We start from the raw sequence: 218,432 nt of genomic DNA, 5'->3' as shown, positions 1-218,432 counted from the left end.
TTTGTTTCATAAGCATAGCCTTGATCCGTCACTCAAAATGTTGTTCGTATACACATCACTGTTACATGTACCTCAGTACAGCGATGAATATCGTCTCTTTTTTCTGAAATCCAGATTTCCTGCAAAATGTTGAGTGTAGTTTTGAAGGCGTGCCAGAAAAACTGCCCTATGAACATTAACAGAACCAAGGTAAATACAACATTGTATCAATTACTGCCCGAATCTGAAGGAAATGTAGGTGGGAAAGCACCCACATCTAAGATCTGACAACACTACTTGTCTGCAGCTATGCATCGTGTATGATTTAATTCCATTTACTTACTTTAGTTTTTGCCTTTCTGCCATTTTGAATCTGCTTTGCTACACCTGCTCATCTCTTTTTCAGGACTGACTCAGTGACTCAGCCTTGCAGTATTACTGACACCTACTGGCCTGAGAGGAGCAGGAGCCTTCGGATTCGTGGAGAGGCTGAGATGAAGGTGGATCAGGAAGGAACCAGGAAGTTGAAGTTGTCCAGTTGATTAAACAGATTAACATAAAGACAGAAAAACACAGAAATACTTTGGGCCGTGCACTCTGATAACAGGTTTTAATTAACAACATGCAGTAAACCTGGTTGTTAAATTAGGCATTAATGAATGACTTTGAGGTCATTTGAGGTCCGTGTTGAGTTTATACTCCAACTTCAACATGATTAAGAGATATATAAAAAAATTCTTGGCCAATAGAGGCCTCAATCTCATCTCATTCGTGGCAAGAAACCAAGTAAGTGCACCTCAAAAAGTGTTGAACTATGCCCTTTCATGTGATTTAGCAACTTAAAAAACACAAGTAATCCATAGAGGATGTTATGAATTTCCACAGTGGTCCTCAGGATCATGTAGGTGAATATTTACGTCATGAACACCGGCAGAAAATGTCTAAATATGTTGTGTTACAGAGAAACACTCTTCTCTGGCAAAGACAGAAGCTCTGATATGGTGTTACTGTTTCATTCAATGATGGAAAAAAAATGCGATTAAGTGTAATTTGCGTGACGGATCTTTCATTTTCATTCTCAGTGTAAACAGTGCCGACCTCGGATTGTTCTCTTTCGGGCCTGATAACAGTGAGTGGGAGCGGGACATAACCGTTCCCATGTCAGGGGCAGCTGCGTGATGGAGGGGAGCTTGTAAAAACACGGCAGCACACAAGTGTGAGCAAGTAGTAGGAGGATGTGTTTACTCTGGCCGAGGTGTGAAAGACACTCTGCTGATGTGTCCACCAGGCTTATCTGCCTGCCTGATGCCTCTGTAGAGCAGTGAAATGTTTTCTCTGGAATTACAATTGAAACTCTGTCTTGATCTGATTTGAGATGTGAGATATTTGGACCAGTTAGATTAATGTCGGAGAGGTTTCTACCGTTGAAGGAAGGGGCGCAAGAAGAACATTCCTGTCGGTCATCAAGTTCAATTTCATGCTTTGAGAAGACAATCACTGTGATTAAGTAACAAATTCATGTTTGATATTGTAATTGTGTTTGGTGAAGTTCTGTGTCACTCTCCTACAATTATGATGAAATTTACTGTCCACCTCTGGCTGACCCCTCCAGTACCAGCAATGTTTCACACCTAGGGTGTAAAATGTGTCCCCCTCGCCTGCCACCTCACCCACTGACATGCACACACACACACACACACACACACACACACACACACACACAGTGAAAACATACCAACACACACATCTGAGATAAATAAGACCAAAGTGATAATGCATTGCAAAACATATTTCGCTTTATTTGGTTTGCAGTCTGTGCTCAGACACCCGGGTCCGTGGTTGCTCAGCAGCCTGGCTTGTTGTCTTCGCAGATGTTCTCCTTCTAACAATGTGAACTCTGAGCTGACCTGTGTGTTTTTTCAGTCTAGCAATAACTGCACTGCTCTGCAGTGAGACCAGAATATTAACCAAAGCAAAATATTCAAACACATTACTCCCTTGCAGGTCTAAGAAACTGTCTTCAGTGCCCGTGATATCATATTTAGATCTTTCCCTGCCAGAACTCCATGCTTACTCGGCAGATTTTGAGTCTACCTGGAGGGATTGCAGGAAATATTTTTAAAGGGGGTGCCAATTATTTAACACATCATAATCTGTTTGGACGACTTCACCGGGAGTGAAGAATGAGCTGCCTGAATCTAGTCAACGTCCGTGGGGGCTAAAGACCACAAGTTTAAAGACCAAGGTGGATGAAAAAGATGGACGTCAACATAGGAAATATCATCCCAAAGGTTGAATGTGTTATTAGCATGACATCTAAACTTTTTCTGTTGGCTGAATAAACAGTTTAATGGACTAGCTGTTGTATCCAAAACAATATCTGAGGCTCCCCCCTGTAAAGAGTCAATGGTTCGTTCCATTGCAGCAGTAGCCTAGATAAAAAGAATAGGATATATGCCCTTTATTCTCATTATATAGTACAAAATATTACAAAAAAGGCATTATTTACAAAGATTTATAGCTAAAGATAAAATACCAATACTAAAAAAAATATTGAAAATATATAAGAAATATAAGATAATTATAAGATTAATTATAAAATAAAATTTATATTGTTTTTTATTGCAGCAGTGGTAAAAGTGTAAACGTGTTAACATGTATTGCACAAGGTTTTTGGAATAGACGGATAAGACATAATAGCAGCATCAATGTAGATACAAGTCTGTCATTGCACATTCTATATTACGTAGATTGTTGCATGTCAGAGTTCAGGCTGGTGGTGGCTCGCGAAAAGAAAGATTTCAGTTGAATGCATAACGGCATTGGATCCTGGTGGTGAGGACTTAGAAGTGAAGCAACAAGCACTAGTGAACAGAATGTAGAATATTAGCAACACCGTCTGCTCATGATATAAATGCTGAGTTTTAAAAATTTGACCTATGTATTTTGAACATACCACTTTTGATGACAACTGAATTTTCTTTCTCTGATGTCTGTTGTCTGTTGTCTGATGTCTGTTGGTGCAAATCAAACTTGGAGGAAAACATATTTTGCCAAAAACTGCATCATTTCAAGCTCCGACTTCACATTTGAGGGATATTTTGCGTGCAACATAAACACCCCGACTAAACAGTCTAAGGTTGAGCTGCATTGTGGGTAAAGGAGTCAGTCAGCATTGGAAATGGAGGAAGGATGGATAGAGTAAACAAAAACATTTCATGTTTTTCCTCAAATTAAACTGTACGTTGTGAAAACAAAGACACAGAAAAGCTACCCTTGAGAGAATATAAACCCTTTCATTATCTCCACAAGAATAGTTGGTAAAGTCACAAGAATAATGAACTTCTCAACAGTTTCTGCTCAACTTGAGTTCATCTTCAGTGTGATATCAGAAAACTCATCAAATCCATTATAATCCCAAGATTACTCTATTTGGCCATACAGAGGCTTTCGTTTTTTTCTTACTGTTGACGCAGCCCATGTCTTATGCACTTACAATTTGTTTTCTTTTTCCCCATATTCACACATTCACACTTCAACAGATAATTCAGGATTGTGCCATTCTGTTAGTGGACACTTAAGTCTGCCATCTAGTGGTAGCAAAGGGTCAATACTCTAATTGGTAAAAACGTGATAGCGGGCGGATTCATTCTACAGACGATCACGAGACAAAAGCAGAAGAGGAACAAAACCTCATCAAATTCTACAGATAAAACTTATTTATTTATGCCTATTAACACGTCTAGTTTAATATGACTGACAAATTTAACAAATTTTATCAATAGCAACAAGCTTCAATGTTGCTAATTAGAAAGTACTCGTTTGAGGACGTTGGGATTTCATTGTTCGCAATTCTGGTTTTGCTCAACCACGTTCAGGAATTAAAATATATATTTTTGTCACACATTAGTCACTTTATTGTGATATATGTGAATAATGAAATGATCCCAGTGTCCACATATGAGGACATTGATATTTTTCATAAACATCCTTCCTGTTGAAAAATTATGCTTATTTTTTATACTTCTTAGGCCCCACTGATCCCAAATACCTCGGAGAAATTAAAGATGCATACCAAACAAAGCTCGGCTCTCAGGAGGTTAAACCATGTCTAGTGAGATTCTTCCCTGCAGGGGGAGCACGCTGAGGTCGTGGTGAGGTTGATGAACACGGGAGGCCCAGACAGGTGGCAGTCAGCCTAGCCTCTGAGTCTGCAGTGGGTGGGCATCCACCAAGAGGTGCCAAACTCCCAGCCCGGCTCCCACACCCTCACCTCGGTCAGGGTGACTGGCAGGGTCGAGCCGCAGGTTCAACCATGGTTCATCCTGCCCTCGGCCTGACACAGCGCACGCCTTTCCAGTTCCAGTCATGTATCTCAATATACAGCATTTACACCTTACATTATTTCATGTTACCTGCCACAGTTTTGTGTTCCTGCTCTGACAGGGCTTCACTTTTCTGGTCAGCAGAACCAACATTTTAGACACCCCAAAGTCTTTCATCTGTTTGTTTTATAATTTTCATTATCACTCCAAGCTAGGTCTCCATCATGAAGGACTAAATCTTTATTTAGAGCCCAAATCTGGTTAAGAACTACATAACTGAGTGAGGTTTGCATGTTTGTGTGTTTGCTAAAGGTTTAAGACAAAGTCATTAATTAAAACTATAGTTTGAATCATCCCATCTAGAAGGTGTTCTCATTTGTTCAACCAAACATGTACATTCACTGTCAAAGTATCCCACTGTGTTTTAAAACCACGCTAAGTCACTAAGTCTGTATCAGTGCACTTCATATATGAATCTGTTGGTAAAGGGGATCCTCTCAGGGGTAAAGAGGGCAGAGTCGGGGACAGAAAGAGGATCATCCCTGGTTCTCACAGCTGAGGTGTGAAGTGACGCCTTCAGACTCATCAGTTCTCATCAGTGTGAAACAATCACACCTCTGCTTAAACTGGATAACACGGCTTCATTAGGCTTCATTAAAGCTCATTAGATTTACATTTACATTTCACCCATATTTCACCCAAGTTTTCTAAACATGAGCATATGTTAACGTAAGACGCAGCAGCGCAGGCTTCAGCTCCACAGTGGAGATAAAGAAAGAAAGAACTGGCCTGCAGCCAAGCTGTGACTATAAAATGATCACGTTGGTGAGAAAAAGAGGGATGTAAAGCAGAGATCAAGAGAGGGGTAGAAGAAGCTGATGTCAGGTTCAAGGTTGGAGTGAGGTGAGAAATGGAGAAACGTAATGTCAACCTACAAAGAGGACATAATCGAACCTCTTCTTCTTTAACAATACGAAACCTCCTGACTCCTAAGACGCTCACACGATTGTATGGATTTTGACTTTGATTTTAACTGAGGTAGCGTCGGTGTGTTGTTTTATCAGTCGAAGGAGTTCAGAACCTGCTACAAAACAGAGATGCATACACATCTCAAGTGTCTTCACTAACAGTTTCCAGCCAGCAAAGTCTGTACAGCCAATTGACTTGATGTCGTGCACTAGCGCTGAATTTTAATGTTATCCTAGAGAGGGGCATGAACCCAAACTCTAACCCCTGTTCAAGCTGTCTGCTAAATTTAAATACAAATCGCTAGCGAATTCTATTATCAGCACGAAAAGGTCCTGTTATTTAGCCTAGCTCACTGACATGGGTTTATCAAAATAATAGAACCAGTCCAGTGGTAAATTGAATGAAGTTTAACAGCACCACAAAATACGTGCTCCAGAAATATATAACAGCTGAAGTACCATCTTTTGGGAATAATAACCTCCATGGAGCAGGACTGTTGAGTGTTTAGATTATATCTGAATGCATTGATTTTCACTAGTGTAATGAACTGATAAGTGAGTGCAGAGATCACATGTTGCATCTGTCCATTGTGTTCCATGTGTTTGAGCCTCGGTTGGTAACACAGATCCAAATTCAGATTGCTAACACTAACATGCTAAATTCAATGTGTTGTCAATACCACTGCATTTTAAAATGTTACTGTGTGTTCCAAGGCCATAGAAGCTTTGCAGGTTAGCAAATCGTTGCTAATTAGCTTAAGATGGATGTAAATGTGATTCATAGCTGTTTAATGCTGGAAGAATTAAATATTAATTGACAATGGCGCACAATAAGTATTGACAGAATGAGAGTTTCACAGACAGGTATTTTAGTTTTGAGCAGAAGTCAACAGAATGAGAGAGCTAACATGTTAGCCTACGTAGACCCATTCTCATTAGTTGAATTTTCTCACAGATTATATATATTATGTCCATGAAGTAAAATGTATTTTTATGGATTCCTCTTTTTACAATAAATCCCAATATTTTTCAACTATAGGACGAGTGTGTGAAACTGGATCCATTAAAATCAATAAAGTTGATTGATCGATTGATTGATTGATCAAATATGTATGAAAGTATCCACTTTTTTGACTTGATTTTGAACTACAGACTAATATTAAGTATGAACTCTATGTAAAACAGTCTCAAAGGCCGATGGACCTCCTGGAATTATTGATTCATTTTACAGGCACAGTGTTGTGCATGTTCTGCGTGTCTTACAGTGTGTGTCTTCTTTACATCTTCCTGTTATACTGTCCAGTTTGCTGACCTTTGTTTTTTTTTTTTTTGTTTGTTTGTGTGTGTTAAAAAGTGAATGCAAGAGAAATCAGATCACCCAAAGCAAAACCCTTAAACATGTGCAAAATGCATCTGCTCTGCCGCAGGGACGAAACCCCAAAAAGCAAAAACTGTTTATTGTTTTGAGCAGGAGTCAAAATTCACACTTCCACTCCTGTAGCTGAATTTTCCCAGACTCAGAAGAGAGGGAGAGAGACGGGGGCAGAGGTACTGAGGCAGGGTCCCGGTGGTGTGTGTTCAGGGGCAGTGTCCTCCGCTATAGACAGTGATTGTTTGTGAGAATCTGCAGAGGTGTCACTTCACACCTCTGGGACCTGGGCTGGACTTATAAACCAGCGGAACAGAGCTGAGCAGCACTCACAGCTTAACAGTCTCAACAATCAGACCACTGAGTCCATCTGCACAACATGGATACCTCCTCGGTCCCTCTTCTCGACTACAGCCTGCAGTACCAGTGGTGCTCCGACTCGGACCTCTCCAGCCTCTCCTCTCCAGAGACCCTCTCCCCTGTCAACTCCATGGACTCCAGCCTCTCTCCTTCCTACCAGCAGCCTCCGCAGTCCACCCCCAAGGCCTCTAAAGCCGGATATCCCCAGAGCCTCAAGTCCTCGCGCTGCTCCCTGTCTGGACGTGGCCGAAAGACTGGCAGAGCCACCCGGATCCGGAGCAAGCAGAGGGAGAGCGCCAGCGAGAAGGAGAAGCTGAGGATGAGGGACCTGACCAAGGCCCTGCATCACCTCAGGTCCTACCTTCCGCCTTCGGTGGCCCCCGCCGGACAGACTCTGACCAAGATAGAGACCCTCCGTCTCACCATCCGATACATCTCCTACCTGTCGGCGCAGCTGGGCCTCAGCGAGGAGGTGCTGTTTCAGAGGAGGGAGCAAGGGGACGCCTCGGCCAGTGACGCCTCCTCGTCTGACATCCTCAGCTACTTCCAGAACGCCTCCACGGGGGGAGAGGAGAGCCAGATGCACAGCCAGGACCTGAACCAGAGCCTCTATCCGGCCCAGTGTTACAGCCAGAGCGGCATGCTGCATTCTGGGAGCTGTAGTTTTGAGGTGGACCCGTACGGCAGACAGTACAGTGAAGCTCCTCAGAGAGACGCGAGCATGGACACCATCCTGCAGTCGCCTCCAGCGTCACAGCCCTCCTGTCAGGTTTGTGAACATCTACCCACTCAGATTATTCGTAATTTCCTGCTCGTAAAACTACACTTTTAGAGTCTTTGACCTTGATACTAACTGATTTTCTGTTGATTTCTTTAATACAGATGTGCGGCAAAGACTTCTGCATCCCACTGGTTCCAAGAGAGTACTGGGGCTAACCGCTCCGGCGCCACGTGATCATCGTCCAACAACAAACTACTTCACTGTTTTTACTGCCTCACTGTGAACCAAGTAATTTATTAGAAATATATATGTTTTTCTACCTTCTATTTATTTTGTCCTATGGATTGTTCCATGTAAATATTGATATGTCTAACAGCTATTTTTATATTCCTTTATGCCACTATTTATAATAAACTATTATAATGCATCACGTCTCGTCCTCATTCAAGGCCTCTCTCCCATGATGCAGTTTGGTTCCTCTCACTCGCCTCACAGCCTGGGTTTGTGAAAAGGAAAACTGCTGTTCCCAGGCATGCATAGTCAGATAAAGGGTTATTCACCACAATTCTATAGGTCTGTACAGTGAAAAAACACATTGTATGAGCACATGCTGGAGATTAGTGGAACAGGTCGCCCTCTGCTGGTCTAAAAGGTTCTGTAGATAAAAAAAAACATCTTTCCACCTTTTTTTTTGCACAACTCAGTTTAACATTATTAAAATTATTAAAGGATAAATTAATATTTCGTGCAGTTTGTCTAACTATAAACTATAAAACTATATTCCAATGTCCATAAAAGTCCAAATACTGTTGCATTCATGCTCATGCTGCATATTTAAACTAACGTATTTCTATTATAATGATGGGTTACATCATCTAAATCCTCATTCCTTGCAGCATGTATGATGATGAAGTTACTCTGAATAAAATATAGAGCTTCATTAGTGAGATTTTATTTTTTTGAATCCCTTTTTATCTTTTAATTAAAATAATTATATTATATTATATTATATTATATTATATTATATTATATTATATTATATTATATTATATTATATTATATTATATTATATCAAATGTTTTAAGACAACCAAAGACATATTAAAATAATTTCTCTCTTGTGGTCTCAGACCTGAGATCAGCCAGGTTATCTAGTTTATTTAGTGTATCCTTGTTAATGGGGCTCTGCAAACACATAGATCCCTGGCACCGCCAAGTCTAGACTAGAAACCTTCCCTGCTCTTACCCCCTTTCCTCTCACCTCCTGACCTAATTACCTGGTGAAGTCAGCCAAGAGGGCTTTAATATTCATAGAGGAGAGCGGATCTGCATATCAGGCTGCGGAATTAGGCCCGGCTGTTTAGTTTGCCACATACGTGTGGTTCATTTGATATGCAGGCAGCAAGCCTAACACAAAGCCTAATATACTCACTTAGGCCTTTCATCATAGCAGAGCTAATAAACTCTCTGGTCCAAAGGGGCTCGGGATGAAAGGGTCAGCACTGCTCTGCTGATTATTCACTCATTACGGGTGAGTAAACACCGTCAGAGCCAATGTGGATTAAGAGAAGGACGATTCTCTTCATCATCAGCCTGGGAGGGGAGGAGAAAGCTGACAGCTGGGGGAAATCTGCAGATGCCTGCAATATAGTTCATATAATTAAAAATATATCTAATATATATATATATATATATATTATATAATAAGGATTTCAGTTGTAAATGCCTCATATCAGTATCACTGTGTATCAGTTATGAGCTGTTGGTATAAAAAATTAAGCTCAATGTTACAAAGCAACAGATCAGTAGAGTGATGAAACAAAAAAGATGAATACTGACAATTATAAAAATACAAAGGCTCAGTTGTTGTTTTTGAGGCTGGTGTTCCCCCGAAACACTTCCCAACTCAAGAAAAACAACCAAAAAAAAAAAAAAAAATACTAAAACCACTGCCTCGGTAAAGTCTGTCTTCAGTGGAATCCTGCTCCTGCTTTGGGTGTTTTTCTTGCATAAGTGAGGCGGCAGTAAGCTGTGCGAGACTGGTTCACACGTCCCACTCATAGGTTGCACCTTCGCTGCAGAGCAGGAGACAAATCTGACACGGTGGTTTGTGGGAACACGGCTCAGGACCCAGATACACAGTAAGAGTGAAAACGAAACCCACGAATGGGATTATGTTAATGTTACACGTCACTTAATGGAATAATAATACCCTCAGCTTCCTGTAGACATTAAAAACATAGAGATTTTGCAAGTTTTGTTTAAAATTCACTAAACTTTCCGAATGCAAAGCTTCGAGCAGAAAATGGCGAAGACCAATATACACCCTGTGACGATGCGCTCCTCACACAGTCATTTGATTTTCACGATGAGTGGTGAATTATACTATAAGTTAAATGATTTGCGTAACAGTAGTTACTGCTGCTGCAGCTTTCTTCCCTTCGAGCTTCTCAGAGCAGTGAGGTCTACTCCTGTCCAAACATCTCGAGGTGCAAACTCCTCACACCTCACAGCTGCCCTGGCACACTTCTACCGGCTTTACCGGTTCTTTATTTCAATCACAGGTTCGTGAAGAGCACTGCTAGCATGTGTCATTATATGAATGAGCATTTAACTACTTTAAGTCACAGCTAATGACACACTATGTATCTCATAATAATAATAATGATAAATCTCATCTTGACCTGTGACTCAGGTAAGACAGGGTCATGTTCCCAGACTGTGTGTAGTGTGAGTCTGAAGTTTACGATGCCAGGTCACACTTGGTCCTGGAGCATGCCTGTTTCCCATGGGACCCCCTGGCCTAGGTGTCATCCCTGCTCCCAGAGCCTCTCAGAACCAGAGGTGGCTGTCAGAGGTGCAACCTCGCACCTCCCACCACATATATGGAGCAGCATCTCTGTTCCTCCTCACTACCCTCTGCCTGCCTTACCAGCAACACACTGCTCAGGGAAGAGCCTACCACTACAGCTACAGACTACTAGCACAGCAGCAGCAGCAGCTATGGAGTCATCCTACTCTACTTCTCTCCAGCTCCAGGACAACTCTTTCCTGTTTGACTGCGAGTCTCTGCTAGACAAATCTCTGGCATATGATCCGGCCTCAGACCCTGGTTACTTCAGCGCCGCCAGCAGCCTGTCTCCCACCTCCTCTGTGGACTCCTTCTGCTTCTCCCCCACCTCCTTCCAGGCTATGAGTAACGAACAAGATGCTTTGGACTGCTTTATCTTCAGCAAACCCGTGGCGCATCGTCCTACCCACCAGGCGCAGACTCCCCTCTGCCCCGCACCCACCTCCTCCGCATCCACCTCCGCTACAAAGAAGTCCAGGTCGAGGTATCCGGGAAAGAAGCGGCAGACCGCCAGTGAGCGGGAGAAGCTGAGAATGAGGGACCTGACCAAAGCTCTGAACCACGTCAGGACGTACCTCCCTCCCTCGGTGGTGCCAGCCGGACAGAGCCTGACCAAGATCGAGACACTGCGCCTCACCATCCGCTACATCTCCTACCTGTCGGCCCAGCTGGGCCTCAGCGACGAAGCACTGGAGCAGAGGAGATCCTCAAGCGCCGTGGAGCAGACCCAACCCCTCAGCCAGTTCCTGGCTCAGCCGACAGCCAGCTACGGCACACAGGAATCAAGGTGTACCAGCGTGAGCACAGCCCAGGTGCCCTCATATCAGGTATGTTCACATCATGGCCACGAAACGATACCTCAACGCATTTTTTTTCTTGACATTATTTACAATGTAGGATTAGTTCCTAATCAAAATCTGTTTTCTGCCTTCAGGTTTCAAGTGGGTTCGCCTTCAACAGCGAGCAGTACTGGATGCTCCAGCAGCAATGTCAAGATTTCACCTTCTCTGGACAATGCTGAGAGACGTGACCATCGCCACCACTCCATGACTTTCATTGCAACAATGACCTCTAACAAAATATATGGACAAAACTGATCCTTTTTGTTATTTTGAACAAAGTCCAGCCTGTCCTTTTCTATTTTCTTTTTTTTTCTTGTATATAGAACTGTATATTTATTAAGCTTTCACAATGTGAACAGAATAAACATTATTTATCATGATAACATTGCTGCTGGATTTTTTCATCCCAAAACTTTTACAGCCTAAACAGATGAAATCACACAGACTCGGTGCTGGGCCTCCACTTCCTAACACAAACACTGCAGCTGTCAGCAGGACACTGAGGTGCTAAACAGGGAGCACATCCCCTCTAAAGTCTTTAAGGAAACACCCCCGCTGAGAGAAGTGGCAGCTGAACCGGGACCAGCCTAATTGGCACCTTTTCGATCCTGTGTAAACATGACTGACAGCTGAGATCCTCGGAAACACTCGTGAAATAAATGAATATTTGGCTTCACATTTAGATCAGAGACTACTGAGCTGGGTTTGCTCCAATACACGACCCAGAGCCGTATATGGCAAGAAACCACTTATGTTCTACTTTATGATCGGATGTTTTACACTTTAATCTGTGTGATCCAGCTGAAATACCCTTGAAGACAAATGTGTACTTGTTTTTAGAGGCATTTTAAGAAGCTTTTTTTAAATATGGAGCAACAACAGACATTTTTATTTTATACACTAAAAGCTGTATAAATGTTGATGAGTAAACTATATTAGATTATTATTATAATATTATGGTTGTAATGAACTTACCAGTCTGCGCAATATATAACACATACAAAAGTTCAGGTATTAAATCAATTTTATAGATAAAAACATTTCATCAAAACTATACATCTAGAAAATCTCCATTACATTCAAAATATACAGTATTCAGGCTCAAAAAAATAAATCTGACTTCAGCTGGAGTGAATCATTGTCGAACTCCTAAACCTCGCTGGAAAGGGAAGTCTTGCTTTCATTGATGAACCATTCGTACGTCTTTTGCTTGTTCTCGGACACCCACTTCATGTTGGCCTTGGTTCTCTCCAGCGCCTGCTCAAGAGACCAGGCGGCCGAGCCCAGCTGTCCCACGTTGTCCTCTTTGAACTGCAGCAGCTAGACAGAGAGAGGGCGAAAGCGACGGGGGATGTAATGCTGGCACTAATGCACGGAGCCTTGAAAGGTGGATGAAACCTCAGTGAGACCGTACCTGATTGTATTCAAACTCAGTGGAGAAACGTTTGGTCACTCCATTGATTAGTCTTCCAAAGGAAAAGGATCCACCGCCATAGCTGATGGAAGAAAGAACAGAAGTTATAAGTCGTCCATCTTTCTACAAATGATAAAGGATAATCACAGCTTCCCTCAGGCGTCATGTACGCATGGGTCTCTAATTCGTGTTGCCCATTCGTCTGCTAAATAAGATACTCAGCATAAAAAGCTCACATATTATGTAACTAAAGAGAAAACTCACTCATTGAATATGTGGCCCCAGTTAGATCTGATAAAGTCCCACGCCAGAGATTGACCGATGGGGTTACTAGCGATGTAAACGATGGTAAAGGTGGCGTCCTGCTTGCGGATCTTTTCTGGGTCCAGGCAATACTGTAGATACCTGCAAACACATTCACAGTGATGAGGAAAGCCACATCAGGAGATGCGGAGAGGTATGGGAAAAATAGGAAGAGGTAAACGCATATCCAGCACTGTGTTGTGTTCTGACCTGTTCAGCAGCCAGGGCTCTTTGGCACAGGACAGAGCGTACATAAGTTTCTCGGCTTCTGAGGCGATGGTGGCGTTCCTGTACATCTCCCATGCGAAGTCCCACTCCTCCACTCCCCCTGCGGCGATCGCGCTGCAGTACACCGTGGACCTCAAGTTGGAGATGATGCTGGAAGGTTCGACAAAGAGGGGAAAGGTGAGGGCACGGTTCCGTCACAGTAACGGCTACTGCATTTTGCGAGGGCATTACATGTTGTCAGCAGGGTTTGCCATCCATTGTTTGAACCAGCCAGAGGTCAGCTCCTGGCAACCTGCCACTCCTGTACTGCAAGCCATGGAGATTGCATTCACCTCGTTGTACCTGGACAGGGATGAAGCAGGGGTCAGGAGAACGGTCACACTGATGAAGTGGTGCATAACAACTAGACACAACCAAACAAGAGCTATGATGATTTAGGAGGCAACATGTTCAAAGGTTTCCATGATGGCCTTAGATGGTAATATGTCGAACGCAGTCAAGGGATATTAACTGTTAGTAAGTTGGGTTAATTATCTGGGCACAGCCGATGCTTGTTGTGGTCAATTTTATGACAATCACCAAAGCAGAGAAAGTGAAGAAGGAGATGGAGCGTACTTCCATTAAGATGACAATGAGTTGGAGTGAAAAATATGCAGAAAACAGTGAAACAGTGTAGGAAAGGTTATATGAGGTTCTGTTTTGGAGGATCAAGAAAGGGTCGGCATATTCTTTGCAAATCATACTTTTTACCGACGGGAGTAATTAAAGTGTCATCTAATCTATACCGAGCTGTATAAATCTGCAGGGATAAAGGCTGATGAAATCTGTCACCCACTAAAAAATGAGGTTGACTTATTTTATGCATCACAAGAGAGCACAAAGGTGCCGTCCTGTCAATAGACTCAGTCCCTTGGTTCATTATACCAGCACGAATGAAGGCTCAGCATGAAATTTTGCCAAAACGATATCCGATCCTTCTGAACACAGGTCGTTTAAAAAAGCAAAAAAACAAATCAACATGTTAATGTCCTTACTGGTCGGTGTGTTTTTCGGGGACCTTGGTCCAGTTGAGAGTGAGATTTTCAAAGTACTGAAACAGAGGGGTGACCTGTTTCTTGATGTAAGCCTGCGGAATGAAGATGAAACATTTAGTTAATTTGCACTTTAACCGCTGTGTGATGAACTGGGGCTACTGTTGTGAGGTGAGGTGCATGAGAGCACAGTGGGGGAGGACAAAAACATCACGCAGCCAGGGGTGAGGTGAGTAAAAGCTTGGTGGCAATTTATCTGCAGTCTCTGAGTGAAATATGAGTGAGGAGAAAAATAGAACAACAAAGTGACATAGAAGTGGAAGAAACTCAATTTTACCTTAGACAGATCAGGCATAACATTATGACCACCTTTCTGATATTGTTTAGGTCTCTCTTGTGCCTCTAAAACAGTTGTGACTCATCCGAGAATAGACATGGGTCCTCTGAGGGTGTCATGTGGTGTCTGCTAATTGAATGTTGTTAGTGGGGGTCTTTGGGTCCTATGGGTTGAGGGGAGGGGCCTCTGTGGGTCATCCCACACATGTTTGATCAGTTTGGGATCTAGTGAATTTGGAGGCCAGGTTAACACCTTGTGCTGTTTTTCATGTCTAAAAGTTTCCCAGCAGAAAAGTGAATTGTCACAAGACATTCAATGTTATTTACTTCTCCTTTCAGTGGTTTTCATGTTGTGGCTGATTGGTTTACACGTCATCTCTCCCAGGTTACTCATCTAAAATGCACAAGGTCAACCTTTCCAATTCAAAATGACCAATCAGGTCAAAACTCTACAATGACTTTGACAAAGGTAACAATAAAAACACATGACACTCACTAAAACTGCTTCCAATAACACCTCATTATACACGGTATGATTTCAACTTTCAACTTCAACAATTAACTATTCCCCCACTGGAAAACTTTCAGAATGTGCAGCTGAATTACAGTTGGCTATCGATTACATACCTGCATGGGTCCGTACAGTTCACTGCGGTCAAACATGAGGAAGAAATAATTTAAGTTGCTTCTGGCTGTCTGCCATGGCATGTACTCCACTTCTTTATTCAGGAACTTGGTCGTCCTCAGAGCCAGAGTCGTGTCCACGATCTTCGCCCTGAAAAATGATCCAAATTATCCTGTTTGGCTTGTCTCTTTTTTTGTATTTGGCAGCAGTTCTTTGTAAAAAAAAAAAAAAAAAAAAAAAATTAAAAAATGACCTCACCTTGCGAGGTTAAAAGCATCATCAATAATCTGAGCCCGGTTGATCACTGGAATATCCTGAAAGGTGAATGAGGACACTGAGTATGGACGTGTCGGTAGTCATTTAGAAGGACTGCAGAGGTACTGTGAGTGTTATACCGCATGTTTGGAGCTCAGCTTGGCCAGGAGGTGCTCCCAGTTTTGAGAGTCATAGTTGACTCTAAAGAAGCCCCTCATATTTATGTTGGCCAGCAACCAGTCATTAGCACCACCAATAGTCATGTTGTTGTTTGAGTCTGGTTGGGTGAAGATTCAAAATGAATTTACTTGTTCATATTGTGTTGATCACATTTACTCTGACCCACATTAAACATTACCTTCTTTTTTAAGAAGCCAGTACTGCTCTTCAGCTCTACCAGGCTTCATCCAGGTTATAGGAACAATCCACTCATAACTGAAGCCAAATCCATCCAACCGAACATAGAAGTGAATGAAAACAGAATGCAGAAAGAGTAGTTCAGCACTGCGCCACCACAAGTGTTCAGCATTGTTCACCAGAAACATTAAAAGCTGGTTCCTACTTGAACTCTGAAGGCGTGTGAACCTCAGATTCTGGGTCCAACAGGAAGTGTTTCTGAGTGATTTGCCCCGTGGTGGTGTCGATGGTGACCACTGGGAAGCCCATCTGTAGGATCCACCGGTTCATGATAGACTCCACAGACTCGGGCAGGTTTATGCCAGCTTTATCCACTGCCTATACAGAGGAACACAGAGATGTATAAAATTTGGCCCATTTTCTGAAGTATTCAGTATTAATTCATGGTGCTGTGACCTCTAATCTGTGATCTCATGTCATTATAATAATGTCATTTGACTGACTGTCTTTTTCACATTTACAAACTCTATGCTACTATGTCTACAGGTAAACTCTTAATTTTATTGCTTATTTTTTTCATACTAGTAAATGCTGTCCACTTTAGTTATTGTTTACTTCAGTGTTGGGATAACGTTAGCTGTGCTTATGCACTTTACCTCTTCACCGTGAGATGGTGAGAAATGTTTATTCGATTCCTTTGTATGTCTGGTACATGTGAAGAAGTTGACAGTAAAGCTGACTTCAACTTACTAACATTAGCTACTGTGGCATTAGCCACCAGAAACTGTGTCAAGATCAAGTTACAGCATGTCTGACTGTACTACAACTACACAAGTATATTTAATGTTTTATTAATTATAACTTTAAATGTGTGTTATGTCTTAACTTTGCAAGCCCAAGAAGCAAACAAGAGAGACAAACACAGCTTGTAAACATGATAGAACATTTAGCTGGTCTTTTAGGGGGATCATCCCTATGTTCCCCGCTTTGTATGTGACCTGGGAACATAGGACCCATTTTTTAAAAAAGGGTTAGGGTTAGGGTTAGAGTTAGGGACCCGGGGAACATAGGACCCGGGAAACATAGGTATGCTCCCCTTTTGGGAGTAGGTGGAGACCAAAACAGAGCTAAAAGGAGGCTAAAGGTCTCCTGAACTTAGAGGATCCAGGAACGTGGCTCCAAATAAATGCCAGAGTTTGTGTCTGCTGCTGGATGTTAGCATAACCAACCAGTTTCTGACACAGTAGCCTGATCAGATTCAAAAGAGGAAGTTTCAGTGCTGTATTTGCTGAAAGTGAGGGAAATACAAATATATCGAACCACTGCTTTAATATAAACTGCATTGCACTGTTTACCTATGTGATGCTATATGATATTTATATAACAGAGAACATGAGGCGTGTGATACAGTTTGCATTAAGAGATAAATGGCTGAACAATGGTTTAAATGGTGTCTTACCATCTGCAGGTGCTTCCACAGGTCTTGGTAGACCGTGTTCTTGTATTTGAACTCCTCTAAATACGTCTGCAGACAGATAAAATTACCCGTCGGTTACACTCATAGCACTTTTGTGGCGAGCAGAAGGAATGAAATGAAGACACGAGAACATTACAAAAAGACAGAAGGATTTGTGCTGATTGCTGGACAGATTCGCCACATATACAGATTAGATGCTCATTAATTTAATTAGCTCCACTCACGTGCAGCCCTTGGGAAAAGACTTTCTCGGTGATAAACTCTGAGAGCATCCTGAGGACCGCAGCTCCCTGTAATGAAAAACAGAGGGGTATCAGCAAGTTTTAGTGGGTAACATATCAGCTATGACAGAATAACTGCAGTCTTCTAATGAAGAGCAGTGATTTGTTTTAAATGTCATTCTGCAACTCTCTAAGAGAGCCTCAGTAGTCCTTGATGAGGGTCATCAAAATGTTAATGGTTTAACTCTTTAACTTTAGCTCGTGTTGTACCTTGCTGTATGTGATGGAGTCAAACAGCCCATTGATGTCCTCTGGCTTCAGGATGTCCTGCTCTCTGGATGAGAGCGGGTGGGAGGAGGCCAGAGCGTCCACACCCATCACACCGATTATCTCATTTAGGACTATTAAATCTTTCTGGAAATTACACAGAAAAAAATGTTGGTATTTCGAGCCGTGGTTTGACAACAGAGAACATCAGGATCACAATAAAGATGTGCTCCACACACAGAGCGCAAAACTGACCATGTTCCACGTTGGTTCAGCATGGTGGGCTCCAAGATAAGAGACGTAGGTGGCAAAGCCCTCGTTGAGCCACAGGTCATTCCACCACCTCATGGTCACCAAGTTCCCAAACCACTGAGAGGAGAAAGCTTCATGTCACCGGATGCTTTTTTAAACATATTTCAAGTTAAAAAATATTTTTGGGTATGCAATACACTCTTCATACCATATGCGCCAGCTCATGGGAGATGACCGTCGCCACCCACTCCTTGTCTCCATTAGATGATACACCTTCATTATATAAGAGGGCTGTTTCTCTGTAGGTGATCAGGCCCCAGTTCTCCATGGCTCCAGCGCTGAAGTCAGGGAGAGCGATTTGATCTAAAAACAATCAGAGAGATCTGTAAAGATAATTTTTTGGGCTGATGGCTGTATATTACAAAAAGAAAAAAAAAGGAATCAAAGCAGTTGTTAAAACTGTACATACCACATTGTGCCATATGATTAATATAAGACTCCAATGGTTCCTACCTGACTTGGTCAGGGGGTAAGGGGAGTTGTAGTAGTTCTCAAAGAAAGACAGAATGGGTCCAGTCTTTTCCAGGGCGTAATCACCCTGGCCTTCCTGTATGGCCTTCCTGCGAGCCCAGATCCTGATCTGGAAAAGGAGTAACAGTTCTTCATTCATGAAACATAAAAGAATGATGGTGGAGCAGAGACCTGAGCTGAGTCCAGCAGAGGGCAGCAGAGAAACACATGCGCCAGTAGCAGAGGGCACTTTACAGTGAGAGGTCAAAGGTCAGAGCCTGCTTCAGCACAGGGACCCACAGCACCACTGTAGAAGTCATTAAATTCACTATATAATAATATTGAAAGACTCGTGTGTCATTCATGTTTAATGATTTCATTTTCACTATTAGCTTAATTGATAATTACCAAAACTTCTGCACCAGGTTTTGTTCCAATGTATGCAAAATCACACACAACAAAAGCCAGCAAGTACGTTGACATAATCTCTGTGGGCTCAAAGCTTGTCTGGATTACACTCTGGCCGTCCAAAGTGATGTTGACAGGGTCTGTGTGGGGTCAAAGAACAGCAGCAGAATACAGAAAAGGGTTTTATGCTTGCAGCTCCAGTAAAATGAGGGTTATAAAAAGATCAGTCGGCATATAGTTTATGTGATTAACCGATAATCGAGCTGCAATAAGCTATGAGTCATATTTAGAGATCAAATTAGTCAGTGTTTTCTGAAACCAAAACCTCGTTTACCACTTTAATATTTTCATTAAAAAAAATTTTAAAAAACACATAAATGAACATAATGTATGTAAAATGTTGCACTGAACGCAGAAAAAAAGAACTTGCCGTGATTCATGCCGTTGGACAGAGCCACAGTCCCATGGGGGTGAATGAGAGTCATGTAGAAGGTGGCTTTCATGGCTGGCTCGTCGAAGCAGGGGAAAGCTTTCCTGGCATCTGTTGGCTGCATTTGAGTCGTGGCCACAATTCTATCAAGAACAAAGTAGAAAACTCAACAACCAGGAACATAACAGGGTGTAAAGCCTGTGAAAACATCACTGTCTTCTATTTAGTTTGTCACCCCTGTGGTTTCAGCATTTCTTTTATGGTGTAATTTTTGATACCACTAAAAGTCATTAAATTCATATTTCACATACCACAGACAAAGATCTTTTTTGTTGTTGTTGTTTTTGTTCATATTTTACTTTATTTTAAGTTGCTTTCTTTCTTTTTAAACGTCAGGTCTAACTGCTTCCTCTTGTTCCCAGTCTTTGTGCTGGAAACAAGAGTCTGGTGGCTGTTGCTGATATTTTGCAGATAGACACAAGAAAGCTTTTTAAATCTCAGCACGTTTCACCCTTGTAAATATTTACAAAGCTCTTGAAACTAAAATGAAATATCTAAAAGTATTGAAATCTGATTCAAACATTAAAATGTGTGTCATACTTTTTCACTTTGTCTTCAAAGTATTCGCTCCTGTAGAAGCCGCCCAGGTCGTCAGCCAGCTCTCCAACGAACTCGGTGAAAAGCTCGTACGTGCTGCCAGCCTGCAGTGGGCTGTTGAGCTTGATCACCAGGTACTGGGTAGGAACCTCCAGCCTGCTTTCTTTTAGGCTGGGCGCGTTTCCATTCAGACCCTTCAGTTTGGCATGGAACCCATCGAACATGGTGAAATTCAGCTTGTTGGAGTGGATGAGGATGAGGTCGGTCTCCTTCACACATTTGAATACCACTGTGGAATTTCCCGAGAAGATGTACAGGCCGTCCGTGTTGGGCTCCAGCCTGGGCCACAGGGTGATGTTGTAGGTCACGGGAGAGAGGGAGTCTGGAAGTCTGTAGCTCTGCCATGGCTCTTGTGGTCCTGGGTCCGTGGTGGTGGTGGTGGTCGTGCTGCTGGGTGCGATGGTGGATAGATGCACCTCTGCATTCTTTGCCTTCTCCTGAGCGTAAACCACAGACAGGGCTATGATGGTGGCCACGGCGGCGACAGCCAAAACCACACAGGTCACTGCCAACGCTTTGCTGAGGTAGACACCTTTCCCCATGTTTCTGCTAGAAGAAGAAGACAGAAGAGGGAAAGTGATGGCTTTTTATGTCCTGCCTTGATACACTCAGCCCACAGTTAATGATTACATCCGTAGGTGTCGTAAACAGCTGAAAGTACAAAACATAAAGTTGTAAAAAGTTTCCAAGATAAGAGCGAGATCCACCTGATCTTCCAAATATCGTAATCGTAATAGCTCAGTCCTCTTTAGAGGCTGAACTGTAAATCGGCTTTTAAACTACATGGGTCTACCCACGCAGTTTTCAAAGTGTACCAAGTGTACGCAGATGTGACCTGATATGATGGTGAAGAAACCACAGCTCCATAAACATGGGTCTACACAATGGGTTTAACTTCACATGTTGTGAAACCGATCAGTTTACTTTAGGTTTAAGAAATGGACACAGTCCAAAGTTTGAACTGAAAATGCTGGCTTTTCGCCAACTGTTTTCTTTCTTTGACCTACGACCAATATTAGGAATCAAACGGATTACTCACATAATTTTGCTGATGGTGCAATTAATCAGCTCCTGTCAAAGTAAATCAGATGCATTCCTTCAAGTGAGCAGAGGGCCAGACACCTGCTTGTTCAAGAAAACCAAATCCCTCAGAGTACGACCTTTATAAGACGCTGTCTCAAAGCAAATCACATGAGGCAGGAAATTTAAATCGGAAATTTTTCTCAAAGTGACGTGTGGCTGATGAGTCAAAAACTAATTTCAGTGTCACTGCCTGTGGTTTTCCAGATGTACGGTATGTTTTTTTTTTTGTTTTTTTTTTGTCAGAACTATGTGAACACACAGCTGATGCCACCAGAACGTAGTCAACAGGTGAGAGGTGAGCGTGTAAACCTTTAGCAAAACAGAAACCAAAAGTGGCTTTTTAAATACAGCTCGAGGTTTCGTCATAGTGTTTTTTTTTATTTTTTTATTATCATTTAATAAAAGTGACAATCGTCAATATTCTGTTTCACTTCTGAATTAACTGCTTATAAATAACCACGAGCCCCAAGGATTTTTTTTGCAGGGAACATGTGCGAGCAATGACGCTGTTTTTGTAAGAAAACACACAACATTTACTGGTAGGATGTTGGTTTTGGCGTTTTCTGCTGACAATAATAACAATACAGAAAATCAACAGCAAAGTCATCCTTTAAATGGGGTTGCTGTGTTGAAGCAGTGTTGGCGGATCGCCGCACATTCAAGGGCCCGTTACCATCCAGCTTTGTGATTCCTAAGCAAAGGAGTGTGATGATTCTGTGGACTACGGATTCTAAATACTGAAGCAAACCAGCCCACTAAGGCAGCCCTTAACATAATATTTGTTTACATCTGGAAACCTGGTAAGAGGTAAAAATGAAATGCCACTGGAAGGGGCTACATCACGCGCAAGCACACACAAAAATACCAAGCTGCTGTGCAAGTCAGTGACAGCTAACCCATCTTCTTACCTTTAGTTAGTTTTCTCTCTTCATCTGTGAATCTTGAAATATTATTTTAAAGCAGTGTTGTACGCCCAGACTGCAAAATTATTCCACAACATTTGCCCACTACAAACGTGCCTGATGATCTGTTAGGGTGATCAGGGGAGGGAAAGCCCACAATGTCCCCACAAGGTCCAGGTCTGATCCAGTCGATTCAGTCTGTGGTAGCTGGTAGTACAGCGGGTTGTTGTGCAATCTAAAGAATAAACGTTGGGAAGAAAAACTTGTTGTATCTTGTCTTAAGTATGAATCTGAGGATACTGAGGGAAGCAGGCATTTATCTATGAATCACCCCCACTCCACGTGCTTCGAGGAGTTTCATTCACTAAAGCTGAAGAGTTATACCTTTGAATTGTTGCACTTTAAGTCGTAGCATTAACTGCAAGTTCACACAGCTGTTTGAGCTCATTACCACCAGGTGAGTTTATATTTTTTAATTTTAAATCTAGTATCTGTAGCGACGTTGGTTGGTGTTTTTAAAGTTACTCAGCTCTGGCTATTTTCTTAGTGCTGGTAACCCTGATCCAGAGGAAAGAACTATAATGAAAGAGACAGCAAGTAGGAGCTTGGCCAAACCTCTGATGGAAAAAGTACTAAGAGAAGTCCATGAAAAGTTTGCGATGCTACGTATGAAACTGGAACTTACCGTTCACAGTGAGAGCTGTAGTCCACAGGGACAACTGTGAAGACGAACACGAATTGGCGTTGGAGAGTGCTGTGAGGGACTGAGGGTCCATAGACTGTAGGCATACATGACGTCATACGCGTGCCCACAGTTTTTCATTTTATTATGCAGTCTGCAAAACTTCTTATCAGCTCATGTTCTGCCCCTTTGACTTTCGGTGTCATAACATGTGTTCCAAACAAGCACAAACTAGAAAAGCTGCTAATCCTGTCTGTTTAATGGGCGCTGAGCTTCTCCGAGAAACTATGCATTCTGTATACCCACACAGAAACACGGTCTTTCACAAAGAGAGCAGCAACCCCAGGAGAGACAGACTATCCTCATTTTGAGTGTCAAATGAGTGTAACATTTCATTTGGTCATTCGCGTGCTAAAAAAATGCAAGCTTGCATTCTGCTATATATCTGATTGTGGAGTAACACTTCCATTGACATGAGTCAAGTTAAAATGATGCATTTCGTATGCATCATTACAAGTGTTTCGGGAAAATTCTTAAATAACCCTACCACTCACAGGATGTTCTGTCACAATACCACTATAGCAAACTACTTAAAACTTACTTTTCCCTGGGGGGACGACTGTACGCTTTCTTAGAAAAACCAGTCGATTTGAGATGATTGCTCAGTGACACTCACACTGCTACACAACAAATGATGAGCTGGCTTAACGTAAAACACTGGTGTAATATTTAGTTAGCTAGTACTGAGTACATGCCACAAGGCTTCTAGTTAGGCCAACTCAATTACTTTAGTACAAGGAGTGTAATTTGAGTTAAACAAACTTAATTGTGTTAAAATAATAATGTTATTAACACAGAAATGTGGCTGCCAATCCGCACCAACCTTTCGGTTATTGGACGACCGCTCTAGCTAATTACCTCTTCTAGTTCTAACTTATTCCTTTTCCCTTCATTCTACTCAGAATAGTTGATGAAAAATGTTACCTTATTTTTTTTAGTACACTAACTTATTCATCAAGGTCAGAATAAATTTTAATTTGTGAACCGAATACAGCTCTATGTTGAGTTAAGGCCGGCACGTCTTTAGAAAATCTATGTACTCTCTTTTATTTATTTTCATTTAGACCAAGATGTTAAATTAACTCATTATAACGTACTGGCATACAAAACAGACTTATATTTTTTATGCAGAAAAGACTCTTGATTTTGAGCTATACTTACTAACACCAGAAATATTTTTTTAGAGTGTTCCTAACAGACCTGGGATATGGATGTAAGTTTCAAACAGCGAAAACAATAAAGGTAGGAATGACTTGACCTGACTTTATTAATTAATATCTCTATTAGTTCATTTACAGAGTTTTGAATTGCAGACATGGAAAAAGCTACCAGAAAAAAATCAAACCATCGTAGACGAAGACTAACGCGCAGTCCTTTCACATTAGCAGATAATCACGTGCATGTGAGAGATATTTTTCAATTTAAAATGCAATACGTAGCTCAGAGGGCATGGTCCACGTCACATCATGATCAGAGCTGACAGTCACAGTGTTTTTTAGCCAGTTGTAGATATTTTTTGCCAATGACCTTTGAAGCTGAAGTGCACCGAGGCATCATTTTTAAAGTATAAATGCATGAGTTTATAATGCAGTATTAAGAAAATAAAAATACACTGTCTTCCACTTCAATGAAGCTGATGTCCAGAGACGACGTAATAATAATCATAGTGATTGCCATTCGTTTCGTATCCCTGATGGTGCAGAAAATAAAAGTGTCAGTTTTGACCTTCTTTATTCTCATGTGGACTCCTCGATTAGCCACCTCAGCACTTCAGGTTGGTTCTCCTTCAACCATTTGATGTTGGCTGTGGTCTTCTCAATAGCCTGCTCCAAGGCCAGGGTGGCTGAGCCAAAGCCAACATGGAGGTTGTCTTCTTTGAATTTCTTCAGCTGCAGAAAGAAACAAAAACAGAATTTCTGAATCTGTCGCATCTGTCTACCTCTAAATGCCCTGAGGTGAAACCGTTTGTCAGTTTGATTTGATTGGGCCTTTGTGGGCCGCATACCTCCTGCAGCTCAAACTCCGTAGAGAATCTCTTTGTGATTCCGTTGATGAGATTAGTGAAGGAAAACGATCCCTTTCCATACCTAAGTCAAAGTATACAGTTCAGCAGAGGAATTTGTGCATATCCTGCCCAGTAGACATGTTTGTAGGAAAACGCCAGATAAAAATTTATGTGAGCGGGAGGCTCCTTAATAAAGCCTAGTGGTGGACATGCTGCAAATCCTCAGTAACAGCTTCAATGGAATCATCACGTAAACAAAGATTTAAGATGATTTACTGCCAGACTAACAGATGCATACCATAGCAAAAAAAAAAAAAAAATTACATGTACAAACATTACATTGTGACTGAGAAATCCTTCGCCTTTTCAACGCTTGGTCGAGACCTGATTGTGTGTATTTAACATTCTTCTATTCTTAATTAATCCCTTGAGAGTGCTGACTGTGAAGAGAAAGCTCTTACTGTTGGAAAATGTAATCCCATCTCTCTCTGACGAAGTTCCAGGCCAGAGGCATTCCTACAACATTCCTGGCAATATACTGGATAGTAGAGATGGCATCTTGCTTGCGGATCTTAGTCGTGTCCAGAGTGTACCCCAGATACCTGGCTCAACAAGACAAAAAGCACTTTAACCCTCTGGAGTCCAGATATTTCATATTAAAAACCTCAAAGCGCTACTGTCAGCACACCCTCAACTGTGTTAATTTACAATAATTTTTTCATGTTGACAAAATGTATTAACACATTGGACCTAAAACCAAATAAAAAAACATAAAATTCGAGTAGGAAAAAGTTAGATTTTTCACTGTGAAAACCACAATGCGTTTAATGACAATTAGTATAACTTTGAATGCAAATCTATAGTATAAATTTCAAAAGCTTATGAACAAATTTGACCCAAACAACAAAGATATTTGTAACTATTTCCATTAAAATTCAGGAAATGTATCACGCATTTATACAACTACTTACAACCATTTACCAGCGTCACTCTCCCATAACAACAATTGACACGTCATTTCCTCATTGGTTGAAGGGATGCATTTTTCCACCAATAGGAAAGGGGAAAGGGGGTATCTTGCCGGCAACATTCAGGAAAGAGAAAGTGTGGCGTATATTATTTATAACAAGTCTAGTTTAACCTTGCCTATCAACACTTGAAACTGGTATATAGGTTGAAGTTAGCACTTTCTGTAGTCATGTTATTTGGACGCGCCGGCAAATCCGTCAACTCCAGAGGATTAATTTAACATAGAATATATTTTACCTAATGTTCTCAGCTGAATTGAAACTAAGTACACTAGTACATTCATATTCAAATAATCACAACTGCTTGCACACTTTACTGCTTCTGGTCTGGTACGGCCTTTAGCTCCTGGTGGCTAACGTTAGCCAGTGGTCGCACACTTTAGTTGGATTTGCTTTGGAATTAATATATCTATCTATCCTTCTATCTATCTATCAGACTTAATATGCTTTCTTCTATAAAACCAAAAATTTGTTTGCAGTGTGCAGACTCACAAGCATGTCTTTGGACTGTGGGGGTAGGAAGCTGGAGCACCTGGGCTAAACTATCCAGCCGCTTCCTCCCACAGTCTGAAGACATGCTTGTTAGGTTAATTAGGTTATGAATTGACTCTGGGTGTGAGTGCGAACAGTCGTTTGTCTCTCTGTGTGTTACCGAGCCTGTCACGCCAAGACAACTGGGAACGACTCCAACCACACCGCTCTAGAAGATAAAGGCTAACAGATAATGTGTAATGAACACTGTGCAGACTCGCCCATCTCTTAATTTCCATTACTGCTGTGAACTTTGTAATTACGACACCAGCATACTATAAAACATGATTAGGGGAGTTGTTTGTTAAATGTTGCCCCAAACAACAGGTTGTAAATCCAAACCTTTGTCAAATGGGTACTTTGTTCGAGAAGGCCACAAATTAGATAATTTTTCTTCTAAACAACCACTTGGTGTCTTGAAAAAGGTGTCACAGGGTATGTTGTTGTTGTGAGTGAGGAAACACTCTGATATATTTTATAGAGCACGTACCTGTTCAAAAGCCAAGGCAGTTTGGTGCAGGCCATGGCCGACCTGAGCCTGGAGGCTTCAGATGCAAGGGTGGCATTCTTGAACATACTCCAGGCAAAGTCCCACTCCTCCACACCGCCGAAGGCTATGGCTCTGCAGTAAACTGTGCTTTTTAGGTTGGGATGGATCCTGGTATGCGCAAAGCAGAGGAGAAAGTGATCAGCAAATGTGAAAAGCGTTCCCTCAGACCTCAAACAACTCGCATTTGTTGTGTGCATTGCTAGATTCTGTCTTTGACTGTCATTAATTCAGATTACGTGAACAGAGAAGAAGTGACATTTATGCAAACACAAACACACATAAAAATACAAAATAACTGCTCTGTACTCACGGATTGTTGTCTGGATTTGCCATCCACTGTCTGTACCATCTTTGGATCAGCTCCCTGCAGCCATCTACACCTGTATTGCAGGCTATCCCAATCGCATTGATTTCATTATACCTGAGAAGGAAGATGATGGAGAAAACTGTGAAACACTATCCAGTATGTGTGAAGCCTATGCGTTCTGATTAAATAAATATATCTGCTGTTACTTCTTACTGGTCAGTGTGTCCTTGAGGTACTCTGGACCAGTTGACTGTCATTTCCTTGAAATACTCAAAAAGCGGCTGTATTTGTTTCTTGAGGTATGCCTGGAATAAAAATACACCAGCAAAAATGTGAATGTTCAGATGTTATTTCACTTTCCCCCTAAATCCCATCTCCTGTTTATGTCAGAATAACTATTAGTTAAAGTGAAGCAGGGCTAACCTGCAATGCTCCATAGACCTCAGTGCGGTCAAACATGAGAATGTAGTAGTCGAGGTTCCTCAAAGCCGACTCCCAAGGGATATAATCTCTCTCCTTGGCCAGGTATTTGGTAGTTCTCAGTGCTAATGTTGTATCTATTATTTTGGCTCTGCTCATGGGGAACAAACAGTTTGCATGATTTGAAAACACAGAGTATGTGAAGTGTCTGACACTTTGACCTTTACCTTGCTAGGTTAAAAGCATCATCTATGATCTGTGCTCTGTTGATGACAGGTAAAACCTAAAAGAAACAACATAAAAACAAACAAGCCCACAAGATGGCACATATTTTAGACTTTAGAAAGTACATTTCCCATTAAAATTGAAGAAGTGAAAAAATGCTATATAAAAAATTTAGCTAGGCCACCTTCTGACTGGTAAAAATGAGTAGAAAGTCTCTGCAAAGCGTAAATTGGGAAACAGATTCCTAGCTGAAGTGAATAAAACTCAGATGTTCAGAAATCTAGCATCCACTTATAGGTGGAGTGATGACTAGTTGGAGAGGCCAACTGTTTTCTGTATTAATCTAAAAAGGGACATAAAGCACAAATGAAGCCGTCAGTGAATGGCATGTGACTCACCGGATGGTTAGTGTCGAGCAGGGAGAGGAGACGATTCCAGTTGTCATGGTCGTAGTTCACCCTGAAGTATCCGGATACATTTGTGTTTGCCAACACCCAGTCTGCTCCGATCACTCTCATCTCACTGTGGGTGTCTGATCAGAAACATAAAAGTAAGACATGCACCATATTTATTTAACCCAAAGACCTGTCCTTAACCTCGCTAATCTGGTAGGGGGTAATATATTTTCTTGTCAAGCATGTAGGGCAAACATAGAAGGAGCTGCTACATATGATCGTACCTTTCTTTTGAAGGAGCCAGTACTGTTGTTGTTCCACACCTGTCTTCATCCATTTAATAGGGACAAACCATGTGTAACTGGACAGAGACAAAGATAAAAGTGGAAAATGAAAAAAAGGAACGGGACATCTGTGTCTAATTACTGGATCAGCTACCATGGAATTTGCTTCAAACGATTTTGGTCCCCAGAGGATGAAACCTGCCGAGTTTGGCGATCCCTCAGACTTCTGCTGTCTGGTGGATTGCCATAAACATTTGGTGCACACATTTGTGTCTTCTTTGTTTTGCACCATCAATTTAAATTTGCCCAGTAGCACTAATGCTAATGGTTGTTGTCAGCCTCGACTAAATCTAGTGCTTGGTGCAAAGTACAACATGTGAGCATGCTAACATGTGAAACTATCATGCTATTCAGAGTATAAAAAGCTGTATTGTGAGTTCTTCAGGAAGTTTTTATTGCTTTATCTGGTGAAGTATTTAGCCACAGGAGTATATCTCTTCATTCATCATGTACATGGAACTTACAGGAAAAGGTAAAACTGATTCCTACTTGAACTGAGAGGGTTTTTCAACAACAGAGTCTGGGTCCAACAGGAAGTGTTTCTGCGTGACACTTCCTGTCCGGGTGTCAATAGTGACCACTGGGAAGCCCATCTGGAGAGTCCAGCGGTTCATGATGTTTTCGACAGTGTGGGGAATCTGCACACCTTGTGTGTTTTCAACTGCCTGACAACGGAGAATGGCAGGAGGTTGACATAATCCCACATCCACTGACACACGCAGCCAGGCGAAATCATTTCAGTGCACATCTGTAACTTTTAGTTTTCGTTTTCTTTTAGTTTTTCTTGTGCACCAACCTGTTGGAGATGGTACCACAGCTCTGTGTACACCGAGTTGCTGAAGGCAAATGTCTTTAGGTAGGACTGAAGAAGCAAATCAGAGAGGAACAGCGTGTAAATCATTCACACAGGAAACAACAACTTAACCTGAGCGATCCTGTGGTTGGCGTGCACACACCACAAAGCTAACACACTCATGAGCACGCGGAGCGGCAGTAGTAGATATCAGAGCCGATACTTACACTGAGCCCTCTGGCAAACACAGGCTCAGTGAGAAACTCTGACAGCATCCTGAGAACTGCCGCGCCCTGAAAAGAATGGAAAAACCACCAGAATTCAGTTGGTTTGCACTTCCTGACACGCAGTCCAGAGCTAATATGAAAACAAAAAGCTGCACTGATTGTGTAATATGGGCCTTTCAGAAATGAACCCATCCAAGACTGTAACAATGGAATCAAACACTCAAAATTGAAAGTCATCCTGAATGCTTTCCTAAACAAACAAACAAATCAGTTAAAACAGAAGAATAAAATTGTCTGTGGATTACATCTCTCTAAGGCCTTGCCTTATTTATGAGCATTTCTACCACATGAGCTTCAGGTTTATCTATGTCTGTCATACTATGAAGAAAGCAAAACCTTAGCAAAACATGTGTATCTGTATCAAATACTGCGTAAAACACTCAGACGAGCACACCTTGCTGTAAGAGATGGTGTTGAACATCTCACTGATCTGAGCAGGAGTATTGACCTCCTCTTCTCTGCGGGAGAGCGGGTGAGAGGAGGCCAGGGCGTCCACCGCGAACACCTTTTGCATGTCATACAGGATGATAAGGTCTTTCTGCAGGGGTGAGAGGTGAATCAGAAACCAAGCTTTCGAAGCCAACAGTGTCTGTGAAAGTCTGTATACACAGATCATGCAAAACATTATGACCACCTCTCTAATATTGTGTAGGTCTCGTTTGAGCCTTCAAAACAGTTGTGACTCCTCAGAAAACGGACATGGTCCTCCTGAGGGTGCCCAGTGGTGTCTGAATGTTTTTGGTGGGGTCTGCGTCAGGCTGCATCCTGCTGGGGTTGGCTATCATCAAGGAGTGTCATTACTATGGGGTGGGAGTGTCTGGTCTGGTCTAGTATAATGACAGGTCCAAATGTTTCCCAGCAGAACATTGTATTGTTGTGGTTTACTTCACCTGACGGTGGTTTAATGTTGTGGCTGACCGGTGTATCTTATTAAGCATGCTAAAAACTCAGTGCTTTAAAAAATGTCTCCTACAATGTTCCAGGTGGGCTCAGCGTGGTCAGCTCCGAGGTACTCCACATAGGAAGCAAAGCCCTCGTTCAGCCACAGGTCATTCCACCAACGCAGAGTCACCAGGTTGCCAAACCACTAAAAAAAAAAAACAAGATAAAAAGTTATGCCATAGTCTGTGACACCTCAGTAAACATTCCCAGCTAACGTTTCCCTGAATTTGACCAACAATTCCATTAGTCATTCAGTTCCAAGGAAACTAAACACAGAATCAGCAGGGGATTAGAAAAAGGACAGAACCTCATATCCCTTACGATGTTATGCTTTTAGGGCTGGGGGTTAACGTGTCCCAGTGTGAGGATTTGTCAACTGCTTTTGCAAGGGAGGTTGAACACCGAGCCTAAAAATTTTTTTTTTTAACATAACTGAGGAATTAGTTTGTATCTGAGTGAATGTTGGGTTCCTAGTCCTTTATTTGAACATAACAGACCCAATTATGTTGTATTTTATGATTGCTAAACCTGACTGAAATCTGATCAATAACATACCATGTGTGCAAGTTCATGGGCGATGACAGTGAGGACCCTCTCTTTGTTTCCAGTGGAGGAAAGGACAGGGTCATAGAGCAGGGCCGTTTCCCTGTACGTGATCAGACCCCAGTTCTCCATTGCTCCGGAATTGAAATCGGGCAGAGCTATCTGATCTACAGAGAATGAGAATTAAATATTCACAAGTATTTTAAATGAGACCATCAAATACAGCATATAAGAGAGTGGACTTAACCTCATACAATAAATTTCACATCATGTCATAATAAGTCAACAATTTACTGATGGGGGGGGGGGGGGTATAATTTAGTCCAGTGAATGATAGTTATAAAATAAAAACCTCAATAAAAGTATATATTTGGACAGAAGTTTACTTTTCTACTGGTACCATCATGAGTTTGAGATTTATCATGATGTGTAAATTGAAACATTTATATACTCAAGTCCTCCCCAGGTTGCCTTCAAATATAACATTCCTCCTTGTTATGATTGTTATACTGCAATAAAGGTGGTGATTCAACTGTCTGAAAGAATTATCTTATCTGAAATTAGTTTTCACTGGTGTATGTACCGATCTGGGAAGTGAGTGTACTGTACATATGTACCCAGTGGTATCTTCGGCTGTGAGTGCATTGTGTCATAGCTATACATGGAGTAGGCATCCTGTACCTACTAAGAAGAGCTACCAGCATGACTGCAAACTCATTTGTTCCACTTACTGGTCTCATTAAGAAAAGTACAAATATCTTCATGGGAAAAGGTTTTCAGCAGCATGTTGATGGTTAAGTGACCCACCTGACTTGGAGAGAGGATATGATGTGTTGTAGTAGCGCTCATAGAACTTCAGGATCGGTCCAGTAAAGTTAAGAGCATAACTCCCCTGCCCGTCAGTTATGGCCTTTCTTTTAGCCCAGATTCGTATCTAAAAACAAATGTGAAAGTCTTAAGTAACAGATCGAAATTGAAATATCTTCTTTGTTCAGCTCTCTGTCCACAAGTTATGAGTTGATTCGCTTGAATGACTCAGTGGTAATTTAAATTAGTGCGAAATACAAAATGTCTTACCAACACATTATTTTGGGTTGAGCTAATGTAACTAAAGTCACTGACGATAAATGCCAGTAGATATGTGGACATTCTCTCTGTGGGCTCAAACTTAGTAACTCTGACAGGCACCCCATCAATGACAGAGTCTGACATGCCTGAACACAGAGAGGAAAAAAGTTAAACATTGACACTCTGTTAGCATTAACAAACTCAAACACACTGAAAGTTATTACTTATTTACAACAAAACATTGCTAAAGACAACAGAGTGACATCTCATTACATGAACTACGGCTCATAACTCATCTGGAACATGTCGTTACCATTTGTTGTGAAATATACTTGTATGACTGACTGTCTGCTGTGTTACAAAAGTAATAACAATGTGGTTCTGTTGTGATACAATTTAATTTACTTAAGCTGCAAAAATCAGAAATTTCTGCCTTTCGTAGACTAACCAGTTTCCATGCCATTGGACAGAGCCACCAGGCTTCGGTCGTGGATGATTGTGACATTGAAGACGGCTTTCATGGCCGGTTCGTCAAAGCAGGGAAAGGATTTCCTAGCATACGTTGCTTGCATCTGCGACGTGGCGACAACTCTGCGAAATGTTCAAATTAAGCATGAAAGCAAAACAGACCTCGATCGAGCGACAAGCTCCAAGGTCCTGCCAAGAGGAACATGTGAACCATGAACATGAACTATCATCACACTCCAGCATTATGTTACGCTGTGTAATTTCTTACTTCTTCACACCGTCCTGTGTGTATTCGCTCCGGTAGAAGCCTTGCAGGTCGTCTGCCAGCTCCCCAAGAAATTCAGTTTGGAGTAAATAGGATGCTCCGGCTGTTAGTCTGCTCTGCAGCTTAATAACCAGATACTCAGTCTGCACCACAAGCCAAGTCTTCTGTATGCCGGGCACATAGGCTTCACTCAGGCCACTCAGTTTAGCATAGTGCCCGTCGAAGGTAGTTAGGTTCAGCTTGTTGGAGTGGATGATGATGAGGTCTGTTTCCTTCACGCATCTGAAGATCACCGTTGAACGCCCAGTGAAGATGTACAGGCCCTGTGCATTGGGCTCCAACCGGGGCCACAAGTTCACACTGTAAGAAACGGGGATGAGGGAGTCTGGAAGTCTGTAGTGGTCCCAGGGCTCCTTTGGGGTGAAGGGGGTGGTTGGAGGCGTGGGAGTATTGGTGCCATCTGTCTCTCCACCTGCAGGCCTTCCTTGATTCTTGGCCTTTTCCTTGTCATAGGCGACGGAAAGAGCTATAATTGTAGCCAGCGCGCAGGCCGCTAGCACAAGCATCCCAAGGCCCACTTTTTTACTGACATAGTAGACTTGCCCCATGTCTGATTTAGATGGGATGGTGCAGATTTCTGAAGGATCTCAGCCTATGTTTGTCCAGCACAGCCGGGCACTTTCCTTCTCAGTTAATAGCTGAGCTATTAACATGGCAAAAAAGACATTTTCATAGGACCTACAGAGAAATGAGAAGTTGGAAAGACCCGGGTTATTTGGTCCACGGCTTGGCATTTATGAGATTTATAAATGTTTCACAATTTCCGTTGTAGACTGAAGATTCATCTCTTCAAACAGCTGTTCACAAGATAATCTGTAGCTGTTTTTTTGTTTTTTTTTTAACACACAATGGTATTCCTGGAAGATTGTCAATATGAGCACGAAAGGGAGTTGTATAATGTTATTAATCGAAAAGTCTTCCATGCAGCTCATGTAGAGGTTCTCAGACAAAAACACTAGCTAATATCCCCTAGTCCTCCGGGACTGAAGAGTGAAAAGACTGTTAACGATTGAGGACACTATGACACATGTGGTAGGAGGAAGATGATGAGTAAGCACATTACTTTACTTTGTGACCACTCATGTGGTGCAACACAAAGTGCCACAACATGACAAGTTTAGCAATCAACTGAATCAGCCTGGAAAATATACAAGACCTGTTAGTGTTTAGTAACTTCACACAAAACATACTGTGCCAAGATCGGGGAATATAAGTAAAAAAAAGTTGGGCAACAGATCCAAAATAAAAGCGCAGAATAAAAATGAAGAGTAAAGACTTTCTTGTCTTTATTCATGCTGTGGATAAATGTGTGCCACACATGGATTGCATCAAATGTAGTTTTTGTAATTCAACCGTCAACCTTTGATTTTCCCAGTTTTCTATTGCACTAAAATCTGTGCCCATTTTGTATCTATATCTATATCTATAAATATGTTGATACAACATCAATCAACAAGTATTATTATTATTACTCTTTCTGCTATTAGCTTCTAATCCACAATTTCATATACAGTATTTTAAATCTCCCCTCACCTAGAAATGTTATTTAATTTTTGCCAGTGAATCCCTTGTTGGGTATGCATTTTGAAACTAAGATTATTATTTTTTACCCACCATCTCAGCCTTGCACAATTCTGGTGACGATCATTGGGAAAAGGCAGAAGAGGATCATGCTTATGTCATTTTTGGACACCTCAGCTTTGAGCAATAAGAGACCAAGTTTCCACATTGCCTTTTTGTTGTAAATCTCCAGTGAATCTTCCACATGCCAACACCTTTAGTCATAAATCCAGTTCCTGTTCCATCAGCAGTCCCACCCCGTCCAGGCTTTCATCATCAAACCCTCTAACTAGACCGGATTAATGAGCTTCAGCCTACTGTCCAAAGAAAATTGAAAATGCACTCCATTATTTGAAGCCCTCAACTCCAGTGATGTCTGTGACGAGGCTCTAGAGAAGACCAAAACCCTTTGTTGCTTTACCCGTTCGTTCCTGTCCAGCTTGCTCTCCACACATCAGTCACTACTTTCTCACCTCACTTTTTTCTTTTCTCTGGCCGGGACATTTTCTATCAGTGCCATAAATCACTCTGCACGCACTGTATCTCAGTACAACATTTGCATCAACCGGTCCGTTCTCCACCCTGAACTCTTGCTAGCCCTTGAGGCCTACTGTTGCACAACCATCCTCCTCTCCATTACCATCCCCATCCTCCTTGCGGCTAATCTTATCCGAAGTATTCATCATCTCCGAGTTAGAACCCCCCCCCACCTTTATTTTGCCTGCACTCACCAGGAATCTTACACTTCCATATGATTATTGTAATGTGTGTTAGACATCAAACTTTGCTGTATGCTTGCAGATGCTTCTTAACCTCCTGAGATCCGGTGTCTTCATATGGGGATATTAAGTTTTAGGTTTGTGGCAGCTTCTTATTTTGCTTCATTTAGACTTGTTGTCCTCATAAGGAGACACTTTTGTCTGCCATGTGCTGGTAGCGAAGGGTCAGTACACTTGTTTATTTATGCTTATTAGCGTTTCTAGTTTGATATGACATTGGGATTTCATCATTTCCAATTCTGCTTTTGCATTAAAATAATATTTATTGTATTTGGGTACACATTGGGGACGTAAATTGTAAGATACACTGAAATAATCCCTGTGTCCACATATTTTTTTTCAAAAATGACTTCCAGTTCAAAGATGATGTCTCTTCTTCTAAGGTTCTACTAATCCCAAATACCTAAAGGCCGTAATCTTATTTTAAAGAAATTAATATGCATTCCAAAGAAATGTTCAGGTCTCAGGAGATTAATGCCTGCTGAAAGTTTGCTTACATTAGCCACCAAAAGCTATTACCACATGGTACCGAATAAGGCTGTGGCTACAGAAACCTTGGAAGCTAAATTTAGCAAGAACAGGTTTTACATCATTATATTCCAACTTTAAAAATTACTTAGTCTTGCTTCTAAGTTTTCCATTTTGATAAGCTTGTTATACAAGACGCTGACGCCATGTTCATGTCAGCTCTATAAATATGAATTTACACAAGCAGTTGGGGAACTTAGCTCAGCACAAAATCTGGAAATAGAAGAAACAACCGTCTCGAATTCTGCCGACCAGTGGCTCATGACTCACTAACTCACAAAATGATAATATCGGTTTGTTTCATTATTTCAGTTTTCTGGTTGCCTGAATATGTCATGACTGGCCACTTGTGCTAAGTCATCGGGCTAATTCATGCTCTCCAGCCTTACAAAGCACAAAATAGGAATCTGTAAAAACACATCATCTGTATTCACTTTATGCAACTAAAATTGGGGTAGCGTTTGTTTTTTTAGATGCAGAAGCAAATTAAATGAGACCATTACTTGAGTTTTATATAAATTATGTCTTGAAATTTGTCAGATTTGTCCCTAACACACCAGAATATCAAACAGGGGGCTATAAATTTAGGGAAGTTAAGTGAAGGTATCAATCGCAAAGTCAGTAAAATATTATCCTTGTGACCTTTTTAACCTAGCTTGTTGTACCAGTGTGTAGTATTTATCCCGAATGCCAGGAGTAATCTTAAATGAAATGTATTAAACTATAAGTCAACAACTGTAAAAGGAAATATTAAACTTGTTTACTGACAACCCTTGTGACTTGTAGCATTTAAAGTGCAAGGCCCTGACAAACATTTCCCCCTTAATCCACATTCTACTTTTCCATCCTATCTGATGACAGCAGATGATGATAGATGTACATGTGTTTCCTCAACATCATCTAATCTTTGAACTGTACATGTGGGAGGAAATAGGAAACGCCCCGTAAGGCCAGTAACAGCAGTAACAACAGCCAGTAACAACAGTCATCAGATCCAATAAACTGACACCTGCTAATTCTGTTCATAAGCAGGACTTTTATTCCATATTTTTACACTATATTATTATTGTTAGCTTTTTATGTGGGTTATGAATGTACAGAGAATAGAGAAGAACATAAGTTACCTCAGCGAGACCTTAGTTACAGGGCATACATTGTACACTGTAAATTTAGTCTTACTGTTTTGATGTTGTGGAATAACAACATTGATGTTGCGCGTGATGGTTTATTATAGACGTGGACTCAAACTGAACTCACACAGTTGCCACGTGATGACAGCTGAGTGGACATTATCTGCATATGAAGACTTGAAAATTATCATCTCACATTCCTGTCAATGACTGACTATTTAGTGATAAGTTACTTTAAAATAAACTACTAATTATGCAGTCATAAATGGCAGTAATTGATTAACACAGAGAATTGTGCTTTTCTCATATCTTTGGTTCCAAAGCTGCAAACGATACTAGTTTCAATGTTTCCTTGGAGGTAACAGATCTTTTTGTTTAAGTGAAAAACTACTGAAAAACAGAATATGCCATGTTACAATGTAGTACCTGTTCTGTGATAATCCACAATATGTTTTCTGTTCATACACTTCATGTGATTAGGAATTACAAAATGAATGAATAAACTTGGATACTTCTGATAATGACAGGCTGACGGTATTATCCATGTCCAATTATTCTTGGTGTTTCAGTCTCGGTTTTCAATCGAACAATAAAATGTGGCAACTTACTTAAAAGATTGAGTGAGCTACTTCAGTGGTAGGGAAAGCATTATCACATGTTTCTTCAGTTTTACTGATTTATTAATTTGGAAAAAAAGACTAAGGCTGAAAAGATGCCCCATCCCTTAACAATAACAAGAACATGCTCGACCACAACCTCAAGTCATCACTTTAACCCTTGCCATCACCACAATGACTCTAGTTAAGAGTTTTGCTGTGCCTGATAAGGACTTTAGTCTCCACAAGGATTTTATTGGTGTTTATTCCATAAAAGCTCCCAGAGAGTTAACAAAGCTGCACACACATAATAAAACAAGTATACACACCCATACACACCCAAGGATCCAACACAGTCAGTGGCATGTGAACTCTCTACAGGTGCAACATCTGGAAGTGATGCAGGACAAAACTACACAGAGGTACTGCCATGCTGTGTCTGAAACAAAATGGTATTTTGAAGTGTTTTCTTGTAATTATGTGTCATGTATTCTGCTGGCACTGATGCCGTCTTATTTGAGAACATTTCATTAGGATTATTTACAGTTTTATCTGTTAAACCACAAGACATATTTATCCCGAAAACAATATAATTATTTAAACAATAAATTAAGTAGGAAATGAAAGTTAGCCTTGATAGCTGGTTAGCTTTGCTGGTGTCTTAGTTAGTGTCTTTCTCTCTCCATTAATATTGCATTGTTTTAGTAATACAGCAATGACTAACAAACTAAAAAAAACATGAATGTATAAAGCTTTGTATCAAAATCTTAGCAAATAAATCATGTAAACTTTGCTAGTTAGCTTTACCTGATGCTAGTTTCCATTACTACTTTACAGACAAGTGTGCCTTTAGCCATTTAGCTAGTTAGCTAGATTTTCAACACATTTCTACACATGCTGCATTACATTTACACATACAAGATACAACAGGATCATATCATTTGTTTAAAATCGTAAGTGTGTTTTTGCTAAACATGTAGCCCGTAGAACTATCATTTGATATAGGAAAATATTTCATACAGAGCAGGCAACATTTTGCCATCCTAATATCTAAACTAGAATTAATTATTAAAGTAAAGTCAGTGTGTAAGTGTTAATGAGCAAACAGAAGAAATTTGTCAGTGAAATAATATTTGTAATGTCTCAAATGTCTCTTTAGGTCAAATTTGTTAGCTCTATATACGAAACAACTCACTAGCACCCTGCCCCTGCCAGAGGAGAGTGAGATAATCTTTGTAGTGGGAAAGTTTATCTTGGGGCCCAAAGTCACATTCATGGAGTAATAAAATGACAACAAAGAGCCACGTGACCTCCTGTTTCATGGTTTGATTTTAACAGACTCTCCTCTTCACTTCTCTCCCGGTTTTTGAAAAACAGCACCCAAGCCAAGTCGATATGAGACCGTGTTCTGGATACAGTTCAATAAGGACAATAAGGGCAGTTTAAAAAAAAAATCTAAATAAGCCTGCAGCCACAGAAGGATTCTGCTTTTCACACAGGGCCAATGACATCTGAAATTACAGCACAATAACTCTCCTTTAATGTCTCTCACAGTTTTCCCTCTGCTACTTCAACCACATTTCCCGTCTTCCACCAATGAATGAACTTGTCTCAAGGGTGTGAAGGCAAAATACCTTTTAGCACTCTTCAACAGATTCTTGGACTACCGCTGTGTTTACACATGAACCTGAGACCCTCTCCATCAACACTGGGTGTTCCCAGTGTGTCCAGCTGCTGGAGCTGCAGAATTTAAATCCCAGTCCGCACCGGATGATGACAGACAACCAATAAATCCAAAATATAACCATGGAGTCCAACTTGGACTTGGCAGTGTCTCTCTAGTTGAGAAAACAGGCATTTCAAAACTACATTGCGCAAGTGTTATACATTTAATGCAAACTTCAGAGTGACAGCACTGTTATACTGTATGTTATACCTCACTGTAGGTGAAACCAAAGTAATGGGATAAAGAGATCTTTAAAAGTCAGCAATTTAGACGACTGATGATTCATTTTCTGTGTGCATCTGTCTATAGTTGATTCATAGACTAACTCATCCAACTAAAATAAACAGCCATGTATCAAGAGCTGACTGCTGCAGTTCCACTGCTGTGGACAAAGATGCAGATTAAATACATCACAAAGAGTGGCTCAGCATGCAACGTGTTGGATAGACGTATGCCAGACACGGGCGCAGCGATACATACCAAACCCTGTGTAGCAAGACATCCGCTGCACGATTTAAGTCTGCAAGCTGAGCCGGGGCTGATTGCTGCCTGATGTGAAACACTCAGTCTGCGAGGGTGGAAGTGGGAGGTGGCGAGAGCTACCACAGGTTTTCATACAGACGTCGGGAGGGAAGGACTTTTACAATTCCCCAAAGTCCCAAAATTAGTGGGGAAAGGGGGGACTGAAAGAATGCGGCTGTATCAACAAGACTGCGAGCTCGTTGTGGGCGAGCAGAAAAAAAAAGCCTCGGCCGTCAGTGCTCAAAGCCCTCCGATAAAAGTTTTACATGATGCCGTTCCACCGGTGACTCAGCTGCTTACCTCCTGACACACTTGACGGTTTCTTTCGTGTGGGATGAAGGACGCACAGGTGTGTGTGTTTTAATAAGTTTAATTAACCTTGGCAAGAAATATCTTTGACACCGAGGCCAGTCTCCTACCTTGAAAGACTTGAGAGGATTTCAAGACAAAACTTTACCACGTCTGAACCTGATTAATCGGACCACTATACATCCAACGTGACACAAATACACTTTTTACAAACATTTAAAAAAAGGAAAAAGAAAGAAAAAAAAGACAGATGAAGTTACTGTTGTCTGACGCCTTGCTAAACAGATGTTGGCAAGACCCTATCACAGCACATTAAAAGTTGGCCTCGAACAGAACATCATTCAGTCTGCACCGAGCACAATGTGTCCCCGGGAGAACAATAACGTTATTCACAAATCACGAGTATGTCAGAGCCCAGATACATTACGGGGTCGGCAAAATAAATCGTGACAAGAAACGAGCCAGTGTCGGAGTAATTATAGCCAAAAAAACGGAAGCCAAAAGATTGTACTACAGGAAACTGAAAGGAGTCCAAAAAACTCCTCCTGACACGAGAGAATGTTTTTCTAAACTTATTCAGTACAACCGACTGACGATCCTCAGAGATTTGAAAGGGCTTCGCTTTGAGAAATTACGCACTGGATAAGACAGTTCATTGGGAAAGAGCAGGAAATTAAATGAAATGGAGAAAAAAAAAAAGAACAGAATAAATGCTTATTACAATAAGATTACACTTTATGCTTTTTAGAATCAAACTTTACATTATTGTGCAACTCCTTCGTCATCTGTAGCGTATACACAGCGGAATAAAGCACAGCTCCTCTCCCGTACACGTGAAAAGATTGGAATGAAGGGGAGAGTACGCTGCTGTGGTGGTATAGTACATTTATACAAAAAAAAAAAAAAACAACAAACAAAAACCAGTGTTTTCAGTATTGACCACGCAGTTGGGTGGAGGAGGACTGCATCAGTAGCACCCCGAGCCCCGCGGGGCACAGCTGGAGCCCTGTTCAGAACGGGGAGAGGCTCGGCACTTTGATATTGATGTCTCCGATGTTGATGTTGCGGGGAATCTCGGGCAGGTTCATGTTCTTCACGGCAGAGACGGCGCGAGCGGGGGCGGCCGAGAGACCTCCCTGCCCAGAGGGAAAAGAGAACACCTTTAAAGTTTAAAGCCTCGGTGCGCTGAATCCTTCTCTGAGCACCGTCTCTTTTAAAACCGTTAATGAAAAAGTTTGTCTGCTTTTTCTAATGATTACACGCCTTCACAGGTCCATCCAAGGAACTGACTAATGATGGCTCTTAGTTTACAAGTGTGTGTGTTATGAGCTTCTTTCAATTGAAAGCTTTTGTTGTTGGTGCAGAAGTTGTGAAAAGGTTTTTCCATTTTAATATAAATTCCTCTAAAGAGCATAACACACAGTTATTTTAGCTCCTATTACTTTGCACTTTCTCTTACAGCATCATTATTTTTATCCGTATTCATGCTGCCCTTAACCAACACAGCTGCTCGGTAATTGATTTCATTGAAGGATAGTACATCATGCAATCGTCTGTGTCAGTGTTTTTTTCTTTATCAGTCTTGAGGTGTAAACAGTCTGGCGGAGCTTCAGTAACGGGTCCTACTTTTCGTTTCTTTTTCTTTTTTTAATGGATTTATTAACGTCTGATGCGGGATTGGATTTTTATTACTAAAAGTGTATTTTGGAGAACCAGTTAAAATAGAATCTCTGACCTCCGACTTTTCCATGCGGTTCTGCACCTCCACCTGAGCTACGATCTCATTCATGTTGGTCTCCAACACCATGCCTCCCATTACTACCTCTTGCAAGATGTAATGGACCTGCAGGAAGAGCACAACACAAGGGTTAGCACCGAGACTTCAGTCCTCTCGGGTACTTCACTTTCACTTGCAGAGCTTAGATTCAGTCGGCTGCAAACGTTTTCTGGGAAAATGAAAGTGTAGTCAGCTGCAGATCTCGACTAAAACGGGCCAAAAAACCCATCTGCACTTGTAGGCTCGTCTCAGAATCCTACACAAGCGTATAAATAACACGTTTTTTTTTTTTTACAGGGTGGTGCTGCAAGGCTAGCAGAGCTCTATGAGAGCAAAGCGGTTGCTCACAAGTGGAATTATTTTGAGTTGCATCTCGGAAACATTCCTCTGGCCAAACCCCACTGCACCACATGACATCAATTTCCTGCTGGGAAAATTCAAACAAGATGGCAGCGTACGTCTCTGATTTTCTTCCAGGAACACTTTACCTCAGCTGTGTTGTAGCCTGAACAACACAGAATTTCATTATGTAAGGGAGCCCTGCGCAGTTTGCTAAACTAAATCATGAATAAGCTCTACACGATGATACTGATGTTATTTTTTCCTCATAATTTATTGCAAAAAGAAAAAAAAACATTGCAAAACAGATACATATCCGTCTCTCATTTCTGAGTTGAAACACTGGAACGCGTACATTACCCCGGGGTGTGTTTCTCTACAGCTCATACGAGAATACAAATTTCCCAACTTGCCTGAAAGTGTTTAGTAAATTCAAAATACTGAATTATTTATAGAAAGCTGTGGCTTTGGAGTTTGCACAGGCACAGCAAACAGAAAGGAGTCAATATGAGGTTAATTTGGCACCATGTAGGGTACACGTGCACCAAGTCTAGCACACTCTGCTAGGAGTTTTGGTGCGTGAATTTGGCCCGGCTGAGGTGACGTGGAATAGGGGGATACGGGATCTCCACTTAACTGGTTAATTTGGCAAAACAATCCTTGTGAAATAGTAGAAAAGAGAATCTAACCACAGCAGCTTTCCGCGGCGTGTTTCAACAGGCCAACATTACGTGCCGCTAATCCACCCATTTTGTGCTGCTAATCCATGCCTAGGTCAAAGTGTGTTTCTGAGCAACTGATGGTTCCTTTCGTTACAAATTAAATTTCACATAAAAAATGAATTTAAAATCGTTCACAGCTCCGCAAATGCCAAAGTGTTGACCTCAGTCTGCTTGTTTCGTCAGTGTCCTCTATTCTACACTCACCTTGTCCATGTGGAATATGAGGTCCAGTTCACAGACGTTCTCAAAGCATTTGTCTAACGTTTCCACGAACACCTACAATGAAGAAAACGTTCATGTCAGAAAGATTAATATTTTAAGATTAAAAATATACTTTAGGGATTTCTGAACTTCTCATAGCATCTGTATTATTCCATGTCAGCTCTGATTGTTCACACTAAGTCTGCTGACGCAGACTGAAGACGGTCGCGGGCCAAGCCTAGTAAGCACAATCAAATCTTTCCACAGGAGCAATAAAGATGTGAAAACAGATTTCAGCCTGAATTAAAGAGAATGCGTCAGCACGTTGTACGGCCGTATCTGCGAGTACATGCTCTCGTGTCTTATTAAGACATGCACCATGAGATCAACCATGACATCAACAACAGAATAGCTTTCATTTCCTCTTTAGAAAACACGCAAATAAAACGATCCCTGGTCTCTCTGCTGCGTAGCAGCTCCACAGATAAGTGATGGTCGTGCTACAGAGTTGTGATTACACTTTACAATCGCACAGTAAATATTTCCACAGAGCAACCCTACAGAGCAGCAGCTAACCTGGATCAGGTCCAGTATGCCGAGCTCGCTCTCAGATGAGTCCACACAGAAGACGAAGTAGAGAGTGGCGTAGTGTCGGTAGATCAGCTTGTAGTCGGAGCCACCGATGAGACTGAAAGCAGAAAAAGGCAATTTAAATTACACTCCGGTTTATGTAATAAAGCAAAAAAAAAAAAAAAAAATGAAGGTCAAAAGAATAAACCAATGCAATCATAAAATGATTGCAGTTGAGGCATAAATTTAGTAACTCTGATTTTTGTGTGTTGTGCCTCCATCTAATGGTTAAAGAGGTGCAAGAGCAGCTGCAGTCATTAAATGTTGGGGCCATTGTTCCCATCAGTTCAGCTTTTTGTCATAACACATCACAACCCAAATAACAGCTCGTTCTTTCAGTCTCTGCCAAAAATCTACTATACAAAAAACACACACGATAAACCAAAAAAGTCCTGCAACCTCTCCGTCAGTGGCGCCACGGTCTCCGCTATCAAACTACTTCATACACTGTTTGATTGCAATCTTTAAACGGGACTGGTGTAAACACTACCTTCCGCCCTCCAAGAAGTTGCAGACGTTGTCATCTCTCTTAGATACCAAGTGGAAAGTCTCCCGAATTATCTGCTGCTGCATGTCCTCCGCCTGCAAGGAGACACGTTACAGAGTCTAGTTGCAAGTGTGTAATGTATCACGGATAATACTTTGATAAACACCACATATGATCACATTCGGATTGTTTTTTTTTTTTAAAAAAAAGCATTACATTGAAAAACATAAGGCAGACACAGGGTCTCTAAATAAATACCAGGAAGACTAAGACTACAATATAAGCACTTCAAATTGCCTTGTCAGCTATGAACTTCCATCCAACTGTGGTGAGTCCATTCTTTCCCTCACCCAAAACTATTTATATTAATTAAGATCGAAGCAATCAAAGAGAGAAGCCATTAGCAATGAGCTTCTGGTGTTTACACTAGCTTCAGTCTTCTCTGTGGAAGACAGAGGCAAAGTTTCTCAGACACGCAACACATCAAGAATAATCTAGAAAGGACAAAATAAATGCGTACAATTGTGAATTTGTGCTGATTATTATTTACGGCTAAATTTAAAAAGTCCATGATTTGAAACATAAGGCTAAAAGTAGAAACAGGAGGGAAGTGAGACCAGACATCTTCCGTAACTTAGGGAGAACATTTGACAACTCGAAGAGGTTGTGATCTTTCATCTGTGGCAAAAGCTAATCCAATATCGACTCCAAGCAAAACATATGCCAAATGCTAATGTTTTGAATAGAAACTACTTAAATACTTACAAAATACTGATAGAATCGGATCAGCCGCGGTTTCCCGTGGTTGTTAAAAATGAGTATGGCTTTAATCATCTCTACTCTTTAGAGGTATCCAATCACGAAGGAAATATGTGGGATAATATTGTATCTTCGCTATTTGGATGACGTTAGCTTGACTGCTAAACGGCCTCACAGCTGCCGGATGTAGCGAATTCCAACTTCCGACTTGGTGTCTCCGCATTTAACAGTCGACCTCAAACAAGCCCTTCACAAATGTTCCAAGGAATGTGGCTGGAAAAATAGCATAAGCGAATTTAAGTTTTGGCGCACCATCCCAGAACTCACTAAATTGACTCATTGATTTATCACAGAATAAAAAAAAAAAAAAAAAAAAATTAAAAAAAAAGTATAGACATTTTTGTATAAATTCAATTAAATTTTGATGCTGTTGGTGTGTTGTGGTTTGTAAGATTTTAATCATGTATTCCAGTACTTCATGACAACTAAAACTAAAACTATTTAAACTGGTTTTAGTTAACTGTGTGTCATCATGACCCCATATAATTTTGTGAGTAATGCACCATCAAGCAAGGCACCACTGGACCCTTTGTACAGTTGTCTCTTGTTCTTCTGTTGGTTGTGACTTACAGTAGCTGCTGCCTAAACGGGAAAATCTAATCCAATTTAGTAGCAAACGGTCTCTAAAATTAATATACATGTGAAAACACTGCAAAATCAGAATCAGCCAAAGGGGACAATAATAATAATAATCACTGATAGACCCTCACCAACACTCTTCGACATTTTACTTCTCAGCCACAGTACTAACTACAACATTAGGTAAATTATTAAATTGAAAACAGTATGACTTAGCAGCCTCCGTTACAGTGAAATAAAGAAATAATCAAAGCAGAATTCTCATGTGGATCATCTCAGCTAGTTGCTGTTGTGTTATTAATTCGTCATGTAATGATTTTAATAGTGATTTTAAGTTTGCAGTATTTTGTATTTGAAGAGACAGTGGTCCATGAAATAAATGTATATATTCTTAAGATTCTGTTGTGAGGTATTTCCATTTTCTGTGCCGGGTAGAGGATTTGTTTTTATCGTCTGGGTGGCATTCTAGTCTTGCCGCAGATAGGACTATGTTAGGAAAGGTAACAGTGCTATCTGTTGGTCACACAAAGCAACAACATCAGACAAAATTTCAGATGGAGTCGAACTCTACCTGACTTCTGATTTTACTTATCAGAATGTGTTTTATTTTTTATAAAGGAGTTATAAACTCCTGATGTCACTGTTAAAAAGGAAAACTGATCTAAATGTTATCTGACACACAAATATCCCATGTAGGGTCGTCTCATAAAAAAGGGGAGAAAAAAAATTCAGTCACACATTAATTATTTTCTTTCTGATCTTTTGCCAGCTCACAGGCCAATTATCACGTAGCCTAGCACATTAACAGGACAAGACTTTTTGTTCCACAGCCATTATACTCCGAGCGGGGCCTCTGACGGTTTGGCCAGATATTTCACACTCACGTCACATTGGAGTTAACATGGCAGCTTCTAGCTTGTAAACAGAATCAAGAATCAGGAGTCTTTATTGAGTCATTATGAGAACATAGCGAAATTATAGCCACGCATTTTAACACAGACATTTAGATAACACTTATGAAAAAACTCCCTTAGAGAAAAAAATAAAATATGTTCAGGGAAGATGGAAATAATGTAATAATGCACATAAAGTGCAACTTAGTCCAGTCTATGAAATGTTGTGATGTTTAGTATAATGAAAAAATTGCAGGTATGACGCGGAAGTCTTCTTCAGGGTGCAAGAACAAAACACAGTGACAAGGATTTAAATGGGTACAGGTGGGTAACTTGTAAAATGGGTGTGACTGAGCTTAAGGATCCGGTGGAAAACATCTTGAGCGGAGCACAGACAAGAACTGGAGAGACAGACTTTCAGTGTATTAAAAAAAGTTAATGTTGGGGTCAAGATGTAAAGTCAAACATATTTCATGTGTATATGTGTGTAATAATAAGAATAAAATGAAGAACAAGAAATACAGCCACCAAAAGAAATACAAATTAATATTTTTAATATCATGTATCTTTCATTACTTTTATATTGTTTTTATATTTGTTTTCTATCTATACATACATACATATACATGCATACTTACATATACACATACATACACACATACGTATACCTATACATAAACATATACATATACATAAAGGACTCAACACTCAAAAGACTAAATCGACAGAATTTTTTTAAGAACACTTTCTTCTATGTGGGTTGGAAATAGATCCCCGCTATTAACAATACTTATAAAAATGTGGAGACATTTGCATGAAAATCTCCTAAAAAAAATCTCTAAATTACAATCAATTTTAGTCACCATTTATAGCGTTTTTCCAACAAACAATTTGATTGCTCTCCTATCAATTTGAAATAGTTCCAGTTGCCCAGATCCGAAGACAACTTTAAAGAAAGGCCTCAGCTATCACTGGTGTATCACTCTGACCCTGTGCAGGAGGGCTAGTTGTGCAGCACGGTGATCAACAAACAGTGCTGAAAAGGGCTTAACAGGTTTTACTGAGTTCAACATGAACGGTTAGCGATCACTGGGCGAGGTCAATCCGCTAGAGCGTTAAAAACCCTGAAACTACACGCTGCTGTAATGGGCCCGTCTCTATTATGCATGACGGAAAGTTTGCTGATGAAACACCCCCTGAGACATCCCGACAGCTGCTTCCTTAAGACACCACTCCCTCCAACACAGGTGTCAAAGAGGCATCGCTGCTTCGTTGCTGTTGTTCTTTACAAGATATGGAGCGTCAGCCCCAGCAGAGATTTACAGAGGTTCAAGATTCTTCATTGTCAGATACTCCGTAACAATGCAACATCTTTACTAGTAATAACATCCTTGGTGCATGGGGCCCGTCTGATTTCACAGAAGAAAAAATATGTTGAAGTGTTGCTTTGTCTAGTCCTACTGTGCGACATATGCTGGGTGCTACAACGGTACTGCTACTACAAAATACATAAAATAATATTTAAATAGAAGATATACAAGTGGAAACTTTAACCGTGTACTGAATGTACACTGAATGTTACTGATGTGTACAACTGTATGGAATAACTGTTTTTACTTAGATTTAATTGTATAGGGAATTGACATATAGTGTACAGCGTGTGTCCGTGTGTAATACTGTACACAGTACAGTATGTACAGTAAAAGCCCCTCACCTGTTACCATATTCTGTTCACATTACCTCTTCTGATTTCACATCCATTCATTTTCTGCCGCAGGTTTTTCATCATTAGTCCTGTGAAGCCACCCAGGCTGTTGTCTGCATATCATCTATTATTTCTCCCCTAAATTCCCTTCCTCCTGCATGAGCACAGTGGAAAACAAACAGAAGCTCATTAGCATGTGTGACCCGTTGGTGGTAAACAGGCTTATTTCCACATGAGTGCAGGGCGAGAATGGATTCCACCGGGACAGTCGAGGTAGGTGGGCCCGCCGGCTGCCTTCATGGGGACTTTAATAGGGACTCAACAAATACAAGTGGACAGGCACAACATTCTCCGGTACAGGGGGGTCATGTTGGTACAGTGAGCACTTGTGAGAGGCTGACTCACTGAATCTGGACTCTTGGGTGGCCACTGATATTCACTTCATTTTTAATGTGCATCTTCTTTGTGCTAATTGTCGGATTGTGACGGATGCCGAGCGCTGTCTGCCAGGGCTGAGGTAATGTGTGGAGTTCAAATAATGTCTCTGTGCTCTGCTCTGTGAAGTGATGAAAGCGGCCTGTAATTACAGGGATAATCAAAACTGTCAGGGGCACGTCTATGGACTGTTTTGTTTACTGTCTGCTTCTCACACAGCATCGCAGGCTGCTGGCCTTTCACTTCCACTGGCTGGGCCTCAGACCTCAAACGATCACAGTAGCAGTTGCAACTGTCTGAGCCTCGAACAAACAAAAAGTCCGTTTAATGAGATGAGTTATTTCAAATAATAGGGGCCATACTTGAACTGTTCTACCTGCCTGCGACTGCCCTGATAGTTTCTTTCTTACAAATTGCGTGAGGCCAAGGTGAGCAGAAGAGATCCCTATTTATTCCTATGACACAAATCCGTGTTTTAGTTCATATAGTCCATATAGCTGTCATACTCATGTAGTTTTAGCAGATTTAAAAATTTTACCATTCACACGTTAATTTCACTCAAGACTTGAAATCTGCAGTAAGTCCTGCTGCCCTCTAGATGGTGACATTTTGGTATCTTCGCAGAGAAAATTCAGAGTCATTTGTTGTTGCAGTTTAGGCAGAATTCATCAGAAACCATGATTACATAAATTTTCCAAACCCTTACATCGTTTATATAAAAATCATTGGTATAATCCCGAATCTTCAAAATGATTTATTAAACAGTCTGTTGAAATGTTTTTTGATTTTTATAAGATAGTACAAGATCTTACAATATATAATTTGGGGCTTTTAATCGTTTAATGTCATAAATTGATAGATATTACATTAAAATCAAATTAATATCTGGGCATCATATTATAATGTAGTGCCGATATAGCTTGATCTATTGCTTTTATCTTGATTTAATACAGAAAAGTCCCTTTTGGTATTCTCTTAAACCCTATTCCATGTGGGGAGTGAGGAGGAATTCATCAGCAAGCTAAGAAGTAATAATACTGGTTAGTTATGTTCCTGAATGATCAACTCAGATCTGGGCCCCAGCAGCTGTTTTACTGTAAAATACCCGTTTTCCCTTTGAATTACTGGAATTAACTAAACACTGCACAGCTCTTTTAAGGTCAGGCAAGCTCCCACGGAGGCTGCTCAGGGCGCAGATAGATGAAAGTCAACTTTTAACTTCCAGCTCTTTGAGGGCCCTCCTTTTCATGTAGGGGTCCTGGGTGGTTAGTTTCACTTCAGCCTGCAGACAGACACTATCTTTGTATCGGCGGCTCTCCGCGGTGTTTTTGTGAGGAGCAAAACAACCCCGATCCTGGATCAGCATCCCGGATTTCCTTCACACCGCGTCGTAAAAGGAGTCGCTACGGCGGTGTCCAGAGAGGTGATGAGACTACAGACGCCTCACTCTGCTCTAAAATGTTCCTCTGTTTTGCTGATTATTTGGACCTCCCTTAAATATCAACCAAATGCATTACTCAGTTTAGAAGTTGCTTTTCAGTTTTAGTTTTAGAGACGGCCCGCTGTATAAATCCTGCATAAATCCCACTTGCTTATCTGATGTGGACGTAGAGTAGTAGTAGCAGATAATGATGTAGTGCACGATAAAGTGATGAGGTGGTGGTGGAGGTATAGTTGACGGGTTGCTTGGTAAAAAAATAAATGCTGTAAACACACAAAACGGAGCTTATTGTGATTAGTACCAGACCAGTCACTATGGTAACTGTGAGTCTCATCTGTGGAGACTAAACTGCAGTGAAAGCGACGCCCTCTCTTGCAGACTGGGAGGCAGTGTAGAGGTTGGAGTGATGCGTCTTCTGCAAACGGAGACGATCTGCGTGCTCGGCGCCGTGTTTACAGCGAACGGGGCTGCAGACTGCAGACTGGCCGGAGGAGACCGTGAACGTACCTGTGCATTAATCTGTCTAACTACGCCAGCCGTTCAGCTATCTATCGACGGAGGGGCATTAGATAATCAAAGGACCTGGCCTCAGCCTGAGCGGTGAGGTCAAACATCCCGTTTTTCCGTGGGCATGAAGGTGAATAACAGCTACCACAACAACGCGGTGTGTGTGTGTGCACGATGAGCGGCTGAGGAGGAGGAGGAGGAGGAGGAGAAAAAGAAGGAGGCTGCGGTCTGAACCCAGATTTTATCCTGGATATTTCGAAACAACCCCCGTGTCGTTCACATAGCGGGGCAGTGCATCGGTGTGATATGTTACCGTATGGCCCACGCCGCCTGTTCTCGCCCCAGTTGTAAGGGAGGTCTGACCCGTTTTTCTGCCTCCCGACCCGAGGATCCTCCTGCAGCGGGACGTTTTTTCCTCCAGATATGGAGCGTGAAGATGTGGATTACAGAGGAATCCCCACCGCTAGTTTAGCCGCAATGGTTTCATTATACACGTCAGTGCGGCGTCGTCCTCGGCAGGAATATAGAGAACTATGAACGCACATTTTCTGGCCAGGGTCAGGATAAATCGGTGATTTTTGGAGCACGGTTGGGACTCCCGTTAGGAAACGTGAGCGAGCTATCCTGCTAGCCTGTTTGTTGTAGCTATTAGCTCCATTAGCCGGCTAACAGCTAAAAGGGTGCTGGGTGGAGATTAAAAGGCGCTTTAATATTTCTGACCAGGTTCTGCCCACGTTTCCTTCCCCTTGCGGTATTTATTTGCAGGATTTGGGGGCTTTTCTCTTATCCAGGAATGAAGTCTCGAATGGAGAGGAGCCGCTTGACCTTGTTTTGGGGTCTGATGCTGGGTCTGTCGTCCTGCCTCCGGCCCGCCACCGCAGAGAGTAAGTAACGCTACTCCGCACTACTACACACCGGGAACACTTCATCCCCGGCTCCAGTAATGTTTAAATGTATGAAATGGTATTTATTAGAAGCAGACAAAAAGGAAAAACATCAAATACAACTACATGTGCATTGCATCTGTAGTGCGACACTATTCAAAAATGGAGACGACACTGTTTTCATGGCAATTTACACAAAATGATGCGTTTATGTGTCAGAATGTCAAATGAAAAAAAAAATACGGAGAATCAAAATAGTTATGAGATATCGGAATATTCTTTATATTACAAACATCTTGTGCACTTTTTTTTAAAGAACAGCGCAGTGTTATATAATTCTTCCTTGGTGGGAAAAACATTTCGAGGTTTCAAGTTTTTTTTTTTTTAGTTATACATTGTCATTCCAAAGCATGGAAATGAAAGGGAATGAAACTAAGTAGCAGGTCCAGCCACAGCACAAAAGCAACTAAGAGGATAAATAATAAATCTAACAAGATCAATAAACTAAGCAGTCTTAATAAACTAAACAATCTCAGATAAACTGAACAATCCCAAGCAAGGGCAAGAAACATTGGTGCTGTTGATGTAAAGAAGTTGGAAGTAACGGTACAGATACTGCACATAATAAACGGGTGTTGCATGTAGCCTGCTGTTGTTTTAGTTGTGGAATTCAGCTTCATGAAGCGATGAGACTGTTGGAAATCTAATTGTCATATTGCAGCCGGGTTTGCAGACACACCACAAACATGAGTCACTTTAAGCGTGTTTTGTTAAAATACATTACAGTGACTCAGCCAACGGAGAAAGTCAGTCAAGCTATATATATAAAAATATACATATACACACATTGTCAGCTCTGAGTCATAATGTGGTGAATCAGAATACACAAAAAAGTGGAAGGTATCTGTGATCTCGTCAGAAAACCCCGAAGTGAAACAGGATTGAAGAAATATATTGGGTGTATGTGTGTTGGGCTTCTCGTCCTCTGCATCCAAAAATGGGATGTTCTTAATTTCATGTTGGAATGAGAAAAACATGTTCAGGTCTTTATAGTGTGTAAAAGATTAAAATACAAAAGACAATGTGCCCAAAGTCCCTTGACACAATATTGACCTAAGCAGAGTTATTTCAACACAAACATAACTGTCAAATCTAGACATCTATTTGGTGTGTGTCGGCCCTCTTTGCAAAAGGGCTGTCATTTTTAATAATGCTTCCTCAAAGGAGTGACCTCTGTTTGTCCAGACGCGTCACTGTGCTGTTTTTTGCAGGACACAGCCATTTATTCTCTTTTCCAAAATAAATGTGAGAATACCTTGACCTTGGAAGTATTTTTTATTTATTTATTTATTTTTTTTTTTTTTGAGGCCAGACAGCTGCAGCGGCACTGATCAGGCCCAGCAACAACCTCCCATTAAGCAAATGATTGGAAACACAAGGGCTGAGATTATGGGTTGTAGCGTGCTGGTTTATCTTTGAACTAAAACTTTACTCCTTTTAGAAGTGTGACTGAACTTTAAGAAGCTCCAAATGTCCCCTCCGTAGGTAACTCAGAGCAGACTTTCTAGTGACTGACCATGGAACCGCGTTGAACCTTACTGCTCCTCTAAACCCTATAAACCTTCGCATTTGATTCATTTAAAAGCCGCTATATTTATTCCACATTTCTTTTTTTTTTTTTTTTTTTGCACTGCCATGTGAAATGCTAAACTGTAAACTAGCCTTCCTGTTTCATCCCATTCATCGTGACATGTTGGGGAGGTGTGGGTTAGGGGGTTGAACCAGGGTCTGGGTTTTAAAATAGAACAAGCCAAAGTACATTCACAAGCAAAACAGACTAAGTTCTGTTGATTGGAAAGAGTGAGGAGCTTGTGAACTGTGTGTTATGGGGTTTACTGTTAGCACCAGCGGTCACGGGACAAACCGGGGAGCAGCGGAGAGGTTCTCCCATCGAAATCCTACATTTATTCTCACTCTAGTGTGGAGCTGTCTAAAGGTTCCTTGTGTGGCTAAACTTTGCACATTCCTGCTGGTTTACTGTATCAGCTGGGACTAAAGGGCAGCTGGCAGGTTTGGGTTAACCAGGTTCAACCCTGCTGCTGCTGCAGACACAGTTTTTCAGATCAAGTTTAATCTGTCAAGAGTGTTTTTTTTTTTTTTCTTTCTTTCTAGAGATGCCCAGCGCATTTCTTCTCACTTTGCCTCTCATGTGGAAAAGTATTTATGAATACGTTTGCTCCCTTGGGCAGTCTGTCACTAAGAGGATGGAAATGAGGAGTAAACAGACTTGCTGCAGTCTAGTGGCAGCGGATGAGGCACCAGCTTAGGTGGCGTATTGCTCTCTGTTGCTTGTCTTATGGGGCTTCCAGTGGATTTCCTCTGATTGTGTGTGGACAGTCTGGGTGCTGCAGCCAGCAAGGGAAAGGTTATCAAAAGTAAACATGTGATCGGGATTCTCATCAAAGCTGCAGAGATAGGCTTGTGTACTCAGCTGTTTAAAATGTGTCAGTGTGGAAGGCGAGGGAGGGGGGAAGTCGTTAAGCTGCTACACCTGCTATTGGTATTTTCACTTAACCGGTGCACCGGCTGTACATTTCGATCAGGAAGTTGTGTTTAGTAATTTCCCAAGCGTGGTCACGAGCAGTTCCCATGAAGGATGGCCATGCTGGCGCTGCAGCGAGGCCACAGAGGGTGAGGCGTCGGGGACTGCGGTGATGTAACGCCACCAGGCAGTGTGTCTTTTTTCAGGCCAGGGTGTTGGGAGTGTATTAACAGGTATGCAGCTCTGTGAGGGCCACTGACAAGTAGATTATAGAGGAGGACATAACCACCATACCAGTGCACTGCCTTAAATCACACGCCATGAAAAGCTCCCAGACATTCTCTCGAGACGACTTAAACGCTCTGTGTTTTTCGTCATGTGAGAACCAAATTATCTCCAAGTGAAATGACATGCAAAGAAAGAAAATGCCAAAAAAATTACATTCACACCCTAATGTGTATTTCTGTATATGCTGTCCCCCACTACTACTTTATTGTATTGAAGAGATGCTACTATCAGTATGTCTACATGCACATGAAAAACAAAAACAAAAAACAAATTATCGCCTTAATCCGACTCTAACTGGACAACTTATGCACATGTAAACTCCTTATGGCACTAAGGCACCCAGATAATGCGATTGGAAATCAGTGTCGTATACGCCTCCACAACTGCTGCGCTGGCGTATGACCCCGGAACTAAAACATCCAAGAAAGCCGGTCGCAGAAGAAGAAGTTGGTATGAGAACATCCTGAGGAATAGCTTGCATTGTATTTGCACCACAAGTAGCGCACTCATTGCATAAAAAAGCTGTACTATTCTCCATCTTGTTATTTGAAATGCCGGTCTGCCCCATGAACAACTTCAGTTGTTTAGTATATGATGAAATCGGTCAGCCGGAAAGGGGCCGTATTAACCCACTGAAAAGACACATATCGCCACCTAGCGTGGTGGAGGAGGAGGAGGACATGTTCCCACCAGTTATTCAGTTTTCTCCGTTGCATGTAAACTAGGACAAGGACCGCATTCAGCAAGTCGAATTGTGGGCGTAGCTCGATTAAGCTGTGCATGTAAACGCACTGTATCACTCGTATCCTTATCTAGGAATAAAGTGTAAGTGTGAAGTTACTGCATTTTGTAATCTCCTGAGCCACAGTTGAGCTAAGTTGATCTGGGTGCCAAGGCACATAGGACGCGCTTATGAAAAAAGGCCAAAAGAAACTTTAATTCACCAATATGAACGTCACAAAGTTTCTGAGTGCTAGTGGGAATATTACTACTTATGTATTTGATTAAAGGGCTATTGGGTTTCATGACTAAAGAAATCATGATTTTGTTACATGTCACAGAGACATGGAATAAAACACACAAGCTGATAGACAATGTTCTTAACCACAACATTAATTTTTCATTTAAATATACATTTAGTAGTTCTAATACAAAGGTAAATGATTAATAGTTGTACAAACTATGGTATTGTGTTATTGAAACTTGGCAGTGTTTTATGTCATGCTATGCCAGCAGACTGTATTGAGGGGTTTGGGAAACATTTCCATTGCCTGCAGAAAGATTCATGGTGTTCCTTTGGAATTAAACTTTGTTCCACCACTATGGAAATTTGTCTCTGAAAAAACTCAAAAACAGATTTTGGTATCGGCAGTACCTCCATTTACTGGTGTTATGTATATACAATCAACATCGGTTCCCTTTCACTTGAATTTGTAGTACTTTCTAACATTATTTACTTCCCTAAATCTGCAATAGGCACCCTAATCTTATAAAATGTCATAATTAAGAAAACAATAGATTTATTTGCTGGGAATGCATTATATGTCTCTCTCCTTGTGACATTCACACAGTAAAACTTTTATGTATCCGCATCAAAGTAGTACTGGGACAACCTAGCTGGTTGGTGTGAGTTTTCCATGACTCACTGCCCTCCGGCTTTTGAAGTCTAAACCCTCCTCACAGTGTTGTGCGATAATGGCCTCCATGTTTCTGTGGGTGCTGCCAGGGCTTCAGGCTACGTATTGTTTTAGAGCACATCACCAAGGTGGGAGTAAAAGCTGGGAAGGCAAACATTCTTCATATCGTCACCAATCATGACAATCACGCTTTGCCACGTTTCCCGATGTGGGTTCAGATTATCCACAGGCCGCACAGTATCCAGTACGTCTGTCCAGTAAGTCTTTGAAATAGACAAGTTCTTTGTCTAAAAGAAGTTACAGTAATCTTCTTAAGAGACTTAAAAGAAGACAAATGGGAACAAATTTATTTGAACATAAAAGTACACAAATCCATGGTTTTGGCCTTTGTAAACATCAGAATGCAGACAGCTGTCCTTTGTTGTCTGCACTTTTGATCAAAAGCCAAAATATTTCACTTTTGCCCTTGGCAAATCTTGAATTCAGTAGATCGTAGTGGATGAAACCACCACAGATGGTGACTTCTGTAGGGGGCGCTACACTGTAATTACATGGTCTGCTCATCCGGGTTAGCAGCCGGGCTCCAGGGATGGAACTGTTTGTTAGCCAGTCCCTTTGGTTTTGATTGAACAACTATTGGATTAGCATCACATTCAACATCTCCAGAGGATAAGTCCTACTGATTTATGTAATCCGCCGCCTCACCTCAGTTGCACTTGAAAATACAGTAATAACTTTAGCCAACAGCCATGAGGACACATTGGGACAAATGCGACTCAGATCACCTCCAAATGTAGCCGAGGATCCAATCTCTCAAATGCGATCTCAGTGTGTCCCGTCTGTGTTTCCATCAGAACTTTAAGCTTGTCACTTGTGATTGGACTCCCCTGGACGAATAATGGCAATGCAAAGTCTGAACAGGGCCACAGACTCCGCTGCAGATTTAACTCGCTGAATTGTCTGGAAAGTCGTTGACAATGGTCCAACGAGTGCCACCTTTGTGGGACACGCTGGCATAACTAGGGCCATAGATTCTCATTCTGTTGGCTGAAGCTGGCTTTTCTAGTTCAGTTCATCCATATTAAAATGAACCAACATTCATAGTTCCCCGGGCACAAATAGGTTAAATTTCTTCTCCTTTGGTCAGCTTGGATCTATTCTCTTTCTGTTGAATTCTTCCTACTATCAGTTTTCAGCTCCTGATCACTGTCTCCTCCCACACCAAATGAACGGTATACTACAGTACTAAAAATCACTTGGTTCAGTTGGAAACAGCACTCTTATTTGTTCACAGATCTTTTTAAAACATTCATGCGAACTGACTTCAGCAGTATCTGCGTTGTTTGAATTGCCAGTTGCTATGTGTGGGGATTGTTATCGCTCGTGACAGCTAACAACCCTCTCATTCCCACTCTTCAGTCCCAAGCAGAAACGCTCAGTTTACCAAAACACGAGCGCATTTTTTGAAGATTCTGCTGCATCTAGACGCAACACTCAGCAACGTTTGGTTAACTTTTGTGGCGTTGAGTGAAATATGTTGGATGGGTTTCCACGACAGCTTCCCACAGATTCATGCCTGCGGATTTCCTGACTTTTAATGCAGCACCAACAACAGTTTAACATTGTAATTTGTTTGCTTTGGCTTTAAATACCAGCAAAACTAGTGACTTTAGTTTCTGCCAAATGGCAAATGTAAGAACAGTAAAAGACATATATAAAATATTGGACATGGTGAACAAATACCGTACAAGGACGTTAGCATTAGCATTTTTAGCATATCAACATGATGATACTAGGTTTTCTGTCCTCAGCTGCTGCTGGGCTGTTGATTCTTATTTCTTGAGGAGTGATGTTGCTGGAGGGCTTGTGAAAGTCCTCCATCATTAGTTATTAGTTATAGGTATTTTGTCACACACACACGCTGTATTTCATAAACTCAGTTTGTACAACAGCCTTTGAAGTTGTTGTCCAATATTAAAAAAAAAAGCAGTACAGAAAAATGCAATAGTCACATCAGTGACAAAAGTAATGACGGCCCTAAAAGCAAAATAATCAAAACTGTAGTGCACTGTTAACCTAAGCTTGAATCGAAGCTGACTCAAGTGTTTACTCTGTCATGCCGCGTTAAGTTGCCTTTGAAAGTGAGAGCCGCAAGGCAAACATGCTCAAGCCATGAGTGTACTGTCAATATTTAAAAATATGAGACAAACCTCTATAAGCATCACTTTTTCAGGAATGGAAGACATTGTACTGTGGAATCGTTGCATTTTGCACTATTTATTCTGTGGGTCAGTACATTGTGAAGTGTTCAGATTATTTTTAAGAATAGTTTGCTTTGAAAACGATGGATGATGTCCCCTCACTCCTTTTGTTTTGTTTTTTTTCCCTCTCCAGTTTGTGGTCCCAGCATCGACATTGGCAATGACATCAGTGAATTCAGACGTCTGGAGAACTGCACAGTGGTGGAGGGCTACTTGCAGATTCTCCTCATTGGTGACAAAAACAACAACGCCAACCAGGAAATCTTCCGCTCCCTCAGCTTCCCCAAGCTGACCATGATCACTGACTACCTGCTGCTGTTCAGGGTGTCCGGCCTGGACAGCCTCAGCACGCTCTTCCCCAACCTCACCGTCATCCGCGGCCGCAACCTCTTTTACAATTACGCCATGGTGATCTTTGAGATGACCAGCCTGAAGGACATCGGCCTGTACAACCTGAGGAACATCACTCGGGGCGCCATTCGCATCGAGAAGAACCCCGAGCTCTGCTACCTGGACTCCATAGACTGGTCCCTCATCATGGACGCAGAGTTCAACAACTACATCGCCGGGAACAAGCAGTCCAAGGAGTGCAGCGACGTTTGCCCGGGGATCATGGGGAACAACCCTCAGTGCAGAAAGACCATGTTCAACAACAACTACAACTACCGCTGCTGGAATTCCAATCATTGCCAGAGAGGTAAGCAGAATGTCACATATGATAGCTCATCCGGGATTTAAAGTGCAGCCTTTGGCCTGGTTTGCGTATTTGGGAATGTGATGAACAGATCTGCAGCTGATCCCTGTTACCTGTCACTTCAGCTGTTGTGTTTTGACTCCGAGGAATGAGGGAAGTTAGGAGATGCCGCCATGCATGACTGACCTGTCTGCAGAAACTTTGATATATCTCTGGTGTTTACATGAGATCAGCGCCAGTCCAGACTAGATATTTGCCACATCCCATTACTTTGTTTTCTGTGTTTTTTTTCTTTTGATTAGAGTATTTTACTCTCCGTTATATCGTTCTGTTGATCCGTCTGTGTTTATTCTGTGTAGTCACACGTATGAATTTCTCTTAGCTCATATATTCAGGTGACATGTGTCGGTTCAGTTCACTTGTTTTCACCTACCTAAACAAACCAAATTAAAGTAGTAAAGACTCCAGAGCTTAATTAAACTGCACCGAGTTCAACGGGTGTGAATGCGGCCTTTAATTTTGTGTTTACGACCGCAGCGTTTTAGATGACTTGTTTTGCTAGTGCTTTTCAGACAATGTGTTTTGGCTGACTGAGTGTGTGTTTGTGTGTGTGCGTGCGTGCGTGTGTGTGTGTGTGTGTCTGGCTGAATTGTTTCCCCCGGTGACTGGCGCCTTGCTGCAGACTCAGCATGTTGATGTTTTCAGTCTTGTGACATGGAACTGTGGCGGGATTGGCCTGGATTGCATGCGTGTCTGTGCACACACGGGGTCATCGTCATCTTCATCAAACACGCAGCTCAGACACTCACGCACGCAAATAAGCAAATAATAGGGATGCACATATGCCTGACGGGGACACACACACACTCAAACGTCTGGCCTGCTTTGTGGGTTGTCGGAGTGACAGCGGGTGGACGTGCTGGGAAAGAAATCAGGAGGTGGAACATGTTAGAAGAGGATGTGCTCGACGGATGGATGTTGAAAACATTTTCTCTTGTGTGTAGCATATGGAGAGTTCACCATGAAACCTAACGACCTCTCCTCTGCCCCAGACTCACGGAGGGGAATTTAACCAGTCGTCATGTGGTGAATACACCGCGAGCTCTATCTACAGTTGTGTCTTCACAAAGTGGAAGGCCATGCTGCTTCCACCTGCTGCACCGTGAACCCCACCGCTTTTTGTCTATGTGTCCGTTACACAAGCAGACATTGGGAGGCTGCACGGAAACAGAAAGTTTCTCCCGATAAAAGGCCACATTTCTGTCTCCGCTCTGTTGAGACTACGCGCGGCGCAGGCGGATATTGAAGGACGCGAAGTGGATTTTGATGTTATTTTTAAATAGCCCACGAACACTACTGCCGCTAAGACGCTGTTTTCACTCCTGCAAGTACCGGCGCTGGGGCCACATTCCTCTAGTTTACAGCCGTGTGACGTCAGAGCCGAGCACACAAGCGCACACACAGACCTCTGCCCCTCTATATACTATTGGCTAACTGGTGCCAGCACAGTTAAAGTCGTGTCTGGGTGAAAAGTCTTTTTTTAAATTACCGCTATCCCAAGACATGGCATGTCCAGATAATTTCACCACACTCACCCCAAAGCCTCTGGGTTTGCAGCTCGTCTCCCGGTGATATTTCAGAACCCGACTAGCTGAGCAGATGAGACACTTTTAGGCATGACTTGTGTGTTTGTCCTCAGTTGCCATCTTCCTACATGTTTTGTTAAGTCAGTTTTAAGCAGACTAAATATAGGAGAAGAGGAGAATGACCCCGTGAAGGTGCACGAGCGCTCTACCAGGCTCCAGAGGGAGTGTGCCAGCCAGGGCAAATGGGCCATCAGTTGCTGCTGGTGTTGCCTTAAAACAGAATTGATCTCAGACAGCATGAGCTCTACCGCTCTCACTGCAGAGACTGCATTGTTGTGCTATTTATTAGGCAGTTTATTGGAGGAGTCTGGCGGTAGTAAAGCCAGGCTTCATTAAAGCGTGGAAGGCCGATAGCTGGAGTTGTTCAGCTGGCTGACCAAACGGTACTCAGTGGGGCTGACGAACCACCAAAATAGGCATAACTTCTACCATAAATCACTCAGACTTTTATTGAAACCTTTTCTCTTTTCGTTCAGTTCTGGAACACAAAATAACAGGAAGCAGCAGCGATGAATCTAACTAGCAAACTGGTCGGACAAAACTCGCCCTAACAGCACAGATACTTTCCCATCGCCGTAATTGCGAGTGACATCCGAATAATTGTCACATTTCTCGCAAATTTACACAATCACTGTATCGGATTGTGTGTTGTGCGCATTCCTCAAGTGGTTGTCCGATCTATATTTACACTTGTAACTGATATCTTTAACAAACCAAGGCTTTCTGATAAAGTAAAAGGCTGCCATATCTTGTAATCAATTATCGATTATATTCTGAATATGCGATAATCTTTTAGTTAACCCCAAAAAAAAAACCCCCATGAACAAAAGTCCCTTTTTAAATTTCAACATAATCACAATGACTTCAGTAACATAATATATACGAACGAGGACCCATTTCAAACTTTAACTGAGTGATATCATTCATCACAAAGTTCAGATTTATTTGGTGTGAACCTAATCAGGAAATATGTTGTTTTACATTCATATTTTATATTCTGTCATTAATCAGCATACATACTCAGTGTTGTGAGTGAGATTTAACTTTAATGGCGAGCGCTGATTGTAATTGGAAACACACTTTTTTTTTATTTATCTGCTCAAGACATTAACATTATTATAAATGACACCCTGTAAAGGAAAAAGCACCATAAGTGATGTCATGTTTGTTCATTAGTAATGAGAACATTTTTAAAATATTCGGCCCCTCTGCTGTGAACTAACTAAACGTATAAACAAGAATAATAAAAAATTATCGACGTCCTCATATTAAGTTATGCACTTCCTCAATTATCACCGTTGTCTTCATTTACCTTATTACTACAGACTGCTTCTAGCGCAGTTATGGTGCGTATGGAATCTACCAGGGTTTAATAATATGAGCATTGGGCAGGTTTCGTCAGGATGGAAAATATGTGTCATTCCCCCAAGTCATGACGCACACGCAACAAACAGCTGTTCTTGGTTCTGATACAGCGGTAGGGATCCACGAGAGACAGACACTGTTAGAATATTCTACCGTGCATCAAATGATCTAAGTGTTTATTTCCAAAACTGAAATTGGAACAAAAGTACTGGCTGGGCACCCATGTGGTGATCATGTGGTGGTCATTTTAATGCCTGGTGTAAAAGCTGGAAACTTGCACATGGATTGCCCAGCTCGGGTGTAATTAGGACGTTTGTTTCAGGTCCCGCTGCTATGATTCAGTTTTAAAACTTGCCCAGATGAAGGGTTTGTTTCATTTTGGATATTGGAAAACCAAACCAAATTGCCGTATTAGTGTTAAATGTTAAGTTTTATTCGTTTTTATTTAGTCGCACTTAGCTGCTACCATTACTCTGTTGTTAATGAACTGGCAGAGCTTAAATGTGCCAGCGACTCAAAGGGAACAATCACATTAACTCAGTGTATATCCCGGGCATATCCAGATGTTGTTTGCTTGGTTTTATACCAGTGAAAGCAAACTGTTATCGTGATAGTCGGTAGTCTCCTGCGATAACGCCCGGTATCAAGCTTCAGTAATCTTATCTCTGATGCATTGTTTAAATGTGTGCCTTGCTCACAGGCCCTCTGCTGCTGTGCTGGCACGAGCGTCAAGTCCATGCTCTGAGACATTTCCAGACCCAGCCATTCATCTAATCGATATATGACATAAAGGAAAAGTGCGGACCCTGCTTTCATTGGGTTTATATAAAGGACGTGCTTTCAGCCTGAACTCATTCATAAAACTGTTACAGGGAAAATAAAGTTCAAAGCCTTGTTATTTCTCTGGGAAAGTTTTGCAGCGCTGGTGGCGGGGGCCGCATTCTCCCGCGTTTGCTTCCCTCATTTGCTTCTTGGAATCGGGTTTGGGTGTTTTGTCTCGTTCATAACTCGTAGACTTCTTCCAAAGAATAGCCATGTCCGTGCATGCTGTGAAGCGAACACGGTGTTTTACTCCCCCCCAAACACAGCACCCACACACACACACACACACACACACACACACACTCACACGCTCACACGCTGAACAGCATGGGGGATGTTTTTCCGGTGCTTTGTATGGTCTGAAGAGATGAAAGCAGATCATTAAAGTACAAAGTAGGTCTTCTGGGATTTACTGGAAGGAATTTTTTGTCTTTTGTTAACCCCTGGCTGAAGGGATTACACATTAAACTAGAAGGATTGTCTTCTGGGCTGTGGTTCAGCCTGCCGCTAGCTTAATTTGACGTACCTGACACGTCAGTGTTTGTACGTCTCTATTCACAGGCATTTTGCTGGTTCCTGATTAGGCAGCGGACTTCGTGCAACGCTAAAGAAAGTTTGGACAGGTTCAGGTTTATTTATGACAAATTAAAAAGCATTTTCTGAACTTATTGGAAGACTGACGTTGGCGACTTCTAGTGGTTGAATTTTTTTTTAAAAAAAAGACCCCGACATACAGCAGTGCACCCAATTTCGTTTTTGGGGTTTTTGGACTGGGTCGGTAAGGGCTGGGAGAGAAGATCTAATTTCCTCAGATCAGATTTTCCACTGCCAAGTCTCAGAATACCTGTGTGAAATGTCTGCTTGTTTAGTTTGATATTGTTTGAAAAATAAAACCAGCTGACGGAATGAAGTCTGTTTCACTTTAATTGTAAAAGCATTTGGAGTTCACAGTTTAACTGAGACATACACTCTGTATTGACTCACAGCCCTTAGTTACACAATAGATTTCAGCTTCAGTTTTAATTGTTATTTGAAGATGTAAAACAAAAACATGTTCCCTTAGTTCCCACGTACAATAGCTTAATAGTTTAATCTATGGTGCAACTAATTTTAGAAATGAAAGGTTAATTAAACCAAATCACACAGATAAACTCAACAAGTGTATCAGTAACACAATGGAAACTTTACTACATATTGCTACAGTGACCATGTTACTTCTAAATCTAGAAATACACATTGTTTTTTTGAATGAGAGACTGACCGGGACATGGGGCTGGGTTGTTATATTGTCTGATGTCTCCTCATTGTCAATACACTGTACTATTTACTACATAGGCCTACTGCTAATGAGATCAGAGAATACTGACAAGGTGATTTGTCAAGTTTTATTTTCCCTTCAGTAGATTTGGGGAATCAACAAATTATCTATAATCAGCGATAGAATCGATAGAATCAGCTAATCTATCGTTCATTTTCTTTAAAATCTCCATTAGCAACGTTGGAACACGCAGTTATGCCTGGTGATAAAGACAAACGCTGTATCGCTGCGTTGCCTTGACATGTGCTGTTTTACTCCTCTATCTGTACATCTACTGTGCACTATCGTCTATCAAATATAGAGCGATCCCAGCCAACCAGAAGGTCTGGTTATACCACCTCTGTGGTGGTACTGTAAAATACACTGGTGTGGTTTTTCTTTTTTTCTTTGGTGAAAAATGCAAATTGTTGAGGCTGAATGCATATCTGCAGCATCTGCGAAATTGTGCGTGATAGCTGACATGTAGGAAACACACTATCAGTTGTCTAGCATTAAAACACGCTTCCGCATGTGTGTGAAAGAGAGATAAAGAGAGTGAGTTATGGACTCCCGTCCCCTCTGGTTATCTGGTTGCTTTTGGATGCGGTAGATCTGTTGTGGATTGAGTGAGTGTTTCTCTGGATCTCAGTATGAAGCAGTTTCTAAAAACACAGCTTTTCTAATAATTCCGGCTTATTTTTTCAACCTAACGGCTCGGTGTTGAAGCTTCGTCGTTTGGATCGATGGCGTTTCTGCGTAAACCGTAGTACTTTTCTTGCTTTTGAACAGACCTGCTATGAGAGTGACCTGTTGTGAGGTGCGCTCAGGTGTTGTTGCAGCTGGCCCCCGCACCACAGAATTCTTGTAACCGTGCCACTGGCTCGTAATGCTCAGTGGACGCGCTGGAAGTGCGAGTGTGTGAGTGGATCCATCTCTGCAATCCATCCGTGCGGGAAGACACGGATTCCCGGACGCCACAAAAATCTGTGTAGGGCGATCGCTGCAGTTGGTAAACAAAAGACATTCGGTAGAAAACTGGAAAAACCGCTGGCGTGTTTGAATAACATACCGTCTGTTACCTCCTGTAGAGTTCCAGCATTGTAATATCTCAGCAGCGACGCCTTCAACCTATGAAAAGCCTGCAGCGAGTCAAAGCCGCCTCAGGTGCGACCATAAAAGATTTCGGTGGCGTGTTGAATTCATAGTTGGTTTGCACAATGACCAGTGTGTCAAGCATAAAGGCGACTCAACGGTGTTTGAAGTTAAATGACTTGTTGAGTGTCTATATAACTACTGCATGGCCTATGCCTCTGGACATAGATACAACAGTATTTGAGAGCAAGGCGCTCCATACAGCAGTAGTAGCAGTCTACTTACTGACACAAAAAAGAACATAACTCATTATGTTGTGTATACAGAGTATTCACAGAGGTACCCCTGAATTTTCGGAGTGAATCAAAGTAAAAGAAAAAGTCCGTCTCAGCAGATAAGTCATTTCATCTCGGCAACCTAACTTGCTTGACCCTGCGCTTAGGGCTTAAGGAAGCCCAGTTACTCCTAGTTCCTGCTGATGTCCATCTAATCTCTGCTATGATTAGCACCCTACCATCATGTACTGAGCACAGACACCCACTCTCACTAATCTGGAGGTAAACAACAAGGCGTGGGGCCATTTGATTATTTGTGGCGGAATTCCTAAGTTGAAACTGAATGAGAAGGGTCCCCCCAGTCTTAAATTTATGCTACAAAGATGCCACTATGTACTAATATTAAGGAGCTATAAGTCTGAGTTTTGGCAAACCATGTGCATTTCTGTTTCAAACCCAAAAACTAAATCAGGTCCCGTCTTATGGTTTCACAACAGAGTCTTTAAGTGGCCGTTGGCACCCACTCATGCAGAAGCTGAGCTTGTTTGACAACATGTAACGATTAGACTTGTTTTTGTATTTTTCACTTCTGTGATGGCATGTTGAACACATGTTTTCTCATGTTTAATTTTGTTATAGGTTTGTACGGTGCAGTCAAAACCAGTGCGACAGAGAAGGACTTTTCTTTTTCCTTGTTTGGATGAGAATCGCAGCATCTACAGCTACAGCTATTATAATGGGATGAATCAATGAATGCAACCTGTCAGAACTGATGTGGCTCTTTTACACCTGCCTGGTTGTAATTGCCATACCATGTAACTATAATTGCAAGAGAATTTATCAAAAGAAACTTGCATTGCCCACACATGACCTTGCTGCTTAGATCTATTTTTAGGTGGTTCCGCTGCAATATATATAGATCACCATGTTCGCTAGTAGCAGTTACTGTATCCAGCCCTTTGCCTCTAAATCCAGGCTTTGAAATGGCCAACCAGAGTCTCTTATTCGATGCTTTCTTGTTTTTGAAGCAGCAAAATGTTATGGGCTGAAAATATACCCAAACATGTTTTTTTCTGTCTTCTGAGAATGGCACTAATATCTTCATTGTGTTTACCTACAGCAGGCAGCGTAGTAAAGGTTGTCATTTATTGCCACAACAGAAATCACAACGTCCGATGACACGCAACTACTCATGCACCCCTTACCCTGACCCAGAACCCGGAGGCTGGTAATTATAGGGGCTGCTTTGTAAACCAGGCACATCCATGACTGCTTTTAGTGAACAGTCACACCCATGCCTGGAATTCCTGGAAGAGAACATTACTGGTTTGGTTGTGTTGGAGTGCCTACTGTAATTATGTGGCCTTTAATTGTGCTCTGTTAACACCATCAAGATTGGGATGAGCTGTGACCAGGGACTTGGGTGAATCTCCTGTTTGTGGATCTGAAGCTGGTTGGATTTGGACGGAATAGTTTGTTTTGCTACAAAAGGTTTTTCCCTCTACAGTGACCACAGTCAGTCAGACAAATACTGACAAATCTAGTGACAAATCTTGTAGTGGCTCAACATTTTTCTGCATTTTTTAGGAATATGAAGAACATGTATAAAATCACACAATGCTTAATATATACTGATCAGGCATAACATTATGACCAACGACAGGTGATGTGAATAACACAGGTTATCTCTTCATCATGGCCCCTGTTAGTGGGCGGGATGAAATAGGCAGTAAATGAACATTAGCTTAAGAATTTGAGCAAGTTTGACAGAGGCCAAAATTGTGATGGCTAGATGACTGGATCAAAGCATCTCTAAAACTGCAGTTTTTGTGGGGTGTTCCTGGTCTGCACTGGTCAGTATTTAAAGTTGTACAAGGAAGGAACAGTGGTGAACCGGCGGCAGGGTCATGAGCGGCCAAGGCTCAGTGATTCATGTGGGTAGCGAAGACTGGCCCATGTGGTACGATCAGACAGATGATTGGGATGTGGATGTTACTTGGACACGTACCACCTACCTAACCATTGTTGAAGACCGTGTACACCCTTTAATGGAAACAGTATTCTCTGATGGCTCTGGCCCCTTTCAGCAGGACCATGCACCCTGCCACAAGGCAGATTTGGTTCAGGAATGGTTTGAGGTGTTAACTTGACCTTCAAGTTCCCCAGATTTTGATCTAATAGAGCGTCCGTGGGATGAGCTGGGCAAACTTGTCCAATCTATGGAGGCTCCCCTTCGCAATTTACGGGACTTAAAGGATCTGCTGCTAAAATCTTGGTGGAGTCCATGCCTCGACGGCCCAAGACTGCTCTGACCAACAAAATATTATGGAGGTGGTCATAATGTTTTGCCTGATTTGTATAGAGTAGTGTTAAGTGGGGGATTGTGGTGCAAACAAACATTTTGTTTGTTCTAACATGTTGGAGAGGACCTCACAGAGACACTAAATAATCTGTATAGCAGTATTTATTGACACAGGCCTCACTAGAAAATCTCCAACCATTTTGGTTCTGAACAACAAGTACCTGCCGACCTGCACCCTTCCAGTCTAGCACATAATTAACCAATAGTAAAAAGTGGAAAAACTGTCTTCAAGTGTAGTTTCTCTGACTTGTTGTTTCACCTCCGATCATGCCACTCATGGTGCTGCATGTTTGGCTTCAGCCAAACGGTCTCCGCTCATCAGGGGATGTCGTGTTAATATGCAAATCATTCAGGCCTTGAATTGTGGTGGTGATGAGTTGGGCAGCATGTTTTAAGAAGCTCACTGTAGGTACAGCAAGCACAGCTGCTACAAGGTGAATGGGAATCTTATACTCTGCCTCCTTCATCCTTTCCATCAAATTCCAGAGATATTTCTGTCTTCCCTCGGCAAGCAAACACACAAACACAAAGACTCAGGAATGTAGACAACTCCTTCAGATGCTGCATGTTTGTGTGTGTGTGTCTGTGTGTGTGTGTGTGTCTGTGTGTGTTGTTTTTTGGGGAGGTAGGGGTGTGAATGGGTCTTTATGTACCTACTAATTAAATGGACACTTTTAGACTCACAGTGATGTAAGTTTTTGGAGTTTAGACTAGATTCAGAACTCCTTCAAAACCAACATGCGGTGGACACTGACTCTGTCGATGATTTGCCCACTTTTCCCAAACTACAGAATGAATAACTGAATTAGTTGTAGCCGTTGTTCAACTTCATACTTACGATAACAATATACGATTTCCACCGATTAAGGGGCAGGAAAAGTAGCGAAGAAGCTCACAGGTCGTGTTTACTGAAAAGACTCGCGATCCATCGGTGGTTGAGGACTGTGTCCTCCGCTTACTGCGGTTTGACATTTTCCTACAATGAGGCATATTGTTCGGAGGATACACACTGTTTACTTTGCACGGCCACAGATTACATGCTAGGATGTCAGCTTATTTGCTTGCGTGTCATCAATTATCCATAAATCTGATTTATGACCATGGCCAGTTCACAAATTGGGACGTTATGACCTGTAGCCGAGCCCTAGGTTTGATGTCGCGTATAACACGCACGTCCTCAATGCCATCTCCAAGCCACACACAAAGACACACAAAGACAGCTTTCTGCATTCTTCTGTCTGCATCGTATTAGCAAATTTCGTCTCTTTGAGCAGAAACATTAGATTGTGTCTCATTTCGTAATGTGTTTGAACCCTCGTTCTTGTCCCACCACACACTGTGAACAGATACTTGAAAGGGTGGCAGACTCTGGGATAAGGCGAAATCCCTTGTGCCTAAGGTTTCAGCAGTCCCGTCGTTAGACCTAGACGTAACTGTCAGAAGTGACAGACTCTCATTGTTCCCATTGTTATTTCTGCAACTCTCACCGTCCCTCTGGGTCTGTAGCCTTTGTAATATCGGTCCTAATCTTAACTTATCATGGAGCTGCAGGTGTCAAATAAACAGCTAATGTGATAGCTCCTGGTAAACCTTATCCACCCTGTTATTGTGTGGCCTCTGTGGAGTCTCTGGTTGGGGTATTTGATTAGTCTTGTCTTTTCCAGGTCAGTCAACAAAGGGACGCCAGGAATTTCTTTTGTCTGTAGTTGTCCTGTAATGTCATTTGATCCAACAGATGTTTGTCCCCAACAAGTTCCACAAGGTTGACCGTCGGCTCTGTTTAGACTCGCTTTAACGCGTTTTTCTGATGTTGCTTTGACTTTTGGGTATTTGCGAGGAATATGATTATGATTTGCTCTGTCAACAATCCTTGTTTCTCTTAACGTTTTTTTTAAAGCATTATTTAAATACCGATCATTTTTCCACAGTGACTGCACATATCACGTTCTCAGTCTGGCTGTCCTCCTTTGTGGAACAGAGATTATCAAAGTATCAAATTCTGTCTGCAAGGACAAGTGCACTGAACATTCACAAGACTATGGAGAAAAAATGAGGGAAAGTTTTTTTTTTTTTTGGGGTGGGGTGGATGAATGCTACTGTAATGATTTTCCACAATTGTACAATCCCACCTTGACAGAGAATAAACGGCCACCCTTGTGTCTGCTAAGCCTCAAAACTAGGCTTCCTGGTTCATATTTCATTGTGTCACCAGTACCCCGTACCAACATGCCCACAGTAACTCTTTCAGGTGTTCTAGCATAGCAATCTGCAACCAAATATTTAGGCCTCTGCTTCGCCCCATTTCTCGTAACACGTACCGTAAGAAACCCTGCAGGATTAACTCGTTGAGCCCTCTATTTATCCCAGCTGTTTATGGAACACTTTTATATCTGTGTAAACTGCTCGTCCATTGATTTTTAGCTGTTTACTGCAAACATTCATTTATTACTTTTATCTAATCTTTTCCTCAGCTCATCTTTTCATTTTATGCAGATATTTAGTAGGGATGCACCAGTATTGATGCCAGTATCGGGTGTCAGCCCGCACTGTACTGCTACTACTACTACTACTACTACTTGTATACATGTTTATAAAACGCACCTGATGCCACTTAACAACATAATGTTGACCTCTTGCTAGTTCAGTGCAGACGGCAGGTGGTAGGTAGGTGCTGGTTAGCTGGTTGTTAAAGGAGATCTGTTGATTGGACCTGAGATAGTTGGACATTTCAAGCCGGTTGCTTTCACACCCTGTTTGCTGTTTAGAAGCCACTAGCGTTTCCCCATAGGTTGGTTGGTTTGGGCTGATGGTGAGCACAGCACTTGCACTTCGTCCGCAGGGATTCATTTGCGGTGACCCGCGAACTGATACAACTACAAATTATAAGCCTATAATTATTTAATGATGCAGCGACTGTGCCCCTTCTCAGCCAAATCTATGCTCAGTCAGACTTAACATGTTATTTATACACGGATGGACACATGGCACATGGACCACAGAACAACAATAAATGCCAGCGCACATGCGCTCTGCGGTTGGTTTGGAGTTTGCATCATATCAAAAGTTGAGCATTAGCAAAGAGTTTTGTCTCCATGGCCTTGTGAACAAAAACTTTCCCCGTTCCCAGGGAAATGAAGAAGTAGCCCTTGGGGGATCTAAACCTGCCCTAGACAATCACAAAATACAAAATTTAAGAAAACCCCCCCCCCACACATTTACAATATACATTTCATCCACAGTTTCATGGGCCAGTCTACCTTGACGTGATGTGGCCACATTAAAGGCAGTGGGCTCTTTCTGTGTGAGAGCATGTTCAGTTATTTATCTCTCACAGGAATGATTGCCCCCGTCTGAACACACTGTAATTATCAACAGGAAGCTTCAGACCACACATCTCCGGGGAGGGGTGGGGGTGGGGGAAATCCAGCCACCTGTACTTCTTGTTGCACCAATTTACACAGATCAGCCACAAGATTAAAACCACTGACAGGAGAAGTAAATAACATTGATCATCTTGTGGCAGTTCACTGTTCTGCTGGGAAACTTTTAGACCTGGCATTCATGTGGTTGTTACTCAGAAATGCGCCACCCACCTAGATCAGACCAGGAACCCCCACCCCATGGTAATGAGACTGCGTGATGGCAGCAGCCTGACACAGACGCACACAGAGCACAGTTTAGGAGCAAGAGCACAAGGTGTTGACATGGCCTCTAAATTCACCAGGTCCCAAACTGGTGGGATGCACTGGAACAAGCCTGATCCACAGAGGCCCCTCCACCCACAACCCATAGGCCCCCCACTAACAACATCCTGATACCAGACAACACAGGACACCGTCAGAAGACCCATGTCCATTCTCTGATGAGTAAGAACTGTTTTGTAGGCACAGCGGAGACCTACACAGGTCATAATGTTATTCCTGCTCGGTGTAAATATGCAATTCTTAGTTTTACTGGGGAACCACCAAATAAAGCTGCCATCTAATTGGGATCCAAACAATTAAATATAAACCCCTTCTTCTTTCTGCCCAATGCTCCAAAGGCTGCGCAAGGTTTTAAGACAACTTTACTGAATCGAACGAGACACATTTAGAAATTCTTCTGAAGATTGCTCACTGTGATTACATAAACATAAGAATGCCAGGAAATTGTCTGGTACATTCTGTTATTTTGCTTGAAAAAGGTGATTTGGATTGTTCGTGGAAGTTGGCAGCCCAAACACAAACACGGCGGTTACGGTCGATGGTGCGCTCGCTCTTTATTGTTGTTTCCGTTGCGCAGAGCAGTTTGCGAGAAGCTTATTTGTCAGACTGGCGGCAGGTTGTCACGTCTGTGGCCGTCTCGCGCGTTCATCCAGGTGAACTGGGCAGCTGGTGGGGACGGTGTCGTCGGCGAGGCTCAGGAGATAAACCGGGACGGGTACTGGTGAGCCACGTAGCGCTGTGAATCGAGACCCTTGTTCCACTGATGGGAACCGGCCTGTAGACGCCATACACTTCTCACCGACTGGTTTTCTGAATGACTGATTCACTGACTGAACCTGCGCACCAGAGTGTCTAGGGCCAAAACAGAACGTGCTTTGTTTGGGACTGGAAACACAGCAATATTGTTGTGTTTTCTGTACGTCATCGAGTTCTTCTGCCTGTGAAGTCTGCCGCGGGAAGAAGCTGTACTGGTTCTGTATTTTCCCAGTTCTGCCCGTTGACTGGAACACACTGGGAGGACGTGGAGCGTGTGAAGTGAGGAGATAGGGCGTGGTATTCTCCACACTCACTGGACGCACGCACTCGCAGTCCAAAGTTTCTCAAAAATGGGAAAAACGCAGGGAGCGTGGAAACATCAGGCGCGTCAGTTTCTCATCATTTTGCGGTGACTCATTTGAAGCATCGCGCGTTGCACAGTTTCTGTGGAAAAGTTGGGGGAAAAAATATGACGCACAGTTGATAATCAAATAAAACTATTGTTTGACATTTTCTGCTTTAGGAAAAGAGAAAATGCGAGTTGACCTAACCCAAACCGACTGGTTTTCGGACACATTTGAGCTCAGGCTGAATCTATCGGTTGACAGATCTCTGTCATGAATAACGAGGTGTGTCACACAAATTAAACAAGATACATGACACATGCAACTGAACATTCAAAAACGAACAGCAAAAATAATCGTTAGCTGAAGCCATAATGCACACACAATGGAAGTGGACGAAGTTGTGCAGATAGAAGGAAGTGTTTTTGGGGTAGTGGTATTCATTTATTTTCAGCTAAAAATGTTTAGAGTTCCCTCCCCATATGTAATTCAAAACATCTTGCTATATTGACATTCAGGCACTGGAGACACACTTTAATTAGATCAAACTGTGTGGTTATAATAAGAATGTAGTAGATGTTGGATATATTATTTATTGTAAAAATCACTAGTTGGGACTTAACCTTTAATCGGTTCCATCAGACCAGATGAAAACTACACATTCTTAGCTTCCAATGATAACAAAGAAATAATATGCATGTTCAGAGCAGAGCATAAAAAAAGTGCCAGAATCAGACTTCATTGATCCCAGAGGGAAATTACCAGGGGGATCTGGGATCTTTTCACTGTTACTGTTCTCTCTAACATGGTGATGTGATTATTATTGAAAGTAATGACTGCTAAAAATTAATCAGATTGATGAAAAGCACGTCGCCTCCGCCAAAGGATGTTTAGTGCATGAAAGGAAAGCACATAACCAATTAAATCTCTTCACGGCGCAGCGGGACAACGATGGAAAAAAAACAGTTTCTCGTTGTTGAACGTCTTAACATCTTAACTGGTCGATGGCCGGTCGGTGTCACTGGAGTTGGATTGAATGCAGATCCCTATCTGTGTTTTTGAATCAACTGTGCTGTCATCAGTCTAGACATCTGCCTTTCCCTGTTATTGTTGTGCTGCGCTGCTGAGTAGTATACGCCGCTAAAGCCTGGAGCGTCATCGCAGCGACTCTGTGTGTGTGTGTCTGTGTGGGACATCCTGTTCCTATCACCCCTAGGATGGGGGCTGAAAACAAGGATTAACAATGAGACAGAGCTTTTAATTCTTACTTGATCAGCTGATCAAGCAGGAGGGAGAGAGTGGGAGCAAACCAAAAAAAAAAAAAAACCCAAAACAGAATCAGTCCACCTGCCACTTGGATTTTTTTTAACCAAAACCAGTGAGATGTGTAGAGGGAAGTTCTGTTTGGATCTATATTTGTTTTGGACTTGTTGAAGGGCCTGTTACAAAAAAAAAAAAAAATCAGCTTGGAGGTAAAAACCCGGGCATTTTACCGCCATTCCTGCTGGTGGCTGGTGTGAGTTTCCCAGCCCTCCGTCCTGCTGGGCTGGTATTTCTGTTTCCCTGGAAGCCTTGTATCGGCTTTTAGACCCACAACAGCAATCTTTATCCCACTGCCAGAGTGCTCGGTAATGACAGAATGGAAAAGGTGAACTGTTTCACTGAATGGACACAAGCAACTCCACAACTACCTACAGAAATTTTCTACAACCTACTACTTAACTCTTTAGTACTGAACAGACGCAAGGGCGTAGAAATAGACTAAACTAAACAAGCGGCACCATTAAATCAAGAGCTACATGCTAGTTTGACTTAATAACTAATTGATTTTCTGATTCTATGAGAAGTGCAGACATCTCCACAGTGCTCCTATAAAAGCTGTACCATACAGATTGTATACCACATTATTTGTGCTGCGTGCATTTACAGTGTCTGGTAGATAGTAGCTGCTAAGCTGCATTTTGAATTTGAACGATGAAGTTGAATCTAATCTAACCGTCAGGCCGACACACACGAGCGCGATCTGCCGTGTCTGGTAACTTTCCACAGTTTAGATTTTTAGGTAGCACATTCCCCAAAGAGACGGCCTGATGTTAACCAGCTGTACTTCACCACTCACCAGGCCGTCCAAATGAATGCTTTACCAGTCGGTGCTGAACAGTCTATTGCAGAGCGGGCTAACTTATCAGTAGTGTGCCTCCCAACGAAATGTGGACGAACCACCAGCGGTGAGCTCTGGTCTCATGTGGTTCAGTATTGCAGATGAGTCACAGATGTGGTTTCATATATTTTCCTGTTTACCAACATCTTAGTTGCGTTTATGCTAGTTTGTGTGGTCTGGCTCCCCCAGCTGGTCGCTCTGCCAACCGCGTGTGTGCGTTAGATGGACGTGATATGTTAAATGTTATTTTTTACGGTTTTGCCTTCCTCCACCGCCCCCTTATCTCTATCTTAAATCACCTCCTCCTCCTCCTCTCGGAACCATGTCCCTCCCTTTGTGCTGTATCTCCTGCTTCCATAATTCATCCTCTTCCTCCTCCATCCGTTACATTTCCTCCTTCCAATTTCCTCCTCTTCTCTTCCTTCTTCCACCACCATCTCCTCCCGCCACGCAGCGGCTCTGCATCAACCTGTCTCTACAAGTGTCAAAAGGGGGAGATTAAAGCTCGGTCCGAATATCTGTTAGCTCAGCGGTACTGTACGTACCCATTGACCCCTTCACCCCAGTGCACCTTTCACTGGTCCATCGGGGGAGTTGTATTTAGGAGGCGACAACCCAGCAGCTACACACTGAGTAAAACTACAGGCTGGCAGCTTCTCCCTCTCTCCCAAGCCTCTTTGGGCCTAAGACAGTGCAAAATTATACCTTTCCTTGTCCCATCACACCATCAGAAAAGGTCAGGGGTCGCCACAGAGTCGGGGGTTGGCGGGGCCTCGGCGCAGAGAAAGAGCTTTCTGTGCCAGTGAAATGCAGCACTGGGTTTCTCCTCCTGGGCACAAACAGCCTGCTGAATGGTCGGTGGGACCACACAGTCTGGTGGTTCTGATTGGCTTTCATGTCAGTCAGGAGGCAGCCTAGCAGGTCATCTCATGGTCACTGCTTTGATAGGAGAACGACATTCACACAACTCCACGAGTCACCTCAGAGGAAACGGCGACACGGCGCCGACAGGTTCTGTGTTTAGTTTTTTTTTCGCTCGCCGTCGACGTTGCAGTCTGGCTATTTCCAGAGCAGGTGCGCCGTTGTTTTCCCCAGTGAAGACGTTTTGCCGTCAGTGTTGTATATTAAGTCTCCGTTGTTCACGGGTAAAAAATGTACCACGAAATGGAAAACCTGTTCAAAAACAGCCACGAACGTTGACATTTAAATGTAAATTGTTCTAAGTGCGAAAAAAAAAAATCCTGGCAGTTTTACAGCTGAAAACAAACTATTTCAACAATCAGTTCCTGGCTTCACCTGGTTCCCTCAGTCAACTATACTGAGGTTGGACAAAACTAAGCTAATTAAAATCAACTTAAACTCAGCTTAGTGACTTTTTGGTTTGTTTTTTTAATGACATCTCATGTTGAAAATAACCAATCTAATATGAGATCATGAATGTAACACCCTTTAAAAGCTGCTGCAGCTGGAATAGTCATTGCATTGCTGCACTGACCAACTGACTGATGGGTTTGAATGTAAAGAATATGGTGTTAAAGAAAAACAAAGAAGTTTTTGACCGCTGTGTTTCTGAAACACGAACCTTAGGTGTTGATCTCCAAGGTGTAGATGTAAGTTATCAAACAGATGGTTGGAACACATCAGTCATGTTTCAGCCTTATTTCCACTACAGGGATTTTCACCAGGAACTAGAAATCTCTGGTTGGTGCATTTCTACTTCAGGCACCGGTGTCCTAATTAAGCTTGGGGAGAAACAACTCTAAGAAAAATAACCTTCTTATATGAAAAAATTCAAAGTTGCTGCATGTGGGAAGGGAAACTTTTCGTTTCTCGAATGAAGTTCCTACGACTAAAACCCCTGAGTACTTTGGATTAGAAATCAAACTCTTTCAGCCTCAGTTTCCCCCTTTTAAACGTGGTAATATAACAAAATGTGAGCATTGCACATCTCCCCTGGCCTGTTGTCTTCAGTAGGTTTGACGGAGTCAGCGGAGGCATCTTGTTCAAGCGCGTTTTATCACTCAGCGTCCAATAAACAACACATAACGTCCTGTAAATTCACAGTGTTTGCTTTCCATTTAAACACAGCCTCTGGCTAACCTAAGTGGATGACATAATCATAATTACAGCTCCTTAGTTCATCTAGTAGTTTCTGCTTCACATACCCGTGTCACATTGTATATGCCTTGTATGACACATACTCGCTAACACACACAAATAATTCCAAACAGACATTTACTGTGTTTGTGTGTCAGGCACCGTACTGTGCGTGATGTGTACTCATGTCCCTGGTTACCGACAGTGAAGCTGGCATAAAAGTTTAATCATAACTGTGTGCTCATCATAGAGGCATGTGTCAGCTAGTGCAATGAGCTGCTTTGGAGTTGTTTTGTTCTTCCATCATGTTTAATTTAGATTCCCCTGCCTCAGAGACAAAGGCCACGGCGAGGTGGGGCTTCTTTCTATACGTATGTTGGTGCCGTTTTTCTTGTGGAGCTCCTCAATCAGTTTTTCCTGTCATCAGTGAAAATATCCTCTTATTTAGAGGGACACCACAGCAACTGGGGGAGTTATTTGTAGCCGTGCTCGCTGGAAAACCAGGAGCGGAGAAGCTTTTATTGCTGGATCTGGCACGAAACTGACGCAGCAGCACACTGAGCTTAACACTAACCACCGTGTTAGTTTAATGGTTGTTTGCTGGATATGGTTTTCACGACGGCAGAAGCAAAAATACGAGGTTGAATTTGACTCAGTCTGCACGGCGTTGTAATTTGTGCGTCTTGGTGCTGTATGAGCTCTAGTCTGGGCTTGTGTGTGTGTGTGTGTGTGTGTGTGTGTGTGTGTGTGTGTGTGCGCCCACGTCTGCTTGCATTGTCAATCATTCTCCAGTAAATGCAAATCATTTATTCTGAACCTGATAGAGTCACGCCAGAGGTTTAGCCGACCTGACTGACTGGCAGTGTTATTTTTTACTCTTACATTTGCATCAGGAAGGGCACGTATTTGCTAATGGTTGATCTATATACAATGTTTTTGTTTTTTTGTTTTTTTTACTAACTACAGATTAAACATTATGTTCTCAGTAAAACGTTAGTGTGAAAGAGCCCAAAGTGGCATCTTAAGAAGACTTATTTATTGATGTTTAATATAGAAAGACATGAAACAGACAAAAGGGTATTCCACAAGCTTGATAAATTAGAGAAATATTATTGGAGAAAGTATGTTATTTTACTTGATGAAATTTACATTTAACCAAATACACCAAATAGTAAAATAGTAAAATTGTCAGATATGATATATATATATATTGGTTAAAGGCTTACGATTTGCATTGTTCAGTCCTTCCTGTAACGACAAACCGAGACTGGAAGGCTGATTTAAATTTATGCAAAACATAGGGTTGCACCCATAGAACACTGTAGGAAATGTTTACAGTAACCCTTTGGTGTGAGATATGATTCTTCAATGCCCAGCTGTTCAAATAAAATGTCTTTACCAAAACAGGCTGTTGGGTTTGTTATGTATGCAGGCATGAAAAATTGGCTACCCATTGTGTATATTTAAAGATGTATGGCCTAATGTCTCTTCAGGATTGAATTAAAAAAAAAAAAAAGCGTCTGAGCTGGTAAATAACTCCCGTTCTGTCTGTCTCCCCCACCAGAGTGCCCAGAGAAGTGTGTACGGCAAGCATGCACATCAGACGGTGAGTGCTGCCACCCTCAGTGTCTGGGCAGCTGCACAGTCCCTGATAGTGACACAGCATGTGCCGCGTGTGTGCATTACTACCACGAAGGACGCTGCGTGGCTGATTGCCCCCCGGGTACCTACCAGTTCGAGGGCTGGCGCTGCATCAGCGCCGAACTTTGCTCCAAAGTTCACTTCCCTGACTTCGACAGCTTCGTCATTCACGGAGGAGAGTGCATGTCTGAATGCCCATCTGGGTACAAGCGTACTTCGCCCAACAGGTGAGCCTGAGCTGCAGTCTCCTCTGAAGCAGCCTGCAAGTGAGCCACAGGGTGGAAGGTTTCTTCATTGTTAGCTTTCCAATTTGAGACACTTGTGTTTGGTGCTGCAATAAAGAGTAGTTTGTTTAGAAGCAACCACACACCATTAGTCTCTGGTGAGTAACATAATAAAAGTCGCTGGTTAAATCCTGGGGTTTGTCCTAGCTCAGCTTTAGTTGCTGCTGACGTAAAATATTTCAGGGACAGGAATAAAAAGTAAAAGGTCAAGGGAAAGCTAAAAGGAGTTTAGTGAACGGATGTTCATCAGTAAAATGACACTCTACATTTACTGACACCTGCCTCTCTCCGTCTGTCTCTGTCTGTCTCCAGTATGTTCTGTACAGCCTGTGACGGTCTGTGTGATAAAGAGTGTGACGAGAAGGTCATCGACTCCATGGATGCTGCTCAGTCTCTCAAAGGCTGCACTGTTATCAAAGGCAACCTGCATATCAAAATCCGTAGAGGCCGTAAGTACTGCAGTGTAACATAGCAGCTTTACAATTACCAGTTCGGGGCTGGGGAGTTTGTAACCGACATATATCTTTATGATATATGTAGGTTACAAACTTGTAAACCCATCCCAAACTAATTAATCAAAGATTTACTGGTAATGTCAGATGGGAATTCTACAATTTGACAATATTTCATTACATCTCTCCATTTAGCTAGACAAATACAGATAATTTTTAATAGGTTACTTCAATAACTTAAATTATTTTGGCATGGCGTTATCTATAAAATCAAAGAAACCTAGCTATGGTTAGATAAAATAAGTAATAACACTTGCGTTTGTGTCTGTCTGTGTGTGTTTAGACAACATGGTGGCAGAGCTGGAGAGTTTCACAGGTTTAATCCAGAAGGTGACGGGTTATGTGCAGATCTCACACTCTCACACTCTGAGCTCCCTGGCCTTCCTCCGCAGCCTCAGACAAATCGATGGAGAAAACCTTCAGGATGAGTACGATCACACACACTGTTCACAAAAAGCATACACGCACAGTTCAGTCCCCACAGACTGACAGTGGAGAGGGATGTTGATTTATGATCAGTTCTATTCTTCCCCGCAGCTAAAGTTAAAGACTGCTAACTACACAGCTAAAGTTAAATACTGCTAACTACACAGCTAAAGTTAAAGACTGCTAACTACACAGCTAGAGTTAAAGACTGCCAACTACATAGCTAAAGATAAAAACTTAACTATGCAACTAAAGCTAAAGACTGCTAACTACGCAGCTAAAGATAAAAACTTAACTATGCAGCTAAAGTTAAAGACTGCTAACTACACAGCTAAAGATAAAAACTTAACTACGCAGCTTAAGTTAAATACTGCTAACTACACAGCTAAAGTTAAAGACTGCTAACTACACAGCTAAAGTTAAATGCTGCTAACTACACAGCTAAAGTTAAAGACTGCTAACTACACAGCTAGAGTTAAAGACTGCCAACTACATAGCTAAAGATAAAAACCTAACTATGCAACTAAAGCTAAAGACTGCTAACTACACAGCTTAACTTAAAGACTGCTAACTACGCAGCTAAAGATAAAAACTTAACTATGCAGCTAAAGTTAAATACTGCTAACTACACAGCTAAAATTAAAGACTGATAACTATACAGCTAAAGTTAAAGAAAGACAGCTAACAGCATAGCTAAAGATAAAAACTGCTAACTATGCAGCTTAAGTTAGAGACTGCTAACTACACAGCTAAAGTTAAAGACTGCTAGCTACGCAGCTAAAGAGAAAAACTGCTAACTACACAGCTAAAGTTAAAGACTGCTAGCTACGCAGCTAAAGAGAAAAACTGCTAACTACACAGCTTAAGTTAAAGACTGCCAACTACAAAGGTAAAGTTAAAGACTGCTAGCTACATAGCTAAAGATAAAAACTTCACTACGCAGCTAAAATTAAAGACCGCTAATTACACAGCTAAAGTTAAAGAAAGTGAGATAAATTCATAGCTAAAGATAAAAACTGCTAACTACACAGATAAAGTTAAAGGGAGCTAACTACGCAGCTAAAGTTAAAGAAAGACTGACGATGACCCAACTAAAGACATTACAGTACTTCAAGTGAATGCTGTCTGATGATATAGCTGCGGCCAGCCTTACCCAATATCAAACAGAACTACTGTGCTCAGACACATGTTGCTCTGTTTGTTATCATTTTCTTAAATAAGTGAATAAGAGAGAGAAAACAGTTTTTACTGCACTCTGCCTTTTAAGGGCAAAATGTCAATGTACTCATATTGTTGCTATGCTTTAATGTGCTGATGACAGTGTTTATTCTCTGAATGCCTGCTGCGGTGAGTTGTCGTATAAACGAAGCACAGTAATTGTGCAGTGATGGTTTCATATCATGACTAATTAAGGTCAACACAGAAAAGAAGAGGAATGTGTGTTTTGACTGCGGAGGTACAAACTGGCAAAGTTTTAAAACTGACTTGAGAGGCACTAACGGCCCATGCCCCCCTTTTTATAAGACCTTTAATGGAGGACAACCTTCAACAGTCTCAGGAAAAGGTTTTCTCAGGGTCATAGAGAGGCCTTCACTCCTTCCTTTGGTTGTTTATCTTTGAGTTCACAGGAATCTCACTGTCCCAAAGCCCACATTACAGTCATTCCTTGATGTCTGTGTGTTACCCAGTGACTCATAAAATCTCCTTTGCAGCACAAAAAAAACAGCCTCTGGTTAATCGGATTTTCCAGGTGATTTTTATCCCGCCGCCAAGCAGTCCCTCTTCTGTCTAACTGGTTCCTTATTTCTCCAGCTAGAAAATAAAGATCTACTGTGAAGAGTAAAATAGCTACATTATAGAGTTTTCCATTACACACTCAAAAAAAAGACATCATCTTTGGTGAAAAAGTTGTCTTTCAGCATGACACAACAAACATACATGAATGCAGCATATTGTTAAACGTCATTCATTCATCTTCTCTGTTTTTTCTGCCCTCCAGCATGTACGCCTTCTCAGCATTCGACAACCAACAGCTCCAGTATCTTTGGGACTGGAAGCAGCACAACCTCACAATCAAAACAGGGAAGCTGTTCTTCAGAGCCAACCCCAAGCTCTGCATGTCTGAGATCCGCAAAATGTGGGAGAAGACGGGCATTAAGAGCCGCTTTGATGAGACGGATTTTCGAAACAACGGCGACAGAGCTAGCTGTAAGGGTCAAACTGAACTTCAAACCAAAACCTCAAACATTTAAATTGCTGCATGCAGTTCATGTGAAGAAGTTACTTTAGTGTCAATCAGTTTGCAGGCACCTCTTCTGGATCGTATGTTGTTCTGCATCCTGAACTGTATGTTACTAAATTGCTGCGCATTTTAACACACAGGTGAAAGCACTATCCTGAAGTTCAAGTCCAACAGCACCAGCAGCACAAGGATCAAACTGACATGGCAGCGCTACCGGCCTCCTGACTACAGGGACCTCATCAGCTTTATTGTCTACTACAAGGAGGCGTAAGTTTTTCAGAGTAACCTCACTCGTTAACTGCTTCCTTTTCTAGCCTCACTAATAATGAACAGAGATGATAACTTAAACCCCCCTCCATTATCAATCAACATGTTTAAAGGCAATATCTAATGGAAACTGAACATCAGACTGATTAACTGCCCTATAAATATACAGAACACAAAGAAAACTACATTTTACTTTTGAAGTGAAGAGGTGAGACACTTAATACACAAGACACACCTTACACACAAAAAAAACAATCTTTGTTTCATGTAGTAATGTGAGGAAGAAAGAGAAATGCAACATTTTTAACTTCAAATTCAACATCTTCATTTATATTTTGTACTGTGCAACACGGGGGGAGAAAAAAGGTTAATGAGGAATTATTAACCTTGCACACTATACCTCTTCCTTCCAGGCCCTACCAGAACATTACAGAGTTCGAGGGGCAGGATGGCTGTGGCTCCAACAGCTGGAACATGGTGGATGTGGAGCTGAGGCCAGACAAGGACTTGGACCCTGGCGTTCTGCTGTCTAACCTAAAGCCGTGGACGCAGTACGCCGTCTTCGTTAAAGCCATCACGCTCATGGTGGAGGACAAACATATGCCGGGTGCCAAGAGCAAAGTGGTCTACATCCGCACCAGCCCCTCAGGTAAACACAGTGATTGCGTAGATCAGAGGTTACGGTCTATGTTGAAGACTAATTAATTAATCCACTAAATTGCCCAAAGCAGTGTAAGGCGTCTGTTTTCATCCTACATAAGTGACCTTGGAAGCCCAGAGGTAATTCCTAAATTTGGTTCAAAAGAGGCTAGGAGAGGGCTGGTGTAGAGTTCTTAGGCTTTTGCAGATACTTGAAACTTTTATGTTTCTTGTCACGTTTTTGAAGATAATCGTTCACAAATATTCATGTTCAAAGACATAAGTTCATTAATTCAGCACAGTACACACCTACAGGGATTCTCACATTATAGGCATGTACTTCTTTTTTATCAAGCTTCAATCAGAAGACAAACAAGAAAACATATTTGTTTTGTCCAGCTTCTGGTTACAGGGTTTCAGTTGGTCTCTGCTGTCACCACCTGTTTTTTGCTAAAAAATACAGAGTGTTGTTAGAAGTTGTGCTCATCACCTTTCTAATCATCTGATTGGTTGATTTGTCTATGTATTTACACACGGCCCATGATGAAATCTAAATGGCGTGTTACCAGACTCGTATAATGATAAGAGTCTGACTTTGTTAGGATCATAGTGTCTTGTAGCAAATAGTGCAACAGTGTTTCATCAGATCTGAACCTGACACATTCAAAGACGAAGAGTGAGGTATCACCACAGACACAAAGCATTTTTCTCAGCTCGACTGACTCCCTGACAAGTTGTCTATGTTATGACTGGCTGCAGATGGTTTGCATTATGTGCTAGGATCGTGTATTCTGTTCCTTAACATCCTGTATGTCTCTCTCTCTTTTTTTTTTGTCATACCTTCAGGATTTCTTAATAGCACAGTAAACCAGCCTCACCAGAACAATACTTGATTTGCAAACTTCTGAATTTCCGCAAAACATATTGTAAGATGAGAGAACGACTCTTTGAAATAAACACAGCTGGAACAAGACACGTAGAGAAACTATCGTATTAAAAACTGTAAAATAATTGGATGAAACGGAAAACTGCATTAAATAGATCCAGCTGCGGTATAAAGACATAGCACTGCTGTGATGTCAGAGGATCACATCTGCATTGGCAGCCTGTTCATCCCAGCCTGAAGGAGAGAAGAGTTTCTCAACAGTTGTTTTCGTCTCTGTCTCTCTCAGCGCCCTCCATGCCTCAGGATGTCCGAGCCTATTCGAACTCCTCTACACAGCTGGTGGTGCGCTGGTCACCCCCTGTCTCGCCAAATGGGAACCAGACTTACTATTTGGTGAGATGGCAGCAGCAAGCAGAGGACAGAGAGCTGTATCAGCACAACTACTGCTCTAAAGGTATCCATACTCACAAGCACACATTTACACGCCCTTCTTTACTGAGAGGAGCTTTGGGCTTACGGAGTACACGGGCTAGGAAATGCATCCTTCTCTTTGTCCTCCAGAGCTGAAGATCCCCATAAGGGTTGCTGCGATAGGTGTGGGAGATCAAGAAGATGACACCAAGCCTACTAAACCAGACCCTGACGGGGCAGATAAAGGCCCCTGTTGCCCCTGCCCCAAATCAGAGGAGGACCAGAAGGCCGAAGCTGATGACGCCTCCTACCGAAAAGTCTTTGAAAACTTCTTGCACAACTCCATTTTTACGCCAAGGTAATCTACCTCATTATTATATGTTACGGTAGAGGTTTGGATCAGCCATGGCAGATTTTAACTTCACTTTTAACCCCTTTTTAGTACAAAAGTTTTGAAAAGGCATGTTTCTGTGCTTTTAGTGATATTGTAGGTATCTTAAATAGACTTCAGTAACTTTGGACATTATTCAAGCATAATTACAAGTAGTTCTCAAACAACACAACCCTTTGAGGAGTGATCTCACTTAATTATTTTTTTCCTTTCATGTTCACACACTCAAAGCTCAGTCTAGTAGATATTAATTAGTTCCAAGTAGGCTTAGCAGAGGAAGATGGAAGGGATGGATGGTTTGTATATCCATCTATGTCAGGACAGAACAGATCAGGTCACACAAAAGCTCAAGGCTGAGCAAAGAAAGATTTCCAGTAACTCTAATAGCATTCAGGAAAACACACAAACAACTTGTGGCAGTCATGTCTTGTAATTAATTTTGCAGTCACGTTAAATGTGCCAGCCCCATGCTTTTCATACTCCAGCCAACCTCAAACTGTGCTTTTTCATCCTCCACCATTCCTGCACGTGCAGGCCACCAGATCGTCGCCGCAGAGATCTTTTTGGCGTCGCCAACGCCACCAACTCCCGTCGCCACCGGCTGCACGCCAACAGCAGTGTCATCCCTCCTCTCCAAGCCGGTAACGGCAGCGCTGCGGATCTGGAGCCGGCCGACCAAGAGTTCGACTTCATGGAGCAATCGGTGACGGAACGTGAGCTGCAAATCTCGGGCCTGAAGCCTTTCACGGTTTACCGCATCGACATCCACGCGTGCAATCGACAGGTCCAACGCTGCAGCGCTGCTGAGTTCGTCTTCTCCAGGACCAAGCCTGCAGGTTAGTGGTGAAAGGATCCGTCTCCAAACATGTAATTAACAGTTTTTGACCGCCACTGTAGTGTGAAGTGAAACACAGCTAAAGGCAGAGAGTGAATTTAGGACATACTAGTCGCTGAAGCAAGTGGAAGATGTACTGTACAGACATGACTGGAGAATCCGTCTACTCTGTGATTTCTGTGGTAACCGTGGTGATCTATTGTGCTTGTGGTTCTCCAGAAAAGTCTGACGACATCCCGGGCAAGGTGACCTGGGAGGGCCACGAGGACTGGGTGTTTCTGCGGTGGCCAGAGCCACGTCACCCTAATGGGCTCATCCTCATGTATGAGATCAAGTTTAAACTGGCCACCGAGGTAGGACATCTGGATATATACGTGCTGTCTCTCTGAGCTTTTGCTGATTTTGATGAGCACTGTGAAGCCAAAAAAGAAAAAACATATGTGTGCAATGTTGGCCAATCCCATTGTCTTTCAGCCATTTTACTGGAAATCAGTATCTTCTTCATGCATACTTTTAGCATAACAATGAGTTCCTTTTGTGACATTCGATCAGTCTGGAAGGGTGCCACACTGCACACTGTCCAAGAAATGTATTTACATTATAAGAGCAGGCCAAGTCACTGTCTAACTACTGGATTCAACATTGAAGTGCGACCTAACAACCTAAAGATGGAATGTAGACATTCACACAAACAAATGTGATGCGGAGCAAGTATATGCTTCTTTTAAATGCAGGACAGAACGAATGCATAAAAGCGGAGTGAAATTTTAGAAATGCAGAAAAAAACTATACAGGCATCCGTTTCTTAAATGGCAACAGTTGGTCTCATAAGTACATGTTGACCAAGCTGCTTGTCCCGCTGACCAGACCCTTATTTCTTAATTGGGAGGCAGAATGGATCTGGCACTGTAAACCAATTCTTACTGTTTATTACACAGTACAAATTGAAAGCAGCAGGCTCTTGGCTGTTTGATTTGGATGTTGTAAGACTTAGCCCATAACACGCTGTTTTTGTCTGTGTGTGACAGACCGAGAAGCACGAGTGCGTATCTGGTCAAACGTATCAGGCCCAGCGAGGTGTGCGACTGTCCAACCTCAGTCCAGGAAACTACTCAGTCAGAGTGAGGGCCACGTCACTGGCTGGCAACGGATCTTGGACGCAGTCCTCGGACTTCTATGTGGCTGAGAGTAAGACGCACGCTGCCGTGTATCATCACCTCGCTTTTCTTTGTTTGTACCTGCACGACTTTTTCTGCACAAATAACGTCACATGTAATAACGGGATTAATCAAATTCTTCGACCCAACAGGAGATGAAAACATCCTCTACGCTATGATCTTCATTCCAGTCGCCATAATCGTACTCATCTGCTGTCTGGCTGTCATGCTGGTTTTCTTCAACAGAAAAAGGTGCGACCTCTGCAAATATTTTATCGCATATAAATGTGTTGATGGAAAAAGCAATCGCGTACATCAAACGGGATAAAATATAACTTAGTGATGTAGCATCTGTTCTTCGTTTTCTACATTAAACAACTTTCTTACAGTCGGCGTGTTCACATTAAGATCCAGACTGAGCTGCAAACAATCTGCCAACTTAAGCAAAATGCTAAGGGGAACATAAAGCTAGAATTTGCTCAGTTAGGTGATTGTATTGATTCCGGTATTGGTTGGGTAAATGTCAGTTGAATAAAACCTAAGCTTATGAGTTCAGATATAAATTGAAAGAAGTAACACACGTGAAAAAGTCATCTGAGGGGAATCAATATTTATAAAGCTCCAGATCGCTCTCACACTCAAGTATTTCTGTTGCGTGTGGAAGCTAAAACAGTCGTATGTATGATCATACACCACGCCGATCCCAAAACTATCCTTGTGGTTTGTGTGTGCGTGTGTGAAGATTGTATGTCTGTCAACACTTCTGTTTGTGCCTTGGTCAGAAACAGCGACCGCCTTGGGAACGGAGTCTTGTACGCCTCAGTCAACCCGGAGTACTTCAGCGCTGCGGAAAGTGAGTGGCGTCTGTGTGCGAGCGGAGCAGGCGAAACGATCTGTGAGGACGCACGTGTCTTTTATTAAGGCGGAAATATTTCCTCTCTGCGCAGTGTACGTACCTGATGAGTGGGAAGTGGCCCGGGAGAAGATCACTCTGAGTCGCGAGCTCGGCCAAGGGTCGTTTGGCATGGTGTACGAGGGCGTGGCCAAGGGCGTGGTCAAAGATGAGCCGGAGATGCGCGTCGCCATCAAGACGGTCAACGAGTCGGCGAGCATGAGGGAGCGGATCGAGTTTCTCAACGAAGCGTCTGTTATGAAGGAGTTCAACTGCCACCACGTGGTATGTGTCCTGTGCACATCACACTTCATGTAACGCATTAGTCAAGTTCAAATACAGAGTCAACACGATGGAAAATTAGTGCCACTCAGTCATTGTGCGGAGGTAATGTGGCGTTGTGTGTTTGTTGCAGGTTCGTCTCCTGGGGGTGGTCTCTCAGGGTCAGCCCACTCTGGTCATCATGGAGCTGATGACGAGAGGAGACCTCAAGAGTTACTTGCGCTCCCTGCGGCCTAAAGAGGTAGTGGTTGGTTGTCAAACTGTTATGTACGTTTATGTTGTGTATTTGGGACCAATCAGGGTTATGCTAGATAAGAACCTAAACATCAGAAGTATCAGAAACCTGATACAGCACTGCATGTGTTGGCAAAGTGCAATGTTTTTAAAAAAAAATTTTATGAATGAAATTCCCAAAAAATAACTGTACCTTAAATGGCATACTATGTTTTACCTGAAACATCTTCACATACACTTACCGGCCAAACACACACACACACACACGTATTCAGCAAAGTGAGTGAACTGCATCTGTAACTTCCTCTGTCTCGTCTGTGCGTCTGCAGCAGCAGTGGTCGAGCCTGTCCCTCCCTCCCCTGAAGAAGATGCTCCAGATGGCCGGGCAGATCGCAGACGGCATGGCTTACCTCAACGCCAACAAGTTTGTCCACCGGGATCTGGCAGCCAGGAACTGCATGGTGGCCGAGGACTTCACCGTTAAGATAGGAGGTATAAAAATTAAAAGACGTTGTTTCATGTGACCTTTCAGAAGTGGTTGAAAGGTGGAAACATGCAAGCTAATTTTCCCTTAATTCCAGGAAAGAGAAAACCTCAAATTTATTTTCTATGACCTATGAACTATGAATGTGTGACATCTAGAAGCTACATATCATCTAGATAATTATGGTTACAGTGATTATATTAGACAATAATAGACTGGCTTTATTAAATGTCTTTAGCACACGTATAAGAATTATGGTGGCTGTAATAATATTTCTAGGGCTATAATCTCAGTAGTGCACCTTCCTGTGAAAACTTGAGCCACACAACATGACGCCTGAGTATCTGTATCTTGTCTGCCATTGGAAACCATTGGAACCATCTTTATCAGACGCAGTGAAGCAGTGTTTTTATTGCTTCAGTTCCTCCTTATTTATGTACGTGTTTGCGTGTCTGTGTAGATTTCGGCATGACCAGAGACATCTATGAGACCGATTACTACCGCAAAGGTGGCAAAGGTTTGCTCCCTGTCCGCTGGATGTCACCCGAGTCTCTGAAGGACGGAGTCTTCACCACCAACTCGGACGTCTGGTAAGCAGGCGCACACAAACAAATACACATGGTGGCTGCATTTCCTGCGAGTGCTGCTTCCAAAAAGCTTGCTATGAATATCATAAAGATAATGCAATGCACACTTCTTTGTTCTGCTCCCCTTCTCACCGCGTAGGTCATTCGGGGTGGTATTGTGGGAGATTGCCACTCTGGCCGAGCAGCCGTACCAAGGCCTGTCCAACGAACAAGTGCTTCGCTTTGTCATGGAGGGAGGACTGCTGGAGAAACCACAGAACTGTCCTGACATGCTGTAAGACGTGTGCACACTTACACACCGCTGTGCAGATTTACACATCGTGCTCCCATCTTCCTGCCGGTCTGATTACTGTGTTTCTCACTACTCAGCTGGTTAGTTGTAAGTGGCTACTGCATATTCAGAAATGAAGCAGCGCAGCTGCTCTTTAGTCTGTACTCAGTGGGATTTCTAAACCCCAGTTCGCCTTGATTGCATCCAGAGCCTGTCTGTATTTCACTGTTCTCCGTGATGTGTTTGTTCTTAATATGAAACAGCACCCCGAGTATAAATCCACACGGACTTGAGAGCGTGACAGGCAAATTTGGCCCCCAATCAGACAGTTTTAGGATGCATCACATGGTGAAGTCATGAGGAGACCAAATGTGAAGTCACTGAGTTTGTTCCTTTCTCACAGCAGCATATCTAGAAAAATGCACTCACTTTACATGCAGCATGGTATTTCTGTGCTAGTCATGTTCAGTGTTGTGCGAGTTACAGGAAATAAGATGTAGTTTTCTTATTAATACACACACACACACACACACACACACACACACACAGGTAGATTATTTTAGTGTTGCCGTGACACTGTGGATCAGGACAGCTGTCAAATTGTTTCTGTCATTGTATCCATTGTCACTGGAAAGTAGGTAGTGGAGCAATAAAACATGTTTTTCTAATTAGTCAGCTGACCCAGCTGGTGTCATAGGTTGTATGTTGTCGACAACACATATAGCCCTTATTCTGTTTACTCTCTGACTGTTCAGGCGAATTCTTGGATTAAAATTCTGCTCATTGGTTAGAAGTTAGCAAATTTTAGAAACATGTTGTTTTAACAGCTTCCTAAGATTTGATTTACAAGTCTGTTCTCTTCACATCTCCAGAGACTAAGGCCCCACTCAGACCTCGCATTAAGATTGTAAAGTACAGATGTGAACTCAAGACTCATTAAGATCACATTTGAGAGATCTGATCTCAAATGATCTCATGTACTCAACAGTCGCCCCTGTGTCAGTTAAAAAAAAAGAGTTGGAGTTATAATCTGAGTTTTGTTCAGGTCTGACTAATGTGAGGGTGGACATCAATGAATAACCACTTAACGTCTCCAAGTACAAACATAAAACAGCACTGTTCTTGGTTCTGGAGCAGCGGTAGAGATCCATCAGAGACAGTAGCTGTCACAATATTCTACTACGCTCCAGCTCAAATTATGTCGGGGTTTATTTGTATACAGAGCTCAGAATTGAGATCAGACTTGAAGAGCTGGCCAGAGACACATTTTAATTCCAAGTGTGAACACACTTTGTGTCAGATAACCCAGATTGGACCTTAATGCCAGGTCTGAACGGGGCCTAACAGGCGGTTTAGACTGCTTCCTTAAGTATGCGCAGAGGCTACGACGATAACGCAGAGGCTAGCGCCGTACCTGACGTGCACCTCCCCAGAAATGTAACTATGCGACGCAGAACGCAAGAGCTGTGGTAGCCTGGACGTTTGGAGAGAGCCAGACTAGCAGTTTTCACATTTCCATCACTGTGTAGCAGGCTGGCCGGTTGTACAGTCTTTACCCATCCCCACTTTCACCCAAATGGCTGTTGCTTCCTTTTACTTGAAATAAATGAGTGTGTTGAAGAAAGCATCTGCTGCATTTAATGTGACAAACATGTCAGGCTTGTTTGCCAGATCCAGGCTTGATGTAGAGCTCTCTGTGCTGGGTCCTGGTGAAAGCTGCATCGGCTCTGCTTCATAAACAAGGAGCAGGAGGGGGGTTCATACGGCCGTTTTAGCAACAGAAAGCAAACATTTGGCAAAAGTAAATATTGGCTTTTCGGTAGGAAAGCACAGTTCCTTTGGATAGAGTCATTAGCACAGGAGGGCATGTTGTTGATGAAGACTGAGCTAACCTGTGTGTTGTGTGTGTGTGTTTGCGTGCGCAGGTTCGAGCTGATGCGAATGTGTTGGCAGTACAACCCTAAGATGCGTCCATCCTTCGTGGAGATCATCAGCAGCGTGAAGGACGAGCTGGAGCCGTCTTTCAGAGAGGTTAGTTTCTTCTACAGCGCCGACAACAAGCCGGCCGACGCGCCGCAGCTCCACCTGGACAAGCTGGACAAGCTGGACAACGTGGACGCTGTCCCTCTGGACCCCCCTTCTTCCACACAGACACAGCAAACCCCGGCCCCTCAACAGACTCCCCCTTCCCCGAGCTCAGAAGCCCCGCCCGCCCCATCACTAACCCCCAGCTCCCCTTCTTCCCCCTGCACGTCGAGCGCCGCCATGGACAAGCAGCCCCCCGGCCAGCAGGCGGCCAACGGGCTGTCGGGGGCGGGCCTCGCGGCGGGGGCGGGCCTCGGGACGGGCTCGGGCGTCCCGATGCGGCCGCCTCTCGACGAACTGCCGCCGTACGCCCACATGAACGGGGGACGCAAAAACGAGCGCACCATGCCCCTTCCACAGTCCTCCGCCTGCTGATCGGACAAACGCACCCACCAGACTGCAAACCCCTCCACCTACTGCCTGCAGAACCAGACGTCTCAGTGGGTGTATCTCTTTTTTTTTTTTTTTTTTTTTTTTTGATTTTATTTTATTTTTGTTCGTTTCGTGGCTACTCAGTGAGAAGCAAAGACTCGCCGCAAGGTGGAGAAAACTGTCTTGTTAGTAGTCGTCCATGTTCTGCTGTATCTCCACACACTTCTTCTTTTTTTTTTTTTTATATATATTATTATTCTAGTTTTGTTCTCTACCAGCTGGCTGTCAGATGTGACACTGCCCGTGCTGCTGAGTGGGACGACACAAAAAAATAAGAAAAAAAAACGGTAAAAGAAAGGAAAAAAAACAAAACAAAACTAAAAAAAAAAAAAAAGCATCCGGGAGAGCTCCGTCACTCTCTCTATGGCTGAACTTATTTTATAAATCGTTGTTTGTTACTTTTTTTACATGTGTTTCCAAATGGGAAAAGAAAATGTGTAGGCCTTTATAAAAAATGACCGGCGTTTTGTTTCGCTTCTGAACGGGCATTATGGTGAAAATGTTAAGCATATCTAATGAAGAAGAAGCACTTCAGAGAGGTCTCCGTCGGCTGTTGGGCGGCCTGGTCGCTCTGCTCTGCCCTGCTCTGCTCTGCGGGCCGGGTGTCAGCACAATGCCGGGTCAACAGCCCGTCCGCTGAAACAAAGCAGAGGGAGAAAGGTCAACTCTGCCAAATTTATTGCCAAAACTCTTCTCTTTGTCAGACTCTCTCTTCTGCAGTCTTGCCCTGTAATTCTCCCAGCGCGCCATGTCGACGACGGTGCGAGACGGCGGAGCGCTTTGATCTGCTGTCGCTCCCCCCCCCACACGATCTGCAGCTGCTGTCAGATTGACGCCGTAGACTCGCTCCATCGATTGATCTGAAATTGAGCCACATCTTCTCACAAAGTGCTGTTTCGTTACGGTTAAACCGCCAAATAGTCAATAAAGAAGCAAAAAAAAAAAAAAAAAAAACACAAAGAAGAAGAAGAAGATAGAAAACAAAAAAAGCAAGGACTGCGGGGGGACCCTCAGTCGGGTTCCTCTCGCGGTTCAGAGGCGTCCCTGTTGTTGTGTACAAACAGGTATTTTTTTAGACGAGTCATTAGTCTCCAACATTTACAACTTACATCTCTACGTGGACAGAGCATTTATGTACACACCCGTTGTTTGTGTCACTTTTCTAACTTTTATACAGTTGGAGACATTCATCATGTACAGATCGAAGCTGCTATTCCTTATTTCTCTTGTGGTTGTAACATAGTCACTATCTATATATTAAAAAGAGAAAAAAAACTCCTTCAGGTCGGGTCTACGAACGTTTCCACTACAGTCCATTTTTTTTTTTTTTTTTTTTTTTTAAATGCTTGTAATTGTGAAAAGTGTATCTGAGCTGGTTTCGTTTCTGTGTTTGCGTTAAAAAGGTTACGACAATTTGCCTTGTGTTTTGAAACGCCGGTAACTTCTCCTCCCGTCTGATCAGAGGACGGAGACGGCGGCCGTGGCGTTCCTCTCCGGGACCCGTTGACGCCTGTCCTGTCCTCTAGGGTTTGGACTGAGTCCGCCTCTGCCCGTCATCACACTCGGAGGCTGGGCGTCCCAACTAAATCTCAGGTCAAAGAGAAAAGTGAAATCCTTTTCTACTTTTCCTTGTTTGTCTTTTTTTTTGTGCTGTCATACCCAGAGACATCCAGCCTGGTGTGTGTGTGTGTGTGTGTGTGTGTGTGTGTGTGTGTGTGTGTGTTAAACCTCTGTCTGATTCTACAGCTCTCTGACCCTTAATGCATTTGTTTTGTGTGTGTGTGTGTGCGCGTTAAATCACGAGCGGTGTTTATCACAGCAGCCTGAAACATGAAGGGGCCTCGGTCAGTTTTTGATTGGTCCTAGCACATTCTGTGGAGCCCAAATACTAACAAAATACAGATATCAGACAGTTCAAAATATAAAGTTATTTACTTATATTTCCTATAACCTCCCACGAGTTGGTATAAAACAGAAATATTTTTTGGTTTTGTCGGAATGAACCAACCGTTCCAGCTCGTTTCATACTTCAACTTCTTCTTGGTTTCGTCATTTTCTGGAGATGCATTCATTCATGTTCACATCTGTTCTCTATTTTCTTCCGCTACATTTTGGTGGCTAATGCTAAGACGTTACATTAGGACAGCTTTATTATTAATTTATTGTTAATTATTACGGTACGCGTTGCTGCAAAAGGTGAAAGTAACAAAAGCCGCAGATGTATTTTGTTTTATTCTAAACTTATTTATTCTGAAGCCAGGTTTGTACACTAGCGTATAAATAACCCTCTACATACTTTGTTCACGGATTAGCTTGACGTGTACTGGCCGGCGTGCTTTACAAATGAAACTATTGGATAACTCAGTGGCGTTAACACCAACGGAAACAAGGGACTTGGGTTCAGTAAGAGAGCACAGACAAATTAGAACAAAACAGGATGGAGTTGAAATTAAAATGGGCAAATGAAAGATGCAGAGGTATGAAAATTTTTGTTTTTACACTCAATTTTTTACTATTTAATTAACAATATTGTATAAGTTCTGTTTCAGTCTTGACTTCTCTGATGGCGTTCAGTGCATTTTGCTAGTTTCAGGGCTCCACGCGTTTGTGCTTTGCAATAAAATTTGGGAAATACAAATTATTTATGTTTTCTGAAAGCAAGTACACAACCCCGTCTGTAGGATCACATTTTCTTCTAATCAATCTCTCTCTGTAATCAAAGGTGGTTTCCTCACATATTCTTTGTATTCACATGTTTTTTTTTTGTTTTTTGTTTGGAAGATTTGCTGAAGCTAAATTGGGCTGAGATGTTCGTGGAATCATCTTAAAGTTTGGGGAGTTTCTCTTTAAATGTCTTAGGAACATTAAGATGTCACGACTGACTCTGAAAGGATTCATAAGAGGAACAAATTTTCGAGGCCGTCATTAAACGGAGCCTCTCGTCGGGGACTAAGTGTAACTGGAGATTCCAGCGTTGACGCATTAAACACACTCCTTTATCAAAGGTTTACTGTAGAGACGCTCCACCTTAATATTTGAAGTATGATCTGAGAGGACCACATGGGACACATATTTAAAGGCTCATTCACCTCAAAAGTGACATTTCTTGATTATTTATGTTCATTATTTTGTGAAGTGTAAATCACTGTACAAACCCCCTCTGCAAGGTATTTGTTTTCTTTATTATTATTATTTTTTTTCCTCTGATATTTTGTTGTTTTATTTGGGGGCAAGGTTTTGTTATTATTCCTTCAACCATCCATCTACCTCACTTTTTTTTTTTTTTCTTTTTCAATTTATTTTACGTGTACAGAAAAAACAAAACATCTCATCTCTCGTTGTCCGGCTGTAATGACAATCTCACTGAGTGCTGTTAATATGGTCAAATTCAAACCACAAACCAAACCATCCTGGGGTGGGTCGGTGGGGGTCTTTATTTTTTTTAAGTTTTGCTTGGGGTCTGGCAGACGTGGAAGACTCTCACAGACTCTCTAACCAGGTTTCCCAAGGTGCATCTATATTCATATCCACATATATATATATATATATATATTTTAAAAAATGGCATATCTCTTTACTTGCTTTGTACAACACACACACACAAAATGTAAAAAACTTTTATTTTTTATGGAAATATGTAAAAATAATACAGTGTAACATAATATAGACAAATATAACAGATGATAAAAACTTTTAAATGTTGTTCCGGGTTGTACAAATGGAAGTATTGACATGTGTCATTTCAGGCTGCCATCTTTCTTTGGCCCAGTTTGACATTTTAATGGCGTTTAAAGGCACTGACCGGGTCTACATGAAGACCAGAGACGCACCTTATAAGCTGCCATCCAGGGAACACTGTGTTACTGGTAGTTGCCAGGACCCTACGTCGTCAAACCCGCTGAATATATCCGATGTTAACGAATTCAACCTTAGCAAATTCACTTGAGAAATGGTGTTTTAGAGGTACGTATATGCAGGACTGCAAACTGACAGCAAGCCGGCGATGTGTGCGTCTCTCTGGGGAAGCTGGTTCATTTTCAACACAGCACACTTTGTTTTTTGTTTTTTCGTTTTTTGTCAATACCTGCTGCTTTGAGCATTTGGGGGCACAGACATGTTTGATAAGAGAGAACCAGGCGGTTCAGTTGTTCAAAGACCCTGTTTGACCTCAGAGCGAGCTAATGATGTGTCTTCACTAGTGCTTCTCCTTCGTGGCAACGTAAAACTCGTGAGATTTTTTATTTCTTACTACCACAGCAGGCTTATTCGTTTCTGTCCTAACAAGGCAGTGATTTCATGCTGGGAGTCTCAGTGATACGGGTAGAGAGTCCTTTCACCCGGTTCAACCACAGAACACCAATCAGATCTGGGGGTCAGGATGGGTACGTTTGGCGTTTGTGGTCTGATTTTCGCCTCATCTTTACCACTGGAACACCTCACAGAGCCGACACAAAATCAAACTTTTTTTTTTTTTTTTACATTGACGGTCAATTTGTTACCTATATTATGATGTGTGTAAATTATTCATAGCCTTCCAACTCTTGCGTTTCTATTGAAATGGTCTGTTAGACCGAGGTTTCAGTTTGGTTTTCTTTTGTACATGCTGTTGTAAGAAATCTTTCCTGTTTCCAGTCGATTCTGAGTACTGACAAAAATGATTGGCTGAAGGAAAAGAGAATGTCTGTTTCTCTGATTCTTTTTTTTTCTACATGAGATTTAAGATGAATAAAAAAATGTATGCAAAGTGTTCGTTGTTTGTCTTTGTTGGGCAGCCAGTGTCATTTGGTTTACAGTATAGTGTGACAATGGAGGAAGGTAGCACCTGTCCTTGGTCTCCAAGTAATATCTTACAAAAACAACCTTACATTTTTTGGAACATTGTTACTGTTGCATTAACATAGAAGCAGCAGTTGTCCCTGAATTGGAAAATAGAGATACAGTAGTTTTAAGGTTTGTATTGTCATTCCAAAACATGACGATAAATAACACAATAAACTTAAAAATCTCAAGCAAGGATAAAAACAGCAGTGCAGTTGGTGCAAAATGGGTATTAGTAAAGAAATATTTGTCTAACTGTACAGATATTTACACATAATGCACATAATGAAAATGTAAAGAAAATGTATGCCTTTATCCCATAATGGCAAAATTCACATTGTTGGCGGCAGCAGTACAGAAACATTCAACACTCACACAAGCAGTGCACATACAGACTACTGTAGGTGGGCTGTATGTAAAAAAATATATCTATGAAAGATATATTACAAGCAGAACACAAATAAGATAAGATGAAAATATACTGATATTGTGCATGAGTAAAGTACATTTTTTGGTGGTGGAGATGAAATATAAAAGCACACAAAGTAAAATATCCGTGTAGAAAACATTAGAAGTGGGTGGGGTTGGTTTAATGGTGTAACAACAGGTGGCAGTGGGGGCGTCCTGTCTGCTGTGGATCTGGAAAGAGAAGAAGAAACGGGACCGTTGACCGGAACTGGCATGTGACGTCATACGTTGTTTACGACGGATGAGCGTTGCTGTTAGCAGCCCCACGCTTAGCTAGTTAGTTTTTTCCAAGCATACATTTCGTATTCGGCGGGTCATGGGCGTGTTTGGGCATTAAAGTAGAAATGCAAAAGCTCCGCACAGTTAAGGTAAATAACCCGGGTTGTTATTGAAAGTGGTGGGCTAATAATAATGGTGATAATAATAAACTAATAGCAACCAATGGGCTAGCATGCTAATGTTCCAAGCCAACTATGGCTGGTTAGTTAAAATGTTAAACTACCTGAAGTTTAGAAGCACCAACGTAATGGTATCTGCAGGCTGTGGTGTGTTTTTGTTGTGTGTTGTGTCTGTAGCAGCTTCACTCACTGTCGTTGTCAAACGTGTTGCTATTGGCGGTTTTGTATTAGCAGAGACACGGCAGCAAACTACTTAATGTGGAGATTGAAAAAAATAATCTCTTAAACCAACACGGATATTAGAGTTAATTCTAAATATTTATTAAAAGTTGTCTCTGGTGTGTCTATCCGTGTGCACCACTCATTTCATTGGGTACACTACTGAAAACGCATGCATTCTAATTACAATCATGGCAGTGAATTTTAGCTTCATTAAGGTTAAATTTACATTAAATGCGGTGTCAGGAAGTCGATCATTCAAATGGGCGACTATTTCGGAGGATGTGGTTTGTGATGCTGTTAAACTGGGTGGCTTAAACACTAACGGGCTCATTTCGTTTAGTGTGTCAATACGACACGATACAGCTTAATACTAGCTTAGTACTACAAACCACTGCCTCCAAAATGCGAACACAGTTCAGTCAACAGCTCTCTTTGGTATTTTAAACTAATGCTGAATACCATAACCTTCACGAAGCTAAGATTTAGTGCAGGACTGTTATGTTAGCATGTGTTTGTTTTACCCGTGTGCCTAGTGAACTTGTGGTTGTATGTTATAATACGAGGTGACAGAAGAACACGTGCTGTGCTCTTCTCCTTTACTATGATGAAATTAACACGGCTTCTTGTAATGCTTCCCTTGATCTGCTCGTCTTTCAGGAACTAGTGATGCCATAGAGGGAGGAGGCTTCCCTGACTGTCCTCCACCGGGGAGGAGCAGTCTCTTCAGAAATGGCAACTGAACTTCACGAGACCATATTCATGGCCAAGCAGGAGCGCCACAAAAACCTCTTTCTTAACTACAAAAACTTGAACATTTTCCCCGTAGAGCTGCTGAAAGATGAAGGCCTGCAGTTTCTGGAGAGACTGTACATGAAGAGGAACTCGCTCACTACACTGGTATTTTTCCATGTCAGACGTTGTGTGTTTTTTGCTGTCTTGTGTAACCATTAATCAGAGGATGAAGGGCATTTTTCAAACACAAAAAATTACAGTTTCTCAAGTATATGTCCTGTTAAATTATGTATTTTTGTTTTTGCCCTGTCTCTATCAGCCTGACAATCTCGCTCAGAAGCTCCCAAATCTTATTGAACTGTAAGTATTCTTCTGAGCTTTGTTATTATGTTTAAATAATCATAATAATTAGTGTTGGAGGCCAAACATGTACCATGTGGTGGCTGGCAAAGTTTACCACGAGTTGTGTAAATGAGAAAAACATTGTCAACATTGTTCTGAAGGAGTCGCCCCTGACAGCTGACACCAGAACTCAACATTAACACAGTGGCCTCACACCGAACCAATGAGCTATCGAATAGTTTAGACGTAATAAAATAATAGGATTTATTTTCTTTCCCATTTTAGGTATTTGCACTCTAACAACATAGTCATTATTCCTGAAGGTAAGTCCTTTGCTGTGTCATAAAAACCTTTACACTGTTAATTAGATTCCAGCTATGTTTAGTTTGTCTGTTTGAATATAAAGGTGACTGCTTTGATTCCCAGCTATTGGAAACTTGGCCAGGCTGCAGTCGTTGGACCTGAGCAATAATGCCCTCCAGCTCCTCTGTCCAGAGATTGGCCGACTGAGGTCTCTACGGCACCTGAGACTTTCAAATAACCAGCTGAAATGCCTTCCTCCAGGTAAAGCACTGTCCTCATTACTCTTATCTTCCCAGTTTACTTCAAATTCATTTTGAATATTTTGTCACTCGGACTATACGCATATAAATAAAAGACATCATGCCATTAAAAGATTATTCAGGTGCTTTAAAACCTGACCGTACGATGCCACAGAAAGACACATCAAGACAAAAGATAAAGCATATGGGTGAAATAAAAGAACTGACTTTAACTGAGTCAAGTTCATAGAAATATAAGAAAGATTTACAGACACTGACTGACAGCACATTTATACTGTAAGTATGTTGTTAGTTCCACACAGCTCACATACATTAATCCCTATGTATTGATTCATGATAGAATAATAGATTTATACCTTATTCCCAGCTTAAATTAACTTGTACTCTAAGCATTTTCTACTGTAGGGTAAAAAACTCAGTTTGTAGTGCAGCCAGTTACTGTTAATTTGCTTCTGTGGACCTTTCTACTGACCTAGTAAGTATTTAGTTTGCCAGCAGAGGGCAACAGAGCCTGAAAGGAAGTGAAGAGTAGATTGTATTCTGTGCATGGCTGTGAACAACACACAGTTTATCCCTAATTAAAGATTAAACTTGAAGATTAACAAATAGACTTGTTCTTCAAATTCACGCTTTTAATGTCATATTACATTTTGCTTTCCCCAGCACCCAGATTTAGTTTGAGCGTTTTGCTTCAGCATTAGATTATTTGTTGTGTCTGTGAAAGTCACACACTCAGTCAGAGAACTTATTGTCTATTGAAGGTTCTGTTGTAATTATTTTCTGTGTGAATGTTTGTTTTTGTAGGTTCAGTTTAGCAAAGTGTCCTTGGGTGATGAAACTTTCATCTTCACTTGGAGTCAATGTCTGAATTTTGAAAAATAATCACCTCAGATTCAGAGGACGGGTGTGATTTAGAATGACCTGTTTCTGTCTGTTATGTCTGACACCTGCAGAGATCGGTGATCTGCAGGACCTGGAGACTCTTGACCTGTCAATGAACCAGCTGATGTCTCTACCAGATCGGCTGCACCGATGTCTCTCCCTGCAGAATCTAACAGTGGACCACAATCTGTTGAGCCACGTTCCCCGACAGCTCTGCTGGCTGCACCGCCTCAACCAGCTCTCCATGGCCGCTAACCGACTGACCTTTCTACCGCTCGGTCAGCATGTTACCTTTCCTCCTAGTTGCCATAGTGATGTAGATATGCAGTGAGCAAGGCGAGGTTAATATCTCTGTGTGTCTCAGATCTGGGCAGGTCACGAGAGCTGCAGTTTGTGTTTGTGGACAACAATGTGGACCTTAGAGGCCTCCCCTCCTACTTGTACAACAAGGTCATCGGCTGCAGCGGGTAAATACCTTCCCAGGCAGATAACCACAAGTAACTGATCAGTTGTGCTCAGTATGATGTTAAGAAGTATGGTTTAGGAATGTGACAAATGTGAAAAGAAGCCGAAATGCAGTTATACAATATTCTGACCCATCTCAGGGCACCTGAGACGTAAAAACAGAAGCGTCTTCCCAAAGTCTTAAGCTGTCACACGCCTATATGAAAACTGAAACACACACACCAGATGCACATAAGAAGATAAACAAGGCATATGCAACAAATCACAACTATATCTAACTGTGTGTGTGTGTTGCTCCTGTGTAGATGTGGTATATCCTCTCAAGCGCTGGTGGGTGACCTGGGTGAAGTGCTGGGTGAGGCCCTGAGTGAGGCCCTGGTTGGGATGCCAGCTGAAGTGAAGGTGGTGGGTTCAGTGACGGATAACGTGGTTCCCCTGGAGGAGCTGGCTTTGAGGACACTGCACCGCATCTACCACCACCGCCCAACAGGTACGTTTTGCTTTTTTTTTTCATTACTGGAAACAAAAAAAAGTGAGTTTCTTTATAACCAGATATTTGAAGTTTTTGTCCACCCGACTTCCTCTTCTGGTATTTGTAGACCTCAACCTGCTGCCCCCCATCGCCCTTCCGAAGAGCCTGCTGGACCTGCTGCAGTTCCCCATGGGTCACTGTCATCGATGCAGCCAAGCCATGTTCACCATCATCTACCCCAAACTCTTCCCCCTCCGTGACACCGCCCTGGCGGGAGTGCACCGCAGGTCAGAGCAAACGCACCCCACTTTCCGGGTTCTGCAGCTATAGCAGCCTCCCGATTGTTCTCCTCCACCCCTTTTTTCTCACGCCTCCGTTCTTTTCCCCTTCAGGACGACTGTGAGTTTTGTGGCTTACTGCTGTTCCAGTCACTGCCTCCGGACCTTTGACCTCCAGGGCTGACGTCTCTCCGTCTCCTCCCCATCCGCCTCCGCTCATCAGTTGTTGACTGGTTTCCAGAAGGTGACGGATCACGTGTGTGTCACCTTGCAGTGAACAGTGGATCTCAGAGGTCTGTGTGCAGCACTGAAGGAGCCCTGTGATTGATTACCATAGAAAGGACCACACAGAGGCGGTCTGTGCAGATGTTTTAGTAGTTCAGATGATGGACATTTAAACACTTTGACATACGCGATCTCTCTACAACTCACCAGCTGGTGCATTGTATTCATGTGTGTGCGCCGGGGGGGGTCATCATAATTATAACTATTTTGTGAGAACACTGTGCTCATTCTAAAAACAAGGGTGCAGTATTAAATCTAACTACAACCCTCCTGTTACTCACAAATGGGCACTTTTAACAACAAAAACTCTTTCATTTTAGTGAAATTCTTGTGATTTTTTCACTTCTGATTGGGGAGTAACGTTTGAAATGGCGTCACTGCTTGATGAAGAATATTTGAAGGCTTATGAATTGAAGATATATTTAACATGCGTTATTTTCAGCAGCTGATATAAATATATATAAGTTATAAGCTGTTCATCTCCAATAGAACAAAGACACTCAAATTTTACTAACTAATAGAGGCAATGTAAAATGCACATTTGAGATGGCAGCGTACAGCCTGAGGTCAGGCTCATGCTCGTAGTTATGTAGCTTTTCTAAAAGTCAAAGATCCACTCTAAATAATGAGTCAGGGATTCATCTCACGTGTCTGTCTAACAGGTTCTAAGGTCTTGTCGGATTTTGCATTGTCTTTAATTTTCTATGGTAAGTACCAGCTTTCGAGTTTTGACTTATTTTGCAGTGGATTATGACATGTTAAAATCTTTAAAGTGGTGTCTCTTTGAGTATTGCAAGCATTAAGTTAATACTCTGTTACACGAACCAAAAGTTAGATAATAATAGTTGCTGCTGTGGTTTAACGTCCATGGAGTCGCTCAGTTTGAAGTCTGAGTTTTCTGTCGCTGCCCGAATTAAGAGAGTTTTGGACACTTTATAGGCGCTGTGTGATTCTTATTGAACTGATGCCTGTGTGTTATTGTTCATTACAATGTTGTGCCGTTCTAATTTATCTTTTGTTTTGGTTGTGTTACATTTGGCAGTAAATGTTGACTGTTGTTTGACTTTCAATGAATTTGTGCCTTTTCTTAAAAACTAAACCACCCAGCTATCTGGTGTTCTTAAGGGCAGACGGTCAAGCACTTTGGTTCATTGTTATATGGGATACACTCCTGAGAAACATCCTGCCAACAGGAAACCCTTGTGCCAGAAAGCAGAAAGAGTGCCAAGCTCGACAGGAGAGCATTGCTTATCTCCTGAATTGGTTGCACTAGAAACGGCGTCGCTGCCTTTCCTGCCCTTTTCTTGTTGTCTTCCACAGCTCTTTTAGAAACAAGATGTGTCGTCCTAAGACACAATAAGATAACACGAGCAGCCGTAGCACTGCTGGTATAATAAGAGACGGATGCGGAGCAGAAAGAAGAGCAGCTCCATTACCTGGATCGATGGCATGTTCAGACAAATGTAGGACCATGAGCCTCTCTGCCTGGTGCATCAGTTCTCTGCACTCCCTCTGGGACTATCACATACCAGCCATGTGAAATAACGCATGAGATCAGGTCTACCGTGTACAGCACATTTTTTAAAAAACAAAAACAAAGCAAAGCATCACATAAAACGTAATGAACACAAATCTACAACCACACCCCGAAGACTGAAAGAGGCCCAAACCACATGTCAGGGTTCCTACACAAGTATGGAAAAGTATGGAGTTTGTTTTTATAAATGTCCAGGTCTGAAAAAAATTTGAAAATGCAAGCTAGTGTTTCCAAAACTGTTACTACTGTTTAATTTTCTAATACATAAAATTGTGAATATCTAAAAAAAAATTTAAAAAAAATGGATTGATCAGTTTTCTTAAAGCGCTTGGCAGCACAGCTAAAATCTTTGTGTGAGAGCATAAAAGGCTTCATAGATGATCACAGATGGATGATCAACTACAAAAAAAAAACAAAAAAAAAACATGCACTGAATTTATCTGGGTTTGGTCTTAACCAATTTATATGAGCTACATTACCTGTCTGTAATCTTCTGGAAATTATTTGGTGACATAACAGCATATATACTCAGATTAATGAAAACTAACAATTAATTCCATAATTGATTTGCTTGATACACAACAACTATTTACTCAAATACCACAAATTTGATTTTTGTTTTTATTTTTTACAGAGAAGTCTGGAAATTAGAGTCTGGAAAAAGTGTGGAGTTTTCGTCACAGTAAATGTTTAACAAGAACAAACTAGAAAACCGACATGAACATATTCGGTCCAAGTTAACGTAAAGTCAAAGGACACTGAAAGATTTGTTAAAACTTTAAAATGATTGAACGATATATTTCAGTAGAAACCCATTGTGTGAGAATATGGTGTAAGTTTTCACTTTAATGAGATAAGAGCCTATTGTTATTGCACAGTCACCTATTCAATGAAATGTTGATAGCTGCAATTCAAGGTCCACTACACAAAACAAGAATAAAACGCTTAAATAAAATCTGAGTAAATGCTGGAAGCAAAAAGGATAAAAACTGGAGTCATTAAGAACAGATTGTGCCAAATATCAATAAGAGGTAATAAATATATTGCACATGCTGATTAGAAGTTAGTGGCTCATCTGGCTGTTGTGTAGCCCAGCAGTTTTTTTTTTTTTTTTAGTCTGTTCTGGTCTTGATGATAATTTTCTGTCCAAGGACACAAACTGCCCACAAAACTATTTCAAATTCAAACTACATCAGGTATATAACATACCTCACAAGAATGGTGCCCCTCAGGTTCAAGTTACCGTAGAGGGTATCAACGAAGGTTCCAACGATGCACAGAACAAACACATCAGTCTGCAACAGCTGTATCATTCCAGTCTGCTTATTCCAGTCCACAAACGATGCTGTCATCCTTGCACATCCTTCAGGAGGAACGTCCTCACGAGCTGAATACCTTTTTGTGGAACGCGGCCAAACCCTTGAAGCACAAGTTCAAATTACATCAGAGATATCCAGGACCTAAAGGCCATGATGATAATAGCTCTATATCATCTTCCAAATAGCAAATCTAAAGCGTAATGGCAGGGATGAATCCATCTTGAAAAAACTGCTCCTTCTGGAGGGCAACAGGCCGAACAGATGGTGTCTGGGATGGTCAGAGGAAAGACCTGAAGTTGTCTTTACCGCGCTACATTGATGAAATACAGTTAATTAAACACCTGACAGTATAGACCCCTTCACGGTTTGTAAACAATGTGACACTCTGTTGAGGGGCGTGGCTTAGCTGGATGCCAAACATCTCAAACACTAAAGCCCGTAAACAGCAGTTAACATGTTTCTGTTTTGGCAAGAATGGACGAAGAAAACGAATATTTTAGAGAATATACTAATACATTAACTGCTCGAGACCGTGAATGTTATTCTAAAAAGTCAACTCTGACTGATGGGACTACATTCACTGACCCCTACACTCTCACTCGCTGGATGGACGATTTGACCAAAGGGAAACGCAAAGGAGACCGAGTCTGGTCTGTCTTTATCAAGTGAAATCTTTCCAACAAAGATATTACAAGACATAAGTAGAACCACTGTGGAGGGTAACGTAGTAAATGAGACTTATACTTGGACACCCCTGAAACAGCGGTTAGCATTAGCATTAGCATTAACATGTAACAACAGTCCCCAGAATTAACATTAACTTAACGTTATTACAGTCACAATTTACTCTAACCCATAACGTTTTCCAGGCTGAAACTGATGATGCATTATTATTATATTATATTAATCTTATCTGATAAGAAGTGCGCCTGTTGTTGATTGTCCAGTCCTACCTTTCAATCGCCAAAGCCAAACCAAAGTTGTCTATGACTGGAAGTGACCGATAGGTGATAAAACTTAAGTAAACGGTGTTGATTTTTTGGTTTTAGCAGCCAAAAATACAGCAAGACAACATTTTCATGGTTGAAAGTGACAGTGTTGCCTCCAGTTAACACCGTGACGTCATTGTGAAGGGGTCTGTGGGTGTTCTTCTGGGAAACGTGGATCTGGCCACTTATACTGCAGCTACATAGCATCAATACAATAGTGCGTCAGTGAGTCTTGGTTGCCTTTGACTCTGTCGTCAGTTCTCCACTTTCTTTCCTTCTCTGGACCACATTGACAGGTATTGAACACTGCAGACCAGAACCAGGCCTACCTGATATATGTCCCACTGCCATGGTAACTAGATAATCAGTATTACACACTTGACCAGCTGTGACCAGCTAGTCATAATATTATGTCTGACGCTATATAAAACGAGTGAAATCAGGTCCACACCAGTCAGCTACAATAATTAAACGCTGCTCACGCGTTAATGAGAGAAAATAATCCATGTGTGCTCATGATTTACAGTTCGATCGCCGAGCTCTGCCTCAGGACCAGCCTGGGGAACCATCTGTGACACGTAAAAGAAACCAAACGAATGTCTTTTTACTCCATGTGCCGCGTTGTGCATAAATTTACACACAGAGCCGTCTCGTCTCCAGAAATCAATGCCAATACACAGGGATCCATTGTGTCCGGAGTGGCTGCTATTGGATCATCGGTTAGGAGGGAGCGCCTTAATGGCTTCTTCAATGGGTCGGTGACCACACGTGGAAAAGGCCGATCCATCACCTGGAAAGATCAAATATTCTGTTAGTCTGACTGCCCTCGCTGGGCCTGCAGGGCTAAGTGGACGCTCTGCTGGGAAAGAAACGTGTGTAGGACGCGTCTAATGAAGAGATGATGAGGACGACGACAGCGTAGAGGCAAAGAGAAAGGAAGGCAGCGAGGAGCAATCACATGTCTTAAAACAAGATACAATTTCCTGTACATCTGTTTTTTACCGCTATCCATTTCTTTCTTTCTGTTCGTACACCACCCCTCCGATAAGATCACACTGAAGTAATCCAGGCACCATGTTTCTGACCTTCAGCCTCCTTAGTACAGGTTGTTTTGCAGCTCATTCAGGTGCTGATATGAATCATCTAATTCCAGTAATCCTATGATGTGTAAATAGTAGAGAGTGAACATGTGTCTAAATTTTCCCTTCAGGAACACAGCAGCTTCAGATGCTTTTATTCTTTCTGAAGAAAGGGAGGTTGGATACAGTTATTAGGCCACGATTGAAATTCCATCTTATTAGAAAATTAGTTTTCGGTGAAGTATAATAAAGCAACCAACACCTTCTTTGTTCGTCGCTCTGAGGCATTAATGGTTTGCAAGCACACGCAAGCGCTCATACCGATGCAGAGTTTATGACACCCGGTTGAAATGCGTCGTGAGCGATGCGTTGTGACCGCCCACCTTTTCAAAATGCCATCAGTCAACGGAGGGTCAGAGCCTGAGCGCTGGAAATGAGATCTACTAAGTGATGGCAGGGTTGTGTCACGGACAGGTTGGTTTCTGCGCGGACAAATGCAAAGAGGGTTCAGATGTAGAAGGTCTTTCCTTCCTTCCTTCCTGCTGCTGCTGCTTAATACGAGCAACATTATCACACCTCAAGGTTCAACACTTTCACCATTCGCTGCTTAATATGTAGTGTGTACAACTATGTGCAATATCCACAGTAATCATCTGTGCGATTCAATATATTTTTTGCCAATAATTGTATATTTTATTCTATTCTTATTTATCTTTTATATGGTCCACTCTTTACTCACGTTATTCTCTCAATCTTTCTTTGATTTTCTCTGTCTCACATTGAATTCAAATGTATAAAACCAGATTCTGTCCTAATATTTGTCATAACAGCAGGCATATGTTATCTAATAGTGATCACAATAACCTAATTCTTTATGTTTTGTTTCTGTTATTCTTTATTATCATTATTTTGAAAGGAAGTCCCTGCTTTCTAGTGAGTGAACTTAGTCTGTAGTTTAGCACAGTTTAGCCTGCACCTCTGCCCGTCTATTCAACGTGTCCAGAGAGCCAGTCTGGTCTGGTAGTCAACATGGCTTTGAACAGGACTCAGCTGCCCTACCTTTCATCCGCTGCCTCTGACGTCAGAGGGCGCGGCCATTTTGTGAGCGGCGTCAGATTCAGCGGAGTGAGGCAGGAAGCGAGGAGACACGAGTATCAGCTTAAAAGCGGCGAAGATTTGGAGAAGGTCGGTGCCTACGTGGAAAAATTCATCTATAAAAACACGTGGGCTATTTTGGGGGTATTATTAAAACACGGTTAAGACAAAGTCAGCTTTCTTCTCAGTTTAGCCAGATGTGCAGCGCATTACAGAGGACTGAAAAGAAATTGCTGTGGACCACGGTGCAACAAGTTATACAGAACCAGAAATACAAATGTCTGAGATTAAATGAGAAAAAAAAGCACATAAGAGTGGTATAAAGTGGCATAAAAACAAATAGCAGAGCATCTTGATGTCAGTACAACAATAAAAAAAATTATAATAATAATTTTAGTAATAATCATCACCACGGCCATCCTCGTCACCCGTATAACGTCCTCTTGAAAAATTCCAAAAAAAGAAAAATTCAAAAATTAAAGAATTTATTGTCACGTGCACACTATGAAAACATATTTACCTGTAAAATGAAATTCTTCTTTAGCCTTCCACACAAATGCCGAAATAGTAAATATCTTATTTATTCATACAGGCCTACTAAGTTCCATTGTTTCTCTTTTATCTGTTAAATTGTGTTTCATGTTAACAATTTTGTACGATACCTTGAGACCTTGACATTGAGTGTTCGTGAAAGGCGTCTTTAAATAAAACTTATTATTGTTATTATTTTCATTAGGATATAAAAGATATATATAATACAAAATAAATAATATAAGTACGCGATTAGTGTTCCGACCTAAAATAAATAGCGCGGAACTATCCTTCAGGGGAACATTATTGGTTGAGGGACGTTTTTGTGCGAGCGTCTTATTATTAATGGCTCGTGGCCTCGGTTTAAATGCTTACAGATATGAATATTTAACAGTGTGTCTGTGCAGTATGCAGCTGAGTAGCTTAGCTTGTTTTTAAAACTGGGAATTCACAGTCTAAATATGTTTGCTGTCACCACGCGCCAAGAAGTTCGTTCGCTCGTTTACGACGCGTGACAGTTTTATTTTGGGAAACGTAAACCGGACGTGAGAAACATGAAAGTCCGCGAGGCTTCACGTTTTGGAGGAGGGGGAGGAGGAGGGTGTGTTTCCAGCGGGGACAGTCCCGTTAAACGGAGCGGTGGAGCGGACAGACATTTTCATCCTGTACGGACACAAACACAGCAAAAATAGATAGAAGAAAAGGAGGAGCAGAAGAAACTTAACCAGGTAGGCTGGACAATGTTATTTCTTCTTTAGTTGTTTCACCGCAACTAAAACGCACAAAAAAACCCCCTGAGTTTAAGTTTGAATTACTCATAAAATATGTTAAAGTTAACCAGCAGCGGCGCAATTATCACGCAGCTACCGCGTCGAACTTTTTAACCGTAACATTATCTAATATTCCTCACAGCTTTTGTGTTGTATTTATTTATTTTTACAACGCCTGTGAAGTAACATATGACGGGGAAGGCGCGGTGTCTTAATGCCTATTTATATGCACATGTTTAGGGGCTTTCCGTGTCGATTCACCTCAGTGTTTGGACGGGAGTCCCCGTCTTAAATATACCACGGGATTAACGTAGTTGTTGTAAGGATTAAAGGAGAGGAGGCGAAGTTGTGTGTGTTGAGAGTTTAAGTGGTGGCGAGAGAGACTCGAGTTCAGCACCACGGACAGCTCCGACCCCTCTCTGAAACACAAGCTGCTAAATAAACAGAAGAAGAAAAAGAAAAAACAAAACCATAACATCATGTCTAATCTGTGACACGTTTAATGTCACATTGTCCTAACAAACCGTCCTTCTTCACTCCTCTATGTTGTTCTTTATGTTGGTGAAAAACAAAACAGAGTGAAGAAAGTGAGTCTTAGTTGATCTGCATTGGAAACAAGTGAAACCACGTTGTCAGGTCTTTGGAGGAGAGCATTGTGTGTTATCGCCGAGAGTGTTGGTGTAGTTTTTCCTAAAAGGGAGCAAACCTGGCCCTGGTGTTGATTTAGTGGAAGGAGGCTGTTTCCGGTAGATCAAGAGGGACGTTCACTTCCTGTTGTTGTCCTTTTAAACATTGTCTGAACATTGAGTCATAACAATAACAGGTCATTTTCAAACGTGCCTGTTCTGTGTTTCCACTAGTTTAAATGTGCAGTAGGAAAGTCTCTAATGTCCAAAATGCTGTAGTTGTTTATCAAGGACACTTAAATTTGACAAAAATAAATAAATAAATATTTGTCACATACGGTGAAATGATGAAGTCAGTATCTGTGAATTCATGTGAACCTACAGGTTGAATGTCTTTGAGCTCATTGTTTAAATGAATGCATTTAAAGTCCCATCCAGGGGAAAAAGAGCTGGATACAAAACTGTTGGTCCTGCCTGTTCCCGTCCTGCACCTGCGTTAATGTCAGCGAGGACAAAGAGCTCAGGCCGACTCTTAAGCAGATCAACACATGCGAGTTGCTTTTGTTTGATAGCCTGCTGTTTGTTTGTAGCCAGAGTAAAATGAAGGACAAACGACCGCAGCGGACCCAAAATAGTCGGTTAAAACAGCGTCTCTTGATTTTCATGGATATTCTTGCCTCGTGTCTGTTGCTGCTTTATTTTTAGACAATAGGTGATGTGGTGAAGTTGCAAAAGAGTAAAATTAGCATTTAGATTGGTTGCGTGGCACTGCAAAATTCAGCATGTAGATTGCCACAAGCTCGTTCATGTGTTGTGTTGGCGGCAGCTGGTGAGCTTAATGTTTACTTTGAAAGGTAATCAAAGACCATCCCGTTTTTGTTGTGAACGTCTGCTATAAATAGGCGGACGAAGGCTGGGTGGTTGGTGTACAACAAACCGAACAATATGTGATTATGTGATGAAATCAATATCAGAGAAACTGGTGTTTTTTGTCTAATACTCAAGAGCTGAAAGGTTCAGTTGAACATGAACCAATCTGTGCTTTCTGGAGAGAAAATTGCTCCTGTTTTTACCGGCACATACCTGCCACCCCTCACCATCACCACCACACTCCGACCACCCCCTCAGCACCCTTCACTCACTGCTCTGTCACCCCTCCTCACAAAAAGGTGAGAAATTACCACCAGCCTCCAGCCTGGACCTGCTACTGTAGATCTACTGGAAACACACACGCACACACACAGGGTGACACATTTTGTTCTCTCGTCCCTTTCAGTCACAAGCTTTAATTTATTCCCTTTGTGAAATATTCATCTAGCCCTCCTTGTCGCTGTCTTCTTTTTCTCTTGCTCCCTTATTGGGTTAAAGCAATAAAATGAGCGCAGAGATGATATTTGGAGTCTGTTTCTGGAAAGTAGCAGCAAATTTATCTAAATAGACTTATAAATTATACCAGCATAAATGTACCAGCACAAGTTTTCCTGGAGGGGCGGAGGTTTTTTTTTTTTTTTTTTTGTAAAGGCGGTGTGGGATGTTTTTGTCTTCCCCACAGTTTGTATTTAGAGTTAATCAGTTTAGTGCTGCTTACGGGGTGTTGGCTCAAGTGATCTGACTTCACTTGACAAAAACAAATTTGTTTTAACACCCTCAACTTACAAAGACGTTCCCTATTCTGTATTTTTCATTATACTTCGAAACAATTTAGCAATCGCTTTGCAAAAATAAAGGTCAATTTTGAAAGGGGTTAAGCACTTCACCTGGCTGGTTCAAACAGCTGAAATCCTGTGTTGTAGTTATCAGCCTGATAGGTCCTCCATCCTCTTCTATTTACTGGGAAATTGACGGCGCCTGCTGGAAAGCCAACAGCCCCGATTCAGAAAGAGGTGTAATTTTTAGCTGAAACCTGAAAGAAACATTCTGGAAACACATGAGACTTAAATTGACTTGTTAAACAGGCCTATAATATGGGACCTTTAAAGGCACACGGTGGAGTCTTTGGCCACTTGGAGTACCATCTAACTGGCTTCTTTTCTGTGTGCCATAAATGCCATAAATTCTGTTATTTCTACACTTAAAACATGAATATACATCGATCAGCCACAAGATTAAAACCACCGATGGCCAAAAAAGGCCGAAATAGCTCAGTTGGGAGAGCGTTAGACTGAAGATCTAAAGGTCCCTGGTTCAATCCCGGGTTTCGGCAGAAGCTTCTCCTTAATTTTCCTTCGGGGATGAATAAAGTTATCTATCTGTCCTGTGACACTTCAGTGTTCTGCTGGGAAACCTTTGGACCTGACATTCATTCGTGTGGTTGTTACTTAGACATGTAGCACCCCCACCTCATAGCAGCAATACTGTTTGATGGCAACCGCTGCTTCCCCAGCAGGATGCAACCTGTCACAGAAACAAACAAAAAAAAAAAAAAACGGCACAAGGTCTTGACCTGCCCTCCAAATTCACTAGATGCCAAACTGATCAAGCACGATCCCCTCACATCATAGGACACAAGGCCCCACCACTGTGGTGTCCTGTTACCAGACACCACAGGACACCCTCAGAAGGTTCATGTCCATTCTCTGATGAGTCACAACTGTTTTGGAGGCACAAGGGAGACCTACACAATATTAGGAAGGTGGTCATAATGTTATGCCTGATCGGTGTATACAACACACAATTTGCATGCAAGTTTTAAAAATCATCTCTGCAAGTGTTTTATGAAGCACTGATTACTTTTAATGAGCTTGTTAGACGTCAGGGACTCGTGCAGTGTGTGTTGACGAGGAACACTTTCATTTTGAAACACTTTCCACGTCCGTGTCCTGAGATCTCGTACTTAAGCTGCCTGCTATTGTCATACGATCCCCTCCAATTGATCAGCACGGCCTGGCGGACCCGCAGAAACCTGATCCTAGACAAGTCAAGGCTGATAGCTTCGCTGCAATGAAAATATGGGAATATTTTGTGAAAAACATCGAAAGAAATAATGTGTTTCCCACATTCATGTCTTTGCTGTTAGTGCGCACATGTGTTCATTTTGCTTGTTGTCTAAGCAATGTGAATCGTTTTTCTCTCCCTCCCTCCCTTGTGTCATATTTGTGCACAGTATGTGTGTTTCCATGCTCCCATACATCTTTTCATATATACTGTACTGTATGTCCCTGTCAGAGCCACGCATGTGAGCGCGTATAAATGAACAGCGTGAGCAGAGGAGCATGTTGACAGGTGTCCACTAGAATGTGTGCATGGTGCAAGAAAGGGGAAACGAGGGAGGTGGTGCAAATGTGTATTTGTGTGTGTGTGTGTGTGTGTGTGTGCACACTCTAAGTTTCGTGCGTGGCAGCAGGAGTGAAATAGAAAGACGGCGAATGCCAAAGTGAAAGTAAAGGAAAAGCCTGTGTGATGGAAAGTGAAAGGGAAGGCGAGTGGTCCACGTGTTATGTAAGTGTTGTGAGGCGTGTGTGTATCCTGTAGGCCTACAGATTAATCCAGTGGGTTTTATCCTCAGTGAATGGGACAGTGGGGCTTTGCAGTGATTATCCCTGCAGGCCACAGATGATTGCTTTGAATCTTCTGTATGTCCCACACGTCCATGTTTCCCTGCCTGCGCCTCCTCCCCTCTGCTTTCTTCATTGTCAGCGTGGTGGCGTTCGATGGAACAAAAAAGTTGACAGATCATAAAATTTGAGACATCTGTAGGTGGTGGAGTTTTGTTTTTTTTCTTTTTCAGTAAAACAATTGCTGTAGTTCTGCACTGAGTTTGAGGGACCGTCTTAGTGCGACGATTAATGTATATTTAGTTATTTTCCAAATGTTTACGCCCCCGCTCAATATCCATTTCTCTGGTTAATCTGCTTCTCTCAACCAGAGCTTTCTGCCTGTATGTCTTCATGGTGTTATGTAACAAGGAAATGTCAGAAATGCAATCTGCTCCATCATCCCCACTCAGCTGAGACAAAAATGGCGCAGCAACCTATTTGTTTTGGCTGTAATCCTCCGTCATAGCAGAGGTGTTAAAATCAGAGCCAGCATCTAAAATGGTACACGTTGGCGCTCGGTGCCAGGTGGTGGTCGACCCTGTCGACGTCTCTGCTCAGCCAATGAGCAGCAGCTTCATTTTATTTCACTATAGGCAGTTCAGCCAGAGATCCAGCCTGTAGGCTCGGGTCTTAAATAGCACGTTACGTTCAGGCAAGTTGTAGAAAATCTCAGTGATTTTTTCCTGATGAATTAGTCTTTACCCCAGATTTCCTCAGTGATTTTCCACAACAGATTTGCCTCCGTGCGCCCCTCCTGCCTCTCCGTAGGGAATGTTTTAATTCGGCGAGGCCATATTGTCACAGGAGGCGCTACCGTGCGCAGGAAACCGGCTTGTTCCATTCACGCTCAACCACTGTGGTCAACCTGGATGGACACCAGGAGGCTCGATTGTAATGCTGTTCTCTGAACATTTGACATCCGCCCTGCGTTTCAGAGTGCCTTGGAGTTACGCCTAATATTTCATCAGTTCGTACTGAACACCCAAAGAACTGAGTGGGTAACATTATGTACGCATGAAGGCAGAAAACGTTACAAAATGTTCTTTTTGGTGTTTTAAATACATAGTTAAATGCATTTTGGATACTACAGCAGTTAAAAGATGGGTTTCTTTTTTCCTTTTTAATGATGCTCTGGTAGTGTTAATACACACTAGCCAGTAAGTCCGAGCTGTTTGTGTGCGTGGACGTGCGCTATATAGGAGAAGCATGTTGTATTTTTAAGTCTGTGCATTATTCTGTGCCTTGATGACGGTACATGCATGTTTCATTAGCAGTCAGGCGTAACGTGGGGAGGGGGGAACTGTCTGAATAGTTCAGCCCTCAGGCTGAGTCATGCTCTCTGCACAGGTCACATCTGCACACATGTAATTCCTGTCAGCATGGAGGCAATAGTCGTTTGCGCTGTAACGGAAATAAAATTCATTTTTGTCCACAACAAATGTTCAGATTTTGTAATAGACTAATGATCAAATCCCTGGTCAACCAACACAGCAAGCAAGAGATTAAATATGGTCACTGTGTGAATAAACAATCCTTCTCATAGGCTCCTGTGAGAAAGACACTGCACAGAATAGAAACCAGTGCTGAAGGAAGTGATGCACCACAAACACCCTGATGCTTTACTGTCGTATATTTGTAATACGAATGCTGTCTGAGAGGAGTTGATGTAATAAACGTCAGCAGATCCTTTACCCTCGTGAGTGCCTACAGACAGATTTGAAACCCACTTGATTGAAGCCTTTAGTGAGTGTGGAGGAGTGTACGCAGGAGCATCCGAGCATGTGTTGTGTGTGTTGTGTTTACATTTATGTGTGCGTGCGTTATTGAAGGCTATCAGCCTCTCCATCTTAACAGTAGCCTCTCTGACGCCACCATAATTGTTTTTCCAGGGTTACACAGCTCTGTGTGTGTGTGTGTGGTTTATTACTGGTTATTACTGTCTGCAGCAAAATGCAGAAAGATATGTACACGTAGAGTTAGTCATAACAGGGACAATGACATGGGTTCAGATCAGGACTCGTTTATTGTACAGTGGTTTACAACATGTGCACAGCTCTAAACCTTAATTTGAACAGTATAGTTACATAGAAATCCGCCTACATGCAGAATGTAGCCATGAATGGGAACGTTAGCTATAGAGGCCAGAACATTTTTTGTTTTTGCTATAAAGTTAAGACTTCTATTATGGAGGACTGACCTGCTGTGGGGAACTGTGACTTTTTCATATGTCTACACTGACCTCATTCTCAGCCCTTCAGGTTGAATAATATATATATACAACATATAAAACACACACAGACACTATGTGCTGTATGTGCCCACGCTGTCATATGGACCCTCACACACATGCACGAGAAGATATAAAGGAGCACACATACTGCCGCGCTCATTGCTGCTGCATTAGTAATGTTGACCTGACTGTATCTACTGAATAATGAAACATGGTTCTGCTTTGATGTGGCAACATGTTGGACCCTCCCACCCTCAAACACATACACACACCTAGACACTAACACACACACACACACACAGCCATGTGCCCTGCTGCTGCTCCCCTTCTTGCCCTTGGCCCAGTTCTCCCTGTGCGATGTTACATTGTGGCGAAGCATTAACCTACACAAACACACACACACACACACGAGAGAGAGTGAGGCACGGTGGGTCTGCTGTCTCTGCCACTTTATTGCTTGGACTGGAAGAAGAAGAAGCCAAGAACTGCTGGCATGTCTGTGTTATAATTACAGATTACTGTGATTACCAAGTCATTATGAAGCCAGTGTTAGAGGCAGGTTTTCTCTGCCACCGAGCGGCTGCTGCACATTGTCAAGTGAATTCTAGCAGAACAATACAAAAGATGGAAGGCAGATGAATGATGCTCTCTCTGTGCTGAAATCTCTTTCAGCTTTCCCCTACTTCTCCTACGGTAATGTTCTGCCCGCAGAGCTGCATTGTAACCCTTCCAGACGCCCAGCAGCTACCCAGGGCTCACCTTTTGTTCCATTCAGTTTTGCACAACTAGCTTTGCTCTCAATTATACAAAGCAGCATTACAGAAATAGCAATGCTAATTTCCAATCACTCTGAGCCTGCCATCTCATTTCCAAGCATGTCAGAAACTAATCCTGAAAAAAAGAAGAACAACAACAACCACAAAAAAAAATACAAATGCATGAGCTATGCTGAAAATCTCGATCTAGATTTAGGTTAGCGCTTCTATAAGCTTTTGAGAAACATACAGCTAAACAACTGACAAGCTGACCTGATTTCCCTGACTGTGAGATTCAGAGCAGCCTCTGTGTCCCAATGTCCTATTTCCTTCACAAACGTTGTTTATCTGAATGCCTGATTGATGGCAGTCTTTTGGGTTCATAGTGGAAGTCGTTTATCATGACAAACAGTGGAGGACGCGTCATTGATTTCTCTGTCTTTTTTTTTTTTTTCACATTTCTTCTTAACGTTGCATGTTAATAAACGTGTCCTTCCTGCTTGGTTGGTCAGCACTGTTATTGTTATTGATAGTGACAGTGACAGCCAATGCAGTTCAGTACTACAGGTGTAAGAGCTCTGGACACAGCACAGAGGAGGTGGAGGTGTGCGCCCTGTCCCCTGCAGCTCTTCATCTAATAGCTCACTGTGGGCACTCCATCTTGGTCCATTACTTCCTGCAGCATTTCATGGTCAAATCTCGGTCAGTTAAAAAAAAAAAGACAGATAAGCACAGTAAACACTAAGTTCACTGCATTTACTCAACTCAATACTTTCCTGTTAATTGTTGTTTTAATATACAGTTGCCGATACGAAGCCTCATATCACTGACTCCCACTGAAAGTGAAAAACTTGTAGCTTGTTGCTCTTTCACTGCTTGTCTTATGAGATTACTCAGTCATTTTAATTTAAATAAAGTATATTTGTGTGGTATTTGTATCCCGTTTGATATTGCAACATTTTGTGTTGTTATTTGCAAGATGCCGGGAAAAAAAACAGGCACAACATTAAAACCACTGACAGGAGAAGTAAATAACATTGACCATCTTGTAATAATATAATGTTCTGCTGGGAAATGTGAGACATGTACCACCACCTAGACCAGACTAGACACCCTCACCTCATAGCAATGACACTCCTTGATGTCAGCAGCCATCCCCAGCAGGATGCAGCCTGACACATGAAACAAAAAACATGACAAGGTGTTGACCTGGGCTCCAGATTCACTAGATACCAACTGATCAAGTATCTAACAACACCACAGGACACCCTCAGAAGACCCGTGTCTATTCTGTACGCATACACAATATTAGGCAGGTGGTCATAATGTTATGCCTGATCCGTGTATATAGTTTCAACATAATACAAAAACCTGGTGTTAACTTTATTTTGACATATATGAAGTATAAAACCCCATTATTAGTACATTGTGTTTTCCACACACACACACACACCGAGGTTTTCAAGTATCTGAGTCTTTGTTGCCTGAAATAGCAACACACAAAGAGACAAACTTGCAGAGTTTAAAAACAAGCCTCACAACATGACCTGGTTTGTCGCGCGGTGAGTTAAGAAGAAAGACGCGATGATGGACGTGTAACAGACAAGGTGGGAGGCAAACAGTGACAGATGAGAACACCCATAGACACAAATTTAGGGTTTTTTAACCAAGAAAAGAATAAGAAAGACAGAATGACAGACGGAGGAGTTTACAAATTAGCATCTGGACTCTCTTTGTTCGCTGAGGCAGATGAGGATTATCTCTGAATCTAAAACCGCCGTTTTAGTTTTCGTCCCTGTAACTGGTGAAAAGGCTTTTGTGTGCAGGTTTGTACGTGTCTCGCTCATCGCGGTGACGTCCTGGTTCTTTTCACACCTTCTATCATCCTGTTTTCCACATCTAACATCGACAGCTTTTCGGATTAATGCTATTAATATTTCAATCAATAATTCACTGTTGCCCTTTCTGTGTCTCTATCTAAGTCCGTGTTCCTCCATCACGCCTGCTTTTGTTGCTTCCTTCTCTTATCTGGCCGTTTTTCCTCTAAGAGAAATTGCATCAAGAAGCCGCTGATATTCACCGTGATGTATTCAGCTGCAAGCTGAGTCGGCCACATGCTGTATAAAAAGAGTCTGCCTTTTTATGTAGGGTAATAGACTGGATTGTTACCTAAATCTTTCATAATACACGCTCTCTCTTCCCTGGACATAATCTATAAATATATATTCGTAGACAGAGCGGGAGTGGAAATGAAGAGATGAGAGATGAGCAAAACAAAGAAAGCAAGAGGAGATGAGATAGAGTCAGAGGAAAGTCTGTGTGTGAGAGAGAGAGAGAGAGAGAGGGAGGAAGAGCGGAGGAAACACAGGAGACTAAATCCTCTTTCCCCGCTGACTTTAATCTCTCCCCGGGCTGAGCCTGGCTGTTCAGGCCTTACAGCAGCTGTCAGTCAAGACGAGTGACAGGCTGCAGGGCCACAGGTGGGGGATGGGAACGGCCGGACCTTGTATTATGGCGATGCCGCTGTAGCGATGTGTCTACCTACGTGTGTTTGTGTGAAACATGGCGAGCGCGTTAAAGAGGAAGTGACTTTGAGAAGGTGGATGGACGTGGAGAACAAATCCGACCTGAAGAGATGTGTAGTTTTTGTGAACTGATCTAAAGCTGATGGGAACTGTTTACATTTACAACTTTTTGTAAAGAATGTGTATATATATATGTGACACTGCTGCCTTGTCCATGAGGCTTGTGTTCTCAGTAGCATGGTCCATTGTGCTGCTCTTGATTCAAGTTGATTCACGGTCGCTGAAATGAAAATGAATCAGAATGTGTTGAGTTTTTGTGCATCATAGTGTGGTACTGGCAAAAGCCGAGTGTTATCGTGGATCTAAACAGCAGCTTCACATCAATAGGTTCCTCTCTAAATTTAGGTTACTGTGACAGTGCATCTGTGGGACAGTTGTAACTGAGCAGAGCTAGCCAAGCTAATATATAGCACAGCACAACTCACTTACATTGTTTACAATGTTATAAGAGTAAAAGCAGATAACTGGGAACTTTTTTTTGGTCATGAGCAGATATTGTAGTGAGCTAATGTACAAACTTTTTATCCTGATGAGGGATGACCCCTGATTTGTTTTGGGGCCAATCAAAGCATTTTTAAAATGATCAGATAGGACTTAACCCGAAGCCAAACCCAGTCTTTTTTATTTTTTCAGATTTTTAGACATCCTTACAGCTAACAGAAGGTTTTTTTTTTTCTTTTTTTTGTGATAAGAGACAATATACTTGAAGTCTTTTTACTGTTATTTACTTTGCAGGGCTTACCCGTTGTGCTGTAAAAGATCGTTATAGGAAGAACTACATAGGACTGGTTTGCAAATTTAAAAAAGCAAGTGCACTTGTTGAGTTTTGAGAAGGCATTTCACCACTCACACTTCTGTGTAGCTACAAGAGACTGGTGGAAAGTATGAGTTTTAAATAGGAAACTGGTGAATTTATTTTATTTCACTTATGACAGTTCAGGAGGATCGAAACTAGATGAGAAAATCCTTCACCTTCAACTTTCATGGTCCCACTCACTGATTTCAATAGATTGATATTGTATTCTTTTATATATAGAAGTTATTATCATAGAAGATATTATGGACAGCAGAAATCTAAGCTAACATCAACTAATCTGGATGTAAATGGATGTAGGATGGTCGTATCTTCAGCAGCCAAGGACTAACTCTAACTGAGAGTAAGGCTGGTCTGTGGATGCGCACACTTCCCATACATCTGCATCATGAAGGCTGTATCACCACACGCCCTGAATGGATGCTGCACTTCTTCGCTAAACGAATTCAAACGGTGGAACAAGTGGATTCTGAGTGTGGTCTGGAATTGTGATAGACTGAGATAAAATGACCAAGACAAGGACAGATAACCACAATCCAAGCAATAAGAAACAAGAAGAAGAAACAATTAACAGCTGTTCAGTAACACAGGAATGTTACACTGGGAAGATGAATGTAGTGAAACGTCAACAGTTCTGATGTTATCGACTGGATCGCATCACTCTGTATTCAGTTTTAGGGACGTGTTTTGGTTCACTTTGCTTTGCGTGTTTCGAACATGCATCAGGGGGAAATTAATACAGTTGCTATTGACAACGACCACAGCGATGCTGTTGACAAGTGGGCACGAAGTGAGCGCGGCCACGGACATGATGGTTCTTGGTCCCTTGCCATTTGGAAACTTCAGATCTGTGGAGCAGAAAGACACAAACAGTTCTACACTCGCGCATAATCCGCGAAGAGACTGTCCTTCAAAACCACAAAACATCCCCCCACCATCTTTCATAACATGAACCTTATCACACCTAGCTTCCCTTGTAATGTTGCTGATCTGTGAATTCGTGTTTATTCTGCAGTCGCACTCAGCCAAGTGGCTAAAATGTAAAATGTCAACATAAATATTTTAAAGTGCAACTGTGCGCCGGGCACAGCGGACAAACACATAGAGAGACGGAGCAGGAAAGAGGGAGGGAAGCACTTTGAAAAGAGGCTTCGTTTTTTTTTTTCCTTTTTTTTTTTCTCCCTCCGCTCCATCTCTTTTCCCGGCACATGTTCAATTATTAACCACCGTTACGACTCCGCAGAGATGGAGGTAGAGTCAGACAGACAGACAGACAGACAGAGGCAGGGCAGAACAAGGAGATACTTTATCATCCAGCTGTGCCTCAAACTGACCTTGTGTGTATTCACCTCAGAGACAGCGTGACAGGGTCTGATTGATCGATGCTAGGATGCTGCAGATGAGCACAAAACAGGAGGCAAAATTGTGCGAGTTACCAGCAAGTTAAGAGCTGGAGCATCAATTTTTAAATTTTTTTTTTGCAGGGCACATTTGTTGTGTTTTAAATTGACGTGTAAACTTGTTTTAAATGTTATTCTGCCGTGGCAGGCTAATAAAAATCCTCCACCACGGTGCCTGATGGGCTCCAACAGCCAGCGGTCCCTCAGTCCCTTCGCTACACTGTACGTTGCAGTAGATTAGATTACATAAAGCTTTAATGATCCCCGAGCTGAAAGCTGCCGGGTGGTTAAATTTATAACAGCGACAAGCCACGTTAGAACAGAAACTCTTCGACGAGATTTGTGCAATAGAAACAAAAACTTATTAGACTCACAAATGAGATCTGATTGGACCAGATCCGATTATTTGTCTCCTTAAAGGATTCATTGGCCTGAGAGACAGCGGGCGGGGGAACGGAGGAAGAGATGGAGGGACGGAGACAGAGCAGCAGCAGCAGCAGCAGCAGCAGCAGGACGTCGCTCTGTCAGACTGCAGAGTAACAGAGTCGCATACATTTTTCATACTGCTGCTGCTGCTGCGCGCGGCTGCATGAAACTACTGTCCTGGATGAGCATCACAGCAACAAAAATAGATCCATGTCCCTGTCCTGATACGTCGAGGGGGAGGTCCAGGGTTATCAGGGTTGAGTTTTGAACTCGGAGCATCTGTAGCAGGAATCCTAGACTACAGTGTTCTTGTAAAAGCACGTTGCGAGTGTCTGTTCCTGGTGTTTGTGCTTGTGAGATAAAACTCTTTAACCTCAGCCACTACTCTGCAGCTGAAGTTGTCTTAAAGTCGCAAAACTTTGCTCATCCTCATGCACGGCGGTTTGTTTACGTGCTGTTGACAGAATGTTTCTTCTTGATTGTGCAGTTCATTTTGTCACATTTTAACATCAGGGTTCAGAAATGCAGCTGCAGTGTAAGGCAGCTCTAGATTTGTTTTATTTCTATATTTTATTACAAACGAAGTGCAACACTGTGACACTAGAGACATGTGCGCCTACCGTTCGTCATTGCCGATCCCTTACTTCTGCTATAGCCCCTCCCCCATCCCTTCATCCATCTATGATGGATGCGTACATATACTGATGTTAATTGATGAAGTGATAACTTTACTAATACAGATTTAAAAGTGTAACTCTCTCCTTCTCTCTCTCTCTTATTCTTCATTCCAGTTTTTCTTGTTTGAGGTCAAAGTTCAACAGTCACCATGGCGGACGAAGCGGACATGCGCAATGAGCTGGCCGACCTGCAGACACGTGCGGACCAGATAGCTGATGAGGTAAAGCAGAAGACGCACAAACACTGAAGTATTTCATGAACAGTAGCAGAAGTACTTGGTGTCATGTGGCCCTGGATTTACAAATCTGTTAACTGCTGCGACAGTAAGAATAGGAGGAGGCAGAGAAACTGTGAAGCAGTGATGTGGTCGGCAGCGTGATGAAGCTTTTCTGTGACACCCCAATTATGATTTGACTTTTCCAAATGACCCGTTCTCATGAACGTGTCTCGGAAGCCTCCAACCTGACGGACGGAGCTGCTCTAATGTGACCGTCTCTTGTTTTAGCCGTTGCTTCTTTAAGTCTCTTTCATCAAGACTGAGCTTTTTCTGGATAAGGAAGAACTTTGGCCTTTTTAATGAGTTGAGTCGGGCTCAGGAAGAGAGGATAATTCTCTGCAGCGGAATAATAGAGCAGCTCAAATGGCCTCATTAAACATTCATGAGGAGATAATGCAAGTCCATGAGGCACCACTGATGGGAGGAAAAGAGAAGTAGGGAGGGCTGGGATGGATGGATGGATTGGACAACATGGGGGTGAAGCAGAGGATGAGAAGATTAGTCTTTAGGAGAAAGAGTGAAATAAGGGTGAAAGTTCAAGAAATAGAGTTTCAAGAGATTCAGTAGAGTCAGTGAACAAAAGGAATCACCTCAATTATCAGGTGAGGATAAATCAGGGTTGATAATAGGACCGTCGGCATTATTTGAATATCTTATCTTAGCTGGCTTCAGTTCTAATTCGTCCACCTGTAGACTCGTCTTCAAAGTTCTCATTAACACCTACATGTTGTATTGTGTCTCTGCTAATCATTTGCTCTCTTTCTCCCTACAGTCCCTGGAGAGCACTCGGCGTATGCTGGCTCTGGTTGAAGAGGTGAGTCCAGTGATTCAGTGACATACTGTAGGTCACACTAAAAGTCACAACAGAGGCAGAGGGAGCGAGCAAGCGAGACGAAGCAATTATTTGCCTCTGTCTTTTCATTTGTTGACATTTACCATTGCTCTCCTGGCGCACACTCACTCCTCCCATTTGCTTTGTATGTGCGTGAGGTAGTTTCACTTGGATTGAGACAAGTTGTAAAATATGTTCTCCGTACAAAGTGCAGGAAACCGAAAAGACTCCAATCTGATCCATGTATGCGTTTAAAACAGAGCAGGTGATCCAGGTGCACATACAAACAGTGGTGTGTGTGTGTGGGGTACTCGGCAGGTAGGTTGCTCCTGTTTGGATGTAGTTTGTATCAGTCTACGTCTTAATGTAATCCGACACTGACTCCATGATGCTGAGATCAAGACTCTATGGTGTCCATTCTTTCTGTTTTAGGGATTCATGTTCCTTTTTGTCACTTAAGATTATTCTTTATGACACTGGACACTTCCCTGGTGTTACTGCACGATGTATAAGAGATCAAAATTTCATTTTTTTCTTCTTTAAACTTTCAATAATGGTGTTTGATTCTTCTGGTAAGACAAAGGGGATAGGTAAGATTTTAAATGCCTGACATGTTTCGACTATCATCTGCAGTCTTCTTCAGAGACGTCACCTGGTAAAAGTGTCATTTTAAAAAGGTGGTCCGTCTGTAGGCGTGTCCAGCCGTGACTGGGCACACTTATAGGTGGTCCAGCTGTAGGCGTGCTAAATCAAGTGTTTAGATAATTTTATTAAGCCAGGAAAAGAAAACATTTAAGACATAGTTAGGAATATTACAACCAGACCTTTGTGTGGCATGTTAGCTTCACACTGCATCAGCCAAGAAAAGTTGAGTTAGTTGAACATGTTCCCACAGCGGCAGAGACATGGTGCCGCTCTAACCCCTGTACAAGTCACACTGTCTTAATGAGACAAAGCCAGGAGGGACAGAGCGAGACCTGAGGCTGACCCAAACAGCGGCCTCCTCTACAGACAAGGTTTTTCATTGACAGTTCCTGAACATCTGACCTTTGAAGATAATGCCATGGGAATGCCATTTATTTGTTTCAACTGCTGCGGGGTTGGAAAATGTCCTGAGGTTTTGTTAGTGCAGAATGTGATTATCCCAGACTCTGGTCTCAAGTTGTAAACCAGTGAAATACTCAGAGGCAAACAGCTGACGTGTCATGTTTGGCTTCTCTTCAAGTTTGGCTATATGCTTTTTATCGCTCTCACTTAACATCTCCAGGGAAATGAGCTCAGTATAGACTGTAATGGAAGCACTGAGGCAGCATGGATGAGAGTCAACATGTTCCAACTGATAGTACACTTGAAACATCATAAAAATGACTTTTGGCTTATTCAAGTTCTTGCCCCCAGATGTTGTGCGGTCTGGGGCATGAATAACTTTAGTATACTAGTATTTTTCATTTTTTAGGCATGAAAGTGATTGTGTTCATGCAGGGAATTGTAAGCACGTGCTAGCAATCCTCATGACCTCTGAGCTCAAAGGGCTTATAGTGAGGCTTAAACTAATTGAATAAGGGAGAGCAGTCAAACCACACTTGTCCTGGGGTCCATCTCAGTCCGGCTCTGATTCTGCACACATTCATATTCTCCAAAACACACATCCTGAGAATAAAAGTCTCAGCTCTGTGCTGCACTCTTCTCAAAACTATTGGAGGCTAGTATTTGTGTTTAGATTTGTCTGATCTGTCTATTTGTTCATCTAGACACCCCTCTGTCTGTGCGTTAATCACAAAGATTAAGGTGAGAGGGGACTAGCATCACTTAGCATAACGACTGTAAACAGGAGGAAAGAGGAAGCCTGAATCTGTTTATCATCACCTTTAAAGACCATTAATGAAAACATTACAGCTCCTATGTTTAATCCATACAAATGGTGGAAGGTGCTTTATGTGCTGGACTATTTCTTAATTGATAGCAGTGACTCCCTGGCAGGTACCTTTGCAAACTAAAGCCTAACTAAACACTGGAATGTTATTTACTGAGCTTCAGAGTTGCTGAAAAGTATTTTTTTATTCTAAGCTTAGCTAAACAGCTTGTAACTGAGACAAAGTAAGAAAATAGTTTGTCAGTTAACGTGTAAAAGATTTCTACGATTTGATTTTGACGATGATCAAACCCTGTGGCGACTCTCTGATCGGTATCTTCTTGCTTCGAGGCATACTGATACCTTAAGATTATTTAAGTCAATATCACAATTACATGATAATAAAAAGTTTTCGCAGTAAACCTATGATTCAACACAGCGTGGAAGGACAGTTTGAGAATCAGTGATGGCGCCGTTCCATTAAGCTTCTCACTAAACTACTACTGTGAGCCAGCATGCACAAGAGTAGGACTACTTTAGAAGAACGCAAACTGCACCTGTGCGTGACAAGACAATATGTCTGCTATTAAGAAAAGTCTACTGACAATGCATTTGCATTCTTAAAACTGCACATGTTGAAGATTGTGTCTTGTCTATCCATCATCTTTTCCCACTTAGAAGGTCCTGGGGGGGTTTGGAGCCTATCCCAGCAGACACCCAGTGAGAGGTGTGATACATCTTGTACAGGTCACCGGTCTGCGACAGGACTAACACAACCATTCTCAGTCACATGTACACCTACAGCACGTGTGGAATCACCAATTAACTTAGCAAGCACGCCTTGGGACGGTGGGAAGAAGCCAGGGCCGTCTTGCGCTGAGGCTACAGTGTTGACCGCTGCACGGCCACATTTATTTGAAAATCAATTTACATTATTATTTGTAGAGCATAACTGAAGGAAAACCACAGTCCCATTAACCTTCTAACTTGAATTCAACCCTTCCTTCTTCTTTCATTTCTAGGAGTTTTCTGTGACATGATTTTTGATTTACCACATCCATATTTCTTAATACTCTGCAGCTCTAACTTGCTTTCCTATGTTCATGATTAATACATCTTACTCTGCTCTGGACTTGGTAGTCGCTTGTTTAACTCATCATTAAAAAATCCATGTAAATACTTTATTATTATTAGTTCACATGTATTCATTACTGGTGAACCTATCACACTGTTCCCGGAAACACAAACCCGCCTTTTTTTTTTTTATCACACTGCTGTGTATTAACAAAGCAGACCTTCTGTATGTCCGATTCCAGCTCTTGAAGTATAATGAATTATGTATGAGTGTGACCCGTACTCGGGACCAGTGGGAAAGTAGTGGGACATGTCAACTCGCTGACACGTCTACGGCGGTGCTCAGCTCCCTCGCAAATGAACTGACTGAAAGTCACAGGGACAAAGTCAGCTGGATCTATAAGTAGTATAAAAATTTAATTGAGCCGCCGCTAATTGTGCCATTATCTTGATGTATGGCACGTGATGTCACACAGTGCAGTGGAGGCAGAGGCCTGCATGTGTGTTGAAGAGGGCAGGTCTGTAATGGAGGAAGGCTTCACCGAGTCCGTTTGTCTGGGCTGATGCTGTCGGTCGTGGGCTGAGGAAAATGTGGTGCATTAGCAGCACCCGTATAAAGTCCTTATTTAAAATTCATTGCATTTATATTTTTAATTGACATTGAAGTGACTGTGATGTATGGTGTTGATCCGGTACGGCTTTCATTTAGTATTTATCCACAAATTTGTTATTTACATTGCAAAAATGGCAAATATTTGTTCAGACGAATGGTCACAACCTACATGCATTAGCAGAATAATAAGAATCCACTACCTGAAGGGGAGTGTTCCTATGTTCCCCGGGTTCCTAACCCTTTTTTAAAAAAAGGGTCCTATGTTCCCCGGTCACATACAAAGCGGGGAACATAGGGATGATCCCTACCTGAAGTATATCAACAGTGGGGTAAAGGGAATTGTCTTATTGGAAAAGAATGTGCAACAACTTCGGTGCATTTTCGTGAAAAGGGTTTATCAGAAAAGATCAACAGATTAAGGATTTTATGAAACCTGTTATCTTTGCTCTGGGGCGTGCAGGGAACAGAAATGAAACACTGCATGGCGGCTCCGAATGAAATTTGAAGAAAGCGGGCGAGGGAGACGGAAATGAACAAAGGAAAGTGAGACAGTGAGATGAGAAATTAGATGAGGGGAGTGTGAAGGGCGCAGCAGATAGAAAGGAATCTGTGATGGACATCAAGCTGATCAGTCAGCAAATTATCTTGTGAAGCAGGAGTCTCCTCTCCATGTGTGCTGATGTTTAAAGCTCATCATGCGTATGTGATCTGTGTCGGATAATGATTCCAGGAGAGGATAGATACTTTTTACTCTGCAGAATTTAAACCCAAGAGAAATTGTTCTTGTGGTTTTGGAGAAAATAAATCATGCTTTAAATCAATGTTTAGACAGTAATATTTTCACACGCTTTCATGCTGAGAGTTGAATAAGGGGACTTACCACTCTCTTCTATGCATAGTTAGCCTGGCTTAGCACAAAAACTCGACACAGAGGAAAGTGCAAGGTGGGCTCTGTCCAACAACTACAGTGTGCTATATCTGAGAACATTATGCAGCAGTTTTCATTTCTTTGTATGAAACTATAAAATCCTGATGGGGATTTTTATTTTTTTCTTATGTTTAACATACAAATGATGATTGAATTGAATAAGTGACTGAATTAGAATAGATTCAGGAGACATCAGATTTCATATCAAAGTAAAAAATCAATACCACTTGTGTTTTGTGGACTGTAACTGATGCGGACCCACACCGAGCTTCTAGGCAACATTTTTATATCACTTTACTGAAAACAACAAAGGTCTGGGGCCAGAGCACAGATTGACAAAAAATAAATAAATAATATTAAAAAAATAAAGCAACAATTGTAGCAGAGTGTACTCAATGTAAGCAGCAAAGCTAAAACAGAAGGCAGGACTTGTTTTCCTGTCTTCGTTTTTTCTCCTTGACGTTTCACCGCTCATCCAAGTGGTTCTGAGAGCTGAAGACTCACGTGACTCATTATACCGTGACCTGAATAACTGACAGTCTTCACAGATGCGTCGAATGTGCTTAAAAGCCTGCTTCGTGTCAGCACTGCGGCTAAGAAGAGAAAGAAAGATTACTTCATTTGAAAATATTCACCTCTGTTAATCTCTCTCTTCCAAGGACCATGTCCCAGGGATGCCTGTGTGCATGTCTTTAACCAGCCATGCATAAAGAGGTGATGTCACCATACCTGACTATGCCAGTTGGCGTGGTCACACATCCTGTTCTGAGTCCATGGCTGACTTGCATCTCTGTGTTTTCTCATCTTTCCTCTTGAGATAAACAAGCAGGTCTCCCGCTGAATATGTGCGTGCAAATACAAATGATGCATTTTTTTGGTTTAGACTTATTTATTATTTCCTCAAAGCTTATTTAAATAACTCTCTTATCTCCTCCTAATTTGATTTGTAGTCATCCAGAGAAAATTCATGAACAGCAGTTAAAGTTCTCTAACACTATTACAGATCCAATGCCTATGGCTTTTTTCCCCCCCTTCCAGTTTGTTTTAATATATACTAATATCAGTAGTGCATCTATCTGGTTTCAAGCACTGGTCCCCATTTATCTGCTCCAAGAAGGTCAGAGCACACTTTGATCAAAAATAACTGATGCGTGAAGTGAACGGCCATTGGACTTTAATATCTGTCACAGGAGGCCTCAGGCTCACAGAGACCAGAGCGCTGTTGTTGGGTTGTAGCACAGTGGTTAATGTGGCTATTGTGTGCTCACCGAAGTGTGTTATTATGTGATGAAGTCCATGCACAGAGACATAACGGCATACGAGCGGGCATGGATGTTCGGCTTTTTGTGTGTACGTGTGCCGCTGCTTGTGTGTGTCTGAGCGTGTTGCGCCAAGTATGTAAGCCAACTCAGTACTGGAGCTTTGTCAGCGGATCTCCTGGAGCAGCTCGCAGAACATAACACATATAGGACATGCTGTCTTGTGGACGAGTTTATTTATTCCAACATTCTGTGAAGGACCAGATAGGAATAGCTTTGTGATTGTCTCTGAGATTTTAGAAGCTTGTAGTTATGTTTTTGATGAGCTGTACTAAGCGGTAAAAATTATGATACCAAATGGTGAGTCTGACACTGATTAATAAATTAGCTCATTTCATGCAGCACAGGCACCACACAGGCACATAGTTTAATGATTAGTAGGAACAATAAAAACTAAGCATTGTCTTTGAACAGGAAGTAGTTTTAGGGGGAGAAAATAATGTCTTCATGTGTGGACATGGGGTTTATTTCACTCAATATTATAATAAAGTTACCAATATGGAACAAAATATAAAACTGTTCATTTTCATGTCTGTGCAAAAGCAGAATTGCAAATAATGAAGTCCCAAATGTCCTCAATCGAGTACTTGCTAATTAGCAAAGTTATAGCTTGTTACTATTGATAGAATTTGTCATATTAAACTAAAAAAAATAATAAGCATAAATAAAGAAGTTTAAACTGTAAAAATTTGATGAGGGGTTTTGTACCTTGTCCACTTTTGTTACCTGATCGGCTGTAGAATTAACTAACATCAAGTTAAGAGGATAAAAGTTATAATGAAGCAGAATAAGTTGCCACAAACTTAATGTCCCCATATGAGGACGCTGGGTCCCAGGAGCTTATTAAATCATACACACTTAATTTTTGAAATCAGATTCTCGTTTCTTTCGACTGCTGTGTTTTATTTCCATGGCTTTGCACAATTTATGGGTCAAATGTAGCGTGTGAAATCTCATTTCTTTGCACTGGTTACTTCCATAGTTAGACATTTTCAGAAACTTGCTTCTGTTATGGGGTTAGCTTAGCGTAGCTTAGCACAAAGACCGGAAACAAGATAAAACAGCTCGAATGACTCAGTCCAACGATTGCATTAAGTTTCCATTTTATTTATCTTTAGAGGTATTGAGAGGTGAGGAGCTCTTCACAGAGAATTGAAAACAGCCAAATAAGCGACACTCTTGTTTCCAGGCTTTCTGCTCTTGGCTTATATTTAGCACGCTGACATGAAAGTGATATCAATCTTACCGCAAGAAAATGTCAAACTGATTTCCGCCGTGCCGTCGAAGATCAGTTTCGAAAATGTGATTTCAAATTGTAATTTGACCCAGTTCTGCTGTTCTGACTCTAACTCTGCTCCGCTCCTCTCTGTTGACCTTCACTCATCTGTCACATTTCTTCTTCTTTTTTCCCCCCCTTCACTTCTTTCCTTCGCTGTCACCTCTTTTTCTCTCTGTCTGTCTGTTAGAGTAAAGATGCCGGAATCAGGACTCTGGTCATGTTGGATGAGCAGGGAGGTAAGTTGTCAGGGAGGGTTCACTGAACTTCAATCTGCTCCGCTCCTGATACTCTCCTGCTGCAGTTGTAAAACGGGAGAGTCGTCATCAGTGCGTCCAGTATAATGTTGTACAGTCTTAGACCAAATTACATCATTGACATTTGCAGGTCTGTAATGTTCAAACCGGGAGGGCCACACGTTTCTTTGCATTAGCAAACATTAGCTAGAGTCTGATTTATTATTTATTGCCTAGTTTGTCTTGATGTTTGGTGCAATAAACACATACATAAGTCTAAGGAAGTAACAATATATTACAAAATAATATACAAAAACATACCAAGAATATATAAAAAGTCAGGTAAAAGAAAGTCAGGTCTGAAGAGTCAAACATGATTATACTGGATATTACTGTTGAGCTACACTTCTGCTTTGCCTTCCACTCCACCTTTATGCTCATTTGTTGGACAGATACAGACGTATTGAGTCAATCTCATTGATTGCACAGTTTGTATGTTAGTCATGTGTTGGTTGAACCATAGATCAAGGACATGCAGCACATTTAAACCTGCTCTCTTATACATGGTTGGCACATTTTCAGGACTGACTGACTGTTACCTTTATCCTTTATGAGCTGAAATAATGATAAATGTGACTCTTTAATGGCACAAACACATACAACATTATCTCATATTCCACTGCATTTGTTTTTGTTCTACCTTGATTTATAACACTAGCCTCCTTAAAAATTAAAGAGACACTGCTCATTTTACCAGTCGTTTAATTTACTTGTAACTCTAAAAGAGAAGAGAATAGTTTGTCAATGTCAAAGTGATTATCTGTCCTCCTCATATTTCTTCAATTTAGAGTTTTAGAGACATAAATAATTAAAAAATACCAAAGAAATGTCAGAAGAAAAAATAAGCATTATTTGACAAAAAATTGACCGTTTGTATTATAATATTCCTCCCCTCGCTACATCTCAGACTTATTTTGTGTGACCTGGAGAGGACCCGACCCTCAGGAAGCAAAATAACATTTATGAAAACTTACTAATAAGGAACAAAAAGCGCTGCAGATGAATGGCAGTGTAGAAATAAATTCTAATAAATAAATTGGGTGAAACGAAAAAAAACGAACAAAAACTCAGAAAACGGGAAAGCACAAACACCTGAATTGAAAACCCACTGTAGGAAACATCCACAGGGGTGACAGAACATTCATTTTCTGTAACTGAAAATCCACAGGCGACTTGAAAAAGTCAGGACTACATAATCACACGTGGGCAGAGGGGTGAAGAGACACAGATGAAATTAATGTTCCAAGTTCCAGTTTACAAAATAAAAACTGGAAACACAAAGAAACCGGTTTACAACAGAGGTGCAAAAACTACAAGACCATGACAGATCCCAAGTGTTTGGAGTTCAACCCATTTACTGGATTATAAATCAGGTTATCTCAGCCTCTGCTCCAGTGATTTTAACTACTTTTTTTTGTTACAAAGGCCTCAGTGTGGGACTCCACTACTATACTTACCTCACCTAACTGATAAAAACATAACTGAAACTGACATTGACTTTGCCTATATATAAATTTGATATAAGTCTATATAAAAAATTACATTTATTTAAATAAAAAAATAAACCACTGTGGCAGTACAATCAGAGTCAAGTGACATAGTACGATGCTGATTATGTTCTCTTGCTACCAACTACCAACACATATTTTCAGATATTTCAAACGTTTTTATAATACTCCCCAATGAAGTAAATCTCTTTTTTGAATTTTAATAAGGACATCGTGCTCAGGCAACGTGATGAAAAACATCCGCGTTCATTAGCGCTTGTGAATTAGTGATGGAAACATTGAGAATGTTTAATGAAGGCAGCAGGAGAGAGGTTTAGGAACGCCGCCCCATCCTGTCACCTTCCACCACACACTCCGATATGTGTTTCTCCTTCTCCGTTGCGTAAGGAGGAACATCTGATCAACACGTATTATTTTAGGGTGCAGAAGAGTAGCTGGATAGCCTCACCTCAGCTCACCTCTCCAGATTTACGACTGCATCAATATTAAATGAAGTCTAAATTAAATATTAGAAAGATATTAATGAGCATATTGGGACAGAACCCCTGAAGTCTGGCTTCTCTGGCAGGTTTTACCTTTAAAATCTTGTTTATAGCAAAAGACTCATGTTTGAGCCGTATAACGTTTACAGTGTGCTTGAAGACTTTTTTTCTACTTCCATCCACAATAAAGTAAATAAGTATAGTCTCGTGAATGCACGTGCAACCCTAAGCCACTGATTGTAGAGCATAGCCATAGAATATGCGTCTATTACCAAAGGCTTGTGCTCGGTCCCATGCATGAAGGAGCAGTCTAATTGGCCTGTCAAAGGAACAGATAGCCTGTTTCCCCCTCTTTCCCTCCCCCCGTCTACTTCCCCTCCAGAGAAACTGCTGCTGCTCAGCTCAAAGCTGTTATCACAGGACAGCAATCAATTCCCAGATTTAAATTACCCGAGCCTCTAAGCTAATGTCCTCTGCACCTGACCCTCTTTGCCTTTGTTTTCCTTTTCTTTTCTATATTTCACGCTCTCTTCTCCTCTTTCGTTTGCTGTTCTTTTTTTTTTTTCCTGATCAATGCTATTTTCTTCTCCCCTTCCTTTGTCTTTACACAAACCGTGGCTGCAGTAATGATGTAGCTTCGATCTTGCTTTCCGTCCTTCTCTCTCTCTCGAGGATTAACAATGGCAATGTTTACTGCTGTTGCCGCCGCATTTGCCGAGTTATTTACTTCAAGGGTTCCCTCTTATATCGCCATTAAAGAAAAGACGCCAGGACGTAATAGCTTGCCAAGCCTGTAGTAATTAATACAGTCTTGTTGAGCTGTAAACTGGGATGTGACTAATCCCTCTGCCCTTTACACACACACTTGCACACGTGTGCTCACACACAAACAGGTCACACAGAGGAGGAGGTTTGTCAAGCAGTGATGTATTACCTGTGGTGGAGGCCTCCCTGCCTGGCCGTTACATGCATGTTGACCTGAATTAGATCCACAGTCACGGCTGATGGATTATTTCTCTGAGTCAGTGAGCCACTGAGAAGACTGTACATGCAACATTTTAGCAAGCGGCGCTAAACTTTCAAGGTTTTTAATCCTGCGCAGCGGAAAATGCCAAATGATTTATGTTCATGATAAGTGGATGGATTAAACCGATAACTCAAGGTGTAAGTCCATCCATCTTTTAATTTACCACGTCATCCCAAGTAATAGAGATTAATTCACTTTATCTTTTAGACATTTTGGCCCAAATGTGTTAACGATCATGTGATGAAGCCTTCATACACAGATGACACACAGTGACTATAACCGAAGCAACGAAGGAAGCAAGGCCATGGGATCTTGGGTCTGCTGGCCGCAGGGAAGCTAACCAAAGGTTTTCACTCACTTAGTGTAACATCAATGGAAATCTATGTTATTTAGATTTAGAGGTCTATATGTGCAGAAACAAACAACTTGTAAATGAGCTGGAGAGTCAATAAACCTGACTATACGACTCAGTCCACCTCCTACATGGCTCACAGACTCAAGGTGCTTTGGCATAAGTTCTACCCCTGAACCCTTCTTGATGATAGATGGGTCCACCAGACATCAGGCGTTAGTACAGAGGCCACTGTTTGCTTCCTGTCTGTCTAACTAACACGTCTCAGTGACTCACTATCCAGGCGAGAGGACAAGAAGGCCTCACTTTCCATAGCTGAGAAGATAAACAATACACATTCCTCCTCTACTCAAACCCTCGCTTTTTTATGGGGTAATGCCCCAGTCCTTTTAGTGGAAGTGTAAAGCACTTTGTTGATAATCTCAATACAAATTCACTTATGGACAGCATATCCAATTCTATAGACTCAGAAGCATAACATAGGAAATAAAGTGTTAAAAGCAAAAAGGGACTTTACAGATGGAAAAAAAAGCAAACAGCAAAACCAGACAGGGAGCAACAAAAAACAAAATCCAAGTTTCACCCGAGGTCATAAAACAATGAGGATTCAATACAGGAAAACAGAACGTTAACGAACCACTGTGGAACACGGTTCAATGTCACAATATGGCAAGCGGGAGATGCTGAGCCGGGAGGATAAATACTACATGGCTGATTAGTGAAGTGGACGAAGGCGAGTGGAGAACTGGAACAGGTCAAGTGACTGAACGGGCAAGCTGTTGAAATCGAGATAAGTCAATGGAAATAAAACAACCAAAACAATCATCACTAAAGCTTTTTTAGTTAAATTAAGGGTCCCCATTTTAGTTTCAGTTGGTTTAACACTGTAAGGTTGGTGCTGACTCAGATCAGATCAATGAGAAAACAGACAAACTAAAAAAAGATGTAATTTGTTGCCTCTTCCGATGGGACACTTTACCGGTTAAAGATCCGTAGCTCAGTTATGTGATCATCTCTATTGTCTGCGTTACAGTGTGAATAATCAAACCCTTAAGAGGTTTTCCAGGAAGACAAAGTGCCCCGTCCATTATAGAGATTGCATCTCTCCTGTCATATAACCTTTAACCAGACAGAGAGGGGATGTGACCTTGAATTCGAGCTTTTTATAGCCCTGTGCCGGATTGACCGTCTGAGTTATGAAGTACGCAAGACTTCATGTTCCTGAACAATGCTTTCCATTCCTTTACTTCAGTCATTCGCTGCATGGTTTATTTGTTGATTTGTAGTTAAGTACTCCTTTCTTTTCTGCCTCTTCAAAATCCAACCTTTCTTTGTCTATGACTTCCTTTTTTTTATTTCTCATCTGATTTTCTAAACTGTTAAACTTTGCATTGTTAAGGTAGCCATATGCTTCTTTCTATCTTTCGCTCTCTTTGTCATCACTCTCTGCTTCTAACATGCAGCTTTACTCAGTTAAAGAGGCAGAGTTAACGGCTTCATGTACAGAAGCGCCCCTGCTGCCGATGCGGGTTCAGCTACTGCTGTGAAATTACTTGATAAGGGAATGTGTGCCTTTGGATGGAGGTAGGAAAACAAGACGTTCCAGTCAGGAGAAACCCGAGGAAAAGCGTCAACTGCTGCAGCTGCAGGTGTAGAAAATTAGAAGCTGGTGTAGATGAATGCAGCTTGTAAGCAGTTGCCTGTCGCCTGCTTTGCCTTCCGCTTAACCTAGCCAAAACATGTAGCCTGTTGCGGCATAGCGTACAGCGCCGACCCTAGAGACACGGAGGTCGCCCTTATTTCACTGCTCTCATGCCTTTGTCCTCACCAGAGCAACTTGATCGTGTGGAGGAGGGCATGAACAAGGTGAACGCAGACCTGAAGGAGGCCGAGAAAGATTTAAAAGATTTAGGACAATGCTGTGGTCTGATATGCCCATGTATTAAAAAGTAGGTACCAGCCAGGAGCCGCGCGCTCTTGCCCGTCCAGTGCTGGTGGTGGTGGTGGTGGTGGTAGTGATGTCTGATGTCTCTCTTGTCACAGTCAATGTCTTTTTTTGTCTCTTCTCCTTTGTCTCCCCTCTCTACTCCCCCTCCCCCTTCCTTCCACCCGCAACCTCTTCCTCCTCTTTTTTCTTCTCACGTGCTTTCGCTCTTTTGATGGGATAAATGACAATGTGTTGGTAATCAGAACAACTGGAGCGCATCGAGGAGGGGATGGACCAAATCAATAAGGACATGAAGGATGCAGAAAAGAATTTGAACAATCTAGGACAGTTCTGTGGTCTTTGTTCATGTCCCTGTAACAAGTAGGTGCTGCCTCTGTCGCCCGACTGCATGTGTTTCAGTGCCTGCCTACCTGCCTCTCTATCCGTCTGCCTGCTTCTGGTGTGTAGAGCATGGTGAACTGTGGTGTGAGCAGTCAGGCCTAAAGCCACAACAACACACTCTCTGAACAGGCACCGGCACTGCATGCACAAGTGTGTGTGTGTCTATTTTAATTAAGACGGCAAGACATGGAGTGAGAGACTGGGTGCATGCATGAACAACACGCATAACATGTGCACGACTGGTCCGACGCTACTGTATTTGCTCTCCAGCCCGAGTGGCTGCAGTTTTCAAAAGCCCTTCATTCCACATTGGATGAGAGATGAGATGTTCTCTTCCAGCAGGTAGCAGCATCAGCGAGGAACCTTGGCCGCGGCACCCACCGACCCTATAAACCCACACCCAACTACATAGTCCCCCACCCTGTCACCCTGCAGCATGATGCATCATGCTGTGCTCAAATCCAACCGAAGATGAAATAAGCTTGTTGCCTTCTTACTCATTGCTAATCTGAACGTATCAAGTAATACACAAATTGATGGGTCATTGTAGTTCAGCATTTTGGAAATGTCTTCTTTCTTTCTTTCTTTCTTTCTTTCTTTCTTTCTTTCTTTTTGCAGAGACTTAGGTAAAGAGATCAATGGCAAATTTGCTGAACGAGCTTAACTTACCACATAGACTGTCAGCAGCGGGAATACAGCTAGCCTCAGCTAAATGCTAATCCTCTCCAAAGCTAATGCTAATTGTGGTAAAAACTACATTTTGGGATTTCATATGAGAGTTACGAGCCAGATTATTTCCTGGCCGTCTACGTATGGATAAAGAAATTATACATAATGTGTTAATTAGTTATTTTATGTCTAAATCTTTAGTTTTTAGCCCCTGACTTTATGCTAATCTCAGCTACACGTATCCATATTTTATTGTATTCAGTGTTGATCTTCTCATCAAACGCTCTGCAAAGCAACAAATATTGTTATATATTTGCCAAAATGTCAAACTAGTCCTCAGTGGATTCCTTTAATTTTGGGGGATTTTGAGTCTAAGATGAGGTGACTGATTGATTTGTTTTTGAATGTACACTAACTAGATTTTTCACAGTGAGCCTTGACACAGGTCAAGGTCTATACTGCAGCTACAGCTGCTAATCTCATCTGTAATGTAAAAATATAGTAAAGTAATAAGAGCTGCTGAAATATGTCACGTTATTAGATGACATTTTCTAATTATAGGATTCCCCGACTCTCTTCCCTCAACACTGTCTCTCATAATGAAATATCACGCACGAGTTAGGCAAACGTATTTTCCAAAGAACAACCCTGTCGCAGCATATTGTGTATCTTAAATGAATTCCTGTTGCCAGCTTTGCCAAACTCCTGTGGGATCTGTTCTCAACCGCCAAACTATGACCACTGAGTCATGTCTGAGCCAACAATACTCTCTAACCCATACATGTACTGTATGTTACTGTCTGTCTCAGAGCTATAGAAAACACAAGTGGCTGAACAACCATAATAAAAGGCGTGAAAATAAAAGGCATGCAGAGACGATAATCTGGTGTTACTGCTTCACTTTCTTGTAGAAACGCCTAAAACGCACCAAAGCCTTGTTTTCCATGTAAGATTTGATCCATCACTTTACTGGTGAAATTGATATTGACATTTAACAACAGATGATTCCTTTTCTCCGAAACGGGGCTGAGCAGGATCTTGACAGTAGCACATGTATCCAATCTGCATTATCTGCGTCGCAGCAGTGGCTGTGTAGGAGTTTGTGTCAGATTTCTTTTTTTAAAATAGACCTGACATAACGCGATTTTTCCTGTGTGAAAGTGTATTATCAGTCTGCTGCCTCTGTGTGGTCTGTCTTGGTCCTGCCTCCAGATCACATCTTGTATATTCTATAGCTCTTTGATCCTCCCTCTCATGAACCACTTGTTATGTAATCCTATGGTCATGTCACATGTTTTATTCATGTGAACTCTGTATATGGCAGCGCTGGGTCAAATAGCACGAGAAAAAAAACGATTCTTGCTTGTTGTTCTATCTTGACTGGAGCACCTGATGGGTGTGATTTACCACAACGCTGTGAGATGCAGCAGCAAACTGCAGCAAACTCTGTTCACTGCGTTGTCCTCAGTGGAGACCTTCACCTATCAGATACTCCAAGCATAATAAAGCAAATGCTAAGAATTACATTTGCTTATTTGACTGTATGCATCGTCCTGCAGATCTATCCATCCAGATGAAATGAAGGGCTGATCACATCTAGTCTTTCATTCAAAATGGTCACTTTGTCTTTTGTTTTTCACCATTACTGATCTAACTGTGCCTCTTTTTTTCTTTTCCTTCCTTCCTTTTTTTTTTTTTTTTACTGATGCAGAATGTACCTGATCCTGTTCCTCTTTTCATGTTCACAACATTGTCCTGTGTTGCATGTCTCCTCACTGTGTGTGTGTCTGTGTGTGTGTGCCCTCTGTCTGGAGTCTGCTTATCATGTTCTGTGTTTGTGTTCTTGTGCACGTGGAAAAGGGGTTTTCCGGGTTTGAAACGCTTTCGTGCGTAAGCTAACGTGAGCTTATTGTGTTCAGATTCAATTGATCTGCGTGCTAGATCAATTATTCAACTAACAGACTGCAAATGCATGTATGAAAACCTCATCATACGTGGCTGGCATGTTGCTTTTAGTAGACCAACTCGCAATGTGCTCTACACACATATATATATATATATGTATATGTTAATCTCAAATGCATGCACATACATAGACATACATGCTTATATACACACAGTGGCTACCCTGATATACACACTTCACAAACCAGTTAAATATGCACAAACACATTCATTAGCTCTTTCTCACATGCACACACACGCAAACAACATAACAACTACAGGGTCCCTGACTATAATGTGTGTGCGGTAGGATTAAGGGCGGGGGCCAGGCCTGGGGAGCGAACCAGGATGGAGTGGTGAACAGCCAGCCAGGGGCTAGAGTGATGGACGAACGTGAACAGATGGCCATCAGCGGGGGCTTCATCCGCAGGTATGCATTTATGTGTGTCTGTGTGGGTTTGTGTGTAGCAGGAAATGTTGTTGTTTCCGTGTGCATGGATGTTCTCGTATGGCTGTTATGAATATATATGTGTGTGTGTGTATATACATGTATACGAAACTGTTTAAATCCATCATTACATAATATTATATAATATTATACTGGAGTTGGTCGTCCATTTGCTACTCAGCATCATCTCACCACCTATACGGTCTGTACGTCAGTAAATACAGCTCCGTTTCCTTGTGGTAGAGTAATCACGGTTTAGGAGGAATTGAATTTGCTTTATATTAAGAAATAAAATCAGCAATTTGATCACAGAGTCCTGTTGCACATGTGTCACTGGTTTTAAACCAGCTTTTATAATACAGAAGTACATCTAGAATGGAAGATCCTGTATTCACATGTATGTAAAAGAGCTTTGCATTGTAACTTCTCCAATATATCTTGACTTAAGTCTTTAGATTAAGAGACACTTTGATTTATCACTCAAGTTAAAACAGGGCTACCACAGATAGACACAACCTATAACCCCTAATGGGTACGCATTAATCGACCCACAAGGTTAATAGATACCTTCTTACTTTTAGCCAGAGGCCTTCCTGTTGTATCCACACATGCTGAAGTTCATATTACTGATGCCTAAGAATTCATTTGAAACTTCTCCCATGTAAACTCGGGCCAGTAAGAAGTTGCACGCCTCCTCTTCGTGTGTCTTCTAGGGTAACAGATGACGCCCGGGAGAATGAGATGGACGAAAACCTGGAGCAGGTGGGCGGGATCATTGGCAATCTGCGTCACATGGCCCTGGACATGGGCCAGGAGATCGACACCCAGAACCGCCAGATCGACAGGATCATGGAGAAGGTACTGCACAATGAGCCGTGTTTATACCAGCGGCGCTACGGAGCACGTGGCGGTGTATTTGGCCAGGGAGGACGCATTATTTCTAGAGGATGTAGTTGCCATTCCATTACGCTGCGTGGAGCGCACTGTGTAAATGTCTGTTTGTTTTGCCACTTTAATTAGTACTTTACATTAACAAGCTACATTTTGAAGACACGTACGTATAGTGACCTCTGACAGGCATCTGTGCGTTCATTCTAGGAGAAGGTATGGAAAGCAAACAGAGCGAGGCTGGATTTACCACACTGTTTAAAATCTGAAATCGTTGTTGTAACATTGATATTTTATCACGTATTATACTGTAGGCTCAACATAAGACTATGTAACAGTGGGTGTAACGCTGCTCATTTTGGGGCAAATTCAAATTCATTGATGAAAATTATTTAAATGATATACTTCATTTATTAGTTAAAGACTCACATGTGTTTAGCACACAGCTCTATGACAGCTAACCTTTCTTCCCTTTTTCAGGCTGATTCCAACAAGACCAGGATTGACGAGGCCAACCAGCGTGCTACAAAGATGTTGGGCAGTGGCTAAACTGTAGCGACGAGCGCTTTCACCTCCCCTGTAACCCCCGGTCACCCCTAAAAATAACGACACCGACCAAACCCAGCCCCCCAAACGCCGACGCCCGGCGGCCACTTCCTTCGCTCGACTGCAGGCGCTGCAAAACCATGCTTTTGTTGTGATACTGGTAGAGGTTTGCACACATTCACATATCATACATCTCGCTGCTCTTCCCCCCATCGCTGCGCATCACTTAAAACCCCCCCGTCCCCTCCCGACCCTCGTCGTCAGTGTTGTTCTGTGATGTCGCTCTTTTGATTTTGTCAAGAAATAATAGTTCTGTTACTCGGGGTCCTCTCAGACTCTCGCCACGCTGTACATAGCGCTTCTTGGACGGCTTCAGTGACCTAGATCACGTGTCCTGTCTTCTTCATCATTCTTTTTCTTTTTCTTTTTTTTTTAAGTTTATGTGTAATATAAACTGTATGTACACCTCGTTTCCAAATATGTCCTTTCCCCGTGTCGATATTCTGGTTTTGTCCACGCAAGACACACTGTGTATTCATCAGATAACATGTCTACGTGATAAGGTGAACATACAGCTTTTTACTGAGGCTGCTGTTTAAACACAGAGTCCTATCGAGTAGCTGTGGAGCCTCTCCGATCGTAATAACAGAGTAGACCGTGGATGCGTATTTGGGCCATTTGGGTAAAAACACGGCATTTTGTGTGCATTTTTGTGCACCGGTAATTCACCAACCCTGTTGATGGAGCAGTTTTAAAACTATCTGATGCCATGATTGTGTAGAATGGAGCTTTTTCCTCAGGGAGCTAAATCTTGCAAGCAAAGGTTGAACATTCGATTGATGCATTTCAACTTACAAAACCTTTGTATTTGTACCATAAGGGTCGGTCTACATGAGACGTTTGTTAATAGTCTGAGCAGTATTATTGGTAGGATTTATCTACCTGACGAATATTAGGCGCCAACCACAACAGCTGACATGTGATTGTGAGAGGAGGTCAGAGTCCAACTGTTAGGCAGAGTTACAGAGTTCAACCACCCGAGCAGTATAAAGTAGTGCATTAAGTGTGTTATGCATGTCCATCCGCTGCTAGAAAACACTGAATAATTCATTTATCCAGGCAAAAATATCCTAACATGGCAACTGCATGCTACATATGTAGGCCACACAGAGGAGGGGCTCATATTTATCTGCGATAGTGCCACTCTTTGTTTCATGTCCGTTTACCTTTCCAGGCTGTGCCCATCACTGTAAAATAAAACCGTGAGAAATGCCAATAAAACCATCATAACTGTAGAACCAACCTGAGCTTCTGGCCTGTTTTTTACAAAAAAACAATGGAGTGAATGTGAAGAGGAAGAGGTTTAAAGTGTATTTGTGCGTACGTATTTCTTGACCCCCTCAAAACAGGATCAAGTTTATGTGGTTTATGTAACAGGTGCCAGGGGCTTGTTAAGGAGAACTTGGATAAGGCTTAAAACCTACATTGTTCATGACGGTGTTTCGATCAAGAGTCTACAAGATGAAGAGGTACCTGTGTTTGATGGCAAATATCTGAGGTTTTGTGATTAAGAATATCACGTCTGCACTCAAATGTCACCTTCAAGGTAAAATAAGATAATCCCACATTTATCCCACAGTGGGGTAATTTGCAGTGTTGCAGAAGCACATGGTTTCCAGACAGGGCACGCAGGAGATAAAAATGGTTTAAACGTTAAATAAGCACAAAATTGTGAAGAATGAATAAAAGATCAATATCCCACATTGTACACCAAAGAATATAGAAGTCCATTAGTCTCTCACCTAATATGTTTTGCTGAATATTCATGTTTCTATAGGAGACTTCCATCATCAAGCTAAAGTCAGATGACATACTTCACACTAGGCAAATTATAGAGATTGAAGCAGCTTTTTTTTTTTTTTTTTTTGTAATAGACGAGGTTAATAACTTGCGCTGAAATCCAATTAGAGAAAATGTATTTTCCTCTTGCGTTGTTCCATTTAGTGGTCAGAGGTCAGGAAGATTATCCTGACTGCATGTTTAAAGGACTTCCTAAACTTGGAGATAAATGGCAAAAACGTGCAATATCGACACAGATTTGTAGCACTCTTCCATGCAGGAGGAAATCAAAAGGCGGCCACAGATGGAGGGAGAAAGAGACAGAGAAGGAACGATGTGCAGCAGCACATTACGCTAATGGACATCTACCGCGGTGCTCTGGGCTTACAGCGGATTAGAGTTTACCACGTCACTAAGAACACTGACACACACACACGCACAAACTTGAATCAACAGCAGATACACGCCACAGGGTGATTCACTATACCTTAGTTACATCCATTACACTCACCCTGTTTGTGCATGTCAAGAACATGCAAAGGAGAAGTAAAAAATGGTCTGATGTTGCCGTGCCAGTGTTTGTCTTGTCACATGCTCTTTCTGTAAAAGTCGTTTGCTGCTTGTTGTGAACTGAAGTGTATTTTTAAGACAAGTGCTCCCTCTGCTGGTATTATACACATATTCTCTGTAGCTGTGCTATTAGCTGGGGCAGCGGACGTTCTAACCACAAAGTGTAAAGAGTTCAACTATTTTGTCAAAAATCTACAAATCCATTGAGATAAGAATCTACAGTTTTAATGTGTGTATGTGACACTTGTGTTACGGATAAGAGACAGTAAGATAAATAAGAGAAAATTGGTGCACAAACAGAAAAAGGTGATGAAATAAATATACACTGATTGCTGCACTACCAAGAGTTCAGCTCAACTCACATGTGATTGTGAGTTGAGCGCTCAGAGTTTGCACATGTGCAACATGACTAACACTAAGTGGTAATCAGGCTGAGGTGTTTCAAAGTGAACACACCACACTGGTAGATTGCGCATATTTTGTACTGAGATTTGCACAACTGTGATTTGGAATAATGTTTAAGAGTGGAATTGTGCTCAGAGTTCAGCTGCTTGGAGTCACACTGTTGACATACAGGCTTCAAGTTTGTAGAAACGTACGCATAGATCACTTTTTGTGTCTGTAAAATGTAAACTGTACCCGTTCAACTTTGTTTACTTGTCATGCAAAAAATATGATAATACAATTATTACAATAAATACAGAATGGTAACGAAAAGGAAAAAAGGCAATAGGCTACAATAACATACCTGCAAAATAATAATAATAAAAAGGGATTTTTATGCCTTGTAGCCACTCATTGATCAAGTATATTTATAAATCATTTAGTGTTCTAATATACGTTCTGATTTCATTCTTATTCTAGTGGATATTATGACTTTGTCCCGGTCCATGTGCATACATTTGTATCTGTAATCGTACTGGACAACCCTTCACTACTGTTCATATCCCGAAGAGTATTATGGCTACTCATGAGGGAAAAAATTAGAGGAATTTTTTTCGTCATCCACTTCGAAAATAAAGTCTAATACAATGTATACAATTACTTCGGACTTGGCTTTAGTAACAAAGAAATGCTTTCTCTTTTAGCTCACAAACACACTGTAGTTCTCAGTAATAGGACCACACAAGCTTGGAAGAGGTGGCCTCTTTCGTGGAAGATGAAAAAACAAAACTTTTTTTTTTTTTCTCACGGATGGCTGTAATACTCTTCCTTTACTTGTTCTTCTTTACAGTAAAACAAATCTGGAGTCGTCGTTACTTATGATAGTTATGTTACTGGTCCGGATCCCAAAACTAAAATGACTTTGACACCCTTTGCTCCAATGTAACATTGGGTACAATACTACTACTACTACTACTACTACTACTACTACTACTACTACTAATAATAATAATAATAAATTGAGACGGAAATGACAAAGTATTGTTCGGCTTTTTCCGTCTGTCACGTGACGCTCGTCGGGGAGCTTCGGGTCTGTCCGTCCAGTCTCCCTCTTCTTTAGCTTTTAGCGCATACAGGACGGTGAGAGCTATCATAGCTGTAACATGTTCCGAGCCGTCGTCCGACTGTCCGGCTCAGGGGTCCGGGGTCTGACTCGGTCACGACCCTGCTACTCAGGTAGGACCTGCCGCTCCACACCTGCTACACAAAATAAAAACGGTCTCTCTCATAAAACTCACCACTGTCTCCCTCGGCTAGCTGGCTAAGCCGCCTGCTGTGTGCACGTATTAGCTGGAAGCTAACGTGGGGTCACATTGAATTAATTGTGTGAGCACCAGTCGTTCCGGGGTTCATACTGAAATGGTGTTTTATTCCTACTTAATGTGTGATATTTTAAATACCGTGGCGCCAACTGGGTTTTTAGAGAAAATGTCACGACCTTGCTATGACCCTCCTCAGTTACTTCGAGAGAGTCAGTGACCGCAGTTTAAACGCAGCTGATACAACCAACGCGTTTTACTACCTGACACACAAACACTACATCCCTCAGCGCGAATCCAGACATGTGTTTAATAGTCACTGACAACATTTAGTGTATATTTGCAGGGCTGTGGTAAGGCTGACATAGTTCTAATAACCTGACCTGAAATCCCTGCTCAGGTCATCATCTGTTAACCTGTAAATGTTATGAGTAATTAAACCAAGTGCAATTCACTCCTACAACTAACAAGCGTACGTGTATTTTTATTTTAAATGTGATTTGAATAACTTGATTTGTGAGCGCCTGCGCTGGTTGATGAGAGGATAGTCTTGATATATGTGTTTCCTCAAAGTGTGTCAGCTGCTATTTATATTCGCGTGCGTTTGATCGTCGTGCTGTGACAATATTGTTTTAAAATAAAATTCTGGTTGGATTTTTATATATATATGTTACATATATACGGACTGTGGTGGTTAAAATCAATCTTGAACTTCAAGGTGTTTATTGTCTAGGTCACCTGACCAGTCTCTGTATCTAAAGAAGCTGAAACCAACCTCGTGTGCCACTATATGTTCATTGTCTTCGTATTATATGCCAAATGAGAGTTTTAGACAAATATGAGCTACATCAACATTTCCTTTTTTAACTTCCTCAAAAGTGTTTAATGTCTATGATGCACAAGACACACTTCCTGATCCGTATTTATTGCAGACATTGTCTCATTTTGTGATAAATAACTGAATGAGAAATTGCACATTGTTGGAATATTGCATTGTGGTGATGCATGCCTGAATATGTGGCTGCAATAGTCGTTTCAAGCAAATCCTCTGTATTGCTGCTTGTGTTTACCTTGTTTTTTTTTTGTTTGTTTGCTTTTTAAATAGAATGCTATGTTTTGTGTAATCTTTACATTACATGCATCTAGGTTTATATTTTAGGTGCATTTAACAGATTCTATATAGGTTAATCTTGCTGCATAGATGCCGTCATGGTGACCTGGGCTGTTGAGCTTAACAAGACAAGCCCTGCCTTCATAAATCTGCAAGTGTAGGCTCACCAGTCAAATATGATGGAACCAAAATAATTAGAAAAACATCTGATGACTTTGCCCACAGTGAGGTTTAAAAAGCTTCATCCTCACAGGTGAAACTTCAGTCACGTATGCACAAGGTTTCAGGTCACCAGCTTCCTTTGCTGCTCATTCCAGAGTGCTGTGTCACAATCAACGTCCACCTCATTCCTGCAGAGAACTTTAAAAAATATCGTGCTCATTCAACGTGGACACAGTAAGCCAAGAAAAATGATGGCTTGATTTGTTTTAAAGCCGAAGATTGGCTTTTTGAAGGGGGGGTGTGGGTGTGTGTCATACAACCATCTGTGATGTCACGCAGATTTCTGTTCAGGATTCTTTGAGTGGTTTGTCACTCCGGTATGACACCTCTGACACGTTGCTTCATCACAAGTATTTTAAAGCTCTCTGTCTGCCTTTTGTTTCCCAGCTCCACTGGCTTCCAGATGTTACTCTCATGCCGCGGTGGAGACTGAGGAGGAGTTTGATTCTCGTTGGGTCACCTACTTCAGCAAACCTGACATAGATGCCTGGGAACTAAAGAAAGGCGAGTCTGTCAAAATCCTAGTTTAGTTGTGGTCCCAGTTTGGGTTCGTTTGGAAACTGTAATGAAAGCATTAAAACTGAATATCACTTCACTATTGCTGTATGTGTTAAGTGATGTTTTCCCTCTAAAGGCATGAACACCCTGATTGGATATGATCTGGTACCTGAACCCAAGATCCTGGATTCAGCACTAAGAGCTTGTCGGAGACTGAATGACATGGCCAGCGCCATCCGCATCCTCGAGGCTGTCAAGGTGAGAGACTTTAAAATGTCTTTACCTTAAGTTGTTTCAGTGGAACAGTGAAACTTGGACAAAAAAATAAGTTGAAAAACAATGACATATATATTTAATAGCGAATAAATCAAATCTAATAATCTCATAAGGAAATGAATCACCTATAGATAATTCAACTGCTTTCTGCTGTGTTTGCATCATGGCCTGTGATCGAATTGTCCTGACGGTGTTTTATTCCTCTATTTTAGGACAAAGCGGGTCCCAACAAAGACATCTACCCCTATGTGATCCAAGAGCTGAAGCCCACCCTCTCAGAACTTGGCATTTCAACACCAGAAGAACTGGGAATGGACAAGTTGTAGACTCGCAAGGTGAGACTGCACCAGACTACACGTGCCACTCAAGCAGAGGATGATTTAATGTGAGAATTTCCAGCTCTGCCTCCAACCTCGTTTGTGCATGCGTCTCTTCTGTACATTAAATCGTGGATTGTGTTGAAATTCCCTAAAAATATGTTTTGTTCTTTCCTCAGGTGATTTCATATGTAAAGAGAAAAGCTCCCGATTCTCTCGAGTCAAAAATGTCTATATTGTTGATTAAATCCATGCTGTCCTGTTGTGTACAAAATGGTCGACCTAATAAAGAAACCAATAATTTAACATGTGTCTTATTGTTTTTCTGGATAAAATCATTATTTTTTAAATCAATGAGGGACCTATTGACTGTAGACCTTTTGACATATGACTGCAATAATGGCAACCTCTTGAGGGACATTACTTATAAATGGAAGAAGTTTGAAAAGACGCACAGCCAAAAAGAGTTGTGTGCAGGGTGTTTGCTCATGAAAGATATGACATTGAATGTAATGATGTTTTGGTCTAAAAAGTCATTATAATAAAAGTCTAAATGGGAGCATCTACAGGTGTGTCGATCGTTTATACAGTTTTCAGTGACTTAAATGGAACAGAACCATTGTGTGTTTCTGCTGTGGAAAAAAAAAACTAACAAAACAATGTTTGTGTGGTTCAGTTCAGTACATTGTGAACAAAGCAGAACCAATTCAACTCAAATCAGAAAATGAATAGTGAAAGTATGAACACACAATGGTATTGTAACTTTTTAAAACGTGTCACAATCAACAGTGAAGCTGATAATAACTGACAGTGGAATAAGAGAAGTGTTGGAGTGAAAGACCGTTGACCATGGCTGCTGATCCTGATCTTAGAAGCTGCTTCAGTAGCAGATTAAAACATCTTAGTTACAGCCTGATTAGGGTCATTTAAGTATTAGTGTAGCTGTGCTCTGTATATTTGACACATAAAGCACCCCTTTTATAGTTGGTGTAATAACCATTGACTGTTTATACTAGGCAGTAATAAATATATCATAAAATATCACGTGATTGGGTTAAGATTTATTTATTTATTTTATTTTAGTTCTTCTGTCATCCACCAGGAGGCGACAGTCATTTCCAAATCATTTTCCAGGACCTGTCTTTTTGATCGATACTAACGCATAGTTTTGTAAATACAATACCACGCCCGCTGTGAGTTAATAAAGTTGAATTAATTTTCTAATATTTTATAATGTTATAGCATTTTAACTACTATTACTATTTTTTTTTTTGCAGTTGAAACCGTCTTTTGTTGAATTATTAAAAATACATTTTGACAAAAACTACAAAACCTCGTAAATAAGCTATTTATTTTATACCGTGGTCAATATATCTCAAACTGTTACATTTTCATGTAACGTTATAAGGTTTTTATTTTATTTTTACGTTTGAACGTTTTTTTTTGTTTTTTTTTTACCCGGAAGTAGTCTGAAACCGGATAGCACGGCAAGCTAACTGAAGTGCAAAAAACCAACTAAGTCCCTCAACTGTGGGACAGCTGTTGTCATGGCTGTGGTGGGGTGTGAATTGTGACAACTAACGCCACGATGATGAACGACATAATAGAGGAGCCGGAGAAGGACAGCCTGCTGGAGACGCAGCAGGAGCCACAGGTTTTGTCGGTAATGTCGCCCGGATAACGCTGTAAACACAACCAGGGAGGCTAGCTCCGCTAACTAGCCTAGCTTGTGACATTTGACAGCTGTCTAAATGAACATAAATGATTTTCTAGGGCTCGAGCTTTGTGTGGTTAGACGTTTTTGAGTCTGATTGTAAATCGTATGACTGTTTTGGCTTTCTTTGCCGATTACTGCTGAGGAAATTTGAATTCACTTTCAATTACCAAAGTTTTACCTGGTTGGTCACCAGAATGTAATAACCAGATTAAACTAGAAACTGTCAAAATGAGCTCGGCGACGATACACATAAACCAGTTAAATTAAATTCAACTTGTGTTACAGGGTTTTATTGAACGGCTTTGTGACATTTGCTGTGACATGACGCCACTCACTCGACTTCATTAACAACAGATGCCAATTTCTCTTTCATTTCTGAAACCTCAGGGCCCAAGTAGTGGCGCTAGACCCAAGACGTCAGATGGAGGCATCAGGCCGGTGGAGAAAAGAGGACCTTACATCATGTCCAGAGCTCCAGCCATCCACCTCAAACTACGTAAGCGTTTCCTTGACATTATTGCTTATTTCCAGCTGCAGTTTATGCTGAGTGTGTGCATGACAGCAAAGCCTGAATCATATGACAGGAAGCCTCCCTGTCATATGTCACATGACCTGAGTCTGATAGAAAGCACTTTCTGACAGAAAGAAGTTTCTGTCATGTTAGTCGCTGCCTACTTCGGATGTATCCTCCTACCTATAGTACGAGGAGCAGAATGTGCTCCCTAATTTTATTCTTCTACAACTATTATGTGTGCGCCGTAGTACTGACCGACTGGTGAATGCTTCATTCGTTTGGCATCTGCAAATCAGACGTTGCCTAGCTGCCTATTTTTGCCTGAAGCTAGGAAAACACCATAGACAGGGAGGATTTCCTTCCACGCTGTTGGGTTTTCGCACTAGATGTGGCTGTAGTGCAAGTTTGTCATGGAGCGGCAAAAACAACTTATGAAACACACAAATTGCATTGTATATCTTTTTGTGTCTTGACAGTCCACAGGCAAGACTAAACGGTGTGAGTGATTTAATTCTTTGCATGCTTTTCATGCAGTCAAGTGCTTTATTGTTTGCAAAGATAGAAAAATTAATATATTCAGCTTGAAACAAGAAATGATCAACCTATGTAACTAAACTATGCAAGCCTTCTTATCTGATCCACACACTAACTATTGTGAGTCTCAACTCATCAGATATTGAGCCATAGAAAAATCCTTATAAAGTTACAAGTTTGATTTGTGGTATTAGGCAGAGGAATGATAGAGTTAAGCTCTAAGTGGGTGAAAGGTTACGGCAGGACGATAGCACACACTTTCCAGTTAGTGTGAAAGAGTGTGGCTATTTAAAAACAATACACTCTGTGTATTCATTAAATTGTAACGCATTTGTATGAGGCTGGGAAGTATTCACACAGCATTCATTGGGAAATAGTGAAAGCCAAAATCCAGCGTATTTACCATTTCCCTCTGTGTATACTGTGAAGGAGCGTGTAAGACACACAGTGCTGTTTTATGCTATCACTCAAATTATTGTCTCAGTTTAATTCTTGATTTTTTTATGTTGTTGAATCTATCTTACGACTCTTAGACTGAACTGTAAAACATATTTATTAGTATTTTTTTTTGTGCACTCAGATCTGGCATTAATAACTAATGTTGGGGTGGAGATAAATGAAGAATAACTCAGTGCGTGAGCTTTCAGTGAGTGAGAGAGACTTCCATGCTTGCTCCAAAACATGTATTTACCAAATCATGACCCACACACAACAAGCGAGTGTTTGTGGTTCTCACAGAGCAATTTATTAGAAATAGCAGCGGTTATAATATTCTGCATACAGAGTGCAAAATTGAGATACAGATATCTAGTGCCGGCTGGGGAACCGCAGCTGCTTAAAGCTATGCTGCTTAAACTGTACTGCTGAAAAGACTGTGTGTATATGCACATATTCATTCTCTCCACCCGTACTTTCCGCACTATTCAACTCAGGGTAGCATCAGTCACTTAGTGTATATTGTTGTCATGTGCTATGTCATGTTCTCTTTTGTCTACTTTGTATATACAGGTTATATTTTCTTTTCTTTTGTTTTTTCTTTTATATTTTTTTATATTCTCAGCATTTGCACATTTGTTGTTTACATTTTTTTGTTTAGCTGCTGCATCGTAGGCCTTTGAGGATGGTAATTTCAATCCTGTATTGTGTCGCACATGTCAGAATTGACAATAAAGTTGACTTGACTTAAACCTGTGTGCTATGTGCTGTGCGACATAGCAGGCTTAGCTGTGGGCGTGGATGCTGCCCTAAACGCAGTACGTGTTCATGTGCGTATAGAGCGTGGAATGAGATCCGTTTACTCAAGATTCTTGTGGAGACACATCAAAATGCCTCGTGTGAGTTGAAATGCTAAGAGCTGTTTACACGTGTCCAGATGGATCATCCGAGACGTATGTTAGTGTGTGAGCGTGGCCTTAAAGGAGATGACTCCTCGTTAAGCTGGGCACATCTAGAATGCTTCATGAATCTCAAATCCTCTGTGACTGTCGTTCTGTTTGTAACGTAACATCTGTGAATATTTATATATTTATGCCGAGCTTCCTCTGCTCATACAGTCTCTTGTTCTGATTGTCCATAGAGAAACACAGAGAGATGGCGAGGAAAGCGTTGAAGAAGAAAGCCCTCTCTCCGGGGCCCCCGGTGACGCATCAGCCTAGACAAGGAGCCAAGAGGTGGGAAGACATGACGAGGAAAGAGTATGACCCTGTTGATGATGTCGGCATGATTTTTATTTTGTTGCTTCTGGTTGTCCTTCTAGGACGGTGAAGTACAACAAGGGCTACGCTGCTTTGAGTCAACACGCTGAGGATACTTTAGTTGCACTGGACTCAGACAGGTAAGGCCACAACAAGTACACAGGTAATGGGATTGTTGAATTCCTTCCAATGGACAAGCAGCAAAATTAACACTAAAAGAATTGCCAACAGTCTCCTGTTTCCACGTCTTAGCAGGAGTTTCTGTTGTATGGTGGTTTATTTACTTATTGATGGGTTTCATCATGTGTAATTTGAGTGCACCAGCAAAATTTTTTTTGTATTTTCAACTCTCCTCCCAAAGAACCTTAAATTAATAAAGAAAAATTATAGACTAAATTCAAAGTCGCAGTTTCTAAGAAAACCTCTTTAACCTCTATTAAAATTTTGGCATAAAGCAAATTACAAAACAATTTTGTAAGTAAAGACACTGTCTCTGAACAGGTCTCCGGGTGACACTTTTTCACATGACAATGACAGAAAATGTGCTTGTTGTTGTTGCAGTGATGAAGAGATCGATTTTGAGCAGTATTCCTCTGGATACTCTTCAGCTGAGGTGAGTAAGCCCTACAGGGCATTTTTCAAATTCTCTTATCAAATCACATCGTCAAACCTGTTGTGCCGCAAGTTGCTGTGTCCACACAAGATCTGCAGCAAGATCATTTGTTCTTATCAGTTTGGCTCTTCAACAAACTGTTGGAAGGAACGGACCAGCGAAAGCTCAGCTCTTCTGCTCGCAAAATATATTTACAACAATGGCTACATGATGATGAAGTTATGCACACTTGCTACATAGTAATCAGGATAAACATTAAATGGAACCAGTTTGTGTTATTGTATAACATATGTAATAAATATAAGAAATACGATTAAAAGAGTTAAAAGAGTGACTCAAACATTTCGATTCTGCCACGTCTTGTTTGTTGTTTCCTGGATGTGTTCACTAGGAACAGTGTCCTGAGTGTGTTAGTAACAACTAGATGTAAATGATGCGTTTAATTTCTGTTTCAGTTTGCACACACACACACTCTGCCTCTGGCTGTTCCCTGACCTCAGATATGTAGATATGCGGTGCCATTCGCTGCCTCTTAGCAAAGCTCGTGTTCAGATTTAGTCCTACCTGTTGTCTTGCATTGTTGTTGATGGATGGACACAATGAAATTGATTTTCTCTCTTTTTAAATTGGTAAAAGACTCAAGAGACTAAAAAAGTGCTCGGTGGCCTCTTGGGTCAGATCAGCAGTTGACCAATCTGAAAGCTTAATTGTTGAGGAGTCTGTTGGTTCTGCTTCTGATGCTGTGGCATCAGTCCAGAGAGTATATTGAGACGGTCCTCTGTAGAAGACAGTGAGGATGCAGGTGGGAAATGAAGCCTTTCACAATGAGGCGGTGTTTGCTGACCACGTGTGGTTCTCTGAAGCGCGTAGGCGTAAACGCGGGCGTATACACACGCGTATACATAAATAAATGCGTTTGCATGTGTTTACGCGTGTAGACACAAACTCAAAATAGAGGCAGTAATTTCAACTGGAAAACGCGCATCTGTCTCCTCCCTCCATTGTTGTTTACCTTTGTGTCCCTGCGCAGTATTACAGTCCTCATGCTGAAAACATGACATGACATCACTTCCGCAAGAAGAAAGCAAAAATATCTCTTCACTCATGAAAATGGGGGAAAATAGTAATGCACAGTGAGTTGGATAAATAACTTTAATGTGATTAATGGTTTTGAAATAGTTACATTACTGCTTACTGAAAAGAAAGTGGTCAGATTACTGGCATCACTGGTCATCATTACCGTAATGGCAGCTTTTTTCCTCAGAAAGCACAACTTCCAAGTGTTCAGCCACACTTTGAATTTTGTCCATTGTGTAATAGTAATTCAAATACAGCGTAATTCAGTCAAACGTGTGTGTGTGTTTACATGCGCATACCCATGTGTATGCGTAAATACCCGTGTGTTTTTACGCATGTACACATGTGCGTATATAAGCATATAAACACACACGTGTATATGCGTATACCGGTACACACAAGCGTACAAGTATATACACACATGTATATATGTGTCTACACGTGCGCATATGTGCGTATTTGGACTCCTCCAGGCTCCTGTGTGCTTTCAGTGACTCCGGAGTCAGACGAAGGAAAGTTAATGAGGAACGACAGGATGAGTAGGAGGTATGAGACGCATCATGCTGTCCATTGTTTACCTCGCAGTGTTCCAGTGCGACGCAATGACGTATGAGAGGGGAATAAAAAACAGGCATGGAGCTCTCACAGTGGGTGAGCTCTCGCCTGGGTCTGAAAATCACGCGCTATTTTCGATGGGAAAGTGGTATGAGAGATAAACTCCAAGGAGCCTAGGAACTTTGTCTACTGTAGACAGGCAGGAAGACAGGCTTTTAGTCATATCAGGCAGGAAGACAACTATTTCTCTTACATTTTATTTTGCATAAATGTGTGTGCCAGCACCCAAGAACCACTTGTGGTCACCATTGTTCAGGTGGTGGTAGGTATCATCCACATGAAGGTTTGCCAAGATTGTACCGATCAGGTCGTCACCGTTATTCACGTTACTGGTTGTAATGTTGTGGCTGATTGGTGTATATTGAAATAGGTAACAGTCGTGTCAGCTATGTATTTATATATTTGTCAGGAACTGATTTACCATAAAAATGTTGAACACTAATGTTGACATCACTCATGAACTCATACCCATTCACACATATTTTGTTCTGGCAAACACATGAACTTATTATTGAAGTCTCTTTCTTCTCTCCCTCCAGGTCCATCCTGATTTAAGCAGGCAGCTGCTACAGGACGGCTACCGCCTGGACGAGATTCCTGACGACGAGGACCTCGACCTGATTCCACCCAAAGCCATGGGCTCCTCCGTGTGCTGCTGCTCCGAGGGCCCGTCCTGCACCACGCAGTGATGCCAGTGGACTCCCTTGAACTTTACAAAGTCTCGGCCCCAGCTTCTTCTGACTTTAGTCACTGGTGCCTGACGCCTTCTTTCTAACCCAGCTCCTCTGCCGCGCTGCCTGAGGACCTCCAGCGCTGAATCCAAGCTCATGCATCACGGCGTGCACTGACATCACTCAACCCCCAATGAAAACGCAGATGGACGTGAGAACAAGCCTTATCCACTGTGACCCCCAAAGCTTGACCTATTTTTTTATTTATACCTTTTCTTTTTATAGGACCATGTGAAATGCAAACTGTGCCACAGCTTTAAATGAAGTGGCAGAGCAATTCAACAAGGAAGAGCTGGTTACTTTCTGTCGTCCTCGCTGACCAAACAGGTCATACAGGAATGATGTATTGTGTTGTAATGCTCTAGCCCTCTGGTGAGTCTGCATTTCCCAACCGTTGAAACTATCAAATGAAGTAATGACGCCTACATTCCCTCTTTATTCTTCTTTTTTCTCTTCTTACTACATGAGTGAGTTTCATTCCTATATTACATATAATAAGTATATATTTCAACTAAAAACTAACGACACATAAGCAGAGTATTGAGTTGAGATGGGAATTGTGAAAGCCTTTTATTTCTTCGTGGCTTATGCATATTGAGTGAAAGTGTTACTGTCTACACTGATTTGTCACTGAGCAAACTACTACGTGCCAGGGAGGACTCGCACATGTCCTGTCTGTAGAGGAAACGCATGGAGAGGGAAGCACATGGTTAAAGGTATCCGCTGTGTGAAAGAGTAATGCCTACTATTACTCTTTGGGACACAAAAACATAAGCAGATCAGTTTCTGCCGCTCTCAAAAGAAATGTTACGAAAAGTCATCTTAGACATTTGCATATGTAGTTGAATAGGAAGTATTCCTTTTTTCTTTTCTTTTCTACTTTTTATGGATATGTAGCATTGTGGTGTTAAAACCTAACCACCAAATGATACAGCTCTTAAGTATGGATGTCAGATTTTATTTATGTATTTATTATAATATTTCGACACTAAAGTAGTTGTTACAAGTTAACAGGACACCAGATTTATTATAAGAATTCAGCTCTATGTCTACCCTTGTTTTTTTGTGTTTTTTTTTTTAAAACCATATGTACACAAGTTTAAACGACATGTCTGGGTCATTTTCTGTTTGTCCCATGTGTGCTTTTTACCCAACAGGGACGTGGGTGTGCTGAAAACACTTGGTATAAAAGATTAATTTATATTACTTTTCTCTGAAAATGTATCCGCTCACTCATGTTACAGTCCGAGTCTGTAGGAAGTTGTTTGTGTGTGGGTGCACAAATAGAACACATTTTGCCTTTGCCTCATTTCTAAAATAAAAAACGTTCAAACTGCACGACCGTTTAAGTGCGTTAAGGTTTTAGGTCAGGATGAATGAGTGGCTGCTGTTAAAGTAACCTGTTGTCCACGCCGTTGTTACAAGCTGTTACTCAGTCATATAAGTGACTGGTGTACAGCATCGGACCACGTGAGCAGCGGAAAGAAAGACGGAAGGACTTGGGCTTTGCTTTACTTCAGTTAAGATGAGCTCATCACAGCAAATTCAGGATGTGGATTTTGCTCAAAGCTGAGCAATGAAAACGCTAGGTGTTATAAAATATTTGTAACGTACACTATCTCCTCCCAGCACTCCATGGTTGTAATGTGGCCGATTTAGGAATAAAAATAATAATAAAAAAAAATTCTTCTATTACACTAAGTGTGAGTCACTTGATACAAGTGTGAGCTCGATGCTTTTAATGGACCAGCTGAATCCAGTGTGTATCGGCCCCCGGCTCCGCTCTATGTTTTTATGTATGGTAAGGTTTTGCACTTCACACCAGTGGTCAGTAGCAAGTACACTTGACTCACCTGTACTATGCAACTGTTTGGACAATCTGCTTGTTTTATATAAGTCAATATAGTGTTGAATGCAATAAGTTTAATTGTTTTTTTTGTTTTTTTTAATGATTCTAATCTGTTTTATTGTATTGTTTATTGGTTTACATTATTAAATAAAATGCAGTTAATCTTATTTTTATGTGTGTGATTATGATTTTAAACATTTTCCATTGTGCTTGTATCGATCGTATGTCAGTGACGCATTAAGAAGGTCTTGGTTATTAGTATATTTATGTATAGTATGTGTAAAGATGAATAAATATACTTGTAATCAGATCTAGTAATAGCTCTTTATATTGCAAAATGAGTTATTGATTGGTGAAACGCTTTATTACTATTTACATGGCACATGTGATCCTCTATAAAGCATGTGTTCAATGAATTACTGTAAATGACGTAATGGTTGTGGGTGGCACAGTGAGTGGAGTTGTGGTTAGCACTGATGCCTCACGCCTGGGTTCAAATTCAAATACAGTTTCTGTGTAGAGTTTGCATATCCTCCATGTGTCTGTGTGGGTTCTCTCCAGGTACTCTGGCTTCCTCCCACCACCCAAAGACATTTTTGTTAGATTCTTTAGCGATTCTACATTTGCCAGAGGCGTGAGTGTGAATGGTTGTCTGTCTCTCCGTGTTAGTCCAGCATGAATTTGCAAAGTGTGAAAATTGCATAGAAGACTGTTAGTTTTCGATGAAAGTAACTGTTAGCCCTACGTTATCCACTGTTTTAGTAAGAGAAGACCCAGGACTAAACAGCAGACAGCAACGAGCTCAAACTGCTCTTATTTCTCTTCAGACATTTCATTAATACTAAATGTTGAACGATATACTCACTGTGTGAACACGGTAGTTTCCACAAGGGGGCAGCATTGAGCCATCGTACTGTTTTTTTAATGCTATACCTGTTGCGCTCTCATCTTACAGATTGAAGTTCTTCCATCATCTCATTTAAACATTGCTTCATGATAAATGTTGCATTGAAGTCTGAGAGAAATATCGTACTCTGGTCAGGAAAGAGTTTAACATACTACATCGTGTTTGTCACTGTTTAACAAGTTCACAATTACAGACGTTTCAAGCTTGTACATACTTTTGATTTCACTTTTTTTTTTTTTTTTTTGCATTATGCGTCACCCGTAGCCACGTGCATGTCCTCGTCAATTTATCACGTTTTTTCTTCTTCTTTTTTTTTTTTTTTCATTATATACATATGGTCGTGAATGAAATGACTGAGGCGCAGATAAAAGCAGTTTTACCTGCGCCTCAGTCATGAGACCATGTGTCCATGTGAAACTGGAAACGCTGATACTCGCTGCTGTCGCTGGGCGGGCCTAATGCTGTGGTGCGCCACGCGGGGGGTGTCAATTGAAGGGGAGGAAAAAAAAAAAGCGACTGGGAGTTACCTCAGCGCTTTCCGAGATATGAGATCGGGCCATTTTCCAGTCGGTCCCTTTTACTATTAAAGAAAGAAAATCACGAAAATCACCGGGGAAGAAAGGCAGCGCCGCGGCCAGCTTTCGGAAAGGTAGTCCCGGTTCTGAACACAGCTATACGTCGCCTTTCCGCGCGAGCTTGATCAGTCGCGATCTGCGGTGCGCGTGCACACAGAGTCTCTGCCCCCGTGCGCGCGCGCGTGTGTGTTTACAAGTGTTTGAACGAGTGCCAGAAACGAGGGAAGAAGGAGGATAAAGCCGAGGAAGAAGGAGGGATGGTGGACAATTCAAGCGGTAGTAAGGCACAAATGGTGAGTCGCAGTCCTGCTCGGCTTCTCTTTGCACTTTCCAGATCGGCGACGAGCTCAGTAACAACAACAACAACAATTACAATAGTAGTATTAATAAAAAAGCCTCCGAAAGGCTCAGTTTGTCCGCATTTTAATAACGCTACGGAAAAGAGTTAGCTAGCTTCCAAAAGAAAAAGAAGAAAAAACTTTAAAGAGGTCATTTGACGGTATGTTGGGTTGCTTTTGAGTAATATTATTTCCTTTCGACAGGGCTGTAATAACTATGTTTTTACAGAAGCGTTGCTGCTTGCATGGTGAATTATCCTAAGAACCATTACTCTTCATCCACGTATTTTGAGGATGTGGCAGCTAACTAGCTAAAAGCGGAAAAGCTGTTTTAACTTTGGCCCCCACCTCAGTTTGTATATTTGTTTGCCGTATTTGATATTTGTGGTGATTACAGTGTTGTTGATTTGAGTCTGATGTTTTTGCTGGAGGCTGTTGAGAAACACTTAATGTCTCGGAGGGTCTAGTTTGAACATTACAGCTGTATATGATACGGTGCCAAAGACTCACTCCGTGCCTTGAAACAAGTGTTTTTAAACGTCAGTCAAGACTCTTCTGTCAGAAATAGTTGCTCTGTTTCTAAAGGAACTGAATAATACATTGATTTAATTTCATAATACGTTAATTTTCCCCACTTCTTGCCGTGCAGTGTCTTGTGGCTGCATGTTGTCTATACTTTGACGTTCAAAATGATAAAAGTGTTTTTGTGGATTGCATTAGTTTTGGTTAAGGTTTGGATCGGCTCCTCTGTAATGGACATGGTTACATTACTCCAGTTAAAGAGAGTGATAGTGTGTTTCTTTTAAATAAATGTTATACTTCTATATTGTATTTTTCTATTTACTTTCCTAATCTTTAACTATTATTTTCTAATAAAATTATATTTCTATATATGTATATATAATTTTATAGGAAAATAATAGTTAAGATTCATTTTTGTGTGGTAGATTGTTCAGTCAGTCCCACACAGCTCAGGTTTCCTGGTTCAAACAGTGACTTATGTAAGTGAGTAAAATGAGTTATAACCAACAAAGTTTTACTACTTGAACCCGTTCTTTTTTTCCTTTCTCGTTTTAAATAATAAAGTGAAATCCTCCATACATTTACGTGTCTGAGGTTATGTTTAAACCGTTTTTCTCTGTCACCATGGCAGCTTTTAGGAGTAATTAGATATCAGTGTATAAAGTTTGCCATTGCTGACTCCCTTCTCTTCCTAACACAGCCCAGCATGTCTCAGGAGCCCAGTGTGGCCTTTCCTCAGAGCACCTCAACGGGGGGAATGAAGCTGGAGGCAGTGATGGAACAGCTCCAGCGCCAGCAGCAGGCCAGACTGGAAATGGAGCGCAAGGAGAGGAAGCTACGAGAGGCCCACATCATGTATGCCCAGCAGGTCGCTGCCCAGCAGGCCATCCTAGCAGCTGCCCGGGCTTCTGGGGCCAGTTTCATGGGCAAAGGCCTTGCTGGAGGCATCGCTGGAGGCATCCCAGTCAGCGGGTTGCCTCCCCGGATGTCCAATCAGAGCAGTGTAGACTCGGAAAGGGAGGACGACGAGGACAGAGGCCGGGACTCTGGCGATGAGGACGACGACAATGAAATGATGGAGGGGGACGAGGGCAGCGACGAGGATGAGGGAAGTGCCAGTGGCCTGGAGTTCCTCCGCAAGCAGACGCTTGCTTTGCAGCAGAATGCCTCCCGCATCCCTCCCCGTCCATACGCCAGTTACTCTGCGTCGGCCCCCCAGAGGGCCGCGTCCCCACCTATCAGAGTGAAGCAGGAACCTGACGAGGGTCTGTCTCCTGCAGGGCCTCACTCTGCTACCTCTCCTAACGGACAGGCCGAATGGGGCTTTGATGATCACTTCAGACAGGTTAGTGTCTTGCCATACCATTTCCTCCTTATTGCATCAAATCCTGTTTTGGTCTTTTTTTTCCCGTTATATCGCTCAAACATTGCCCCTCGACCCAAAGCTTTCAAGTGTATAAACACTTTGTTTACAATTACCCCTGAAGGTTAGCACTGGAGAGCTCTCCCTGCCTGTACTAATGCATTTAAAATGGCCCTGTCATCAGAGGTGTATTACCAAAGCACCGTTGTTCATTGGAGTAAAGCCTTTCAATGTTCAACCCCCTCCCGTTGAGTGTTTTATTGGACTTCTCAGTTCAACCCCCTGCTGCGAGAGAGTCTTAATCTTTACTGTGTCACAAACCTATCCAACAGTATCTTTGTCAGACACTTCAAATCTCTGCAGAGGGTTGACCGCCGATTGGCTTTTGCGGTGAAAAATCCTCCTAAGTGAGACCTGGCAGCGAGCCAGGCTGAGGCGCAATGTGTTCACGCTCACTAGTTCTCTCCCGCAGCACTCGCATTCAGCGTGTGTGTCTCTCTCACTCGCTTTCCCTCTTGGCAGTTTACGCAGGCTCCGGTTTGGCTCTGGTCCAGGTAGCAGAATCAGGCGGGGAAGTGCTGCTGCTGTGAGGCTGTGGGTGGTTGGCAGGGTCAGCACGAGGATTTTGGGTGGGTGGAAAGGTTGGACGAAGTACACAGTAGCAACCTGTCACACCCCACTCTCACCGCCGTAAGATTTTCGGCCGTGTGCCAAGTGTACTTTCCCTTGAAGGTAAATATTGCCTCAGCACAGTGTTACAGAACACTGGAATGCCAACTGGGAACCAAGCCGAGCTACATGTGGTTTGGCATCACAGCGTAGGACATAGCAGGTTAAAGTGAGCTCAGCAGCCTGTGGGCGATAAAAAAAGGAGTGGGCAGTGTCAGAGGACATATCTGTGCTTGATCAGTGAGCTGAGGGTGCTGGACTATCATGTGTCTGGGTTTTATTACTGTCTATTTAAAGGCAACTGTCTTTGAATGGTGCTTCTCTCTGGTCCACATTTCCAAATTTAGCCTTGCAACATGGACTTTTGGTTATGACACACGGGAGCCCCAAAGTTAAGAGACAATAGTATAGATGTGGTGAGATGAGGAGCTATACTATGTATACATTTGTGTCATTTTTTTTATGTCTCCTCAATCTGGAGGAGATTTAACACCTCTCTATAGGTTGTGAACGTTTTATAAAAGAGTTTCACTGCGTTGGTTCTACTACTTATTGTTTTCAGAGGTATCATACAGACTGGAGTGGTATTCTGTGAGATGGTCTGGCTTTATCTGAGCCGTGTCAGAACAGAAGATCATAGCAGCGAAGTTGTAGCTGACCAGTGTCCTATCTGTGGCCTGGTGTCTTTTATTAGGAGAGGCGGGCTGAGCCTGGGGGCTGGGGGAGGCATTATGGGACGAGAATTGGTCTGGCCTTTTTTTGTTTCCTCTCTTTTATCTTTCCTGTCATTATGTCAGCTCTGCAGTATTTAATGACGGCTCATCTCTTCAGGCAGTTTCAGGTTGCACCGCTGTAGGGGGAGGGGGACAGTGGAGGTAGGGGAACTGTTTTTTTTTTTTTTTTTTGATGTCATTGTCTTCCAGAGGCGAGAGACAAGCATGGCAGATGCCGCAAATACCGAACCTTTATAATAAAGGGGGAGCACATTTATTATGTTCTAAAAGCAGTGACAGAGGGAAGAGGAGATGACAGACTAAAGAGACAATTGTACCTCGGACCACTTACATTAACATTTACATTTCGCATAACCAGTCACATTAGATGGAGGCTTTTATCCAGAGTACTGTGTGACAGAGTGGCAGAGATACTGCCAAGCAAACCATACTAAAGTAGTCTGGCTCCTGATTTTATCCACCTTAGGCTATGGTGATATAATAATAATATTGTCCATTTCTCCAATTTTCTGACATTTCACATAACTAGAAGGGATGATCATAAGACTATTGGTAATAATATCTCTATACAATGAATGCAGTGTGTAACATGTGGAAGATATCACAATAAATGATGAGCAATGAATTATACACCAGTTGTGTATATTTTGGCCCATCCAATGGTGAGACGTGACCGCCGCAACCATTTCATTATGTATTTTTTTATTTTTTATTTTTTCATTTTGCATGATCTTTAATGTTTTGTAAAAGTCAGACAGGTGATGTCTGTGGTAGCAAGTGGCTTCGCGTCAGTGATGTATGCGCGGTGACCTCAGCCCTGTCCTAAACAGCAGAGTAAATAATTGTCAAACAAGGAGGTGAACAAAGGCGTCGCGTGGAGACACAGCTGAGCCGGGCAACCGGCCGGCCTCAGCACTCTGGCCTCCGCCGCAGTGGGACAGAGGCTGCGTGACCCCTGTAATCCAGCCCCCGCCACCCCACCCCTCCAGCTACACACACACACACACACACACACACACACACACACACACACACATGCATAGACCCCACCTCTTCTTGTAGTAATCTGCCTGTGATTAATAGTTTCAATCATGCATGCTGCACACAGACTGTGTCGTATGTCTCAGCGAGTGAGTGTTTGGATTAGCTGGACGTTGCAGCTAAATGTTTGGTGGTATGCCACAGGTGATGTGCTAAAGCAGTGGCCTTTGTCCCACAAAGTTTGCTAGTCCGATGCTCACATACTGTTTTCCCATTACTTGCTTGTAATTACGTGGCTGTTTAGTGAAAACTGTGACATTAGAATGATTTCTGCAACTTGATGTAAATATAACAAGTGTTACACCAAGTAAAGCCCGCCCATTGCAACCCAGCCATTTTAAAATTTGGTGACGATGTTCCTTAAGGCTCCAGACCCCATGAAATCCCAGAGGAAGCGCCAACAAGTACTAATTTTACAACTGCGCCGTATGAGTCAGAGAAAAACGGCATTTGTAAACTGGATGACTGGATGTGTTATGAGGAAGAGGTTGTGTTATGAGGAAGAGGTAATGTTCTGTTGCGTCACACAGGGGCGGCCGAACTTGACTGACAAGTAAGTGGTGGTGGCAGCTGTGCAATTCAATGCAGCACTTGAATATGTACTTCACTATAATGTTAACTCAGCAGCCACTCCACAGATTCATGCTCAAAGAGAGAAATATTTATAAGGAAGAATCTCAGTTAATGGTACTTGTGAGCAAGCTAATTTCTTTCTTCTTGCACAATAAAAACAAATAAAAACTAAAACATATTTTAACATGAAATTCTTGAATGAAAGCACCGTTTCAAACTTAAAAAGTTCGCATTGAGGCCTGGTTAGTTCTGCTTGAGGTTTTAGTTCTATCATGTGGCGTATTGTTAGACAATAACAACAATGCTTAATGTCATTTTGTCACACTGACTGAAACAGATAATGTTGCCGTAGGAAATTTGGATCGTACATTCGCAGGGTAATGTGTTTAGCTGGCTCAGTAACATGAGGCTGAATAATTACCCTCTGCAGTCTGATTGCATTTGTAGTTAGTCTGTTTGTTCAGACCAGAGGACTTTTTGTTCAGGAGATCCTGCAGATGAGGAAAAGCTAAAAAAAACAGGAAAGACTTGCTAGTGGTCCTAATCTGATTTCTGAAGGTAACTGGGAATCCTGTTACCGGCCGCCCCTGCTACCACTTGCCACCCTGTGCTGTAGCCGCTCAGGCTCTGAGACCTGTATGTTGAGGCAGCACTGTTGCATAATTTAGCTGTCGCCCCAGCAACACATCAGCCAGGAAGTGGGGAGTTGCACGGCTGTAGCAAGGAGATCGATAAGGATTGAGTGTGAGCTTTAAGAGGCAGGAATATTTGACCTCATTTTCCGCTCATTTATGATAAATGAGGACGGCATTGTATTCAGCAGGTGGACTCAAGTTTTCATTTTGACAGTGGAATGTGGAGCGAGTCCCACTCAGTGCAACAGCTCGTTGCCGTAATACTGTTGGAAAGGCAGCCGCGTTTGTTATAAACGTACGTCTCCGTCACCACGTCTCCCATTAGTAGTGTTGCACTGGGAGCCAGGAGGCTCACTACTTGGTGTGCAAGCTGTATATGCCAGCCTGACCTGGTTTCAGCTTTCTGAGTGTTATGTTGGGGCCTAACATACCACAACTGTCACTGGGTTTTAAATGGCGTACTTAGTGTTATTCTGTTTACTGGAATTCACGTTGCGGCGATGTGATAAGGTCGGAATTACCGTCTGACCGTTTGTACAAACTGCCCGCAAATGGGGGTCATTCACATGGGAAATTGTGAGGAAGGCTGCAGTCCATCAGAAACATGTTGCATTTCTTGTTCAGAACAAGAAGCATGACTGTATTGTGTGAAACCCGTCTGAAAACTGTTGAGCTACAAGCAACAATGCATTCATTGCAAAACAGTTTAACTGAGAGAAGTAAAGAAGCAGCTAAATAGGTTTCTGTAAAATGTGTTAGTAAGTCTTATTGTTTAGGATTAATTCCCTTAATTAGGTTATATTTGTGTAGCCCTTAAATGTTTTATGCATTTCTGATTTTTGATTGCTGTGAGGAATAAAAATATTTTATACACTGTAATTAAAGAAAGAAATAACTTGAAATTATTCAATTTTCAGTAAAATTTTAAACTTATTGTCGCCTTAAACCCTGACCTGCCCTCAGTACATACATCTGTGTTCACTTAGATTACATGTATTAATGCTCCTTTCTTCCAAATGTGCATTTCTACTGTGCGTTCTTTCATTCTTCACCAAAATCAGAAGTATTTAAAGAACATGTTTTATTGTGTGTATTTATACATCCAGGTTTGTGCATTGAGTGCCTCGGGTGGGTTTTGTTAGTTATTAACATGGTGCGCTGCTCTGGGAATGTTTTTGGTTTATGTTCTTCTGTCTGTGATCTGTGAATTTACCTCATTAGTGGCAAACATTGGCTGCTTGAGTTGGAAGGAGGGAGTCTGGGCCTTTAGCTCTGCATTTCTTTTTTTATAATGTGTGATTGATGCAGCTCTTTATGCAGCTTAATGTAGGCCAGCTGTTGAATTTGTGTCATGGAAACTAATAAAGGTCCTGCATAATTGTGTTTTGTTTTCCAGTTTCCATGCAATTGAACTGCCTGTTGTTCTCAATAGCGACACAAGTATATCAGACGTATAGAAAAAAATACAATCCATAAAATGCATTTCAAGTATATTTAGTATATATCCTAATAGCTTAACATTTTAGCCGCTGACGTTGACAATTTAAATGTCTTTTAAAAAATACTGTGTATATTACAATCCCCAATTTCATGTTATATTTTAACATTACTTGCCAATTTGCATAAGCTTAAGCATAACACTGCTGACTTAAGTGACAGCTGAGAGTCTGAATAATGTTCTACCTCTTGTGTGAATGTTAAACATCTATTAAACGAACCTGAAACGGTTAAAAGAATTTATTTCACGTGCCGGTGGCAGTTTAATCTGAATCGGTGTGTTAAGCGCACTGGCACAGAACAAGCTTTATTTTGTGCTGACCTCTTTTTAGCAGCTAAGTGTGGAAGATTCCCTCCTTCCCAGAAATAGAGGTATTGAATTTAGTAGGGAGATGAAGGGGGAGAGAGGGGGAGGAGACGCTGTGGAAGTGGTAGAGGGGCAGCGCGGTCTGGCTCGGCCCACCGCGCTGCCCCACCCAGAGGAAACATTCCAGACGGAATTAAAGAGTTAACTCTTCAAACAGTGAACATTCCCACCGGCGGCTCCCGACCAGAGACAGGGGGTTTGATGGTTTGTTGGGGGTGGGTGGGTGGAGGGGGTGGGGGGTGGGTGGGTGCATGTCCGTGTTGTAGTCTTGCCCCCGATTGGTGATCTTTCAATTCATTTCACTCAGTGTCGCGGGGCTATAAAAGAAAACAGCCAAAGGGCCTGAATGGGAGGAGCTGGATGGGAGGACCCACTGGTTCAGGCAGAGACAGTTTTTTTTATGTGTCTGAGTCCCAAAGGGCACATCTGCTCCGGTCAGCTGGGAGGAGGCTTCTCATGGTGGGTGCCGTCCCCTCACCTCTGTCACACCGTGGCCTGGTCGGACACTAATTGACAGTGTCTAGTCAGTTGTGGTGATTGTGCCTTTGTGTTGGGCCGGTCACTCGTGGATCCACGGTGTTACACCTTTGAGGAGTTAACAGTGCAGAGGACAGGTTTACGTAATAGTCGCGAATACACTCTGCACAGTCAGTGTAGGTGGAATATAAGCTACACAAACATCCATGGCTGGAAGTACTGAGACTTCTGCTTTGACATGTTTGAAAAGTGACACATTACAGAAACTGTACGTATTTACAAGTGCAGCTGCCCTGGCATCAACAGGTTAAATAGATTTTGCATTTTACGATCTAAGATGTAGATCATAATTGGACTTGTTTCCATTGCTCCTGGTTATATCTGTACTTTAAAATGTAGTCGTTACACTATAGAAATGGTGGTTTTATCATATTTATGATTCAGTGATTTGCGTTGGACATCATATATTTGTCTAAGGCTGAAGGTTGATTGGCCCATTCTTCTATTCTTGTTGCATATTACACACATCAGTCTCCTTGATTAACAGAAATGGCGTACAGGACAAACAATTATGTTGTGCTTCTGAAAGCGATTTAATTTTTCTTTGACAAGTTTATCTGATAAGAATCGGCCACGGTCTTTCAGAAGTAGCTCTTAATACGTGCTGTCCGACCACAGCAGAAACGGTTTACATTTGCTATTTTCAGACGTAATTGACTCCAGGAAAGTATTGATTAATTGCATGGACTTGTTAAAATGAAATGTGCTATAAATGGTTATAAATGAGAAAAGGGACCGTGGTAAAGATGTGCCATGTCTTGCTCTTGTCCCACCACTGTACAGCTGGTCAGTCACAGTGTGAAAGGGTGTGAATGAATGAATGTGAGTGAATGTTTAATTGTCAGTTTCACAGATAATAGGTGACATTGAAAGGTGTGGTGGGTGGAATCGTTGCAGTGCCACCCGACCCTCTAGCACTGACTTCAGACAGTATGCTTTGTAAATTATTATTTTTTTATGGTCCTATCAGATGCAGTGTCATTGATATTCACACTGCTCTTTTAAATTGAATTAACATTTAAATTCAATTGGTGCATGTCCATTAGAGTTGTCACACATTTTTTCTCAAATCGACCCTGGAGCATTGACTTTTTTTTGCTTCTAATGGAAACTGAGCTACTGATGTCTGCTGTAATTTGATCAGTTTGTAGTGAAACCACAAGTCCCCCCTCTACACACCATTGCTGGTTCCATTTGTCATTAACAGCCACTCCCACTGAACATATCACAACACCTGCTCTTTAATGAAGACAAACAGAGAAAGGAGAATAGCCCAATGAAACAAAGACATCCACCAACGCCTTTGGCAGCTGCAAGGAAAGAGATCCATGGTCATATGACACTGTTGAGCAAAGTCTCCTTGAGTTTTATATAGGCTGAAGGCATATAGTGATATATACAGCACACATGGATATCAACTACTACTCACGGCGCGTGTTGCAGTGACCCTTGGCACGCTATGTAAGGTCCTGTTGGCCTTGTGGCGTCTATGGTCTCCTATATACTGTGTATTTAACTCGATGGTCTGTGTACTTGTTTTTCACCAACTCTCATGGTTAAATATCTGCATGTGCTCTGTATTTAAGGGGGTCGTACTGACCTGACTGTTTTAAAATGCAAAAACAGATCGACTTCTGTTCCCAGCTATCGACATTATTTCAGAAAGGACGACCAGGAGTAGGTGGCTAATTTTGTCTTGTTTGCATCTCTTTGTGCAGGGAGACCCACTAAGTGTAGACTGGTCATGCGTTGGTCATACCTTCATGTTGCTCATATTGATTAACTAAAAATGTCCTGCGTCTCAGGAATGCAAAGCAATTAAGGTGTAAGCTGTGTCATAACAGGGACATAAAACAATGTGACATTTATGAGTCCGTCTGGGCTCTAGCCACAACATCCTCCACTTGGCAAATTACAGTTGCCGACAACAGATATTGTCCCTTTGATTCCTGGCCAAAGGCTCTTTCTACAGTGTTTTGCACCTTGTAGGAAAGGCCATGCTTTGACAAGGTGAAGGGTGAGAGTTGTCTATTGTTAATGGCTTCTTGGCTGTCTTCTGCCACTGCTTTGGCTGCGCTCCAGGCTAGTGTCAGGGACCTGTACGTGCTAACTGGGCTACTGTGTCAAGGCACTTGGGTAAACACAGCAGCTGACTGGGACCTGGCACAAAGCCATGCAGGGGAGAAGGAGTTGAAAGTGGCTCAGGAGGCTTTCCTTTCACTGTTGTCTGTCTTCTTTTCAGTCCGTCCACTAAAATCCCATGTAGTTTAATGTAGCATGTGGCCAAGTTGTTTGCCTGCTACGTCTTGCTGAGCGTAATCATGTGCTTGTAAGTGGGAGCGAGCAGCCGCGGAAAAAGAAAGAGAGCAAATGTAACATTACACTGAAAGCAATGTGTTCACAGCTCAGCTTCCAACATTTACATTGAGGGCTGTACATCCCCCAAAGCTGCTCACGTCATGAATCACAATCACCATAAGAAGCAAACAGTAAGTGGTGCAGCCAGAAGCCATAAATGTGGACTCGTGTACAGTAGCAGTGATATTAGAAAAGAAACGGGTTTTCTCTCAACTAGCCTGGAGAAAGTCTGGTGTGTAATAGTTATTCATAAATATGCTGAAATATAATGAACTATTACAATTTTTTTGTCTCTTTTGTATAAAATCTCTTTTATTGATTAGCTGGTTGACTTTTTGACTGAACGGTTCAAGACTTATGTGTTAGTATAGTGTGTAGCTTAAGGCTACAAGACTGAACAAAAATACTTAACGAAACTCAACAAATACACATATATCATGCAACCTGTTATTGATGACTGTGTAATGAAAACTCAGGTGCAGCATGGTGTTTTATTGTTGTGTAATCTCAATTATTAGTTTTTATATTCAGTTTTGTAAAAGTAAAATGTTTGAAGTGGATGACGTAGTCAACCCGACTGTCAGGAACATTCATTGAAAAGTTAGCAATGAATCATTGAATCATCTCAGATTAAAAACAACATCAGGCTCTGACCTGTAGCTTATCTGGTTAATAGACAATCACACTGTGAATAGAACTATGGACCACGTCAACTTCAGTCAATAATTTCAAAAGCCACGTTAGTAAATGATTAAATAGTGGCACAGAAAATTGAATTATTAACAGGAAAGACTACAGTGAACGTAGGTTCTTGTCTGCGTTATCCTCCAGTGTTGCGCAGTTGAGATTTTATTTCAGTGCGTAATTATACAGAATGTAGATGGGAGACATTGTTGTCACTGTCTAGGTGTTAATATTTGCTGAAGTGCTCAATTTAACTGTCTACATTAGGCATTTAAATGAATAAGTGTCAAATAACCAAGGAAGCTTTTCTACACGATACACAAAGATCAGTGTATTAATGTGGAACATGGTTCAATAATGTTTGTGGCAGATTTGTGATGCCCCAACCCCCAGTGGAGCCAGCCTTGATTAGTCTGCCATCTGGTCAAACAAAGACATCTCAGGTTTTCCTGCTCTAAATAAATGTGATTAGAAAACCTAAGGAAGCTTTGTGCTTTCAGTACATTGGGGGGGGTGGGGGGGGGGTGGTCTGTGTGTTTAGATCAATTGTTTCAAGGAAGTAGTAGCAACAAGTCCTACAGTTAGGATTTTAAATTAATTGTTGCAACAAAACTTTGTCTCTTATGCTTCAGCCATTCTTCTTGTAAAGAATGTAGATTATCTTCAGCGCACGATTAAAACAATACATTTAAGTGAGATAAGTGAATGTAAACACCGGACTGTTCAAACATTTGCTTGCCTGTATTTCTATAATTGGAAATCCTCAGTGTGTTTACCCTTTATTCATGTATTTTAATGTTGTCTGCAGGTGTTTTTGCTGCTGAGGTTTTACATGCAGTGCAATCTTCTGTAATCTATATCATTTTATATTCCTTGCTGCTGTAACAACCCAATTGCCCCACGTGTATCTTTACAGTTTCATCTAATCTTTGCCTCGGTCGTATCAGCTTATGGACTGAACTGTAGCACTGAGTTGTGCAAAGCAAATATTTAATTGGCTTCTTTATTTTGAGGGTGTCAGCAATTACAATGTCCAGTTTGTCAAACCGTATTATCTGAGCTGTCATGTGAGGAACCATAATATGTTCATCACTGGGGTCGTTTGGCGTCCACATAACTATGGTGCCCATGAGTAGAAGCTGAAAAATTGTGTTTTAAGTGCAAATGAAAACTGGAAAAAATTGTATTTTACATTTGCACATTGCAGCAATATCTTAAACCTGTGAACTTGATGGGTGCTACCTAATAATGGTTGCATGGTAAACGCATACGATCCACAGCAGTGACGGTCGAATGACACTCTGAAGTTTCGTATTGTTGTTTATTTTAAGTGTTTGTGTGTATTTTGATGTCTTCTGACCATCCAGTAGAGATGTAGCTTCTTTCTGGCCTCTGGAGATGAGCTCCAGATGCGTGACAGGCTACAACATCCCAGTCCGGATCCCTGGGGGGTGCTGGCCTGTCAGAGGTGGAATGCCCTGCACACTTAACGCTAGCTGAGAGGAAACAGATATCTCTGGCTCTGAACCAAGAAATCGCTTCCTATCGATTAGCCTCTACCCATAGCTGTGAATTGCGCTTATGGTTTGAACATTTGATACTGCAGATTCGGAGAGACAGTCATAACACTAACTCCTCTGATAGAAAACCAACCCCCCATACTTCTCAGCTCCACTGCCATACGGCTGCTGACAAAGAAGTCATTTACCCATCTGACTGCAGGCGTTGTGACCTTTGTCATTTCATATGTAATTAAATGTGATGTGTCCTAATAGCAGCAAGTTTTTTTTTTCTTCTGTCTTATAGTGGCTGTATCAAGTTCCCGGCTCTGTCAGTATAATGAGAATGTATATAAAGGCCTATCAGGTCCGTGTGATGTCTCCAGCTGCCATTAGCATGGGGGTGAAGTGGATGCTTGCTCTTTGAGAGATGTGAGATATGCATGGTATTTTTAGCCAAAGCATTTAACTCAGAAGAAACCACTAACAGCTACTTTGACCTAAATGCAGCAGGAGAGGTCCTTCAGTGCTAATTATAGGAGTCCCCAAAATGTATTTTTATTGTACAGTATTTAACTTAATGCACTTTTGTGAAGGATTGTGAAGGATTATTTGTGTCTGAAATAAGTTGCCATTGCAGACAACTGAATGTGTGTGTGTCCGTACACTTCACGTCGTGAAACTAATAGCTTAAAAAATCTAATTATCTATGAATGAACTCCAATGGAGCCCCATGCAAGTCTGAATATAGCTTAATTGGAAAATCTAGTTTCTTTTGGCCCTGAAACTCTATGGCAAGGGTTAACCTATAGAGTACTGTATGTGGTGGCACAGATGTGATCCACTAAAATGTTTGCTCTGCCTGTGAAAGGGTCTTTGAACCAATGAGTGTGAACTTCTGGCCACACCACCCTATAAACGTTGCATTTGTGTGAGGCAGCGAAAGGGGCCAGCTAGTGTAATGGGGGGATGGGGCCTCTGCCTGTGGAATGTGGTGTCTTGGTGAAAGGGCTGGAGCTGAACAAATGCAGCCAGTTTATTTGGCAAACCACACTTGCTGGTCACCAACAGACACGTTTACTCAGGAGCCACATATGCAAATCCACCTCTTTCATTGAGACTTAGGTCTACGTTTTCTGGTTACAATGTAGTCATTCTCTCTGTGGACGAGGTAAAAATGTGTTCATCAAGGTGTAGGTTTGGTTTTTCCTCCGTGCGTGTTTGTCTGCCTCTCTATTTGTGTACTTCTCTCTGTGGCCACCCCTTTTCTTTTTTCTCTCGTGTTTCTCTTTTTCAGCTTTGTAATTGGAGTGATTAATGGAGGGAGGGGTGGTCTCGCCTGGAGGCCTGTTTTTCAGTGGCCTATTTAGAGGTGCAGCTTTGCTGTGGCCAAGGCAGGTAGTAACACGTTCTGCCCCTGGACGTTTAGCCCCTTGTCCCCGCCACTTTGTCTGTCCCCCCCCCCCAAAAAGCTAGAAGTCTCTTCTAAACACAAACACGACCGGATGCTCAGAGGCAAGCATACCCCTGGGTCCTGTTCTCTGCTACCGGACTGCTCTTATGTCATGTGTGTCTTTTTTATGCTCTATAATAATTTTCAAAGAGAGTGCAGAGTCAGGAGTAGATCTGGCTGTGAGTAGGTACTCTACCATATGTTCCCAAGTGGCAGTGAGATTTACCTCTCTCTTGAACGCACATGGGATCACTATTAGCCAGAGCCTTTGTTGGTGGCAGCGCATGGCCAGCTCGACATGAGATCCTTTACAGTATGTTGCAGATAAAGACCCCGTCCACTCAGCCCAACTCCCCATGCATCCTGCCCCTACCCCTCCCTTTCCCTCCCTCCTCACGGAAAGAGGCCGTATAAATGATTTCTGGAACCCCGCAGCGGGATCAGGGCCCCAATTATTTGATTTGGATTAGAGATTGCTGCCCCCCATGAAGCTCGTTTTTGAAAGCGTGCTGAGAGGAAGTGGATTCACTTTCCATGACTCCACAGATAGACTTAAACTGAAGGCAATTGGGCTTATATATATATATATATATATATATATACATATATATACATATACACACACACACATATATATATATATAGTTACAAAAGGAAAATACAAGCAAATAATTACAAAGTTGTCTTGTTTAGCTCAGATTTCTACAGCAACCTCTTCACCGTGTAGTTTTAATGAGTTTTGTGTCCAAAATAATGAGGTTAAATGGCTAAGCAAGCGTGTAGTCCCTTTTTTTTTTTGTGTGTAATGGCCATTCATCACTATTGTTGGCTGCGGTCCAGATTTCTGCTGGAGACGTTGATTGTGATTAAATTACTGCCGCCGTGTCTGTTTAAAAGATTGTCCTTGCTGAGCTGTTTTGACATGCAGCAATTTGACTAAAAAAGATTAGTCTGGAAATGAGATGTTAAGAGTACCTGTGGGATGGGAGAGAGCCTCTTCTGTTATAGTGAGATCCTGTTACTGGTGTACAGGAATGTTTGCGATTTTCGCTAAAGTCACTCTCCCATCTGTGTCTTCACTAGCAGACCTGCAACCGAGACGTTTCTTTGCCCTTGATTTACTGCCCAAGGTTGCTATGGGGATTGTGCTTTTATGTGCACGTAGTTTGTTTTCCTTGTGGGAAAAGTAGATAAACGGAATTTGATGAGGGGGTTCCCATGGAAACCGTTGCAATGTTACTCAAAGTTAGGGTGTCCTGTCGGAGGCTGCCGGGGGTTAGGTCACACCGGGAGCTGGGATGCTGCCCTCATCTCAGTTTCCCTGGCGTGGTAGTAGATGACTGAGGATGATGAGTATTGACGTGTGCTTTGAGATTGCGTCCGGAGGGGGGCTGGGGACTTCCCCGTGTTTGCATATCCAGGGCTATTGATTTGGGCTGCCTGTTCAATGGCTATGGCCCAGGGGACAGCAGTGTGTAGCTGTGCAGGGCAGGACATAGAGAGAGAGAGAGAGGGGACAGTAGCTTGGAGTAGGAAGACAGGGGTTAGGGGTATGGCTTCGGGCTAACGGGACTCTAATATGTCAGAGGCACGTGCCTCTCATCATTGGGCTTTGTTTAGTCCACAGGATCACAGTGGCAGGTTCGCAAAACAACAACTGTTTTGAGGTCGGCTCCGTGTTTCAGATAAGCTGTGGTGGCCCGCGTTATTTTTGCCATCCCACCAGTGTCACCAACCTGTTATCTGCGGTATAAAACTGACCTACAACCCAAACGTTCATTGCTGTTGACTCACTATGCAAATATCTGTTAGTCTCTTTAAAACCGTGTGTTAAAGTAAACTTGGTCCAGTGTTTTTTTTCTCTTTTATTGCCTTTAGATGATTCCCACAGTAAGAGGAAACAATTCTTCGTAAACTTACTTGCTGCTATTCGAGCCTAACCCATCCTCCCACTGGATGAATGAAGGCAAATCACATGACGCTTTTATTAAAACCAAGCCTCCTCATCTAATAACAGCCCCACTATCAAATTGGAGAAGTGCTGTCAACATCCTGAGCAATCAATGCCATCCATCCCCCACTCCACGAGCAGCAGCCATTAACCCTTCTTGTTCTGGCATGCCTGGCCTCACTAAAATGGTGGCTCTTCTCCAGACATCTTTCTATAATGGCTGCGTAGAATTACCCCCAAGCTACGCATTGACATTCAAGTAGGAGTGTGTTACGTAGTTTGTCCGATGGAGGGTTATTCAAAGAATGTCAACTTGTCTCAGGTTGTCCACTGCAAGTATATGGCGCTAATGTCACATAAATACACAACACAGATGTTTGCATTTCACAACTTGACAACGCAGAGCTGCATGTTTTAGTGTCGGCCACAGCAAAGCAACAGTGTTTGTATTATTTCCAATTTTAAAAAAAAAAGAAAATCAGACAATGGCGCTTTTACAGGTTCTACTGAAAGATACCTGCCCATGAACGTCAGGGGACCATTAACTCAAACCCAATTTAATAAAGAGCACTTGTACTGGCAGAGTGGTGCTACAGTATTACTATGCAAATGTGGGCACTGTGTGTGCGCGTCCCTCCCCCTTTATGATGACCTTCTCCTGCTCATTTGTAGCCATCTACCTTATTCTTATCCTTGATTTGGCACTGCCCCAGTCAGTCACGTATGGTCATAATGTGATTAGTGCCTCCCACCGCCTGGCCGGTTAACCTGCTAACAGCATGAGAGAGACGGAAACGAAACACAGGCTGCTTAAACATAGGACGGCTTCTGTTCATCCTATACACAACACACACACACACACGTGTACGAAGAGCCAATGCACACATACGCCTAATACCTTTGTTGAATACTACAATTGCATTAGAGCTAAAATACGCTCTTGAGTATCGGGCTTGAATTGAATGTATAAAATATAAATAAAAAATTCCAAAATATATACGAGTGTAGCAAAGGCATAGAGTACACACATACCAAACAATTTGTGTATAGGCGCATACGTTAATTAGTTAATTAAAACAACTATGATAAGCATCCAGCAGGCCCAGCCCTTGTATATCTCTGTCATTACTGCAGGTAGGGTGTGGGAAATTCTTCTTTTTAAGTCACTTCTGGGTGGAGCGCTGGATGTGATGATGGGGGCGAGGTGACTGATCATAAGGAGCAGTCCCAACACATCAGTATCCACTCTAACTATCCACTCTAACAAAAAAACAACTCGGCGTTAACATTCCTCAGCTGACCAAGGTCTCAATTCAAGAACCAACATGCCTATTCAGGGTTAACAGCTTCCATGTTACAATTACTGAAGTCTTTTTTTTTTGTTGTTGAACCGACTAGAGAAAAGCAGACAGGTTTCTACCAATGAAACTAAACTTATTTGAATTACAACCAGTGGCAGCAGAATTTATACAATTAAGACCCAATCATGAGGACACGTTTTCAGTCCCATTGTTTTAGAGATCAAAAGCTTAGAGTAAACATAGACTTGGACAGACTTTAATGATCCACAAGGGAAATTAATTGGTCAAAGTAGCTTAATTGTTTCAAAATACGAGCTGTTATACAGCTGTATATAGTATAACATACAGTCTTTTATACCCATCATATCATTTTAATTTTTTAATAATCGTTCCTAGTGACTTTTTTTAATAACATGCAGACTTACACATTGCAGTGCTGATTTCTGTGTTGTCATGCACCCTCAGGGAAATCTTTTACTCCAAATATTGCAAAAGCATTAAGCCGTCTTCCCTCCTCAGCTAAATAAACTGCTGCTCCCACATAATCCACTGCTCCATCTTATCTTATCTTAGCATTAGCTGCTGCTATCTAACAAACATAGGCTGTCCTTCAAATAAATATGGGCTTTTGAAGAATACACTGAACACTCAGCTGCTGTGAAACTAGCGATCCAGTGGCTAAAGCTAGCCAGACGATGAGGTTTTATTCATGGTGTGTCTGGAAATTTGCAGTGGTTCACAGGGAGGATTCTCCAATGTGATGTTTCACAGTTTATTTAAAAAGTGCTGCAAACAAGCTTTATTGTCACCGCTGCGTTTGAAGTTCTTAACGTTGCCCCTGGTGCAGTTGTTTTAAATGACGTTAGGTTTTTGTCACAGCTAAAAACAATATGTCAATAAATGTGAACCCTGGATGAGAGCATGACATTCTGAATTAAACTGTGTTTCTAAACCTGTGTGAAATCCGTGGCGATAACATTAGTTTGAAAGTTTTGCACTAAATCTGCTATTTTACCTCAAAAAGTTTAGTTACAGAACAGGGAAAGGATGTAGCCTAAGTCCAAAGTCTGACACTGACTGGACACTGGTGTTCTGTCACTTTAGACCTTTGTTCTCAGTTGATGTCAGGAACACCTTGACCCCTGCACTCCCATAACAGAGAGCGTCCCTCTGGGAGGTGTGAGTGTGTGCTCTTCCATGTGGTTTGTGTATAAACACGTTTGTGTTCCCCTAACACAACCAAAACCAGTAACCCAGCAGCTACAACCTGCACATGTGTAGTTACGTCCACTACTGGTGAACTGGGACTGAGCTCTAGCATTGGATGGGAACGTCAGGCTTGTGTAAATGGTGCAATGTTTTCCTTGCAAGAGCAGACAGGTGGGACTATACATGTCTGCAATCTGAATTGTCCCCTGTTATAATCATTTATAATGGTTAAAGTTTAACAGACGTGGTCAAATTGTGTACAAAGGTCTGTAAGGGCTCCCGATGTTCCTTACTGTATATTTACCTTCACATGATGAACCCGCTTATTATAGATGATAAAATATAGATAAGTTGACAGTGAATTGTATTTTTGATAAGGAGCAGACAAGTCGTAGATGATTTAAAAGACACTAGATCAGCTAAAAAGTCATAAAATTGTGTTCAGCCCTAGATAAAATAATGAGAGCTTTGTTTTTTTCTGTGCTGGAAACATTACAGTATAGCATTTTGGAACCACACTTTTAACACTAGTTTGAAAAGGAAAACTTTTTTTTCATGTATTATGCACTTTGCAAATCCTAATCTATTCTTATAAAGATTCATATTTTGGACACGCCTTTTCAATATGTCCAGTATGTGTCTTCTAAATAGCGGACATCTCATTTTACGCGGTAGCTTGAAACACAACATTTTGCAGTAGGTTTTCAAGTTGATGAGTATTTGTTTAGGGAGCATGAATGTTGACAACCATTACACATACACAGAGTGAGAAGGTGAAAATGACTTGCTCTCAGGGGCCTTGACAACCTTTGCCCTCCTGGCTCTTGTTTCAGGCCCTGTAATTGCCGCTGACCAATGGGCTCCCGGTTGAAACTAGACCCCGAGCTGCAGCTATTAACGTCTCCCTCCGAACGGATCTTGTTTTGATTCCTGATGCTTTTATAGGTTTTGTCTTTGGGAGACATTCCTGGTCGGCACATACCGTGCACCCCTTTCTGCCCTTATTTTCCTTCCTTCCCGTCTTGTGGGGCCGTAGCCCCCCTCCCTCCACTCACAAACATACACATACGCCTTGATCAGCCTTCGCACATGTGCGTGTTTGTGTGTGTGCGCGCGAAGGCTACTGACCAGCCCACCCTCCCCTGGCCCCTCCTGACAGCCAGCTACACTCCATGAACTTGGCCACCCGTCACAGCTGCGTTAAGATTGAAGGATGGGGGGCCCTTCTATCCAGCTGGGTCGGAAGACATGGTTGGGGGCAGGGCAGGCCCAGATGCAGATGGTTTAGGTCAAATGGAGATGTTTGAGGATGAAGGGGGGAAGGGGATGTAGGAGCTCAGGGGCACAATAACTCCAGAGGTTACTCCTCCAACCTCTGGAAAAAAAAAAAAGCATTCTTGGAGTTTATATTAGTTTTGATAAGTTTGTATAACATGATGTTGTTTGTCTTAACTGGCTTAAAGGTTTGTTTTAGGCCAACGTGAACTTTTTGACCTATTGTCAGGGTCGACCTGATGAGATCATTTTTCCAGTCAGAGACTTATCTTAAGATTTACAAATATGTTTCTACATTTGTGGTGGAATTGGGCAGCGTCCACGGTTCACCCTCCACCCCTTTTTTTTCTTTTTGCTGTCAGCATCAGAGTAAGAATTTTTAGGCCTGTACAGACTAGATCCCCTTGTATATGTTTGTTATAGCTTTCCTGTTTGTTTCCTCTCTAGAATGGCAGTGCAGGATGGGCAGATGAGGCTGACAGTAGCAGAGGAAGAGGAGAGGCCTCCAGAGACTTTGCAAAGGTGAGCATTTCAAAGAATTTCATCACTGCCTATGGGTTCAGTTTTGAAACAACAAAAAGGAAATGTTTGCACCAATCGCTTTACAACATCTATTCTCATGTAAGTCTACAATGAAACTAGTAGCAAGTGTATATAGGTGCAGCACCTGAACCATTCTTCAAATGCAGAGCTAAAAATAAATGTCTCCATGGCAGTTAAACTCCAATCTGACTTCAGAGAACCGGCTTTTACTAAGAGTGAGAGGCGCATTGCCTCATGTTGCCACATCTTGTGTGTGTTCAAAGTTTCAACTGAACCCACCACAGACACAATGGCTTTCACTCAATCTGTTGGAAAATAATTTGTTTAAATGTAGGCGTATACTTGTACTACAAATAACCTTGCAAAGGCATCAAAAGCTCTGGCCAGTACAGACAAGTACCGACACATTTTCCAGCTAAAAAGGGGTTTCTTTGCTTTGCATGAGCCTCGTCACCTCTTAGTCTAAGGTTAACGTGGGGAAAACTGCACAATCCACTCGAGTGAACTACCAGACAACACTGCTGCCGCTGAGAATTTGACACGCTGAAATGGTGAATGGTCTACACTTATATAGCACTTTTCTACCTTTCACAGTACTCAAAGCACTTCACTGTTAGGCTCATTCCCCCATTTACACACACATTTGCACACTTAGGTTGAATACTGCCATGCCGCTTGTCACCTGTGTAAATCTTATGCTGTAAATTCTGTAATTTTTGTGCTTAAATCTTATTATACTGTCATTTTATTATTGCTGAATCTGAATGTGAGCTGGACTATCATTTGGAACAACATTGGGTTCACTGTCTTGCCCATGGACTCTTTGGCCAGCGTTTTGTTGGACCGCTAACCTTACGATTAGTGGATAACCCAGAATTGGTAGAGTGGGCCGCACAGCTTAACCTGTGCTCTGACAAGCACCTGCTTTCTCTTACAGCTGTATGAGCTGGACAATGACCCCAAAAGGAAGGAGTTTTTGGATGATCTCTTTACCTTCATGCAGAAAAGAGGTAAGCATACTCTTCAGATAGCTGCAACATGTTAAGCAGCAGCTGCTTTTTTTATTTGCTCTGTCCATGGCCTGTGTTTTTTTCATATGTCAGATCCAGAGGTTTGATGTGCATTTATTGCAAGTTTGAAGTTTACGTTGGGCTTAGATGAGATTCAGATCAATTATTTTAGTGCATTAAGGAGTTTTCTAAAAACATCTTTACATGTATGAATTTTTGTTTTAATGTAATCTGTCAGAGGGTTCCCGATTAAAGAGTTTGAGTTTAGGTTATGTCTTCATATACTGTGGATTTATTAATATGAGTAATTGGACAAAACTCTAAACTGTACACCATCACTGTTTTAACTCTCAAGGCATGTATGGTGTTTTATAGAAAATACTTATACTTATACAGGAGTTGCCACAGATGTGACATTGTTTGGAGTTAATCTCTCACCTTCTGCCCATGTGGCAAAAGCAAATACCACACGACTTCCATTTCTTGAGAGTCATTTCCTGTCTAAGTGTGAGACAGAGTCGCTGCTTCTCCTGGAATTTCACTGTAGGTCGACTGGTGTTACAGTAAGCCCACGGCACCAGTTGACTATTTGCTCATTCAGCTGGAGGATGAAAGTACAAATATTAAAGTTCTGTCCTTCCTTCGTGGCTTAAGTCTATCAGAATGTATCTGCTTGTTTGGTGGTTGTCAGGTGTCACTGATCAACTGAACAAACATGCTGTAACTCACACCGCGCTGGCTAAGAAATCCTTTACTAAATCCCTTCCCAAGAGTAAAGGTATTAAGGCGTCAGCAGGTGAGATCTGTCTCAGTTGATCCCGTGTTTCTGCTTTATCAAAGCCAAGTGGATCTGGCAGTGACCTAACTTATTTAGTTGGCCGCCGGCCAATAAGGCTCAGGCGACCTTGTGCTGCGTTGACACTGTTGACCAGACCCCTCAGACCGGGGCTGCTCAGGCTTCCATGGGACAAACCTGTATCCAAGGCGTGAGCGATACATCCCAGGGTGAATCACAATGTTTTTACAGCGCTACATGTTTCCCATTATGTTTTGGCAGGCAGGCTGTGATGGGTGATGATGGTCTGTGGTTAACATTTCAATATGTTTTGTCACAGACCGTAATGGGAGATATGTATGTAAATATGTATGCGATGCATAGTTTGTTTTGTCAGACTGTGACGGATGATCTTTGTGCGTGGGCCTGTATACGTCGGCACGCATCTGTGTGTGTGTGCGCTTGTATCCTCGTGTCCATATGTTGGATCACGCAGATTCGCGAGAGCAGCAGCTTCTGAGCGTCTGGTCTTGTCTTAGAACCCGAAGGTCTTGTTTGGCGGGTGATGAATTAAGCCGAGTCAGAGAGGGAGGTACGGGATTTGTCAGGGCCCTGTTAGCATCTCTGTCCAGTGGCAGATGCTGAGAGTAGTTGGCTGACCCTTTGCTCATGCTGGTCAGACAGAGAAATCCATCAAGCTGACTATAAAACCAACTGACAGTAGATAACCGACTGATTACTTTGTGCCCTGTCACATTATTTTCACATAACTTGTATTAACCTGCTACGGCAGGACTTTTAAATAAAAACAATTCAGTCTAACTCCATTTATCGTTTTATCTTCATTGTAATTTGAGCGACACGTATTTAATTTGCTAAAAAGCAAAGATGTACTGGTTTGCAGCTTATAAAGAAATAATGCAATGTGGATTATTGTTGCATTTGAAAGGTATTGCTCTTGTTTGTTTAGCTGAGTTACACTAGCAGAGTGTATTACAGTGAGTGTAACTGGAATCGACTCTCGTGGATCAAGTTCCTGGTACCGTCATCTGTACAAGTGACCAGTTGTGAGAGAGTGCAAGGGTCAGGACTGGACAACTGTTGTAACAAATATCAGAGTGCTCATGTATAATAGACACATATGAAGGGGGGGGGGAGCACATGTTGAGAGAGAGAGAGAGAGAGAGACAAGTAGTGTTTTCATTTGGGAAAGTGCAAGGGCAGCGGCGTAAAATGACTTTCTCATAGTTATTGCAGGAAAAGTGGAACTCACATGGTTGCACGGTGCTTCAAATGTGGGAGCAGGATAAGGCAGGGGCGCTGCTGTTGACATTACAGACCCGATGCGACCATTGTAGAGGAGGGCAGGGTATAATTTCAGCTATTCTAGAGTGAGTTCCTCACCCCCTCCCTTGAGCCAAGAGGCTGTTGGCTGACCTCTACCGTCTCTCAGACCCGAATCTTAATCACAGGGAATTGCTCGGCTAGATTCCCTTTTTCCTGTTGCTGCCAAGAGCGTATGAGATAAAGAGCAAGCCTCGCTAAGCTCTTGTTGATGGCGCCCTCTCATTACCGTGCATTCGCTCCTCCTTCCACTTCACTTCAACAATCTTGACCTGATATTTTAGGAAGCCATTTTAATTTTATGTCATTATATGCAGTTTTTAGGAAAGGTTTATAGAAGCTTGTCAAACGCCAGCCTCTTAATTTGAACGACTTAACGAGGGAGATGGCTAAAAATACGAACCTCGCTTTGTGAGGCAAGATTGTGAGGTTAGGTGAAATCCAAAGGAATCTCTGGGCAGAAAGAGACAAATGGTGAAGTGCTTTTCCCACCTTGGCGTGGGGCCTCTAAGCCTTGGGAGGAAAGCAATGGCGGAAGGAAAACTTACGAGGGATTCCCATTTCCTGCCTTTGCGCTTGAAAACAGGCACATGTGTGTGTGTGTGTGTGTGTGTGTGTGTTAATGGTTGAGGAATTTTAGCAGCTGTCCTAAACAGTGTCTATGTGTGAAGGGGCCCATTGATGGGTTCTGCATCACAGAAATGGCAGAAGACGTGCATATAAATCCTTTCTACCTTCCGCCGTTATTACTCTGTGGCTATTCTGTCACAACAGGTCGTTGAGAGAGTCTCTGCCGTGTTCGTTGCATCCGATGCCGGTTCCCTTTCGCTTTCTCCATTGATTTCCGTCGCGTGTGTTGCTTTTTCATTTTTGCTCCGCCGATTGAGCTGCAGAACCTCATGTATATACTAGTCATTTGCTGCAGATAGAAACATTAGCTAATGGCCTGAAATGTACATGTAATATAAATGCATTAGTGCTGCTCGTGTTGGAAGAGTGTGGGTGGAGGATATTAGCCATGATGAGTTACGCCGACATCACTGTTCATTACGTCCATTACAGGCTTTCCTGTTTCACCCCCACTGGCTGCAGAGAAAAGCTTAAAGGCTGCCTTGACCACCTCAAAGGTTTCGATTAAGCAGATGGGCGATTGTTTGTTTTGGTTTGACACCCGGTTGCTTTTTTTCTTCCTTTCTTTTTTCTTTTTTTTTTTTTTTTATTGGGGATGGGGGTTCAGGGCAAAAGGTGGGGCTGTGAAGGCGGGGGCAGTAAGTGAGGCTGCGGGAGCTACGGATGCACGATGAAGAAAAAAAAAAAGAGGAGGAAAATAAAAGAGTGATGCAGCCAACTGCCTGTCAGCGCTGTCCACTTGAGATGATTAATGGCTGCAGGCTGTGATGGACAGAGCCAGAGAGAGAGGCTCCTGTTCAGCGAAATCACCAGAGAAGAAGGAGGAGGGTGGGGGGGACAAGTGTTTCACCTCCTTCTCCTCTAGCCAGAGAACCCCACACGTCGCATTTAGCAAAGGCATGATCCGTCCCAGTGTGACACTCCTAATGGGAAGTGTAGCTTCAGCTTAAGAGGGGCCACATGGTGTGCTATCACTGCTTAAGGGTAAAATCCCGGCGTAGCAGATTTGGATCTTTTAATAGTAATAAAGCGGTAAGCAGGACTCGTCTGAGTCATTAAGCTGTGGTGGTGTTGAGCCGTATCGCCAATTGGAACTGGTCTATAATCAAAACTGGTAAAGTCAGTAATTTAGTTTCTTTCATATCAACATTAGTCTTTTAATTTGCTGAGATTAAAAAGGGGTCAGAGATGATTTGCATTACTCGTGGTTGCAATGTTTCTAAAATATGAGGAGTAAAGCCCGACCAAGCTGAAACGAAACGTTTAGCTTGATTTTTTCTTACAGGATTTGTGTTGTGGGAAAAGTGGCCTCCCAGCAGGACATTAGAGGAAGTTCCCCAACTGTAACCCAGAGACCGAGGGCTCTGTCCACACCAATTACAGCATGAATGGGCTCTGGGGGATCCATGTATGCATTATATTACTCCCCCGGTCAGCCTCACACTGGTCCTCGTAACAGGCAGACCCTCTGTACAAACACAACACCACAATAGGAACATTCTCTGGCTCTTTGATATGGCCTCATTTTCCTTTAGTTAACACCCCACAACTTCTGGAAAGTGGCAGCACCTGGTTGGTTTAACAACGAAAACACAAGGTATTGTGGAGCACATATGTCCATTTTACATGAAGTGCTGCATTGTAGTTGAAAGGCTTGTTTTTTTTAAGTACTTAGTAATTAGTTTCTAGTTTCTATAACCTCACGTATGACACTTTTTCTCAGACCTGATGCAGTTTTTTAGACCAGAGGAGTGTGTTTTACATAGAATGCAGCAATAAAATCTAACGAGGAAATGACATTTTGTCCTCTGTTGTCTATCTTTCTGCCTCCGTCCCCTTCCTCCTCCTCTGCTGTCACCAAATTCTCCTTCCCCCTCTGTTTATTGTGCTACAGTTACAACCACTGAAACTTGATAACACCATGGGGGATAGGGGTGGAGGGCCGCACCGTGGCCCGCTGGGTGAGGCGCGGGGGAGGAGTGGCTGGATTGAGGGGCCTCCTGTCCTACACGGGATGATTAATGATCTCTAAATAAGTGGGGGCCGGCCTTTTTGATAGGGCAACCCTGACGGACAGCAGACAAGGGAGTGACCGCCGCGTGTCTGTTTGCGTGAAAAGGGAGAAAAGAGAGGATGAGGGATGAAGAGGGCGGACGTGGAAGCCACAGTAGGAGACGAGGGCAGACGGGGTGCCAGGGTGACTGAGCAGAGGTTAAAGGAGACATCAGCCAACTTGTGTAGAAACAAGGCCACGCTCTTTCATTTCCCTTTCAAAGCACTTTGTCAGGCGGCCGCAGCTTACTGGTCTTGCCAATCACAGAAAGACAGAAAGATAATCAGGCAAACGTACGAGGAGACTACAACTGGTAGCAAAAGGGGCCCTGCTCACAGGAAAGGGTGGGAACCCAAATGATACGCGGACTCCGGCCACTGCTTTGTAATCATTGCCCCGGCACAGGCTCCAAAAGGAGCAGCAAAATCATTCTCCATCTGCATTCGTGATCAAAGATTTTGTGGCTGCCATGTTGATGCGTTTGAGGGCTCAGATTATCTTTGCCGTTGGTAAACTCCACCCGTCGGCTGGCAAATTACAGCCCAGCCCCTGGGGAGCTTGCATCTACAGTGGTTAGGCTCTTCCTTCAAAACAAAAGGAAATAGTACTTTTCCTGATGTTTTTGTGGCTGTATTTGTGGACGACAGATTCAAATCTTGAGACTCTTTTTTTGTTTTTATTATTATTTGTTTTTGTTTGTTTATTTCCAGCCAAGGCTGCTCTTTGTGCCCTTTTCCTCTCTGTGTTTCTTCATCCCTGCCCCCAGTCCTTTCCACCGCCCTGTTATTTCCTCTGTTATTTAGCCAGACTGTTCCACAGCTCTGGATTGTCACTGTGCATCTTTGTCTATCTTTAATTACGACCATACTGTACGGGGATTTGAGTCTCTAAGCTGCAGAGCTGGCCGATTCTTAATCACCATGCTCATAAGTAACTGAGCAGGGAAGAGGACAAGTGCAGGCCTCAAGCAGATTCATGCTTCCCAGAGAGGTCATCGGTCAGGGTAAAAATAATACTGTCTGCTCAGTTCATTCAGGCATCTTGTTTTGTCTTCAGTGGAATAGATTTGCTAATACTCTGAAGAACGAATGTGGCAAATGCTCACTCAATAAATGGGAACAGACTATGGTGCAGGACAAGAACGACTTGGATCATGGATAAACAGAATTGTTAAGGGGGGTTAGTCTGTTGTAACATTAATGTAAAGGTAAATATTTTTCATAGTTTTAAAAGTACTGCATGAGTATAATGGACATAATCTTTATCACTTCCTCACAATAGATTCGAGTTATCAAGAGTTTTACATATTGTAGCATTGCTAAACATTTTTTATAAATCAAGTAAAGCCGTAGTTTACATCAGTTCCAACTCAAAATGATATGTTCTCACAGGATCAAAATTTATTTTTTTTACATCTATGGCAAATTATTTTAATTATATTTATTGTTGTTTTTTTGCCATTTTAACCTGTTCGGACATGCAACTCTTCTGTGATCGACGAATTTCTCAAGCGTCTGCTATCTCTGCATATTTGCATGTCTTGCTTCTCCATCTGTGTCCTGTGTGTGCTCTTAAAGTAATGTTTCCTGGCCTCCACACCCCTGTGATGGATGGTATGAAATGCATTACAGCCCCCAAAGGAGCCCTACGCCAGTACAATAGCCCTGAGCTCACTTCCAGTGCAGCTCTGCAGCAACGTTCCATAAGCCACACAGTAACCGAGATCTGAGTGCATGAGGGCCTAATGGAAAACAAGCTGCCTGTTTCGAGGGATGAAATGCACACGACACACACAGATGCCATTGCCTCTTTGCCAATAGCAATTAAGATGATGTTGATACATGATTAAGTCCAAGTAGTGGTGACTAAATGAATCTAGATGAAGAAGTGGAGCAATTTTCCTCTACATACATAGTCTATCACGCTTACTGTTCCAACATTTCATACCGTTGTGCAACTTTGGTTGTAGTTTATAATTTAGTTACGAGAGCTAAGTCTGTCGTTGACCTAATTTTCCGTCACTCTGCATTAAGAGCATGAGTTAAATCCCTGAAAGGAAAGGTAAACACAACACGCAATCTATTGTGTTGAATTGAAAAAGCCAAAAGTAATTTGCATTGATGGGAGTTATAAGTTGCAAGATGGGCGCACGAATCCCCCTCCCTCCCCCCCCGCAATCCGTTTCTGTGTTTTTAACAGATTCCTCTTTTTCCTCGGCCGGTAGCAGCTGATGTCTCTCGTATTGATCAGTGATGCTGGGCCCCAAATGGAGCTCGTCAGGTGATGGCTTTATCTGTCAGTCCGGGTGGTCATTGATTGAAGCAGTTAACTGTGTTGTAAAGCTGGCTTTCAGGGACACAGGGACCCCCCCGCCCCCCACCCACCTCCCCACCCGAACACATACACACACTTAATGCTGCACCTGCCAGCGAAGACATCACTGTCACCTGTATATCCTTTAAACCAGCAATAACCAGTCTGACCGGTCAACTGTCACTAATGTTGGCCAAACATGATCTTATACTCTCATGAGTACAGTGTTGTTGTTTTTTTTTTTTTTTTTTTTTTACGTGTCTCTATTGTCTCTAGGAATTACTCTTATTATTCACAGTTCTTTGTCATTTTACATATTGTTACTTCTCCTTCTACCCCCTTTCCGAGTTTTTGACGAGTTTGAAGCTTCAACCCTGACCTCTGCCGCTTAATCAGCGGCATCTCCGCGTCGTGCCCAAGCCCCTCCCTCTATTATGCACAGGACGTACCATTGTCATGTTGCTGTCACATATACATTCTTGACATTTTCTGCCGCGACATCAGAGATGGCTGTTTGCAAGGCCCGAGCTCTTGGGTTACTTTGCTCTCACTTGATTTTCCAGTTAAATGTAAATATAGAGCAGAGGTCATCCACTGTGTTTGACCAAGCTGTAAGCCTTGAAAAAATATCACACAAAGACGCATTATGACACTGGACTTTCAAAATAAAACGCCTCCGATGTTAAAAGCAAACCCATGTGCGTTTGTGTCACACATTCACACGCTGTAATTTCCTAGTTGGTTATTTAATGTCAGTGTTGTCACGCCTGATGTAACAACTTTGAATATTACATAGATTTTCTTAATCCTGTTTATCAAGCAAACAACAAGGTGTTAAAAATGTACCAGAATGAATGCTGTCAAAACAGTTTTTGAGTCCTTCCGCCTGGATAGGAGACCACTTATATTTAGTTTTACGCTTTCCTAACGGACTCACAATACGGGCCTGTATCATCAGTGTTTGTAACCGCCACATGCAATATGTCAACAAAGATTTCGCCCACCTCCACCACCAACACCCACGCACTGTAAAACTCAAGCTGTCATCTGCTGTTTGCCCTTGTTGCCGAAAGCTTGCTCGTAAATTTTGTTGTGACAGGATATTTTAAGTGTAATCTCATTTTATAGCTCGGCTCAGAATTAGAGAGGTAGACTCTGACGTTGTATCGGCAATAGCAGCGGCAACATTCATTTGGAACAATACCAGGTTTTGCTAGAATTGTGCAATAGGGGTGGGGAAATGTTCACACACTACATGCATGTCTCATGCATGAGCAATGCAACAGGTTTAAGTGGTTTATGTCGTTCAACTGGAGGCGTACAGCCTGTAGTGATATGGACGTTGTTTGGTTCAAGCGTTGTCAAATGAGCCCGTCACAATACTATCTGATCTTTTAGCTGTATAAAGTATGTGGCAGTAAATTTCAAATTCACCTCACTACTGCATGTGCTGCGATCTTGTAGACGTTTACCCGAAACAAGAGTTCTCAAGATAGTGGCGTCAAGGAATCAATGAAAAAGGTGTTGGGTGGAGTAAGTTAACCGGGTCTTTGATGAAGAGAAACAGCCTGGAGCTGTTCATGATAGATGGCTGTACAAAAAGTCAGTCAGTTATTCATTCTTCTTTTTGTCAAGGACGAAATGTCCATCCGTACTTTGTGTAGATATCTTTGGAAAACGTATCAACAATGGACTCTCTGTTTCTCTCTCTTACGTCCTTTAACTTGAAACACCACTGACCCTGAATAACTACGTAGCACGAGAGCCCCCGACCATCCTTCTGTACATCCATCCATTCATCCGTCTCTCTGTTGACTCCACATCAGCCGGTGTTGATTGGGGTCTAGTCAGTTGATCTGCCAGGTCTCTGGGGATCCAGGGGACTTGGGTTACAGTTGGAGAGGCCATCTCACTTTTCGCGCCATCCAACCTTTTCAATCCCCTTCCCCCTCTATTCCACCAGGTGACCCATCTTTATGACCCACGAGGAAGGAGTCATGTTTCTCTTTTCTTTTTTGTCTTTTTTTCTCCTCTGTTCGTCCCTCTGATTCAGTTCAGATATTTATTTATTTTTCATTTTTTTTTGTCGTCAAAAGATCAATGCTGGTTGGTGAGACCACTAGGACTACTTTAAACATCATATAAACTTTACCAGTGCAACATTCATTTCCAAATAGCGCTCGGATAGCGTGTATTTACTGGTGTTATTCAGTTTTATCAGTGTCATCGTGTGTAGTCTGACGGGCTTCCCTCTGTGTGCACTGCACCTAGTGAGATTTATGGCCTCTGACTGTTGTTTGGAGACTTGCCAGTTTTGCTATGTTTTACACCTCAGCCTGTAGTAGTCGACAATGCGCAGAAGACACCTCCTTTAATAAATTGGCTGCCTGCTCACTGTAATAAGTCTTGCTAAGAAGCTATTACTGCTGCTTCCTGGGTAAATATAGGTTCAAGTGACTATCAATCATTTAATGTTGCTTGCTTTTTTTTTTTTTTTTAAATCTTAAGATTTTTCTTTTCTTGAGAGATGGAAGTAAATTTTTGAGAAGAACAGAAAGAGAGAAGAACCTAAAGCTTCTTTTGAGCTCATAAAACAAACAAAAACCTGAATTTGTCTGAAAGTCACACATTTTTTTTTTATTCTTTATCTGATCAACAAAGGACGACTGTGGAAAAAGTCCTTTATGTGTGTGAGCTAATGTGACATGTGTCTCAGTAACTTGCTGGACAGGTGAAGGAATGCACAGTTCTTATAGACGTTGCATTGTGTTCTTCTTACGTTTGTTAATGCCTGAACAGCATTGTATTCATGTCTACAGTTGGATACGTGTGACTTTACTTAATCCACCACTGCAAAAACAGCGCTATTCAATCAAATCATCTTGTATTAAGAAAAAAAAATCTGTCAATGGGTTAAGCTTTTTTTGCTTGACAAAAATTCCTAAACAAGTTATTAAAATAAGCACAAAGTTATTGTCTCTGAGCAAAATATAAAATTTGACACAAGGATTTTTTTGCACTCTTGAAATTCCTTTTTTGCAGTGAAGTTTATTCATTCTGCGTGCTTCCCTTTAGATTTTAAACTCAATAGGACAAAGGAAAAACTTTGTTTTTCTTGCCTTTGGTGTTACTGTATCACATGGTTGTTAAATACAGTTAACCTTATCTTTCCCTTTGGTCTGTCTATTTGCCTGCTCCCTCTCTCAGTTCACATTAATTGCACTTTATTGACATGGCAGCAGTGAAACCTCTGCCGCCCACGGTGTAGCACATATTGACGGACTGATATTATAGACTTGGGATGACTGTCCCTCTCTTTCTATGTCTCTGTCTGTGTCTCTACCAGCTGTGGCTTTAGCTTCATGCTTAGAATAGCAATGTATCTATAGTGTAACGTTACATTTAACTTCCCTTATGTGGAGGGGACATATCTTAACACTTGATATGAATTGGTTCGTCATGCGAGTGGTGGCTCTGCCTGGACTAAAGATAGCAGATTCCATGCACTCAAGGCTTTTTTACCTTTTATGTCCCTGCCCAAGCATTAAAAATAAAACAAACATGCCCCAGCTTACAGAAGGGTCCTGACAATATGCTGGCCCGTTGTATGAACATATAAACTAAACAGCCAGGGGCTGCCTGCATAAAGTAAACTCCCAGCATGTGGAGCCCAGACACTCGTCTCTCCTGTCAGTTACTCTGTGCCCCATGTTAATGAAGGGTTTAGGCTGTTCTCTGTTGGTATTCTTCAAAAAGTTTTAGACTTCATTTAAGGTGGAAATCATGCTGTAAAATTACTCTCAGGTAAATATTGACAAGGTATTATACACAGATGCTGTTTTTAGTAAATTGCAACTGCATGTAATATGCATGTAGACAATAATTTATATCCAATACCAGCTTATCTTAAGACATTAGGAATTCCTAAATACCACTTTGCCACACACATTTTTATAATGTGCAAATTATTGTTGACTGTGGATATATACTTGTATATTTTGTCACTACCAGTTGTTGCGGTAAATTGAGTGAATAAACGTAGCCCTGGTTTGCTCTGATCTGCTGTGGAGATGCAGAACTGTGGGTAGAGAGGAAGAGGAGGAGGAGGAGGAGGAAGGTGTGGGTGAGTGGCTGGGTCCTCTAAAAGGACTCAGACACTGCCATGAGGCCAGGGGCTGTTTGTGTTGGCTGACACCTTCCTTACAGCAGTAATCCAGTCTTTCTCCAGCTGGCTAGCTACTACACCTCCCCCCTACCCCTTTTTTTTCCTCTTTTCATTCATCCTTCCTTCCTTCCCTCCTAAAAGCCTCACGTGAAAATATTTTCACACTTTTTTCCACACATCCTTTCTTTTTAATTCCTCATTTTTATGCTCACTTTGCATTCACATTCACAAAAAATGGCATATTTAAATCGCAAAAAAAAAATAGAATAATCCATTAGATTAATTCATCATTAGCTTAATTGATCAGATGAGGAAGAGACCATGAGATGTTTTCTTCTTTCTCCAATCTTCCTTCACTACAGACGGTAGTGAAACCTCACACCAGCCAATGCTCATTCAGTGAAGAATTCATTTCCTGTGCGTTGTTCGCTGTAAGGCTGTCACTCTGTCCCTTAATTATTTAAAGAAATGCCCATCAAGTGAAGTCAGCAATATTTAATTTACCACTGCTAGCGTCAGGGGCATCCAATTGATTTATTACAGGGGCCCTTTAATGTGAACAGCTGTTTCCTGCTAAAAATAGGTCAGGGGTCAGATTAAATGACCTTGTTCCTTTTTTTGGCCTCACATTGAGATAGAGGGCCGGAACTGTAACGCAAGGGAATAATGTTTAATTCAGATCAGCAGCCACTTTCTGTCTGTTGCAACAAATACCTTGAGGCCCATCAATGCGTCCAGTCTTGGAATATAAGGATAAACCAGTAAAAAAAAAAAAAAAAAATGAATGAATTAATTAAACAGTTCATTAATACATTGTGTCGGAGGGGAAATATATTTTCCGTATAGAGCCGTTAATGATTGGTGCTCTTCAGGGAAAACATCACAGGGATATAGTATGAAAATATTGATCATTTTCACACAATGTAACTTGATATTCAAACATTTTCTGAACATATTGATCCTCAGGTGGCATGCGCCTTCCCCTTCTTTTTCTGCTCCGTCTGACTCACTATCTGTATCCCTTATCACCTGAAGTCTAGCCATTTGAAGGCTGGCCATGTGGCTCTTGTGTTCACAGTAGAACACGGAGGAAGGACTTAGGGAGTGGTTCAGGGGCCCTCAGCCTCGGCACTTCCCACCAAAGTGACCTCTGACCCCTGGTGCCATTAATCACTAGGCTCCTGATGGCCCTGTCCCTAGGGGAAAATCAGTCCGGGGCAAAGGATGATGGGAGGTGAAGCCTGCAGCCAATTACAGATTGGCTAAGAGAAGCCGAGTGGACAAATCAGGGCTTTACAGAGAGATGAAATGTCCAATATTCGCCTAAACGAGGCCTCGTGTCACAGAGTGGTCTTCTATGATTGCAGATCACGTTGTCTCCGCTGGTCTTCTCCAGGAGAAATTAAGCATTGTGGTTGCAAAGGGAGCAAGTTTAACTGCACAATGGAGTGCATGAGAGGAAGAGGGCTTGTGCTATGGTGATCAAAAGAAATTTTTTTTTGGACTGGTCCAATTAAGCCTGTTAGAGCTAAATGTCTCCAGGGTTGGAAACGGAGCAGATGTTGGACACCAAAGGCAGGCGGCAAGTTGATTCTCTCAAATGAGGGAACTCTGGCTAACAGCCCGAGCGTTGCTAATGTGATTTTTGGTCAATTATAGTATTATCAAAGGTGCTTTCACATGTGGCCGGGGTCATGTTTAAATGTGAAACCCGGCTGATGTCACATGTTGACTAATTAATGCTGTTTTGGATTTCAAAACCACCTCTGGTTCATTAAACATGAGCAGATACAGTAGCTATTTGATTTCCTCACATACACACGGCTCATTCTACTGTGTTTTTATGTTTGTTTTTTCTTAAAATCTCCCCTTGTTAATGCATTAAAATCTGGTTTTGATTTGACAGCAGATGTGACAAAAGCATAGGCGTGAATTAAAGCCTAACTAACTGCTGGCCTGTCACTATGGGGCCGCTGCTGTTGTGTCTCATTTGTTGTGCTGTCATTGTTCATGGCCGGGCCAGTATGAAAACATGGCTTCCTGCTGACCTGCAGTTTAATTCACACATCAATAACCCCTGGCTGATCTCTGACCCCTCTAGTTGTACTAATTGTTTAATGCAGGATTGATGTCCAACGCTGCATTAAATAACTGACAAAGCACTGGCCCCAAAGCATTTCTGGTGCTCGCGCACTCAGTGCGTTCTGGAAATGTTGCTACTGCACAGAGACGTAGTGGAAGTCCTGCCGTCTACATTTAGTTTGTTATTCGTCTTGCAAATAAATTGCACTCTTTTCAGTCTCATAGATGTGTCTTTAATCCAGTGTGTGACCTACACAAGGACATTTATTCACTGTGCTATTTAGTCATTATTCTATCCGTATAATTTAAATGTATACACACATTTGTGTCTATTTAAACTTGTTTGAAAAGGTGTATTGTTGTTTGATTTGATTCTAAAAATAAGTGAATTTGAATTTCAGAATTATTTATGGGTAAATTAACTTAATGGGAATACATAGTTGACTTTAAACAATACATATAAATGTGTGTGTGTATACATACATGTGTACATGTAGTTGAATGAGTGTATATATATATATATGTATATATGTGTGTGTGTGTATATATATATATATATATATATCTCGCAATACTTTGCTAGTCCATCTAATCTGTAAATGAAGCCGGCAGCTTGGCAACGACCAGCTTGTTTTGTTATCTGTTAATTGGCTCTGGAGATAAGATGGCTTTTTTCCCACAACAGAATTTTCTGCAGCTTTAGAAAGATAAACAATATTAGCCGCATATGCTGAAACTGTTGTTAACGTTCATTATGCAGAGTGAGAGGAGGCCGGATTTTCTGTCTATTTTCTAAATGAATTGCACGATTAGCTGCACCAGCATTTCACTGGGACAGTTTCTGGGATTGTATGTGTGTCTACCCCCCTGTTGCCTTTTTAAACCCTAGAAAAGGGTTCCTGTTGTCTTCAACACTCCAACCACAAAACTTTACTCACATCGCCTTGTTGCGAATGAGGAAATTGCATTATCAAATGATGATTGTTCAATGTTCACAGGCTTTTCAACACCTCATCTATAGAGCTTATTTCCACATAGTGTCTCATATATATTAACTTGGTATGAGCCTTTATTCACTCTCTCTTGGGTGTTTTATTTCCAAACACACGCACTGATAGAGAAAAGTTTTGTTTCTTACTGCCTACACGTCAGCCAATGCTAAGTAGAGCACAAAAGGTTCAGAGCCGCAGTGTTCTGACAGTGCTGTCACACCTTCCTGATCTCCACAAGTCCATGTGTTCACCTATGCCCTTTGCACATGGCTTAAAGACATGTTGCTAACTTAAGAAAATGAATCAGGGCTAATCTTCATGGCCTGATCACACTGCTATTTTACAAAGTCATTAATGAGTCCAGTTCCAGGTTAAGAGCAGCCTGTGGAAGAGCTGAAGGATTGAGCGGCATTAACTGTGAGGGCAAATCTGTGCGACTCCCCTGCGCCGGGTCTGGCGGCACTAACAGCAGAGGGGTGTGGATTTGCTCAGTACAATCCTCTAAATGAGCTTCATTATACTGGCCTATCCAGCAGCCCCCCACCCACCGCCGCCCGTGGATTAGCAGGTTGTCACAATCCCCAGCCCCCTCCTCCCGCTCCGCGCTTACTCCATTGCACATTGCACTTTTTGATTCTGTTGCATATGGGAACCGCCCCCTGCTCCTCCCTCCTCGTTGTCCTCCCACCACGTACTCCCCACACGCTCCCTGCAAGCCTCGCTGCAGATAAGCTGTTGACAAGATTAATGCATCTGTATCAAAAGTCTAGAGCCGCTTTGCTTTGTGTTGTTTGTGAATCTCCTTTTCCAGGTCAAGCCAGATTGCCTTATCTGGGCTAATATGTTTTCAAGCCAAATTAAACAGGCGGCAGGCTTGCCACCCTCGTCTCACTAACATCCTGACAGCTCTAAGTTCATTATGTAGAGGTCACAAATGTATAGTCAGTGCTTTAGCATTGATTGGTTGAATGAGTACACTCTGTAACTCTTCATTTTCAGTATAAAGCTACAAATGTAGTTCCTGTACAGCGGGATGTTGTAAAGATGGATTCATTCTTGTTGTCTACACAAATGCACTTTGAAATAAAGGCGCTGAAGTTTTCTGATTCACATATATGATTTGTACTTGTTTCACTTACTCTGTGATTCCTCTGTCCTTTGCAGGAACCCCAGTCAATCGTATTCCCATCATGGCCAAGCAGGTGCTGGATCTGTACATGCTGTACAAGCTGGTGACAGAGAAGGGAGGCCTCGTGGAGGTTATCAACAAGAAGATATGGAGAGAAATCACAAAGGGACTCAACCTTCCTACCTCGATTACCAGTGCAGCTTTTACTCTGCGCACACAGTAAGCATTTGTATCCGTGTTACAAGTCAACCAAACTAATTGAATTTGCCGGAACTATGTAAATCAAGAATGTCTAGTGTGTGACATCTCAGCTGGATACAAACATGTATACCATTAAGCTGTGAACACATAGGGGGCATTCAGGCGTGTTTTTTTTAGCCATCTAGCTCATCGGTGACTATTGGAGGAGATACGCTGCTATTTTAATCAGTTCAGCTGTCTACACATCCATCCCGACGTCTCTCATTTTACTCGTGCTTTAGGAACGGAAGTGTGTTTAGGCACACACGGAGCTACACCTTCAGTGTAGACACGGCGTTGAAAGTATTTGGATTTGCGTGTGTGCTCGTACGAGTATGTATGTCAATATGAACCAGGGCCTGGGTGTTAATACACAGGAGTTTGTTTTCTGCACCGGGCCGCCTTCTCTTCTCACATCCAATCCCTCCAAGCATTACATCACACATAGTCCATTGATTCACATAGATTTATTGACGTGATTTGGGTCGGAGTTCACAGTGACTAAGGTGGGTTTTGACTGACAGCTTATGTGCTGAGCCTCGATTAAAACTCTTGACTATGCCAACCCCTCGGTAGAAGTAACACCTCTCCATCCCGTGCAGTAGGAACATGTACCTAATATGACGTTATGTATTTTTAATGGTCTGTTGTGTAGCGTTGCTCTGCTAGCTCTGTCTAATCGATGGTGCTGCTCTTGCTCTTTATTGATCTAAAGTACTGCTCTTCCACCATTATGCAGCCAGCATGCATAATCGTGTTCATTTATGAGATGGAAAACATAACAGAGCTGTGACTGTGCATACTTGTAGAGCTTGTGTGACGTCACGTCATCCAAGTATACTCAAGTATACTTGTAGGAAAAAAAATGTCTGTTTCTGTCGGCCGTGCGTGCGCATAACCAGGTGTTAAACGGGAGTTCTTACATGTGGGAATGTGCATTAAGGATTTCAGACAAAAGTGCATTTGTAAATTGGTACAATAAAAAACAACAACAAGGCCCCGGCACAAACTGTACCTGACATTAAAATTAAATACTGACACTTCTGCGGTTTAAAGAAATGCATTTTCCTGAGGTGAATACAAACATTTAAGGAAAAACTGGCATCTCTTCGTTCATTACGTTTCCTCTTAAGGTGACTTTAGTTAAATCCTGAATCCTGCTCTGAAGGGGAAACATCTCACACCTCTTCTTGGTTGACATTTGATTGGAGCTGGTGTGTTTAAAGAGCAGCCAGTTCACTGTAGTACATGTGTACACATCCTGTGAATTTCATCTACAAACCCACTTTTTATGTGTACGTTAATGTAGCCTCGTTTTATAGTTTGCTTTGCGGCAATATTGTCATTTAATGATGTTGGCTAATATAATAATAATATCTATGACGATACACGTGACTGTTTCTGCTCTGATCTTATGTATTGCCATGTGTTTGCTTTCCTCTTAAGGTACATGAAATACCTCTACCCGTATGAGTGCGAGAGGAAGGGTCTCAGCTCCCCAGGTGAGCTTCAAGCTGCCATCGACAGCAACCGACGTGAGGGTCGTCGTCCCAGCTACAGCAGCAGCCTCTTCCGCTTCTCTCCGTCTCCCAGCACAGCTCCACACATCCTCTCACCTCCCAAGATGCACCTTTCAGCTCTGGGCGCAGGGACCTCATTGGCCCTCAACGGTCTGCAGGCCTCACCGGGACCCTCTTTGAAGAAAGGTAGGCTGTGTTCGTGCATTTTGAATTCTGATTGCATGATGTAATATTAAGTAAAAAAATCAGCAGAATGTGATTTATGAGCGGTTCAGCTTTATTACAGAGCGCTGTACATCAAACAGACCCGCCATAAAAACAGAGCGTGTGACCATTCTCACGAACAGTAACTATTCATTAACTGTTTATACTTACTGTTCAAGTCCATTGTACATTTTTTCTAATTTTTTTATTCCGAAATCTAATTTATTAGGGGTGGGTATTGGAAAGGACTTTGCAATACGTATCACGATACTTGAGTCACAATATGATACATTATTGCGATATTATGTTATTGCGATATATTGCGAAATTCTACATAGTTCTCTGAGAAATTTTAAATCCAGCTTAAAATACACAATGTATATATATATATATGTACATCAGTTGACAGTGATAATTCATTGGACAAATAGAGTCAAAAAACACGATTAATCCAAATGATTCATCTCCAAATTATTGGACTTGTACAGAAAAAGTGGTGGTGGAGGTACAGAAGTCATTCATGATTGGCCCAAAACATGACTTTTTCTGTTTTCCTTTTGAAATCGATATTAAGACATTCAAAATTGATATTTTACCAGAAGATTTTATTTTTTTTGCCATATCGATTTTTTTTCCCACTCACATATTTTATTTTGTATTTTTTTAAGCTTTTATTTTTTTACGCTTATTGAAGTGCTTTGTGTTGTAGCAAGCAAAGTCAGGTTCCTTGTATGTGCACACATACTTGGCCAATAAAGTTGATTCTGATAAGTAGGGAAACCAATTTCACTGGATTCAGCTTTAATCATTGTAATGGATGAAGAATATGAAAAACTGAGCTTTTGTGCTCAGAGACCTTCTGGATTCATAAATGTTAGATTGAACTGAGTAAATGTACATTTACTTCGGAGGCAATGGCCACACTGTGGACCTTGAAAGTATTTATAGAGAAATACTGCCCCCTGTCACAGTTTTGAAAAACTACATCGAACTACAGCAAGGGAACGAGAGCAGAAAAATAAAGATAATGCTAAGGATTTATTTTCATGGTGCACTGGCAGTTGTTTCTATCTTCGTCTGAGCATCCTTTTTATCATATTTGTGTGAGTGTGTATTGGCATTAGCGTTAGCTATTACTTTCTCACGACAACTCATATTCTTGCCCGCCACTATATCCCACCGTGTGTGTGTGTGCGCGTGCATTTTTAGTGCTTTTATATGACTGTGTGAGTGTATGCTTGCATCTGTGCGTGTGTGCGGTCATTCCAGGTGTTTAAGAGTTCATGTGTGAACCAATTCTCCCTCGGGCTATTGGGAGCCCTCGTCTTTACTACTCATTAATAACATGGTTCCCACACCAGGGGGGACACTATGAACTTTGAAGCTTCTGGTCCACATCAGTAGGACCCTGTTGATAACTGTCATTACCTTGCTGTGTTATCTGATGTCACTTTGACTTGGTTGGAATGTGGCTGTGGACCCTGTGGTAATCACGGTTGGATTCGAGTAAGACGGTGTTTTTTTACGTGCCGTTCGTTTTATATGGTCGTATAGGAGGTGCTGACCCCATCACTGTTGATGTGTAACTGATTAATGCGCTCCTAAATGTGCTCGGTTGTGTCTTACAACAGTGTTGTCGCAGAATAAAGAATTGTGCAGCGTTATTAGACATTTTTTAAAAGAAAATAATGATTTAATTTTTGGATTGTTTATGAATGGAACACGCACCAATCAGCCACAACATTAAAACCACTGAGAGGAGATGTAAATAACATTGACCATTTTGTGCCAATATAATGTTCTGCTGGAAAACTTTTGGACACCCTCACCCCAAAGCAATGACACACCTTGATGACAGCAGCAGCCTTCCCCAGACAGACACACACAAAAATGGTTTAAGAACCAAAAAAAAAAAAAACAGCACAAGGTGTTGACCTGGCCTTCAAATTCACTAAAGCTCAAACTCTTCAAGTATCTGTGTGATGCACTGGAACAAGCCAGATCCACAGAGGCCCCTCTCCTGAACCTGTAGGACCCAAAGCCCCCACTCAGACATCCCATGTCAATTCTCTGATGGGTCACAACTGTTTTGGAGGCACAATATTAGGAGGTTGGTCATAATGTTGCACCTGATCGTGTATGTTTCTATTTAGGATATTTAATCTGTGCAGGTGGTGCCTTCAGTCTGTTACCACCTGAATTTATAACACAACCACACAACACACTATTTTACACATCTATCATGCTGCTTCTTTATCCAGAAACATAACTTGACATTTAAACTGATGTTCAGACAAGTTCTTGTTTGTTAAGATAAAAGTGTGATTTATTCACATTGACATTCACCCCGTCAGCCTTTTTGAGCTCTGCGGACACATTAATCTGTTAGAGTTCTTAAATAAATAATCAAAAACTTCACCGTCTCTCTGTCTCTTCCAGAAGACCTGACTCCCTCACTCATGGCAGCGAGACCCACCATGGCACTGACCCTGGGACAGCAGCAGGTAGCTGGTTTGGCAAGAGCCGCCACACTGGAGCAGCTCAGAGAAAAGCTGGAGACCGGAGTGGGAGAGGGGCCTGAGAAGAAGATGGCCCGTCTGGCAGAGGAGCAGCAGCGCCTGATGCAGCAAGCTTTCCAGCATAACCTGCTGGCCATGGCTTCCCAAATGCCCATGAACCTGCGACTGGGAGCCCCTACCATCACCACCAGAGGTCAGTGTTGCCACATTTGTGAAGGTCCTGTTAAAATAGTTAAGTTATAGGACCTTGTCTGTTGAGATTCAGAGAAAGAAAAAAAAATATATATATATAACTCTCAAATGTTTGTATTGTTTCTGTTTCCTCAGAAGAGAAGCAGCAGGACATGTCTCTAAGCATCTCGACTAATGGAAATGCTAGCATCACTGTCTCAGTGGAGGTTAATGGCACAATCTACTCAGGTGTGTATGGGGCTCTTTTTTCATTTGAACTATCAATGTAACCTTTACCTTACCACGACAAACTTTATTTAATTATATGTCTTCTTTCTCTAAAGGAACCCTGTTTGCCCAGAAGTCTGGGGGGGCCCCGGGGCCTGCTGTGTCCGCCGCTGCTGCTGCTTCAGCCTCTCCTGCTGGAACCAGCACCAGCTTCGGCTTCTCCATACCCCAGGCTCAGACCCTCAGCCCAACGTCCTCCTCCTCCTCCAAGGGTCCTGGCTCGGCTGAGCCCGTGCCCAGCGGGTCGCCCTAACTCAGCGTGTTGTTGCTCCCCTGGCCTCCGTTTCCTCCAAGAGGCCTCGCATGAATATACAGTACAATGAAAAAACCAACAAGAATAAGAAACTGTTGCACAACAAATACCTCATCAACCTGTCAACCTCTTGGCTGTCCAATCATGAACACAGAGCCTGAGAATATTATATGACAACATGTGTCCAGACGCACTGCTATGCATTTATCTAACACTGACACACACACACACACACACAAACACACACACACAGCGCTAAAGACACATACAACCATACATGCACATACACAATCTACACACACATACACTTGTTCATCCTAATGGACATGCTAAACACAATCAGATCAGCCAAAACCCACTGACAGGTGTAGTCACAACTGAACTTGAAAAGTTTTATCATAGAACATTTTGTTTGTTTGTTGCCATTTTGTTGTCTTTTTGATTTTGTGTTTTAGAATGATTTTGTTTTTAGTTTTTCTCTTTTTACATACCTCAAATCAAGTAACCTGCAGTGGTGTCTTTACCTCAGGAGCTGTAGTATATTTAACCTGAATCAACTTTATTTTTGTATTCTTTTTGACCTAGTTGCAATCAGGGGAAGTCGGGTAACTCTAACCAGTGGAGCCTCTTCATCAGAGCGTCCACCTCGCAGTGATAGGCCTCCAACCCGGGCCGCTCAGGTTTCTTGCTGTAGCCTCTTGCTGAACTCAAACTGGTGAATGATCGGCTGCTGTAGATCAGCACACTTAAATACCTCATTTCACAACTGCCCTCAGTTGAGATCACGTAAAAACTAGCGGAAGTTAAAGTACAACTATTTGCAAGCTGTCTTTAACTAATTAGCACGCAAAACTGGGGGAACGGCAACTCTCATTCACGCACAACAAGCCTGGTAGACCACGAGCTCACGTCTCCACCCAGAGAGCTACACAGAGGTCGTACTGAGGCGCTCCTAGCCCCTAGAACTAGACCTGAGTTTATTGTCTCCCGTTTTGTCCGTGCGTCCTTCTTCCAGCTACAGCCACACGGCTGAATGTTGAGGCACATGCTGTTAGTGCATATTTATCAGACCTCATACCGGCCTCTCCGCTCGCGAGGGCATCTCTCTCAGGAAGCAATGTGACAACTGCAAGGAATCACTGTTAATTTAAAGAAAAACAACAACAAAAAAAAAACCATACCTGAAGAATGCACAAGCATACATGACTGTTTGAAGAATACCTCAGACTCTCTGAAAAGGAGAGTCAAACCTCATACCTCATACGGCTGCAAAGCCAATCGAGACTTGACGCCCCCCCCCCAGTCCCGTCTGAACGGAAACTGACATGGATGTGCTGATACGCTGCTGTTGGTTTTTGGGGACAAAGAACTGGGACGGGCTTGCTTTCTCTCTCCTGTATTTACTTGTAGAACCTGTTTCATGCTTGCTTCTCCTTGCATTTTTATTTTTATTTTATTTTTTTATTTTATTTTATTTTATTTTTTTGTTCCTCAAGTTGTTGTCTGAGAAGAGTGGTATATCTGCATTTTTTTCAGGGAAGAGGAACAGAAGTGTCCTCACTTATTCATGTAGATTTGTAGGATTTTGAAAAGGCTTCAAAGGTCACAGGGGTCAAAAGAAAAAGGTAAAAAAAAAAAAAGAAGAAAAAAAAACGACCACGTTAACCTCAAGTTTGACTGCGAAGAAAGTAAAAATCGCAGTTGACGTCCTCCTTCACGACAGTGGCGAAAGCATATGCATGCGTACAATCATGTGACCAGTGTATTAACACCTTAATTTGCTGGTTATTGCACAGCTAGATACCAAAGACTGGCCCAGTCAGTCCTCCTCAGTGACCTCTTGTGCAGTCTTGATCACGCTAGGCTAGGCTACGCCAGGCTAGGCTAGGCTAGGCTAGGCAGGCCAGTGTCTCTTTAGGACTGAAAAAAATAAATACTGCATCTCTTTCAAACTAATCATGAGTATTTTTCCTAAAACAAGTGAAACACCTTTAAGTGAGATATAATAATCCCCTTCTTTAACATTTGACACTATGACTTGATTATTGGAAAGGTACAGTGGAAATAAAACTACATTTAAAGACTCAAACTTTTATTACATGACATGCACATGTACCACGGGGCTTCTTTGGGCTGTCTAGCAGATATTCAAGTCTTATTATTATCCAGATCAGAACGGTGGCCACCGCAGCCTCCTGAGCTGGCTCCTTGGTTTTAATCTTTGGCTTTTTTGGAGCTGGTTTTTAACAGATGCAGTCCCTTTCTGTTAGTGACACACTATACATTACAAATAAAAAAAGTCCCTTTTAGTATCCAGAGACGGCTGGACAACCCGGCACCTCTTATTGTAAGATACTCCTCGCCCTTTAACTTTTTAGCATTTTAAAACGCCACAGAGGATGAGACCGGAAAATGAACTTCCTAGCTTTATCTTTGTTGAATGTGAGGCATTTTAACTGTTTAGAAACCTCTTTAAGCCCAGAGTGACCTGAGGTGGGCGGCCTTGTTGCTTTTATTAGATTGTATTTTAGCTAATATGTGTCAGGTTTTGCAGACGTTTTGCAGTGCAGATCACAGTTGAGGGTGCGAGGACGCTGCTGTCAGTCCTCCAGCGCACCCTTCACCACCCCGTATGACACAGAACTGTATTTTATAAAGGTGAGAAGTATAGATGCTGCCTTAAAGTAGTTGCTGGTGAGATCTGGTCAACTGGCTGGGAAATGACTTCCTCCTCGAGCTTAATCCCTTGGAGAGTCGTCACTTATTGTTTCGGAAACAATTCAGTCAGACGTTAGGCGCCAGTCGTCATTCACACTGCCGCGTCAACGGCTGAGTTTTTGATATTTATTCATGTTTGTTGTTTTATTTTGTTTTGGTTTTTTTTTTTTTTTTTTTTTTTTTCTCTCCTGGTGGACCTTGTTTTTAATCAATCAGACTGAGTAACTAAAGCATTTTCCTGTTTGTAAGTCCCAGCTTTCTGTTTCATGTGCTTAATCTACACAATGAATGTAGCTTCACTGCCTTTGGATGTCTGTTCGTGTGAGTGTGCGTGTTCGCAGGCAGGTTTAGTGCACATATAGTGAGTGCACCTGTAATAACAGTAAAGATGCTGCAGGTGGTGCCACTGATGCAACTGTTAGTAGGGCGCTTTCTGAAAACCGGTGACTTTTTAAAGTCCATTTAAACGAGTAGAGTTGTCTATATTCATGGAGTTCCTGTTTGTTTAAGGGGGAGCCTGCTGCTGAGGGGCACTTTGTTGGGAGCTGTTGATGTGAGTGGAAAGTGGTGAGGGTTGGTCATCCACTGTTCCTCACCAACCCAGCGTGCAGGCTTCGACCAGAAACCCCCTGGACGCTTCACTAACTTCTTTTCACCTGACCTGCTGTGTGGATGAGCGTGACCGTATGCCATGTGTTGTGCCTGTGAACTTGCATTGTTTGTTTGTTTGTTTGTGTGTGTGTGTGTGTGTGTGTTCCCCCAACCCCTTCAGCATACAACAATACCTCATGGCAGTGGGCCGCACTCATTGTTGCGTGCGATGTTGAAGCCGCACAGAGCAACAAGTACTGATGAAAGCTGCGGTCACTTTGCTTAGTGTTCTTCTCTGGATTCGGTGTCGCTTTTTTTTTTTTTTTTTTGATTTTTTTTGTTGTCACTAGCTGCAGGCAAGGTCTCGTCACTCAGGAAGCTGTGAAGTTGGAAGTCTGCGGAACCTTTTGTCTCCGATGATTTTGGAGTTAATTCAGTTTTAAATTGTTTAAAAAAAAAAAACTAACCTGATCTGTGTAAAAACAGGTGCATATGCAAGTGGTTATCGAATACCTCATTTATCAATTTTATGTTGTTGTTTTGGCTTGTACAATGCTCCGTATATTAATTCAACTGTGGGGTTTGTGCATATTTTTGTACTGTTATTATTATTATGGACATGATAATAATGATATTACTGATATTATTATAGTTTTCTCTTTGATTAAAGCAAACAAACAAAAAAAAAAAATAGGACAAAACACACGAATGCTTGTAAAAACTGGTTTGTGCTGATTGTATTTAAGAGGAGCACTTTTCCAAAGTGGTTTTCACACATTCAGTTTTGTTCATATTAGTTAATATAAAGATATGGTTCTCAGGGCTTTAAACTTGTATGTCATGATAAAGTTTTACTTTATATCTTACTGACTTGTGTTTCATTTTTTGTTCTGCAAAGTACACATCTACAGATATGGCTAACTCACACCCTGCCTGTTTATCTCGCATTTCCGTTATGTCGATGTACAAAGTTAAAACGCATTCTGTGCACACCCTTTCAAGAGGGTTTCCTGCACATGTTCCTGTTTCAAGTCCTGCAATTTTAAGTAGGAAATGGGAGATTTCTAAAATATGAGCTTTCCCTCCGTGTCTGGGGAAGTGCTACTATTGAGATATGATCTGTGATAACATTTCTGAAATGCCCCTGATTTAACCCCCAGTTTCACACTGAAAGTTCATCTGGGTCAGGAAATGTCGATGGTCACACCAGTAGTATGTGACAGACTGGAGCCTGTTGGTAGTCTTTTAAAAATACCTTAATGTCTAAACTACAAATATGTATTGACAGTATTTAAAAAAAGCAACGTAGACCTCACCTGAAAGTTAAATATGATACGTTAAAGTACGCAATGAAACCACATTGCAAAGGCAACAGGATAAACGGACTGACGGATGGATTTGTTTTCCTGACTTTTCCTCTAAAGGGCGGAAATGGACCGACAGATGGATTTATTTTCCTGACTTTTCCTCTAAAGGCCGTCGGGGTGGCCAGGAACCCATCCCAGCTGTCATTGGGCGAGAGGCGGGGTACTACCTGGACAGGTCCCAGTCTAATGGAGGGCTAACACACACCACTCACACTCACACACCTACATCCAGTTTAGAATCACCAATTAACACACAGAAAGGGCCCAGTCGACTGAGAAATTATAGACATTCTAAAAATGACACATCACACACACACATCACATTTGCAGGTTTATTGTTGCGCACAAAACTCTGTTCCTCTTCCTGTTTTGCAACTGTTTCCTTTTTTCACATTCACAGAGCATGAAACGCTGACCAAAAACCTGTCACGTATTTTTTTTTTTTTTTGTGTGTGCTCGCCCTTCTCCAAAGAATTTCCCAAGACTCTGCAGATGACATTTAAGGCATCTGGTAATTCTATGGAAATTACTGTATTGCTTCAGTACACATTAAAGCCATTCTTAATTTTCAATGTTGTTCATAGATAAGGCAATAATAGCAACACACGCAAGCAACAAAGTTAAAGCCAAATTCTTTAATATAAGCTAACGGAAAGTCTAGAAATGAGTAAAGGAAAATTTACTTCAGTGCATCGTGGACAATGTCCACTAATCTCTACGCGACACCTTTTAGGCAGAGAAGCTGGTTCAGTGACAGGCTGCTGTCTCTGTCCAGCTTCATCCCTCAGCACATGAAGACCATACAGCGCCTCCCTGTGAGGAACCAAATGGACTCTGGCCATTGCTGATACAACTTCATATTTTTTATACGGCATTATATATATATATTACTGTATTACATAAATATCTGTTACATCTTTTTCTATGTGCTAAAGCTGGTGGAAGCTGAATTTCCCTCGTTATAAACTGTGTTGACACACACAGAGATTGCTGGCTGTTCGCATGACTGCCTGCAATGGCTTGGGGGAAGTGACATATCTCAACTTCTTTCAACATATCAGGAGTTTTTCACAGTATTAACTTGTTTCAGAGAATATCACAGTAGGCCATTGTCTGAGGTAGAATAAAACATGTGCAAAATACCCCCCACTTTACATTGAAATTGGTGTTCATACAAAACCACTGTTAAAATTCAACTTAAACCTTAAAAAAATCCACATCATTATTGGATTGTGGATACACACGCACACATTCTTGTATGGCCATCTTTGTGAGGGTACTCATTGGCATAATGCATTTCCTAGCCCCTTACCCTAACGCTAACCATCTCCGCTAAATGCCTAGCCCTAACCATAACCATAACCATAGCCTAATTGTGACCTTTACCCTAAAACTGAGGTTTAACCTTCAAAACAGTCAAAAGATGAAGCCAAAAATTGATGACTGGCCAAAATTTCCTCACTTTGCACAAATGTCCTCAATCTGATGGTATAAAACTTAAACTGGTTCTCGGAAAGATAGCTGTACAAGTACACACACACACACACACACACAAAGTGCAATGAATCTTCAACTCCTGATATGTTGTGCTAAAAGAAGAATACTTGAGCTTTCACACATGTTTTCTATTCCTTTAAAGCTTCTTTTGATCAAAGCTTAAATTCTGCTTTCAGTAAAATTGGGCCGTGCACTTGAATGAATAGTGTATTAACACTGATGTGTTGATACACTATGTACCAAATGCAGAGGAATATCTGTGTTAAATAATTCTAACTTACATTAATAGCATTATGATACAAGCCACTGCTAGAGTATGCACTCTCACACACAGGCCGCAACTCTATATTATCGTGCCGTACCATGTCATTTACAAATGGAACCAACTGTTAATCAGGACAAACACTAAACAGACCCAGAGCATCAGGCTTGCTTGCTGTCCCACAGCTCTGTTTTCCAGCTGCAGTCGGTACGTTGCCAGGATTTTTGTGTCACCCATCTCCTCTGATATACATTTGTGTGTTCCCTCCAGGTTGCGATCCATGCTGTCAATCAGAAGGAGGCACTGCTCGTTCTTGGAGCTGCAGGATGTGTTGCCGCCAGTGTGGACCCAGGTATACTGGGCATGACGGGAGGACACCGGGCACTTCAGGAAAAACTTGGACTGGTTTCGAAGTTTGATCACAATCTCATCGTCTTGTGACTCCTCATTGGCATTTCTAAATTCTGAGAGGGGAACATAGGTAGGTCTATTTAGCTTTGATGTTTATTTAACGTCTTTATTTAATCTACAACTGGTCTTGTTACTTATTACAGTTAGAGCATGGCAGGCATTGTAGCCAAGCCATGTGTAGAAGCACTTCGATTACCACTAAGGTAGGGTTCAGACCATTTACCATTTTTCAAGATGCACAGCACAAGTCTGAGACGGATGTGCAGCCTCGACTGTGTAATGAAAGTAGGCTTTAAATTTAAATCTAATGTTGAAGTGGAACAGAAAGCTAATGGGTGGTATTCATGCTAGTGCTGAACTGAAAGAAGTGAGATTATGGTAAGAGGAACTAAGCTTGGGCTAGGCTTTGATGATTAACATCATAACATGTTTAACATATAAGCATTATTATTATTAGATACGAAGTAGAAGTGCAGTGTTTTGTACAATGATATCGCCTGTGGGCTGGAGGCAGATTAACGGAGTAAACAACAGAGTCATCAGCATATGGACACATCAGAGAAATGCCATTGACTTTATTTCTGTAATTGAGATAATAGGAGTGTACTGTAGCTTAGAGGTAACCTTCTTTTTCACTTCCCCCCAGATGAAAGTGGAAACTCTGTGGTTGAAAAACGTGTCTGGCACAGACACCTTTAAAAGGCCAAAGCCAATCAAGCAATTAATGCCCAGACCTCCATGATAAAATACCCATGAACATGTTTACAGCTACCACCTAACCAGTTATTATTAATTATTTCTGTTTTTAGCAGGTGGCTTGCCGGTAAATGTAGCAGCATTGCCGTGACATTCAGAGAGAAACAGCGGATGTGAGACCAGGTCAACCCAGATAAGGTTTATGATATGCTAACCATAAAAGCTGCTTTATGGGCGGTGTATGACATCAGTTTGAGTTTGTCATTTAGGCAGCAGACTCAAAAAGACAGACAGGTTGTATTTTAGTTTGCTGCTGCAAGATGTGTAAAACTCGAAAATGGTAAAAAGTAGCAGGAACACTGTGCACATGTGAAAGTTGAATCTCGTGTATGCCTGTGACTGAGTGACTAGTGTTACTGGCCTTTTGGACCTGTACTAAAATATGTAAAGTTTTATCTACTATTCCAATATGCTTTACATGTATATCTAATTCACTGTTTTACATGCCGTATGAATCATGGTTATTACAGATATTCTCCTGCACAGAGAGAGCAGTCGAACAGGAACCGTCAAATGAGAGTTACCTAATCATTCACTAAGACTCTGGACCAACAAGTTTGAGTTACTAAACACATTTCTTAAGTGTTCCGATCACAGGGTGGGCCTTGTGGTTGACTCACATGAGACAGCTAAAAACAACTCCGAAGATTATCAGTCTTTTTTTTATGCTAAACCACATGAAATTATTGAAGTTAAACGAGTGAGAGAAAAATGTAGACAGCAATAGTTCAAATAAATAACTTTATACCTTTTCCCCGATGAGCAGGGTGAACACCGGTGTTCCTGCTGGTTTCAGCCTGTTGAATCCCACTGTGAAAGGAAAAGTATGTTTATGAATCGCCAGCTACGGAGAAGTCATACACACTCTTAGCAGTACACTGTAAGCTTTATGTCCTCATACAGGGGGCGTTCTTTAAGGTTTTGCTATTTATAATAAAGTGTCATGTGGATTTTATGGCAAAGAGTCCTTGGATGTGAAACTGAGCAAGACGTTAGTCACAGATGGAAAAGCGTCTGAAGCATTACTAAGGAGGAAGTGTTTGTTTTGTTTGTTATCTCTTTCTGCTTTCATTTGAGAAGACCCAGGAGGTTGTCTCTTGTCGTGAGTTTTACTTTTCATCTTTAATTTTTCCCTCCTTTGTGTCCTTAGTTTATTGATTTCTCCCGGTGTATGGAGAGGATGGGAGCTCCTCTCTCAATAATTGCACTTGTTTCTTATCACCAATCAGTCCTCTGTTTTGTTATTCTAATCTTCCTGTTGCGTGGTTTTCTAGTTATTGGCCTTTTAGTTATTACTTTTGGAGATTTGTCCTCTCCTTACTTATGTAGGATTACCCTTTGTTTGTTGGACTCATTATTTCACCTCCTCTTGTGTCTTGTGTTTGGGTTCTAACTGTATTGAATCATCACATGATCTCTTAGTCGTTCTACAAACTAATAAAAATCGATATCATTTCCTTTTCTGAGAGAAGAGGACCAAGTTACACATAATCATAGTGACGTCTGATCCTCTGCAGAGTTTGTGGTTGAAGGGGTGATGATGATGATGATGTATTTTTTTATGTGGGCGTTGGTGGTAAAACGCCCACATAAAAAAATAAATAAACCTGCAGCATACTGAGAGGTTTAGTTCTACTCTGGCTCTCTTTCACTCTTCCTTTTTACAGAGAATGGTATCTGCCTGGTGTGAAGGAGGATCTTTTCCTCTCCTTCAGCCCAGGATCTTTATACCGTTTGGAAAGGGTAGTTCACCTACGCACAAATCACGCGACAATTTCTCACGTTTTGGATATTTATTTGCTACACAGAGAATAGATATTGATTTCAGCGCTGAGGCTTTGGTTAGTTCACCTTGGGGATAAAAAGAACCAAAAGCCCCACTTCAGGTACGTACAGTGATCTTATTCTACCTAGACCCTGCCTGTAAGACAATGGGGAGGAGTACTGCCTTTCATGTGTCAGTGAGTTTCTATGTGTAGCCAATAAGCTTCATCTGGTCTCCAGCATGTGAGATATTAGGGTGTGATGTGTCCTAATCTGTGAGCAAGCTGTAGCGAAGCGAGAGACAACGACTGATATGGTGAGATAGCGTAAGTAACATTCTTCTTGATTCTTCCCAAGGTTATACATAGGCCGAAGGCCTTATTAACCCCTTTAAACGCAACACTAGTTTGGAGGTTAATCTTCATTCTCCAGCCAACGTTGACTTTGGCAAGTGAACATAAATTAATACCAGCACACATGAAACATACAGCTCCTCTAAAAGTGATCATCTGACAGACCACACAGAACTCGCAGTGTCATTGTATAAGGGAAGGTTTAAATGTTTAAAAAAGCTCTTTCATCAGAATTACACTGCATGAAAAAACCAAAACCAAAACTCCATTTCCTTAGAATTTCCTCACACGCTGTGGAGGAAGTGTTTTTTTTTTAAAAAAAAGAACAGAAAAAAAAACATACACACACACGAAAAAATTTAAGTGAACTTCTGAAAAGGTCAACGGAACAAAGATGATTGTGTGTACTATGAGTGTGTTTGAGTGAATATCATTGTAATTTATAGTTCAACCTTATCCAAACTATTGCTCCATGCTGTAAGTAACCACAGTTCACTGTAGCTTGTGGTGAGTCACGTACTGAACAAACCCACATCGCACATATTATAAGTAAGACATCACAACTAATGGCGCGCTATGGAGCCTTTAATGTCTTTAATGAATCCTGTTTGATAGTCGCCAGACAGCTGCTGACTGCCCTGCCAGCTCGGTGACAAGAATGGATAACAGATCATTTAAGGCTGCTCTGGATGTTTGCACACTTATATTACTGGGTCTAGTGTTAAATAAAGTACAGAGGTCTTACGTTGCCTTGGTGCAGTGTTTGCCGTTCCAGTGACAGTAAGGATCTCTGGATAATGAACAGTCCATTGTGGTGTTTCCATATTGGTCACAGTTTGCCACATCCAGCTGGGCCAGTTCACGTCTGGTGCTCACATACAGCTTTCCCTGCAAAGACGCACAATTATTTTTGGGGGGGATTCTATTCTGGAAATGAAAAAGTTCCAACTACGTTAATCTAAGTTACACATTATTCTGTAAAAAATGCCACAATTTTCCGTAATTTAATTAGTAGTATTGTTGCAATGTGAATAAAACCCGATAGTGTGTATGAAGCGTGGTGATACTCACAGACTGTGGGTGTAAGAGCATGCCAACGATGTGGGTCTTTTCTTTGAAGGGTTTATACTCGGCGGTGATAAAGGTGTCACTTTCATTATGCGTCACCTTATGAATTGCTCCGTTACCTATTACACAGCAAAGGGGAGAATGGAGGGGAGTTTTGACTAAACCTACACTACAAGCATCCTACTCACACATCTCAGATCTGATTACCTCAAATGACTCCTGCAGTAACTCACAGAGTGAGGTTGAAACTTTCTTGTTTTAGCCTTAGTTTCAACAACTAAACTAAGATGAGTGGGAAAACATCTTCAACAAAACCCAACAAGTCCTCTTGCCTTTGTTTTAGCTTTGTTTTTGTTTTTTTGGACATGAGTCTCTCAGTCACATTTTCAGCCACATGTTATTCTCACTAAATAAAGTCACATGTTGTTTTATCCTGTTTCGGGGGAAGAACGGAGAACACAACCAAAAGCGCCAAACCAAACACTTGTTGATAATGAATGTTGTTATAATCTGTCTTTTGTCTGTCCATTCCATACAAGGAATGTGTGCGTCAGACGCCACAAGTCCAGCCACATACCCCATCTGAACTTTGAGCACCATCCCGCCTCTCTACCGCCCATTCTTTGTCTGTCTCAGCTACCACTGAACATCAGCATGAACAGCATTGGTTGTTCAAATGCTCTTCACAAAGTAACAAAGGCTGTCAGGGAACCTGTGCATGGAACTGTCCTTGCATCTATACAGTGTAGTCCACATCCCGACAGATATTAAAGTGTAACACTCACTCAGAGACAGAAACAAAACCGTGAAGTCATTGTTCCACTTGTCTGCGTAGATGTGGGTGTAGTTGTGGTGGCTGAAGAGAATTGGGCCGGAGTTTTTCACAGGCAGAACCCAGTCATCCATCTCTGTAGTCCGCTCAATCATCGTAAGGATTTCACTGGAAATCTGACTAGTGCTATCAGCGACACACTGAGGAAAGAAAAAGTACATGTTTAAGAAGGTTAATGACACAAGCGACGACACTGGAACAAACAAACAAATATGCGAATGAGTTAGCAAATATGGAAAAATGCTCTGGGCACAGCACTATTCCAATTATTCTAACCATTCCAACCAGTGACAAAGGTGTTGGTGCTCATACACAGAACAGGTGGAAGGGGAGGTCAGGGGAGACGGGGGCAGTGTTCGTGAGAAGGAAATGACTACATTTTGAGTAGGAGCTGCTGTAGCGGTGAGTAATTTCCCCTTAGGATTGATAAAGCAATTCTGATTCTGACTAACATGCTGAACTTAGAGGAATGATGGAGGTGGAATAGAAAAAAATGAAATTATAGCAATAACAATGGATATGCTTTCTAATTATTGTGAGACTTCAGGGGGCTGTAAAGCTTGAGGGCGGGAGTGGTCTTCAGAGAACCAAGATATCCCGACGGATTTGGCAGTCTCTTTCAGTGACACTGCTACATACATCACATACCTCTCTTCGCATTGACGTGTCGCCTTCTGTCCTGAAGTTTTTAAATGTGGATTTTGCGAAGACCTTGTCTATGTCTCGAATCGTGTAGACACACACCGCACTCATTCCCCTGCGGAGAAACGAGCACAAGTCAGCAGGCTCAGACGGAAACATCTGTAGCAACATGACTGTACACTGAGGTCAAGGAACGATTTTTGCATTGTAGTTGAAACACCAGGAAAACAAACAACTGGGTAGACTCACTAGAAGAACAAAGAAAGAAAAACAGAACCCAACTTAGCACAAACTCCTTTCATCTGTTCAGACTAATCTAATCAAGGCGTGAGGTTTTCAACTCCTCTCTCATGATTAAAGTTAACCATAGCAAGTGACTGGCTGGTTTATATCATCAGGAATGACTGTTCATATGATGTTGATGCAGAGAACTGGGTCACAAGTTAGGTCAGAATTTTATTTTTGGGAAAGGCATGTGATGTGCACTGATGACCTCTGACCAAATTTGAATAGTCACTGTGAACTGCAGTTAACTTTTGAGATCACACCAAATAGTCAAAAAAGTGTTATTACTTTGGCAAAACCTCACAAATACACACTTCCTCGAATACAATCACCCTGCTAATGGTGTCCTACCATTCATTTCTGAACAGTGCATAGATCTTGGTATCCTGCCAGTGGTCTGCATGGACAGTGGCCGTATCCACCAGCTCAGAGAAATGCTGTTTGGTGTCATTGTTTCCACAGAAGAGCTTAGCATTCAGCTGGGAAGTCCACTTATACTGCAGCCTGTTCTTGGGACCACCACGATCTGACTAAAAGGAGAACACAGCCAAAGGATCAATTCTTCCTAATCCACATACGGTGTAACGAGAACAGTTCAGTGCTTTTTATCATACTGTGCGGGCCTTACCATGCATACTCGGGTCACAAAAGGGAGCCACATATCGCTATACGTGCTAGTGTCAGTGTTTTTCTGCTTATAGAAGGCATACACTTTGTCCTGCAAGCGATCTTCTCTCCCTTTGCTGACCACCAAACCCACATAGTGCTCATCTAAAGACAGAAAAAAAGCATTATTCTTTCAACCTCTCTCAGCAAGAAGAAATTCTCTTAATTTATCTATGCAAAATACCTTTGTTACACTTTACTGGTCTAACTGTTTTTTCACCAAACTTGTAAAGGCCGGCATGTTCTTGAGACCCAGATTGTGTGATGTACAGATCCGCTTTTTGCCCAGATTCTGGAACGAACAATTGCACATTTTAAGGCATTGTAAGTAAATACATGTGTAGTATATCAGTACAGCAAACTGTAGAAAAGCAAGTTAGTACTTATATATTATATATATATATTATTTTGTGTTTAGAAAAACTCACCCACAAGGGCAGCCTGTTCGCCTTCCTTTATCACACTTTCCTCTATGTTATCACTTATAAATCTCAGTTCATCAGGAAGAAAACAGGTGGATAACGGCTGTGTTACATTCTACGAAACAAGCAAACAAAAACACAGTGCGTCTTAAAATGTCCCCACAACTCTCCATCGCTGGGAGCACAAATGTGATTGAATGACTTCATATAACATCCATTACATTACCTTACATGTAGAAAAAACAAGTTTCAAGAACAAAGAGGAAGTTCAGTTTGGATCTTTCACAGAAGCATTGTTGGGTTTAAAATAAATTTCATAAAAAGAAGTAGTGTTGGTGAAGCTCCAGCTCCCTTAGCTGTTCTCATAGCTCGTGAAGTATTAGTACCATATCTACAGTAACCTACCAAGTCACAGCACTGAGACAGCCTGCCATTGGTTCCGCACACAAACAGGTGGTTGGCCTTTTCCCTCCATTGTACAACAGTGATGTTATAGTTGCAGTCCTGGGTGAGAAGAGCGAGAAATTTGTGGTGTATTTCTTCATAGCAACAGCGTGTTCTCCCTGTGTCTGTGTGGGTTTTCTAAATTGAGCCTAGGTGTGAATGGTTGTTTTTTCTTGACACTTTACCATTGCTGCTACACTTTTTCCACTGATGCAATAACCACAATATGTAGTTTATTCATAACTTCGTATATTTTCAATATATTTTTTTAGCATTCTAACTTCAGCTGGATATCTTGTAAATAATGCCTTCTTTGTGCTATTTTGTACGTACTTTTTTTTTTTTGCACTGAAAAGGAGAAGCTCTCCGATCTCGTTGTACACTGTATAATGGCAATTAAGGGCATTCTATTCTATTCACAATGAATGAAAAACAAACTGCTCTGCCTTACCTTGCATTCCTGCCACAGCACCTTTTCTTCTTTCTGCAAAGAGACATAACACAGGACATTAACTTTGCTCCATATTCTCACAAAGTCATAATTCTATGACTTACTTGCATAATGTACTAAATTCAACTTTTTGTTACATTTGTACAGTCTTGAAAGTTGGGGAAAATGACGTGTGCTTGTCCAACAGCTATGGCAGTGTCCTTCTGGTTGTCCAGTAGAATCTGTACAGGTGCTTGGTGTTCCGGTAAACTCAATATTTTCGCTGCAGAAATAAAAAAACAAAACAAAGAAAACATATTGAATTACAAGCAAGGTCCAGTGTGTGGAATAGGTGTGTACACCATGTTCATGCTGCTACTGTACACAATGTACTGTATAGCTATGTTAGGTATGGCAGTGCCTGTCAGTCTCTCCGCTACTTTGGCCAAGATTGAAATATCTCAACAATTATTCGATGGTTTATAATAAACGCCAAAGGACCCCCCTGTCTTTTCTGCTAATGCCCCCATACCTAAACATGAGAGACAAAGTGTTGAGAAGAGTAAAACTATTTGTAAGTTTAACGCACCCTTTTCAAAGCAGATAACCTGGCATTTGACACCCTGAGAAACCCTTTATTTATGCTCACATAAGCACACCACAAACAGCGCACAAACGTGCAAGCTTACAGGAATAACTGGTGTCTGATGCAGTGGCCATCAGGTTTATTTGCAGTTGACACAGTTGTGGTTGAACTAAAGGCCAACAGAAATGAGTATGTGTACAGGCAGGGCGTGGGAGAGCATGTTAGCTGGTGTAGGGCAAGGGGAGAAACAAGCGGATGGCGACAGACTGTAGGAAGAGATGCCATCCTACTCCCCTCATCTCCATCAGAGGAGCAGCTGCGGAAATAGTGACTCCTTTTTATTCATGTGCGGTGGAGAGCAAGCTATCATCTTCTATGAGTGTTTGGTGCAGGGTCTGTTCTGCAGATGACAGGAAGCACCTGCAACAACTGCATCTTGGGGGGACCCCATTCACCAACCCAACACATGAACTTTTCAACCGCCACCGCTCCACCACCAGCCCAGCGGTGCAGCCCAGACAGCAAGGCTAAGGTGCAGCTTCTTCCAACAACTGCAACTCATTTATGTATTTTACACACTGGGCTGGGCCTGGGACACATTGTGTGGTGGCCTTTGTACTGTGCAGTGCAAGAGGGAAACAAATAAAATTAAAAACTGTAAAATTAGGCCATCAGGGGGACATTTGAGGACGGGGGTGATCAACTCTCAATTTTTCCTGTGCAGCAATGTTTTTTAACTTAATACATTCTCCATTGTTATAGTGGGAGCAACACAAGTTCCAACAATAACATTAACAATGACTCTACTGTAACCAGCTTCCTCTCTAACCTACAAATCTATTTACTCAGCAGCCGAGACTACCCGGCCATTATTGGAGATCGGCTTTCATTTGAGGGAGGTAACTGTTTCTAACTGCCTTAGTTTCATACCTGTAGGTACCAATATGTTTCTCCTACCATTCAATTTATTGGGAAAAGTGCCTTTTTTTTTTAATTTTTTAACAGTAGTTACCGTGCACACATGAAAAAAAACGACCCAACCTCAAAGGCCTCTCTGTTCTGCTTCTGCTTTGCATGTTTCAAAGCCTACTTCTTGTAATTAACGTCAAATCTTCTTCTTTCCGCGTAAACCAAGCCCCCTGCCATTATTAGACACCCGGCTATTAACTGAATACCAGCCACTATTAGAGGAAATGGGGTGATCTAATTTTATCTCACAATATTCCAGCTGTGATTGTTGTGACAACTGCTATTGTAATAGCATATTTTCATTAGCTCAAAGTGATTGGACACTTGGCTCAAAAACTGGTCGAGAGATGTTAGATATTAATTCATTGTTTTCTCAGTTACGTGATTAAAGGTCTGCAGTTGATTTCTCGAGTGGTATTTAACACCTCATCCACAGGCTGAAAAAAAAAACTATTCCACCACAAAAATACAACAAGAATATCAGGAGAGGACAAATCCACAGTTTGGTGCATTCTGAGAAACAAAGAACACACTGTGTTATCCCACGGGATGATGCCCACAGAAGACTACAGTGACTCCAAAGCACAGTGGATGCATCATGATGGCATGAGTATCCACGATTTCCAGTGGAACTGTGTGTTTTTGTCACAGAAAGCAACTGGGTGAAGTCTGAAGTAAAGGGAATAAGTTATAACTTCAGATAGTTTATCCCCGCAACGAGTCAGTCGCCTGATCTCGACAAGAGAAAGACCCATGGACAAAGAATACCAGGAAGCTGGTGCATTACAGTCAAGCAACACAAACAGGAAAATAACATTCTTTACTGATGTTTCCAAAATTCCTGCCGACAAATGTTTATCAATGTATGTAATGTAAGGTCACTTCGTTCATGATCCCGCGGACGGAAACTCTTCTAACAGGACTCCGCACGTAAAGGCTGTTATCATCACATAACTTTAATATGTGTTTCACGAAGAGCAAAAATAACCAAAAAATGTCTCCTCATCCTAAACACATGGATATAACTCTCCATCCACCAACTTTACTATGACGATGGTCTGCTCCCTGCGTCTTTGAACTATCCGATGTCTCATTTTAACGTAAGTGATAAAAAAAAAAAAAAAAAAAAAAAAAAAAAAAAAGTATTTCCTACCTGTGTCTGAGAATATCATCCTCGGAGAATGCTTTAAGTTCGCCTCAGTCAAATTACTGAGGCAGGAAAACAATAACCAGACCGGGAGTAAAAGAACAAGTTCCATCTCCTCGTGCCTCGGTACTTCTACGTTGCTCTCCAAACACTACGCACAGTAAAAACGTGTTTCCGGAGTCTCGAAGTCTTATATGTGGGCGATCTGAATGAATCAGACCAAAAAAATATATACCCCCATCTTCAGCAGGATACAGCCCAGGGGCGTCATTTCAGTTTTTTTTTTTTTTTCAGAGTTTTGGACACTATTAATATTATGGATTGGATTATACCGCACACAGGGGTTCACAATATAACTTTTTCTTTTATCAACAACAGAAGAATGAACCAAAATATCCAGGCGATTTCCTTTCCAACACAACTCAGGGTCAAAGGCATCACTGACCCTGAACGTCAGTTTAAAGATTACAGTTTTCCTGCTAAATGATCCACAGCTAATATATTTATGGCCAATACACCAGCATTAGATCAACAACACAGTAAGTAGCCCTAGTGTTCTTTTTCCACAGCACTATGATTTCCCCACATAGGCTACTGTACATGATGCTGGTTTAAAAACAAAATGGGAATTTCCACAAAGATTTTTAACAAGTAT

The 218,432-nt window shown here is 41.9% G+C and overlaps 12 protein-coding genes and 1 non-coding gene across 17 annotated transcripts; 9 read left to right on the top strand and 4 right to left on the bottom strand.

Annotated features, from left to right (window-relative positions):
- Window positions 1–6,857: 6,857 nt before the first annotated feature.
- On the top strand, window positions 6,858–8,094 carry mespba (mesoderm posterior ba). The gene has a single exon (XM_047581270.1). It carries the CDS (start codon window positions 7,021–7,023, stop codon window positions 7,831–7,833), a length of 813 nt encoding a protein of 270 aa, XP_047437226.1. The 5' UTR covers window positions 6,858–7,020; the 3' UTR covers window positions 7,834–8,094.
- Window positions 8,095–10,664: 2,570 nt separating this feature from the next.
- mespaa (mesoderm posterior aa) lies at window positions 10,665–11,593 on the top strand. The gene is made up of 2 exons (XM_047580743.1): window positions 10,665–11,399; window positions 11,507–11,593. Exons 1-2 carry the CDS (start codon window positions 10,725–10,727, stop codon window positions 11,591–11,593), a joined length of 762 nt encoding a protein of 253 aa, XP_047436699.1. The 5' UTR covers window positions 10,665–10,724.
- Window positions 11,594–12,420: 827 nt separating this feature from the next.
- LOC125005061 (aminopeptidase Ey-like) lies at window positions 12,421–22,986 on the bottom strand. The gene is made up of 21 exons (XM_047580017.1): window positions 22,856–22,986; window positions 20,129–20,734; window positions 19,529–19,671; window positions 19,099–19,238; window positions 18,694–18,820; window positions 18,389–18,543; window positions 18,184–18,297; window positions 17,932–18,075; window positions 17,665–17,730; window positions 17,423–17,488; window positions 16,169–16,341; window positions 15,965–16,041; window positions 15,747–15,883; window positions 15,610–15,665; window positions 15,354–15,501; window positions 14,394–14,485; window positions 13,591–13,701; window positions 13,342–13,509; window positions 13,093–13,233; window positions 12,829–12,910; window positions 12,421–12,734 (listed from the first exon to the last, which is right to left on the bottom strand). The coding sequence occupies exons 1-21, from the start codon at window positions 22,969–22,971 to the stop codon at window positions 12,564–12,566; spliced, it is 3,033 nt and encodes a 1,010-aa protein (XP_047435973.1). The 5' UTR covers window positions 22,972–22,986; the 3' UTR covers window positions 12,421–12,563.
- Window positions 22,987–24,155: 1,169 nt separating this feature from the next.
- Window positions 24,156–40,195, bottom strand: LOC125005062 (aminopeptidase N-like). Its single transcript, XM_047580018.1, has 21 exons — window positions 39,943–40,195; window positions 33,087–33,821; window positions 32,799–32,941; window positions 32,360–32,496; window positions 32,090–32,216; window positions 31,295–31,449; window positions 30,771–30,884; window positions 30,192–30,335; window positions 29,738–29,803; window positions 29,514–29,579; window positions 29,207–29,382; window positions 28,658–28,734; window positions 28,377–28,510; window positions 27,981–28,036; window positions 27,757–27,904; window positions 27,547–27,638; window positions 27,337–27,447; window positions 26,967–27,134; window positions 25,379–25,519; window positions 24,918–24,999; window positions 24,156–24,801 (listed from the first exon to the last, which is right to left on the bottom strand). The coding sequence occupies exons 2-21, from the start codon at window positions 33,689–33,691 to the stop codon at window positions 24,649–24,651; spliced, it is 2,895 nt and encodes a 964-aa protein (XP_047435974.1). The 5' UTR covers window positions 33,692–33,821; window positions 39,943–40,195; the 3' UTR covers window positions 24,156–24,648.
- Window positions 40,196–40,338: 143 nt separating this feature from the next.
- Window positions 40,339–45,428, bottom strand: ap3s2 (adaptor related protein complex 3 subunit sigma 2). The gene is made up of 6 exons (XM_047580019.1): window positions 45,215–45,428; window positions 44,453–44,544; window positions 43,909–44,020; window positions 43,336–43,407; window positions 42,029–42,136; window positions 40,339–41,429 (listed from the first exon to the last, which is right to left on the bottom strand). Exons 1-6 carry the CDS (start codon window positions 45,281–45,283, stop codon window positions 41,304–41,306), a joined length of 579 nt encoding a protein of 192 aa, XP_047435975.1. The 5' UTR covers window positions 45,284–45,428; the 3' UTR covers window positions 40,339–41,303.
- A 5,287-nt stretch (window positions 45,429–50,715) lies between these two features.
- On the top strand, window positions 50,716–96,760 carry igf1rb (insulin-like growth factor 1b receptor). The gene is made up of 21 exons (XM_047580513.1): window positions 50,716–51,712; window positions 58,574–59,137; window positions 78,620–78,923; window positions 79,293–79,429; window positions 79,776–79,920; window positions 81,918–82,126; window positions 82,301–82,427; window positions 82,841–83,076; window positions 84,239–84,406; window positions 84,514–84,721; window positions 85,289–85,590; window positions 85,809–85,942; window positions 86,618–86,777; window positions 86,899–86,998; window positions 87,529–87,599; window positions 87,694–87,923; window positions 88,054–88,161; window positions 88,484–88,646; window positions 89,099–89,228; window positions 89,365–89,499; window positions 91,422–96,760. The coding sequence occupies exons 1-21, from the start codon at window positions 51,622–51,624 to the stop codon at window positions 91,954–91,956; spliced, it is 4,257 nt and encodes a 1,418-aa protein (XP_047436469.1). The 5' UTR covers window positions 50,716–51,621; the 3' UTR covers window positions 91,957–96,760.
- Window positions 96,761–97,516: 756 nt separating this feature from the next.
- lrrc28 (leucine rich repeat containing 28) lies at window positions 97,517–103,008 on the top strand. The gene is made up of 10 exons (XM_047581596.1): window positions 97,517–97,667; window positions 98,577–98,816; window positions 98,971–99,011; window positions 99,279–99,316; window positions 99,420–99,557; window positions 100,510–100,716; window positions 100,803–100,905; window positions 101,209–101,393; window positions 101,503–101,662; window positions 101,768–103,008. Exons 2-10 carry the CDS (start codon window positions 98,649–98,651, stop codon window positions 101,835–101,837), a joined length of 1,110 nt encoding a protein of 369 aa, XP_047437552.1. The 5' UTR covers window positions 97,517–97,667; window positions 98,577–98,648; the 3' UTR covers window positions 101,838–103,008.
- Window positions 103,009–109,060: 6,052 nt separating this feature from the next.
- LOC125005198 (synaptosomal-associated protein 25-A-like) lies at window positions 109,061–142,270 on the top strand. Of its 3 annotated transcripts, XM_047580312.1 has the most exons (9): window positions 109,061–109,216; window positions 122,422–122,528; window positions 123,358–123,399; window positions 130,670–130,718; window positions 136,335–136,452; window positions 138,854–138,856; window positions 139,397–139,516; window positions 140,248–140,392; window positions 140,903–142,270. In XM_047580312.1, the coding sequence occupies exons 2-9, from the start codon at window positions 122,457–122,459 to the stop codon at window positions 140,969–140,971; spliced, it is 618 nt and encodes a 205-aa protein (XP_047436268.1). In that variant the 5' UTR covers window positions 109,061–109,216; window positions 122,422–122,456; the 3' UTR covers window positions 140,972–142,270. The 3 variants fall into 3 exon arrangements, with proteins under 3 accessions (XP_047436268.1, XP_047436269.1, XP_047436270.1); XM_047580313.1 differs by lacking the exon at window positions 138,854–138,856; XM_047580314.1 differs by lacking the exons at window positions 136,335–136,452; window positions 138,854–138,856 and adding an exon at window positions 135,976–136,093.
- On the top strand, window positions 112,015–112,087 carry trnaf-gaa. Its single transcript has one exon. It is a non-coding gene; the product is annotated as a tRNA-Phe (tRNA).
- A 2,558-nt stretch (window positions 142,271–144,828) lies between the features above and the next one.
- On the top strand, window positions 144,829–147,810 carry LOC125004969 (cytochrome c oxidase subunit 5A, mitochondrial-like). The gene is made up of 5 exons (XM_047579830.1): window positions 144,829–144,997; window positions 146,801–146,917; window positions 147,048–147,169; window positions 147,400–147,522; window positions 147,684–147,810. The coding sequence occupies exons 1-4, from the start codon at window positions 144,925–144,927 to the stop codon at window positions 147,511–147,513; spliced, it is 426 nt and encodes a 141-aa protein (XP_047435786.1). The 5' UTR covers window positions 144,829–144,924; the 3' UTR covers window positions 147,514–147,522; window positions 147,684–147,810.
- Window positions 147,811–148,964: 1,154 nt separating this feature from the next.
- On the top strand, window positions 148,965–157,158 carry fam219b (family with sequence similarity 219 member B). Its single transcript, XM_047581535.1, has 6 exons — window positions 148,965–149,167; window positions 149,609–149,717; window positions 151,846–151,939; window positions 152,026–152,103; window positions 152,525–152,576; window positions 154,808–157,158. Exons 1-6 carry the CDS (start codon window positions 149,093–149,095, stop codon window positions 154,955–154,957), a joined length of 558 nt encoding a protein of 185 aa, XP_047437491.1. The 5' UTR covers window positions 148,965–149,092; the 3' UTR covers window positions 154,958–157,158.
- Window positions 157,159–158,250: 1,092 nt separating this feature from the next.
- On the top strand, window positions 158,251–204,742 carry LOC125005363 (AT-rich interactive domain-containing protein 3B-like). 3 transcript variants are annotated; one of them, XM_047580675.1, is made up of 9 exons: window positions 158,251–158,623; window positions 159,891–160,535; window positions 178,784–178,858; window positions 179,817–179,889; window positions 195,408–195,591; window positions 197,059–197,318; window positions 199,779–200,048; window positions 200,183–200,275; window positions 200,371–204,742. In XM_047580675.1, exons 1-9 carry the CDS (start codon window positions 158,588–158,590, stop codon window positions 200,565–200,567), a joined length of 1,833 nt encoding a protein of 610 aa, XP_047436631.1. In that variant the 5' UTR covers window positions 158,251–158,587; the 3' UTR covers window positions 200,568–204,742. The 3 variants fall into 3 exon arrangements, with proteins under 3 accessions (XP_047436631.1, XP_047436630.1, XP_047436633.1); XM_047580674.1 differs by having other exon boundaries at window positions 158,252–158,623; window positions 199,776–200,048; XM_047580677.1 differs by lacking the exon at window positions 158,251–158,623 and adding an exon at window positions 158,647–158,829 and having other exon boundaries at window positions 199,776–200,048.
- An 819-nt stretch (window positions 204,743–205,561) lies between these two features.
- Window positions 205,562–217,960, bottom strand: LOC125005362 (semaphorin-7A). The gene is made up of 14 exons (XM_047580673.1): window positions 217,784–217,960; window positions 215,234–215,358; window positions 215,097–215,129; window positions 214,607–214,705; window positions 214,208–214,316; window positions 213,964–214,071; window positions 213,742–213,884; window positions 213,465–213,643; window positions 212,835–212,943; window positions 212,140–212,326; window positions 211,358–211,473; window positions 211,032–211,174; window positions 208,918–208,979; window positions 205,562–207,466 (listed from the first exon to the last, which is right to left on the bottom strand). Exons 1-14 carry the CDS (start codon window positions 217,887–217,889, stop codon window positions 207,111–207,113), a joined length of 1,875 nt encoding a protein of 624 aa, XP_047436629.1. The 5' UTR covers window positions 217,890–217,960; the 3' UTR covers window positions 205,562–207,110.
- Between the last annotated feature and the right edge of the window lie 472 nt (window positions 217,961–218,432).

This window comes from Mugil cephalus, chromosome 3, assembly GCF_022458985.1.
Source record: "Mugil cephalus isolate CIBA_MC_2020 chromosome 3, CIBA_Mcephalus_1.1, whole genome shotgun sequence".
Taxonomy (NCBI): domain Eukaryota; kingdom Metazoa; phylum Chordata; class Actinopteri; order Mugiliformes; family Mugilidae; genus Mugil; species Mugil cephalus.
This window is presented reverse-complemented; position numbering and strand designations above follow the sequence as displayed.

Excerpts from the sequence above, each read along its gene's own strand:
- mespba (XM_047581270.1), top strand. The coding sequence starts at position 7,021 with ATGGATACCTCCTCGGTCCCTCTTCTCGACTACAGCCTGCAGTACCAG.
- mespaa (XM_047580743.1), top strand. The coding sequence starts at position 10,725 with ATGGAGTCATCCTACTCTACTTCTCTCCAGCTCCAGGACAACTCTTTC. Across the intron at positions 11,400-11,506 it reads CCCAGGTGCCCTCATATCAG|GTTTCAAGTGGGTTCGCCTT; the intron begins GTATGTTCACAT and ends TTCTGCCTTCAG.
- LOC125005061 (XM_047580017.1), bottom strand. The coding sequence starts at position 22,971 with ATGACGTCATGTATGCCTACAGTCTATGGACCCTCAGTCCCTCACAGC. Across the intron at positions 18,544-18,693 it reads TTACCCCCTGACCAAGTCAG|ATCAAATCGCTCTCCCTGAC; the intron begins GTAGGAACCATT and ends GATTGTTTTTAG. Across the intron at positions 16,342-17,422 it reads TGTGGAAGCACCTGCAGATG|GCAGTGGATAAAGCTGGCAT; the intron begins GTAAGACACCAT and ends TCCTCTGTATAG.
- LOC125005062 (XM_047580018.1), bottom strand. The coding sequence starts at position 33,691 with ATGGGGCAAGTCTACTATGTCAGTAAAAAAGTGGGCCTTGGGATGCTT. Across the intron at positions 30,336-30,770 it reads CTGAGCCCACCTGGAACATT|AAAGACCTTATCATCCTGTA; the intron begins GTAGGAGACATT and ends TCACCCCTGCAG. Across the intron at positions 28,735-29,206 it reads GAAAAACCCTCTCAGTTCAA|TTACACATGGTTTGTCCCTA; the intron begins GTAGGAATCAGT and ends GTCTCTGTCCAG.
- ap3s2 (XM_047580019.1), bottom strand. The coding sequence starts at position 45,283 with ATGATTAAAGCCATACTCATTTTTAACAACCACGGGAAACCGCGGCTG. Across the intron at positions 43,408-43,908 it reads GCATACTGGACCTGATCCAG|GTGTTCGTGGAAACGTTAGA; the intron begins GTTAGCTGCTGC and ends TCTTCATTGTAG. Across the intron at positions 42,137-43,335 it reads TCATATTCCACATGGACAAG|GTCCATTACATCTTGCAAGA; the intron begins GTGAGTGTAGAA and ends CTCTTCCTGCAG.
- igf1rb (XM_047580513.1), top strand. The coding sequence starts at position 51,622 with ATGAAGTCTCGAATGGAGAGGAGCCGCTTGACCTTGTTTTGGGGTCTG. Across the intron at positions 59,138-78,619 it reads TTCCAATCATTGCCAGAGAG|AGTGCCCAGAGAAGTGTGTA; the intron begins GTAAGCAGAATG and ends CTCCCCCACCAG. Across the intron at positions 79,430-79,775 it reads TATCAAAATCCGTAGAGGCC|ACAACATGGTGGCAGAGCTG; the intron begins GTAAGTACTGCA and ends GTGTGTGTTTAG.
- lrrc28 (XM_047581596.1), top strand. The coding sequence starts at position 98,649 with ATGGCAACTGAACTTCACGAGACCATATTCATGGCCAAGCAGGAGCGC. Across the intron at positions 99,317-99,419 it reads CATAGTCATTATTCCTGAAG|CTATTGGAAACTTGGCCAGG; the intron begins GTAAGTCCTTTG and ends TTTGATTCCCAG. Across the intron at positions 101,663-101,767 it reads CTGGCGGGAGTGCACCGCAG|GACGACTGTGAGTTTTGTGG; the intron begins GTCAGAGCAAAC and ends TTTCCCCTTCAG.
- LOC125005198 (XM_047580312.1), top strand. The coding sequence starts at position 122,457 with ATGGCGGACGAAGCGGACATGCGCAATGAGCTGGCCGACCTGCAGACA. Across the intron at positions 130,719-136,334 it reads CATGTTGGATGAGCAGGGAG|AACAACTGGAGCGCATCGAG; the intron begins GTAAGTTGTCAG and ends GTTGGTAATCAG. Across the intron at positions 140,393-140,902 it reads TCGACAGGATCATGGAGAAG|GCTGATTCCAACAAGACCAG; the intron begins GTACTGCACAAT and ends TCCCTTTTTCAG.
- LOC125004969 (XM_047579830.1), top strand. The coding sequence starts at position 144,925 with ATGTTCCGAGCCGTCGTCCGACTGTCCGGCTCAGGGGTCCGGGGTCTG. Across the intron at positions 144,998-146,800 it reads GTCACGACCCTGCTACTCAG|CTCCACTGGCTTCCAGATGT; the intron begins GTAGGACCTGCC and ends TTTGTTTCCCAG. Across the intron at positions 147,170-147,399 it reads GCATCCTCGAGGCTGTCAAG|GACAAAGCGGGTCCCAACAA; the intron begins GTGAGAGACTTT and ends CCTCTATTTTAG.
- fam219b (XM_047581535.1), top strand. The coding sequence starts at position 149,093 with ATGATGAACGACATAATAGAGGAGCCGGAGAAGGACAGCCTGCTGGAG. Across the intron at positions 151,940-152,025 it reads CCTAGACAAGGAGCCAAGAG|GACGGTGAAGTACAACAAGG; the intron begins GTGGGAAGACAT and ends TTGTCCTTCTAG. Across the intron at positions 152,577-154,807 it reads CTGGATACTCTTCAGCTGAG|GTCCATCCTGATTTAAGCAG; the intron begins GTGAGTAAGCCC and ends CTCTCCCTCCAG.
- LOC125005363 (XM_047580674.1), top strand. The coding sequence starts at position 158,588 with ATGGTGGACAATTCAAGCGGTAGTAAGGCACAAATG. Across the intron at positions 160,536-178,783 it reads TTGATGATCACTTCAGACAG|AATGGCAGTGCAGGATGGGC; the intron begins GTTAGTGTCTTG and ends TTTCCTCTCTAG. Across the intron at positions 179,890-195,407 it reads TACCTTCATGCAGAAAAGAG|GAACCCCAGTCAATCGTATT; the intron begins GTAAGCATACTC and ends TGTCCTTTGCAG.
- LOC125005362 (XM_047580673.1), bottom strand. The coding sequence starts at position 217,889 with ATGGAACTTGTTCTTTTACTCCCGGTCTGGTTATTGTTTTCCTGCCTC. Across the intron at positions 214,072-214,207 it reads CGAACAGGCTGCCCTTGTGG|AATCTGGGCAAAAAGCGGAT; the intron begins GTGAGTTTTTCT and ends TGTTCGTTCCAG. Across the intron at positions 213,885-213,963 it reads ACCAGTAAAGTGTAACAAAG|ATGAGCACTATGTGGGTTTG; the intron begins GTATTTTGCATA and ends TTCTGTCTTTAG.